Source organism: Salmo salar, chromosome 02 (genome assembly GCF_965601325.2).
Source record: "Salmo salar chromosome 02, fSalSal1, whole genome shotgun sequence".
Classification (NCBI taxonomy): Eukaryota; Metazoa; Chordata; class Actinopteri; order Salmoniformes; family Salmonidae; genus Salmo; species Salmo salar.
Window position 1 is genome coordinate 59,719,212 of NC_138292.1, and position 278,289 is coordinate 59,997,500.

Here is a 278,289-nt window from a genome sequence, read left to right on the forward strand (position 1 = left end):
GCAAGAGCGCATTTTTCACTGGCTGTCCACTGGTTTCAAAAAGATTTGTGAACAGCCATCCACAACAACCACAAATTGGATCATCTTTGGATGCCGACAGCAGTCACACAATTGGAAGACAGCTTGGACTGTAGCCTACAAAAACCTATTCCTGCTCTTTTCCCGCGATCCATCAAACACATTTGGTGTGTCATCATAGTGGTCTCTGAATTGTGGTCAGACTCGCTCAGGTGGAACAAACTTAAACTTGCGCATTTTTTCAAAGCTTATTTGAATGTCATTGAGAAAACAGAAGTGTCAACAAAAAATTCGCAAACATCCTTTCTTAGTATAAATGTAATCCTTGAAGTAATCATCTAGTTTTTTAAAAGCAATCTGTTATTTGATTACAATATTGTTGCTGGTAATGTAACGGATTACTCTTACCGTTTTTTGTAATCCTTTACATGTAAATAGTTACTCCCCAACCCTGCTGATTTCCTAATATGAACTGTAACCGTAAAATTGTAACATTTGTTGTATGTTGCGTTCATATTTTTGTTCAGTATAGTAGTCAATGAGTGGACAAAATACTTCTGATTTGTGATGATGGGATGTTGCTTTCTCATCGTTTTATACAAATGTATTAGCTACATTATTAGCTAATCCTGATCACACTAGTCTAATATAGTGGGTTATAAAGGATACACAATAAATGGGGACATAGTTGTGGGTCCATATCACATTAGTTGATAGGCTACAATCCCACAAATACATGTACCTTGCTGTTCACGGAAAAATATCGTAATTTGGGTGTAATAATCAATTGAAAGGCATTTTGTTGTGGGAGATGCTTAACCACTTCATCACAATAATTTGAGCGGAAAGGTGCAAACAAAATTGATGGGATGGAGAATTCATATTCAGAGGATGTGGTGTGTGATGGACATGTCAAAGACCAGTGAATGTGCCTTTCTCGTTTGATATTATCAAATTATTATCCAACTTATTCATTGCAAGTTTCTCAGGGCAGCATCCACCCGTTTGCAGGTGAAACGTCATGGCTCGGGCAGATAATCACGTATATCAAGGTTTTCAAATGGGAGGAATTTCAACCAATCGCCTGTAGACTTCAGGCGGTGGAATCCAATCATATTTGATCTTTGAATAGTGGGTGTGCCACACGGCTGGTCCTAGAGGCGGGAATAGAAAAGTGCTGCATGGCGAGTTTGGTTGAGAAGAAGTTGGATGGTGGATGGTACCACTGATGAGAAGCGGCCGAAAAAAGGGAATATTTGCAGACATTTCAAAGAATACTGAGGAATATTACATTGTTCTGCTTACTATCAGTATATTCCTAAAAGTGTCTGACTTTCATTATCACCTGCACAAGGTGAGTTTATTAGAATCGTATTCTGAGGGATGCCGGGGTGGCTAGCTGGCTAACGGATTATTTTGCCATGACTTTTCAACGATGGAGGACCTCAACCTGGCTGGCTAGTTGACATTTAACTAGCTAGCTAGCTAACATGCTCAATTGTTTCAATGGCATTTTCTAGATAACTTAATTCAATTTTTTTTTATCGTTTTCATAATAACAAACGAATTGATATGCTCATTATAGGAAACATTCAAAAATGTATTTCATTTCAGTGATGGTGCATGCAGCGCGAGGAGCCTAAACTGCATCATAACTCCTGAGTCCTTTTGATGTTCATTGCTTTAGCTCATGCAAAACATATTGTATTTTAACACATTAATGTACTGCTCGGTTATGATAATAGAAGTTTCACCTTTATTTAGAAATTCAATATTGTTAAAAGTATGCTCATCAATGCAGTTAAATACAGAGTTTGCCCGACAATGTTAGCTAACGTTACCTAGCTAACATTAAGAATCAGCTTGATGTGGGCAATGCATATTATTCTAACCATGTTTACTCGCAAGTTTATCAGCGAAGGGCTTGGTATTATTCAACAAGGGCAGACAATGCCTTGGCTGGATGACTTGCTTTGGCATGCGGTCAGCATGATATCATAGCGGTTTTATGAGACGTAGAGAGGGGATGCAGTGGCACGACAGTGCGCTTGGCAGCACCCTGATCCCTCTATCCAGTGATCTGGCCCAGTTTCGGGTTGAAACAACACCTTGTAAACACCCTGCTAGCCATCATCAGCTGAAGCTGGCTTGCCCAGTTGTGTGACAGGCGTCAACACATCTCATGATTATCTGTCAATATTCTCAAGTACAGCCTAATCAACTCGATATCCATATGACATATCATATCCCAATCATTCTTATCACAGTAAGAAATTACATGGCACACTTGGATCTACTACCTGGATCAGGAAGTGTGCTTGGCTGCTTCTTTCTATTTACTCTGGTCTAGTCAGCTTAATCAGGCTCTGTAAACACTAGATACTGGTACAGAAGCTGGCAGTGGTGGTCTGTGAAGCATTTCAGCTGGGGTACAAGGAAGACTGTAATTCCTCCACTCCTCCCTGAATGCTTCAGGCGAGGATATATTATGTTGTTTTTCTGCAGTCATGGTGCGAAGGAGGCTGAAGTATTCTCCAAACACTGATCTAGGGTCAGCTTTCCCTTTTGGCTCTCCCTTCCAATCCCTAGTCTAGCTGAACTGGAAGAAGTCATACATATGTAGAGGGAGAGCCTCTAGTCTACCCACACATAGCTTGGCTCAGACATCAGGGTGATAATTGTCATGTGTTCTGTCTGAGGAAAGTCTCTTTTTGAGGGAGTTGGTGAGAGGGACACACTGAGGGTACTGTACTTGGACAGGGAGTGTGTTACTGTTGGAGAGTGTCCGATTTACAAGGAGACTAACCTCAGAGCTCAGCTGTCTGTTGTTCTGGTATTTAAGATCCAGATTTTGAGGATTACCGGTACTCTGTATCCCAAACTACCCCTGGGCATCACATTCATCATTAGATCTACAGGAGATCTTCGGTAGGGGCTAGGGGTCGACTTGAGTTTTTAAATAATGGTTTTAGCTCAACCAATGTGTTTACTGTTTGTGTCTCCCGTCCAGGTGTCCTAGTGTGTTCTGGTTGTACCCCAGAGATGGCACAGCGGAGCGGGCAGGAGGACCCGGAGCGGTACCTGTTCGTGGACCGCGCCGTGGTCTGCAACCCGGCCACGCAGGCCGACTGGACGGCCAAGAAGCTCGTATGGATCCCCTCGGAGCGCCACGGCTTCGAGGCGGCCAGCATCCGCGAGGAGCGCGGCGACGAGGTGGTGGTGGAGTTGGTTGAGAACAGCAAGAAGGCCATGGTGAACAAGGACGATATCCAGAAGATGAACCCTCCCAAGTTCAGTAAGGTGGAGGACATGGCCGAGCTCACGTGTTTGAACGAGGCCTCAGTGCTGCACAACCTCAAAGACCGCTACTACTCTGGCCTCATCTACGTAAGTAGGATAGAAGTCCTGCTTTTTCTGACTTGAGAAAACCAGGTGTAGGCTTCTTTACCTTACATTGGTATCTTATTGAAGTGGACCAGTAGCCTTTCCTCTCCCTTTTTGGTATATTGTACCCAACTACCCATCACATCAATCAACATTGTCCAATACGAAACCCACTAAGACCCCCAAAACCATGTGTCCTTAGATACACCACCATACCCCAGGGTTCTAATAAGTTGGCAATGGCATTAGCAATGTCCCAGATAACCAGGGTTTCCCCTGTGATTATGGCCCACTTAGTGACATGACATGCATTCCTGGAATAGATGGAATGTCAGTTAGCCGCCTGAGACCCAGAGAGAAGGGAGGACAACTGTGATTGCCTCCACAGTTCCACAGCACCAGCTATTCCTGTGGTTCTCTCCCCAGGTGGCTGCAATAAGAGGCAGAAGGACAGCTCGGGAGATGAGGTCATTTTGGAATGTTAATGAAGCAGAGGTTTTATGAGGGAATCTATGAGGGATTAAATGCTTTAAAAAAAAGTTTCTATGGCTTATGGAGTGGTCCTAGTTAATGGCTTGTTGGCTGATGTGGGAATATGAAATTAGTTCCCATGGGTTGCATTTTCAGCTCTCTAACCCTGACCCCTCTCAATTATCAAACATTATCACGCTCCAATGCTCTAGGGCAGGGTTCACCAACTGGCGGACAACGGCCTGATTAAAACATTTTTTTTGTTATTTAATTTTTAATTTTTTTTTATTGTTGGACATAACTAAAATACTGTTAAAACACCAGGAAATAAACCAAGTGATTTTAATTTTGGAAATCTGTTCAAGTATTCCCACACATAATAGAGAGAAACATGGGATCGTATAGAAATGTAAGCAAGGTTTGAAATGATTATATTTTAGTCAAATATTTTATCGGTTTGAGCTTCTTGCTACAAATTATTTGTAATTATGTACCAGGCCCCCGACCATCTGGTCAATAACAAATTGTTGTTGATCCCTACTAGTAACGAAGCGGGCCACTTTGTCATAGTAACTGACCTGCTAGAAATGACAAGAAGGCCTCTCGACCCAAACCCTATGCACCGTCCAACACACTCCCCGGCAGGGGCTGGATTGCTAGGTAAGCACCAGGCTTTAGTGAGGCCCTGTCGGTTCTCCATCCATCCATGTGGCTAGTAGTGCTAATGTAATGGCTCCCTGCCAATGGGCCTGATCCGCAGTAATCAGCCAGCCAGGGAGGGAGGCTCGTGCTGAGTCATTCACACAGACTAACTGTACCGCCTTCACGGGCTCTTTGTCTCCCTGCAGATAAGCAACAGCTGGCCCTGAATAATTGGCATATTTTCAACCTTCAGTAGTACTGTACCTAACCCACTACTTGATTAAAAAATAACTCCCTGTCAAGTAGGGCTGACCACATTTAGTCGACTGGTTGATTGTTTGGTCGTAAATAGATTTTGTTTTTCATGCTGCACAAGGCAACTTGTCTATTTTTCACCTGTCTCAGTGGACTAATCCACTGAGGAGGCCACGGAGATGGCACAGTCCGTCACTCTTATAACATGTGCTACTGAAATTGTAAATGGTTATATAATGTAAGAATAATGGTGCAACACTAATAAATATATTATTTTATAACAAATGCGCTTTCTCCCGGGAGGGATAGCGGTCGCTGTCCGTGGTTCTGAAACGTAATCTTCAGGGCGCTGTTGAATTGGCGCCTTTCCCTATATGTTGCTATGTGCATAATGGCGAAGTTAACCAGCATATTGGTGTTGAGAACAATGTGGCAGAGGAAACGAGGAAACAGCCCCTGCCTTAATTGTCTAAGAAAATTGAGGAGAGAGGAAACCCCCAAGTTAATTAGGTCTATAATCAATAGCCTAACTGTTAAACGTGCCTGGCTTCCTAAATCATCCATATAGATCTAAATTATATAACCAATAAGACAGATCCTGCTTCTGTTGCCAGAATGAGTGTTTGTTTAATAGCCTACTGATTCCGTGAGCACCAAGCCTCATGCAACCTTAAAATGTAGAATAAAGCAATTTCACAAATTCGGCTGTTTTTAATCTTTGCTCCGCTGTAATAAAGTCTTTACAACAATTTTTTCGTTAGAACAGACTCTGGTATTACTTTTCATTTATTTACTGTTGTTTACGCTGTTCCAAACGGGCAGAAAAATGATATGGTAATCTAACAGCTCCTGTTTGTCACACATGATGTGCACGCAGCGCTCGCTCCTATAGCCTCCTTTTTCTTGATCTTCTTGTTCTTATTTTTATTGTTACAATTATTATTATGAACACCATTATAATAAGTCATGTCATTATTATCTGAAACCCTACCTCTTCAAACAGTATCTTAAATAATCCTCTTCACCTCCTCAATTAAAGGATTTATATATTTCCAAAAAAATCTGTTAGAACAGACTATGGTACATTTATAGTTTATTTAGTGTGGTTTACACTGTTCCAAATGGTGAGAAAAATGTATAATATTGTAATCTAAAGGCACCTGTTTGGTACACAATACTCACACAGCGCTTGTTCCTATATCCCTTCCTTTTTCTTCATCTGTAATAGTTTCCACAACTAAGTCAAATGTCTTCCACACATCTGACTTCCCCTTTCCTTCCTGAGCAATTCCCCCGTTTCGATTTTCTTTTTCATGTCCTCCGCATCCATTTTGCTGTCACATGTGTTACGATGTTCTGAGTTTGTTATAACAAATGTATTGAGGTGATTATGATAGGCTATAGGTCAGGACCTATTGGTCACGTGAATGCATGGTATGTATACATGTTTCACGTAAAGAGAGCAAGGGTTGAGGGAACAGGGAATGTTGTTTTTTTAATACAAATTAGGTATTTTGGTAATAGAACCTTTCAGCCAGAGAAACAAGTGAGAAACTAAATGGCTGTAATTATGTTGCAGCTTCAGCACGGACAGCGACAGCGCGATAAACACTTGCTGTGCTGTGGTGCCTGTTCGCTGAGGCACTCGCGAACAGGCACCATTTATTTTTAACACAGTGTGGCCATCGGGTTCCCTCTTGAGCTATTTGTGTCTTAAGTATTTCATCAATGTGCTTAAAGCATCAGACAAGCTCAGTGCATATAGTTGATTTTATTCAAAGACATATGGTGTGTCTATATATGGAAAAATACACGTTCTACAGATGACTCTGTCGACCAAGATTATTTTTAGTCAGAGACGGCCCTACTGTCAAGTTCGCTGGATCTGTATTAGGTTTGGGCGGTATCCAGATTGTCATACCGGCCTTGTGCCATCCCGGGATATTCGATATTACCGGCACTGAACACTAAGGGCGCTATTTTCAAAAAGGGAAAGGGGGGATACTTACTCAGTTGCACAACTGAATGCATTCAACTGAAATGTGTATTGAACATTTAAAGATGCACTATGCAGAAATCGCCATTTCCTGGATTCTAAAATGTGTATAGTTTGCCTAATTTCCGTTTGTGACAAAATAAGCTGCTTTAATTGACTCCCGAGAGCAGTTGTTTTTGGCAGTTACCTGACTTGTTCAAGGGAAGAACGGCAGATTTTTCCACCTTGCTGGCTCGTGCATTCGAATCATCAACCTTTCGTTTACCGGCCCAACGCTCTTAACCACTAGGCTACCTCTAGGCTACGCAACTGAGCCTCTTTAATCCACAGGTTAGCAATGCTAACAGATACATGTAAAATCCCATATAGAATGCTAACTAAATGCTAACGAGAGCATTGCAAACATTTTAGACATTTTATCCTAAACTATTGGCAGGACAGCTATCCCAGCTAATAAAGTTAATCAAGTAACAAAAAAATGCTACTCACAGTTTGCTGCACACACAAAACAAATATTAGACAGCAAGGCTCTTGATCAGGGTTTCCTTTAGCAGGTAATAGCCGCCTTTTGGCCAATAAAAAAATGTAAAAGCAGAGAAATAAAATTGGCACTGGCCTGTCCTTGGCCAGGAGAAGAAAAAAATTCCCATAGCGAAATAATGCTTATTAATGCCTATTCATTGATGGAAATACTAGTCGATGTAAATACATTTGACTGGTCATGCTTATTGGTCTATAGGTTAATTTGCATAATTTAGTGCAATGAAATTGGCGCTTGTGTATATTTGTTATGTATCTTATTTAGCACACACACGCATAGCACACAGATACAGAGCTTTTTAATGGTAAATCTGTCAGACAGTGCTTTTATAAGCCCAGTCATTGCACATTAATTCTAAATGCAATCACGTGCTGAAAATAGTTTTGATGGCCACAATTAAAAAGAGCTACTATTTTTATTTCTCAAGGGAAGGCAGGCTTCATCAGAGCGTCACACACCACTTTGCAATGAGCTGAAGCCAGTATGCATTTGGAAAACATATACTTAATGATTTGAAACCTGAATGTTTTACTACATATTATGAGGAATGTTTTACCTTGCTTCAAAGTCGCCTAGGCAAATCCGACCATATCTGTGGAGGCAATAACTTTCATAAAGACTTCCATATGCCATTGAAACCAGTAGCCTATTGTTTTATAAAGACGTCCATATGCCATTGAAACCAGTAACCTATTGTTTTATAAAGACTTCCATATGCCATTGAAACCAGTAACCTATTGTTTTATAAAGACTTCCATATGCCATTGAAACCAGTAGCCTATTGTTTTATAAAGACTTCCATATGCCATTGAAACCAGTAACCTATTGTTTTATAAAGACTTCCATATGCCATTGAAACCAGTAACCTATTGTTTTATAAAGACTTCCATATGCCATTGAAACCAGTAACCTATTGTTTTATAAAGACTTCCATATGCCATTGAAACCAGTAACCTATTGTTTTATAAAGACTTCCATATGCCATTGAAACCAGTAGCCTATTGTTTTATAAAGACTTCCATATGCCATTGAAACCAGTAACCTATTGTTTTATAAAGACTTCCATATGCCATTGAAACCAGTAACCTATTGTTTTATAAAGACTTCCATATGCCATTGAAACTAGTAGCCTATTGTTTTATAAAGACTTCCATATGCCATTGAAACCAGTAACCTATTTCTCTCATGTTCTATTGGTTTTCAACTTTCTTTCATTGTCCAGTAGCCAAAGGGACAATCCTAGTCATATTAGCAACCCATGCTAGTTGTTGCATATTAGAATTCCCCTATTTCTAAATTTGTAACGGATATTTTCATCTGTCACTTTGACAACGGTATTTTCCCGCTAATTGCATTATGAAACAAATTTTCACACGTAGCCTACTGCCTTGTGCGCATTGCTGTGGTTATAATGTGTAGAAATAATTGTTTATTAACATTTTAAGCTTAATGTTTTGATCTGTTGCAGCAGACTCATTGCTTTAGAATTTCTTCTAGGCCTAGGCCTCCTGCTGGTTATATGAATTTGGGATCTTTCGTCCCGCAACTGTCATAGAGTCTGTTTGGGCTATTTCCTTCTCGACAAGCTGACCAATAGAATAGGTCAACTTTTCTAGTATGAGGAGTAGTAGATTGACAGGGGCTAGTGATTTTGCTATTCGTTACTCATCTTTTTGGCTGAGGAAAAGTACATGTGGACAGTTATTCTAACATCTTCAAAGTGTGCAGTGGAATTCAGTAAGAAGGATGCACATCATTGCATCCTCATACAATGTTCTGTTATTAAGATAAATTACCATAATCTAAATGGGATTTCTGTCATTCTGAGCACCGTGGGTGGACGCCCTAATCAGGTTACGCACCCAATGGATATGGGTCCGGTAAATTTATCAAATGTCCGGTAAATTAAAATGATGGCAGTCAAATGTCCAGGGTCACATTTTCCTAAAGGAAACCCTGCTCTTGATCCAGGAGGGGACTCTCTGCTGTTACCAAACGAAGAAGCTAACCACTAAATTAGCAAACCAAATGCAGAACTGCAGAGCATTTAGCAACTTTTAGACAGTTAACTTAGTTATTAGATATCTAGCTGGCAAACATTTAGTTGTGAATGTAACTACATTACCTGGCGTGTGCTGCATAACAGCGTGTGACACACAAGGCTCCGGTCTGTCATTGTTGTGTGCTTGTAAACAAACACCACGTGACTGGGGACTACCGGTAAGCTTCAGTATGAAAAAGTATCTGACAGGTGAAATGAAGAACACAATCTTCTTGATCTCCTAACTTATTGCACAAGTTGAGTGCTGGTATTGACTTAAAGTAGCTACAAATATTCAAATTTATTAAACTTCAAAGAAATAGTTTCAATGGTAATGACGATATTGAAAAACCACCCTGTGAACTATTTCCATATACCCCAGTATACGTGTATATACGGTATACTGCCCAAACCTAATCGCTCTCTCCCTCTTTGTCTCTCCCTCCATCTCTTTTAAAACATTTATTCTAACCTCCTTAGGTGTCATAGTTTGTAATTTTTCTAGTTTCCTCAGATCAAGTAAAGCAATGCCAGGGGAGAAGTAGACTGCCGTAGTTAATATGTCATGACAGCCCAGAAGCAGCATGTGCTGCCTGTAGAGAAGTTGACTTCTATTCTAGACACTTACACCCTGACACAGTTTGGAGGGGGAGATATTCATTTTATTCTGAGAGCTTTATTTTATATATACAGTGCATTCGGAAAGTATTCAGACCCCTTGACTTTTTCCACATTTCGTTACAGCCTGATTCAAAAATGGATTAAATAGTTTTTCCCCCTCAATCTACACACAATACTCCATAATGACAAAACAAAAACATGTTTGTAGAAATTTGTGTGAATTTATAAAAAAAAAAAAAGCCTTATTTACGTAAGTATTCAGACCCTTTACGCAGTACTTTGTTGAAACACCTTTGACAGTGATTATAGCCTCGGTCCGTCTTGGGTATGATGCTACAAACTTGGCACCTGTATTTGCGGAGTTTCTCCCATTCATCTGTGCAGATCTTCTCAAGCTCTGTCCTGTTGGATGGGGAGCGTCGCGGCACAGCTATTTTCAGGTTTCCAGAGATGTTAGATCGGGTTCAAGTCCGGGCTCTGGCTGGGCCACTCAAGGACATTCAGAGACTTGTCCCGAAGCCACTCCTGCGTTGTCTTGGCTGTGTGCTTAGCGTCATTGTCCTGTTGGAAGGTGAACCTTCGCTCCATTCTGAGGTCCTGAGCACTCTGGAGCAGGTTTTCATCAAGGATCTCTCTGTACTTTGCTCCGTTCATCTTTCCCTCAATCCTGACTAGTCTCCCAGTCCCTGCTGCTGAAAAACATCCCCACAGCATGATTCTGCCACCACCATGCTTCACCGTAGGGATAGTGCCAGGCTTTCTCCAGACGTGATGCTTGGTATTCAGGCCAAATAGTTGAATCTTGGTTTCATCAGACCGGAGAATCTTGTTTCTCATGGTCTGAGAGTCCTTTAGGTGCCTTTTGGCAAACTCCAAGCAGGCTGTCATGTGCCTTTTGCTGAGGAGTGGCTTCTGTCTGGGCATTCTACTATAAAGGCCTGATTGGTGGAGTGCTACAGAGATGGTTGTCCTTCTGGAAGTTTCTCCCTTCTCTACACAGGAACTCTAGAGCTCTTTCAGAGTAACCATCAGGTTCTTGGTCACCTCCCTGATGAAGCCCTTCTCCCTTGTTTGCTTGGTTTGGCTGGGTGGCCAGCTCTAGGAAGAGTCTTGGTGGTTCCAAACTTCTTCCATTTAAGAATGATGTAGGCCACTGTGTTCTTGGGGACCTTTAATGCTGCAGACATTTTGTGGTACTCTTCCCACAATCCTGTTTCTGGATTCTACGGACAATTCCTTCGACCTCATGGAAACGCACAAAACAACAAAGAATAGACGATACGTGAAGCTCAAGCAGTGCTCATAGGCAACTACACAGAAACAAGATCCCACAAGCACAGGTGGGAAAAATAACTACTTAAATATGATCCCCAATTAGAGACAACGATTACCAGCTACCTCTAATTGGGAATCATACAAAACACCAACATAGAAAAAGAAACTAAACACAACATAGACATAGATATACTAGATCACCCCCTAGTCACGCCCTGACCTACTACACCATAGAGAAACAATGGCTCTCTATGCCCTGGAGCAGGACTGGACGCCTTGCCTGGAAGCTCCGGACCGCTGACCCCCGCTGGAGGCTCCGGAACGTTGACCGTCGCAGGAGGTTCCGGACTGTGGACCGTCGCAGGAGGTTCCTGACATTGGACCGTCGCAGGAGGTTCCGGACTGTGGACCGTCGCAGGAGGTTCCGGACTGGGGACCGTCGCCGGAAGCTCCGGACTGGGGACCGTCGCCGGAAGCTCCGGACTGGGGACCGTCGCCGGAAGCTCCGGACTGGGGACCGTCGCCGGAAGCTCCGGACTGGGGACCGTCGCCGGAAGTTCTGGACTGTGAACCGTCACCGAACTGCTCAAGCAGTGCTCATAGGCAACTACACAGAAACAAGATCCCACAAACACAGGTGGGAAAAATAACTACTTAAATATGATCCCCAATTAGAGACAACGATTACCAGCTGCCTCTAATTGGGAATCATACAAAACACCAACATAGAAAAAGAAACTAAACACAACATAGACATAGATATACTAGATCACCCCCTAGTCACGCCCTGACCTACTACACCATAGAGAAACAATGGCTCTCTATGGTCAGGGTGTGACAGGCCATGACAGGGTCTTGATCTGGTGGTCCTCCATCCACATCTTGATTGACCTGGCTGCGTGGCATGGAGCATTGTCCTGCTGGGAAAAACAATCCTCAGAGTTGGGGAACGTTGTCAGAGCAGAAGGAATCAAGTTCTTCCAGGACAACCTTGTGCGTGGTTTGATTCATGCGTCCTCCACAAAGACAAATCTGCCCGATTCTAGCCTCGCTGAAGCACCTCCAGATCATCACTGATTCTCCACCAAATTTCACAATGGGTACGAGACCTGGAGAGGCCTACAAGCCAGAGTGTGCTTCAGCAAGGCTAGAATCAGGCATCAAACAAAGCCGAGCTGCTTGAATTTCAAGTCAAACGGGTTTCCAGATGGGCTGTCAAAGCTCTTTTGAAGAAGCACAAAGAAACGGGCAACGTTGAGGACCGTAGACGCAGTGGTCGGCCAAGGAAACTTACTGTAGCAGATGAAAGACACATCATGCTTATTTCACTTCGCAATCAGAAGATGTCCAGCGGTGCCATCAGCTCAGAATTGGTAGAAAACAGAGGGACACTGGTACACCCATCTACTGTCCAGAGAAGTCTGGTCAGAAGTGGCCTTCGTGGAAGACTTGCGGCCAAAAAGCCATACCTCCGACGTGGAAACAAGGCCAAGCGACTCAACTATGCACGAAAACACAGGAACTGGGGTGCAGAAAAATGTCAGCAGGTGCTCTGGACTGATGAGTCAACATTTGAAATATTTGGCTGTAGCAGAAGGCAGTTTGTTCGCCAAAGGGCTGGAGAGCAGTACATGAATGAGTGTCTGCAGGCAACAGTGAAGCATGGTGGAGATTCCTTGCAAGTTTGGGGTTGCATTTCTGCAAAGAGTTGGGGATTTGGTCAGAATGAATGGTCTCCTCAATGCTGAGAAGTACAGGCAACTTATCCATCATGAAATACCATCAGGGATGCATCTGATTGGCCCCAAATGTATTCTGCAGCATGACAATGACCCTAAACATACAGCGAAAGTCATTAAGAACTATCTTCAACGTAAATAATAACAAGGAGTCCTGGAAGGACAGAGCCCTGATCTCAACATCATCAAGTCTGTCTTGGATTACATGAAGAGAAAGAAGCACCGGAGGCTGCCTAAATGCACAGAAAAACTGTGGTTAGTTCTCCAAGATGTTTGGGCCAACCTACCTGCCGAGTTCCTTCAAAAATTGTGTGCAAGTGTACCTAGAAGAATTGATGCTGTTTTGAAGGCAAAGCTTGGTCACACCAAATATTGATTTGATGTTGATTTTTCTTCTGTTCATTCACTTTGCATTTTGTTAATTGATAAATATAAACTATTAACATGTCTATTTTTGAAAGCATTCTTACTTTACAGCATTGTTCCACACCTGCCTAAAACTTTTGCACAGTACTGTAGGTTTTGGTTGATGTTTGATCCTGTGACTTTAATGACACTCGGGTCACAGTGTAAAAAAACTGTCTCCTCTGTCTCTCTGGTGATGCTGATGGATATTGGTTTGATTTTGCGAGGCTGTACAGTACTTGTTTCTTTCTTGTAAAATAGGTTTTATATGCACTCCATTCATAAAAGAACAACACCAAGCTTTACAGGGAGCTCTGCCAATCCTAAACTCTCCTGGTGCCACAGGTTCTTGACCCCTGGCTACCCTATGCTGATGAGATAGAATGTCATAGGCTGAGAACTGTAGGACTGTCACGTCCTGGCCAGTATAAGGGTTAATTGTTATTGTAGTTTGGTCAGGACGTGGCAGAGGGTATTTGTTTTATGTGGTTCGGGGTGGTGTGTTAGTTAGGAGGGCGTTTGATTTATTATTTCCGGGTTTTGAGTTATGGTCTATGTTTATGTATTTCTATGTGTAGTCTAGTGAGCGTGTTTCTATGTGGAGTTAATTGGGGTGGACTTCCAATTGAAGGCAGCTGTTTGGTGTTGCCTTTGATTGGAAGTCCTATATTAGTTGGGTGTGTTTGTCTTGTATTTGTGGGAGATTGTTTTTGCATTGCGTGTTTTTGTGAGCCTGCAAAACTGTCATTGGTCGTGCTTATTGTTTTCTTGTTTTTTCGTGTTCAACGTTCGTTAATAAATTAAGAAAATGAACACCAACTCTTCTGCATATTGGTCCACATTTTCAGACGACGATTTCGCTATATCGTCCTCCGACGAAGAAAGTCGTGACAAGGACTCTCAGAGCCAAAGATGGTTAATAAGCATGATGTGTGACGACCAAGTCAAGGTCCCCTCCATTCAATCCAATACAGTAGAGGCCAGGGGACATTTCATAGGGAACAGTCCCACTTTGAAACTGCCACTGACTCAATCCTCAACAACGCTGATGTGCCCTAAGTGCGTATTGAACAGAGGCTGTTGAGGGGTAAGGAAGGACACTTGAATCCAAATGTCTGTTTTTGGTAGTGCTGAGCAATAAACTGTTTTTTTTTCCTGTGCACACATTGCACAGTTTCTCTAGAAATTAATCAGATACAGCCTGAACTGTGCAATGTAGTTGGGAGTTATAGTTTCCAACAGGGACAATATTTTACATAGTTTAGCGCATAATATGTGGTAATTAACTACAATAGCCATAATCCATTGCGCATCTACAGTTGAAGTCGGAAGTTTACATGCACCTTAGCCAAATACATTTAAACCCAGTTTTTCAAAACTCCTGACATTTAATCCTAGTAAAGATTCCCTTTATTAGGTCAGTTAGGATCACCACTTTATTTTAAGAATGTGAAATGACAGAATAATAGTAGAGAGAATGATTTATTTCATCTTTAATTTGTAAGTCGCTCCGGATAAGAGCGTCTGCTAAATGACTTAAATGTAAAAATGTAAATGTTTAATTTCTTTCATCACATTCCCAGTGGGTCAGAAGTTTACATACACTCAATTAGTATTTGGTAGCATTGGCTTTAAATTGTTTAATTTGGGTCAAACGTTTTGGGTAGCCTTCCACAAGCTTCCCACAATAAGTTGGGTGAATTTTGGCCCATTCCTCCTGACAGAGCTGGTGTAACTGAGTCAGGTTTGTAGGCCTCCTTGCTCGCACACGCTTTTTCAGTTCTGCCAGAAATTTTCTATAGGGTTGAGGTCAGGGCTTTGTGATGGCCACTCCAATACCTTGACTTTGTTGTCCTTAAGCCATTTTGCCACAACTTTGGAAGTATGCTTGGGGTCATTGTCCATTTGGAAGACCCATTTGCGACTAAGCTTTAACTTCCTGACTGATGTCTTGAGATGTTGCTTCAATATATCCACATAATTTTCCTCCCTCATAATGCCATCTATTTTGTGAAGTGCACCAGTACCTCCTGCAGCAAAGCACCCCCACAACATGATGCTGCCACCCCCGTGCTTCACGGTTGGGATGGTGTTCTTCGGCTTGCAAGCCTCCCCCTTTTTCCTCCAAACATAATGATGATCATTATGGCCAAACAGTTCTATTTTTGTTTCATCAGACCAGAGGACATTTCTCCAAAAAGTACGATCTTTGACCCCATGTGCAGTTGCAAACCGTAGTCTGGATTTTTTATGGCGGTTTTCGAGCAGTGGCTTCTTCCTTGCTGAGCGGCCTTTCATGTTATGTCGATATAGGACTCGTTTTACTGTGGCTATAGATACTTTTGTACCTGTTTCCTCCAGCATCTTCACAAGGTCCTTTGCTGTTGTTCTGGGATTGATTTGCACTTTTCGCACCAAAGTACATTTTTCATCTCTAGGAGACAGAACGCGTCTCCTTCCTGAGCGGTATGACAGCTGCGTGGTCCCATTGTGTTTATACTTGCGTACTAATTTCCCATGATGTCAAGCAGAGGCACTGAGTTTTAAGGTAGGCCTTGAAATACATCTACAGGTACACCTCCAATTGACTCAAATTATGTCAATTAGCCTATGAGAAGCTTCTAAAGCCATGACATCATTTTCTGGAATTTTCCAAGCTGTTTAAAGTCACAGTCAACGTAGTGTATGTAAACTTCTGACCCACTGGAATTGTGATACAGTGAATTATAAGTAAAATAATCTGTCTGTAAACAATTGTTGGAAAAATTGCTTGTGTCATGCACAAAGTAGATGTCCTAACCGACTTGCCAAAACTATAGTTTTTTAACAAGAAATTTGTGGAGTGGTTGAAAAACGGTTTTTAATGACTCCAGTCTAAGTGTATGTAAACTTCCGACTTCAACTGTACTTGTCCGGTCTGTGCTTCTTTTACGCCTGCTGCAGAAGAGATAAAATAATTCACGATTGTGAGAGGAAGGATATAGAGAGCAGCTGTTGCTTCTCGAGTTCTCTCTACCTGAAAATGTGTGATCTAAGTGATTGATAGTTGCTATTCAGCAGTCATAAAAATATACCTTATTTACTTTGAAGAACTACTAAAATAGTGGTTTTGTCAGACAGTATAGACAGCAGCTCTATAGAGATGAGATGATGACTTGGAATTAAATAATTGTCATCATATAAAACAGATTTAATTAACATGTGAAATATTTAAGTAAAGTGAAGAAAGGTTGATAAGCAGTTCATGGGCATCACTACCATCATGGGATTTTTATTAATTGTTTTATTCTATGTTACAGCATTTAACCCACATAATGCATAGTGCATTTAATGTTTAAAAAAAGTAATCGAAACCGAAATCGAAACAGTGATATGCTTTTTGTAATCGAACCGAAACCGAACCGACCTCAAAAAGCACTAATTGCTCAGCACTAGTTTTTTGGTCAGCTGCATAGCGTTCTCGTTTCCCCTTGTGGTCTGTGGCCAACCTCAATGGCTCCAGGAAAGGGCTAGCTTTTGGGCTAAATGTGTGATGTGTTATTAAATGCATGTGTTTCTGTAACCTTTTAAGTAACAGTATCTGCTGTATCCTTTGTACTGCAACAGTGCAGACTGGGAAGATGGCCCAAGGCCTGGAGCTTTGAGTTGATGTTTGGTTACCTTCATCTGCAGACATCCCTTCTTCAGTCTCCCCTAAGCCTGGCTTTCACTAGAACATGGGTCTCTGTTCTCAATTGAAACCAGTGGGTCAGTTATGTTTTTCGCATAAAAAAATATATCAAGAGAATATTTTCTTTAAGTCCCCATAAGCAGACAAATGGGTCCCAAACCACTCCTTTCCTGCCTGATGCCTCAGACTCGCAGCCTGGTCAGAGGGCCCGCTGGGATGAGTATGAGGCAGAGATCAGTATGCGAACACAGCACACACAAACACAAACACACACACACACACACACTGTGTAGATGGAGCAAAACTGCTTGCTCTGCGCTAGTGCGCCGTTGGTCTCCTCCCACGCTCAGAACCCAATGCTATTGGAGCACTGGAAGTGAAGCACTGCTCATAGTGAACGATATTAGACCATTCTCTCTCTAAACCCTTTGAAAATCCTGTTCTCCATAATCATCGCCTCTTTTCAATATGCTATGACAATCAAAACGGAGTGGCACTGAGCTAAGCTTCGCAGACGGAACAATGTCGAGAATGAGAATGAAAACATCCACTCTCTCCATGGAGACGCCCTCAACTCTTGCCGTTGCTCAGCTACGCTCAGCTTGGGCTTGGCAAGGGGGACCACTTGGACATTTCCGGAGAACTGGGAACCTAGTCAACTGTGTCGGAGTTCTCCGTTGTTAACCACAGCCTGGCTATCTGGGTACACTACTTTGTTGTACTGAGAGACAGGTTCTTGGCCCACGCCTCCCTCCACCTAAGGCACAATGCTGTGTGAGATATATATTTTCTTGGCCGTTGTCTCACCCCGGTCTCTACTGTATTGAGAGAGAGGGACAGGTTCTTCGCCAAGTCCTCCTTCCCTTCATATACCTCCTACACGTCTCACCCCCGCCTGCAGACACATAGCCCCACTAATCCCCCAAGTACTCCCCAGGGGCTGCCATCCAGGCTGGGAAGCTGAGTCATATCTCTCCCCGACCCTGCTGCTGCCTCTGGGTCTGGGCTGCGCCGGCCGGAGCGCTGATCCGTCTGCCTGGCGCTGCGCCCACTGTGGGGGGGAAGGGGAAGGGGCGACAGGTGGTGTGGTGTGTCCGCTGGCCCTACTCTGCTGCCAGCTAAAGGTGACGCTTGCAAATATGTGGGCATCTGTGGATTCCACAGGAATCTCTTCCATAACTCCATACATATTCATCAACTAGTGCACCAAGATGAATCACACTAGAATGTTGGTTACCCCTGTGTAGCCACATACCCCCTGCTAGTGACCCCTGCATCCATAATACTTCTCCCCAAAAAGCGACCTTGTCCCCCAATGTGACTCATGAACATTCATCCCGCCGCACTTGATTTCTTCCTTTTGTGGCGTATTTTTCTTGACATTTAAATTTTTAAATTTTACTGCATTGTTAAGAGCTATTAACATAAGCGTTTCGCCGCACCGCTATAACACCTGCTAAACTGTGTACGCGACCAATATGATTTGATTTTGGTTTGAACAACAAATCTCTGCTTCCTCCCGAGCTTGTTGTTGCTGTGGCTGGCCCATGATCAGGCTAGAGCATATCTCTGCCCTTCCGAGGGATCTGTCTATGTACATATGAAAGACTGGCCATCTGGTGACCCACTCACCCCTCCTCTAATGCACACCATGATATCCCCCAAAATCACTGACCACGTGTCCTCTCAAAGTGACCGTTCATCACATTCTGCATGGTGATGGTGATTGTCTCATTTCCATTCATCACAACCTTCAATATATTGGCATTATTAGTATACCACATAACACAATGCCACAAGCCCCAGTCATGCTGCAGCCAAATAGAGTAAAATAAAAGTCCCCTGTGGTCCAAAAACTGAGATAAGAGGCGAAGCAGCTAGCTGGTGTGTGAGCGGACATGTTTGTTTTGTCTCCCAGAGGAGAAGGAGTGTGTGTGACTCACAATCGCACTTCCCGCTCCAGCCAGGCGACAACCGTGGCGGTGAGCTTTGCTCCGCAAGAGTCTTTAGACTAGGACCCTGCCGCTACCCCCACCCCTCACCAGCATGCCGCGGCCACACCGGCATTGTTCCAGCTCAGCAACTTGGTTAGCCGACCTTGGGCCCTTCTGCCTCCCCTGCCCCAACACACAGACAACATAATTACAGGAATGTGTCTCTGCCGCTCAGCCAAGCTTGGACTGACCAAGAGAGAGGGACTGAGAGATGGAGATAAAGGGTGCATGGACACAGAGAGAAAGGCAGAATGGGAAAAGGACCCTTCTGCATAATCACCCTTCCCCCCTCTCTTACTGGTTTAATGGAATATCCCGGCCGGCAGACTGTAGACAGGGATTAACCCTCTCCTGGCCTGCCCTCCCCCCGGTCTGACACTGCAGGGATGATATGGCAGTTTTGTACGCAACTGCAACGACCCCCATTTAGAGATCTGCATTAGTGTTAAAGAGATCAGATTTGTTGCTCTGTTTCGGGTTATTACAATGCATCACACACAGCGTAACTCATTCCCTGGCTTGAGTGCATTGGATTGCACTGAATAAAGAGCCGTCCTCTCAGCCGGATGCAATGAGGTGGAGGCGGAGGAGGAGAAAGCTGTGAGTGCCTTGTGGGAGGAATCTCAAATGGTGCAGCACTTTGGCAGCCATCCACCTAGCAGCATCTATATCACAGGGACTCTTTCTGTATGATCAGTTTTTGGAGGTCAGGGGGAGAGTGAGAGAAAAGGGAAAATAAATCCCAGCTCTGAACCAGAGGCAACCGGCCTTTTTATGATGCGTAATCATTATGATGGTAATGCTTTAATCTCAGTGCCTGTAGCAGCAAACTGAAGGTCAACCTTATCATTAGGCTACTTTGATACGGACCAGCAACGATCTTCGTTCTCTCATTCCCTCTACGCCACCTGTATGTATCCTTTCACATCTTCACTGTCCTTCCACCACCATACAAGCCAAGGTCAGGCTATTACTCTCTGTCCACTAAGCAGTTCACACTCCTTTTCAACCCCACAAGGGAGAGGGGAAATTGCTTTCTGATTGCTTCAACATCATTAGTGAATAGTGATCTTAGTGATTCCCTGTGGGGCACTGAAGGGATTTGTTAGCTCTTTCTCATTACATGACGGCTGACTGGTCCACAATTGTTTCAGATGGTTTCTCTTTACCTGGCAAACCTGTACTATTAAATGTTAGAGAAAAAAAACGTGATATCAAATCATGGTGTCTTCAGATTCCCGTTTTTCACACCGAATTATATTATCTTTCTCCTGCAGACGTACTCTGGCCTCTTCTGTGTGGTGATAAACCCCTACAAGTACCTACCCATCTACTCCGAGAACATCATAGAGATGTACAGGGGGAAGAAGAGACATGAGATGCCCCCTCACATCTACGCCATCTCAGAGTCTGCCTACAGATGCATGCTCCAAGGTAGGTCTCAATTGGTTATGGTTTATCCCTCCCTTTACCGCAACCATCAATGTCAATGGACAAAATATGCGCATATGTTTGCTACACAGAGAAATTGTATGAATGATCTGAATCAGTCTACTGGAACCAGAAAGTCAAAGCTAACCAGTTGTTTTGGGATTAAGGCTGTTGTTGAGTGGCAGTCAACCGGTAGGTACAGAACATACTGATAAAAGGACAGGCTTGTCTCTACTGTGGCAGGTGCACTTATCTCCCAGGTCTGTGATGTTAAGTGGAGCCTGATTGGATCATTTGTCATGTTAATTGTACAATGTCAGTTCCCATAGGGCTAGATGTTGTTGTTGTGTTTCAATTTAAACTGTTGCTAGGGGATGAACAGGTATTGGGCCTTTATGTCGTCATTTTAGTTTTGTCGTTTTGTTTGGGGGGGGGGGGGCTTCTGTAAATTGTCGAAATGTTACCTTTCCCCCTGTTGCATTTGGCAGGGCATCTCCGTTAGCTCTACTGTTACAATACTCAAGGCTTTCGCTCTTTCGCTCTCAAGTTACCGAACCAAAACAAGCCACGTGTCGCCATCGCCAACGCTCATAAAAGTTGTTTAACAGTCGCCCTGTGATTTACGGGATTACTACTCAATTTCAACAACTTTAGGGCCATTCATTTCACTAGAAGGCTTAATTGAAACCATCAGCTGAACCATGGTTTGTTGCATACTAAAGTCGCCCCCAATTATTTTGATGTAGTGCACTGGCCAACTCTGTATTATTTTGTAGTTGCCCTAAATTCATGCAAGCATCTCGAGCATTATGGTATCAAATGGCACGCATTGAGGAAAAAGGGCTCTGTGGAAACAGTCCAAAGGAGCTGGTCTTATTTCTCTGTTCATATTTCCACCTCCAGAGAGAAATTAAGTTTGCCAGCAATGTCTAGAATGTGGGGAGCACAGTGGAAAGGGGAAGTGAAGGATGACTGGGTTTTTTTTCCATTAAGTGCTGATACCTCAGAACTATGCACTTCTCAGCACCACTATGGGCTATAAGCACCAATGGGTCTAAATCTCAGCTTGAGAACCCAAAGCCTTTAGTCACTGCAGAGAGAATCCACTTCAGACCTCTTCAGATTGCCAGAGGCTTTGACTTTGTGTCTGACATGGTCAAAGTATGTTGATGCACCGCAAGTGTTGGGTGAAGAAAAACATACACCAAAAGCTTTATTAGAATTGCATCTGATTCCATAACACAAGAAGGGTGAATCTATGTTACACAAGTAGAGTCACAATCCTGTATGTGATTTTAAATCCAGCTTGTAATAGACTTCATCCCATTTTGGTTGGTTTTTACTCAACTGTAAATCTACCAGGGGTTCGTGATGAGGGAGAACTTATCTCCTGCAGCGTCTACTAGCCTATAGGTTCTGCCCAGCAGGAGAAGCCTGCATAACCTTCTATTCCTCGCATCAGTGGAAAAATAGTGAAAGGCAGAATTGATTTACAAGGAGCTGCTTAAAGAAAGCACCCATTTCTCTATCTCTCTCCATCATTCTAGTGCCAGTAACCTATCGCTTCTTTCAAACCACATGCTCCATCTTTTTCCATTGCTTTACCCTCTAATTGCCAAGGTTCTTGGCTTTCTCTGAACAACTCTGTTTTATCTTGGAATTTATTAATCACATTTTTTGTCTGTTGATATTTGGTTTATTTAATGTCTTTTGTATCTTAAGTAGAAATAGCCACATTATCTGTCCTGTCCCAGATACCCGTTATCTGTCCTGTCCCAGACTCCTGACTTAACCAACATCATTCCAGGCAGCAAACAATCCTTCCCAGTCCCCCTTTCTCTCCCACTCTAATTTATCCCGAGGTTTTACACCAGCGTGTGTTTGTGTTTGCACAGCTCCTCTTGACCTCTTAACTCTTTTTCTGGATCTTGGGGCGAGGGGCAGCTCCCTAGCGATACTATCACGGGACAAACTCTGGATGTCCATAGGGCTGTGCTATTGGTGTGGATGCCCATCATGGAGCACCATCCCATGACTGTCACAACAACAGACATCATAGAGAGATGTCTGAGAGATGTCTCTCTTTCCCTCTGCCTGATATAGCTGGGAGGCACGCCAGGCTGGGAGCTGTGACTGGGACCAGACCAGTGAGATCAGAGAGGGTGACCTGCATTTGGCAGCACAATGGGACCTTTTGTCTCTGTGACGAGGGCTTGTCCGTCCAGTGGGGGTCGGTTGTGACGAGTTGGGCAGTCCCGTCATCCAGGCCCTGCCTGGTGTCAGTTTAGACAAGGAGGAAGCTCCCTCTCAGTGTGGAGAATGTGTGCATTGACACCTCAAGTAGTGTCCTCTGTGAAGAATCTCTTCAAAGACACTGGTTGGATGTACTGGTAATGTAGTGGTAATTCCACTATCGGACATGGCATGTGCATGCAAATACATAGTGCTTCCCCAATCATACTTTAGTTATGAGCCCTACTTGTCCCATGACCCAGTGAGTTTTTCCCATTACCCCCTTCACACCCTCCAGCTTTCTCACACCCTGAGCATCTGCATGGATGTAGCGGTGGGGTGCAGGGACTGGAGACTTGGACTCGGAGTAAGTACCATTTCAAATCCAAATCATTTCTTTGTTTTCGCCTCATTTCACCCATTTAAATGAGGCATTGGTTTCTACCAATAACCATTTTAGAAATGAAAGGATACCTCTCAGGACCTGAAGTTCCTATGAACTTTTATGCAGGCTTGTCACAGTGGTAGTCATCGCCAGTATAGTCATCATGGCTAACCAGCCAACCAGCGGTTTGGCTCAACAGGACGTTTGTATGTTGGAGATTAGCAGATGCCAGCTGCTGCTCTGCCCCTGAGCAGGTCTATAACCTGATTCAGTTCAGTGATTATGCGCTGGTACCCTGTACTGATTGTATGAAAATGTCGCTGGATCACCGCATACTGTTATGGATATCATCACGGCATTATCTCAGTGCCATGATTTCATCCCTAAATGTTGTGATAGTGATGATAGTATCACATGTCCCTTTGGACATTGAAATTCAAATTTAGCCACGAGGAACAGGCATTTGCTTCATGTCATGTATTACGTTAAGTATACTTAACATGAACAATGCACATTGGTCAACATTTCTGCAACTGTGCCAGATTTAGCCAGCCGGATAATTTTCATCTGTCGTCCCTGGGCAGTTTATCTTCACAGTTTGTAGGCCTCACATCTTCATCCAAGGAAGTCAACTTCCAGACAGTCAAATAAAGTTATTGGCTAAAAGATGTCTAAACCTTTCCAGGGGCCAGTCATTATCCCAGCATTTCTGAGATGCCAGCCAATGTCCAGATGGAGGGTTAAATGAGGTGTAACGTTATAAAGCCCTGGTTGTGTAACTCCCCCCACCACAACTAGACCCACACATCTGCCATTAATTACTTCTCCAGATACTTTCCATAATCTCCCTCGTTGCTCTGGACTGATGGCGTCCAGTCAGTTACAAGGGGCTAATTTGAACATTTCTGGAACGTGTCGTTAAGAAATGCGAAGCGCTGATGTTCTCTTGAATGAAACCATGTGTTGGTTGAGAGAAGAAACGCCCATGTCAGCATGGGGGGGATTTCAAGAGTGGACTGAACTCGCATCAACAGCAACACTGTCCCTTAGCAACATCGTTGTCCAACAGCAAGGCTTTGTGAGATTGAAGAGAAGAATGGCCTCTGTAAGGACTCTCCCTTGTGTTTGGATAGGCCATTAGGTCCCCTCAAGGCAGATCTATATTGGCCTCATAAGCTTTGAGCAATAAGCCTACATTTGTCTCATGGGAACCCTCTCTGTCACTAAATGAACTCATGTCTTTGATAATAGTCTCAAAGATAACGAAATGTTAAGTAAATAGTGTGGAGGAAAGTTTCCGTGGATGGAGACCTCATGTACAATGTACGGTCTAGACTCAAAGCGATTGTGGGTGTGTTATTACGATGTAGGCCTCGTGTGTACACTCTGGGACCCGCTGCATCCCTTGACCCACTTGGTACCAATAAGACCTGTAATGGTTTTTATGGCCAACGTTCTTTTGAAAAGAATCCAAGGCTTTGTGGCTAGCCCGCCTCGTCCATCCTGCGAGTACTAGAACACACTGAGTACACACAGAGATTGTTGTTAGTCTATTGAAAAAGAGACCTGCTACATTTTTTAAGGAATTCCAAGTAGAGCCAAGAAAACACAGGCTTGATCAAATTTTCTGAATCAAATCAAATCAAATTTGATTTGTCACATGCAACAGAATACAACAGACCTTACCGTGAAATGCTTACTTACAAGCCCTTAACCAACAATGTAGTTCAAGAAATAGAGTTAAGAAAATATTTACTAAATAGACTAAAGTAAAAACAAATTGTCAAAAAGTAACACAAGAAAATGACATAATCTGTTGTTTTGGTGAGTGTTCTCTTGCTTTTACCTGGTTCAGAAGAACATGGATCAGATGCAGTTATGGATGCTGATAGTACTTGATAAATTACGGTACTGATTAATGTGTTTAATCAAATTCAATCCCGCATTTCCTCTACGCTCTTAGAAAAAAGGGTTCCAAAAGGATTCTTCGGCTGTCCCCCCCTAGGAGAAACCTTTTTGGTTCCAGGTAGAACCACTTATGGTTCCATGTAGAATCGTCTGGAAAGGGTTCTACATGGAACCCAAAGCTGTTCTAGTTGGAACCAAAAGGGTTCTACCTGGAACCAACAAGGGTTATTCAAAGGGTTCTCCTATGGGGACAGCTAAGGAACCCTTTTAGGTTCTAGATAGTGTACCATGGGATTGTACCATGGTTCATGGGATTTTTTTAGCCTAATAGTTGGAACAGGTTGTGTGCACCATGGGATTTTTATTAGCCTAATAGTTGGAGCAGCTTTGATTGAGTTAGCCTGCTCTGTTGCTTTTCTCATATGTCATGGAATTGAGATAACATTTGTCCCATTTCCCCCCCCCCCCCCCAATTTCCAAGTCTTTGTGGCCCTAAACTCATTCAACCTGCAGGGAATTTTTACCCTGAATATCAGCAGATTCAGCACTCCTCTGATGTTTCCAGCTGCCAAACATGGGAATGATGTCCCTGGAGACACTCTGCAGTCTGAGCACCTAAACGACCGTGCCCTCCAGACACAGCAGAGGTCTAGCTGTTTCTTTAGCCTCCCCTGAGATCCACGGCAGGCCCGGCAATACTGCAGCACACAGCTATTTTCCCTAGAGATATAATACGAGCGTGGTTGATGTCATAAACCTATAAAGTTCTGGAATATGCTGACAATGATCCATTTCTATGGCCCTTCCCCTCTAGGGTTTTTAAAACAGCTGGCATTAAGCCAGTGGAGCCAAATGCTCCACCATCACTATGCCAACGCTCCACCATTATTATACCAACGCTACTTTGTACCACATTGAAGAAGCTAGAGAATATCCATTACCCTTGTTTCTTGCAGTGACCAAACCTCTCTGCTGGCCATTACAGTTCAATGGCAAGGAATGCAGGGGTGGCCATTGGGCTGCTGTATATCCTCTGGGTGAATAAAGAATAAATCATTGTCTGCAGAGGTGGGAGGAGGCTAAGAGGACTCCTAATGGGCCTGGGAGGAACGAAGCCACACAGGACACTGAGAGGGCAAGACCTGCTGATTACCCGTTTCCTTTTCTGTCCGGGGTTAGGGTGAGACTGACTGCAGCTATAGCCAAGTCATCCCTTTTCTGTTGTGTTTTTGGTTTTTGGTTCTGTAGTGACAGTTCGAGGATAGCGAGAGAGGAATGACGTTAGAACATTGAGGAATGCGTTTGATCTCACCCGTGGAATTCAGCCTCGGTCAGGCCTGGATTGAACGATACAAGGGATGGGAAATGTAATCTCTGTCTAAGTGACGTTCACAAGAACCCTCTCAACGTTCCATGGTGTCCAAAGTGTTCAGTATGCTACATGTGCTTCTCCCTTTGAAACACCTTTCATGTTTCGTCTTGAATTTAATTTATTAGAACATCTTGGCTCAGGAATACAATGGCTTCAGATCAGTAGCCCCAGGTCTACGTTCTCCCCTTTGTTTTGGCCTTGGTTTGGACTGAGCCCTGGTCGCTAGAGGAATGTGGTCTCCCGTGCTCTAAGGGGGCCTTTCTGACGGTCCGGCAGGTGGTCTTGTGGCTGGCCTCTCTCCGGGAAGCTGTCGATGAGATCACAATCAGTCCCTCAGTTTGTGTGACTAATGAAAAATTACTTCAAACCACTACCCGCCAAATTCCTGCGCGGTGCGTTTGGTCGCCCGTCTCGGGTCAGCTGGTTCTGTTTCTCAGCCAGGCCTGAGCCACATTGGCTGTCCACTCATCTGAAGAAAATACACAATGTGCCGTGCTCACGGTGAGAATTCCTCTCTGTGTTGTCACCCAGCATGGATTGGTTTTTGGCAGAGCTAGCATACAGTAAATGACCCTGTTCAATGTCCTCAGGGCCTTGGTAAGCTCTTAATAATGGGCTACTTTTTTGTCATCAGACTTTCAACTGCTGGGTTTTTCAGTCCGTCTCACGATAGGGGAAAAGATATTGAACGTCTCTATTACTTTACCAGAATGGCAGGTGTGTGTTACCTTGCATTATACCCCATGATCGAAGTATTCTAAATATTGAAGTAGGACAAGGCCTCAGGCTCTGGCTTAATTGAGATTCCCTTCCCTTACTTTCTGTCACTCCTCATCACTCCCTCTGTCCTTGCTGTGGCAGCTGTAGTCCAGTAGTACACAACCTGTCTCCTGTAATTTATCTCACTCCTGAGGTAAATATTAAACACAGATTTCCTAAATGTGTACTGTACCAGGTGCCTTGGTCTGGGTCATGTAAACAACACACACTGAATAAATGTCCAGATGTCCGGGGCTGTCTAACTTCTCAAAATGATGAATCTGTCTAGCTAGCCTAGCCTATCACATTTCCCTTCTAAGGACCCATTTCTCAGGAAAGATCCACGTTGGAAATGGGAAACTAGATTTGCTGGGTCTGTCTATTTTTTTTTATTTCCCATCTGTAAGTTGATGTTGGTGGCTGAGGACCAACTCCTGGTTCTGCCCATATCAGAAGCCCTGCCACTGCTGTATAATGGCCCCATATCAGAAGCCCTGCCACTGCTGTTTAATGGCCCCATATCAGAAGCCCTGCCACTGCTGTTTAATGGCCCCATATCAGAAGCCCTGCCACTGCTGTTTAATGGCCCCATATCAGAAGCCCTGCCACTGCTGTTTAATGGCCCCATATCAGAAGCCCTGCCACTGCTGTTTAATGGCCCCATATCAGAAGCCCTGCCACTGCTGTTTAGTGGCTCGATATCAGAAGCACTGACACTGCTGTTTAATGGCCCCATAGCAGAAGCCCTGTCACTGCTGTTTAATGGCCCTATAGCAGAAGCCCTGCCGTTGCTATTTAGTGGCCCCATAGCAGAAGCCCTGCCGCTGCTGTTTAATGGCCCGATAGCAGAAGCCCTGCCACTGCTGTTTAATGGCCCCATATCAGAAGCCCTGCCACTGCTGTTTAATGGCCCCATATCAGAAGCCCTGCTGCTGCAGTTTAATGGCCCCATATCCGAAGCCCTGCCACTGCTGTTTAATGGCCCGATAGCAGAAGCCCTGCCACTGCTGTTTAATGGCCCCATATCAGAAGCCCTGCCGCTGCAGTTTAATGGCCCCATATCAGAAGCACTGCCACTGCTGTTTAATGGCCAGATAGCAGAAGCCCTGCCGCTGCTGTTTAATGTCCCCATAGCAGAAGCCCTGCCGCTGCAGTTTAATGGCCCCATATCAGAAGCCCTGCTACTGCTGTTTAGTGGCCCCATAGCAGAAGCCCTGCCGCTGCAGTTTAATGGCCCCATATCCGAAGCCCTGCCACTGCTGTTTAATGGCCCCATATCAGAAGCCCTGCTACTGCTGTTTAGTGGCCCCATATCCAAAGCCCTGCCACTGCGGTTTAATGGATGTTTCAGGGGCCAGGGGCTTTGCCTCTTAGACCCCATTCACAAGCAGGCACGCCACAGTGTTTGTTTTTGTGAGTGTTATCTTGACTGCTTTAAGCACAGATGACGGCTAACAGAGACCAGGCACAGAGGAACAGTCCAAAACCCTCTATTGACCGCCTGCCAGCTGTTTGCTGTCGAAGACAGCTTTGCAGGCTGTGAACGCCTCTTGACCAATCATAATGCCTTGCCGGAAGTAACTGTTTTATAATGAGATCGTAACAGAAAGGGGGAGAGGATTGGTGCATGCAGGCTATGTCAGAGAGAACATACACAGTGTACAAAACATTAGAAACATCTTCCTAATATTGAGTTCCCCCCTTTTGCCCTCAGAACAGCCTCAATTCGTTGGGGCATGGACTCTACAATGTGTCGAAAGCGTTCCACAGGGATGCTGGCCCATGTTGACTCCAATGCTTCCCACAGTTGTGTCAAGTTGGCTGTATGTCCTTTGGGTGGTGGACCATTCTTGATGCACACAGGAAAACGTTGAGCGTGAAAAACCCAGCAGCATTGCAGTTCTTGACACACTCAAACCGGTGTACCTGGCACCTACGACCATACCCCGTTCAAAGGCACGTAAATCTTTTGTCTTGCCCATTCACCCTCTGAATGGCACACATTCACAATCTGTCTTAATTGTCTCAAGGCTTAAAAATCCTTCTTTCACCTTTCTCCTCCCCTTCATCTACACTGATTAAAGTGGATTTAACAAGTGACATCAATAAGGGATTATAGCTTTCACCTGGATTCACCTGGTCAGTCTATGTCATTGAAAGTGTAATATTTTGTACAAATAGTGTAAATACAGTATAATCTGACTAGACCCTTAAGCACTGCTGGAGTCCTGCCCGATGTACAGGCTTATAACTGCTCCTGAGGTGTTATACTAACAAACTAACCACTCTAATGCTTTAATGGGGGACAGCTTTTCCATACCTCTCCACACATTGTAGACTGCAAAATTGGCCAATTCCAGCAATCCTTCGCTTCCCTGCTTGCTGAATTACAGTCAAACTGTCAACAAAGTTTTAGGATGTTGGACCTGGTCCTTCTGAATGTACAGGCCAGGGCAACAAAACCCACATCTCATTTTATTGTGGAAAGGCTGTAAACACCGAATGTTCCTCAGTCAGTCAAATGGATAGAGCAGTCCATACATGGTCAGTACAGGTGTTTTCTGTATATGGCCAGGGATTTGTCCATACATGTTCAGTACAGGTGTTCTTCTTATATGGCCAGGTATTTGTCCATACATGGTCAGTACAGGTGTTTTCTGATATGGCCAGGATTGTCCATACATGTTCAGTACAGGTGTTCTTCTTATATGGCCAGGTATTTGTCCATACATGGTCAGTACAGGTGTTCTTCTTATATGGCCAGGTATTTGTCCATACATGGTCAGTACAGGTGTTTTCTGTATATGGCCAGGTATTTGTCCATACATGGTCAGTACAGGTGTCGTCCATCCATACAGTAGATGTGAACGAGAGGCTTGCCTTCTGCCTTAGAGTCTGGAGTGAAGCCGAAATCACAGACGCCTGTCAACGGCGTGAAAAGTTGTGTGCGAGAGTAGCGAGCGTCAATTCACATACACTGTATAGCGTATGCCAATGAAAATCCATAATAAACAGTTATCTATGTTCCCTACGAAGCCCCTGAGAGTTATTGTTCTGAGTTCCTTAGATGTCCTAAGGGAGCCACCTGTGCTAAACCCGATTATAAACAACCAAGTCTTTCTTGTTCTTATACGTAAGCGATCCTCAAGTTTTCCAGCCGTAGCCTGCTTAGGCTATATGCCTATGAAATCAACACAGGTAGGCTGCGACCTTAGCTTACGGCCCAATACATTTTCAACTACATCTTTAGTCTTCTTAGCATAGAGGAATTGTAATGATCTTCCCTAATTCTTTTCTACAAATGACCCCATGCAATCTATCTGCTTATTTTACCAGATTTGCTCCTCGTAGACGCGAGAAAAATAGACTTGCTTGCTAATTTGACGCGCTATGATGCTGTTGACACTCGCGGCACGTCTGTTTTCTCTCACTCATATGCATTCTATTTCCAGCATGAGCACACTTTTTGTTAGAATTGAGCTTGAGGCTCGTGGCTGGCAGGGATGTGAACTGGTATGTGTGGAATGAGTCCGGTCACTGCATTAATCCAGCAGGGGGGGATCTGAAGGGGGGGGTAATGGGGAAGCAGTTTGCCCACAGTCCACAGTGTGAGATAGGCCCTATTCCCCCTGTCTCGTGGCCGGTTGGAACTTCCCCTGGAGGAGCCAGGCCAACCAACAATGATCTTCATTTTGCTCTGGTTTGGACTCTGGTATCTGCTGACTGACATACTACTGCTCACCACACAACACTTGGATGATGCCTTTATTTGTTTCAGAGTGCATCTGCTATAAGTTATCAGTGGTCAGAGTTCATTTTGAGACATTTCCTCTCTCTTTTTTCTTAAACAGATGAAAACTAGACTATCCTCAATTAAAGCTACAGACCACCAGTTTGTCTTCATTATCCACCACGGCCCAGTGGATGTGTTGTACCTCTATTTATATCAAACTGGTTTCTGAGGTCTTCCTCCTTCAAAGCCACTTTGTTAACAGCAAAAGCGACCACTGGAGCTGGGCTTTCTGAAGCGAGTGTTTCCACTCCATTGCCTCTCCTTAATGCCGGCATTAGCCTTCAATAGCAGAGGCTGGCCTAGGCCCAGCGTGCGACAGGCTCACAATGAGCTCACTGTCTGTGGGCTGATATCAGCTCCCTCTGCCCCCCTCTGCTCTTCTCTCCCTCGTCCTATCCTCCCTTGTCTCCCCTCCGTCGCAAACGCCACACGCAGAGCCACTGTGCCCAAGATGTCCTCCAATTTTTGACTTTGTCACAGGTTTGAAAGATGGTGACGTGTGTTTTGTTTTTGTTGTGTATGGTCTGTGGAGGAGCTCAAGTGGAGCCATCCATCCAAGCCTGGTGGTTAACTTGTTAATTAGGCTGTAAATTATTAAGTAATTGTTCTATTATTTTGAGCATTAATAACAAAACTTTGGTACTGCCTTTTTCCCTCCCATGAGACAGTCCATTACTAAAGAATTGGCCAAACACCATACAACTGAATAGGTTTTTAAATCATTTTTATTCTCTCTTCAAATATTTTAACAACCAATCCTATCCTATTCCGTGGAGAAGCCTCTTGAAGCCATCCAAAATAATCAAGTCATGTGAAGCTGGAAAGAACACTACCAATCATGTGAATCCCACACAACGGTTCTCATGACTAGGCTATAAAACAATGTTACAGAAATAACAGCTCTGCTTGGTTCCCCATCTGCCCACAATGGCTTCTACCCCTCAAGTAGTCATCAGAGTTTTAAGATCTTGGAGAGGTTGTTGAGGTCGATACATTGGCATGAATGAATGGAATTCGAGAACGTCCTCTTGACTCGATTATATTCTTCCCGCGTCTGCAGCTGGCCAGATAAAGGGAGAGATGTTTCCACAGCAGCCTTGCTGTCTGGGCTGTGTTTGCGTCTGAAAGAGATAGGGGTTTTGAATGTAAAGGGAGACACAGGAAGGATGAGATAATGGTGTGTGTGCGTGCTTCTCAGTACGGCCATGCGTAGAGCAGCGGATGATGACATCATACCATGAAATGCCTGTAAATCCTTGTGCATCAGTGAGAATGTGTCAAGCCAGGAAGAACCTCCTCAAATCAAGGAAGCTGCACTGTCCCTGATGAGCCATCCAGCTGTGCCTGAGTCCCCCCCACCCTGTTTTCCTCAGGCATCCCTTCCTACAGAACAATCCATCTAGCTCTGGCCTCTCTCCTCTCTCCAGTTCACTCTTTCAAACGAGCTCTCTCCCTCCATCAGAAGACCGGGCCAGGACTGCCTCTCTGTGACAATACTGAGCCAAATTAGAATACTTACGGCTACTGTAGCGAAGGACATTAGCATTTTGTAAGAGTTTGTGCGCTCAGCGTCTCATGGTTGAATGATCGCCATCCTTCCACCACAAGTGTTATTTTATTGATGTATATCGTGTTAGCTGTGCTGGGCAGGAATCGCAAATGAGCTCATCCAGGACAGAAATTGAATCCGAACTTTCCTCCTGAAGGCCAGGTCAAGACAAAGCCTCACCTTCAGGGAAATTGAGCAACTATTCAGGTATCATCCCATCCTCTGATGCCTTTTAAAGGGTATTAGTCTATTGCACAGGCATGTGTCATTACCGTATCCAGGGGTGTGAAAGACCTTAATATCCGAGAGAGAGAGCGAGAGAGACTGACTTCCAGTGACTCAGGAAGAGGTCATGGGAAATGTCAGTGGCCAGCCACCATCTGTAGCGGAGACGGTGAAAGGCTGTTGGCCTCAGCTCAGAAAGAAGAGGGGGAAAACCCATTTGGAGAAGGGAGAAGAAAATGAAACATGTCCCGCTTCTGAGTCTGGTTTAATATCAAACGGTTTCCAATGTAGTTCTTCAGATGTGGTCAAAAACATGATTATTACGTCAAATAATTAATATTTGCGACACAAAGCAAACATTAATATGATCGGCTGCCCACAACAAATGGCAACATCATGCTAACAAATTCCTGTTTTGCTACATTGGTTGTAGCACTACTTTTATTACACATCAAGACTTTTCTCCACAACCCTTTTAATCCGCTAAGTGAGGATGAATAGAGAGGAGATTTACAGTACCTACTTGAATGCCCAGCAGCAACCCAAACTCACAGCGTCAGACAAAGATGGAAACCAGTAGCACCTCTCTCTCTGTTCCTACGAGATGGTGAAGACCCGCTTGATTTGAACACGACACGTTACATTCGTCACTTGTTACATCACAGCGACAATTCCACATTTCACATGAATTCATCGGAATGCTTTGTAGTGCACCCATCTCGCCGTCTCGTAGCTCGGGGTGAAATTCCTGAGATAATTAGGAAATCTAATCAAATCTATGTTTATTGGTCCCGTACAGTTTATGTTAATTCAGGTGCAGCTAAATACTTTGGTTACTAGCTCAAATCAAATTTTATTGGTGACATACCCATGGTTAGCAGATGTTAATGCGAGTGTAGCGAAATGCCTGTGCTTCTAGTTCCGACAGTGCAGCAATATTTAACAAGTTATCTAACAATTCCCCACCAACTACCTAATACACACAAATCTAAAGGGATGGAATAAGAATATGTACATATAAATATATGGATGAGCGATGGCCGAGCGGCATAGGCAAGGTGCAATAGATGGTATATAAGGTACAGTATATACATATGAGATGAGTAATGTAAGATATGTAAACATTATTAAAGTGGCATTATTAAACTGACTAGTGATCCATTTATTAAAGTGGTCAATGATTTGAGTCTCTATGTAGGCAGCAGCTTCTCTGAGTTATTGATGGCTGTTTAGCAGTCTTATGGCCTTGAGATAGCTGTTTTTCAGTCTCTCGGTCCCAACTGTGATGCACCTGTACTGACCTCGCCTTCTGGATGGTAGCGGGGTGAACAGGCAGTGGCTCGGGTGGTTGTTGTCCTTGATGATCTTTTTGGCCTTCCTGTGACATCGGGTGCTGTAGGTATCCTGGAGGACAGGTAGTTTCCCCCGGCGATGCGTTGTGCAGACCGCACCACCCTCTGGAGAGCCTTGCAGTTTGCTTGCGGTGCAGTTGCCATACATTACATTTACATTTACATTTTAGTCATTTGGCAGACGCTCTTATCCAGAGCGACTTACACTATTGAATACATACATTTAATTTCATGCATTTTTATAAAAAATAACAACAAAAATTGTACTGGCCCCCCGTGGGAATCGAACCCACAACCCTGGCATTGCACACACCATGCTGGCGTTGCAAACACCATGCTCTACCAACTGAGCCACCAGGCGGTGATACAGCTTGACAGGATGCTCTCGATTGTGCATCTGTAAAAGTTTGTCAGGGTTTTAGGTGAGAAGCCAAATTTCTTCAGCCTCCTGAGGCTGTTGCGCCTTCTTCACCACACTGTCTGTGTGGGTGGACCATTTCAGTTTGTCTGATGTGTACGCCGAGGAACTTAAAACTTTCCACCTTCTCCACTACTGTCACTTCGATGTGGATAGAGGGGGTGCTCCCTCTGCTGTTTTCTGAAGTCCACGATCATCTCCTTTGTTTTGTTGACGTTGGAGTAGCTCCTAACAATGCAATAAGCAAATATACAAATAATCAACAAAACATTGCACTATGTATATGAATAATCATCAAATCAAACATTTGGAAATGAAATAATTTGGGTCATTGTCGTCCATAAAAAGCTGATATGTTTTAGCCTAGAGAGGTGTTACTCCTTTGGTGAATGCAGGAAAATACACAGCCCCTATGAAGTAAAGATGCAACCCTGTCTTGAATAATTGACTACGGTACCTCACAAGAGCCTATCTAATAATGCATCACAATCCTTTCCCTCCACCTTTCCACTGCCCATCATGACTCTCCCAGATTGGATGGAAACTCGTTAAACCTATTAAGGCGTGTATTCCCAGAAACTATCGGGTTATTGATGTCTTCAGGGGTAAAGCCCATCTAACATAGAAGTGTTCCTCCTTGGTAGAGATACAGATTGGACAGAAGGCTGTCTTCAGGGCTACGATGGAGTTCTGCTCCTGATGAGTCATTGCCGATGTGAGCAGCTCTCTCTCTCTTATGCTATATTGGTCATGGTGTATTATAGTCCAATCTGAGAACTCAGCACATGGCACTTAGGCTATGAAACTTCATATGGGAAATCTGGTCAGTTATGTTCCTACCTTTCCCTTTATAAACTAGCTCACTGCTAGTAGATACGATGGGTACAGTCTCAAACTGTGCTTCTGGGCCTTTACTTTGGGTCAGCCCCATGCTCCTCTTACTGTGGCCATGCCTTGGGGCTCTGCCCCCATTCACCTCAGCCAATTACATGAGAAGGAGCTCAGTGATTGGCTTGTTGTCTGCAAACTGTCCCAACCTCGCTGTCACTTCAAATGGCTCCCTCCTGCTTCTTCCTGATTCTCTAGCCGTTAAACCAGAGCATCTCTCTCTCTCTTTGTCCTGCCTCTTACTGTGAGTCAGACCCATGCTCTGCCTCTTACTGTGAGTTGCTCCTTTTAAAATAGCTATAGAGGCCTCTGGCTCTGTTCTAGTTCAATTCAATTGATTCCTCTTTCAACCTCGCTGTCACTGCAGATGGCTCCCTCCTGCTGCTTCCTGATTCTCTAGCTGTTAAACTAGAGCATCTCTATCTCTCTCTTTCTCCTGCCTCTTACTGTGAGTCAGCCCCATGCTCTGCCTCTTACTGTGGGTCAGCCCCATGCTCTGCCTTTTACTGTGGGTCAGCCCCATGCTCTGCCTTTTACTGTGGGTCAGCCCCATGCACTGCCTCTTACTGTGGGTCAGCCCCATGCTCTGCCTTTTACTGTGGGTCAGCCCCATGCTCTGCCCCTTACTGTATGTCAGCCCCATGCACTGCCTCTTACTGTGGGTCAGCCCCATGCTCTGCCTTTTACTGTGGGTCAGCCCCATGCTCTGCCCCTTACTGTGGGTCAGCCCCATGCTCTGCCCCTTACTGTATGTCAGCCCCATGCTCTGCCTCTTACTGTGGGTCAACCCCATGCACTGCCTCTTACTGTGGGTCAACCCCATGCTCTGCCTCTTACTGTGGGTCAACCCCATGCACTGCCTCTTACTGTGGGTAAACCCCATGCTCTGCCTCTTACTGTGGGTCAGCCCCATGCTCTGCCTCTTACTGTGGGTCAGCCCCATGCTCTGCCTCTTACTGTGGGTCAGCCCCATGCTCTGCCTCTTACTGTGGGTCAGCCCATGCTCTGCCTCTGTGTGTCAGCCCCATGCTCTGTCTCTTACTGTGGGTCAGCCCCATGAACTGCCTCTTACTGTGGGTCAGCCCCATGCTCTGCCTCTTACTGTGAGTCAGCCCCATGCTCTGCCTCTTACTGTGAGTCAGCCCCATGCTCTGCCTCTGTGGGTCAGCCCCATTCTCTGCCTCTTACTGTGGACCAGCCCCTTGCTCTGCCTTGGTGGCAAGAGCCCAGCCCTCGTCAGACTCACGACCAGAACTGACCACAAAGGTCTATCTGGCGTCAGTGGCGAGCCACCGGAGCCCGGAGGAAGGGACTCACTGCAGAAGGGACGGGAGCTGATGGCCTTTGTCTTATCTGTGGTACTCCAGCTCTGCCAGGCATGTGACACAGCTGAGAGGCCTGAGGAGGCACTGATGCTGGCAGCCGAACCACAGTTAGTTCCCATGACCTCACACCTCACCACCCCCCTTACGCTCCTCTCTACTGTCACTCTCTGGTGCTAGCCTGGCCGGCAGCCACGACCTTGAGTTCATTTGGAGCCCACTGCTTCCGGGGACTGATCGGATGCCTCCCATTGTGTCAGTTTGGTCTGGTGGCAGACAGTTTGGTCTGGTGGCAGACAGTTTGGTCTGGTGGCAGACAGTACTTTATGTGGTGTTATACGAGTGCGAGGAATGAAGTCTTATAAACATGATCTGGTGGCAATTACTTGGACTACAAGCAATCATTCTTTACATACTAAATGTATTATAACTTTGTAACTCTGTAATATGATCATAATGATCAATACTTTGTATTTATGTACCTTTTTTCTAAATGTTTTTTTTTTCTTTTTTGATTGGCAGCCCACAGGTAAATATGAACTGATATGAACTGAATATTAAATTATATGAATTTGTATATTGTACCTGTACACCCCCCAATGAAAAACGTACAACAACAAAAAATAAATGTGGTTACAAAAAAATCACAAATATTTTCATCCCAGTGCCTATTACCTGGAGTACAAGGCAACGTTGACAGATGTTAAGTAATGTACAGTAGCATCAACCACCAGTACTGTGTAGAGCTGTTCTGACTCTCCAGTAATTTACTGTAATCTGAAGAAGTTATGCAACCCAATGTCAAATATGGTTACAATTAATCAAATCCACTTGAGTTAAGAAAATTAAATCACTGGAAAACTGTTTGATCGAAACGCTACTTGTCTGTTAACCCATTGGTGCCCCCGTTCACCTCGGGCCAATTAGATGAGAAGGAGCTCAGTGATTGGCTTGTTGTCTGCAAACTGTCCCAACCTCGCTGTCACTTCAAATGGCTCCCTCCTTCTTCTTCCTGATTCTCTAGCCGTTAAACCAGAGCATCTTCTCTCTCTCTCTCTCTCTCTCTCTCTCTCTCTCCTCTCTCTCTCTCTCTCTCTCTCTCTCTCTCTCTCTCTCCTCTCTCTCCTCTCTTTCCTCTCTTTCCTGCTGACTGTAAATCACATTGATGCTCTGCCTTCTCACTAGAGAGCTGTGTTTCTGTCATAACAATACAGAGAAAGATGACCTTTGGTTGCAGTATTACACCTACCGTGGTCTGACTGAGTTTGATGACTTCATATGTAAACTGTTTTCACATAGGCTACATGCACATGATGGACATAGCCTACATACAGTCTTAGAAAAAAAGGTGCTATTTAGACCTTAAAAGGAACCAACCCTTGTTGGTTCCATGTAGAACCCTTTTGGGTTCCATGTATAACCCTTTCCACAGAAGGTTCTACATGGAATAAAAAAGAGTTCTACCTGGAATCAAAAAGGGTTCTCCTATGGAGACAGCCAAAGAACCCTTTTGGAACTCTTTTTTTTAAAGAGTATAGCTTTCAGCAGGTTTACGCTCAGCTTCCCTCAATTCCCCAGCCAAATGGCGACAAGGTACACTATCAGCCCTTATCTCTGTAATGCAGAGGTTTGGCACTACAAAGCTTTCCTTGGAAATACTCCTCGATTCCTCCTCCATTTTTGTGTGCCTGTGAAATGTCTGTATAGGCTTTTGAAATGTTTAGTGAAATTACATTTCGTTCCTGGTCCAGACAATGACCTTCAACCTGTTTGAAGGGAGTATCTCATTTGATGGCAAACTCACCAAGCTCAGTAAAGTTGTCTATGTTCTGTAAAATGACTTTGGTGTACATCTGTCAGCCAGTGATACATTTGGTACAATACCTCATTTCAGTTTGAAAGAGGGATTTTGGGTAATGGGCCATTGCCAATGAGTATGCTAAATGCTGACACTGTGTATAATTTCTCTCCCCATTTCTCTCTCCCCATTTCTCTCTCTCTCTCTCTCTCTCTCTCTCTCTCTCTCTCTCTCTCTCTCTCCCTCTCTCTCTCTCCCACTACCCCCCCTCTCTTCCTCTTTCTCTCTCTCCCTCGCAGACCGAGAGGACCAATCAATTCTTTGCACGTGAGTAACCTCTGAGCCATGTCTGCTCAGCCCTTTTCTTCTCTCATTCTGTGTTCTGTGTTGCATGGGTTGCTGGATTTACAGGAAAGTCTCTTCTCAGTTTGATTCCTTGCATCCAGCCTGCATAGTATCATACCACACATCACTGGTTTGGACCAGATGTTTTAGAAAGGCCATGCAGCACCAGCTTAATTGCATAACATTCACAATTCAATTATCTTTGTTATACGCGTCTCTTCATCACTTAGTAGTCCCGAAAATGAAACGGGACATTACCTGCCGCATTGCATTCCTGCAGAAGCTCTATTCAACTAAGAATGAAGTGTAGCCTATTGAAGCCGACATGAATGTACTTAGCACTGATTATAGGTGGAAAGAGGAATCAATTGAATTGAACTAGAACAGAGCCAGAGGCCTCTAGCTATTTTAAAAGGAGCAACTCAGTAACACAGAACAGTGAGACAGACACTTACGGGAAAGAGACTTAAGCTTTGGGCAGGGAAGCTGGGAAATGTTTGGTATTTCTGGTACACACACACACACACACACACACAGACACACACACACACACACCACACACACACACACACACACACACACACACACACACACACACACACACAACCCCTACCCGTTGGCTGTATTCCAGTCTAGCGCCCAATATCTACAGATGACAGGAATGATGCCAAGAAAAATGTCAGCGTGGCATCTCATCGTAAGCCTCTGTGACAGGCCTACACTGATGATGTGTGAAAGAGTATACAGGGTAAAGTTTCTCCAAGTGTGTGTGTGTGTGTGTGTGTGTGTGTTGTGTGTGTGTGTGTGTGTGTGTGTGTGTGTGTGTGCGCGTGTGTGTGTTCTCTCCCTGCACTGGTCTGAACCCGATCCACCACCACCCAAAATTTCCCTGGAACCCCCAGGGCTACAAGCCACCAGTCAACAAATATTTTCCTAGCCTCTCACCATACATGACTAAGTCTGGGGGAGCATGGAAGAATTTGGATGGATGTCGGAAATGTTGCTTGAACACATCTGCTATGATGCATTTATATGCCAACTGTGACCGTGACACACACACACACACACACACACACACACACACACACACACACACACACACACACACACACACACACACACACACACACACACACACTGCAGGAGACGGTGGTCATAGCAATGTAAACGCTGCACAGAGATGCCATGTGATTATAAGTCAGTCCCTGAGAATATGAGTGGTCTCCTCTGCAGCAAGGCGAACCAACCTGAGGAATCTAACACGTCCAGTTTAATGCCAACCTCAGGGACATTTGACGCAATCACTCACGCACGGGCCCTGTCCAAAATAGCACCCTAATGCCTAAATAGTGCACTACTTTTGGCCAGAGCCCGTCATTTCAGACGCAGCCAGAAATGCCCTCTGCTCCCGGTGGTTATTGAGCTCAACACTAACACACAACTCATCAGCCGTACAGCATATTCATAGTACTAGACAAGACTACCATAGGACTTCACCACATGACCAGGTAAGCGGAATCTGAAAGGAAAAACAACACATGACTTTATTATAGTAACTGGTTTTACACTCAGTGAGTATTCAGGGGCCTTGTCATTTATTTGAAGATCATCATGTCGTTAGTTTTATTTTGCAGATCATTTTGCTCAAATAGATATAACCTAGCGTTGAGCTTGAGATCGGGGAGAAAGTTCAATGTTAACCACCAGCGATTACGTAGAATGAGTACCTATTGTAAAAGCCTGGTATGCATTGTGTGTTGATGTTACTGTACAGTAAGTGGCTCTTGGGGATAGGATTCTGTCTACATGGCTTGAAGAGCTTGCAAAAACATACTTCCTTGCTCTAAAGCTGTCATCGCTGTGGGTCCGTGAGTCCCACCCTCAACCACAGCCGCTGAACTAAACTAGCTCAAAGAAAATAAACAGCACATCTAGATACACAAAAGCTCTGCTACACCGCCTCATCCGATAAACCTCTCAACTGTGTTTTATTTTCACTTACTTTGTTGTTTAGCGGAGTTGCAGGGAGCAGAGCTTGGCTAGCTCTCTCACCCCCAGCTCAAGACTGTTTATAGAGTTTCCCAAGTGCCATAATCTCCTCACAAAAACATCTGCCAGTCAGAAAGACACACACACACACACACACACACACACACACACACACACACACACACACTACACACACACACACACACACACACACACACACACACACGTCATTCTTCTCCATCTACTAACCCAGGAATCTGTCTTGTATGTTTTCTGTCTTCTCAGAGGTGAATCTGGTGCTGGCAAGACAGAAAACACTAAAAAGATCATCCAGTACCTTGCACATGTGGCTTCCTCCCATAAAGGAAAAAAAGACCACAGCATTCCTGTAAGTGTAAGTTTCTGTCTTTTCTTTCTCTATATTCCCCCTGCCATGTTTATCTCCCTACCACACCTCTAGATCTACCCCTAAACCCTGTTCTGAAGGCCACAGTTACAGTATGTCTTTCTTTTGAGGGGTAACTGATGAAAGAGGAGAGTTAACATCTTGTACGGCCCACAATGTCCCCCTAATACCAGGCCAGTCTGATCCACAATGTCCCCTAATACCAGGCCAGTCTGATCCACAATGTCCCCTAATACCAGGCCAGTCTGATCCACAATGTCCCCTAATACCAGGCCAGTCTGATCCACAATGTCCCCTAATACCAGGCCAGTCTGATCCACAACGTCCCCTAATACCAGGCCAGTCTGATCCACAACGTCCCCTAATACCAGGCCAGCCTGATCCACAACGTCCGCCTAATACCAGGCCAGCCTGATCCACAACGTCCGCCTAATACCAGGCCAGCCTGATCCACAATGTCCGCCTAATACCAGGCCAGCCTGATCCACAATGTCCGCCTAATACCAGGCCAGTTTGATCCACAATGTCCCCCTAATACCAGGCCAGTCTGATTCACAACGTCCCCTAATACCAGGCCAGCCTGATCCACAATGTCCCCCTAATACCAGGCCAGCCTGATCCACAATGGTCCCCCTAATACCAGGCCAGCCTGATCCACAACGTCCCCCTAATACCAGGCCAGCCTGATCCACAATGTCCCCCTAATACCAGGCCAGCCTGATCCACAATGTCCCCCTAATACCAGGCCAGTCTGATCCACAATGTCCCCCTAATACCAGGCCAGTCTGATCCACAATGTCCCCCTATTACCAGGCCAGTCTGATCCACAATGTCCCCCTAATACCAGGCCAGTTTGATCCACAATGTCCGCCTAATACCAGGCCAGTTTGATCCACAATGTCCCCCTAATACCAGGCCAGTCTGATCCACTGGTATTTACAGTACAGTGGATTAACTCCAACCCCAGTTAATCCATATCAGATAGATCCGTATGATAATGGAGGCATAATGATTAGAGGACAACAGTGTCTGACAGTGGACATGGGCTGTGTGATGAGGTCACCAAAGGGTCAGATCCTTCTGTAGTTATATGATACTGGTACATTACCACAGCAGTCAGAAATAGGCTCATTAAGCAATAAGGCACGAGTGGGTGGGGTATATGGCCAATATATCACAGCTAAGGGCTGTTCTTATGCGCGACACAACGCGGAGCTATTATAAACTGGTTACCAAGGTAATTAGAACAGTAAAAATAAATGTTTTGTCAGTCCTTTCCGCCAATCAGCATTCAGGGCTCGAACCACCCAGTTTATAAAAATGAACCCATTGATAAAATGTGCCAATATATAAATGTTTTTTTTTTTGCATAACATGCCTGTAAATGTGTTAAGAATTCATATACACCAGCTCCTGTCCCATGATGATGTGTGTTGCCAAAAAAAAGCATCCTACAGTAGCACCTATAGTGGGCTCTGTAGATTGTGCAGGCGTGCACAACCCTCTAACATATTTGCGTTTGTTTATTTGCAACAAACAGCCAGAGTCGCCTAAACCAGTAAAACTACAGGCAAGTCTTTACACTTTTTTCTAAAAACCTTATTCATGTGCATGTTGCATCACCAACTTTCTACTCTCAAACGGACCTACTGTTATGTAAACCTAGTGGCAATTTAATATATTTCTTTGTGGCTACAGCCTGTTTTGTGAAATGGTGCCATTGGTTATTTTCTTGCACACTGTGAAGCATGTATGTGTAATGTTGACATCTGCGTAAAAATTAGACAAACAAAGTTTGGGTATTGACCCAGATTCTCTTTCTATCAGGCGGAAAATAATCATGTCGTAAGTTAACTTTAAATCTGGCATGAATATTGATGTGAATGCAGCTTTTCCATGTATACCTGTGGGTCAATGCACTGTACTGTCCTGTAAAATGTGCTTGCAAATGTTGTTATTCCACACTAGATGAAACAGAATCATATACATGCCTTTGTTGTGTTTGGTCGCCACCAGTCAAAGTTTGGCAGACATGCCGTACTATGTGAGCTATTTTTGTACAATGCAGAGTAGAAGTTGAGCAGTAAGACGTTGAAATAGAGATGAGTTTGAAGATAGAACTGAGACACACACACACACACACACACACACACACACATGTTCTTCTATCCTCGTGGGGACCTAAAATGTATTTCATTCAAAATCCTATTTTCCCTAACCCCTAAACCTAACCTTAACGTCTAACCCTAAACCTAACCCCTAACCCTAATTGTAACCCTAACCCTAATTGTAACCCTAAACCTAACCCCTAACCCTAATTGTAACCCTAACCCCTAACCCTAATTGTAACCCTAAACCTAACCCCTAACCCTAATTGTAACCCTAACCCCTAACCCTAATTGTAACCCTAACCCCTAACCCTAATTGTAACCCTAAACCTAACCCCTAACCCTAATTGTAACCCTAACCCCTAACCCTAATTGTAACCCTAAACCTAACCCCTAACCCTAATTGTAACCCTAACCCCTAACCCTAATTGTAACCCTAACCCCTAACCCTAATTGTAACCCTAAACCTAACCCCTAACCCTAATTGTAACCCTAACCCCTAACCCTAATTGTAACCCTAACCCCTAACCCTAATTGTAACCCTAAACCTAACCCCTAACCCTAATTGTAACCCTAACCCCTAACCCTAATTGTAACCCTAAACCTAACCCCTAACCCTAATTGTAACCCTAACCCTAACCCCTAAGCTTAAAGTAGCCTTTGTCCTCATGGAGACGTGGGAAATGTCTCCACAAGGGAGAATGTTCCTTGTTTTACTATCCTTGTGAGGGACATTTGGGCATTTCAGTTCCCCATGAGGATTAGAAGAACAAGACCAAACACACACACGGGGTCAGTTAAAGGACATTACTGAAAAGCAGACTGTCTGGCTGTGGTTGTCATTGCAGTAGTTAGTTCAGTAGCTTAATATTACTCTCAAGGCATTTGCTTTTCAACCAGCTGCTCTAGGTCTTGTTGATACTGTTAAGGTCATGGAAACGGCACATGAGGGCAGATGAGCAGTGTTCTGAATAAAGATGTGATGCTCACTATGGCACACTGCCCCCAAGGCTAATATGAGAAACATATGGAATTGCACCTGTCAGTGAGATAGCTTCTTGGAATAGATAGCTTTCAGAATAACATATCCATTCCCCTGCTTCCTGTTTTAATGTACTACTGTAGATTTCACTTAAACCGTTTGCCTTTATGTATTATTTAGTCTAGTCCAAATTGTCTTTGAGTACTACCTGTAATTGTCTTCCTTGGTGTGTATGTACTGTATGTATATCCTGTATGTGTGTTTAGTATCCATAACCATTAACACTTCCTGTTTATTTCCATGGTAACATTTGACAATCTACCCATTGACTACAGAGTGGAGCCCTGTTCTATGTGAGTAGCATGTAGTCCGTCCCTCACCTCTCTCACCCACCGTACTCCACTCACTAGACAAGCTCAAAACACAATGGGGAGAATATCCTGTAAAGGGGCTGCTATGGTCGCTATGTACTATTCTGTATATCTGCCCCTTTTATGGGTGTCAATGGGGGCCCAATAGCAGCTTCTGTTTCTATCACCTTCTATCACCTTTAAACGAGTTTAGTTTTAATCCACTCCATGATCTGTATGGTGTCCCTGTTCTTACCTATAGATGGCACTGCTTCTTTCAAATATCTCAGAATCGGGAAAATAAACATTACTTCCTAGTTTAATACATACTAATAAACACGTTTCCCACTTCCTAACTGACATATCCTATTTGAAACAATAATACACCACCAATCATAAACAGTGCATTTGTAATATGTTCCACTGTTATACTGGCAGACATTGAGCAAGGCTCCTGTCAGGACCTCGTCACAAACTTCTCTCCCACGTCCAATTTGGCTCCCGGTGGGCCTGCTGGAGAGCTTTTCACTCACGAGGTGCTGGTGCTGCCAAATAGCCATAGCAGGCTTTACTAAATAGTCAGTTGGCTTCCAGCTAGCTGTAACTGGAGCAGGACTCTGGAGGAGAGCAGCTAGGGAGGGAGAGCCGAGGGGACCACTGCCCAGAGCTCAGCTGAATGGACTCCCCCAGGGAGAGAGGGCCATGACATGGTCCAAGACCTACAACAGCCTCCCCTCTGCTTAGTCTACTCAGACCCAGCCATAGAACGCCCAGCAGGGACGATAATGGGGATTTTCATCTTCGTACCTTAATGAATTCACCACGGGGTGTTGACTGTGGATTTTGCCGTTTGTGTCTCAGTGGCAGTGCTACTTAGATCACTAATGAATCCCCTTAGAACTGCTTCTTCCTGTCTTTGCAAGCCTTTCATCTGCTCCCGGCTTTGCCATGGGGGAGGAGTTTACACAGATAGAAGTTATTCTGACCTCCCCTGGAGGAGTGGGGGTTTGTTCCTGTTCCCCAAACCACAAACACAAGTTGTGGTTGCCTGCGTCATTCGCACTCACACAACAGTCACTGAAGTGGTATTCTGGTAGTGGACTTGGAGCAACTTTGGAAACGACTTGTAATGTCTGTCCAGTAGTGATTCTGCTTGTGGACTTGGATAGATTTGTAATGTCTGTCCAGCAGTGACTCTGCTTGTGGACTTGGATAGATTTGTAATGTCTGTCCAGCAGTGACTCTGCTTGTGGACTTGGATAGATTTGTAACGTCTGTCCAGCAGTGACTCTGCTTGTGGACTTGGATAGATTTGTAATGTCTGTCCAGCAGTGACTCTGCTTGTGGACTTGGATAGATTTGTAATGTCTGTCCAGCAGTAACTCTGCTTGTGGACTTGGATAGATTTGTAACGTCTGTCCAGCAGTGACTCTGCTTGTGGACTTGGATAGATTTGTAATGTCTGTCCAGCAGTGACTCTGCTTGTGGACTTGGATAGATTTGTAACGTCTGTCCAGCAGTGACTCTGCTTGTGGACTTGGAGAGATTTGTAACGTCTGTCCAGCAGTGACTCTGCTTGTGGACTTGGATAGATTTGTAACGTCTGTCCATTGACTCTAGTCTGTGGAGCAGATGTGACCCCACAACCCCACCTGGCCTCTTCCTTGAAGATTTAATGGGACAGTTTTTACAGTTCCTCTGGCTCTCCAGTCTCCACAATCTGGGCCAAAGCACTGCCAAAGGCCCTGACACTGATAACAAGTGAGGTTGAACACGCTACAAAGGATGTTTCCCAAGTTACAGAGGAAAGATTGAGAATAGAGAGGAGTTATTTCACAAAAGATTACATTCATTTCGTAGTCGTGTCAATGTTAACGGGATATTAAGTGGTACACGATAGCATTGTCCACAGTCACACTAACAACAACAACTATGTTATCAACAACTATATATCCCTGAGTTCTTCCAGGCCCCCACCAGTTGTTGTCACTGTAGTGATTAGCCTCTTAACGTGGCTATGATGGGTTCCAGACACTGTTCATCAGAATAAGTGTAACTCATTCCATCAACAGTCATTTTATGGTCTTCTTGCTCACATAAACCTGATTATGTGGTACAATACATGTCCCGGAGGTCTTCCAGGCCTGTCAGTTGTTGGCACGGCTAGTGATTAGCCTCCTTACATGACAATGATGGTTTCTGGGATCTGTCAGAACAAGAGTAACACACTCCGGAACACTGGAATGTGGTTCAGCTTGTAATGCTCCTAAAGTGGACCCCTGCTGGTGTTTTGTATTCACCCCTTTTGTTCCTACCCTCTCCCCAGTCTGGTCCCAGTCTGTAGACTGAGTTTGGCAGAGATTGGCAGCTTGTAGACATTAAACAGTCTCCATTATGTCCTCTGTTCTAGTTTGTTCTAAAGCGTGTGGTATTGTCAAGTTGTGTCATATAGCACTGCGTTATAGAGACAGCGTGTGACAATGACTATAGGGAATGGAAAGACCGCACTGACAGATCTGAAACCGTGCTATAATTTACCGTCTGTGCAATCTGCCACTGACAGGAACGGGCTTATTCAATTCATTCCTGCCTCATTTTCAGCAGCACGAAAGCTCAATGAAAACAGCTGCCGGGCTCTCTGGCCCAGCTCTGGCAGCCAAAGATTGCGTCTCACGTCTGAACGCAAGGCTGATTTCCTAATCCCTAACTCATCCCACAGACATCCCTGGAAAAACGCCACCGTCTTGAGCGATCAAAATGTGTCTGGTGAGCTTGACGTAATGGGAAAATCCCATTCCCACCTAGCCGCAGAAAAGAAAAGCTCACAGTACGGGCCATGTTTTTTGTTTTGGTGGGCCATCTTGGATCCCCGGTCATGACCAAGCCTAGAGGTTCTGGATGGGATCGTAATGGGCCACCTGTTTAAACATCTGCACAGGGTCATGTCGATTAGGGTACACTGTAGCAACGGAAGATGAAACCCAGTATTTCTTATTGGACAAGTTTGGATACCACCTTTACATTTTGGAGCGTTTCGTTCCATTTCATACTTATTGAACATTCTTTTCCGCCCTGGCAGTCAGCCAGATAGGGTCTACGATAGGTGTGAGAAGTGAACAGAGCACCGTTCCCTCCCTCCCTTAACGGGATCTCTAATGATGACGGATTCTTCCTTATAGGATTGAGTGTGTGTCTGGCCAATAGGACAGATTGTGTCTTTGGCCAATAGGATAGACTGTCTCTGGCTTGTGTCAGTGTGTTAAACAGGTCTGTTTCCCCAGTATCTGTCACTGTGATCAACGATTGAGTCCTTTTCCTCAGGATCTCTATCTCAATCACTAACTGGAGAGATATGGCCTTCCTCTCTGAGTCGCCTCATTAGCCCCAACTCATCCAGCACCCACCCATTCGCCTGGCTCACAGCAGCTAGCTCTCCACACGTCCTAAAACACCACACTGGAACACAGCTGTGTACTGTGGAATATATGAGACATCTGTGGATAGATTTATTGGTTTGTCTGTTGCACAAATATACTGGTACTTTTTATGATCGTACTGTGTACTTCGACAGTGTAAACAGGGATTGATTTGATTAGGTTGTTTTGCAGGCTTGATGGTTAGATAATGGCTTCAATCATCAAGATGGCGCCGACAGACATGGCAGCTCTGCTTCTAGCTCCTAAGCAACTTTGCAATATTTCGTTTTTTTTTGTTATTTGACAAGCATTTCGTTACACCGCAATAACGTCTGCTAAATATGTGTATGCGACCAATAACATTTGATTTGATTTGATGCCTTTGATGTTGGTCTCACAATAGAAAGAGGAAATGCAAACCTTTAGTCCAAATGGGTTTGAACTTTCGCTTGTGGATGCGTTGAGCTTCAACTGAACCATATGCGGTGTGGAGAGAGTCATTGCAGTTCTGTTCTGTTTTACCACTGAGCAACAAGGTTCTGATCCATTCCATTCCAAACCCAGAGGTTCTACACTGAGAGACCAGACAACAGGAATCACGTGTCGTTAACGCACAGAACGGGCCCAATTTATTCAAAGAAATTAGATTCTATCCTCTCTCTCCCTATCATACCATCTTTTTAGTTTTAGTTGGACGTACTGTTGTAGGATATTGAGCAGAGAGACTGTAAAGTGGTTTCCTGAACATGCTCCATTGATCACATCTGTCTTTTACAGCGCTGCGATACCTGTCGTTTCACTCTCTTTTCTACTAGTTTTTATGGTCATAAACATTACTGGGGAAACAGTGTCCGTCCGCCTACATATGTTTCATGAGCAATAGTCTGTGTGACACTATGTGACTGTTAGATTGACATTGACGAACATTAGAAGGGTGATCTGTCATTTTGTGTATTGGAAAAATGTTTCTCCCGGGCCAACATTTTTTTGTGCTTGTTATTTGTAAAACGTTTAGTTGGGGGAAGGGGGTGTATGTGCTTGGAACCAGTGCTTTGCTGTAATATCTCTCCTCTTTTTCAGGGTGAATTGGAACGTCAACTCTTACAGGCCAACCCCATCCTTGAGTCCTTCGGCAACGCCAAGACAGTGAAGAATGACAACTCGTCACGATTCGTAAGTAAAGAATGTATACGTATTTCCCCAAAATAATGCCATTCTCAAGGCAGTATCGAGCTTCATTTGAAGTCTTCCCTAAGTTTATAATGTATGTTCCTCTGTGGCTTGCCAAACAACTGGCACTTGAGACAGATTTAGCTGGCATGTGTGTTTGTTGGAGTTTTCCAAAACTTCCTGGAATCTTTTGATGATAAGGAAGAGAAATCAATGGAGTGGAATTTATTTGATTATCTTCCTATTATTACATAGGAACATTCCAGCAGGACAAGAAACGTTTCTGCTAATCATTAATGACTGCTTTGATTCTGGATCCAGTTTAGATTAGAGAGGGTTGTTCTGTTCAGCACAGTCAGATCACAGCCTCATGCACAGGGGTAGTCTAATCTGGACCCCAGGACAGTAGAGACCAAGATTCATGTAGTCTACTCTAGACCCCAGGACAGTAGAGACCAAGATTCATGTAGTCTACTCTAGACCCCAGGACAGTAGAGACCAAGATTCATGTAGTCTACTCTAGACCACAGGACAGTAGAGACCAAGAGGAACGTAGTCTAATCCAGACCCCAGGACAGTAGAGACCAAGAGGAATGTAGTCTACTCTAGACCCCAGGACAGTAGAGACCAAGAGGAATGTAGTCTACTCTAGACCTCAGGACAGTAGAGACCAACAGAAATGTAGTCTACTCTAGACCCCAGGACAGTAGAGACCAAGATGAATGTAGTCTACTCTAGACCCCAGGACAGTAGAGACCAATCGGAATGTAGTCTACTCCAGACCTCAGGACAGTAGAGACCAAAAGGAATGTAGTCTACTCCAGACCTCAGGACAGTAGAGACCAAGAGGAACGTAGTCTAATCCAGACCCCAGGACAGTAGAGACCAAAAGGAATGTAGTCTACTCTAGACCCCAGGACAGTAGAGACCAAGATTCATGTAGTCTAATCCAGACTCCAGGACAGTAGAGACCAAGAGGAACATAGTCTAATCCAGAGCCCAGGACAGTAGAGACCAAGATGAATGAAGCCTACTCCAGACCCCAGGACAGTAGAGACCAAAAGGAATGTAGTCTACTCTAGACCACAGGACAGTAGAGACCAAGAGGAACGTAGTCTAATCCAGACCCCAGGACAGTAGAGACCAAAAGGAATGTAGTCTACTCTAGACCCCAGGACAGTAGAGACCAAGATGAATGAAGTCGAATCCAGACCCCCAGGACAGTAGAGACCAAGATGCATGTAGTCTAATCCAGACCCCAGGACAGTAGAGATCAAGATTCATGTAGTCTAATCCAGGACCAAGATGAATGTAGTCTACTCTAGACCCCAGAACAGTAGATACCAAGATGAATGAAGTCGAATCCAGACCCCCAGGACAGTAGAGACCAAGATGCATGTAGTCTACTCTAGACCCCAGGACAGTAGAGACCAAGATGCATGTAGTCTAATCCAGACCCCCAGGACAGTAGAGACCAAGATGCATGTAGTCTAATCCAGACCCCAGGACAGTAGAGACCAACAGGAATGTAGTCTACTCCAGACCCCAGGACAGTAGAGACCAAGATGAATGTAGTCTACTCTAGACCCCAGGACAGTAGAGACCAAGATGAATGTAGTCTACTCTAGACCTCAGGACAGTAGAGACCAACAGTAATGTAGTCTACTCTAGACCTCAGGACAGTAGAGACCAACAGGAATGTAGTCTACTCCAGACCCCAGGACAGTAGAGACCAAGATGAATGTAGTCTACTCTAGACCCCAGGACAGTAGAGACCAAGATGAATGTAGTCTACTCTAGACCCCAGGACAGTAGAGACCAAGATGAATGTAGTCTACTCCAGACCCCAGGACAGTAGAGACCAACAGGAACGTAGTCTACTCCAGACCTCAGGAATGTAGAGACCAAGAGGAATGTGGCCAAATGAGGATAAAATACAATGGCCTGGACTGGTCTCAGATCTGTGTATGTGCCAACTCATCTGACTATAGTAGTTGACTAAAGCACATACAGTTCTGGGACCAGACTAATCAAATGTAGCCTTATTGTGATGTGACTCAGAGGGAGAAAAGGGAAGGCCTTGCAGCACAGTGGTTGAGGGAGACGTGGATGCAGTGATATGGTTTGTCTGCTTTTCTCACTGTCCTTTTCTCTCTCCCTGCAGGGAAAGTTCATCCGGATTAACTTTGATGTCACCGGATACATCGTCGGGGCCAACATTGAAACGTGTATCCTTCCAAACAGCTAGCTTAAATGTTCCATGCAAGCTATGATATTAATCATTTACATAAACGGACAGATTTTGATGGGGATTGTTGTATTATGCTAATTAGATTCCAGAGGGGCCGCATAAATCTACTCTAGGGGGTTAATATCTTTCTTTACTGTATAAAGGCTGCCCTTCCTTGACTGTGATGGGACAGATCTACTGGAGAAATCGAGAGCTGTTCGCCAAGCCAAAGACGAGCGCACCTTCCACATCTTCTACCAGCTGCTGTGTGGGGCGGGAGAACATCTCAGGTGTAAGTAGTCTGATATGTACCATCAGCATAACTTCAACGACCCGGACCCATATGGCCTCTGTAAAGAATAGTCACCCTCTGACATGCAGAACATTGTTTCTCTAGCCGTTGGCCTGAGGTGTCTTGAAACCCACTCAGACTCTGTGTCGTTCACTACCTAGTATCACAATAACATCACCTGTCAGTGGGCTGACTGTCAAAAATGCATGTTTGCCTTTTGTCCTTTGTGACCTCGGACCAGCTATCTCGACGTCATTTCCTTTTCCTCTGTGTAGCGGACCTGCTCCTGGAGGGCTTCAACAGCTACCGCTTCCTGTCCAACGGCAACATTACCGTCCCTGGTCAGCAGGACAAAGACAACTTCCAGGAGACCATGGAGGCCATGCACATCATGAGCTTCTCCCACGACGAGATCCTGGGTACCACCATCCTCACTCTCATCTGTCTGACTGACTGTCTGTCTGTCTGTCTCAACTTTTTAAATCCTTTTCACATCAACACTTTACAGCTTTATAGTAATTATTCTAACTTTATATGTTCATAACAGTTCCATGTATTCCAACAAACACAGAGCAGTGTGTGGCGTTCATGATGGGTTTATGATAACGTTCTCTGCTTGCAGCCATGCTGAAGGTTGTCTCCTCCGTGCTTCAGTTTGGGAACATCGTCTTCAAGAAGGAGAGGAACTCAGACCAGGCCTCTATGCCTGAGAACACAGGTAGCTGACATTGACCCGCTGTGCCCTCGGCTCGTAACGACATTCACACTTATCTTCCTCTTCCTCATCTTTCTCCCAGACCTGTGCTATCCAGCCTGAGTCAGACGTCAGCGCTCTAACGATTTAACCTTCCCATCTCTCCTGGCCCTGTCACACACCTTCAAACAACATCATTATTCAGATTTACTCCCCTACTTTACTTAGAAGAAAAAAACTAATGAAGACTTTGCCTCAACCGCGTGTGTTACTGCTGCATTCCTGGCATTTCAAGAGGAGAGGGTAGCAAGTGAGTGTCAATGCCGTGGCCCAGACAGTTATTACCAAATGTGGAAAACAGATCTAGGACAGAGGGAGATGTTTTTAGCAGGCTCTGCGCTGGCAACTCTACCCCTGGAAATGATACAGATTTATCATTCTTACCTCTCCAGAAGCTCCCGCCGTGACAAATATTTTAAATTCAAACATCTCCCCAGTTCCAAAAGACAAATATCATAAAAGCCGCTTTGACACGTCTTAAATCAAGTCTGTGTTGTTAACCCACAGGTGTTCTAAACAGCTGTGTTTAACTACCCCCTACCCTGAGCTCTAGTCCAGACCTGGGTTCAAATACTATTCTAAGTTATTTCAAATACTTAAGCTGTGGTTGGTTGAGCTTGTCTTTTGCAAAAAAGTCCCAAAAGTGCAAACCCCTTTCACCTGACACTCCAGACAGACTAGAGCAAATGCTCAAAGTAATTGAAATATTTCAAATAGTATTTGGATCCAGGTCTGCTCCCTACCTTATAGGTACTGGACTGGCAGGGGGAGGCAGTCACTCGGTTCAGTTCTTACTTATTATTCTTTACCATTAACGGTCAAATGTGAGCAACTTCTGGCAGAAGGGGGAGAATGTAATTCTTAGCTACCGACCATGTAGAGCTGTGGCCTGCTGCCAGTGGTATGTATTTTCTGGTGGTCTCAAGCGGTGGTCCCACTGATGGAAAGTCAATATGGTTTTTACTGTGTGTTTTCACACTCACTGGGGTTTATGGGAATTGGAGGATTATAGGGTTATCCGTCGGGTCTATATATATATATATATATATATATATATATATATAAAATCACATCCCAATAACATTTAACTCCTCGAATATTGCTACTTCTTTCCCTGCTACTGCTTTGAGTCTATGTAAGGGATATTTGAGTATTGTAAAGTTATTTGTGTTGCCTGTAATCACATCTTGAGAACGAACATTTAATGTTACTATTGTTTTCCCTTTTTTCACTCCCTCCTTTATCTCCCTCTTCCTCCTCTCCTCTACCAGCGGCCCAGAAGTTGTGCCACCTGTTGGGGCTGAACGTGATGGAGTTCACCCGGGCCATCCTGTCTCCAAGGATCAAGGTGGGACGAGACTACGTCCAGAAGGCTCAGACCAAAGAACAGGTAAAACACAAACGCTACACCACAGAAGCTCTCCTTGCTTCACTCATCACCCCTCTATGGACTCACTGTACTGCTGACTCTGGATCAGGATAATGTTAGTACTGTGGGGTGTGTTTCCTGTCCACCTCTTTGTTAGATTTATAACAACAGAGAGGTCTAGCCGTGAGACCCCAAGGCTGAGAATGGCAGACTTACTTGCCAAGTCATACCACTGAAAGACAATCTAATAAGCAATGCATATTTCTCTCTCTCTCTTTCTCTCTCTCTCTCTCTAGGCTGACTTTTCAGTGGAGGCTCTGGCCAAGGCCACATACGAGCGTCTGTTTCGCTGGCTGGTCCACCGCATCAACAAGGCCCTGGACCGTACCAAACGCCAGGGGGCCTCCTTCATCGGCATCCTGGACATCGCTGGCTTTGAGATCTTCCAGGTACTTAAATGCGTAGACCTCAACAAGTACTTAAATACATGGCAAATGAGGCCTCCACTAGGTCCCGCCATCTCTTCCAGATACAGAGAAAACAGCTAGAGAAGAGAGAGGGGACTTGGTTTGGCTTCAGTTCATCCTGTCTATGGAACTGGTCATCTGAATGGTCGAAGGACGTTTTTTTGTGGGATAATGATCTGATTGACATTTTTGGGGAAACAGCTGATCATTTATCCTGTGGACCAATTGCACTTTGAACCCATTCCCTCCTCAGGGTCAGTTATGGGAATCTCAGCACTTCTAAAAATGCCTTTTGGGTGTCATCTTCATTTAGTTTTATATCATTCACACCAAGGTCATTAATTGATCTATCACTTGATAGACAATAGTTATCATGCGAGGCTCGTTCAACAAGAGGCGAGTTCAGAAGGTTCAGACATTGCTGACATGAACCTTGTCGTCGATTAGAACACTCAATATCCCAAGATCACTAAATCTTGTGCTGAAATTCCAACCTGTCTGTTTCCCTTCTGGTTTGTGGCAGCTGTTTATTCCCCCACTAAGAGCCTTGGCTGCAGTGTTGTAATGTTGAGCCAAAAGAACAGGAAAATAAATCACGATCTCTGGGATCAATTTAATCATAGCAAACAAAAATCAATCAGCTGCAGTTATTGTTTTGTAAAACTGTAAAAAGCAGTAGGTGCCAGTTTGAGCTGAAGACATCTCAACATCTTGGCTATGGAGAAGTGGTATTCATTGGTGTTTCATAAATGAAATAATGTAGTCTTGTTGATTTTACATATCTGAAACTCCTTACAAATCAATTTCCACCTAGGGATGAATTAAGAAATTATCCATCTTACTGCTTTATTCACTTTTGAGACAAAATTCCTTGAGTTTCTGAGTTCTAAAAAGATCAAATCAATTTGTATGCCTTTCTCCTGTAGCTGAACTCGTTTGAGCAGCTGTGCATCAACTACACCAACGAGAAGCTGCAGCAGCTGTTCAACCACACCATGTTCGTCCTGGAGCAGGAAGAGTACCAGAGAGAGGGTATCGAGTGGAGCTTCATCGACTTCGGCCTGGACCTGCAGCCCTGTATCGACCTCATCGAGAGGCCGGTCAGTATCCGTTTAGTGAGTGTGTGTGTGTGTGTGTGTGTGTGTGTCCTCCTGTGGTGTTTGTGCTGTTGTCAATACTTGGGTCATGTTCAATGAGCAGCTAACGTTTTGAAACAGAGTGAATCTGTAAGGATCAAAGTTAACTAAAACAATTTGTTTTCCATTGATTAACTTTTTTCCCCTGGTGTCCTATTGAACACGGCCCTGTTGTGTGCTGTCATCCTGCAGGCGAACCCTCCTGGTGTGCTGGCTCTGTTGGATGAGGAGTGCTGGTTCCCCAAGGCCACAGACAAGACGTTCATCGACAAGCTGGTCCAGGAGCAGGGCACCCACTCCAAGTTCCAGAAGCCCAGACAGCTAAAGGACAAGGCTGACTTCTGCATAATCCACTACGCTGGCAAGGTACGGACCGGTGAGATTACATATAGGTGGTGGAGGATAGTTTAAGGTATATATATTTATTTTTTTGTAACCCAAAGAGTGGTGTAAAAATCCAGAAAACTATCCCTTTAAAAACGTATGGCTCTGTCGTATTCCTCGAGTCAAAGATTAAACATTTACAATGCACTGGGATGTATAATAGACCGATTTTTCCGCTGAGGCAATCATTGGGGCTATTTTTATGTATCCACTTACAAGTTACTTTGGTTTACGTCATCTGCACTGCTTGTAGACCGCAGAGCCTTTGGCTTGCAGTTTTCTTTGAGGCACACCAGGTCCTTTCAAGCTGCAGGGCTCACTTCCAGATCTTCTGATTTCTCCAAGGTTTTCCCCTGTAGTGGTCTTGGAGGCACACCAGGTTCTTTTGGAAAGCCACTGTTATAATGTGTCCTGAGGCATTGTCTGTTCCGTCACTAGCCCCTATCCTGTTCCCATCAACCTCTGGCTGCTGTATCGCTCTTGACCCACAACTTCTCCTCTGTGGTATTCAAATCCCGCAGGTGTATCATCCTGGTTTTATGTATCAAATACGTGGGAGGAGGTTTGGCTAGTTTCTCTAGCGTCCAGTCAGTGTTGCGCAATAGAGACCCAGGCCCTTTCCAGTACAGGCAGTCCTGCGGTACACCATAACCACATCTGTTTAATATTATGTCGACGTCGTCTTTAAACACACTTTTCTGGAATGATTTGGAGTCTTATGTCACCCCTAGTGAAATGAATTTGGAACCTCAACAGTCATTTTGTTGTATATCACCACTCTCCGACAGTTCAGTTCAATAAACTGTATTCATCCCTGAAGGGCTATTATTGCTAATATCTCTCACGGCCTGGATGGTTCCTCTCTCTCCCCTCTCCAGGTGGACTACAAGGCAGATGAGTGGCTGATGAAGAACATGGACCCCCTGAATGACAACGTGGCCACGCTGCTCAACCAGTCCACTGACAAGTTTGTGGCCGAGCTCTGGAAAGATGGTAAGTTATGGCCCCGGCCCCTGTCCTGTCCACATGGTTAACAGAGAAGGACTGTGTTAGCGCTTGCTTGATGACTAACAGTTATTATTAGTTAGATTGGTTAATTCATCATAATTTAAGCCTATTTGTGTTAGGGATTGTCAATGTACAATGTTTGCTGCTTATTTAGCTAACATGGTACTAATAGTAATCAGTCGGACTTCAGCCTACTAACCTCTGTTTATGTTTTCGACCTTTTTCTGTTTTTATTTTCTCTTCTGTCAGGTGTTTTTATCCCCCTGTCTCTCTGTATCGTAGAGATACAGAACAATGTCACTAGTCTTGATGAGCCTCCAGGTGAATGTTATGACTAGCTGTAGAAGGTTCCATGCTTACCAGCGCAGCATGGTGTTGTCCATAGAGATAGATGATGTTTTATGTTATGACATGCTGATGTAGATCCATGGCTTAGCAGTGCAGCATGGTAAAGCCTACCTCCATACAGAGGCTCCCGTCGCTTCTAGGCTGCATGTCATTGTTGGTCGTCGCCTATGTCTCAGTACAACTGTAGTAGTCATTAGGCCAATGGATGGCAATACCTTTCAGTAATGCTCTACTCCTGCTAGCATTAGATACTGCCTACTTAGACTAAATTGGTCTGAAAAGACTGTATTATTGTTTTGTACAATTCAAATTATTTAATGATTACACCATGTAGAAAATACAACAAAACAATAATACGGGCTTTTCAGACCAATTTATTCCACTTCCCGGAGAGTAATTACAGTATAGGTACCTAATAATTTGGTCACGGGACCTACTTTGTATTAGAACCAATACTGAAGTGTCTGCCAATTTACTACTTGAGAATACGGGAGACCTAATGTCTTATACAGACAGGTGTCACGCTTCAAATATCACTGTTGTTGACAACACACACAACCAAAATTCTTCACAGTTATCTTCCTATTTCCACACAATCTGTCACGGTTCGCTACCCTAATAGGGCATAAACCAAACATTGTCCTTATTGCTACTGCTTAGACACACAAATCATGTTAAAAAAACATTTGAATATCTTTTTGCTTTTCTAACTGTGAATGAGGCTCTCCTCCAGAACTTATAGGCAACCTTCTATCACAATCCTCATTCCTCCTTTGTCCTTCTCCATGGACTACTTCTCTACAACCTACCCTACCGTACTAGTACTCAAGCATGACACTTTATCCACACACACACACACCCTATGTCCTCACGGCCACAGCGGCTGGGACTTATGGATCTCGTCCCACTTATGGATCTCGCAGGGGAACACCCCACTAGGGACCTATCCTAACGGAACCTACCCTACACCATAGGTCTGCCTATGGATCTCGCAGGGGAACACCCCCACTAGGGACCTATCCTACACGGAACCTACCCTACACCATAGGTCTGCCTATGGATCTCGCAGGGGAACACCCCCACTAGGGACCTATCCTACACGGAACCTACCTTACACTGTAGTGTCACCCACGGAACTTGCAGAGAACTAGCTCCACACAGGACCTAATCTTACGGAACCTACCCATAACCCTATATTTCTATGGATCTTGCAGAGGAACACCCCCACTTGGGACCTATCCTTACAGAACCTACCCTACACCATATATTTACAACTGGTCGTAACACGATGGAACACCTGAATTAACTTAGGCTTTCTAGGTCTGTATCCTATAATTCGTTCAGCCTAAGATGTCAGAATGAGTGGTAACAGGTGTAGAAACTGTGCCTACCTTGTTTTTGGTGCCTGCTCCTGTTTCACTGATTCTGACTCTTTAGTTCGACTGTAAATCGTGGGGAATCCTGCCAACAACGCCAACTGTTCTGAAGGTTCTGAACAAGCAGAAGCTCAAACCAAGTTTTTTCACCCACTGGGTCATACAGCTGCAAAGACAAAGACATGTTTGCACAAGCACATACAGTTGAAGTCTGAAGTGAACATACACCTTAGCCAAATACATTTAAACTCAGTTTTTCACAATTCTTGACATTTAATCCTTGTAAAAATTCCTTGTCTTAGGTCAGTTAGGATCACCACTTTATTTTAAGAATGTGGAATGTCAGAATAATAGTAGAGAGAATGATTTATTTCAGCTTTTATTTCTTTCATCACATTCAAGTGGGTCAGAAGTTTACATACACTCAATTAGTATTTGGTAGCATTGCCTTTAAATTGTTTAACTTGGGTCAAACGTTTCCGGTATCCTTCCACAAGCTTCCCACAATAAGTTGGGTGAATTTTGGCCCATTCCTCCTGACAGAGCTGGTGTAACTGAGTCAGGTTTGTAGGCCTCCTTGCTCGTTGCTCGCACACGCTTTTTCAGTTCTGCCCACACATTTTCTATAGGATTGAGGTCAGGGCTTTGTGATGGCCACTTCAATACCTTGACTTTGTTGTCCTTAAGCCATTTTGCCACAACTTTGGAAGTATGCTTGGGGTCATTGTCCATTTGGAAGACCCATTTGCAACCAAGCTTTAACTTCCTGACTAATGTCTTGAGATGTTGCTTCAATATATCCACATAATTTTCCTACCTCATGATGCCATCTATTTTGTGAAGTGCACAACTCCCTAAGGCAGCAAAGCACCACCACAACGTGATGCTGCCACCCCCGTGTTTCACAGTTGGGATGGTGTTCTTCAGCTTGCAAGCATCCCCCTTTTTCCTCCAAACATATCAATGGTCATTATGGCCAAACAGTTTTATTTTTGTTTCATCAGACCAGAGGACATTTTTCCAAAAAGTACAATCTTTGTCCCCATGTGCAGTTGCAAACCGTAGTCTGGCTTTTTTATGGCGGTTTTGGAGCAGGGACTTCTTCCTTGCTGAACGGCATTTCAGGTTATGTCAATATAGGACTCGTTTTACTGTGGATATAGATACTTTTGTACCTGTTTCCTACAGCATCTTCACAAGGTCCTGTGCTGTTGTTCTGGGATTGATTTGCACTTTTCGGATCAAAGTACGTTCATCTCTAGGAGACAGAACGAGTATCCTTCCTGAGCGGTATGACGGCTGCGTGGTCCCATTGTGTTTAATCTTGTGTACTATTGTTTGTAAAGATGAACGTGGTAGCTTCAGGCATTTGGAAATTGCTCCCAAGGATGAAGCAGTCTTGTGGAGGGCTACCATTTGTTTGGGCGGAGGTCTTGGCGGATTTCTTTTGATTTTCCCATGATGTCAAGCAAAGAGGCACTGAGTTTGAAGTTAGGCCTTGAAATACATACACAGGTACACCTCCAATTGACTCAAATGACTCCGACTTCAACTGTATATTTATACCCTCCTACTAGGCGGGGTCAACTACTTGCACATCTGGACAGCCAATACACCTCTGTTGCTAGTCAGTAACTTAATTGGTTCCTCTCATTGGTGTAGTCATGGCCCTGCCTGATGCTGGAACCTTCGTGGGCGTGGAAGTATATGTGTGTGGGATAGGACTGTTCCTTCTCATTTCATCTGACCTGACCTCGGGCCGAATTCCTCACTCCTCCCTAACCCACGACTGTCCTACCTTTTCAGTGACTGAAACCAGACTGTTGCCCTTTGCCTCCCTCCTTAGGAGCCATGAGATGTAACAATAACATGTTTGACAGAATGTTCACTTTCTGCACTCCCTCTTGTCTCAGTCAGTAATTTTCCATACATTTTCCTCCATTGACCCCAACATATACATTCCTTGTACATATACAGTAATCAATAAGTTGTAGTCTGGTAACATGTCTAAGTATATTTCAAGCTAGAACCCAACAATAGTGACAGAATCACACATTACGTCCCAAGCGAAGTCAATTTTTTTGTCTCCTCGGCTATAGAAGGTTGTAGCGTAGCCTCTGAATGTCATAGAGACAAACCAAATATATCCTATATGCATCGTAGTCACGTCTTTCCCCTGCGTTTTACAACTTGTTTCTAGCACAAACATTGCGTTATAGATCACTTTATATAATCAGGTAAAAAAAAAAGGAAAATATTAACCTAGCAAGGGGTAGCCCTATGCTTTTAGCCATTTTCTTTAACAAAAGCCACATCAATTCACTCCCTGGTTTTAAATTTACACACCAAGCCTCCACTGACACTGAGATATTTAAGGAGTGTATGGTGACTGAAGGAAATGGCTGACAAAGTCTATGGATAGTAGACTATAATTTCATCTGTCAAACAGGTAGACCTACCTCTTATTTCTTGATTAGGAAGAAATAGGCTCCAACACAAATCCCTCTTGTTAGTAGCCTAAAGTCAAATGAAAATGAAGATCGGTTAAATGAATTAGGCCTTCTTGAATTAGCATTTCAGCACCCATGAGCTGTCAATCTCCGCAGCCTCCGCTTCATCGTAATGTAAGCTATGTAAATTACTTGAATATGGCTTATTGTGAGGTATGTAACTCTGATAAATAGTATCATTTTGGGCAACGAAACATTGTTTTTTATTAAAATCAATTATAGCAGTAGCAAGCTTACCCCTGGTCCTCCTTCTCGTCTTCACGCTTGTCCTCTCAAACTGAACAGGACATCAGTAGGGCTAGTCCACACACACAAATATAGCATTTTGGCGGACGAAGTCTTTGACTTGCCTCCTGAAGTGCCACCGTACACAGCACAACCATTGGTTAGGCTGCACAAAAGACTTTAGGCCTACATCAACAAGAGCAGGGTAGGCCAGGGCTCATGATTGGGACAGCCTATCAATTGCTGTGTGTAACTCAACTCTCCCTCCCTCCCTCCCTCGCTCTCTCTCACTCACACTCACTCTCTCTACCGCACCTGCTGTCTCGACCTCTGAATGCTCGGCTATGAAAAGCCAACTGACATTTACACCTGAGGTGCTGACCTGTTGCACCCTCTATAACCACTATTATTATATGACCCTGCTGGTCATCTGAACATTTGAACAGCTTGAAGAACAATCTGGCCTTAATGGCAATGTACTCTTATAATCTCCACCCGGCACAGCCAGAAGAGGACTGGCCATCCCTCAGAGCCTGGTTCCTCTCTAGGTTTCTTCCTCGGTTCCTGCCTTCCTAGGGAGTTTTTCTTAGCCATCGTGCTTCTACATCTGCATTGCTTGCAGTTTGGGGTTTAAGGCTGTGTTTCTGTATAAGCACTTTGTGACATCTGCTGACGTAAAAAGGGCTTTATAAATCAATTTGACTGATTGATTGAGAGTGTAGCCTATTTTTACACCATCCCAGCAGCACAAAAACTTGGGAAGGAAGTACATTTTTTTAGAAGTATAAGGTTGCCTTGTCATATAGCCTAGGCCTATAGTCTAAGGATCCTTTTATTGATACCACAGTAGTGGCACTTGATATTGCGCGCCCAGCAGAGAATCAGGGATGAGGGGCATCATCAGGCACACATCCAGATATAATAAACAACTCATTCTCAAACACTGAGCAATACACTCTTAGAAAAAAGTGTTCTTCGACTGTCCCCATAGAATAAACCTTTTTGGTTCCAGGTAGAACCCTTTTTGGTTCCAGGTAGAATCCTTTTTGGTTCCAGGTAGAACTCTTTTTGGTTCCTTGTAGAACCCTCTGTGTAAATGGTTCTACATTGAACTCATAAGGGTTCTGCCTGGAACCAAAAAGGGTTCTTCAAAGGGTTCTCCTATGGGGACAGCCAAAGAACCCCTTTTTCTATGAGTGTATGACATTTAATCAATTCCAAATGACATGATCCTCCCCCGGACTAAATGAAAAAAATACAAAACTCTCCCCCTGACTGAAATTTAAAAAGCATGCCCCTCCCCCATTTCCCTCAGGGTAACAATAGTGTACATTTCGACCGCTTCCTTACAGTATGGTGGAAAGGTTAACAGCACTGGTTATTCAGTATTCCGAACCAAAGCCTATTCTCCTTTCCGGGTTTTATTCCCTTTCCAAGGCATATATTTAAGCGAAAAGGGAATTAAAGAATTGAGGCTTGACTGATGAAAGATTAATGGCATTCATTTCCCCATTTTATTTTTTTAAAGTAGCAGAGAATTGGAACCACATGTAGTATTTGGCATTTCTCTTGGCCCGATTCTACAGTACTATAGACGTTGATACACAGCAGGTGTGACAGTGGTACAATATTTACAGACTAAAAACTGAAAGTCTGGAACTTTGTAGGACATTCCTGGAGTTCTGTCTGCCTGAAACCCTAGGAGCCTAATAACACAGTTGAAGGTTTGATTTTGATAGATTACCTGTATGGACACTTGGATAAACAATTGTTAATTCATCAGCATGCCTCGTATCAAAACTGTTTTATGCCACGTGTTGGAAATATGACGCTTGGCAGCACGCCAGCCCAGCCATAATGTCACACCAAAATGAAACAAGGCATGTTGTGAATCTGAAGTTACGGATATGAAATGGCCCTGTGTGACTGACTGTCAGATTATGCTAATATGATGAAAAAAAGACAATGTGTAGGAAAGGTCCCAGGCTGTGAAATGCCTTTAGTTTCATACCAAAGAATAGGCCTTTAATTTGTACTTATCCTAAAAGGTTGTCACTTTGAATGACTGCTGGAAGGAGTAGTGTGGGAACATAGTGCTCAAGAAGACCTGTTTTTACCGCTAGCAACCATCCCACCCTTCATCAGCTGAACCTAGCCTGAAGAACGTTTAAGAATACAGACCCTGGAACCAAGACGGTATACTGTATAGCAGTGGTTCCCAACTCCAGTCCTCCAGTACCCCCAACAGCACACATTGTTGGGGTAGCCCCGGATAAAAACGCCTGATTCAACTCATCGAGGGCTTGATGATTACTTGACGTGTTGAATCAGTTGTGCTTGTCCGGGACTACAGTTTTAGGTGATCCTCTAGCCCTGTCCTTGCCCCATCCCCACAAATCCACAGAGGCTGCCAGTCATACCTAGAGGTCCTCATCTATCTACACCTGCAGCTGACACACATTGCTGGCTGCTGCTACTCCCAGCATCCTGTCTGTCTGTCTGTCTGTCTGTCTGTCTGTCTGTCTGTCTGTCTGTCTGTCTGTCTGTCTGTCTGTCTGTCTGTCTGTCTGTCTGTCATCTATCTCCCAACACCTCTCTCCAAGTCCCCCCCCCCCCCCCTCTCTTTTAACCCCTTTCCTTCCCTCTCTCTCCTCGCCAGTGGACCGCATCGTGGGCCTGGACCAGGTGGCGGGCATGGCGGAGACGACGTTCGGAGCCACCTACAAGACCAAGAAGGGCATGTTCCGCACGGTGGGCCAGCTCTACAAGGAGTCCCTCACCAAGCTCATGGCCACCTTGAGGAACACCAACCCCAACTTCGTCCGCTGTATTATCCCCAACCACGAGAAGAAGGTGAGTAGTATATCCTGTCATACTTTACATGTCAGTCTAACTATACCAGGCCACCTGTTCTATACTATAGCCAACAGAAGGGGTGAGACTTGAATTGATCTCTTAATTTCAGGGTTTTCTCTGAGTATATATTGCTAGACCTTCTGTAGACACAAGGTTAATAGGTAATAGTCTTTGCTTGTACACCTGTACCAGATTTTTGAACAATTTATTTATAACACTTCACTTCATCTCTCTCCAATGTCAGGCTGGTAAGCTGGAGCCCCATCTGGTTCTGGACCAGCTGAGGTGTAATGGAGTTCTGGAGGGAATCCGTATCTGCAGACAGGGCTTCCCCAACCGCATTGTCTTCCAGGAGTTCAGACAGAGGTAACCACGGAAACAGGACACATAACTATTGTGCTTGTGTTCTTTGTCTTCACTGTGAGCAGACTAGACGGCCCTCACTTACAGTGATCTCTGGGTATATGCCAGTGTGTTGACTCCTAATACCTCTCTATTTATCCCAGGTACGAGATCCTGACCCCTAATGCCATCCCCAAGGGCTTCATGGACGGGAAACAGGCCTGTGAGAGGATGGTAAAGGCTTCCAAAGTTATCTATTAATTAACTAACACAATGAGCAAAAGTGTTGAAACTCATGAAAATATGAGTTGTGTCAATGCACCACCCTGTTTAAAAAAGATCTGATTTGCATGCTGACTTTCCTCATTTACTCGTATTCTCCTGTGTATTGTAACAGATCCGAGCGTTGGAACTGGACTCCAACCTGTTCCGTATCGGCCAGAGTAAGATCTTCTTCAGGACCGGAGTCCTGGCCCACCTGGAGGAGGAGAGAGACCTGAAGATCACTGACATCATCATCTACTTCCAGTCTGTCTGCCGAGGCTACCTGGCACGCAAGTGAGTCATTAGGATTAATCATTGATTTATAACTTAATTAATATTTATATAGCCAGACTTTCCAGACTTCCAGGCTTCAAATCACTTTACATAATAAGTACCATGACTCAGCAGCCCCACTGTCTGTCCCCTATCACTCAGTCAAGTAGGTTTAAATGTCCACCTCATTACTGAGGCATGTTCATGCCCTTTGACTTCAATGCAACTCACAAATGGGGCATAAGTACAGATAAGTTATGAAGTTGCTAAAACTGTATAAAGTCAAAATGATACTGTATGTGTTATGTTTTGAGATACAGCTGTGGCCAAGTTAAGTAGCTAAAGTAAAGCTGTTTGTGATATCAGTCTCTTAATTATGTCTCTCCTCAGGGCGTTTGCTAAGAAGCAGCAGCAGCTGAGTGCTCTGAAGGTCCTCCAGAGGAACTGTGCTGCCTACCTCAAGCTGCGCCACTGGCAGTGGTGGAGACTCTTCACCAAGGTGAGTGGGGGTTTTACTGATGGAGCGTGCGGTGAGACCACATCTACGCCCACTGTTAACAGGATGCATATGACCATTTCTCTACACCTTATCCTATTCCTTTCTTCCTTCCCTCCCTCCCTCCCCTGACCTTGATGGGACCCTCCTGCCTTTTCTCTTCCAGGTGAAACCTCTGCTCCAGGTGACCCGGCAGGAGGAGGAGATGCAGGCCAAAGACGAGGAGCTGGTCAAGGTGAAGGAGAGACAGAGCAAGGTGGAGGGAGAGCTGGTGGAGATGGAGAGGAAACACCAACAGGTGAGTTACTACCTGGAGCTCTACCTGATCCCCTTACTATGGTTCTATATCTCAATGTTGCTATTCTTCTGAAATATGCACTGCTGAAGATAAAACAACATATGAACTTACTCCAGCCATTGTTAATGTCGTTGGCTTCCATAGTTCATGCTGTGTAGTACTAGTCCGGCCACTGGGTTTGAAAGTTGAGTAGTACACTCTTAAAAGGGTTCTGCTGTTGTCCCCATAGGAGAACCATTTTTGGTTCCAAGTAGAACTCTTTTGGGTTCCATGTAGAACCCTCTGTGGAAAGTAGAGGTCGACCGATTAATCGGCATGACCGATTAATTGGGGCCGATTTCAAGTTGTCATAACAATCGGTAATCTGCGATATTTTTTTGTGCCGATTATGGCCGATTACATTGCACTCCACGAGGAGACTGCGTGGCAGGCTGACAACTGTTACGCGAGTGCAGCAAGGAGCCAAGGTAAGTTGCTAGCTAGCATTAAACTTATCTTATAAAAAACAATCAATCAAAAAAGCACTGTCGTTGCACCAATGTACCTAACCATAAACATCAATGCCTTTCTTAAAATTAATACACAAGTATATTTTTTAAACCTGCATATTTAGTTAAAAGAATTTCATGTTAGCAGGCAATATTAACTATGGAAATTGTGTCACTTCTCTTGCGTTCTGTGCAAGCAGAGTCACGGTATATGCAGCAGTTTGGGCCGACTGGCTCGTTGCAAACTGTGTGAAGACCATTTCTTCCTAACAAAGACCGTAATTAATTTGCCAGAATTTTACATAATTATGACATAACATTGAAGGTTGTGCAAGGTAACAGCAATATTTAGACTTATGGATGCCACCCGTTTGATATATACGTAACGGTTCCGTATTTCACTGAAAGAATGAACGTTTTGTTTTCTAAATTATAGTTTCCGGATTCGATCATATTAATGACTTAAGGCTTGTATTTCTGTGTGTTTATTATATTATAATTAAGTCTATGATTTGATATTTGATAGAGCAGTCTGACTGAGCGGTGGTAGGCAGCAGCAGGCTCGTAAGCATTTATTCAAACAGCACTTTCCTGCGTTTGCCAGCAGCTCTTAGCAATGCTTGAAGCACAGCGCTGTTTATGACCTCAAGCCTATCAACTCCCGAGATTAGGCTGGAAATACTATAGTGCCTATAAGAACATCCAATAGTCAAAGGTAAATTAAATACAAATGGTATAGAGACAAATAGTCCTATAATTCCTATAATAACTAAAACCTAAAACTTCTTAACTTCATCCTGGTAGGGGGCAGTATTTTCACGTCCGGATGAAAAGCGTGCCCAGAGTAAACTGCCTGCTACTCAGGCCCAAAAGCTAGAATATGCATATAATTAGTAGATTTGGATAGAAAACACTCTGAAGTTTCTGAAACTGTTTGAATGATGTCTGTGAGTATAAAAGAACTCATATGGCAGGCAAAAACCTGAGAAAAAATCCTACCAGGAAGTGGGAAATCTGAGGCTTGTAGTTTTTCAAGTGATTGCCTATCCAATATACAGTGTAAATGGGGTCATATTTCACTTCCTAAGGCTTCCACTAGATGTCAACAGTCTTTAGAACATTGTTTCAGGCTTCTACTGTGAATGGGGAGCGAATAAGAGCTGTTTGAGTCAGGTGTCTGGCAGTCGGCCATTATTTTAGTTACGCGCGCGGCCATGAGCACGAGCTCAGTTCTCTTTCCTTTATGAAGACCAAGGAATTGTCCGGTTGGAATATTTTTTGAAGATTTATTATAAAAACATCCTAAAGATTGATTCTACACATCGTTTGACATGTTTCTACAAACTGTAATAGAACTTTTTTGACTTTTCGTCTGGACTTTAGTGCGCGCGCCTTCTGCATTTGGAATAGTGAACCTAACGCGTGAACAAAATGGAGGTATTTGGACATAAAGATTGACTTTATCGAACAAAATGAACATTTATTGTGGAACTGGGATTCCTGGGAGTGCATTCCGATGAAGATCATCAAAGGTAAGTGAATATTTATAATGCTATTTCTGACTTCTGTTGACTCCACAACATGGCGGGTATCTGTATGGCTTATTTTGGTGACTGAGCGCTGTACTCAGATTATTGCAAAGTGTGCTTTTGCCGTAAAGCTTTTTTGAAATCTGACACAGCGGTTGCATTAAGGAGAAGTTTATCTTTAATTCTGTGCATAAGTTGTGTATTTTATCAACGTTTATGATGAGTACTTCTGTAAATTGATGTGCTCATTCACCGGAAGTTTTGGAGGCAAAACATTTCTGAACATTACACGCCAATGTAAAATGGGGTTTTTGGATATAAATATGAACTTTATCGAGCAAAACATACATGTATTGTGTAACATGAAGTCCTATGAGTGCCATCTGATGAAGTTCATCAAAGGTTAGTGATTAATTTTAGCTGTATTTCAGTTTTTTTGTGACGCCTCTCCTTGCTTGGAAAATGGCTGTGGTTTTTCTTGTCTAGGTGCTGTCCTAACATAATCTAATGGTATGCTTTCGCCGTAAAGCCTTTTTGGAATCGGGACACTGGTTGGATTAACGAGAATCTTATCTTTAAAATGGTGTATAGTACATGTATGTTTTGTGGTCCCGTGTGGCTCAGTTGGTAGAGCATGGTGTTTGCAACGCCAGGGTTGTGGGTTCGATTCCCACGGGGGACCAGTACGGAGAAAAAAAGTGTATGAAATGTATGCATTCACTACTTACTCTAAGTCCTTCTGGATAAGAGCGTCTGCTAAAATGTAAATGTAATGTTTGAGAAATTTGAATTATGAGATTTTTGTTGTTTTGAATTTGGCGCTCTGCTATTTCACTGGCTGTTGGCGAGTGTGACGCTACCGTGCCACATACCCCAGAGAGGTTAACTGGGAATATTGAAGACTCGTGTTAAAAGGAACCACCAGCTTTCGTATGTGCTCATGTTCTGAGCAAGGAACTTAAACATGAGCTTTTTTTACATGGCACATATTGCACTTTTACTTTCCTCTCCAACACTGTGTGTTTGCATTATTTAAACCAAATTGAACATGTTTCATTATTGATTTGAGACTAAATAGATTTTTATTTATGTATTATATTAAGTTAAAATAAAAGTGTTCAGTCAGTATTGTTGTAATTGTCATTATTTTATATATATATATATATATATATATATATATATATATATATATATATATATATATATATATATATATATATATATATACTGCTCAAAAAAATAAAGGGAACACTTAAACAACACATCCTAGATCTGAATGAAAGAAATCATCTTATTAAATACTTTTTTCTTTACATAGTTGAATGTGCTGACAACAAAATCACTCAAAAATAATCAATGGAAATCCAATTTATCAACCCATGGAGGTCTGGATTTGGAGTCACACTCAAAATGAAAGTGGAAAACCACACTACAGGCTGATCCAACTTTGATGTAATGTCCTTAAAACAAGTCAAAATGAGGCTCAGTAGTGTGTGTGGCCTCCACGTGCCTGTATGACCTCCCTACAACGCCTGGGCATGCTCCTGATGAGGTGGCGGATGGTCTCCTGAGGGATCTCCTCCCAGACCTGGACTAAAGCATCCGCCAACTCCTGCACAGTCTGTGGTGCAACGTGGCGTTGGTGGATGGAGCGAGACATGATGTCCCAGATGTGCTCAATTGGATTCAGGTCTGGGGAATGGGCGGGCCAGTCCATAGCATCAATGCCTTCCTCTTGCAGGAACTGCTGACACACTCCAGCCACATGAGGTCTAGCATTGTCTTGCATTAGGAGGAACCCAGGGCCAACCGCACCAGCATATGGTCTCACAAGGGGTCTGAGGATCTCATCTCGGTACCTAATGGCAGTCAGGCTACCTCTGGCGAGCACATGGAGGGCTGTGCGGCCCCCCAAAGAAATGCCACCCCACACCATGACTGACCCACCGCCAAACCGGTCATGCTGGAGGATGTTGCAGGCAGCAGAACGTTCTCCACGGCATCTCCAGACTCTGTCAACGTCTGTCACGTGCTCAGTGTGAACCTGCTTTCATCTGTGAAGAGCACAGGGCGCCAGTGGCGAATTTGCCAATTTTGGTGTTCTCTGGCAAATGCCAAACGTCCTGCACAGTGTTGGGCTGTAAGCACAACCCCCACCCACGTCGGGCCCTCATACCACCCTCATGGAGTCTGTTTCTGACCGTTTGAGCAGACACATGCACATTTGTGGCCTGCTGGAGGTCATTTTGCAGGGCTCTGGCAGTGCTTCTCCTGCTCCTCCTTGCACAAAGGCGGAGGTAGCGGTCCTGCTGCTGGGTTGTTGCCCTCCTACGGCCTCCTCCACGTCTCCTGATGTACTGGCCTGTCTCCTGGTAGCGCCTCCATGCTCTGGACACTACGCTGACAGACACAGCAAACCTTCTTGCCACAGCTCGCATTGATGTGCCATCCTGGATGAGCTGCACTACCTGAGCCACTTGTGTGGGTTGTAGACTCCGTCTCATGCTACCACTAGAGTGAAAGCACCACCAGCATTCAAAAGTGACCAAAACATCAGCCAGGAAGCATAGGAACTGAGAAGTGCCCACCTGCAGAACCACTCCTTTATTGGGGGTGTCTTGCTAATTGCCTATAATTTCCACCTGTTGTCTATTCCATTTGCACAACAGCATGTGAAATTTATTGTCAATCAGTGTTGCTTCCTAAGTGGACAGTTTGATTTCACAGAAGTGTGACTTGACTTGGAGTTACATTGTGTTGTTTAAGTGTTCCCTTTATTTTTTTGAGCAGTGTATGTATATATATATATATATATATATATATATATATATATATATATATAAATCGGACGATTACTCGGCAACAGCTTTTCTTTTGGTCCCCCAATAATCGGTATCGGTGTTGAAAAATCGTAATCGGTCGACCTCTAGTGGAAAGGGTTCTACATGAAACCCAAAAGGGTTCTACCTCGAACCAAAAGGGGTTCTTCAAAGGGTTCTTCTATGGGGACAGCCAAAGAACCCTTTTTGGTTCTAGATAGCACCTTTTTTGTGGACTTGAGGAGATTTCAACATTCTAATCGAATAACATCTAGAAAAGAAGCGTAGGTAAACTTTGCTCTCTATCCTCTGTGTCCCCCACAGCTCCTAGAGGAAAAGAACATCCTTGCAGAGCAGTTGCAGGCGGAGACGGAGCTGTTTGCCGAGGCGGAGGAGATGAGGGCCCGCCTGGCTGCTAAGAAGCAGGAGCTGGAGGAGATCCTCCATGACCTGGAGTCCAGAGTGGAGGAGGAGGAGGAGAGGAACCAGAGCATGCAGAACGAGAAGAAGAAGATGCAGTCCCACATCCAGGTCAGAGAGAGTGCGAGACAGAAACTCATATATGCACATATGGATGCAGCATGGACACACACACACACACACCATCAGTTGATGAGTTAATGTTGGTTAAGATGGGATTCATTCTAACTAAACTATTGATAACTTCAGCATTGCAATACATATCCTTGGGCTGAAGATACTGAGTGTCTCTGTTGGTTGAACGTATGTATGTCCATTGTCTATCCATAGGATCTAGAGGAGCAGTTAGATGAGGAGGAGGCAGCCAGGCAGAAGCTGCAGCTGGAGAAGGTGACTGCCGAGGCCAAGATCAAGAAGATGGAGGAGGACATTCTACTGCTGGAGGACCAGAACTCCAAGTTCCTCAAGGTCAGAGAAGAGGGCACACTTAAGATTAATTTATACATTCTGCTTCCACATCGTCTGACCGTCTGCTAGGTCTTCTCGAACAAAACCAGAATAGGCATTATAGAATGTCCCCTCCTGTCACCAACACTGAATACGGAACCCTGTGCATTTGATTGAAGCGGAAAACATAAATTAGGGATTAGACTTGTATAGAGCCCTGAAGGGTACAAGGGATAGTCGAGATGTTTAAGATTATCTTAATCTGGGCCTCCCGAGTGGCGCAGTGGTCTGAGGCACTGCATCGCAGTGCTAGCTGTGCCACTAGAGATTCTGGGTTTGAGTCCAGGCTCTGTCGTGACCGGGAGACCCATGGGGCGGCGCACAATTGGCCCAGCGTCGTCCGGGTTAGGGAGGGTTTGGCTGGCAGGGATATCCTTGTCTCATCGCGCACTAGCGACTCCTGTGGCGGGCCGGGTGCAGTGCACGCTGACCAGGTCGCCAGGTGTACGGTGTTTCCTCCCAGACGTTGGTGCGGCTGGCTTCCGGGTTGGATGGGCATTGTGTCAAGAAGCAGTGCGGCTTGGTTGGGTTGGGTTGGGTTGGGTTGTGTTTCAGAGGACGCATGGCTTTCGACCTTCGCCTCTCCCGAGTTCGTACGGGAGTTGCAGCGATGAGACAAGACTGTAACTACTACCAATTGGATACCACGAAATTGGGGAGAAAAAAGGGGTGAAAAATACAACAACAAAAAAGATGATCTTAACCTGATACAAATGATTTATTAGAAGATGCCATGAAGGGGAAGCTAAAGAACCACATGTGGCTCTGAAGCCACACATTGCAGACCCCTGTTGTAGAAAACTGTAGAGAGGTTTAACATCTTTCCTCTCCTCTCTCCACCCAACAGGAGAAGAAGTTGCTGGACGACCGTGTGGCCGAGATGACCTCCCAGCTGACGGAGGAGGAGGAGAAGGCCAAGAACCTGGGCAAGGTCAAGAACAAGCAGGAGGTGATGATGGTTGACCTGGAAGGTAAAGGCTTCACTGTGGCTCTTCCTCGATTGGTCCTTGCTCTCTCTTCCTTCCTTGCTCTCTTTCTCTGCCTTCATTGGAGGAGAAGGTCCAAGGTCCTTCCCGTCAGGCATTCTTCTCCAAAGCCTTTTGATGATGCAAGGAATCCAGGAAAGATTAGTTGTAGAACTTACTGTAACTCCCTCAATATGGCAGACGTTCAACTGTATATAATAACATTAAGATGAGACTACAGACTAGATAAGATTAAGACTTCTCTGGTAGTGTGATTCTGCGTATGCATAGGAATTCCATTTCAGTTCGAACACCACAATGACTTAATGGTTTACCAAGCGGAAGAATCTGGTTACTACTGCTTAAGTGGAATGTTGGAGTGGATACTTTTGAGTGCTGGGCCAACATCTATTTTCATCGTTTGGTTAACCCCGCTGCCCTTCCACCTTGTGTGTGTGTGTGTGTGTGTGTGTGTGTGTGTGTGTGTGTGTGTGTGTGTGTGTGTGTGTGTGTGTGTGTGTGTGTGTGTGTGTGTGTGTGTGTGTGTGTGTGTGTGTGTGTGTGTGTGTGTGTGTGTGTGTCAACAGAGCGCCTGAAGAAGGAGGAGAAGACGCGCCAGGAGCTGGAGAAGGCCAAGAGGAAGCTAGACGCTGAGACCACGGACCTCCAGGACCAGATAGCTGAGCTGCAGGCCCAGATAGAGGAGCTCAAGATCCAACTGGCCAAGAAGGAGGAGGAGCTACAGGCTGCTCTGTCCAGGTGAGATACTCCCCCTCCAGTCCCAAAATGGATTCTCAATAACGTTCATGGGTTGTGTTCAGTTTGCACCATACAGTCGTGACCAAAAGGTTTGAGAATGACACAAATATGAATTTCCACAAAGTTCGCTCCTTCAGTGTCTTTAGATATTTTAGTCAGATGTTACTATGGAATACTGAAGTATAATTACAAGCATTTCATAAGTGTCAAAGGCTTTTATTGACAATGACATGAAGTTGATGCAAAGAGTCAATATTTGCAGTGTTGACCCTTCTTTTTCAAGACCTCTGCAATCCACCCTGGCATGCTGTCAATTAACTTCTTGAGCCACATCCTGACTGATGACAGCCCATTCTTGCATAATCAATGCTTGGAGTTTGTCAGAATTTGTGGGTTTTTGTTTGTCCACCCGCCTCTTGAGGATTGACCACAAGTTCTCAATGGGATTAAGGTCTGGGGAGTTTCCTGGCATTGGACCCAAAATATCGATGTTTTGTTCCCCGAGCCACTTAGTTATCACTTTTGCCTTATGGCAAGGTGCTCCATCATACTGGAAAAGGCATTGTTCATCACTAAACTGTTCCTGGATGGTTGGGAGAAGTTGCTCTTGGAGAATGTGTTGGTACCATTCTTTATTCATGGCTGAGTTCTTAGGCAAAATTGTGAGTGAGCCCACTCCCTTGGCTGAGAAGCAACCCCACACATGAATGGTCTCAGGATGCTTTACTGTTGGCATGAGACAGGACTGATGGTAGCGCTCACCTTGTCTTCTCCGGACAAGCTTTTATCCGGATGCCCCAAACAATCGGAAAGGGGATTCATCAGAGAAAATGACTTTACCGCAGTCCTCAGCAGTCCAATCCCTGTACCTTTTGCAGAATATCAGTCTGTCCCTGATGTTTTTCCTGGAGAGAAGTGGCTTCTTTGCTGCCCTTCTTGACACCAGGCCATCCTCCAAAAGTCTTCGTCTCACTGTGCATGCAGATGCACTCACACCTGCCTGCTGCCATTCCTGAGCAAGCTCTATACTGGTGGTGCCCCGATCCCGCAGCTGAATCAACTTTAGGAGACGGTCCTGGCGCTTGCTGGACTTTCTTGGGCGCCCTGAAGCCTTCACAACAATTGAACTGCTCTCCTTGAAGTTCTTGATGATCCGATAAATGGTTGATTTAGGGGCAATCTTACTGGCAGCAATATGTGAAGCCCTTTTTGTGCAAAGCAATGATGACGGCACGTGTTTCCTTGCAGGTAACCATGATTGACAGAGGAAGAACAATGATTCCAAGCACCACCCTCCTTTTGAAGCTTCCAGTCTGTTATTCGAACTCAATCAGCATGACAGAGTGATCTCCAGCCTTATCCTCGTCAACACTCACACCTGTGTTAACGAGAGAATCACTGACATGATGTTAGCTGGTCCTTTTGTGGCAGGGCTGAAATGCAGCGGAAATGTTTTTTGGGGGATTCAGTTAATTTGCATGGCAAAGAGGGACTTTGCAATTAATTGCAATTCATCTGATCACTCTTCATAACATTCTGGAGTATATGCTAATTGCCATCATACAAACTGAGGCAGTAGACTGTGAAAATTAATATTTGTGTCATTCTCAAAACTTTTGGCCTCGACTGTACAAGAGAAAATGTTTTGAAACGGTGAAATCGAATGAAATGGAGGATGTACTATGTGAACGCTACCTGGATCATTAAGGGCAATAGATGATGAATAGATAAGCTTTGCCCACCATGCAAGCTTGTACCGCGCATGTTGCCTGTTCCTATGGCAACCGGCCCAACCTGCCCGGCCACTACTGTGGTCCAGTAAACCATACCGGCTAGATGTGCACCCACACATATACTCCCACTTCCATTGCCTGTCCCCATAGCAACAGTCCACTCTACAGGGCCCAAGCAGTTGAGACTCAGCTGGCACACACACACACACACACACACACACACACACACACACACACACACACACACACACACACACACACACACAACAAAATACCACAGTTTACTATAGAATACTACAGTACTTAGTATAGAATTGTGTAGTATACTGTAGAATACTATACTACACACTGTAAAATTCCTCGATCGTGTGTAGAACTTAGTATAGAATTGTGTAGTATACTATAGAATACTATAGTAAATACTACAGTATACTACAGACCACAAAAACACTTCAGTTGTCACGTTCGTCGTAAGATGGAGACCAAGGCGCAGCGTGAGTATCGTTCCACATCTTTTATTTGAATGTGAAACTTAACGAGACAAACAATAAACTAATAACAAGCAACAAATCGTGACGACAGAGGTGCAACATGCACTAACTCAAAATATTCTCCCACAAACACAGGTGGGAAAAACAACTACTTAAATATGATCCCCAATTAGAGACAACGATGACCAGCTGCCTCTAATTGGGAATCATTCAAAAAACCCAACATAGAAAAAAGAAACTAGAACACAACATAGAAATAAATAAACTAGATAAACCCCCCAGTCACGCCCTGACCTGCTCTACCATAGAAAATAAGAGCTCTCTATGGTCAGGACGTGACATCAGTAATGTTCACAAAATCACTACAGTCCACAAAAACCCTACAGTAATGACTATGGTATATACAGATTTGGAGGGTTTATAGCAGGTGCAACAAAATGCTTATGTTACTAGTTCCAACAGTGCAGTAGATTGTAAATACTACAGTACACTAAAGTAAAGTCCGCAAAAACACTACAGTGAATACAATATTATTTAACCATAGAATACTATAGTATTTTTTCATATGGGCACATACCCTCATGTTGGCTATGAACTAAATATTTAAAAGCAGCCACACAGTCCAGCTGCTTAGTTGTTCAGTGGCATCGGTTCACTCTAAACTAAACTAATGCCTTCCTTAGTGCAGTGCGTGCTGGAATGCTGGCTATCACCCTCACTAGAGACATTTAATACACACGCACACTCTGAGGCAGATTGATAGAGATTGATGATGTGCTCCATCCAAGTCTCTCACTGAATTTTCCGACGGAAAGGAAAAGGAATCTCAGCTTGGGCATGGCAGCCACGACGGATCGTCTCACACCTCAGAGGGAATTGGTCACAGAATCTGTTTGTACTTCACAGACGTTTATTTTTAATAGCTTCTGAACAGGGCTGCTGGACTCAAGGAAAACATTACCAGATATGGCTTGAAAAAGACCTGTCTCTTGGAAGGAGGAGAAAGAGTGTCAACTTGCATCCAAGTATTAGCTCAATTTAGCTTGATTGTTCATTTAACATTCTTTGTAATCCAAAGCCAATTCAGACCTAATTTTGTGGAAAATATTCATGAGCTCGCCTCCCAGGTGGCGCAGTGGTCTAAGGCACTGCATCGCACACACACACACACACACACACACAAACACACACTGGTCCTCCATGAGCTCACCCATTGTAAGGTCGATCACACTGCCACCCTGTGTTCACTGGGTTTTTGTCACCACCCTGCAGTCTCACTTGCTAGGGCCTGTATGATTTTGAAATGATCAGCCTTTTTGGGAGATTTAGAGAATATGCAGTGATTTCATGTACCAGTTTTGTGTTCCATGGTTTTACCCAAAATGTTCCTAACATTTGGACATCTCTGGTACTATAAAAGTACTGCTCAGATGAATGCCCCACAGTTAACATGATTTCTCACCTCTTCATTGAAATGGAATGTATCCTGGCATTAGCTAGCTAATCTAATGATTTATATGTTGCTGTTTGGAATTGATTTTGGAATTGATTGGTTTGTTGTGTGTGCGTGTGTACCAGGGGTGATGACGAGGCGGCCCAGAAGAACAACGCTCTGAAAGCTGTGCGGGAGCTGCAGGCCCAGCTGTCAGAGCTGCAGGAGGACCTGGAGTCAGAGAAGGTGTCCAGGAACAAGGCAGAGAAAGTCAAGCGGGACCTCAGTGAGGAGCTGGAGGCTCTGAAGACTGAGCTGGAGGACACGCTGGATACCACCGCTGCCCAGCAGGAGCTCAGGTACTGGGACACTGCTTGTCAAGGCTCAGCTGTACTGCTCTCTGCTGCGCTGATGTGCTTATATGTTTACTGTAGTCCCAATATGTTTATTTTTGGTGCTTTTAGAAATGGATAAAGAACCGGTGTAGGGTCGCACTGAAAAAGTGTCACTGTCATAGTTTGGCAAAGTATCTGCGTGTGTATCTGCATGAGGGCTATGGAGAGACACAGCACCTCATTAAGGTGTCTTTTATGGGTCTACCTCCCTTCCTAACTCCTCTCTCCTGTCCTTTCTCTCCTCTCAGGACCAAGCGAGAGCAGGAGGTGGCTGAGCTGAAGAAGGCCATCGAAGAGGAGACCAAGAACCACGAGTCTCAGGTCCAGGAAATGAGACAGAGACACTCCACCGCCCTGGAGGAGCTGTCTGAGAATTTGGAGCAGGCCAAGAGGGTGGGTCTATAATCAGAGACAATACACCTGTCAATCATCTAGTAACATGTCTCATTACATGTTTAGCAGGCCTAGAGGCTAGGTCCACCATCAGACATAACACCTGCCAACCATAACGTTGTTATACAGTAGTAGCACTACACATGTTTAGCAGGTCAAGAGGGTGGATCTCCTCCAACGATGTATATAAACCCTGGATTGCTGATGCTATGTATTGGCCATTGAGAGGCTTTGAAGCCACTGGTTGGCCATATTGGGACTCCCCAGTAGGAGCAGTCCTCCATGGGAATGAATGGAATTCTACAGTGTTTAAATGAAATGAGACAAGGACAAATTGACATGTATTTAAGTATGTGTTGTCATGGGGACAGTAACATTAGTAATCTCATAAAAGTATACTGTGTTTTTATATTTTATTTTAATTAAAAGAATGTATGTTTAGCTCACAATATAATGTAATTGTAGGCATTAAGGTGTTTCTAATAGAATACATGTGGCAAAAACGAATTTAGACATTAATAAATGCATTTCTATAGCTTCCAAAATATTTTTCTACACTCCCAAGAAGGAGGCACGGTGGCTTCAACACAGCACCCCCTATCAGTCATCTAATGTATATAAATCATTGGTCGCCACCTGAGAAAATAGACCTTCAACATAATGTCATCTCATACAGTAGTAACACTACACTATCACTTATTTGCTAAGCAGGCCAAGAGGACAGCCCTATCCAACATACCCTCTGTAAAATTCTCTCATCTTCCCAATGTATACCACAACCCCTCTCTCCCCTCTTTCCGCTGCAGTTCAAGTCCAACCTGGAGAAGAACAAGTGCACCCTGGAGAGTGACAACAAGGAGCTGGTGAGCGAGGTGAAGGGGCTTCAGCAGGCCAAGACAGAGTCAGAACACAAGAGGAAGAAGATGGAGGCTCAGCTGCAGGAGTTCATGGCCCGAGCCACCGAGGGAGAGAGGGCTAAAGTAGAACTGGCCGACCGCACACACAAACTACAGGTTAGAGGGCAAGTCAACGGACCACTCTGTCTGTCGTCATCACTATGTGTTGAAGTCAATTGGTTTCTCAAAATGGGAGTGAATATGTTTTAATGTGAATATGAAGAGATATTTATAGACCTTTGTCTGTAGACGGAGCTGGACACTGTCTCCGCCCTGCTGGAGGACGCTGAGAAGAAGGGAATCAAGCTGGCCAAGGATTCAGCCGGCCTGGAGAGTGCGTTACAGGACACACAGGTGAGCAGAGACTCCTTATACGTCACCAAGCCATTACATGCTCTAATAGTTGAAATCAAAGTTGGAGGTATTATAATATGCTATGGAAGCAAATGTCCTTTGATGACGCTTCATTATTGGAAACACTTGTAGCTAATGCCAATCTGCTGCAAAAATCACTGTCTCCATCCAACGAGTCTTATTGTAAGTGGTGGTTAACTACCGTTGGGTCTTTGCGTCTTTTGTGTGTGTGTGTGTGCGTGATTGTGTGTAGGAGCTGCTCCAGGAGGAGACTCGTCAGAAGCTGAACCTGAGCTCTCGTATCCGTCAGCTGGAGGAGGACAAGAGCACCCTGCAGGAGCAGCAGGAGGAGGACGAGGAGGCCCGCAGGAATCTGGAGAAACAACTGGCCACGCTGCAGGCTCAGGTATGGACCCCACTGGCATTCTTAATGTTTCACTGCCAATAGGACAGGGTTTCCAGCTGTGAACACCCACCATTGATATTTACTACAGGTTGTGGTAGCTAGATTCCTTATTCACGAAATACATATTGGGTATAAGTTGAATACAGTGTTGGGGAGAAGTAAACTACATGTAGTTCTACTAGTAATTTAACTACATTTTGCAGTAGCTTGGTGGTAGTTGAACTAAATTCAAATCTAGGAAGTGTTGTCAGTAGTTAGGCAATACATGTTTTTATTTTTCAGCATCAGACCTGCCTAATTCTCTCTTGGAACATCATTTTTGTTTAATAGGCTAAATAACACATTCTGTTAACATATGACCCCAAAGTGATCTATTCTTGCAAAAAGTAGTTTGGATGTAGTTGTTATGGAAATTACCACCAGGGACACCTGAAGTCAATCTTAAATGAATCATTCTTTATTAACAGCAAGCTGGATAGGTCACAGTCAAACTAAATTACCGGTCTGAAGTGAGCTCTGTCTGGGCAGTCCCGTTAGATCTCTTATATACTGCTTACACAGACAAGTTATATTTGCTTGATTTAGCTTATTCATAATGAATTCATCATTAATGTTTGGTTCATGCATGTGACAGACCAATACCTCACGAGGCTTCTTCTCTCCAAGCTGAGTGAGACCTTGAAACTGAGATATCCGTTCTCAAAACAATGTTCTGGGCGTACTGCCAAATTGCAGATACTGATAGTGAGGGTTCCTCCCAGGCACGATCAATCAGTCACTGAACGATGAACTCAGTCGAATTGGTTATTAGAAAAGTACAAACATAAAATGTTCCTTCACATAGTGAACTACAGTGCCTTGCGAAAGTATTCACCCCCTTGGCATTTTTCCTATTTTGTTGCCTTACAACCTGGAATTAAAATAGATTTTTTAGGGGTTTGTATCATTTGATTTACACAACATGCCTACCACTTTGAAGATGCAAAATATTTTTTATTGTGAAACAAACAAGAAATTAGACAAAAAAACACAAAACTTGAGCGTGCATAACTATTCACCCCCCCAAAGTCAATACTTTGTAGAGCCACCTTTTGCAGCAATTACAGCTGCAAGTCTCTTGGGATATGTCTCTATAAGCTTGGCACATCTAGCCACTTGGATTTTTGCCCATTCTTCAAGGCAAAACTGCTCCAGCTCCTTCAAGTTGGATGGGTTCCTGCTGGTGTACAGCAATCTTTAAGTCATACCACAGATTCTCAATAGGATTGATGTTTGGGGTGAAGTGAAATGAGGAGCTTTGCCGTTCCAATTCTGACCAGTTTCCCAGTCCCTGCCGATGAAAAATATATCCCTACAGCATGATGCTGCCACCACCATGCTTCACTGTTGGGATGGTGTTTTCCTTGATGGCCAAAAAGCTACATTTTAGTCTCATCTGACTAGAGTACCTTCTTCCATATTTGGGGAGTCTCCCACATGCCTTTTGGCGAACACCAAATGTGTTTGCTTATTTTTTTCTTTACAGAAGAGTGGTCAGAAAAGCGCCATTGCTTAAAGCCCAGCTCTGTGGAGTGTACGGCTTAAAGTGGTCCTATGGACACATACTCCAATTTCCGCTGTGGAGCTTTGCAGCTCCTTCAGAGTTATCTTTGGTATCTTTGTTGCCTCTCTGATTAATGCCCTCCTTGCCTGGTCTGTGAGTTTTGGTGGGTGGCAGGTTTGTTGTGGTGCCATATTCTTTCTATTTTTTAATAATGGATTTAATAGTGCTCCGTGGGATGTTCAAAGTTTCTGATATTTTTTATAACCCTACCCTAATTGGTACTTCTCCACAACTTTGTCCCTGACCTGTTTGGAGAGCTCCTTGGTCTTCATGGTGCCGCTTGCTTGGTGGTGCCCCTTGCATAGTGGTGTTGCAGACTCTGGGGCCTTTCAGAACAGGTGTATATATACTAAGATCATGTGACACTTAGATTGCACACAGGTGGACTTTATTTAACTAAATATGTGACTACTGAAGGTAATTGGTTGCACCAGATCTTATTTAGGGGCTTCATAGCAAAGGTGGGCAATACATAGGCACGCACCACATTTCCTTTTTTAATAAAAGATAAATACATTTTTAAACAAGTTATGTTTTTCATTTCACTTCACCAATTTGGACTATTTTGTGTATGTCAATTACAAGGAATCCAAATAAAAATCCATTTAAATTACAGGTTGTAATGCAACAAAATAGGAAAAACACCAAAGGGGGTGAATACTTTTGCAAGGCACTGTACTTTTTTAAAAAGGGGGTGAATACTTTTGCAAGGCACTGTACTTTTTTAAAAAGGGGGTGAATACTTTTGCAAGGCACTGTACTTTTTTAAAGTCACTTTAGTTAAGTAAACTATATTTTTATTAAGGGTAGCTTTAAAGTAGCTCAACTTCTTTCAGTATGAATTAATTGGTAGCTTGGTAAAATATATTTTCATAGTAGCTTCCCCAACACTAAGATCAGTAATGTGTTTTTTTTTAAAGACCACTGTCATTTTCTGTATATCAAATGCTCACTCACAAAGCTGTGAATCTTATTTCCTCATGTAACAACCACAGAAAAAATATAATATGAAAACCATTGTCTTCTCCATCTAGCTGTTTGAGTCTAGGAAGAAGCTGGATGAGGACGTGGGGACCCTGGAGTCTCTGGAGGAGGTGAAGAGGAAGCTACAGAAGGACATGGAGTTGACCAGCCAGCGGCTGGAGGAGAAAGCCTCCGCCTTCGACAAGATGGAGAAGACCAAGACCCGCCTGCAGCAGGAGCTGGACGACCTCATGGTGGACCTGGACCACCAGAGGACCATCGTCTCCAACCTGGAGAAGAAGCAGAAGAAGTTCGACCAGGTATCGTATCGTCTCGATTTGTCTCTATCCTTTCCTCTATCTCGCTTCCTTTTCTCCCTCTCACCTTTGCTTATCTCCTTCTCCCCTCTCTGCAAAATAAAAGTAGACCTGCCATCAATGAAGAAATGGCTGAGTTTTTGTGATTTCTTGATTCCAATGATTGCCTTCGTTAACATAACTTACCAGTAAGACATTGCTTGCCATCCTTCTTCATCACTATCTTCTCCCTCTATGTTAGCTCCTGGCTGAGGAGAAGACCATCTCTGCCCGCTATGCAGAGGAGCGTGACAAGGCCGAGGCTGAGGCCAGGGAGAAGGAGACCAAGGCTCTGTCAATGGCCCGGGCTCTGGACGAGGCCTTGGAGGCCAAGGAGGAGTTTGAGAGGCTCAACAAGCAGCTGAGGACTGAGATGGAGGACCTGATGAGCTCCAAGGACGACGTGGGCAAGAGCGTACGTAGTTTAAACCCCCCATACAGGAGCTGAAGGTTCTCAAATACCTTATACAACCCAATCCTATGCCTTGGCTTGGCTCATCCAATGAGGATTGATAGAAGCAAAATGTACAGGTTTTGGTATGTTTCTTCCAATATGGCCACCAATCCACCCACCACAGAATGAGTGAGATTGCCTGTGTTACAGGAGCTGGTGGTGGTTCCTAAAAGTTGTTGGAGACCTTACACACCTTACATACAGAAGCTTTCTGTAAATGACTTCATTTTGAAATAACTCTGTCCACCAACCTCAGAATTTTGCTTTGAGTGAGAATTTGTTTGACTAATCCTATGCGATGGCTTCCTTATGAAAGTTTTCGACCCAGAAAAGAGATGTTGCTGCTAACAGTCTCTCCACGTCCCCCTGTGTGTAGGTCCATGAGCTGGAGAAGTCGAAGCGCACCCTGGAGCAGCAGGTGGAAGAGATGAGGACCCAGCTGGAGGAGCTGGAGGACGAGCTGCAGGCCACGGAGGACGGCAAGCTGCGTCTGGAGGTCAACATGCAGGCCATGAAGGCCCAGTTCGACAGGGACCTGCAGGCCAGAGACGAACAGAACGAGGAGAAGAAGAGGACGCTGGTCAAACAGGTACAGAGACGAGCAGAGAGGACCCTTTTTGGGGAGTAACATGCAGACCTCTAATAGAAACTCAGGTGATTTAGCTAGGCCAACAGTTCGGAGAAAATATTATATGGTCAAAAACTTTAACTTATGGACTCATTGTGTACTCCCCATCCATCTTTACCCTAACCGTTATTGCATCCGAGCAAGCTAGAACCCAAACTTCACTAGGTTTCATCACTTACTTGGTGTTTTCAACCCTCTCTGTAATATCTTGTTGTCTGACCCCTTCCCCAGGTTCGTGAGATGGAGGCAGAGCTAGAGGATGAGAGGAAGCAGAGAGCCCTGGCCGTGGCAGCTAAGAAGAAGCTGGAGATGGACCTCAAGGACCTGGAGGTGCAAATAGAAGCATCCAACAAGGCCAGAGATGAAGCCATCAAACAGCTCAGAAAACTACAGGTGAGACTTCATACAGGATTTGTGTTTGCTTGTTCATTCTCAAGTTGTGTTGAGCTATTATGAACAGTTGAAGTTGGAAGTTTACATACACCTTAGCCAAATACATTTCAAGTTTTTCACAATTCCTGACATTTAATCCGAGTAAACATTTCCTGTCTTAGGTCAGTTAGGATCACCACTTTATTTTAAGAATATGAAATGTCACAATAATAGTAGAGAGATTGATTTACTTCAGCTTTTATTTCTGTCATCACATTCAAGTGGGTCAGAAGTTTACATACACTCAATTAGTATTTGGTAGCATTGCCTTTAAATTGTTTAACTTGGGTCAAATGTTTTGGGTAGCCTTCCACAAGCTTCCCACAATAAGTTGGGTGAATTTTGGCCCATTCCTCCTGACAGAGCTGGTGTAACTGAGTCAGGTTTGTAGGCCTCCTTGCTCGTACACGCTTTTTCAGTTCTGCCCACAAATTTTCTATAGGATTGAGGTCAGGGCTTTGTGATGGCCACTCCCATACCTTGACTTTAAGCCATTTTGCCACAACTTTGGAAGTATGCTTGGGGTCATTGTCCATTTGGAACACCCATTTGCGACCAAGCTTTAACTTCCTGACTGACGTCTTGAGATGTTGCTTCAATATATCCACATAATTTTCCTCCCTCATGATGCCATCTATTTTGTGAAGTGCACCAGTCCCTCCTGCAGCAAGCACCCCCACAACATGATGCTGCCACCCCAGTGCTTCACGGTTGGGATAGTGTTCTCTGGCTTGCAAGCCTCCCCCTTTTTCCTCCAAACATAACGATGGTCATTATGGCCAAACAGTTCTATTTTTGTTTCATCAGACCAGAGGACATTTCTCCAAAAAGTACGATCTTTGTCCCCATGTGCAGTTGCAAACCGTAGTCGTGCTTTTTTATGGCGGTTTTGGAGCAGTGGCTTCTTCCTTGCTGAGCGGCCTTATAGGTATGTCGATATAGGACTCGTTTTACTGTGGATATAGATACTTTTGTACCTGTTTCCTCCAGCATCTTCACAAGGTCCTTTGCTGTTGCTCTGGGATTGATTTGCACTTTTCACACCAAAGTACATTCATCTCTAGGAGACAGAACATGTCTCCTTCCTGAGCGGTATGATGGCTGCGTGGTCCCATGGTGTTTATACTTGCATACTGTTGTTTGTACAGATGAACGTGGTGCCTTCAGGCGTTTGGAAATTGCTCCCAAGTATGAACCAGACTTGTGGAGGTCTACAATTTTTTTTCTGAGGTCTTGGCTGATTTCTTTTTAGTTTCCCATGATGTCAAACTAAGAGGCACTGAGTTTGAAGGTAGGCCTTGAAATACATTGGAGGTACACCTCCAATTGACTCAAATGATGTCAATTATCCTATCAGAAGCTTCTAAAGCCATGACATCGTTTCCTGGAATGTTCCAAGCTGTTTAAAGGCACAGTCTACTTAGTATATGTAAACTTCCGACTTCAGCTGTAGATTATAAATATTGTTGCAAAATTCTGGTAACTTTCCCAGAATTCCAAGAATATTCCAACCAGGAATTTTGGGAAAGTTAGCAGAACTACTATGTCAATCATTTTTACCTGATTAATTAGGAACTCCTGGTTGTCTGATCTCTGATAATCAGCAATATTATTTCTTACACCTGTATCCTTTTATCAATAAAATGGACTGGTAGCCTCTGCAGGTATGGTATCTGTGCCTGTCTGTCCACTGTGTAGTCAGCTTTAATGTAGCCTAGATTAGAATATGTCCAGGACTACCAATGTCTGTATTTAGATGACATCCCTGATGCTGTAAACTCTAGTCGTTCAAGTTGGTCTGGTCTCATTTGTAGCCTCCCCGCTGGCCTTACACTATTATATTCAGTATAGCTACGGGGTTGGGGTCGGTTCTATTTCAATTTGGGAAGAAAAACTGAATTTCAAACATTTTCTCATAGGCTGCATTTACACAGGCAGCCCAATTATGGGCAACAGATTGATCTGATTGGTCAAAAGACCAATTAGTGGCAAATAATATCAGAATTGGGCTGCATGTGTAAATGCTGCCTTAGAGGAGTATTGAGGAAAATCTCATTTGAAATGGAGTTGACCCCTAAACCTGTACAGTTGCCCCAGACTGTTGGTCTTACTCTTTGCCTTGCTGCTGCCCCCTGCAGGCCCAGATGAAGGACTACCAGAGGGAGCTGGAGGAGGCCAGAGCATCCCGTGATGAGATCTTTGCACAGTCTAAAGAGAACGAGAAGAAACTAAAGGGCCTGGAAGCTGAGATCCTACAGCTGCAGGAGGACCTGGCGGCTTCAGAGAGGGCCCGTAGACACGCTGAGCAGGAGAGAGACGAGCTGGCTGACGAGATCTCAAATAGCGCTTCTGGAAAGTGAGTAGCTACATTTTCCTGATTAATGATCAAATTCAAGCATGATATTTTCCAGATTTAATGGTGCAATATGCAGAAATCGCTGGTTGCTAAAATTGTAACAGTTCACCTAATTTCAGTTTCTGTGACAAAACAAGCAATCTATCGTGTGAAGAGAATCTATGCTCTGATCTGATTCTATGTAGAGAATCTATGCTCTGTTCTGTACCAACCACATCACCGAATCATTCACTTGCTTGGGTCAGGTCGGCCTTGCTAGATGAGAAGAGGAGGCTAGAGGCCCGCATCTCGCAGCTGGAGGAGGAACTAGAGGAGGAACAGAGCAACATGGAGCTGCTCAACGACCGCTTCCGCAAGACCACCATGCAGGTACAATACAACTCTCACATTGTCAAACACGTACACACAGCTCATGAAGGTACAGAACAGGTAAAACTCTCCTTAAACCGGCATTGTCTCTTGACGTTTTGATGGAGGAGATCGGACAAAAGGAAAGTACTTTTGAGATTCACTCATACACAGAGACGATTCCTTGACCATAGAATGTAGTCTCTCTATGGCCTGGAGAGTAGCCTATAATAAACTGCACTAACAAATAGCACACCAGACTACTTCCTGGGACCCACAACTAACGGTTTTATATAGAGATGGACAAAGAGTGAACCTCTCTCCCTTTATCCGCATTTCTCTCCCAAGGTGGACATCCTGAACACAGAGCTGGCTGGGGAGCGCAGCGCGGCCCAGAAGAGTGAGAACGCCCGTCAAGGAATGGAGAGGCAGAACAAGGAGCTGAAGGCCAAGCTGGGAGAGCTGGAGGGGGCAGTCAAGTCCAAGTTCAAGGCTGCCATCACTGCCCTGGAGGCCAAGATACTGCAGCTGGAGGAGCAACTGGAGCAGGAGGCCAAGTAAGAAGTCTTCTATATACTGTACTAAATAGACGTCATAATGGGGGTCAGAGTTTAAAGATAGGAGGTTACCTAGAATTAAATGTAGGCTTCAATAGGTGGACTCTAGCTCATACACTCAATGTAATGATTTACCCATACTCAATAGGCCACTAGAGGTAGGAGTTTCCCCTTACCACAGATCTAGAATCAGATTACAAACTACTCAAAATCTGGACCTTTAAAGGCCCAGTCTAAAATGTGATTTTTCTGTGCTGTGTATATATATTTCCACACTAGGAGGTTGGAATAATCCTGTGAAATTGTGAAAATTATGATAATGCCCTTTTAGTATAAAGACAGCATGAAGTTTCAGGCCATTTTGGTGGGATGGAGTTTTTGCCTACCTGGTGTCATCACCATATGGTAAATTAGTTAATAGACCAATAAGAAAGCGTTCCAAACTTTTCTGCCAATAACAGCATTTTTTTTGTTTTCCCCTGACAGTCCTAGCAAAATTCTTGCTTGAGAAATTGCTCTTTGCTAAGAAGCTATTTTTGTTTCGTTTTGACCATTTTAATTGAAAACAATCACAGTAAGGTAATTCATTGTTACCCAGAAATGATTTGATATTGAGATATATATGACTTCATTGGATCTTTAACACTAGGGGGCTGAAAACATACAGTACCGTTCAAACACACTACTTGCCTAGAGAGTTTTCAGCTATACTTTTGGCTGTTTGGCTGTTTATTTACCACCACAGACAGATGCTGGCACTAAGACCGCACTCAGTCAGCTGTCTAAGGAAATAAGCAAACAGGAAACCACTCACCCAGAGGCGGCCCTCCTAGTGGCCGGAGACTTTAATGCAGGGAAACTTAAATCAGTTGTACCAAATTTCTATCAACATGTTAAATGTGCAACCAGAGGGGAAAAAATTCAAGATCACCTGTACTCCACGCACAGAGACGCGTACAAAGCTCTCCCTCGCCCTCCATTTGGTAAATCCGACCACAACTTTATCCTCCTGATTCCTGCTTACAAGCAAAAATTAAAGCAGGAAGCACCAGTGACTCGGTCTATAAAAAAAGTGGTCAGATGAAGCAGATGCTAAACTACAGGACTGTTTTGCTATCACAGACTGGAATATGTTCCGGGATCCTTCCGATGGCATTGAGGAGTACAACACATCAGTCACTGGCTTCATCAATAAGTGCATCGAGGACGTCGTCCCCACAGTGACTGTACCTACATACCCCAACCAGAAGCCATGGATTACAGGCAACATTCGCATTGAGCTAAAGGGTAGAGCTGACACTTTCAAGGTGCGGGACTCTAACCCGGAAGCTTACAAGAAATCCTGCTATGCCCTGCGACGAACCATCAAACAGTCAAAGCGTCAATACAGGACTAAGATTGAATCATACTACACCGGCTCCGACGCTCGTCTTATGTGGCAGGGCTTGCAAACTATTACAGACTACAAAGGGAAGCACAGCTAAATCATTTCTATGCTCGCTTCGAGACAAGCAACACTGAGGCATGCATGAAAGCATCAGCTCTTCTAGACGACTGTGTGATCACGCTCTCCATAGCCGACGTGAGTAAGACCTTTAAACAGGTCGACATACACAAGGCTGTGGGGCCAGACGGATTACCAGGACGTGTGCTCCGGGCATGTGCTGACCAACTGGCAGGTGTCTTCACTGACATTTTCAACATGTCCTTGATTGAGTCTGTAATACCAACATGTTTCAAGCAGACCACCATAGTCCCTGTGCCCAAGAACACAAACGCAACCTGCCTAAATGACTACAGACCCATAGCACTCACATCCGTAGCCATGAAGTGCTTTGAAAGGCTGGTAATGGCTCACATCAACACCATTATCCCAGAAACCCTAGACCCACTCCAATTTGCATACCGCCCAAACAGATCCACAGATGATGCAATCTCTATTGCACTCCACACTGCCCTTTCCCACCTGGACAAAAGGAACACTTATGTGAGAATGCTGTTCATTGACTACAGCTCAGCATTCAGCACCATAGTACCCTCAAAGCTCATCACTAAGCTAAGGATCCTGGGACTAAACACCTCCCTCTACAACTGGATCCTGGACTTCCTGACGGGCCGGCCGCAGGTAGTAAGGGTAGGTAGCAACACATCTGCCACGCTGATCCTCAACTCTGGAGCTCCCCGGGGGTGCGTGCTCAGTCCCCTCATGTACTCCCTTTTCACCCACGACTGCATGGCCAGGCACAACTCCAACAACATCATTAAGTTTGCAGACGACACAACAGTGGGAGGCCTGATCACCGACAACGACGAGACAGCCTATAGGGAGGAGGTCAGAGACCTGGCCGGGTGGTGCCTGAATAACAACCAATCCCTCAACGTAACCAAGACTAAGGAGATGATTGTGGACTACAGGAAAAGGAGGACCGAGCAAGCCCCCATTCTCATCGACGGGGCGGAAAGTGGAGCAGGTTGAGAGCTTCAAGTTCCTTGGTGTCCACATCAACAACAAACTAGAATGGTCTAAACACACCAAGACAGTCGTGAAGAGGGCACGACAAAGCCTATTCCCCCTCAGGAAACTAAAAAGATTTGGCATGGGTCCTGAGATCCTCAAAAGGTTCTACAGCTGCAACATCAAGAGCATCCTGACTGGTTGCATCACTGCCTGGTACGGCAATTGCTCGGCCTCTGACCACAAGGCACTACAGAGGGTAGTGCGTTCGGCCCAGTACATCACTGGGGCTAAGCTGCCTGCCATCCAGGACCTCTACACCAGGCGGTGTCAGAGGAAGGCCCTAAAAATTGTCAAAGCCCCCAGCCACAGACTGTTCTCTCTACTACCACATTGCAAGCGGTACCGGAGTGCCAAGTCTAGGACAAAAAGGCTTCTCAACAGTTTTTACCCCCAAGCCATAAGACTCCGAACAGGTAATCAAATGGCTACCCGGACTATTTGCAATGTTTCACTGTAAGGTCTACACCTGTTGTATTCGGCGCACGTGACAAATAAACTTTGATTTGATTTGAAAAGTTTGGGGTCACGTAGACATTTCCTTGTTTTCCAAGGAAATGAAATGAAATGAGTTGCAAAATGAATAGGAAATATAGTCAAGACATTGACAAGGTTATAAATAATTATTTTTAATTGAAACAATAATTGTGTTCTTCAAACTTTGCTTTCCTCAAAGATTCCTCCATTTGCAGCAATTACAGCCTTGCAGACCTTTGGCATTCCAGTTGTCAATTTGTTGAGGTAATCTGAAGAGATTTCACCCCATGCTTCCTGAAGCACCTCCCACAAGTTGGATTGGCTTGATGGGCATTTCTTACGTACCATACGGTCAAGCTGCTCCCACAACAGCTCAATGGGGTTGAGATCCAGTGACTGTGCTCTGCCACTCCATTATAGACAGAATACCAGGTGACTGCTTCTTCCCTAAATAGTTATTGCATAGTTTGGAGCTGTGCTTTGGGTCATTGTCCTGTTGGAAATTGGCTACAATTAAGCGCCGTCCGCAGGGTATGGCATGACGTTGCAAAATGGAGTGATAGCCTTCCTTCTTCAAGATCCGTTTTACCCTGTACAAATCTCCCACTTTACCACCAATAAAGCACCCCCAGACCATCACATTGCCTCCACAATGCTTTGACAGATGGCGTCAAGCACTCCTCCAGCATCTTTACATTTTTTCTGCGTCTCACGAATGTTCTTCTTTGTGATCCGAACACCTCGAACTTAGATTCGTCTGTCCATAACACTTTTTTCCAATCTTCCTCTGTCCAGTGTCTGTGTTCTTTTGCACATCTTAATCTTTTATTTTTATTGGCCAGTCTGAGATATGGCTTTTTCTTTGCAACTCTGCCTAGAAGGCCAGCATCCCGGTGTCGCCTCTTCACTGTTGACGTTGAGACTGCTGTTTTGCGGGTACTATTTAATGAAGCTGCCAGTTGAGGACTTGTGAGTCGTCTGTTTCTCAAACTAGAAACTCTAATGTACTTGTCCTCTTGCTCAGTTGTGCACGGGTGCCTCCCACTCCTCTTTCTATTCTGGTTAGAGCCAGTTTGCGCTGTTCTGTGAAGGGAGTAGTACACAGCATTGTACGAGATCTTCAGTTTCTTGGCAATTTCTCACATGGAATAGCCTTCGTTTCTCAGAACAAGAATAGACTGACGAGTTTCAGAAGAAAGTTATTTGTTTCTGGCCATTTTGAGCCTGTAATCGAACCCACAAATAATGATGCTCCAGATACTCAACTAGTCTAAAGAAGGCCAGTTTTATTGCTTCTTTTAATCAGAACAACAGTTTTCAGCTGTGCTAACATAATTGCAAAAGGGTTTTCTAATGATCAATTAGCCTTTTAAAATTATGAACTTGGATTAGCTAACACAACGTGCCATTGGAACACAGGAGTTATGGTTGCTGATAATGGACCTCTGTACGTCTATGTAGATATTCCATAAAGAATCTGCCGTTTCCATCTACAATAGTCATTTACAACATTAACGATGTCTACACTGTATTTCTGATCAATTTGATGTTATTTTAATGGACAAAAAAATTGCTTTTCTTTCAAAAACAAGGACATTTCTAAGTGACCCCAAACTTTTGAATGGTAGTGTATGAGGTTGCCTAATGTGGAGTCTTTTACTGCATCCTGATGAAAATGTATGTCCCCATCAGATATGAGTCAGTCAGGGTGACACTATTTACACACTTTCCCGTTATCACTCTTTTTCCTCCCAGGGAGAGGGCAGCAGCCAATAAGATCGTCCGACGCACGGAGAAGAAGCTGAAAGAGGTGGTGATTCAGGTGGAGGACGAGCGTCGCCATGCCGACCAGTACAAGGAGCAGGTGAGTGGTCGTCTCGGGTCCACAATGAGCTTGAAACAGTCTGTTCTGACATTTAGAAAGGGTGAGTAAAAGGCCATGGATGCCATGTTAGCTACTAATTCACTATAATCACAGTGTCTCTGTGTCATCTGTTCTGAAGCTCTCTCTCTCTCTCCTATTCCCACCCACGCTCTTCTGTAGCTTTGGTTCTCTCTCTCCTATTCCCACCCACGCTCTTCTGTAGCTTTGGTTCTCTCTCTCCTATTCCCACCCACGCTCTTCTGTAGCTTTGGTTCTCTCTCTCTCTCTCTCTCTCTCCTATTCCCACCCACGCTCTTCTGTAGCTTTGGTTCTCTCTCTCCTATTCCCACCCACGCTCTTCTGTAGCTTTGGTTCTCTCTCTCCTATTCCCACCCACGCTCTTCTGTAGCTTTGGCCCTCTCTCTCTCTCTCTCCATTCCCACCCACGCTCTTCTGTAGCTTTGGTTCTCTCTCTCCTATTCCCACCCACGCTCTTCTGTAGCTTTGGTTCTCTCTCTCCTATTCCCACCCACGCTCTTCTGTAGCTTTGGTTCTCTCTCTCCTATTCCCACCCACGCTCTTCTGTAGCTTTGGTTCTCTCTCTCCTATTCCCACCCACGCTCTTCTGTAGCTTTGGTTCTCTCTCTCCTATTCCCACCCACGCTCTTTTTTAGCTTTGGTTCTCTCTCTCTCCGTCTCTCTCCTATTCCCACCCACGCTCTTCTGTAGCTTTGGTTCTCTCTCTCCTATTCCCACCCACGCTCTTCTGTAGCTTTGATTCTCTCTCTCAATTCTTCTGTCTGTCCCAAGCTTTTGTCTCCATCTTTGTTTTTCCAATTTCTATCCCACCATTTGTCCATCTCCCCCCTCTTCTCCATATATCCCCCTCTTCTCCATCTCTCTCTCTCTCTCTCTCTTTCTCTCTCTCTCAGTGTTTTAATCTTGAATTGGCCCATGAATTTGCTATGTAAATACGTTGAATTGTGCCAATAAAATTCAAATCCTCCCCCTGTCAGATGGAGAAGGCCAACTCTCGTATGAAGCAGCTGAAGCGTCAGCTGGAGGAGGCTGAGGAGGAGGCTACCAGGGCCAACGCCTCCCGTAGGAAACTACAGAGGGAGCTGGACGACGCCACCGAGGCCAGCGAGGGCCTGACCCGCGAGGTCAACACACTCAAGAACCGCCTCAGGTATAGCCTCTCATAACACTCTGTATATACACTTCACATAGTTATTTATGCCCATCGGAGTTCCCTCTGCCAGTTTCTTTAAAACAAAGAAGAAGACATTCATTGTTATCACTTCCCGTACATGTTCATCAACACTCCTATAGATGCAATAGGACACACACACTGTCATAGATCTGTGGGTGTGATAAATGATCATGTCTATATTTGCCTGTTCGCCTCAGGCGTGGAGGCCCCATCAGCTTCTCGTCTAGCCGTTCAGGCCGCAGCCGGCAACTCCATATCGACGGAACCTCCGTGGACAATTCTGATGACGACGCCGACAGCCGCGCCAGCGACCACAACGACACGCAAGCCTCCAACCAGACCGAATAGACGCTCCCTGCTAATCCTACCAACCCTATCGATTAGCCAGCCTGGCAGCATGGTGACTACAACACCTCAGCCTCTCCATCTGTCCCTGTCCACGAGTCAACAGCAGGGAGAACCAGGGTCCTGTTCATTAGGCACCAAAACAGAAGAAAACAGTCCGAAACAGGGAGGGACTACCTGGATTTGTCCAATAAGAACCGCTCATTTTCATTTTCCGTTGAAAGACGCTTTCAAACGTTTTGCTACGGTGTGTTCTAATGAGTACGACCCAGACCACCCCCCCAGAAATGCTCCCTTCCTGGGGATGACAAAACAATTACTCCCACTTGAGCGGCTTACTCTGCCTTACTCTAACAATATTCCTACTCTACTCTGGCTAGCTGCTCGGCCCGGCGAGTGTCCCAATGATCTTATTATAGTCCTCCCTAGGCGTGGAATTATGTGCTCCACTTAAATGAATATGTAAACTTATGTACAAGTGCTTTTTACTTATGAACTATGAGTGTGTGCACATGTGAGTATGTAAGGTATGTGTATGCCTCTGCACGCCAAACTGCAAGGAAAGGATCGAAACTGGGAAACGTTCACTTTTGTCATCCTCCTCCCACATTAAACAAAACATTGTCTTGTAATACAAGTGTGTCACCAAATGTAAAGCCAACATCTCTCCCCTAGCTTATTAAAGCAGGCCTAACAAAACTCTGTCCTCTCCGATGATAGTCCTGTTCAACAATAGGTCAGAGGTCAATGGACTGCCTCCGCTTCCCTCATTGCATGAGTCTCTTCCTGATGTACAGACTATTATTCCGCTTCTCAACACTACAATGAAACAAGATGGTGGATTCACACAGTCTGACCTGTTCTGGAAGAAAAAAGTGGAACGGAAAGGATGTTTTAACTGTGAAAAGCTCACAACACTTTATAAACAATTGGTAACTGACTTCTTAAAGGAATCGCATAGGTCATGATTGACGGTTTTTGTTGTTGTATTTTGACCAATTGGAACACTATTTTTCCTGTTGTTCAGGAAGAAGGGTTGAAGGCAGTGAAGTGTGGTATGCTTAGATAGATGGTCGCTGGCGTACGTATCACAGAGAATCGCTGGAAACTGCACATAACTGCACAATGAGTATTTATATGCCCCTGTAACGAGCCAGGAAACCCCAAGTTTCTCTCGTGAGTGGTCACATGATGTACAATACAGCTCCTTAGTCCAACACTAATGGTGAGAGCTTCGATTGAACGTGTAGTTTGACTAGCTAAAGCCTACCACTCAGAGCAAGGGAGACTGCCATCTCACTGTGTTTGTGCCATGGTTTGGAAGCAAAGTAGGACCCCCAACACTCTCTTATAATACGCTGACATACCAACTACCAAGCACTTAGTATTCCTAGATATAACAGCCTTCTACTGGGGATAGCATCTCAAAGCTCTAAAACTATTAAGCCCACTCTTAACGTACCAGAATGTCCATATCCATCAGCGCTCTCTATTGTTCCTTTGGCATCTCTGTTCAGTATTAAAAGAGGATAATGTATGGAAACTGCCACTTTCATTTGACTTTTACTCCAATGTTAGCTGAGCTGTAATGACATGTTTCTTTAAAGTGCCTTAGACACTAGATAAGAGCATTAGTGGGTAATGCATGGTGTGCACCTGTATCAAAAAGAAAGACGTGTAGGTGTGCACCTGTATTAAAAAGAAAGACGTGTAGGTGTGCACCTGTATTAAAAAGAAAGACGTGTAGGTGTGCACCTGTATTAAAAAGAAAGACGTGTAGGTGTGCACCTGTATTAAAAAGAAAGACGTGTAGGTGTGCACCTGTATTAAAAAGAAAGACGTGTAGGTGTGCACCTGTATTAAAAAGAAAGACGTGTAGGTGTGCACCTGTATTAAAAAGAAAGACGTGTAGGTGTGCACCTGTATTAAAAAGAAAGACGTGTAGGTGTGCACCTGTATTAAAAAGAAAGACGTGTAGGTGTGCACCTGTATTAAAAAGAAAGACGTGTAGGTGTGCACCTGTATTAAAAAGAAAGACGTGTAGGTGTGCACCTGTATTAAAAAGAAAGACGTGTAGGTGTGGTGTATGTGTTACATAAAAACCTAACGAGGAAAACCTGGTGAACGGAAAACAAACACTTATTTTTCTTCTTCTTTGTCTTGTGTAATTTTGCTGTGTGTCATATCATACCCAGTGTGCACCTCCTCTCCCGTTCATATACCTGTAGCAATGTCTCCATAGGTAGTGTGTGTGTGGGTCAGAAATCAGTGTTACTATTAACTATGTGAGATGTGGAGCCTTCTGCTCCCCATTCAAGAGCAGAATGTGATTTCATTTGGATAAAAGCTTTAACATCCATGATGTAGTTTTAATTGTGTTTGTATTATTATTATTATTATTCTCAGACTGGCTGTTGACGACCAGGCTTTCATTACAACTGCAAATACACCCCCCCCCCCCCCCATTTTATTTCTTGTATGCCTCCTGTATTTCTAGACAGTGATTTTTAAAAAATAAATAAATAAAGCATATTCATTGTAGAAATAATGTGATTCCAGTTTGTCCTGAGCAGAGGAGCTCCTAGAGACTTTCAATTCAGTCATGCATGTTTCTCTCCCCAAATTGGAGAGCACAGAGGGTAGCTATGCCCGAAGTGCAAGGACAAATATGATGGGTTGTTTAGGGAAGTGGTCTAAATTCAGTAAGGGGTTGAGAAAAGTTAGAAAACAAAAACAACTCTGTGATTTGAACCAGGGACCTGCTGCAGATGACAACCCAAATGTTATACTCTCCACCAGCTGGGGGTATGGGACATCATTGGCGTAGCCAGGAACTTGTCAGGTGGGCCTGCATCAATTTGGGCAGCAAACTTCCTGCAATTTTGCCATTGGGCAGAGGAAAATGTGCAGTTGTATAGCTCATCTCATGCTATTCTACACATTATGACATGAGGCTGAGAGAAAATGGAATTTTTAAAGCTAATTACAGCTAAAATATAGGTGTTGACTGATAAAGGTACTGGATATGAGTTGTCTTGTTTGCTAAATGAACAAATGAAATAGGCAGAATGGTTATTATAGCCATAGAAGCACAGTGGCAAATGCAGTTATATTCATGGATTATTGGGGGTGTGGCTTTCAGTTAGTTCTTTTTGGCATCCCATCCAGTGAGAGTGAATGTAAATCCAGGTAATCTGTTATATTTAATCAAGTCTGACACACCCAATGCACTGCTTGCTATGAATTCTATCTGTTGGTGTTTGCATATTTAGGTAAAAAGACAATGTCCTGTTTGGAACATTTGACAAGTAAAGAGCAGATTTTTTGTTGTTGCTCAATCTGAGTGGGTGTCCTGGGCAGGTGAGCGGAAGGGCTCTACCACATGGTTTTCACCTGTCCAGTCATTTCTAATCAGTTACTTCAAGGGAGGAACAAAGGATGCACTTTTGAAAGAATCCAAACAGGGCCAAGAACTGGGAAAGCTCCACAGAGCCTTCCACAAAGCTAGGGCCTGTTGTTACCTGGAAACCACCGGCATGGGTGATAAAGGTTGAAGATCCGGGATATAGCGCGATTGAGGTTTAAAGGCAATGTCTCCGCATTTGCAGGAGACTGCATTCACAGTAAACGCTGCTGACGTCCACTCAATAGGAAATTACCTTTACATTTCAACCGCATTGTGGCACGGATCTTCAGCCTTATGCATTGAATCGAGCCCTGACCTTTCCAGGGTACAGAAAGTGAACACAAATGTTGACATAATTGAGGGACTGTACAAAACATGGATTTATGACAAATGTATGAAAAAAAATCTATTGCCACGTCTTAAGGCTCTCGAGTGCAACATCGTTTCACTTGTGGCTCCCGAATGGTGCAGCAGTCTAAGGCACTGCATCTCAGTGCAAGAGGCATCACTACAGTCCCTGGTTCGAATCCAGGCTGTATCCGGCCGTGATTGGGAGTCCCATAGGGCGGCGCACAATTGGTCCAGCGTCGTCCGGGTTTGGCTGGGGTAGGCCATCATTGTAAATAAGAATTTGTTCTTAACTGACTTGCCTAGTTAAATAAAGGTTAAATAAATAAAAATAAAAAGGCTCTATTCAAACTGAATTCCTGAAGCATTACAGTTTGTGTGCTAGAAATGTTAAGGTAAATTCCATTTGAGCTGACAATCAGAAATTACCTAAGGTTGGAACAGTCTTTAAAATCCGATATACAGATTGAATAGAGCCCTTACTTCCTTTAACAGGTGTCTCGAGAGCGTAGTTTTGCCCTACCTTCAGAACTAGAAGGGTTCTTTTGAAAGACAGCTGTCACAATGGAGGACGGAAGACAGGGAGCACAAAGAAATTACTCAGGCCCTATTAAAAACCAACTGTATTTTATTCCATAAATCGACACACAAAAATAATCTACAAAAGAGACCGAATTAAGTAACCAGTTACCATGAAATGTAATCTTTACCCACCCCAAAAGCTTTAAAATGTCACCTGCTGCTCCAGTCACAGAAAGAAACAACTTTTCACCATGACATCCTGACAGACCACAGACGGACAACACTCATGGGTACATTTCAAAGAGAATGATAGGAACACACACACTGACCAAGGCACCCCATCTATATGCTAGGAAACTCATCTTTGGCGCCATCCTTGGTGCAGTTGGTCAACATTCATACTGACATTGGAAGGAGGGATGAAGGATGATAAGAGATGGACAGAGGCAAGAAAGCCAGAGGTCCCTCCCCTCTGACCTTCTCCCCCAATGGGTTTTGAGAAGACTAGGAGAGAGGAAGTGAGGAGTATGCTATTGAGATCTTCCCAGATATAGGAAGAGAGTAAGGAAGAACAATTTCTAGAGAGGTATTCAGTAGGTGAGAAAAGAGAGTTCTTTAGATGAGAAAAAGGACTCAGACATACATACACACAAACATTCGCAACTCCCAGAAATATATTGACAGCTGAGTAAGAGGTTGAAAGCCAAGCGATGACTTACACTTTTGCATTGAAGCATTTATAGTCCTGCATAGTTCTTTAATGAAACTTACAAACTAAGGCGTTTTGTCATATTGAGTTTTGAGTGTGTTTTAGTTGATAATTTTTTTTTTTTACAAAGTAAATTAATTACAATTTCAAAAAAAAAAAAGTTCAAGTAGGCTACAATCTCGCGTCTCCGTCCCCTCTCTCACGCTCCACTCCTCTTTCCAAAAGAGGAGTCTAGCTTTTACGGTTCAAGTTTTTTCTCCAGAAAAGGTCCAGTGTGATTATACAGCACCAAAGACACGCTGCGCAAGAGAGGGGAAAACTCACTCTCTCAAACACAAACACACACACACACACACACACACACACAACAGAGAAAAGGGGGATATACAATTCGCACTCACACAGCACAGACAGACCTAGAAAGAAAATACAATATATAATAATATATGTAGGTTGTGTACGTACACACACACACACAATCTCACCGGGCACACTCGTACCTCTAAATATTTTTTTATCCCTGTGTAAATTACAAATAATTTATCCATTTTTATATTAGCTATACTACCTTAACAGTCATTTGTGGGGAGCAGAGGCGACTTTAAAACACTCTATGGACACACCATCTCACATCGGAGACAAGTTAACAACTACCTTCCTCAGACAGTCAAGACAACTACCAAAAAATAATTTATACTCAAATCTGCTTTAGACGAGAAAAAATAAAAACAGACTCAAATTCAAATTAAATGACTTAGCTAACAGCGTGCTCCCTCTCCTGGGTGCTCCCTCTCCTGGGTGCTCCCTCTCCTGGGTGCTCCCTCTCCTGGGTGCTCCCTCTCCTGGGTGGTTTTCATTACGGAACGGACACACTGGTAGCGTTTGCAGGTCGAGACTACTTAGCACCTCTGAACAGAGTGCCAGCCATTATTTTCAAACTGATTCTACATGTAGAATCAAGCGAAAATGTCAGCAATCAGACCCTCACCGGTGGGGTGGTCCGAACAAACGGCAAATAGATCGACATTCGTTGCGGTATGTGCGCTCCGTTGGTGCACAACATAGCAAAACGCCTTTTAAACGAAAACGAGTGTTCAGTCAGTCCTTCCTTGTTTTTGTATTTGTTTTTCTACGCTTGGAGCCTAATGAATACGACCCTGTCCTCATTCCACAGTGATAAAGGTCGGTCATGTAAACATGTTGACAAGAAAAAAACGTAAGGGAAAAAAATTCATTATCATTCACCCCAGGTCCATTTTATACCCAGTAATCATAAACATACAGCTAAATTAAATTCATAAATTGTCATGGTGAGGGGGAATTGATTCTTCAGGTCCATATTGAGGGAAGAAGGCTCCTCCCCCCTGTATTATTACATCATTGTGTCCATCTGTCCAATCAAAGTGATCCTAGTGGATGTCTCGATGTCACTCTCTGTCCTCCGTCTCTATTGGTCAGTGGGACTTCCTCTTCATGTCGCCACCCTGGCTTTGGTTCGCATCTGAGGTAGAGGGGGTTTAAAATGATTTGTTACATCATGTGTAAATACATGATACAGAAAAATACTGAACACCTAACACACAGGGAGGAGATGCTTCATCGACAGACAAGACACGGGCTTCTAGTGTTAACACAGGCATGCAGATCACCGCTAACATTGAAGCAGGCAGACAGGTTGGGAAAGAAGACTTTACAGCCAAACAGTGAGTGAGCGATATCAACATGACGCAGGGAATGACAACAACACAAATGGAGGAAGGGAAGAGGAGGAGGGAGGTAAGGGAGGAGGGGGAGAAGTACTGGAGGAAGGGAAGAGGGAGGTAAGGGAGGAGGGGGAGAGGTACTGGAGGAGGTATGAAGTTTACCTGAGAAAGCAAGCTGCAAGTGAGGAGGTAGAGCAGCATGTGACCCTGACTGGAGACTCTTATACAGATCTGAGGAGAGATGGAGGGAGGGAGGGATGGACAGACGAGAGGAAGAAGGAGTGAGGAGGTAAAAAAAAGGGAAGAATGGAGAGGGGGAAGGGGTTGAGGAGAATAAAGGTGAGAAAAGGAACATTAAAAGATGAAAGTAGAATTTGAGTAAAACAAAATCAGAAAGTGAGGGCAGATAAAAGAGGGATTAAAGAACACAGGAGTGAAGGGAGGATGGATGGATGGATGGATGGATGGATGGATGGATGGATGGAGGGGGAGAAGGAGTGAGGGATTGGATGAGAAAACGAGACAGGCAGGGCAAGAGGGTTACAGTGAGAAACCTTTAGCATAGGCACATTAGAGCTAATTATACTTCAGTATGGATCCACAGCACGCACACACATACTGCACAACACAACACTGACCATGAGTAACAAAAACTAAGACTAGAGGAATCTCAAGGGACCACAAACAAATCTAACTGCGGCTCCATTTATTTTGCCATCTTAATAAACACTGAGTTTCTTTGTCATTTGATCAAATTCATCCAATAAAATGTCATAATAATGAAGTAGTAAATTCTTTAAAGACCTTTACCACATCATGATCTACAGTACAGACTTTTTCAGTGGTATTAAGAGCCCTAAAAGTTCTACTGAACCGTAGAGAACAGAGAGAACAAATGCTTTATTTTTGCTCCTATATATTTGCATGCCCGGTGCTTTGAAAGATCACAGCCTTGTGGAGCCACTGCCAGTTGGGCACCGGCCAATTACTCACCCATTAAGTCGCTCTGTGAGAGGCTGTATCCTGAGTTGGCGCCCGTGCCCAGGCCGCTGACCCCCGGGGCTCCAGGAGGAGTGAAGTTGAGCAGCGATGGGAACTGGTAGGGCAGTGAGACGGGCACCAGCCCCCCTAGCATCCCAAAGCCAAGTGGCCCGCCCAGGAGGGGGCTGCTAGCTGACACCTAGGGGGAAGGGGGTGGAGAAAGAGAAGGAGAGAGAAGGGATCAGGTGACTCAACTTAGTGACATATATAGTGCCTGACACAATCTCTTCCTTTCTCTTCTGACTACGTGGCCAAGCCTTTGCAGAACATACTCAAAACTCAAGCGAGAAAAATGCAGTCAGTATCTAAGAGGTGCTTCTCTTGATCCTGTTTTTCACACTTCTTGACACTTTCTGGTCGCATGGGATTGGCTGACTCACCTGCGTCAGGTGTGAGGTGACGGAGGGTGTGGCCATGGTTGCCGTGGGCACCCGACTGCCTACAGCCTTGGCTCCGCCCACAGCTCTCTGTCTCTGTCCGTGACAGGTCGAGACCGTGCCGGAGGGGCTGTTGTCTGGGCGACTGGTGACGGGCGACATGCGCATGGGGCTGCTGTTGGAGCTAGCGCTGCTAACGCTACTACTGCTAATGACAGACGGAGCCTTCTGGCTCCCCGCGAAGCTATAACTGCCCTGGCCCGACTTCACCTGACCCCCACCTTGGACACTAAATGGGGGGCGGAAGCCGGCAGTCTTGGGGGACTGGTACTGGAGAGGGCTGGAGATCATTTGAGAGTGAGAGAGGAGATTGGAAGATGAGGAAGAAGGGGAGGAGATGGGAGGAGGGGTGGGGGCAGGGGGGCGAGGGGTGAGCTTGATGATGGGGGAGGAGTTGTTGCTGTGGGAGGACTTGGTGAGGGTTGCCTGCATGGGGGTGATGAAGTTGGACTGGTGGTGGGGCTTGGATTTTCCCTGGTGGTGGGAGGGGGACTGGGATGGTGAGGAGCCCACCGTGGAGGTGAGGTAGGAGGGTTGCTGGGGGCTCTTGGAGTTGAGCTGATGAGGGCTCTTGGAGTTGAGCTGCTGGGGGTGTGAGTGGGAGTTGGTGGCACGGGACTGAGGGGAGGAGGAGGGCATGTTGCTCATCATGGCACCGCCATTACTGCTGCTGTTGGATTTGACACTGCTCTTCCCCAGTCCTGGTATTGCCACCCCCATGCCCAGGGAGACCTTCTGATGGGGGGGCAGGAGTGGAGAGGCTGTGGGAGGGGGCCGCTGCTTGGTGGGCGGGGAGGGGGATGACGGTGGGTGGAGCTTACTCCCTCCGGTCATGCCCCCTTGCCTGTGAGTGGCGGTCGCCATGCTGACATTGTGTCTCTGAGTCTGTCCCATAGAGCCTGCCCCTTTCATCATGCCGTACACTCCGTCGGCGCCACGAGACACCAACGTGGCCCCCGCGAGCTGCATGCGAGCCGACGACGCCGTGGAAGTGGAGGGAGAGGTAGATAGCGTGGTCTTAATGTTGGCCATCGATGGCATCGTCACCATCGTCGACGAGTTGGCGTTTATCTTGGAAAGAGAATGTGAGGTGAGTAGGGAAGACGAGGGGGAGTAGTGAGGGGTGATGGAGGGGGGGGAGGAGTTGGGGATCTGGAGAGGCGGGGGGGAGAGGGGGGAGGTGAGGGTGAGGTCAGTGACGCTGCCGTGGGGACCCAGGCCCTTGGCGGCTTGGCTGAGGAAGGCGAGGGCGTGGGAGACGGAATCCAGGGAGGGGGCGCGGAGGTCCTCGTCCAGCGAGTCGGACAGGCAGATGGGCTCCGAGGGAGACGAGGAGGTCCGGCGGGCCTGGATGACGGAGGGGGTGGAGGGGACGTGGGGGAGAGAAGGGGTGGTGGCGGTGGGGAGATTGGGCCTCTGCTGAATCCATTGGCCCTCCTGGAACACAGGGAAAGGACAAAGGTTAGCATTAGCCCTGCATCAGAACACATGGCACCGCAGGTAATACCAAATAACCATCTTGTATGGATAGAAGGTAACAAACGTCAATTGAGAGTGAAGAGATGTCACTGACCTTTGCTTTAGCCCTGGGGGTGGGGACCATCCTTTTCTTGACCCTGGACAGAGAAAACAATGGTGTGTTAAGTTAACATCCACACAGGAATGCTAATCCATCTGTCAATCAGTCATCTGTTTCTTCAGATATACTCGTCAGGATCGAGGTAAAGATGAATGGAGCAAAGAGTTCCTTGATGAAAACAAACATATGCGTATATATGTATGCATGTACAGTCGCGGCGAAAAGTTTTGAGAATGACACAAATATTAATTTTCACAAAGTCTGCTGCCTCAGATTGCCGTTATACAAACTGAGGCAGCAGACTTTGTGAAAATGAATATTTGTGTCATTCTCAAAACTTTAGGCCACGACTGTATGTACAGTTGAAGTCGGAAGTTTACATACACCTTAGCCAAATACATTTAAACTGAGTTTTTCACAATTCCTGACATTTAATCCGAGTAAAAAAATCCCTGTTTTAGTTCAGTTAGGATCATCACTTTATTTTAAGAATGTGAAATGTCAGAATAATAGTATAATAATAATAATAATAATAATTCAACTTTTATTTCTGTCATCACATTCCCAGTGGGTCAGAAGTTTACATACTCTCAATTAGTATTTGGTAGCATTGCCTTTAAATTGTTTAACTTGGGTCAAACGTTTTGGGTAGCCTTCCACAAGCTTCCCACAATAAGTTGGGTGAATTTTGGCCCATTCCTCCTGACAGAGCTGGTGTAACTGAGTCAGTTTTTCAGTTCTGCCCACAAATTTTCTATAGGTTTGAGGTCATGGCTTTGTGATGGCCACTTCAACACCTTGACTTTGTGGTCCTTAAGCCATTTTGCCACAACTTTGGAAGTATGCTTGGGGTCATTGTCCATTTGGAAGACCCATTTGTGACCAAGCTTTAACTTCCTGACTGATGTCTTGAGATGTTGCTTCAATATATCCACATAATTTTCCTGCCTCATAATGCCATCTATTTTGTGAAGTGCACCAGTCCCTCCTGCAGCAAAGCACCCCCACAACATGATGCTGCCACCCCCGTGCTTCACGGTTGGGATGGTGTTCTTCGGCTTGCAAGCGTCCCCCTTTTTCCTTCAAACATAACGATGGTCATTATGGCCAAACAGTTCTATTTTTGTTTCATCAGACCAGAGGACATTTCTCCAAAAAGTACAATCTTGTCCCCATGTGCAATTGCAAACCGTAGTCTGGCTTTTTTATGGCGGTTTTACTGTGGATATAGATAGTTTTGTACCTACTTCCTCCAGCATCTTCACAAGGTCCTTCGCTGTTGTTCTGGGATTGATTTGCACTTTTCGCACCAAAGTACATCCATCTCTAGGAGACAGAACACGTCTTCTTGACAGGTATGAGGGCAGCGTGGTCCCATGGTGTTTATACTTGCGTGCTATTGTTTGTACAGATGAACGTGGTACCTTCAGGCGTTTGGAAATTGCTCCCAAGGATGAACCAGACCTGTGGAGGTCTACAATTTTTTTTCTGAGGTCTTGGCTGATTTCTTTTCAGTTTCCCAAGCAAAGATGCACTGAGCCTTGAAATACATCCACAGGTACACCTCCAATTGACTCAAATGATGTCAATTAGCCTATCAGAAGCCATGACATCATTTTCTGGAATTTTCCAAGCTGTTTAAAGGCACAGTCAACTTAGTGTATGTAAACTTCTGACCCACTGGAATTGTGATACAGTGAATTATAAGTGAAATAATCTGTCTGTAAACAATTGTTGGAAAAATTACTTGCGTCATGCACAAAGTAGATCTCCTAACCAACTTGCCAAAACTATAGTTTGTTAACAAGACATTTTTGAAGTGGTGTATGTAAACTTCCGACTTCAAATACACACACATATATATATATATACTGCTCGAAAAAATAAAGGGAACACTTAAACAATACATCCTAGATCTGAATGAAAGAAATAATCTTATTAAATACATTTTTCTTTACATAGTTGAATGTGCTGACAACAAAATCACACAAAAATAATGAATGGAAATCCAATTTATCAACCCATGGAGGTCTGGATTTGTAGTCACACTCAAAATTAAAGTGAAAAACCACACTACAGGCTGATCCAACTTTGATGTAATGTCCTTAAAACAAGTCAAAATGAGGCTCAGTAGTGTGTGGGGCCTCCACGTGCCTGTATGACCTCCCTACAACGCCTGGGCATGCTCCTGATGAGGTGGCGGATGGTCTCCTGAGGGATCTCCTCCCAGACCTGGACTAAAGCATCCGCCAACTCCTGGACAGTCTGTGGTGCAACGTGGCGAGACATGATGTCCCAGATGTGCTCAATTGGATTCAGGTCTGGGGAACGGGCGGGCCAGTCCATAGCATCAATGCCTTCCTCTTGCAGGAACTGCTGACACACTCCAGCCACATGAGGTCTAGCATTGTCTTGCATTAGGAGGAACGCAGGGCCAACCGCACCAGCATATGGTCTCACAAGGGGTCTGAGGATCTCATCTCGGTACCTAATAGCAGTCAGGCTACCTCTGGCGAGCACATGGAGGGCTGTGCGGCCCCCCAAAGAAATGCCACCCCACACCATGACTGACCCACCGCCAAACCGGTCATGCTGGAGGATGTTGCAGGCAGCAGAAAGTTCTCCACGGCATCTCCAGATTCTGTCACGTGCTCAGTGTGAACCTGCTTTCATCTGTGAAGAGCACAGGGCGCCAGTGGCGAATTTGCCAATCTTGGTGTTCTCTGGCAAATGCCAAACGTCCTGCACGGTGTTGGGCTGTAAGCACAACCCCCACCTGTGGAAGTCGGGCCCTCATACCACCCTCATGGAGTCTGTTTCTGACCGTTTGAGCAGACACATGCACATTTGTGGCCTGCTGGAGGTCATTTTGCAGGGCTCTGGCAGTGCTCCTCCTGCTCCTCCTTGCACAAAGGCGGAGGTAGCGGTCCTGCTGATGGGTTGTTGCCCTCCTACGGCCTCCTCCACGTCTCCTGATGTACTGGCCTGTCTCCTGGTAGCGCCTCCATGCTCTGGACACTACGCTGACAGACACAGCAAAGCTTCTTGCCACAGCTTGCATTGATGTGCCATCCTGGATGAGCTGCACTACCTGAGCCACTTGTGTGGGTTGTAGACTCCGTCTCATGCTACCACTAGAGTGAAAGCACCGCCAGCATTCAAAAGTGACCAAAACATCAGCCAGGAAGCATAGGAACTGAGAAGTTGTCTGTGGTCCCCACCTGCAGAACCACTCCTTTATTGGGGGTGTCTTGCTAATTGCCTATAATTTCCACCTGTTGTCTATTCCATTTGCACAACAGCATGTGACATTTATTGTCAATCAGTGTTGCTTCCTAAGTGGACAGTTTGATTTCACAGAAGTGTGATTGACTTGGAGTTACATTGTGTTGTTTAAGTGTTCCCTTTATTTTTTTGAGCAGTGTATATACATACACACATATACATATATATATATATATATATATATATATATATATATATATATACACACACACACATACACAGTGCATTTGGAAAGTATTCAGACCCCTTGACTTTCTCTACATTTTGTTACATTACAGCCTTATTCTAAAATGTATTAAATAGTTTATTCCCCTCATCAATCTACAGACAATCTACCCCATTATCACAAAGCAAAAACAGGAAAACAAAAATAACTTTTACATAAGTATTCAGACCCTTTACTCAGTACTTTGTTGAAGCACCTTTGGCTGTGATTACAGCCTCGAGTCTTCTTGGGTATGACACTAGAAGCTTGGCACACCTGTATTTGGGGAGCTCTCCCATTCTTCTCTGCAGATCCTGTTGGAAGGTGAACCTTCGCCCCAGTCTGAGATCCTGAGTGCTCTGGAGCAGGTTTTCATCAAGGATCTTTCCCTCGATCCTGACTAGACTCGCAGTTACTGACACTTAAAAATATCCCCACAGCATGATGCTGCCACTACCATGCTTCACCGTAGGGATGGTGCCAGGATTCCTCCAGACGTGATGCTTGGCATTCAGGCCAAAGTGTTCGATCTTGGTTTCATCAGACCAGAGAATCGTGTTTCTCATGGTCTGAGAGTCTTTAGGTGCCTTTTGGCAAACTCCAAGCGGGCTGTCATGTGACTTTAACTGAGGCGCAGCTTCCGTCTGGCCACTCTACCATAAAGGCCTGATTGGAGGAGTGCTGCAGAGATGGTTGTCCTGCTGGAAAGTTCTCCCATCTCCATAGAGGAACTCTGGAGCTCTGTCAGAGTGACCATCGGGTTCTTGGTCACCTCCCTGACCAAGGTCCTTCTCCCCTGATTGCTCAGTTTGGTCAGGCAGCCAGCTCTAGAAAGAGTCTTGGTGGTTCCAAACTTCTTCCATTTAAGAATGATGGAGGCCACTGTGTTCTTGGGGACCTTCAATGCTGCAGACATTTTTTGGTACCCTTCCCCAGATCTGTGCCTCAACACAATCCTGTCTCGGAGCTCTACAGACAATTCCTTTGACCTCAACGCTTGGTTTTTGCTCTGACATGCAGTGTCAACTGTGCCTTTCCAAATCCTGTCCAATCAATAGAATTTACCACAGGTGGACTCCAACTAAGTTGTAGAAACATCTCAAGGATGATCAATGAAAACAGGATGCACCTGAGCTCAATTTTGAGTCTCATAGCAAAGGGGCTGAATACTTATGTAAATAAGGTATTTCTGTTTTTCTATTTTTAATACATTTGCAAACATTTCTAAAAACCTGTTTAGGCTTTGTCATTATAGGGTATTGTGTGTAGATTGATGAGGAAAAAATAGTATTTCATCAATTTAGAATAAGGCTGTAACGTAACAAAATGTGGAAAAAGTCAAGGGGTCTGAATACTTTCCAAAGGCACAGTATATTTATACTCGGGACTCCGACATTGCTCGTCCTAATATTTCTAAATCCCATTATTTTACTTTTTAGATTTGTGTGTGTTGTTGTGCATCGTTAGATATTGCTGCACTGTTGGAGCTAGGAACACAAGCATTTCACTACACCCACAATAACATCAGCTAAATATGTGTATGCGACCAATAAAATCTGATTTGATCTGTCAATCAGGCATATATATACAATAAAAGGTATAATTGCCATTATAAAGCCAACTTATTTATAAGGTCCAATTATAGTTGAGATAACTTACATGTTGACAGTGAGGTGACTGTGTACAACACGGCTCTCCTTGAACAGCATCCTGGCCTGCATCCAGCCCTTGGGCCACAGTGGTTTGACCTCGTTCTCCATGAAGGCCTTGAGGTAATCCTCCACGGAGAGAGAGCACTGAGACGACTCTAGTTCATAGGAGCTCAACTTCACACGCACCAGGTTACACAGCAGCGACCTACACAGACAGACAGACAGACAGACAGACAGACAGACAGACAGACAGACAGACAGACAGACAGACAGACAGACAGACAGACAGACAGACAGACAGACAGACAGACAGACAGACAGACAGACAGACAGACAGACAGACAGACAGACAAATTAAGAAAGCTTACTAATCTATTATCTTTTCAAATCAACCACTTCCTGTATGACTTTGCTCGAGAATTTCGCTTTAGTGTCTAGGCCAGATTACTATAAAAGCACTTTGTGACAACTGCTGATGTAAAAATGGCTTTTTAAATTAGATTTGATTGAGGGCAGTGGATGGCCTGTTACCTGAGCTTGTCGTCCCAGACAAACTTCTTCCGTGGGCCCATCATCCTCTTCCCCGGCTTCCCCTCGTCCTCCTCTTCTGATCCGTTCTTCTCTCCCTCTCCAGGCTGCTGCCTGCTAGGGTCCAACACACACACACACACACACCTCAGAATCAGCATGTTCTAACAACCTCAATATATACCCGCAGAGGCAGAGACGCATATAAATGAAAGCAGTGATGAACACAGGCAGAGTAGAGCACTAAAAATAACCTAACAACCATTATGGATAAGCGATATAGCATTACAGTATACCAGGGGTACTCAACTATTATTTAAGAAGGTCCGGTCATACAAATTTCCTAGGTGGCAAAGGTCAGGATGGATTTTGTCATTTATCAGCATAGTAACAAACCCCCACCCAACAACCCCAAACTGTTCAAATCCTTCTTGTTGATAGAGAGAAAATCTTGCCGTTTTAAAGCTCATTTCCTGCACTTCTACAAATTTTGCCATATGATACCTGAGTGAATGACTCATCAAAATCAAATGGGGGCGCGCTGGGTGTCGAGGCCCCTGGGCGTACCCATCTACCTAACATGGGCTATTTGATCAACTGCACATTTCTGACAGGTACTAAATCAAAATGTCTCTCTGTCAGGGAATGTCAAACTGCCCAATGCGACATCAAATGTAGAAAAATGTCAAATGTAAAGTCGGGACCCGCGGTCCGTATTGACCCCGTTCTGGGTCCGCATCCGGACCACGATCCGCCTGTTGAGTATGGCTGCAGTACACTATGGGGTATTGTAATCTTCTTACTTGGCAGCCTTGACCATGCAGTCCATGTTGTATCGTTGGATCTGCTCGGGCATCACACTGCACACAGCCAGCTTCAGCTTCATCAGGGGCGTACGCAGACGGTCATCCTGGATGTTGAGGCTAAGCTTCTTGAGGCGTTTGAGCAGGGCCTCCTTATTGCAGGGCACAAATGCCTCCAGGTGAGAATACACCTCCCCACGTAGCCCCATCGGCTGCTCCTGCACCTGCAGCTCAATACTGGGGGAGGAGCGGAGGAGAGCGTGGAGGGAAGGGAGAGGAGCAACAGAGGGAATTAACAGGAGTGAGAGAAAGGGGGGGATGGAGAGAGAAAGATGGTAAGCAAGGAAAAGGGATAAAGAAGAGACGACAAAGATTAAAACAATTTGCGTGCGAGAGAGAAAGATGTTGGGAGAAATGTAGAACAGAGTGGGGGTGAAAAAGACAAGAAAAGAGATGAACAATCGACTCCAATATCAGCAGTATGACACATTCAGGTTGGAGACGGAGAGAAATGTACAATGGGTCAAAAGAACGACAAACTCACTCCAGTAGGATGTTATTCATATCTAGGGTGAAGAATTTCTTCCTTCCCTCTTGATCAAACTGACGAGAGGCCTGTGAAGAAAAGAGGTTGGTGAGCAGACTGTCTTCCATGGAAAGACGCACAAAAGCAAAAAGGAGCCGTCCGTGTCAGTTTCAAAACGCCTGCATTGTCATCTTGCCAGTTTTCGCTCATTCTTGATTTGTCACTCTCTCTTTCTTCTCTCTCCCTTTTGGCCACCAGTTGTCTGTTGCTAGTCTACCTTTCTTTCATGTGTTTTGCTCTCATCCGCTCTTCCATTCTGCTCTGCTCCTCTCTAACCTCTCTTTGCATTTTTACCACGCTGTCAAGAAATGCATCACAAATCTTCCAAGAACTGAAACACTGTTTTTTGTTTATTTCAACTGTACAAAATTCCAGGAAGTTACTCAACAATTAAATCAAGGGATGATCACATAAACATTAAGTAAACAAATAAATCAATCTATGATAAACTGGAAATGCCCCATCAGTGCGACTCACCGCCCGTAGGTCCTCGATGCGCTTGATGAGGGGGGCGGGCAGGCCGTCAGGGAGCGGAGGTGGGTGTAGGAGACCCCCTGAAACACCCAGCCCCCTCCCTAACGCGCCCCCACTCGGCTTCGGCCCTGAAACTCCAATTCCTATCAGGCCATTCTCTCTCCCGGGCGTGGCCACGTGCGGATTAGCCGAGCTGTCCAGAAGGCTGAAGTCCAGGTCACCCAGAAGATCCTGGAGCTCCTTCTCATTTGCTGAGCCCAGCAGTGACATCATGGCGGGGTCCGCGGTGAGCTCGGCCAACGAGACGTCGTTGTTAGCCGCGTTAGCGTGCAGGTGGGAGTTAGCCAGCAGGTGGTTGGCTCGCGGGGCGTTGGCCACGGAGCTGCCCATGCCGGAGTGGGGCGCGATGGGGTTCATCTTCCTCATCTCCTGCTTCTCCCGGGTGAAGCGGCGCAACATGGCTGCCAAGCACAAGGAGTCCTTCATCAGCTTCTTCCTCTTCTTCTTCTCTGGCCGGTGGATGTTCATCAGAGACGACACTCTGGATCAGAAAGACAAGAGAGATGGGTGAAGAGGGGAAAAAGAGCGGGAAGAGAGGAGAGATGGAAGAAAGAGGAAGGAGGGAGAAAATAGTGAGGCAAGTTATGATGTGTAATCTCGAAGACAAGAAACCGATAAGCAAGGCAATGTCTTTTCAATATGATACAAGGGAAACAACAGTCTCATAATATCTGCTGGTCTATTTCTGGGAATAGGAGTATTTATGGCAGCGGAGTGATCAGCTTATCAGAGGGTAGCTAATGTAGCCTTTGTTAAGGACACTTGGCCTGTCACACAAGCCCACGGGCCATTCAGAGAGAGCATCACAGTGTATCATGTCATAGTCAGACATATCTGTACATGGGTAGGAATGAACAAAAATATATCTATATGATGAATTCGTCTATTGTATTGTATGCTATGCTGAAGTGCATACATTTCAATTTCAGTGCACATTAGGTAGGGTTTGACACGGGGAGGTATAAAAACTGATTCAAAAAGCATTACAAGACATTTTGAAGAATGGTTCTTGAAACATGCTCAGTTCCATTTGAGAAATATGCATAGAACAACAATGTCCCTTTAGATGATCCCTTTTGCTCTTACAGCAAGAACAAAATAATCAGAATTATTCAGCAACCATTCTATCTCAAATTGTAATTAGCGAAGGTACAGACATGCCTGACAGGCACAAGAAGCAGTGATGTATCCATCCCACTATCCTATCATCTCACCCTGGTTTGGGCACTCTGTTCTTCCGGGGTTTCTTCTCCTCCAAATTGTTTCCTTCTTTCCTCCTTCGTCTCTTGATCACTTGCTCCTCGCCATCCTTCAGCTCCTGCTAACACCGGAAGGCACAGACACAATTTATGAAAAACCAAAACAACCAGTTGGATAAACACAAATAAAGCATCAGGGACGGGGTCAATTATTCTAGTCAATTCAGGAAGTAAACAAAAATTCATTGATTTTCTCATTAATTTTGAATAGAATTAGAATTTCTGTTTACTTCCTGAGTTGACATCATTGAAATGGAATTGACCCCAACTGACTAATATAGTGTAATTTCACTGTATACAATGCTTCATGCCAGTATCCCACCCTTACTCTGGGTTTGACATCCTTGCCCCCTTCCTCTCCCTCTGACTCGGAAGCAGCTCTGAACTGCAGCGTGCCCGTGTTGATGTAGAACCCCCCCAGCTTGGTAGTCAGGGAGGCCGGGACCAGCTCGTCATACTGTCACACAAAACAAAATGGCAGCCGTTACATTCAGAGCATAGATGCAGAATACAGACTAACTTCAATGAGTGTCTGACAAACAAAAGAAAACATGTCACTGTGGTGAATGTAGGTTAGTATTTATGGGGTGAGATTGATTGGTTGTGCGAATTGGTGCTGTGGTTGATTGACAGTCTTAAGCACACTCCAAACAGGAAGCGAAACTCCAGAGCGGAGTTCGCCAGAATAGAGCAGATTCCTATTTTCTCCACCTATAATACAGCCTAACATTCCTTCTCCACATGAAGGCATGTAAAAGGTAAAAAAATAAAAAAGATACTTACAGCCTCTGAGTTGTCAATAAAAGGGTCGGTCTCATCGTAGCCGAAGCCTATGTCAATCAGATCCTGCATTCTATCCTTCCTCTTCTTCTTTCCTGCTGCATTGGCATTGCCCTGTGTCACAGAGGATACATACTTTCACATGTACATTCTGTATAACCAGTAGTCATAAACAAGAAAAAAATGGCTTATAACCAGATATAACAGGTTTATAACCTAGTTCAACTAGCTATTAACCAGATAAAAAAGTCAAACTAATCTTAAAACTAGTATCTTACAAGTGGAGTTATTAGAGCACAAAGTTTTACCACGGCTCCAAAAAATAACATACATATTTGTTCTCAAACTTCTTGGCCAGGGCCTCCACCTGCAGTCGTTCTCTCTCGTCATCGTTGAAAGGGTCGCTAGGGTCAAGGGCAGGAGGCAGGATAAAAAGAGTTGGAGTCTGAGTTGGGGCTGGAGGAGGAGTGTTCTTTTTTGCCTAGAAAGCGGGGAATGGGTGAGGAAAAGTGTAACTACTGGAAAAGAAATGAACTTACCCACAATAAACAAACAACAAACAAAGTAACAAATAATATTGTGTTATTGTACCGGATGTAAATCATATTGCTATGCAATCATATTGCCAAAATAGCATTGGTGAAGAAGCATTTGTATTTAGATTTACAGCTGGTTTATAAAGTTGTAGTATCACTTGTAATTATAAGTTTGAGAACAATGTATTATATATTCAGCATAATTGCTATGCAAATATGTAACAACAAAAAATTGTTAACTACTGTCCCATGCAATGATGTCTGTACACACCACTGAGTGTCTTGATAACGTAGGCTACATCCTGGTACTTCCAAACCTACTCCATCTATTCAGCACTGACTGGTCTTCTATATGTCACCCATAGGAGGCTAAACTCAACTGTACTGGGGCACTTCTACGTGCCATATTAATGGCTGTATGACTGGTGTAAACTAAAAAGAGAGTTGGCAAGTTATCAAGAATTGGAAACAGGTAGCGCCAGACAACCTTTATCACTGCATGTGCATAAGGAGTGCCTACAACTGTAATCTTGACGGGCCGTTCGAGCTGAGTACCAAGAAATTTGAGTGAATGGCTTAATGAATGGCTGAGTTAGGGTCTTTTGTGTGAAGTCCATGACTGGTAATTTCCTCCCACCGACCACGCTAGTCCGTGGAAAGACAAGATACACCCACGTTCATATCCTAGTTTATAACAAGTCCCCACTAACCAAGTTAATAAAATCAACTGGTGTTGATCCATGTCTTTCTTGACCAAACAGAAGGAGTCATACCTGGATGTTTTGGATGAGTTCGCTGTAGTTAAACTCGGCCGACGATTGATCGCTGGGCTCGGACAGAGATAGGTTCAACCGCACGGTAATCCGTTTTCCTTCAGCGTTGTCCTTGTCACTACTAGTTTTGCCGAAAAGCCCACCGCCACCATCTGCCCCGGACGCTTTCGTTTCGACCTCACCGTCCGCATCCAAGTCGATGTCGGCCTCGTCATCCTCCAACCGGCGTTTCCTAGTCTCCGTGGCTGATCCCGCAGCGAAGGCCGAGAGGGTGACAAATTGTACTTTTCTCGGTTCGGCCATTTGGATGTGCTGCCTGTCTGAACCTCGCTTCGGACAGACAGCGACAACGCGAGCTACTTCGCGAAACTACTTCAAATTTGCGAATTGAAGGGGTTTGCGCGAAACTGCAATGGCTATTTAGTAGCTAATAAGATGTAAGGGGGTCATCCGCACCATTCGAATTGAATTTCAGGGGATGAGATGGTCGGGGAAAAGTTGTTTTTTCGGTAGCTACTTGCATCCTCAATTGCTATGGGATCGAGACATTCAAGGTGGCCATCTTGGATTTCAGGAGTAAATAAAATATCAGAGAGGTCACTGGGCCTGCGCGCACAGACAAAACGGAAGTCGCGTGAACGAGGGGGTTATCGTGGCCAATCACTGCATTTGCTCCCATTTTAATCCCGCCCCTATCACAATAGGCGATAATAAGAACATCTGAAGATGGCACTAGTATTATGACCTTAACGGTGATGTCTTTTGTGAAAGGACATTTTATCACATCATAGCCCATGTCACCTGAATAATTTTGCTCACTAATAAAGAAAATGGATGGCATCTGTTTTGATGGCATTCTTATGTCATCCATTCAGTCAGTGCTGAAATGCTGAATTGTGTGTTTTTCCACAATGACCTAACTACACGCACCGTAAATCCCAAACTGAACCAAATAAACCAGTTGGGTGACTGAGTTACCGTCATAGGCACTGATGACGCAACACAAGCAAACATTGGTGGACACCTGTTGAAATTGAGGGCTTTTGTGTTCAATTATTTTGTCGAGACACAGCTTCCTTTAATTTAGATGAGTAAGAAGTTTATTAGCAATAGGGTATTTTGGAATTCAAAAGACAGTACATGTACTATTTCATTCAAATGTATGCCTATTGTGTCAATTTTCCCACAATAGAAAATCATCATGACAGAACTAGTGAATGCATATAGAACAAACAATAGAGAGAAAGGGGTCAACAACTCTTTATAGAGAGAATACTGTTTAATACTTGTATCAGCATCATTTGAGTAATACAAAAATACACATTTCAATACAATTGATTGGCGAGATTGTACCGAATTATATACATTGCAAAATAAAACACATGTAGTACATGATATAAATACTGTGACATGTACAATAAAGCACATCAATACACATTGTGCATGACTCATGAGAACATGTTATTTTATAGATTTTCACTAGTAAAAAGTTTCTGATAAAAAAAATGCACGTGTAAACCACATATATAATGTAATAACATGTAGTAAGTGTATTATGTGAGTTAAGCACGTTATGGCATTGTTATGTCAGAGGAACCCTGTTGTCTTTGGCCCATTTCCTCAGAGCTCTGATAATGTACTCCACCTGGGGGTTCTGTGTGCTCCTCAACAGGGGCAGCACCTCCTTCAGGGTTTCCCTGTGGAACCACAGACAATGGTTATTAGTGATGGGAAGTTAGGAACAGGTCATATTGTACAATGGCAATTTTTTCATTACATTACCATAACGGTTGTTTATAAAGTTAAAATGAAAGTGCTTGAATCACAAAAGTCACACTTTACCGTGAAATGTAAATTACTCAAGGTACAAAAATGATGTGCCAAAACATCTCTGTGGAGGACATGGTTTTCATATTTGATGTGTTGGTGACAACTCTTTAACACAGACAAGTGTTGGTATCAAAATTGGACTAAAGACTAAGAAACTTCGCCAATACTTACTTTGGCTCTCTCCCTGCCAGTATGAGCTGGAAGATTCCGACACAGGCCCCTCTCTTGCCCTCCCAGTAGTTGGAGTCGGGATCCAGTTTCTCCAGAGTATCGAATGCTTTGGCTGCCCAGTAGAACTGACCCATCTGAAAGCACAGACAGAGCAACATTTAATTGCACTGAATATTGAGGAAGCTTGGTCTTTCCTAATCTCGTCCCCAGTCTATTGTGGAGGAAGTCTGGTGCAGGAGATTAAGCCATTGCTGACTTGTGGTTAGCCTGGAAACTAAGTTAATAGTGAGCCTCACCTTATAGCAGTCGTTGGCAATGAGTTGTAGGAGGCTGAAGGAGTCTGGCGAAGCCCCCATCTTCAGATACAGCTCCCAGGCTAGCCGGCCTTTCTGGTTCATGATGTCTGAGCGAGAGGAGAGACAACACTATTTAGATAATATATTTATTCAAATTAATTTGTCATATATTTCATTTCTTAGATCATGTATGTAGATATCGTATCGACGACAAATGGATAATGTATTTCAGACTGGATACATACAGCAGCGAGTCAGCCAGCTCAGATATACATAGTCAGTCTTCATCTTCTCACCCTGGATCAGCAGAAATATCTGAGTCCAATATAAAAGAATGTTACAACATGAACTTTGAACTGAGTCAATACACTACTCATGCAAGCAGTAATGCATTTTTCTATGTTGACAGGATGTACCTCCTCTGCTTCTTTGTAGTTGCCCAAGGCAGCTTTGGCCTGGGCATAGTTGAAATTGAATGTATCCTCTGTATAGAAGTAACTCTGTTAATGACAAACCAAAAATAAACAAACAGAAATAATGCTCACCTCCTTTCCCCAAGTATACATGTTATTTCCACACCAATCCATAAATATGTCAAGCACTCAAATGCAAAGAAAGTGATTGAGTACGTGTGTGCAAACATGCCTATGTGGTGTACTGTCCTAGTGCTACATGCTTTGGGCCATGCAAACCTTGACTGAGTTGAGGTAGATGAGAACGTCTTCAAACTGCCTCAGAAGGAAGAAACAGGAAGCCATACACTGTCTTCCAGGTATCGTGTCTGAGGAGAGTGAGATACAGACAGTGAGAGAAAGACACACATGCTCACTCACATGCAGACATACACACACACACACAAGCTAACTCCTAGCTTCTTGGTTGAGTCGCTTTAGATTCATTCATTCACCTTACCGCATTCGCTGGCTGAGCCTCCGACCAGCTGGAAGAACTGTTGAGCGATCTTCAGGTGATCCCTCTGCAGCGGAGATACCGGCAGGGACGAGGAGGAGGGAATAGAGACTGCTAGTCAGTCAGTCAGATTTCATATCAGTGATGATCTACTATACCAGATTTATAAGACATTCCTAATCTACTCAGACATTTCTACTGTGTGGTCCTAGGGGGTTTTCGGGTAGTTTGTCAAACACTTACTCACCGATCCAATTTCTTGACCCAAAGCAGCATTCACCACTCCTTTCAAAATGTACTCCTTAAAGAAATACATTTTGTTAAGACACTGCATGTATGCTATTAAGGCTTTAGTCTTTAAACAACGAGACTTCCTCTGCTTATGACACCTGATAATGTGAAACTATTACTATTTCTACCTGTGGTGTGGTTGGCTCCAAGTCTTTTATGAGGGTGTAAGCCTCTTGAACATCATCTGAAACATAAAGATGCACATTATTGATGAAAAAATAGTCATTCAACATTTCAATGTTAGGATTAGGATTCAAAGACAACCACCAGTGGCTAAGACCCACCTTGTCTGAGGTAGTAGATGACCAGGTTCAACCGAGCCTCAGAGATGACATCAATCAACGGGGGCAGCACCTGCAACGCCCCCTCCCCACCACGAAACACCACCTGGGGTGTTAGAGGTCAAAGGTTATAGAGCATGGGGGTCACTGTCATGCAAACACAGTCACACAACAGAGGTGGTGGAACAGCTTACCAGGTTATGCCGGATAAGCTCCTTAGCAAACTCAAAGGAGCAGGAGGAGATGTCTATGAGGTTCTTTAACTCAGCCTGAGGGAGAAAATAACAAATTGAACCACACTATGTATTGCTGTACGTGACAAGTGTAGGCATAAACAGCGACTGTGGATGTCAGGCAAACGCGTGTAGATGCACGGCAGTCTGTTTTGACCGTTGATGCATACGGAGTTGCTTTACCTCGGCTGCCTTGCCGTTGTACAGCCTGAAGTGGTTGCAGGCCTTGAGGTTGAGAGCGATGGTGGATTCAGGAATACTCTGCAGATACACAGCCAACACCTCTTGGGAAACATCATAGTAGTCCAACTTGTAGTAGCACAGCGCTACGTACACGTTAAGAGCCAGGAAATCTCTGGAGTTAAAAGGAAAAAATAATATATATATATTTTTTTTTAACGGTAAATATGGTAAAACATCCAATAGCTAGTCCCATAGCTCACACTGCGTTCTTGAATAGAAGTCCTTGTGCATCTTTCTCTCTTGCTTTTTGACTGCACTGTCCAATATAATACACCCTCTTTCTCCACTGCAAAATAACTATAGCCGTCTCCCTCCATCTTCTTGTCTCAGTCTCAACACAAGAAAATGTGTCCTTGCAATTTTATAATACTTCATCCTAAATATATGGCTTATAGTATGTTTACTGTATATAGTTATAAGAATTTACAGTAAAATTGATACTGACTCATTCAGACAATCCACATTGGTACTAGTGGGACCACTGTAATCTCGCATATGAGGGATTTGTGGGACTATGCTCTTGCCCATCAGTGATTTTGATGAAGGGACATGGGAGAATAGCCCAGTATAAGTACCTATTCTGTAGCAAGATGCGTTTGTAGATGTCGATGGCCTCCTGGTAGTGTGATCTCATGTAGTGGATGGAGGCCAGGCTCAGCTGGTCCTCAGTCACATCCTCCAGGTTCTGGTGGAAACCCATCAGCTTCTTCTCATCGTTGAACTGGGAACAGAGAGGAAAGGCATGGTTGGTTTGTCTACTGGATTGTTATTACACAAGTAGGTGCTCCTCACAGTACCATTACAAAGAAAGAAAAAAAAGTACACTGAACAAAAATATAAACATGTAAAGTGTTGGTCTCATGTTTCATAAGCTGAAATAAAAGATCCCAGAAATTTTCCATATGCACAAATAGCTTATTTCGCTCAAATTTTGTGTACAAATTTGTTTACATCCCTGTTGGTGAGCATTTCTCCTTTGCCAACACAATCCATCCACCTGACAGGTGTGGCATATCAAAACGCTGATTAAACAGCATGATCATTACACAGGTGCACTTTGTGCTGTGGACAATAAAAGTACATCCTGAAATGTGTTGTGTGACAAAACTGCACAATGCCACAGATGTCTAAAGTGCTTGAGGGAGCGTGTAATTGGCGAGCTGTTGCCAGAGAATTGAATGTTCATTTCTCTACCATAAGCCGCCTCCAATATAATTTGAGAATTTTACCGTATGTCCAACCGGTCTCACAACCGTTGTGTGGGAGAGTGGTTTGCTGATGTCAATGTTGTGAACAGAGTGCTCCATGGTGGCAGTGGAGTTATGGTATGGGCAGGCATAAGCTACGGACAACGAACACAATTGCATTTTATCGATGGCAATTTTAATGCACAGAGATAATGTGACGAGATCCTGAGCCCCATTGTTGTGCCATTCATCCGCCGCCATCACCTCACGTTTCAGCACGGCCCCATGTCGCAAGGATCTGTACATAATTCCTGGAAGCTGAAAATGTCCCAGTTCTTCCATGGCCTGCATACTCACCAGATATGTCACCCAATGAGCATGTTTGTGATGCTCTGGATCGACGTGTACGACAGCGTGTTCCAGTTCGCGCCCATATCCAACAACTTCGCACAGCCATTGAAGAGGAGTGGGAAAACATTCCACAGGACACAATCAACAGCCTGATCAACTCCATGCGAAGGAGATGTGTCGCGCTGCATGAGGCAAATGGTGGTCACATCAGATACTGACTGGTTTTCTGATCCACGCCCTCACCTTTAAGGTATCTGTAACCAACAGATGCATATCTGTATTCCCAGTCATGTTAGGGCCAAATTAATTTATTTCAATTGACTGATTTCCTTATATGAACTGTAACTCAGTAAAATCTTTGAGATTGTTGCATGTTGCGTTTATATTTTTGTTCAGTATAAGTACTGACACTTGGGAATTGTGTAAAACATGATTTTATGTAACTGTTAGAGCTGAGCGATTCATCGAAATGTCAGTTATTTTTCAGTCTTTAAACAACTAATTGACCGATGTTGGTTCAATTATTTGAAAACCATTTTGTGCTCAATGCGCAGTTTCTCCAGAGATAAATTAAATCAAGCCCAAACTGTACGATGTAGGAAGGGGTTGTAGTTTCCAAAAGGCCAATATTCTACATAATTACCACATTTTCTGTGCTAAACTAACTACAATGTCCATAATCCATTGCGTGCCTACTTGTCTGGTCTGACACGGAGAGAAGAGAGAAGAACATGTGATCGAGAGGGATAGAGAGCAGTTGCTCCGTGACTTATCTCTACCTGAAAATACATGATCTATGATTGATAATTGGTATTCAGCAGTCATAAAAGTATGCCTTATTTACTTTGAAGAACTACTAAAATAGTTTTGTCAGACAGCATAGGTAGCAGCTCTATAGTGATGAGACGATGACTTGGAATGAAATAATAGTCATCAAATAGGCCTAAAACAAATGTAATATACACAACAACTGAAATATTTGATTAAAGTAATGTGAATAAATGATGGTTAATAAGTGATAAACAGTAATGGGCAGTCACTATCATCATGGGATTTACACTAATTGTTTGATTCTGTGTTGTTACAGCATTAAAACCCACATAATGAATAGTGCATTTAATGTCTAGGGGAAAAAAAGTGTTGAAATCGAAAACTGTTATTATTTTTGAAATAATCTAACCGAAACCGAACTAAAAAGCTTAGCACAAGCAACTGTCCAGAAACAAAAAAGAAAGAATGATGAGAAATACACATTAACATATTAAAGAATACAGAAAGGGAACAGTTCTGACCTTATGAGCCAGGTGGAAGAGCATGCGATTCTGAAGTGCACACTTTGGAGCTACAGGAGAAGAAGAAAAGGGAATACCTTATCGACTAGGGCAAGAAACAGTAGGATGAAAAACGACAAAACATTTTTGCTTAATACTCACCCTTGTTTGCAGCCTCCTCTGCCTCTCTGTAGAGCCCCAGGAAAAACTGAGTGCAGGCCAGATACACCCACACCTCCCCTGGTTCTTCTAACCGGAGTGTCAAGGCCCTGTATTCCTGTCATTGAAAAAAATACACATACACCACCATTCAAAAGTTTGGGGTCACTTAGAAATGTACTTGTTTTTGAAAGAAAAGCACATTTTTTTGTCCATTAAAATAACATAAAATTGATCAGAAATAGGGTGTAGACATTGTTAATGTTGTAAATGACTATTGTAGCTGGAGACTATTGTAGCAATGGCACATTGTGATAGCTAATCCAAGTTGATCATTTTAAAAGGCTAATTGATCATTAGAAAACCCTTTTGCAATTATGTTAGCACAGCTGAAAACTGTTGTTCTGATTAAAGAAGCAATAAAACTGGCCTTCTTTAGACTAGTTGAGTATCTGGAGCATCAGCATTTGTGGGTTTGATTACAGGCTCAAAATGGCCAAAAACAAAGTACTTTCTTTGGCAACTCGTCAGTCTATTCTTGTTCTGAGAAATTGAGGCTATTCCATGCGAGAAATTGCCAAGAAACTGGAGATATCGTACAACGCTGTCTACTACTCCCTTCACAGAACAGCGAAAACTGTCTCTAACTAGAATAGAAAGAGTAGTGGGATGGCCCCGGTGCACAACTGAGCAAGAGGACAAGTACATTAGTGTCTAGTTTGAGAAACAGACGACTCACAAGTCCTCAACTGGCAGCTTCATTAAATAGCACCCGTTAAACACCAGTCTCAATGTCAACAGTGAAGAGGCGACTCCGGGATGCTGGCCTTCTAGGCAGAGTTCCTTTGTCCAGTGTCTGTTCTTTTGCCCATTTTAATATTTTATTTTTATTGGCCAGTCTGAGATATGGCTTTTCCTTTGCAACTTTGCCTAGAAGGCCAGCATCCCAGAGTTGCCTCTTCACTGTTGACGTTGAGACTGGTGTTTTGCGGGTACTATTTAATGAAGCTGCCAGTTGAGGACTTGTGAGGCGTCTGTTTCTCAAACTAGACACTAATGTACTTGTCCTCTTGCTCAGTTGTGCACCGAGGCCTCCCACTCTTTCTATTCGAGTTAGAGCCTGTTTTTGCTGTTCTGTGAAGGGAGTAGTACACAGCGTTGTACGAGATGTTCAGTTTCTTGGCAATTTCTCACATGGAATAGCCTTCATTTCTGAGAACAAGAATAGTGACGAGTTTCAGAAGAAAGTTCTTTGTTTCTAGCCATTTTGAGCCTAATCGAACCCACAAATGCTCATGCGCCAGATACTTAACTAGTCTAAAGAAGGCCAGTTTTATTGTTTCTTTAATTAGAACAGTTTTCAGCTGTGCTAACATAATTGCAAAAGGGTTTTCTAATGATCAATTAGCCTTTCAAAATGATACATTTGGATTAGCTAACACAACGTGCCATTGGAACACAGGAGTGATGGTTGCTGATAATGGGTCTCTGTATGCCTATGTAGATATTCCATAAAAATAAATCTGCCGTTTCCAGTTACAATAGTCATTTACAACATTAACAAGGTCTACACTGTATTTCTGATCAATTTGATGTTATTTTAATGGACAAAAAATATGCTTTTCTTTCAAAAACAAGGACATTTCTATGTGAACCTAAACTTTTGAACGGTAGTGTATGTGTCAAATAGAGCATTGTAAAAATAGCTTTTTTTTCAGACAAGAATGATTTTGACTGAACACACACCTACCTCCATTGCTCTCTTGTAATCACCCAAGTGAAAGGCACAGTAGCCAATCCAAAGGTCTGCATGCTCCTCTTTTTCTCCAACATCTCGCTGAAACTGGAAGAAGACAAAGCAACACATCAACAGTAGGACTCAGTGCTCTCACACGCACCTATGCAACTATAATAAGGAAACAGAAAGACCTTATAGACAGCGCAATATCAAGAATGAGAAAGGGGAATGTTGAGAGGACACAGGACTTTCACAGATCTTCTGTCATATTTATTACAGAGTTGCTCATCATTCATTTGCTGATTGCACATGACAGATGGCTACATGAGTTCCTATCTGGCTACCTCTAAAAGTGATTGTGCCCCAAGGTAGTCTCTCTGGTTGAGGTATTCCTCCAGGCGAGGGCTCTTCTTGGCTTTGTTTTTCTTCTTCTTCTCACTGACGCTAGCTGCAGAATCTCCACCTACTGCTGGCTTCACCCGAGACAGAATCTGGATGGATGTGACAAGGAAGAGAATCCTTATTGTGGACATGACAGCTGGCAATTTGTTTACTAAAGCGGGAATAAAACAATATTTGCACATTTGGTAAGATAGACAGTCATGTTTTAATGGATGTCGTGCAGCTATAGCAGTTATCCTCTGTTAAACTAGCTAACTGCCATTACTTTATAATGAACCTCGTCACATATCACAGATAGGTGAAATAGACTTTGGTTTGGTAGCTGGAAAGCGACAATGATTAATCTAGAAAGCTAACTAGCTAACGTGAACTACATAGCAAGACTTTTAGCTAACCAACAAGTTACGCAACTAGTAGGCTAACTTGTAAGACTTACCATGACGGCACAGCAGTTACTCTTGCATAATGTCACTCACTGTTTAGTGTGGAGAAATTGATTATAGCTAGATAACACTAACGTAAATTAGCTACACGTTAGCTAACGTTATTACTATTATAACTTTTCTTGCTAGAACTAGCTTAGCTGTCTGTCTGGCTATCTAGCTAACAGTGAACCAACAGATACGAAAACAAAAGACACCTCTTCGCTGTCTAAAATTGTAATCAAAGAATAGCATGAATAAGGTGAACGAAGAGCATCAAACTAGCTAATGTTAGCCACTAGCTAATGAAACAGCTGACTGTGATTTCCTTGCCGTGTGAGGATTACGCTTGTGTTGCCTAGCAACGTTGTTCATCCTCTTCTTCACTTCAGGATCACTTGTAGAGATGCAAATTGAACTCTGGATTTAGCCCCTTTGTCGCGCATGTTGGATAATAACATTACCAGAAAATAAAAAACAGTGCCACATAGCATTGAAATACAGTGGTTTCGTTATGTCTTCAGAACAGCCCCAGTGGCCTAATGGATAAGGCACTGGCCTCCTAAGCCAGGGATTGTGGGTTCGAGTCCCATCTGGGGTGATAATATTTTCACCCAGAAACAGGCATTGTAACGTGGATTCAGTCTTGCCTGACAAGTGCACATAGATGCTGTTCATGTCATTTAAATGTAGCCAATTTAGTGTCACACTTTCCCCCCACCCCTAGCAAGATCATTAGTTGGAGGCAGGTGTGTTAGCTGGGGCAAAAGTGTGACCCCAATCAGGCCCAGAGTTGCCCAGGCCTGCTATATATAGATATAATGCCTCATCCATAATCAAGGAAATCTTTTTATGGTCACAAGGCCAAATAGGATCAAATCTGTCAAGAACTTTCCACAGTCAACCTGTTCTGCACAAATTCACATCACAGGAGTCAACTGTCTTTTATTCACCTTTAAAGCTAGAATCCTTAATTGAAACAATAAGCGTTGTAATAGTTGGAACTAAGCTCATTAGCCATTTGTAAATGATATTCTTCAAGAAACAAAATGGGTATTTATCATTCAATGCAGCAACTAATGATTCTATCTTTAAATATCAATTTTAAACTGAACAGTCAATGTAACATTTGTATGGATTTCTGGGTATACATTGTGACTCCGTGGTTGAGTGTTGAAGGCCAAACTGAAGACACCACAAGAGTAGATGACAGAATTTCATCTGTCAATGCAAAAAAAACAATAAACCCATGTATTTGTAAATCGCCCTCACCCCAAGAAAAATAGACAAGTTTAAAAACAATAAGCCAAGTTTATTGACGTCACTGTTTACAGCACAGCTTTTAACTCGAGTGATTGACACCACTTAGGACCAATCGGCAGAGGCACCACCCCACTCGGTAGCCTGGGCGGTGGGGGCAGCAGACCAATCCTCTGTGGCGGGCTGGGCACTCCAATCCTCTGTAGGAATACAATCATGCGTGTGTGACAATACAATCAAACCATTTAGTGTACAGACATTTCCACAGTCAAGAGAAATTGTGTTTCTCCCGACAGGATCCGCAGTGAGGATTTGAGGCTTCACTACAGGTTTATGAGAGAACTACTCTACCCCTCTGTGTTGGTCATATAGGACATTTTAGGTCCTAGATGGGCAAAAAAGGGGCAATACTAATTTACTTTCAGTAGAACTTACCAGCAAAGCCTTCAGCTGCAGCTGGGGCCTTGGAAGGAGCAGCGGCTGAAAAGGAGAATTAAACGAAGTTTGAGTCAAATGTATTTCGGTAGCCATTTTGTGATTGTCAAAATGTGCTACTCCATCCACCTTTGCATTTGTGGCCTCCACTCCTGTGTATTCATCGCTTACCCTCGGTGAAGCTCTTACCCTCAATGCCAGCAGGGAACTGCTGGATGGGCACAGAGGGCACTGCCACTCCCTCGGACCAGTCGGCCACCTCGGGCTGGGCGAAGTCGGCCGTGGGGGCGGTCCACTCGCCCTGGAACTCCTCCTTGCCAACAGCCTTCTCTGCCGCGGCCTGCTCCTCCTTCTCAATCTGGAACAGGAGGAAGAGGTTACAAATTAGGGATGTGACGTCACAATTCGAGTGAGAGCTCAGGTAAGCAGGCACCACAGGTATATGGATTCTTAGCGCAAGCATACAACACCACATCAGAAGCATATTTTGCTTCAAGTTGTTCCATCACTGATTGAGATGAGTCAGTTACTGTTTCAGACTGCCATCTCACCCACAGTGATGGTTTTACTATTCCCTTCCAACGACAACTCACCCAGTCACTGACCGGACAACGCAAGTGCTTTTAGAAGGGAAATGTGCTTTTAGAAGGGAAATGTGCTTTTAGAAGGGGAATGTGCTTTTAGAAGGGGAATGTGCTTTTAGAAGGGGAATGTGCTTTTAGAAGGGGAATGTGCTTTTAGAAGGGGAATGTGCATTCGAGGTCAGTGAATAGCTACACGGTGAGTAGGTTTTTGTTCCAGTCCAGCACCAACGCATCCGATTCAATTAAATCGTGGTCAAGACAGAGGACCATGATTAGTTAAGTTGTATCAAACAATTAGTGCAGGACTAGAACAAAAACCTCAAACACACAGCTCTCCGTGACCAGTTGAAAACCCCTGGTATAAACAGTGTGTGAACCATAGCGTCCCAGTATGTCAGTTACCTCCTCTGGATCTCTGTAGAAGTAGAGATCAGGCATGACCTCCCAGGGGTGTTCCCTGGAGATGGTGCCCCTCATCCGCAGCACCTCCCTAGACAGCATCCACCACATCAGACCAACAGAGTGGTGGCCCTGGAACACAACAGACAACAGTCAGTTAGACCTAGGGTTGTATAGTAAGTCACTGATGATTATATGCACCGGCAACAGTCAGTCAAGTCAGTCATACAGAGTTAAAGGCCATCAACAGAATTGATCAGTCTAAATTAATAGAATTGGTTAGTGGATCAACTGATACCCAGTAAAACCATGACTACATGGGAGGGCGTCTTCGACTACTGACGAGGAAGGGCAAAGGAAACTCCCTAGGAAGGAAGAGTCCCAGTAGGGTTCATGGTTGTGGCTCAGGTCACTATCAAACTCCAGTCATGGGGCAGCAGCCCTACTGATGTTAGCGAAAACCCGGCCAGATCACTCTGGCACACTTCCGACACCTGAACACAGACATCAGACCGTGTCAGGCTTTAATTGTGTGCTGCATATTTCCATCAGTTGACCAAGATATCAGCGGAAGTTCCTATCTACCCTTTCACTTTGAGGAAACACTATTGGGGACAAAACTGATATGATAGGTTGTTCAAGTCGTTCTCTCTTATTCATTCACACATATATAGACACACACACACAAATAAAAATGTGAGACCACACCATACATCTGTAGTCTATGGCCTGTCTGTACCTTGTTGTTGCAGGGGATGGCGATGTCCACGTATCTGAGGGGAGAGTCAGTGTTGCACATGGCGATGGTGGGGATGTTGACGTAGGAGGCCTCAGTCAGGGGCTGGTGGTCGGCACGGGGGTCTGTCACGATCAGGAGGCGGGGCTCACGGAAAGCAGCCTGGATCTGATTGGTGAAGGTTCCGGGGGTAAAACGACCGTGGAAGGTGGTGGCGCCGGTGGCGGACGCAAACTTCAGCACAGCCCTCTGGTCGGAGGAGAACGGGGAGTGGAGTTAGTGGATTGGCTAACAAGCAGGTGACTCAGTCAATAATATAACTTAGCAGTAATATGGTATGTTTGGTTGTGGCTCAGGTCACTATCAAACTCCAGTCATGGGGCAGCAGCCCTACTGATGTTAGCGAAAACCCGTCCGGATCACTCTGGCACACTTCCGACACCCGAACACAGACGTCACAGTGCCAGGCTTTAATTGTGTGCTATTTAGCTAGTCACCCACAATTACACCAGGCCAACTGAGCTGACCAAAGTAATGTTCACTAGAGCACACCAGTAAATAAAAATGTTTCTTATTTGACAAGTATAGATAGTACCTCTCCTCTTTAGACCGTTCACTTCCATTTTGTACCTCCTGAACATAACCCAAGAGAAAATCTGGACCCTCGTATATGTCAGGTGAGCTAGCAGTGGGGGTCTCACCTGTCCAGTGTTCCTGGAGGAGATGACGCAGACATCAGCTGGGTTCTCAATGGCCACGATGGCACGGGCAGCCAGCAGCAGCTTCTCCCATGTCTTCTTCAGGTTGATGATGTACACACCTGAGGGGGACAACCAGTTACATTAATTACATGTTGATACCCAACATGCATACAGCCATAATGTCTACACACGCTATCCTTTCTCAGGACAATCAATGAAGAAAAAGACTACCGATTAAAACTGACCGAGGACTGGTGTTTCACCCACATTGAGATCATTATCTATTGGATAAATGTTTGAGCCAGAGAGAAACATTAAATATTTGGAAGAGATGTCCCATCACTGATTGAGACGAGTCAGTTACGGTTTCAGACTGCCATCTCACCCACAGTGATGGTTTTACTATTCCCTTCCAACGACAACTCACCCAGTCACTGACCGGACGACGCAAGTGCTTTTAGAAGGGGAATGTGTATTTCAGAGGTCTCCCAACTCTGATCCTATAAACTTGTGTGCAGACTATTGTTCCAGCCCAGCACCGACACATCTGATTCAGTGTATCATGTCAAGACTCAAGACCACGAATAGTTGAATTAGGGTATGATAATGCAGGGCTGGAACAAAAGCATTCACATCCTCCACAGTCAAAATATGTGCGAGTTCAGGAAGTCTTCAGATCATAAAGTGACAAATATCCAGGGATTTCGTATTCCTCCACCCACCATCACTCTTTCTCTTGTACGTGTAGTGCTCCATCTGGAAGTCCATGTTGGTACCTCCCAGGTGGGTCCCGGCTGCCAGGAACTTGAGCACATCCTCCTCCTTCATCTGCAGCACATCCAGACCTCCGGACATCGTGACCACTTTTCCTAAGTTACGAGTTATGTGGAAAAGCTGCAGGGGGAAAAAAAAGAGACAGGTGAGATGTTGTATAAAGGTAGGGAAGCAGAGAATGGTTGCAGTTGGAACTGAGGGGTCATTGTGGCTCAGGTCACTATCAAACTCCAGTCATGGGGCAGCAGCCCTACTGATGTTAGCGAAAACCCGTCCGGATCACTCTGGCACACTTCCGACACCTGAACACAGACATCAGACCGTGTCAGGCTTTAAATGTGTGCTGAACAAACTGTCAAAGCTGCAATGCTTATAATGATTTAGTGTACTTATACAGGCACTTGTCATGGGGACTTGGCATCCGTTTCTAAAAACAGAATTTACAATTATTAAATCAAAATATTGTTGCAGTTCCTTATGAATGACATCTGATCTCAGAGTGATGATCAGCATGCGCATGTGGGGAAGAGGGGTGGCAGGTAGCCTAGTGGTTTGAGAGTTGGGCCAGTAGCGATGATTCGATCCAGCGACCTCCTAAGCTTACAAGGTAAAATTCTGTTGTTCTGCCACCTGAACAAGGTAGTTAACCCACGGTTCCCTGGTAGGCCGTCATTGTAAATAAGAATTTGTTCTTAACTGACTTGCATAGTTAAATAAAATAAGTGATGCAATGTTTGCTGACCAATTCAGATCAATAAATACAATGTTGCAAAAGAGCATTACACCAAGTTAAGTGTGAAACTAGTCTGGTTGCATCTATGGATGTTGGCTACTTTAGTTATTAGTATCCAGCTTACTCAATAGATTTCACGAGCACGCATGGCTAACTAGCTAAGGTTAGTAACGTTCTGGCCTAGCTGTCTAACATGTAATTCGCTATTTACAGCGGTTGTATTTATACGGATATGGGAAACAATCAGACACAACTTCATAGTTGTTCATAACGAGGCTTTAGTATTTGTCTCCGCAACTTTTATCTCAAGAAAATAGTAAATTGTTATCTCACCACGAGACAACGCCGTATGGAGTTCTGTACCTCACGGTAAAAGAGAAAGAGAATCGGAAGTGACGTACTTATATACTGTAAATCCACCAATCATCTTCCATTTCCTTCTCCAGGATTAATAGTAGAAGCAATTCATAAAAAGGTCGATAGATGGTAGTCAAATCATTTAAGTCTAATGTGCTATGAGAAAGGGCATAAATTGTGATGGGAAGCAGTTGTTACTTCATATTCAGTTAAATCTATGATGAAATACTGTAAAGTTCATGCCAAGAGATCATGCCATCACCCCATATAATAATGATTTATTGAACGGCTTTATAGTCTATTTAAGTCAGTAAAATTATAGGTTGCCATTTTGAGGTACTTATATCTTTGAATATTTTGATGCCATTTAATTAAGACATTCCCTAATTCGGTAATGTTCAAAGGGAATATAAAATCCACTGCTTTGAAATTAAATCAATTCAGGCCACATTATAAGAAAGTGATTAGTCACAGCTGGTTCCTGCCTGGGATTAAATACATAATCAGTCAGGAGAGAGAAGAAGAGGAACACTGCAGCCCGCCTGGTTTTCAACCTTCCCAAGTTCTCCCGCTCCTCCGCACAATCCACTGGCTTCCAGTCGAAGCTCGCATCCACTACAAGACCATGGTGCTTGCCTACGGAGCAGCAAGAGGAACTGCCCCTCCCTACATTCAGGCTATGCTCAAACCCTACACCCCAATCCGAGTATCCCGTTCTGCCACCTCTGGTCTCTTGGCCCTCCCACCCCTATGGGAGGGCAGCTCCCGCTCAGCCCAGTCCAAGCTCTTCTCTGTCCTGGCACCCCAATGATGGAACCAGCTTCCCCCTGAAGCTGGGACAGCTGAGTCCCTGCCCATCTTCCAAAAGCACCTGAAACCCTACCTTTTCAAAGAGTATCAAATAATCCCCTTCCTCACCTCAAGGAAAAGTGTACTTACTCTGCCTGTGATATGTGGTTGCCCCACCTAGCTATCTTAATATGAATGCACTAACTATAAGTCACTCTGGATAAGTGTAAATGTAGGAAGCAATGAGTCACACAATGAGTCTATATCTGATGGCTGATAATCCACTGAAAGACCAGACTTCTCTGTGAACTCCCCTCACTCTTTTGCTACATCATCACTGTCTTTAGTTCCCCTCTCTGTCACTGGTTGACAACCTTACTCTGCTTTTATCGGCCGAGTCGGTTTGCATTATGGATTGGTACTGTACTCACGGGTGTATGTATTTCTCATGGTTATGCATGTTATTTTAACAGGGGCAACTGTAAAAGTGTGAGAGCAAAGATAGTGGATTGGTGTTTCAAGGAAGATCTGTCCTACTTTGCAAGGAATCTGTGCTGTTAGAGAATACTTGCCAAAGAGCTCATTTAAGAATACGTTTACCTGACCTCAGTCTTAGTGACTGTGGCCTTGTGCATATCAGCACGTGTCGATCAACCTCTGATCATGTTCCCCCTCTCCCCACATCAGGGAAAGTCAGCTGTGGGGCCGTGTAGTGCAGTGCCTGTCTCTTCCTCAGGACACATGGGCCCCGGTGTTCTGAGGACATGAGCTGTAGCCTGTCATTGTCTGTTATGTCACTGTGGTGTTGCTTTGGAGAGACCAGCGGGCTATACAACAAATTAGGATCAATGAGTTAGCCAGCTAACTTTGATAAGCAATCAGAAATAACTATTGATCTTCTGGTTCATTATAAAAGCTAAACTTAGAGATGTGTTCATTTGTTGAATCAATTAGATCACGCCCATCTCATGCTTGTTTTAATAAAAAATAAAAGCTTAGACTGTTTAGGCAAGTCAGCTGGTTTTCTCCTTGATCAGCTTTGTAGTAAACCCCCTGGTACTGAGGTTTGAGCCTGAAAATATAGCAGCTCAAGGTGGAGACACCCACAAAGGATGATAACATGATGAACCAATGTTGAGGTTAATCTAGGCAAAGACTGAATTAAATAAACACCAGGAATTGTAAAAAAATGGGGGGAATTTTATTCACTTAAAAACAAAACAGGCGCAGCATCAGTCTGAGCAAACTCACACGCACAGACAAAATATTGACAATAATAACAGACCATATACAGTGTAAAGTCACAATATCAAGGACAATAGTGATGATAATCGGCAAGGCAAAAATGTTACGGCACAGAACAATTTGGTGGTAAGAGTTGTTACTGTGTTACAACAACAAAACACACAGACAAGGGCTGAAGAACTACCAATTCGCAAGAAAAGTTAATCACCCCAGTCCTTTTACCAGCCGCTAAGAGGCTTGAATGAATGAATGAATGAATGAATGAATATGTGTTGAATTCTAAAGTGCATTCACTGACTGGCATTGAGCTAGGGTTAACTCAGTGTTTCCCCTCTCAATGACTCAAACTACACTCAGCGGCCAGTTTATTAGGTACCGTTCATGAATATTGTTCACTCCTACAGACAGTGAGTCACGTGGCCGTGGCTTGCTATACAAAGCAGGCAGACAGGCATCGAGGCATTCAGTTACCAGTTGATTGAACGTTAGAATGAGAAAAACGAGTGACCTATGCAACTTTGAGCGTGGTATGATCGTTGGTGCCAGGCGCGCTGGTTCCAGTATCTCAGAAACGGTCAGCCTCATGGGCTTTTCACGCACGACATCCATTGCTCCATCCAGGCTGATGGTGGTGGTGTCATGGTGTGGGTAAAGTTTTACTGGCGCACGTTGGGTCCCTTGACACCAATTGAGCAAAGTTTCCGCGCCCCAAAGAATTTAGGCTGTTCTGGAAGCAAAGGGGGTCCGACCCGGTACTAGATGGATGTACCTAATAAACTGGCCACAGTGTATATTTAAGCTGTGTCCTTTTTCATGTGTGTGCGTAAAAAGCAAAAACAGTTGGCAAACAGTGATTGTAGTGATGGTATTGAGTGAGTAGCCATGTGCAACTAGTGCACCAATATAGAATGAAGGATTTAAATCAGTTTCTCTCAGCCATCTCTGGTCCTAGAAGCTTCAATAGGGCTCTCTACAGGCTCTATACACTGAGTATTCCAAACATTAAGAAAACCATCCTAATATTGAGTTGCGCTCACTCAGTATATATTTTGAATCTGGACAATACTTTTCAATATAAACACATCTCTTTAAAACTGACATGTTCAAAAATAAAACCCATGACATGGCACACTGGACACTGTGGGTTAGAAAATATACACGTGTATGGGTTTCCAAAAACAAACTACTCAAAATACTGAATACATAGGCCTATTAATTTACAAAACTAATAACAGAGACCATCCAGGACCATGGCTGTGCATCACTGATATGGATTCCTATATTTAGCTGGGTAGTGTACACGTCGCAAAATGTTTTGCATTGAAAAACAAAAACATCTTACGTTTCGTATAGGACAAGATCAGCTAGTCCCTCCGGTTTGCTTTCTTTTTGTGACTACTGAATCCGGCCCATGTAATACAGTGATGCTGAAGCTGCATGTTCATGATAGCGATGTTGACTATTGTCTCACAATGCTACAGCCCAGAGTTGCATTGTCTGGGTTCCAATGGCATTGACTAGAGACAATTATCCATCTATGACTCTGGGATTGACTATCATTACTGGTTAGATAAAGCACATCCGGTCTACAACACTGCAACCAGAATGGAATGCACTAGAAATGTTATCCCAGTTGAATTGGGTATAGAGAACACCCACTGTACACTATTTTAATATGGCTAAGTATGCCAATGCCAAGTTGCTAGTAGCTAATTGTGCAGTTGCAATATCAGCCTAGTCTTTTGCTAGAATGCACAGTAATATTGTCTTGATTGTCCAAGCTAGTAATAAATGTATTAGTCAGTCAGTCAGTCAATAAATATCGTATTTCCTTCAGTCAGTCGACAGGTCACAATAATCACTGTGCTGATAATGTAGTCTGCCGGTCATTTGTAAATATGTTGCATGGTTATGGCACAGGGTTACTTTGTCCAGTCCACTACACTTTTAGCCAGCAGATAACCTCTTGCTGAGGTAACTAAATCAAAGCTGGGAGTGGGAGTGTTAGAGACACCTAGATGTTAGTCGCAGTCATAGACAGTGGGTGACAGTCTCTTGTCACTGGAGTGGTATCCAGAGGTAAACCACAGTAGTCAGTCAGAGGTTCTCCCCCATAAAAATAGAATTAGATCATTCGCTATGGCCTCCCCAGTCTGAGAGGGTCTCCCCCATAGAAATATAATTAACTAGATCCCTATGGTCTCCCCCATAGAAATAGATAGTTATCTATGTTCTCCACACTCAGAGGGGGATCAGTTCAGTTCTCAGCAGTAAGGGAATGTCATTTAAGGTCAGGGTTGACAATGTAAGGACATACAAACATTCACTCTCTCATAAACATCAACATGTAAAACACACACACCTTTCACTCTTCCGTGCCACCAACACCCACCTCTTTTTCTTTCCCCAGCTAGTTGCAGTGATAAACAGTCCCTACACCTCCTCTCTCCCTCCTTCTCATACTCCTCGCTTTCTTCCCCTTCAAACTGCTGCTTTGTATAAAAACAAGTCCCCATGTCATTTTTCCTTTATCAGTTCCTCCCTGTCTCCTCTCCTCAGGACTTGAGTCCCATGCGGGCCATCAGCTGTTCGTAGACGGTCCAGGCCATGGCTGCCATCAGAGTCCTCCTCAGAGAGCGAGGCACAGCCCCACGGAAGAAACCCCTCAGACCATGCTCCTGAAGGAGAGAGAAGAGGAGAGTTCAATCACTGTTCAGTTGGTAAATACATTAGTGTGTGCAAGAAGAGATGTTCAGTCGCTTTTGGAGGAACATTTACGTTCAATAAGAAGTGCTTAAAATCCATAGCTATATCTCATGGATTAAAATACCCTCAGAATGGGAAAAATGGGAAGACCAAGAATGGTACCTTACACACAGGAAATGAATCATGTACTGTATATTTTCATTAAGATTCAGTCCTCACCGTGAAGATGTAGCGAATGGCGTCCTTGGTTGTCCAGTGGGAGGGGCTGACCTGGATGTGAGTCTTGACCACGTCAGCTGGCTGGGTGACCACAGAGGCCAGGACTCCGGCCATCACCCCACAGCCAAAGTTCCCCAACGGGGCATAGGGCGACGAGCTCACCTCTGAGGGAAGAGACCGCACAGAGAATGTCAGACCTACCCAGGCACTAATAGAAAATACATGTCATTATTCTGGATTACTCTTGATTCAGTGCAAGCAATACCCCACATGGCGTTTAATAGCTTTTTACACTAACAGACGCCAACGTAAAGAAATCTTGCTGAAGTAACACACTTGACTATTCAGTGTGTCGGTGTGACATTTTGTGGTCTCTCCCTCTTCCCCTCCTCTCATAAAGACAACTGTATCCTCAGGGCAGGCGAGTGTGTTTCTCTTACCCGGTGGCAGGGACCTCTTGGCCTGGCTGTAGAACATGACGTAGATGCCAGAGAAGGGGGCGTCTCGGAGCAGTGTGGCCGTCAGCCCGGAGAACAGAGCCCTGGGCCCCTCTGTCTCACACACGCTCTTCAGAGCTCCCAGGACGCTCACGTAGTTGTACCGTCCACTCTACGCAACACACACAGTAATACACCCCATTATACACTACAACCACAGTAGATCACATAGTTGTACTGTCCACTCTGGAATACCTACAGATTACCATGAGGGCTGGGGTCGGTTCCATTTCAATTGACTGAATTGAAATGGAACTGACCCCAATGCTGAATACAGCGGAGGCTGCTGAGGGGAGGACGGCTCATAATAATGACCGGAAATGGAGTCAATGGAATGGTATCAACCACATGGTTTTCATCTGTTTGATACCTTCCCATTCGCTGCATTCCGGCCATTATTATGAGCCGTCCTCCCTTCAGCAGCCTCCACTGACTGAATACTAACTCAACAAACAACATTACACACAACAACTAGCAACATTTAAACACTAAACCAGATAGATATCCACCACCACTGGAAACCAACGGAGCACCATTAATAAACAGATGACACATCGTAGTCATACAGATGAAGAAACTAGCAGGCGACATAGTTCCATTAAACATTTGTAGTCGTGACACATCCTCTATGCACAGCTAGATGCTCAGTCCTTATAAAACCAACACGACAGCATTTATTCAAATGCAGATAGAAGCGTTTAGTTCCCAAGGCAATCAGCTCTCCCGTCAGATAACCTCTCTCTCTCTCTCTCTCTGCTCCTTCTCTCCTCTCTTTTCCCTTTATCTCCCCCCTCTCTCTCTCTGCGGTAGCAGGCTGCTAATTCTACCATCATCCTCCCTCTAATGCTACCTTACATCTCCAGCCCACAGACACCAGAAATATCCCAGCCTATCTGTTAGTGCTTGTTCTATGCTATTACTGATCCACCAACTCCTCCCCTTCCTCCTTTGTTTACTTCCTGACTTCATTCTTCCTTTCCTCTCACACACACACATTCTGATTCTGAACCATTCCTCATTGTAATTCATACATCCTTCCACCCCTTTTTCCCCCATCCGTTCATGCTCATCTTCCTCCTAATCCATCCTAAACATACATGGCTGTAGCAACCCTCACCTCATCCTTGCTCCTCTCCCTCCACCTCCTCTCCATCCTATACCATTGTCTTAAAGTCTTTTTCCATCCTCATATAGCTGTAACAACCTCTCTCCCACTCAACCATGCCTTAATCCCAGCTCCTTCCCCTCCATCGCTCCATCTTTTATTTTAGTCCATCCCCATTCACAACACCGAGAAGAAGCTCTCACCTCAAAGCGTGTCTTGATGACGGTGACAGGCAGCATGCAGACCCCAGCCACGGCCCTGGCCCCGGCCCCCAGCAGCACAGCCTCCCCAGCGTTAGGGGCCCGGCCCTCCTGGAAGTAGTGCTGCTTCAGTGAGTAGAAGGTAGAGAAGTAGATCCCTACGCCTGGGATACAGCGCACAAACGACTGGGGAGAGAGAGAATGAGTGTGAGGGGAGAGAGTGTGGGGAGAGAGAGAGGTCAAGATTTAGATTGTAGCTGAATCCTTCTTGAAGGTAGAAACAATGGCGAAGTGGATAAAGATGTCGGAATTCAGATATGACATCCACAGATTTTTTAAACAACGGAGAACGACATGGTTCAACGGCAATAAATCAGCACAATCAACTTTTTGGGGTTTTCAAATTGCTGCCGTCTTCAAGCTAGAATTGGAATCATGTACACTGTGCTAATGAGGACATGATAAAAGCGTCAAGGAGAGCAATGAATAATTTGGTGAAATGCGCAAACGAGGCATTTGTGATAAGTACATGGGGCCGCCATCTTTATGCACCTCTGCTATTGTACACACAAAAGAAAACAGTTGTTGTAAAGAAAAAAAGTCCTGTCGTTTTTGGAGAGCGACGTGATCTACTAAGAAAGTCTGGTTCTTAAAAAAAAAGATTCACTAAACCAAAGTGATACACTAAGCCGGACTTCGTACACAGACTGTGTTAAAACAGGGAAAGTAAACCACAAGATGAACAGGGAAGCAAGACTGCTTCGATTAGACTCTCACCGGTGACACTCCCTTCCACAGGCCCAGGAAGCTCTCTGTCTGAACGACCTGGACAAGCACCGTCATCATCCCCACCTTAGGAGCTCTGAGACAGGAGATAAATACATGGTTAAACACACACACACACACACACACACACACACACACACACACACACACACACACACACACACACACACACACACACACACACACACACCATTAAGTTAAGAGACTGGATACTTGAAAATAAGCAAAAGTCTACAAAGACAGATTCACCTGTGGATATGTTCCCAACACGTCTTCGGGGGTCAATTCTAGTGAGGAGTCGTTAGCATGGAAGTGTGTCTAATTAGTATATATGGGTCAAATGAGGGGATTCAAACTGTCTGAATGCTACTGAAGAGGGATTCTACACTGCAGTGTGTGTGTGTTTGTATCAGTGTTTATGCAAGTATACATGTACATGCAAGTATACATATACCCAAAATTACCTACACGTCTAACTCATACCGAAGCAATTTTGCCAATGTCTGTAATTTTCGAGGATTACACAATGTTCCTGTGTGCATTAAACAATTGCCTACGGAGCGGCACAGCATATAGGAAAGCAAAACGGCATAGAGAAAGGCATCACGCTCCAGGAGCTCAACACTTTCATCTATGCCGTTTCATTCGAGCCAATCAGAGCCGTGTTCTATCCCAAGCTTCCAACACCAATCGTTGGCAGTTCTCCCAAGTGATGTTGCGAGTGGCCTCGTTCATTGGTGATGTTGCGAGTAGCCTTGTTCAAATGAACGGAGACAAACAAACTGCCGTCCCAGAAATCCAAGAACAATCGCTGCCAAAGAAGGATGCTGTGTCAGTTGTTTGGGACTATTTTGGTTTTCAACCTAGTGACATTGAGCAGTGAGGCGATGTGCTTTAGCTGTCGCACAACTACAGCAACCACGAGGTAACACCAAAAACTGTTTCCACCATTTGGAACACAGACAGGTAATACAGCATGACGAATGCATGGCGAAGAAGAATTAGGCAGAGGCCAACAAGCGTCATGACTAGGGCTGTCATTAAATGTTGTCAGCAGGTGATTATCATGCAAATAGCTAACGGTAATTGACTGACTAACGGTAATTGACTGATAATTAACATAAACGTGTTGAGCATTTCTGGCTACCACACATAGCCTACAAGCCACTGATGCAGACCTTTGGAACATCTACATTTTAAAAATCCAATAAATCCATTTAATATTGCATTCAGCACTACAATCAATCCATTATTTATTTTAGGCAGGTCTAAAGAAACATGATGTGAAGAAAATGTAGCCTATTTAAGAAGAACAGAGTACCAGCCATTAGCAAGTTTAGTAAGCTATCAGCGGCATCAGAGTGCAGAGCCTAGTTACCGTGACTCAACGGTCACGTGGAATTTGACAGCGGTCATGACTGCCGGTGTGTTGGTAATATGGTCACTGTAACAGCCCTAGTCATGACAAGAGCAGTGCCCAGGGACAACAACACGGAATCGTTTGCACACGCAACTGACTATGCAACACACTAACCGATGGAATGAAATGACAGATGGCATAACGTACCACATCGCAAAAGAAGATGGTTCACAATCTGGACAAGAAATACAAAATATACGAGAAATATCATGCCAAAATAGCATTGGAGCTGAAACCGGTGCAGTGCACTATTTCGCAACAACAACTGATACAGTTGAAGTCGGAAGTTCACATACACCTTAGCCAAATACATTTAAACTCAGTTTTTCACAATTCCTGATATTTAATCCTAGTAAACATTCCCTGTCTTAGGTCAGTTCGGGTCACCACTTTATTTTAAGAATGTGAAATGTCACAATAATAGTAGAGAGCATGATTTATTTCAGCTTTCATTTCTTTCATCACATTCCCAGTGGGTCAAACGTTTTGGGTAGCCTTCCACAAGCTTTCCACAATAGGTTGGGTGAATTTTGGCCCATTCCTCCTGACAGAGCTGGTGTAACTGAGTCAAGTTTGTAGGCCTTCTTGCTCGCACACGCTTTTTCAGTTCTGCCCACAAATTTCTATAGGATTGAGGGCAGTGCTTTGTGATGGCCACTCCAATACCTTGACTTCGTTGTCCTTAAGCCAATTTGCCACAACTTTGGAAGTATGCTTGGGGTCATTGTCCATTTGGAAGACCCACTTGCGACCAAGCTTTAACTTCCTGACTGATGTCTTGAGATGTAGCTTCAATATATCCACATAATTTTCCTTCCTCATGACGCCATCTATTTTGTGAAGTGCACCAGTCCATTCTGCAGCAAAGCACCCCCACAACATGATGCTGCCACCCCCGTGCTTCACGGTTGGGATGGTGTTCTTCAGCTTGCAAGCCTCTCCCTTTTTCCTCCAAACATAACAATGGTCATTATGGCCAAACAGTTCTATTTTTGCTTCATCAGACCAGAGGACATTTCACCAAAAAGTACGATCTTTGTCCCCATGTGCAGTTGTAAACCGTAGTCTGGCTTTTTTATGACGGTTTTGGAGCAGTGGCTTCTTCCTTGCTGAGCGGTCTTTTCTGGTTATGTCGATATAGGACTTGTTTTACTGTGGATATAGATACTTTTGTACCTGTTTCCTCCAGCATCTTCACAAGGTTCTTTGATGTTGTTCTGGGATTGATTTGCACTTTTTGCACCAAAGTACGTTCATCTGTAGGCGACAGAGCGCTTCTCCTTCCTGAGCGGTATGGCGGCTGCATGGTCCCATGGTGTTTATACTTGCGTACTATTGTTTGTACAGATGAACGTGGTACCTTCAGGCATTTGGAAATTGCTCCCAATGATGAACCAGACTTGTGGAGGTCTACAAGCAAAGAGGCACTGAGTTTGAAGGTAGGCCTTGAAATGCATCCACAGGTACACCTCCAATTGACTCAAATGATGTCAAGTTTTAAATGACTCCAACCTAAGTGTATGTAAACTTCCAACTTCAACTGTATGTGATACAGTAGAACGGTGAAGCCCTACATGTCATTGAGACTGCACTACATTGAAGATGAAGCTGCGCAGCAGGTGCTTGTAGACTGCCTACTTTGCAGTCTAAAAGTCCATTGTGTTTTGAGCAAATAACATGCTGCAATTACCAAACACCAGTAGACTAATGGAGTTTTAAATACTATTACATATGAAATCAGTCTCATGTCTTTATAAGAAATAAATGCATAACTAAATGAATGTTTAAAACACAGGTCTCTTTCTGTAGCAGCGTTACGTCATCTTTTAAACGCTGGATCACCTGGTAACCAAATAACTTAATAATAATATATTACGGCCATTTCTTTGACACAGTGTAAATAGGGTGCAAATGGAGAGGAACTGTGCACCTCCCCAAATAATAATTTAAATCGGCCAAACAAATGTGTCAATTTATTGGTGATATGGATTTTTGTCCGTATTGCCGAGCTCCACTACATACCCAGGCTTCATGTTGTTCTTCAGGGTCTGCAGGCGCGTCTTGACCAGGTCCAGAGGCTGGAAGAGCAGCGTGGAGCAGGTGCCGCTCAGGGAGCCACACATGAAGGCCTTGAGAGCTGGATGCGCCTGGGGGGGGGGGGCATGGAGAGAGAGCGAGATGGGAGGAGAGAAGAAGGTGAGGAAAAAAAAAAGAGGTTGAGGGATAAGCACACTTCCACATGTCGTTTTATGTGAGACTGATGCTACATGCACGGGCATGCAGGAAGGCAATACAGCTTACACCGCACATTCTGTTTGTGAAAACACAAAAGATCCCCTAAAAGGCTACGCACAGTACGGAAACATGTTCATGATGTATGCACAAGTACACACAGTAACAACAAATTGCAACGACAGCCACAGAACACAGGCGAGCGCCCACACAACCAGTGGTGATGGAGATGCGTGCAGACAGTCGACACACAAACAGAGGAGCTGTCACGGCGAATCACATGGAGACTCAGCGTTATCATTATTCACAAGTCTGACGGACAAATTCGGAGGGGGGGGGGGGGGATGTACACAGACAAATGCTAAATATAGCTAGAGACGGTGGGATAAATGGGACACACACTGATAAATACCAACACACACACACACACAGGCGCACGTACGTACATACATACACACACCATTGCACTGCACACTCCCCTTATCCATTTGGATAAAAGGAATGCATATGTGAGGATGCTGTTCATGGACTACAGCTCATCCTCATACATACTATAGTGTCCGATAAGCTCATTACAAAGCTCACAACCCTGGGTCTGAACTCCTTCCTATGCAACTGGGTCCTGGACTTCCTGAAGGGCCACCCCCAGGTGGTGAAGGTAGGTAGGAAACATTACGTGCTCGACACTGATTCTCAACACGGGGGCCCCACAAGGGTGTGTCCTCAGTCCCCTCCTGTCTACCCACAACTGCATGGCCTCACACAGTTCCAACTCCATCAAGTTCGCTGACGACGCGACAGCAGTATGCCTGATTACCAACAACGATGACATGGCCTACAGGGAGAAGGTAGGCACTGACGGCGTGGTGCCAGGTAAGCAACCTCTCCCTCAACGTCAGCAAAACAAAGGAGCTGATTGTGGACTTCAGGAGGAACCAGGCTGGACACAGCCTCATCAACGGGGCCACCGTGGAGACGGTCAATAACTTCAAATTCCTCGGTGTACAAATCACACGGCCACCATGGTGAAGGCGGCACAACACTTCAGGATTCTGAAGAAATTCGGCCTCTCCCAGAGGGCCCTCACAGTGTTCTACAGGAGCACCATCGAGAGCATACTGTCGGACTACATCACAGCCTGGTATGGCAAGTCCACCTCCTCTGACCATAATGCACTTCAGAGGGTGATACGTGCAGCCAAACGCACCAGTGGGTGCACACGGTCTGCCCTCCAGGACATCTACAACACTAGGTGTTGCAGAAAAGCCAAGAAGATCATCGGGGACCTCAGCCACCCAAGCCACGACCTGTTCTCCCCACTTCCATGGGCAGTACAGGAGCATCATGGCGAAAACTGGAAGACTGGCCAATAGTTTCTACCTCCAGACCATCAGGCTGTTGAATAGCCACCACTAGTCAGCTACCTACTACCCCCTCCCCCCTGCTGCTCCCCCTATGGACAGCCCCCCCATCCCCTCAACTGACTTACTCTGCCCCCACCCCAATGACACTCATCACTGTTGCAGTTGTTAATATGTATATTCTTAATATTTCTATTGTTTTATTTAACTTGGTCCCCACACCCCGTCTTTAGTCAGCCTGCTACTCCCCCTATGTTCACCCCCACCAACAGTCTTTATTCTGCCTGCTACTCCCCCTATGTTCACCCCCACCAACAGTCTTTATTCTGCCTGCTACTCCCCCTATGTTCACCCCCACCAACAGTCTTTATTCTGCCTGCTACTCCCCCTGTTCACCCCCACCAACAGTCTTTATTCTGCCTGCTACTCCCTATGTTCACCCCCACCAACAGTCTTTATTCTGCCTGCTACTCCCCCTATGTTCACCCCCACCAACAGTCTTTATTCTGCCTGCTACTCCCCCTGTTCACCCCCACCAACAGTCTTTATTCTGCCTGCTACTCCCCATGTTCACCCCCACCAACAGTCTTTATTCTGCCTGCTACTCCCCCTATGTTCACCCCCTCCAACAGTCTTTATTCTGCCTGCTACTCCATCTATGTTCACCCCCTCCAACAGTCTTTATTCTGCCTGCTACTCCACCTATGTTCACCCCCCAACCATCTTTATTCTGCCTGCTACTCCACCTATGTTCACCCCCTCCAACAGTCTTTATTCTGCCTGCTACTCCACCTATGTTCACCCCCCAACCATCTTTATTCTGCCTGCTACTCCACCTATGTTCACCCCCAACAGTCTTTATTCTGCCTGCTACTCCACCTATGTTCACCCCCCCAACCATCTTTATTCTGCCTGCTACTCCACCTATGTTCACCCCCCCAACCATCTTTATTCTGCCTGCTACTCCACCTATGTTCACCCCACCAACAGTCTTTATTCTGCCTGCTACTCCACCTATGTTCACCCCCCCAACCATCTTTATTCTGCCTGCTACTCCACCTATGTTCACCCCCCCAACCATCTTTATTCTGCCTGCTACTCCACCTATGTTCAACCCCCCAACCATCTTTATTCTGCCTGCTACTCCACCTATGTTCACCCCCAACAGTCTTTATTCTGCCTGCTACTCCACCTATGTTCACCCCCCCAACCATCTTTATTCTGCCTGCTACTCCACCTGTTCACCCCCAACCGTCTTTATTCTGCCTGCTACTCCACCTATGTTCACCCCCCCAACCATCTTTATTCTGCCTGCTACTCCACCTATGTTCACCCCCCCAACCATCTTTATTCTGCCTGCTACTCCACCTATGTTCAACCCTCCAACCATCTTTATTCTGCCTGCTACTCCACCTGTTCACCCTCACCCCTCCAACAGTCTTTATTCTGCCTGCTACTCCACCTGTTCACCCCCACCCCACCAACAGTCTTTATTCTGCCTGCTACTCCATCTATGTTCACCCCCACCCCCTCCAACAGTCTTTATTCTGCCTGCTACTCCACCTATGTTCACCCCCCAACCATATTTATTCTGCCTGCTACTCCACCTATGTTCACCCCCAACAGTCTTTATTCTGCCTGCTACTCCACCTATGTTCACCCCCCCAACCATCTTTATTCTGCCTGCTACTCCACCTATGTTCACCCCCCCAACCATCTTTATTCTGCCTGCTACTCCACCTATGTTCAACCCTCCAACCATCTTTATTCTGCCTGCTACTCCACCTATGTTCACCCCCACCCCACCAACAGTCTTTATTCTGCCTGCTACTCCACCTATGTTCACCCCCCCCCAACCATCTTTATTCTGCCTGCTACTCCACCTATGTTCACCCCCAACAGTCTTTATTCTGCCTGCTACTCCACCTGTTCACCCCCAACAGTCTTTATTCTGCCTGCTACTCCACCTGTTCACCCCCAACAGTCTTTATTCTGCCTGCTACTCCACCTATGTTCACCCCCCCCCAACCATCTTTATTCTGCCTGCTACTCCACCTATGTTCACCCCCCCCCAACCATCTTTATTCTGCCTGCTACTCCACCTATGTTCACCCCCAACAGTCTTTATTCTGCCTGCTACTCCACCTATGTTCACCCCCCCAACCATCTTTAGTCTGCCTGCTACTCCACCTATGTTCACCCCCCCAACCATCTTTATTCTGCCTGCTACTCCACCTATGTTCACCCCCAACCGTCTTTATTCTGCCTGCTACTCCACCTATGTTCACCCCCCCAACCGTCTTTATTCTGCCTGCTACTCCACCTATGTTCACCCCCCCAACCGTCTTTATTCTGCCTGCTACTCCACCTGTTCACCCCCAACCGTCTTTATTCTGCCTGCTACTCCACCTATGTTCACCCCCTCCAACAGTCTTTATTCTGCCTGCTACTCCACCTATGTTCACCCCCCAACCATCTTTATTCTGCCTGCTACTCCACCTATGTTCACCCCCTCCAACAGTCTTTATTCTGCCTGCTACTCCACCTATGTTCACCCCCCAACCATCTTTATTCTGCCTGCTACTCCACCTATGTTCACCCCCTCCAACAGTCTTTATTCTGCCTGCTACTCCACCTATGTTCACCCCCAACAGTCTTTATTCTGCCTGCTACTCCACCTATGTTCACCCCCAACAGTCTTTATTCTGCCTGCTACTCCACCTATGTTCACCCCCCCAACCATCTTTATTCTGCCTGCTACTCCACCTATGTTCACCCCCCCAACCATCTTTATTCTGCCTGCTACTCCACCTATGTTCACCCCACCAACAGTCTTTATTCTGCCTGCTACTCCACCTATGTTCACCCCCCCAACCATCTTTATTCTGCCTGCTACTCCACCTATGTTCACCCCCCCAACCATCTTTATTCTGCCTGCTACTCCACCTATGTTCAACCCCCCAACCATCTTTATTCTGCCTGCTACTCCACCTATGTTCACCCCCCCAACCATCTTTATTCTGCCTGCTACTCCACCTATGTTCACCCCCCCAACCATCTTTATTCTGCCTGCTACTCCACCTATGTTCACCCCCCCAACCATCTTTATTCTGCCTGCTACTCCACCTATGTTCACCCCCCCAACCATCTTTATTCTGCCTGCTACTCCACCTATGTTCAACCCTCCAACCATCTTTATTCTGCCTGCTACTCCACCTGTTCACCCCCACCCCACCAACAGTCTTTATTCTGCCTGCTACTCCATCTATGTTCACCCCCACCCCCTCCAACAGTCTTTATTCTGCCTGCTACTCCACCTATGTTCACCCCCCAACCATCTTTATTCTGCCTGCTACTCCACCTATGTTCACCCCCAACAGTCTTTATTCTGCCTGCTACTCCACCTATGTTCACCCCCCCAACCATCTTTATTCTGCCTGCTACTCCACCTATGTTCACCCCCCCAACCATCTTTATTCTGCCTGCTACTCCACCTATGTTCACCCCCCCAACCATCTTTATTCTGCCTGCTACTCCACCTATGTTCAACCCTCCAACCATCTTTATTCTGCCTGCTACTCCACCTATGTTCACCCCCACCCCACCAACAGTCTTTATTCTGCCTGCTACTCCACCTATGTTCACCCCCCCCAACCATCTTTATTCTGCCTGCTACTCCACCTATGTTCACCCCCAACAGTCTTTATTCTGCCTGCTACTCCACCTGTTCACCCCCAACAGTCTTTATTCTGCCTGCTACTCCACCTATGTTCACCCCCCCCAACCATCTTTATTCTGCCTGCTACTCCACCTATGTTCACCCCCCCCAACCATCTTTATTCTGCCTGCTACTCCACCTATGTTCACCCCCCCCCAACCATCTTTATTCTGCCTGCTACTCCACCTATGTTCACCCCCAACAGTCTTTATTCTGCCTGCTACTCCACCTATGTTCACCCCCCCAACCATCTTTATTCTGCCTGCTACTCCACCTATGTTCACCCCCCCAACCATCTTTATTCTGCCTGCTACTCCACCTATGTTCACCCCCAACCGTCTTTATTCTGCCTGCTACTCCACCTATGTTCACCCCCAACCGTCTTTATTCTGCCTGCTACTCCACCTATGTTCACCCCCCCAACCGTCTTTATTTTGCCTGCTACTCCACCTGTTCACCCCCAACCGTCTTTATTCTGCCTGCTACTCCACCTATGTTCACCCCCTCCAACAGTCTTTATTCTGCCTGCTACTCCACCTATGTTCACCCCCCAACCATCTTTATTCTGCCTGCTACTCCACCTATGTTCACCCCCTCCAACAGTCTTTATTCTGCCTGCTACTCCACCTATGTTCACCCCCTCCAACAGTCTTTATTCTGCCTGCTACTCCACCTATGTTCACCCCCTCCAACAGTCTTTATTCTGCCTGCTACTCCACCTATGTTCACCCCCAACAGTCTTTATTCTGCCTGCTACTCCACCTATGTTCACCCCCAACAGTCTTTATTCTGCCTGCTACTCCACCTATGTTCACCCCCAACAGTCTTTATTCTGCCTGCTACTCCACCTATGTTCACCCCCCCAACCATCTTTATTCTGCCTGCTACTCCACCTATGTTCACCCCCCCAACCATCTTTATTCTGCCTGCTACTCCACCTATGTTCACCCCACCAACAGTCTTTATTCTGCCTGCTACTCCACCTATGTTCACCCCCCCAACCATCTTTATTCTGCCTGCTACTCCACCTATGTTCACCCCCCCAACCATCTTTATTCTGCCTGCTACTCCACCTGTTCACCCCCAACCGTCTTTATTCTGCCTGCTACTCCACCTATGTTCACCCCCCCAACCATCTTTATTCTGCCTGCTACTCCACCTATGTTCACCCCCCCAACCATCTTTATTCTGCCTGCTACTCCACCTATGTTCAACCCTCCAACCATCTTTATTCTGCCTGCTACTCCACCTGTTCACCCCCACCCCACCAACAGTCTTTATTCTGCCTGCTACTCCATCTATGTTCACCCCCACCCCCTCCAACAGTCTTTATTCTGCCTGCTACTCCACCTATGTTCACCCCCCAACCATATTTATTCTGCCTGCTACTCCACCTATGTTCACCCCCAACAGTCTTTATTCTGCCTGCTACTCCACCTATGTTCACCCCCCCAACCATCTTTATTCTGCCTGCTACTCCACCTATGTTCACCCCCCCAACCATCTTTATTCTGCCTGCTACTCCACCTATGTTCAACCCTCCAACCATCTTTATTCTGCCTGCTACTCCACCTATGTTCACCCCCACCCCACCAACAGTCTTTATTCTGCCTGCTACTCCACCTATGTTCACCCCCCCCAACCATCTTTATTCTGCCTGCTACTCCACCTATGTTCACCCCCAACAGTCTTTATTCTGCCTGCTACTCCACCTGTTCACCCCCAACAGTCTTTATTCTGCCTGCTACTCCACCTGTTCACCCCCAACAGTCTTTATTCTGCCTGCTACTCCACCTATGTTCACCCCCCCCAACCATCTTTATTCTGCCTGCTACTCCACCTATGTTCACCCCCAACAGTCTTTATTCTGCCTGCTACTCCACCTATGTTCACCCCCCAACCATCTTTAGTCTGCCTGCTACTCCACCTATGTTCACCCCCCCAACCATCTTTATTCTGCCTGCTACTCCACCTATGTTCACCCCCAACCGTCTTTATTCTGCCTGCTACTCCACCTATGTTCACCCCCAACCGTCTTTATTCTGCCTGCTACTCCACCTATGTTCACCCCCCCAACCATCTTTATTCTGCCTGCTACTCCACCTGTTCACCCCCCCAACCGTCTTTATTCTGCCTGCTACTCCACCTATGTTCACCCCCAACCGTCTTTATTCTGCCTGCTACTCCACCTATGTTCACCCCCAACCGTCTTTATTCTGCCTGCTACTCCACCTATGTTCACCCCAAACAGTCTTTATTCTGCCTGCTACTCCACCTATGTTCACCCCCACCCCCTCCAACAGTCTTTATTCTGCCTCAATGAACATGTATTCATTCATCAATGCTACAGTTATGTATATAGTGCTATTTCTATTGTTGTTTTTATGAACATTTTCATTGTTTTATTTCACTTAGTCCTGCAACAGATGTTCACTGTACCATCCAATTACACCTGCAACCCTGTACATGTGAATTTTAAAACACTCAATCTGAAACACACATGGACACACAAACATATATACGCACGCACACTCACAGATGACACACACACAAAGACAGATGCTGACAGGCGTATGATGCCGGATCTCAAATACTGTAATCATGGTGATTAACAATTATTTTTAAAAGCATGTAGACACAAATGCACAGCAGCAAAGCATGAAAACACATCCACACTGGCACTTGACAGTAACACACACACGCCACTGGCTATCCTCCCTACCTTTCCCAAGATGCTTGAGGGTTTGCCTCCTTGAGAATCCTGTTTCTGTTGCATGTCTCCCTCTTTCACCTCTCTCTCTCTGTGCTGCTGCTACGAACAGCATATTACAAAATAAGCCATCTCCATCTCTCGCTTCCCTCTCTCTCTCTCGATCTAACACACAATGGTTTTCTCCTGCTACCTCTCTTCTCACCCCCACCCCAGCTTCATCCACATGCTTCTATTGGTCTCACTCTCGTTGATTCGCACATACACACACATATACACAACAGAATTGCGCTGCTCTCTCTCCTCCCCTCTAAATCTCTCTCTGACAAATTTTGTCTCTATGAAATGCGATGTATGAGTCATGCAGTGGCTGTGTCGCTGTGTGTGATTTAGACTGTGTGTGTCTGTCTTTCTGTGTGTGTGTGACACTAAATATGGGTCACTGAGAATTGGATGGTGGTTGGAGTCTGTTTATGCAAATGAATGTGTGACTTTCAGCCTGTGTGCACTACACTGTCTTCCCCAGGCCAGGATGACATAACCAATGTAAAATTTGTGTAGTAGATTATTACAATGTTTGCACAGAAAATACAACTTTCTCTATGGCAGCCTCCTTTACGCCGACGTCACAGGCTTAGTCTCACAACCCATTATTCTCAACATTACAACAAAAATATGTCCTATTTTTCTAAAGAATGCCATGGCAACAGACAACAATGACCAATGAGGGGCTGCCTGTAGAACATAAAAGGGTGTTGGGCCTCACCTCCATGCACTTTGGTAGATTTCAACTCCTTACTTCTGGAGAATATAGTCAAATCCTGCCCATGACCCCAGGTATTCAAACCAAATCTTTGCAGAAAACGAATTTACTTGAAAAACAGTGCAGATGCAAAGTTTGCTAACAGAATAACAGTTTGTGCCATCATTCTGTTACCAAACTTTGCATCTGCAATGTTCAAGTAAATGTGTTTTAGTAAAATGTTGTGGAAATTGTTAAAAGTAGTCCTTGTGTACTGAGATGTACGGTTTGTTTAACTTTGCAACCATTGGTTTTTATTTGACATACATTTTAAAGCTGCAATATGTAACTTTTTGGGTGAAGACCAAATTCACAGAAATTGATTTATAGATCTGTCATTCTCATTGAAAGCAAGTCTAAGAAGTAGATATGCTCTATGTGCCTTATTTCTATGCTTCCTGTTCCTAAATTTCGTTTTTTCTTCCTACTTTTTTACACCAACTACAAACATCAGATAAAATATATATTTTTGGTTATGGAAAAAACATTTCACAGGGGTTTATATGGTAAAAAAAAAATAATAATAAAATAAATAAAACGATTCCCTACACGTTTGTCATATAAACTGAAATTAGGCGAACTATTTGATTTTTAGCAACCAGGAAATGGCGGGACGTTTTCTGCATAGTGTGTCTTTAAAGTGAATATTCTGAGACTCGGTATCACTGTCAGTCAGGTTAGTTCGCTTGTATAGAAACAAAGACAATGCCCGTGGACTACATAGTGTTCATCTATACATGTGTAGCTAACATTACTAACTTACCAGTGCCAACTCCATCGTTGATGCTGATGCAGTGGATGAATCCTGAAGAAGCGATTCGAGCGCCTCCTTCCCTTCACTTGCCGTCGTGTCGCTGTTTGTTTACAGCCCCAACTATAGTGAGAGGGTGAATAGCTATACCAATTACATACGCATGTTTTGCAAAGACTCGCTACAGCCATTAAACTATAAAAAGGGCTTACACCAGGTCCAACTGAATACAGAAGTTAGCTAACCTTACCTCTAACTATTGAAAAGGTGGTCAAATGACATACACACGGCACATAACATACCTTACCTGGCTTTGACGTTTGTTAGGGACCGATGACTTGATTCAGTTGAAAGACAGTCATTTTGCCGGTGACAGGCTACAAGAAACAAGTCACCACACCAGCTAGCGAACTGTTAGCTGAACAAAAAGCTAGCTAACTTGTAAGCGCGAACCTTTTGAGTAATACTATAATGGTGTTTAGCTAAAAGAAATACTCCGTTTACTCGTTAGGTAGCTAGCAAACTGTCTCACCAAAATGAAGCAAGCTAGCTAGCTGTACTGACTTTGCTAATGTAATGCTAGCAAAAGTAGTTGGCTGGCTTTGTACTAAAACATTTGACTGCTCACAGATACCAAATTGTAGCCATCTTCTAGCTAGTAAGATATAATTCACTAGATTTAACATGTAGACCACTATGCAGTTGTTGCCATGCACCTTGTTTCTTGTCGGCGTCGGGAAATGTCAAACCTGTAACGTTAGTGCGAGATGCGCCAAGTCCCTCCTCTCTACCCGGTACCAGTCGGGGCCAACTGGTTGTGAACCGGTTTCATCTCGCTTTCCACTGCAAAATTTACAGTGGGAGGGAAGCATAGGCAATATTTCTAGTTCTACTCTTTGAACCGTCTGGTGGTGTACTTGAGGACTGCATGTGTGTAAATACAGTAGCTAATTTGTGGTATCGCACCATTGTATTAACCTCCTGCTGTGTTCTGGTCGAATTGGACAGATTTACACATTTTCTCTCTGAAAAATGTAGTTCATTAATCTGATTGTCACAAGGTTCCATGACGTTGTCCGCACAGGGCATCTGAACACACAAAATACATTTAGATGATTTTCATAAAATGTTGGGTGTTTTATTTAACTTTTGTACAGCTGTGGTGTTCCCGGTCATTAGAAATGAATGGGTGAGACTACAATTAGTGTATAAAATTGAGTTCAGGCACATGCCCTTTCATCAGAGGGACACACTTCCTCTCCCAGACCCCCACATGCATGTGTGTTTGAGCACACACACGCACCTCAACTCCCCCTCTTGGCTTCCATGGCAACCCCCACAGGAACCTTTCCCCAATAGAATCTTTCCCCCACGGGAACCACACCTGTCGGCATTCTCACAAACAATCGCAACATTGTTTCAATAATATATAGAACTTTTCTTGCAGCTCTGGTATATGAAGCTTTTTTGAGGCTTTGCTCACAATTCATTCTGTGGCAGCACAATGACCAAACAGTATACTCTATGTGAGGCTCTTGATCATGTCTTTGATCATGACTGATGAGGAGAGAGTCCTTGTTAAACTTTGACACAAAGTAGTCTGTGATAAATAGCACAATAGGTTTCATCTGAGTATTTGTTAGTCAAAATAATCCATACATTATGCTTTTACTCAAATGAGTTGTATGAGCTCAGGTCAGTGAGGCCTACAGGCCATAAATAGCAAATACAAGTTCAAAAGTTAGTGAACATTACAAGTTAAGTTCATAAAAAGATCTAACATTAGGTGATATGTATTATGGATTTATAATCCGCTATGGTGGTCATTTTGGACCGGGAACACAGAATTAACATTTAACACAACGGGAGGGTTAAAGGATCGTACCCTTTTTCCCCCCAAATCTTTGCCAAAAATGACATACCCAAATCTGCCTGTAGCAAGGATATGCATACATTTAAAATGAAACACTTAAGTTTGTGGAAATGTGTAATTAATGTAGGAGAATAACACATTAGATCTGATAAAAGATAAAGAAAAAATGACATGTCCCCCCAATCATCTTTGAAATGCAAGAGAAAGGCAATAATGTACTATTCCAGGTTAGGCGCGATTTAGATTTTGGCCACTAGATGGCAGCAGTGGACGCACAAATTTAAGTGATTCAAAGAACCATTGCATTTGTTCAAAATGTATTAAGACCGCCAAAATATGCCCAATTGGTTTAATACATTTAAGTTCATAACCGTGCACTCACAATTGCATGGTATTCTTTCACTAATAGCTACTGTAAAATGGACAGTGCAGTTAGATAACAAGAATTTAAGCTTTCTACCCATATCAGATGTCTATGTCCTGGGAAATGTTCTTGTTATTTACAACATGCTAGTCACATTAGCTCAACCGTTCCGCAGGGAGAACACCGATCGTGTAGAGGTTAAAACTGTTTATTCCGTTAGTGTGAATATCATATTCGCTGCATCACAATATTAATTTCAGGGTTACAAATAGTCATTTCCATTTAAAATATAACTTTATTGAAACATGGCATCTGATAAAATACTCTGAAAGATTCAATATACCCCTCAGTTAGAATTCATTAAACCTTGAGTGAAAATTTAGCAAAAGCAGCCATCCCCCACTATATCTTGCAGAATCTCTATAAGCGCTCAATAATAAAAAAATGTGAAAGTGCGATAACAGCAAATGAAAGTGACAGAGCTAGATTTAAAAGAGTATCTAGTCTTAGATGTGAAGAACTCACACCATGTAGTATTCACTGCCACCCATGTGCAAAGAACAGTGCCAGCTAACCCACCATTTTCCCCATTTAGCAGAGCACATGGAGCAACTCAAAGCAGTCAATTTCAAGACACCAATAACAGCATAATACGATTTGCAAGTGTTAAGGTTGTAGTTATTCTCAGTGTATGCACAAACTTTGTTCCAGTGTGACCGTTACATATAAAGTGCAGGCTCCATCTGTAGATGTAATATGTGTATGCAAACCTCATGTCCTAATGTGATGCAAGTACTACAATATGTGGATTAATAGAGAAGTATAGCTGTGCGTGCAGAAAATAGAAGTGATTTTTTTATATATATATATATATATATATATATATATATATATATATATATATATATATATATATATATATATATATATATAGATATAGATATATATATATAGATATAGATATAGATATAGATATATATAGATATATATATATAGATATACACATATATATACACAGAAGTACATATTACAACACCAATAAACCATATTAAATTACTGCATTCATAAAGAAAATAAGTCCATATGTGCACAGCAAAAGATGGCAGAAACAGTATCATACAAGTTCCAGGGAGAGAGAGAAAAAAAGAAAAGCAGCGGATATTGTGGTGTATTCTAGCCACACCAACAATTTAAGCTGCTAAACCATGTCTGAATAATATACTTTGTATAATATTGAAAATGGCAGAGTACAAAAATGGATCTAGAATGTCACATATTTGGAAAGCTAGCCTCAAGAAAGAGAAAAATCACATTCATGACAAAATATATAATTTGGCCACAGATGTTTTGCACACATGCACAAAATGCTTTGTACAGATTTCAAATGTGAATTAGTAAATCTAGGAGAACCATCTCAGAACTCCTACCTGAACAAAACAGATTGTCATAAATGGACACTGAAGAGAATAGTATAAGTCTTGGTATACAATTATTTGTATGATAGCAAGCATGGCTGAATGAGCAGTCAGCTATAGAATGCACTATTTAAATCTATGATAGATGTTGCATTTCAAGTATGGTCCCTGTAAAAGTTGGCTGCTCTCTCCGGTCACCTCACTCAGGTATAGGCTTGGATGCGTCGCTGGGCAGATCCATCTCCTCATCACTGTCCCCCATGCCTGTGCGATTCATGGCGCGGCGCATGTTTAAAGGCAAGTCCCCGCGCCTGCAAAGAGTAAATAAACCACTTCAGAGATATTTGGTAACAGGTTTTATGACTGTGCAATTGCTCTACACAATCCATTTCTAACTAAACCTTGTGCAACATTTCACTAATGAATATAGAGTGGAGGGACCAACACACCGGAGCTTGCTCTTCAGGGTGCTGACCTCTCGGGTCACGGCGTCTTGCGACTCAGTGGCATCCTCAAGCTCCCGCTGCAGCTTCCTGCGGTTGGCGTTGGCCCGTGTCACTTCCTCCTCTGCCTCCTCCAGCTGACGCTTTAGCTGACGTGTGCGGTTGTTTGCCTTGTCTGCCTGTGGAGTCAGGCAGAGGATGTTCGATCAGTGGCTGCAAATCTATATCCTTCATCTATGGAGGCTATACAGTAACTGTGCAAGGTGGTTCAGTGGCTGCAGCTATACAGCATGTGGCTTCTGGTTGTTTTCCAGATATCAGCACAGATTCAGGACAGGTCTGCACAAATTATCTGGGGTATATTCATTCGTCGTTTTCCATTGGAAAATGTTTCGTCTGTTGAAAAGTTTTTTTGTAAAAAATCGTTTACTCCAAACAGAAAACATTTTCTAACAAAAACTAGAGTTTACAGGACAAACACAGGTCCCTCTCCCGCTATTTCAGATTGGTTCCTACAGTAAACGTTTGTTGGAAAACAATCTGACTAATGAACGCCCCAGACCTTTACAATCGATGGAGATTATACAATCTGCAGCCGTCATATCGCTTGTCTGGTTACATTGCACCTGGGACTACACACACACCACAGGAGGTTGGTAGCACCTTAAATCAGAGAGGACGGGCTCATAGTAATGGCTGAGGCAGAATGGTATCAAATACAAACATATGGCTTCCATGCCATTCGCTCCATTCTAGCAATTCAGCAGCCTCCACTGATATACACCCATGGTGCTACTGATATAGGGGTAACTGATCTAGTCCTACGCAGAGAGGACCCACCTCTGCTTTGTACTGCTCTGTGTTGCGTCTCTCGTCCTCCACCTGCAGCAGCACCTCCTTCAGCTTCTTCTCCGTGCGCCTGACCAGCCTGGACGATTGCTGACGCTCCCTTAGAACAGAATTTTTTTTTAAAAAAAGTCAAGACATGACTCATGTAAAGGGACGTTTTCTCCTAACCTGCTTCTCAAAATTCATAGGAGGTCGAAGGGGAGGGACCTTGGATCCTCTCCTACAATACATTGAGAAGGAAGCAAGGAGAGAGGACGTGAGGAATTGAGGAAAGACCGAGCCAATGGTTTTTACTTACTTGGACTCCAAGTCCAGTTGCTCCTCCAGCTGCAGCATCTTGGCCTCCAGGGCAGCGATAGAGGCCTTGTACCTGGACTTCACGATCTCCTCCATCTCCAGCAGCTTGAGCTTCAGCTCCTTGTTCTGCCGGTCCAGCTGGGCCTGGGTCCCCTCCAGGCGCTGGGCGGTACTGCGCTCCGCTGTCAACTCAGTGATCAGCTGGTCGGTCTAGGGCGGAGAGTGTGGAAAAGACAATGCATTGAGATGAACTGGACAATTTAGTGTCCGGCCCATAACTTTAAACATGGTGCATTTGTCTCAATTGAGTCATTCTCTTACAAATAGAGCTCTAATGAGTCAGGTTGAAACACTACATAAACAGAACAATTATTCTTCAACCAGAATCCCTCTTCATCTCCTTGTGACTAACCCAGATAAAATTTAAATACTTTCTCGGTGCAGCTCCTCAGCTTTGCGATCAGTTCATTACCTGCAGTGTGTTTCTCCTCAAGCGGTCGTTGACCATCTCTGTGTTCAACTGCTCCTCCTCCAATTCCTCCTCTAGCTTAGCGATACGAGTATCCAGCCTCCTCTTCTCATCCACCGTCAGGGAACTAAGGACGGGGGGGGGGGGAAGAGCGATACATTTTGGTTGGGAGGAAGAACACCATCACAGACTCCATGCAAATTAATAAGATTTCAGGTGTGAGCCGTACTTCTTAGCGTTGTAGCTGTTGAGCTCGTCCTGCAGTTCATCCCTCTCTGTCTGGGCCTGTTTCTTGACTCGCTCAGCAGACGCCAACTCCTATGGAAGATTGAGAGGAGTCAGTCATGAGGAGCAAAAGAACACGGACAGTGGGGGTGGAGACAGCGAGCGAAAGAGACCTGCAGATGGGCATACCTCCTGGAGATGGATGGTGTCAGCCTCCATTGTCTTGACCTTCTTTTCATTCTCCTTGGCCATGTTGAGGGCCTCGTCCCTGGACAGACGCAGATCCTCCAGCTCCCTCATCTGATCTTTCAACAGGGCCTGTATAGGAGGAGAACCACAAAGGACTGAGTCAAGTACCACACCAGACTGTAGGGCTTGGTATCGCTCTACCGAAAGACTGCACACTGCCTAATTTATAGTGAGCTGTGAACTAAGTTTGTGTCGGTGTAAACCTTCCAGCAGTTGTTAAACATGTCTTCAGCTCACTTTTGGTGCATAGAGAAGGTTACCATGTGTGTGAGATCAAGCCATTCTCAAAACCAGAAGTTAAAACCAAATTCACTGCTCTGCACTCAGGTAATTACTTCCTGCCAAAAGTCTGACTTGGTTTGTTCAAGGGACCAGCTGTGACCCCTCTGGTTCTAAACTGAGACCAACTCCATTAACTAGGCCTATGTCACAAGCGCCATCTGATATGCACGCACTGATGAGAGACTTGGAGCAACTACCATCAGGGACAAGTGAACATTAACCAACTTCAGAAAACTCACTAGGAACAACCCCGTTCCCCAACACCTCTTTGCTCAGCCCGGAGTGCTCACTGGAGGGAAACTGCTAGCCATATCCTCACTTTCCTTCACCTTAACAGGAGACGCATTAGGCCTCCATGCGACAGGAACGGTCAACCGCTCCTCAACAGGAAGTGACAAAACTGGTGGATCTGGCTCTTCCAAACTATTTTTCAAGCTCCCGATGCTCCTCAAAAAACAGCAGCATCAGATCAGGTCTTCCAGCGGATTCTCACTAGCATCACGACTGGGAACAGTCTCCTTCAGTTTAGTGAGAAAAATTGTCAGCTAAATCTGACACCTAACCAAGCTCACGGTCAGCCTGCTGAGGAACCACAAGCTTAAATAGACACATCAACCTGCAGAAGGCATCCTATCTCTGCCCAGGTGGTCTCAGCTAGAGACAACCACTTCCTGGGAACCACCATCTAGTTCAGCAAATAATGTTCCCTCCAGTGTCCACCCACAAATCTTCCTCCCTATTGTTTTTTCATCAGCACTCTTCTGAACATGTGTAACTTTACTAACTGGGCATACCTCAACTCTCCATGAGAAACACCACTCGGGCTGCGTTCAGTACGAAACAGAGTAGAATGTCAATTAAACAAAGTGCTGTTCTGAATGACCAGTTGACAAAGTGGGTTAGGTTGTGGAACACTAAGCATGGCCGCTGCCCTTTAAATACATCATTCATCACGCCATACCCACCAAGCGGAGAAAACACACCTGTCTGTTCAACAGTCCTCGCTATCTGGGATCCTTGGTACGTCCCCCATTTGAAGTGGAAAAAGATTATGGTTAAAGTAGGGGTTAAGGTTTGAGTTTAGGGATGTCCCAAGGATCCCAAAAAGCACTGACCATTCAAAGTAACCTCTACCTTGTTCAACTCCTCTGCCATTTCAACCTCCAGCATTTCTGCCACCTGAAATAACTGATCCCTCGTTAGCTTGAGGAAAACCCCACCATCCTCTACACAACACACTGCTGGCTCAAATGCCCCCATAGTTAAAATCAGTATGCCAAAGAGAACCAATAAATCAACTGACAAGTCAGTTAGCCACTAGCTCACCACTAACCAAACACATGCACGTGCTCAGAGATAACCACGCCAAAAAACAAAAACATACCATGCACCAAATGCTACCAACCATAACAGTTATCCACTAGCCTAGCGCCAACACATCCCCAGACTCCCAACTGGAAAACCTAATCCTGCAAAACAAATACCAAAAAATAAAATGCCCTACTGTAGATAAGGAATACCAGCTGCAAACAATGTACTAACCTTGTGACCACCTCCAAACATTTGACGACCAAAACCCATCAGCTGAAACTCACTAACACTGCTAGGAGAGGTTTTGAGCATACTATAGACAAGCATCTGCATTGCTACCCGTAGACTTCATTGCGCTAATGCTAGTTAGCATTCGCTCACAAAACTACTGCCGACTACATTGACAGCACACAGAAACAAAATGGTATCCACAAGTTCAGACTCAGGGTATGTAGAAGATCTTGCATTATCCCTTTAAATAAGTCACTTCATGCCACACCCCACGGCGCAAACGTAGCTTGAACATTTTGGGGAATTTTCGTTCAGTACAAACTACACATAGCAAATGTTCAATAGAACTGAACGCACCCCAGGAACCAGCCACCTTACCTTAGGTCCAGTGCCTTCATGACCACTGGGTCGGCCAGTCCAAGCAGGTTATTATTTGTTCAGATGGTGACAAAACACACAAAAAGGCATACCAAAACTAAAGAAAAACAAAGGAAAGGCCTCGTGGCCACCAAACAAAACCAGCAGACTCAAGCTACGCCAGCTGGGACACTGACTATCACCTTCAAAGGCTTGGCTCAGCATCTCGACCCGGTTGCTGCTGCCACCTGGGGATGGAGTGTATCACGGTAGTGTGTTTGTCTATGTCCTAACACTACCTTTCACCCTATAACATAACTAACGCAATGCACAAAACCTATTATTTGGCAGGGAATACTTTTTGTAGATCATTGATTCTATACCTCAATTTGCACAAGCTGATCCTCTAACAGACTTGGAAGTTGTAGCAAAAAAATAAATAGTCAATTAAAAGGGGAGAGTCAAAGAAACCAACCATGGAAGTATAATGTAGGAAACTCGGGGGGGGGGGGGGTAGCCCCTACCGAGACGCAGACCCAGGTCTAGCAATTGGCAAGCCAACATCTTTTAATTGATTGGAAACAGCTTGTGTCAATTACAAACATTTCCTACATGCAGCAACACTAGCGGACAATCCTGGAAATACCAGTAAAACAGTGCCTCAAAACTCACTGCCCTCCTGTGTGCGTCCCTCTATATTACCTGCAGTTTCTTCAGCTGTTTGAGGCCCTCATCGCGGCCCTTGTTGGCCATGCTGATGCCTGCTTCCAGTTCTCCCAGGTCCACCTCCAGCTTCTTCTTAGCAGCCATGGCCAGGGATTTCTGCCGCCGCTCATCCTCCAGCTCAGTCTCCAGCTCACGCACCTGGGGATCACACAGAGCCAAGGTTGCATTTAGTAGGTTACATTTTTTATGAGCATTTCTTATTGGATAAGTAGTCCCTTCCGGGTTCAGACTGTTTTCTTCCAATTGGTATGTAGTGAACACAACCCAGTACCTGTTTGACCAGCTGCTTCCTCCTCTCTTCACCCTGCTCGTCTCTGGCCTGCAGGTCCCTGTCGGACTGAGCCTTCATGGCTTGCATGTTGACCTCCAGACGCAACTTGGCGTCCTCCGTGGTCTGCAGCTCGTCCTCCAGTTCCTCCAGTTGCACGCGCATCTCCTCCAGCTGTTGATCCATGGCACGCTTCGCTTTCTCCAGCTCATGGACCTGTACCAAGAGACAAAAAAGATGAATGAGGGAGTTTGGGAGGGATGGTGCATTCACATTTTGCAACGTTTCGAAAAGTTCCAAACTATCCTCAAGTCTTTCCTCACATCCTCCCGATTTGCCACCTTAGCAAAACACATTGGAGGAGAAGGTCAGACTGGACTTGCATTTTCAGGAGTCTAGAAGACAGGACGCAATGAATCGAGAACTTGAGTCACCCACCATCAATAATTCCACTATCCTTCTAGAGAGTTCTACAACATCTGTGATCGGACTTACACTTTTACCGACATCGTCCTTCGATGAGACCAGGTTCTCCATCTCTGCCTTGAGGACCTTGTTGGCCCGGTCCAGTTCATCCTTCAGGTCCTTAATGGCCTCCAGCTCGCGGGTCAGAGTCAAGGCCCGCGTTTCCTTCTCCCTGGCCTCAGCCTCAGCCCGGTCCCTCTCCTCAGCATTCCGGCTGGAGATGGTCTTCTCCTCAGTCAGCATCTGTTATAGGGACAGGCGAGAAGGTATTTCAGTATGACAGTTTGAACCTGAAATGATTGATCTATGCATCATATGATGTATTGATCAATCATTACAGGTTTGTTTTATGAATCGCTTGTCATGGGCCAGTGATTCAATCTAGCAAATAAGCCTTTAAAAACAGGGTTATCAAGTCCTTGAGGGCTGCAGTGGTTCCAGTCTTTGGCCATCCAGGACCAGAGGTGCTCACTGCAATAGAACCTCTATGCCATCGTCACCCATCAACTCATTCACCTGGTCGAACTTCTTCTGCTTCTTCTCCAGGTTGGACACTGTCTGCCTGAGGTTGTCCTGGTCCACCATCATGTCATCTAGTTCCTGCTGCAGACGGGTCTTGGTCTTGTCCAGTTTGTCGTAGGTCGATGCCTTCTCCTCCAGCTGTTGGACCACAGCCTCCAGCTCCCGCTGCATACGTTTCTTGTTCTCCTCCACCCCCTCCAGGGACTGGGTCTCCAGCTCCATCTTCTTCTTCATCTCCGTCAGCTGAGGATAAGAGAAGTGTATGAGAAGTTTGGTAGATGTAAAAGGGGAGGAGAGGAAGATGCACATGACATGTAGCGCTGATTGGTCAAGCTCAAGCCGTGTCAAAATGTAAAATGCATGACATGCCTCAGACTTCATGGTCTATGTCCTAGCGTACAAGGTGGCATAATTCAACAACAAAATCTGGATTTTATTGAGGAAAAAAAAAAATCGAAAGATTTCTGTAAGCATTCAGAGAGGTGGTGTAATACATGCACAATAGGGGAAACAAAACTGGATAGTATTATGGAGGTAGAGGGACAGGAATGTGCTAGCAACCTGCGCTTGGAGGGTGTAGAGCTGCTTCTCTGTGTTCTTCTTGCCCTGCTCCTCTTCCTCCAGCATCTCCCTCAGGTTGTTCTGTTCATCCTCCATCTGACGCAGACGAGTGGAGAAAGAGAGCTTCTGACGAGTTTCCTCCTGGAGCAGCGCCTAGAAAAGAGGACAAAAGGAGGGAAAGAAGGGTTAGTGTGTGTGTGTGTGTGTGTAAGGCCATTTCTAAACAGCACAACATGGGTGTGACACCGTACCTGTACATCCTGCAGTTGAGACTCCACAGTGGAACGGTCTTTAGTTGCCTTGATGGACTTGCCCTCAACCACACTCAACACGCTGTTGACGTTGTCCAGCTCAGACTAGACAGAGGAATTAACATTTTTAGTCATTTAGCAGACGCTCTTATGCAGAGCGACTTACAGTAGTGAATGCATACATTTCATGCATTTCTTTTTGTACTGGCCCCCCGTGGGAATCGAACCAACAACCCTGGCGTTGCACACACCATGCTGGCGTTGCAAACACCATGCTCTACCAACTGAGCCACAGGGAATCCATTATCCCTAATGTACATTCACTATCATCCATTATCCCCCCCCCCCCGTTTTTACACTGCTGCTAATCTAAGCAGTCCCTTCACCCCTACCTACATGTACAAATTACCTCGACTAACCTGTAGCCCTGCACATCGACTCCGTACCCCTGTATATAGCCTCTATTGTTATTTTATTGTGTACTTTAATTTATTTAGTAAATATTTTCTTAACAACGCAGTTTAAGAAATGGAGTTAAGGGCTGGTAAGTAAGCATTTCACTCTAAGGTCTACACCTGTTGTATTCGGTGCATGTGACAAATAAAGTTGTCTAACATTCATCTATCATCCACCAACCCAACATAATACTTTGAAATCCCTTAGTGTTCTGGATCCCCATTCATCCACCCTCTTACCATTCCCTTTCTCCATCAGCTACAGCCAAGCATCCAACATCCAGGCCACACCCACCTGCATCTTGGCCACCTTGTCGGCCAGCTCCTTCCTTTGCCTCTCGCTCTCAGTGTGTTTGATCTGCAGTTCCTGGAACTGGGTCTCAGCCTTCTTCCTGCGCTGCTCTGACTCACTCTTCCCCTGGGTCAGGGTCTTCAGCTCGATGGCCAGCTCATTATGTTCGCTTTCCATAGCCTGCTTGGCTTTCTCCACTGACGCCTTGTTCTGAACGAGCAGACACATGGGCAGGAGGTTACATCAGCCGTTCTCTACCGAAATACTATAATGTACAGTGTTGGTTATATGAACTCATGCAGATGAAGACTTCAATATGAAATACAAACTACTACAGTAAAATGTTGAATGTTACGGGCTGACCGGTCAACCGTCAGGCAATATAAAATTAAAATAAAGATTCCACCATTCACACAGTCATGTTAGAGAACCATATGCCCCCCCTCCCAAAAAAACAAATTCCCACAATGCCTACATATGAACAGTATAATGCAGTTTAAGTGAGCTCTCACCCTCTTGGCCTGCTCCAGCTGTTCGTTGAGCTCGTCGAAGGCCTGGTTGTGTTTGTGCCTCATGTCGGCCACCTGCTGCTCGTGTACCTTGGCCTCATCCTCCAAAGCCTTCTTGAGCTGGGTCACCTCAGTCTCACGCTTGGTTCTGAACAGGATGGAGGAGAAAGGGGGGAATATCACCATAGGTCTTCTCAACGGGTAATTGTCTATTACTAAAACTTTACATTTACACATTGCAAACCACCATCTTGGTGTCCTTCACCTCCAACTTTGTGTATGTATATATGCACACACCCAGTACCTGAGCTCTTGCTGTGTTGCTGTAGAGTCCAGTGTGTCCTCCAGCTCAGTCTTCAGAGCCTCCAGCTCCTCTCCCAGGTCCCTGCGGTGTTTCTCAGCCTTGGCCCTCGCAGCCCTCTCCAGCTCCAGGTCCTCCTGCAGCTCAGAAAGCTGGGCCTCCAGCTCCCGGATCTTCTTCTGGGCTGTGTTCTTGGCCGCGGCCTCCTCCTCTATCCTGGAGGGTGGTGGGGAGTGAAGGGGGTTAGAGTGGAAAGCATTGAAATTAAAGCCATACAAGACTATTTTGTAGACTTTGGTTTTACTGTATGGGCTTAATGAAATCCTAATAAACAGCAGATCAAACTCTTTCAATGGAAAGTAAAATAACATCTCGTTCAGGCCAACCAAATGTGGGCCGCAAGCCAATTTAATGTGGCCTGTGTTTTTCTTCATGAATGCGGCCTATGATGCGTCATTTAAAAAAAATGTCAAAGATAATTTTGATACACAGAAATAGAATTGACCCTTTGTCCAGTCACGCGTTTCCCTTCCCTCACCTGGCCAGAGCAGCCATTAGCTCCTCCTCCTTCTTGGCCAGCTGGGCTCGGAGCTCGGCTATCTGGGCCTGCAGGTCAGCCATCTGGTCATTCAGCTCCGTGGAGTCTCCCTCCAGCTTCCTGCGGTTCTTTTCCAACTCTTGACGACTCTTCTCCTCCTTCCTCAGCCGGTCTGGTGAGGGAGAGGGAAACCAGGGTTGTGTCTCAATACTTTAAAGTGGTCTCAGATCAGTACAGACGAAGGATACGATACAAGGGAAAAGTGGTTCACCTCAAACATAGAATCTATGTCATTGTAGGTCTATGGTCCACCTACCCTCCAGGTCAGTGATCATGGCCTCGTGCTTGTTCTTCAGTTTCTGCAGGCTCTTGGACTTTTCCTCCTCCTCAGTCAGGTTGGTGGTGAACTCTGAGATACGTTCTTCCAACAGCTTCTTCTCCTGCAAACAAATAACCCCACACACGGTCACACAACAACCTCACAAGGTTACACAACCACCTCACAAGGTTACACAACGTCTGAACCATAAGAGCACGACCGGATATTACATTCAGATAACACCTAGTCCCTGAATGCCTAACAGTAATTTACTCTTAATAAAAATTGGTCCATGATTACTTGCTTTATTGCTGGAATGAATTACTGCCCATTTGATTATTTTATTCTTCCAGCCATCTGAAAAAAAACATGTCAACGCATCAACTTGTACTACAAACCTTAATGAGTTTGTTGTTCTGGTCATCCAGCACCATGACATTCTCCTCTATCTTCTTCAGCTTGGCATCTGTGGTCATCTTCTCCAGCTGCAGCTTCTGCCTGGCTGCCTCCTCCTCATCCAGCTGCTGCTCCAGGTCCTACAGACAGAGAGGGAGAGAGATGGAATGTTTTATTTCAGATGGTTTCACCTCAATTCCTGCCATCACTCCCTTCCTCCCCAAGTTCATTAAAAAGTGCCACACCCTTTGAGGGTGAAATGGAAGGGAAAATGAAGTGAAAATGGACAATTTGCGAATGCAATTTAATAGGAGAAATAAAAAAAAAGGTAATTTCTTACTACTTACATGTGACTGACAGGTTTGGACCACAAGGCTTAATTAACAAGGAAAAGTTAATTAACCATAAATAATAAAAAAAATATTAAAAAAATCTACCGTGATGTTGGTCTGCATCTTCTTCCGCTCGGTCTGTAGCTGGGTGACCCTCTCCTCTTCCTCCTCCACTCTGGACTCCAGGTCGTGAAGGATCTCCTCCAGCTCCTGCTTCCTGGTGGCCAGCTTGGAGCGCATCTCCTCTGCCTCGGCACACAGCTCTGTCTCCGCCTGCAGCTGCTCCTGCAGGGCTAGCTTCTCTGCATTCAGCTGGTGGGGGGGGGGGGGGCTTGTGTTAAACAGGGCAATGATGCAAGGCTGACATGCTGGTTGGTTTATGATAATATGGTGTTAAACTGGTATGGAAGTTACTCACTCCATCCACCGACAATGTATAAGACAGTAGGGGTGAGTTCCTGGACAGATTAAGCCTTGGACTAAATATCAAACTCAAAGGAGAATCTCAGTTAAATGCTTTACTCCAGGATTAGTCTGTCTGGGAAACCACCCCAACAAGACATATTGAAAGGCACCAATTCATAATCATTCTGAGTGTACCAGTCATTACCTTACATTGGGGCTTAAGCCAAGCCATAGAAATAGAATTACTAGAAGGGACACTCCATACCTGTTGCTGCTTGGCCTCAAACTCCTGCAGCTGCTCCTCAGTCTGTTGCTGCCGCGCCTTGGTCTTCTCCAGCTCATCCTCCCTAGCCTGCATCTCCTCCTCCTGCCTGGTCACCTGCAGCAGAGGCTTCACCTGGGGGAGTAGGGGAAGAGGACGGGCACTCAGGACAACGCAGGTAGCTGAGGAGTAAGGGATGAGGTCTGCAACACTGATATTAGGATGCTCCCATATTGATTTGCAACAGAGTGCATGTACCTTGGTGAAGAGTCTCCACCACTGCCAGTTTCTGAGTTTGAGGTAAGCGGCACAGTTCCTCTGGATCACCTTCATAGCAGTCAGCTGCTGCTGTCTCTTCGTGAAGGCTCTGGAGGCAGAAAAAAAAAAAAAGACTTGTCAATCTACATGTTATTGGAGTATGTGAACGTAGCGCGCTCACACCAACTAATATGCAGTATAAAACCATAAGCCAAACCTCTGCTAGTTACTGCTCTAAATGACGAGCTCCTTACTTGCGGGCCACGTATCCACGACACCAGGACTGGAAGCTGATGATGATGTCAGTGATCTTAATGTCCCTCTCCTCCTCTAGCTGGGCCAAGACGCCAGCCCGGAAAAACACCTTACTCTGGCCAATCCGGAACAGGTTGGAATCCAGCTCCAGGGCCTTGATCTGGGAAGAGGAAGGAGAGAGGATGACATTTGGGAACGACATTGGAAGACTGGTGAATGATTGTTTGGTCTGACGCCTCTTACCATGAGCACACAGGCTTGTTTGCCGTCCATGAATCCCTTGGGAATGGAGTTGGGAGTGAGGATCTCATATCTGGGAAAACAGAAGTTTAAGATTAGACACTGAAACAATAACAGGCTAGTCTGCTCAGTGAAACTGATAAACAGGAAGGAGATGACCACAAAGATATGTTTCCGTGGTTACCTCTGTCTGAACTCCTGGAAGACAATGCGGTTGGGGAAGCCCTGTCTGCAGATACGGATTCCCTCCAGAACTCCATTACACCTCAGCTGGTCCAGAACCAGATGGGGCTCCAGCTTACCAGCCTGACAGTGACGAAGTGAAGAGTCAGGATTTTAAATAATAATTTTAAAGTACATGTGCTGAAGCAAAGACCATCTGCCTGTGCCTCGTATTTATCGTTTATCATATTTATTATAGTTAAAACACTCATTGATCAATGGAAGATTTGATGACTGTAGACACCATACCTTCTTCTCGTGGTTGGGGATGATGCAGCGGACGAAGTTGGGGTTGGTGTTCCTGAGAGTGGTCATGAGGTTGGACAGCTGCTCCTTGTAGAGCTGGCCCACGGTGCGGAACATGCCCTTACGGATCTTAGTGGCCCCGTGCACCCCCCCGTTAGACATCCCAGCAACTTTGTCCAGGCCCACAATACGGTCCACTGAGAGAGAGAGAAAGGGAGAATGAAAAGGAGCAGGATCATAGATAACACTTATCAACTCATCTTTCCTGCACTTTCTCAGTTCAAACATACAGAAAGGTTGCTGCAGTTCTATTGGCCAACACCAATTATGCAGTTCTATGTACCAACAGTAGGTGACATCACACTATTAGAGTCTACAGCCCAACCCAGTTACTTTCTAGTCCAGTGGAGGCTGCTGAGGGAACGGCTCATAATAAATGGTTCATGCATTTGATAACCATCATTATGAGCCCTCCTCCCCTCAGACTTCACTGGTCTAGTCAGCGCTCAGTATCTCGAGACTTACCGTCTCTCCAGAGCTCCGACACAAACTTGTCAGTGGACTGGTTGAGCAGCGTGGCCACGTTGTCATTCAGGGGGTCCATGTTCTTCATCAGCCACTCATCTGCCTTGTAGTCCACCTGGAGAGGGGAGAGAGGAACCATTTTGTGATCACATCGCTGACCTTTCAAGAAGTTGTGGTTTTATCAATTCGCTCGAGTTAAAGATCAATTCTGGCAAAATTCCCTGGTTTCTCAAAAATCCTGGTTGTAGGATCTCTGAAAACTTTCATAAAGTACCAAATTCTGCCACCCAATTAGTGATTGATAGATTCGCCACAAGTGGTAAACTGACCTTTCCAGCGTAGTGGATGATGCAGAAGTCGGCAGAGTCCTTGAGTTTCTTGGGCTTCTGGAACTTGGGGTTGTTGCCCTGCTCCTGAACCACCTTCTCCACAAAGCTCTTGTCTGTGGCCTTAGGGAACCAGCACTCTTCATCCAGCAGAGCCAGCACACCAGGAGGACTGGCCTAGGAACAGAGGGAAAGGTGGACAAAAATAAACACACCGTCAGCTACTTCTGGAGATACTAATTCAGTACATGTTAGGTTGTGCAGGACATTTAAAACATAAGCCAACTTTAGGGGATATTGACTTGCATTAGTGAAAAATGCTCAAGTTAGCATTTGGTGACAGCAGCCAGGTAAACAAAACCAAAGGATGGATTGCTGTTTATGTGGTCAAAAGACAACGTGTGTAATTTGGAACAGAACAAATCACATAAGCCTCAGGTCCATTAGGGAAGAGGTAGTTGCAATATACTTACATGCTTCTCGATGAGGTCGATGCAGGGCTGCAGGTCCAGGCCGAAGTCGATGAAGCTCCACTCGATACCCTCTCTCTGGTACTCTTCCTGCTCCAGGACGAACATGGTGTGGTTGAACAGCTGCTGCAGCTTCTCGTTGGTGTAGTTGATGCACAGCTGCTCAAACGAGTTCAGCTACAGGAGAAAGAGGAGAAAAGACAGAAGGTACACATTCATTAGATAGACCTTTTTGGTGGGAACCCAGAAATGGAAAGTTTCTTAATGTGAGAAAGCAGTAAAAGACATCCATGCATCATCTAAATAGAGAGGAAGATCCATTTTGAAAACCAATTGACAATCAACAACCACTCATGACAATCCATTGTTTGTATTTAATGACCAACAAACATACCCAATGTCCACAATCTTCATCTCACCTCAAAAATCTCAAAGCCAGCGATGTCCAGGATGCCGATGAAAGAGGCTCCCTGTCTCTTGGTCTTGTCCAGGGCCTTGTTGATCCTCATCACCAGCCAGCGGAACATCCTCTCGTAGGAGGCCTTGGCCAGGGCCTCCACTGCAAACTCAGCCTGCTCCTGGGTCTGGGCCTTCTGAACGTAGTCCCTGCCCACCTTGATCCTGGGGGACAGGATGGCCCGGGTGAAGTCGGTCACGTTCATGCCCAGCAGGTGGCACACTTTCTGGGCCGCTGAGGGAGAGAGAAAGGTGTGGGTGAGTGGGTGGTGCTGGATGAATGGATTAGGTAAGGGATTGTAGAAGCCATGAAGGAAGGTTGCAGGAGACAAAGTCTAATTAAGGACCCAAGTGGTGGAGTAAAAAGTGCACAATTTTGTTCCAACCCAGCACTAACACCTGATTCAATTAAATCAGAGAACTCGATTAGTAGAAACAGGCGAGTTAGTGCTGGACTAAAATAAAAAAATGAACCCAGTACAAATCCTGGGGAAACCCCAGAAATTATTAGTGAAAACAGATGTAAAGTACCTGTGTCATCAGGCATGGAGGCCTGGTCAGAGTTACGCTCCTTCTTGAAGCTCACATTGCCAAGCTGGAGAACAGCGGACACAGTTTTCAGAAGACCTGATGGAAAACAAAACCATAGTCACAAGTCATCAGTTATTTCCATAAATTGCATTGATCTGTAAACAGCTACTTGAACACTTTTTTTTATTACAGTATTATAGGCCAAGAATTAGGCATGACAGGGGGAGTTGGCGTACCTATCCGCTCCTCCTCTGGGATGCTCATGATGTTGAAGGCGTCCATGGTCTCTACAAACAGGTCACGGTCCTGCTGACCAGGAATGGTCACGTTCCCGTGGGTCAGGAAGCGGTAGTTCTTGTAGTCCTCCAGACACAGCTCAGCTGGTTAGAGACATAACACATTTTATGTCTTATAGTAAGGATTATAAATGCTTTAGTTATAAAGCATTATACCTGCAGGCTTTAAGTGTTACTGGAGATCATTTTATTTAAAATAGACTTTTTACAGTCTAACCATTGTACTTACAATAATGGCCGGCATGTAGCCTAGCGGTTAAGAGCGTTGGGCCAGTAACCCAAAGGTCGTTGGTTCTATGTGCCCTTGAGCAAGGAACTTAACCCTAAATTGTTCCTCTAAAATCGATGGCGTGCATCGGCAATGTCATACCCACAGCATCTATTAAAACATTCCCAAACCAGAAACCGTGGATTGATGGCAGCATTCGCACAAAACTGAAAGCGCGAACCAGTGCTTTTAAATCAGGGCAAGGTGACCGGAAACATGACCGAATACAAACAGTGTAGCTATTCCCTCCGCAAGGCAATCAAACAAAAGTGTCAGTATAGAGACAAAGTGGAGTCGCAATTCAACGGCTCAGACACGAGAGGTATGTGGCAGGGTCTACAGTCAATCACTGACTACAAAAGGAAAAATCTGCCCCGTCGCAGACCAGGATGTCTTGCTACCAGACAGACTAAACAACTTCTTTGCTCGCTTTGAGGACAATACAGTGCCACGGCCCGCTACCAAAACCTGCGAGCTCTCCTTCACTGCAGCCGATGTGAGCAAAACATTTAAACGTGTTAACCCTCGCAAGGCTGCAGGCCCAGACAGCATCCCCAGACCAGCTGGCTGGTGTGTTTACGGACATAATCAATCCTTATCCCAGTCTGCTGTTCCCACATGCGTCAATAGGGCCACCATTGTTCCTGTTCCCAAGAAAGCTAAGGTAACTGAGCTAAATGACTACCACCCCGTAGCACTCACTTCTGTCATCACGCTTTGAGAGACTAGTCAAGGATCATATCACCTCCACCCGACCTGACACCCTAGACCCACTCCAATTTGCTTAGCGCCCCAATAGGTCCACAGACACAATCACACTGCCCTAACCCATCTGGACAAGAGGAATACCTATGTAAGAATGCTGTTCATCGACTACAGCTCAGCATTTAACACCATAGTACCCCCCAAACTCAACCCCGCCCTGTGCAATTGGGTCCTGGACATTCTGACGGGCCGCCCCCAGGTGGTGAGGGTAGGTAACATCTCCACCCCGCTGATCCTCAACACTGGGGCCCCACAAGGGTGCGTTCTCAGCCCTCTCCTGTACTCCCTGTTCACCCACGACTGCGTGGCCATGCACGCTTCCAACTCAATCAACTTTGCAGACGACACTACAGTGGTAGGCTTGATTACCAACAACGAGACGGCCTACAGGGAGGAGGTGAGGGCCCTCGGAGTGTGGTGTCACGGAAATAACCTCACACTCAACGTCAACAAAACAAATTAGATGATCGTGGACTTCAGGAAACAGCAGAGGGAGCAGCCCCCCCATCCACATCGACGGGACAGTAGTGGAGAGGGTAGAAAGTTAAGTTCCTCAGTGTACACATCATGGACAAACTGAAATGGTCCAACCACACAGAAAGCGTGGTGAAGAAGGCGCAACAGGGCCTCTTCAACCTCAGGAGGATGAAGAATTTTGGCTTGTCACCAAAAACCAACTTCTACAGATGCAATCGAGAGCAGCCCGTTGGGCTGTATCACCGCCTGGTACGGCAGCTGCTCTGCCCATAACCGGAAGGCTCTCCAGAGGGTAGTGAGGTCTGCACAACGCATCACCGGGGGCAAACTACCTGCCCTCCAGGACACCTACACCACCCGATGTCAAAGACAACAACCACCCGAGCCACTGCCTGTTCACCCCGCTATCATCCAGAAGGCGAGGGCAGTACAGATTCATCAAAGCTGGGACCGAGAGACAGAAGCTGTTTTTCAATCTCAAGGCCATCAGACTGTTAAACAGTCATCACTAACATTGAGTGGCTGCTGCCAACATACTGACTCAACTCAAGCCACTTTAATAATGGAACAATTAATGTAATAAATGTATCACTAGCTACTTTAAACAATGCCACTTCATATGTTTACATATCCTACATTACTCATCTCATGTATATATACACTGTACTCTATAACATCCACTGCATCTTGCCTATGCCGTTCTATACATTTCTTATTCATTCCTTTACACTTGTGTGTATAAGGTAACTGTTATGTTACTCGTTGGATATTACTGCATTGTTGGAACTAGAAGCACAAGCATTTCGCTACACTCGCATTAACATCTGTATGTGACAAATAAAATTTGATTTAAGTCACTTTGGATATGAGTTTCTGCTAAAATTACAAATGTAATAATTGTCCTGCACCACAAAAAAATGACAGGTTAAAATGAGTTTGTTGCTCACTCACAGCGCATTTTGTCCCCAGCTCCTGTGAGCATGTAATAGAAGACGTGGAAGGCTCTTTCATCCTTAGCCTGTCGGATGGCTCTGGACTTCTCCAGCAGATCTGGCAACATGGTTCGTCAAGAAAAAAACCCAATAATTTATGTTAAAGCTACAATCCTTAGTTGCTACATCAATTTTTGGCCGTATAAACAAATGACACGTACCCATTGATACTTGAAGAATAACTTAAAATGCCTCATGAGCTTAGCCATAGTGTTTAACATTTACATTTGTTTACAAACATTGGAGTCAAACAAGCTTATATTTTGGGTTCTGAGACATGGCTAAAACTGGATGGTCAGTTCTTGCATCCATAGCTCTGTCCATCAATTTGAGTGTGTTTATTTATTTATTCAGGCCCATCCCTCAGCTTTTTCAACAAATTATTCTAGCTTGAAGGCGCACATACATACATATAGGCAGCAGTGTAGCCTAGTGGTTAGAGCGTTGGACTAGTAACCGAAAGGTTGCGAGATCGAATCCCTGATCTGACAAGGTACAAATCTGTCATTCTGCCCCTGAACAAGGCAGTTAACCCACTGTTCCTAGGCCTTCATTGAAAATAAGAATTTGTTCTTAACTGACTTGCCTGGTTAAATAAATATACAAGTCCTTCTAGTACTATGAAGACGCATTGATTGAAAGGATACAAGTTTCAATGTTGGCTCCCACAATGTATCCATTGACATCAAAGTTGATCCGGATAAACTTCCCCTAGAAAGAGTGAGTCAATACTGGTCTCTTGTCATTAACACCACATAATTGCGAAGACAAAAAAAAAAAATGTAAAAGTTCTCACAAATCTGGAGGAGTTGTCATTCTTGACAGTCTTGCCGTTTCCAAAGGCCTCTAGGATGGGGTTAGCCTGCAGAAGTTGTTTCTCTAGCTCCCCCTGGTGACAAAACATATACATGCAGTATATTCACTTACAAATATACTCACACACAGCAAATGTTATCATTATGGCAGAAGGATGACAGGACGACTCAACATGAGCATTCATGCAGTAAGATGCTGCCACTACTTAATTCATTGCAGCAAGCGTTGCATTTAATCTTTGCGAGCACCTGATTGACTCCATGTGTTAGACATGGAACTACAGCCAAGTTATGCACATGCGTACACTAGTTGCCAGTTCATTAGATACACCAATCTAGTACCAGGTTGGACCCCTTTACCTCCCAGAACAGCCCGGATTCTTCGTGGCATGGATTCCACAAGGTGTGGTGTTCAAATGTTGCTCAATTAGTATCAAGGCACCTAACGTGTGCTAAGAAAACCTTCCCCACACCATTCTACCACCAGTATGTACTGTTGACACCAGGCAGGATGTGGCCATGGACTCATTCTTCTCACGCCAAATCTGGATTCTGCCATCAACATGACACAACAGGAACCAGGATTCGTTGGACCAGGCAATGTTTTTCCACTCCTCAAATTGTCCAGGGTTGGCAATTGCGTGCCACTGATAGGAGTGGAACTGTGTGGTCGTCTGCTGCAATAGCCCACCCGTGACAAGGATAGATGAGTTGTGCATTCTGAAATAACGTTCCCCGCTGTTATTTGCCCGTTTGTGGCCCTGTTAGCTTGCACGATTCTTGCCATTCTCCTTCTACTTCTCATTAACAAGCTGTTTTCACCCACAGGACAGCTGCTAACTGGACGTTTTTTTGTTCGTCGCACCATTCTCCGTAAACCCTGAGTGAAAAGCCCAGGAGGCCAGACGTTTGAGATACTGGAACCGGGGCGCTTGGCCCTGACAAGGTCACTCGTTTTGCCCATTCTAACATTCAATCAAAAGGTAACTGAATGCCTGGATGCCAGTCTGCCTGCATTATAAAGCAAGCCACAGCCAGGTGACTCACTGTCTGTAAGAGCAAGCCATTTTCACGAACAGGGTGGTGTACCAAAAACTGGCCACCAAGTGTATATTGCCTTATACATCTATGATGAACACTGATATATAAATAAGCAGGTGTGCATGGGTGTAAGCAGTAAACAGCAGGATATGCTACCATTATGATACAAACTAAGAAAGTATGACCCCAGGGAAGCTATAGTTTCCTAATAACCCCCACATTCATGTTAAATAGTCCACAATCCGACACACCAGACCTGTTGCCCAAGTACAAGCAGCACACGCACTTTCCCGTCCACAAAACCACGAAAACAAAAGATAATCTCTTAATCTTGAGAGAATTCAAGACAGTCACTGAGATCCCAAGTCAGCACACAGGCGTGTAAGACCCAAAACCTAAATCGACTTTTGTTGATGACCGCCTGTTCTAAGACTAACCAGATGAGGTGGACAAAGGTCCGGGAATGTGGTGGGACAGGCCAGACCAACATGATATTGGGTTACCCCTTTACTACCAGTGGCCTGACTCATGAGCACTTTACTGATGGCTGAACCCCTGCTAGCGACACACACACACCTTAAATATGATTCTAGGGCTGCGTTTACACAGCGGCCAATTCTGACCCCCCCACATATCAGATATTTTTCAGAGCTGATTTGTCAAAAGACCAATTAGTGAGAAGAAAAAAAACTGATCAGAATTGGGCAACCTGTGTAAACAGGCCAAAGCATTGTTACTTGATCTGCTTTACTATGCAGTCATTTGAAATATCATGCAGGACTCTTAGGCCTACATCTAAGGTGTTAGTTAGGCTTACGTTATAACATGAGGATCCTTCATCACACCTCAAATACATCCTTTCACCTGTACATTACACCACAGCTTGCAGACAGAATGCAGTTAGTAGAACATACATGAAGGGAAAAAGCGCTGGCGAGCGGGAGAGATGGCGAGCGAGAGGGAGCGATTAACTCACATGTGCTAATGCTGCACCCTAGAGATGGGAACGATGGATAAAGAGAGAAAAGTTTAACACAGGTACTAGCCAGACAGTTCTAAAACAAAGTGTTACGCAACTGGAAGGGACTGTAATGACTCAATGGATTGTATTCAACAATCCCCATTCAGCAAATGGGCCCCTACTCAAAGACAGTGCTGATCAAGGATCAGGTTACCCCGTCCATGTAATTTCACTCATATAGAGAGCTAAAATGCAAAAACTGGTCCAAGATCAGCACTCCCTCAGACACTTTATGAATACAGGCCCTGGTGACTGCAGGGAGGCTGAAACAGGAATGTTAGGAATACAGAACAACCCTGACTCAGGGAATAAGTACAGGTGGGGGGGGGGGGGGGGGGGGGAGAAAATGAGCAGCAGAATTGGACAACTGCAGAGGACAGAATGGGGGCGTAGGGGGAGGAGGTAAAAAGGAGGGCTGGTACTGACCTGGTCTTTCTTCGACTTAAAGGAAGAGGCAACGTGTGCCAGATACTGGATCACCTTCTTGGTGTTCTCAGTCTTTCCAGCTCCTGATTCTCCTCTAAGAAAGAGACAAAGGGAGGAGAGAAATTAGATAGAAATGAGGGGGGGGGGGGAGAGATTACAGGAGTTGCTGATTGAAGATGGGATCAGACAGCAAATGACATCGCATAGGAGCTAGACAACACACATAAATAAAATAGGGAAGATTGAGCAGAGACATAGCTTACGTGCAGAGGATGGACTGATCTTCACGATCTGAAATAGAAGACAGAAAATACGTGAGTGTGTGTGTGTGTGTCTGTGTGTTTGTGTGTGTATGTGGCATCACATTCTCTCACCCTGCATCATACTCCTGTAAGCGTTGTCTGTGATGGCGTAGATGTGAGGGGGCATCTCGTGTCTCTTCTTCCCCCTGTACATCTCTATGATGTTCTCGGAGTAGATGGGTAGGTACTTGTAGGGGTTTATCACCACACAGAAGAGGCCAGAGTACGTCTGAAAGACACAAGAGAAGGGACTCAGTACACAGGCAACACTAACCAACTACAACAAGATTCTGACCCAAATGTCTCACAATATGGCAAAAGACGAACGTGAATAATATGCCGTTACAAAATCACTGGTTGTCCAGAGTGCTGTGTATTTATCAGAAAAGTACATTTTTCCGGATAAGAGTTTTATTGTATACATGTGTTATTTTACACGCATGTATGCATGTGTATTTATGTAAATACGTGCATATGTAGCATGCAAAAAAACTCACGTAGATGAGGCCAGAGTAGTAGCGGTCTTTGAGGTTGTGCAGCACTGAGGCCTCGTTCAAACACGTGAGCTCAGCCATGTCCTCCACCTTAGTGAACTTGGGAGGGTTCATCTTCTGGATATCGTCCTTGTTCACCGTCACCCGCTTGCCTGTATCGGCTAGCTCCACCACACACTCCTCCCCCTTCTCTTCCTTGACGGAGCCGGCCACGAACCCCAGCGTCTCCGAAGGGATCCATACTAGCTTCTTGGTGGCCCAGTCGGCCTGGTCTAGGGGGTTGGCGACCTTACCGCCGTCTCTGTAGAGGAACTTGTCCGCTTCCGACATGGTGGCTGTAGGACGAAGACAATAACGATAAGACCACACGCCACCCAGGAGGTAGGCTGGAGAAAGGAATGTGAGCCAGAACAGTGGCTGTAGAGTGGAGAAATACTAGTCATGGAAACACCCAGTGAAAAATAGACGATCATGGTTTGAGCCAGGAGTTTGTCCTGAACTCATGACCGGCCCTACAGAGTTCAGATTCTCCCTGTACAATAACTTACTTGCTTCTGACATGGCTGTAGGATGGATAGGGAAAAATAGGACAAGAGTCCAGAGAAAAACACAGACATGCTGAGCTAACTAAGATTGTTACAGCACAGCAAAACTGTTTTTGGTCGAAATGCCTTACTTTAAAGTGAGGGGCACTCAAAACAGTATGCAGGTGCAGTTTGGGCCATTCCAAAATGACAAAAAGAAAAAAAGTACAGTTCCTTGGATTTAATACTGTCGAGACAACGTTTGAGTGAAATGTTTAAGCGTATAATTCGCTCAACCCATTAAAGTTCAGGTCATATACACAGCATGGTCCTAAAATGGACCTATATCAAAATTACTGTAACCATTTCAGAGCACGTGGTCATTGCTGAGAACACTGAACATGAGCTTGTTATAAAGGTTAAACACGCAATTCCCATTTGCTGAAAATGCATTGCTATGCGTGAAGTAAACCTGCTTCTCTGGAATATTTGCGGCATCTGCCATGTACGAGAGGCGGCGCACACACCCCCGCAGGCACACGCTCACACGGCTGCAAGCTAGAGGTTGTACTACGAGGATGTATTACGAGGATGATCCTCTGTAAGCTTGGTAGATTTTCTCATGAGACGTAAGAGGCGTTATGGACTGACTTTGCCAAGCATAAACTGGATCAGACTAAATGGGTTGTGACAATCAGGAATTGTGCATGCACACGTCATTGGATTCACACAAACAGAGAGAGACACCTTTCTGTTGTGGCCTTTGGCCCTTATAAACTGGTCTTTCTCACTCCTGCTGCCCTCCACAAGACAACTTCTGGGCATTGACCTGGTGCTCCCTACATACACGGTCACTTGTCTCTCCCACCACTGTTCCAAACATGCATCTTAACCTCCCCCCTTTCGTTTACCTGACCATCCCATCTTCCAACCAGGGTCACATTCCCATATTTCTTCCTTAATAACCAAAACAGAACACTCCCACTATTGCTTGATGCCTATGCGCGATGAAGCTGACACTTCATCTTAAAATGGACACTGGACAGTTGAGTACTTTAACGCCACTTGGCTTTCCTAGTATCATGTTCATCACCGAAACAGAAGAAAATGGAATGAAACATGAAGGGACTACCTGAACTTTGTCTAATAAGAAACGCTAGGTTTTTGTTTTGTTGCAAAATGTTTTGCTACGGTGTGCCATAATGAATGCGCCCCAGCTGTCACGTATTACATAACATTGTCTTAAGGACAGGTAAATAGCGGTGGACTAGCCAAAGGAAGACAAATGAGGACTTTGACGGGGAACAGAAAACAGGACAGCCAGTGAGGAATGTCTGGAGCAAGTTTAGACAGAGATATTTCATTATACTCATCCACACACAGACCACTCCCTTAAGAACAGATGCCATGTCTAAGAAAACCGTCACTCTTCAGGTTAAATTGGCGACAAAAGACAGATCCATATCTTAACCTAATACTTCCCCCTTCTATCACAGGGCCTGAATTCATAAAGCGTCTCAGAGTAGCCCCAGTGCTGATCTAGGATAAGGTCCCACCTGTCCTAAATATTTTCATTATGATCCAAGAGGCTGATCCTAGATCAGAACTCCTAGTCTGAGGCGCTTTATGAATACAGGCCCAGGTATTCTAGGTCAATTTCTATTTCTATCTGCTTGCGTCTCTAGCCATGACCCTTTCAAGGGTGTGTGTGTGCATACTCATGGGCCTCAGGCTACAAGTACAGACTACAACACCCAGGCGTAACCAGTTTTTCCTCCATGGTAACATTGTAATTCCATTTCAGATCAATATCTTCATGATTACATAATCTGTACAGGGTTGCCTTGTCCACCATTATAATTCAGATCACCAATTTGTATTTTGCCTAATTAGATCAAATCTGAAAAGCTCTTAGGTGACAGTTCAAAAGTACAGTAAGTGGGGAAAAATATCAGAATTGGGCTGCCTGTGTAAACGCTACCTTATACTGTTTGATGGCTAATGAGGCTGTGTCCAGATCTATCAGCATATATTCTGTATACTTCTGGCCCTTCTTTGGACACTGTTAACAACCCTCCAGACGAGCTTCAATGCCATACAACTCTCCTTCCGTGGCATCCAACTGCTCTTAAATACAAGTAAAACTAAATGCATGCTCTTCAACCGATCGCTGCCCGCACCTGCCCACCCGTCCAGCATCACTACTCTGGACGGTTCTGACTTAGAATATGTGGACAACTACAAATGCCTAGGTGTCTGGTTAGACTGTAAACTCTCCTTCCAGGCTCACGTCAAACATCTCCAATCCAAAGTTAATTCTAGATTTGGCTTCCTATTTCGCAACGAAGCATCCTTCACTCATGCTGCCAAACGTACACTCGTAAAACTGACCATCCTACCGATCCTGGACTTCAGCGATGTCATTTACCAAATAGCCTCCAATACCCTACTCAATAAATTGGATGCACTCTATCACAGTGCCATCCGTTTTGTCACCAAAGCCCCATATACTACCCACCACTGCGACCTGTACACTCGTTGGCTGGCGCTCGCTTCATACTCGTCGCCAATCCCACTGGCTCCAGGTCATCTACAAGACCCTGCTAGGTAAAGTTCCCCCTTATCTCAGCTCGCTGGTCACCATAGCAGCACCCACTTGTAGCACGCGCTCCAGCAGGTATATCTCTCTGGTCACCCCCAAAGCCAATTCCTCCTTTGGCCGCCTCTCCTTCCAGTTCTCTGCTGCCAATGACTGGAACGAACTACAAAAATCTCTGAAACTGGAAACACTTCTCCCTCACTAGCTTTACGCACCAGCTGTCAGAGCAGCTCACAGATTACTGCACCTGTACATAGCCCATCTATAATTTAGCCCAAACAACTACCTCTTCCCCTACTGTATTTATTTTGCTCCTTTGCACCCCATTATTTCTACTTTGCACTTTCTTCCACTGCAAATCTACCATTCCAGTGTTTTACTTGCTATATTGTATTTACTTTGCCACAATGGCCTTCTTTGCCTTTACCTCCCTTCTCACCTCATTTGCTCACATTGTATATAGACCTATTTTTCTACTGTATGTTTGTTTTACTCCATGTGTAACTCTGTTGTATGTGTTGAACTGCTTTGCTTTCTTGGACAGGTCGCAATAGTAAATGAGAACTTGTTCTTAACTTGCCTACCTGGTTAAATAAAGGTGAAATAAAATGTTTTTACAAATTTCAAGGTTCTCTCCCGCTTCCCTGCAAAACATCACCGTGTGTTGATCATGTCACTCAGTGCCTGAGGTGGTGACACTCAACAGTGTGTCTCTCTAACCCCTGTCCCCCCTATCAGGGAGAAAGTGTGAAATAGGGACAGAGAAAAGGGGGACAGAGGGATGAGAGCAAGGGACAGAGCAATAACATCCAGGTGTCTAAGTTCATTATGGGCTCAGACTGATGCTCTGATTAAAAGACAGAGGGGGAGGAGGATCTGTGTCCATGCTGTTGGCTGTCCACTACATGTGCCAGCAGGAGTGCACTACTAAACCAGAGTAAACCAGTGTGAGACACAGCTTAAAATCAGGACTAACTGTTCCCACTCATAATGACCCACGCATGCTAGCCTGATCCCAGATCAGTTTGTGCCGTCTCACCAACTCCTTGTCACTCAGACCAAACATGACATTGAGTGACAAGAAGCTGGCACAAAGACCTGGGATCAGACTAATCTCATGCACGTAAGCCCCGTCTGAAACAGAGGAGGAATGGGTTGCCATGGGAGACATGAGGAAATGCAGACAACACGACCATGAGAGTGTGACCGACTTTCACATGAATGTGGGTTTTCAGCAACAAAGTGCTAACTGTGGGCTAACTTCCACAGGAAGTTGCGTGATATGGTGTTGCAGTGTTGACACATGCATTTCCTGAGGGTCATATTGCCTAACTTCAGTCTAAAAAGGACACTAATGACATCCACAAATGATGGTACCCATTGTCAGAGTGTTAGAGGATCAGAGTGTAAGCCCATACAGTGGGCTGTGACTGCCAAGGATTTCCTAGTCACCTTTCAACTCATGACTGGCCTGCCAACTCAAATGACTAGTGTCAATTAAAGGGAAATTACACCACTTCAACCTAATTTCCATCATCTCCAGCACAATACTAGTGTAGGTCTACATATGTGAAAAGGCACATAAAGTTTAAAAGTTGCTGGAGATAATGAATGAGGTTGAAAAGTGGCAGAATTGCCCCTTTAACACAGCTCCTTATCCATTCACTCGAGGGACCCCAGCATGGTTCGTCTTGCAGTTGCCCCATTAGATTTCCGTGCAGTGGGTCCAGATCTGGGTTTAAAAAGTCCTTGAAAAGAGAAGTTAAGAAAATGCTAACTAGTCCTATAAACCATCGGGGGGAAAAAAATAAGTAAAAATGTAGCGACCCATTAGCCAATGCTTTGCAGCCTGATGGTTGGGCAACCCTGCTATAAATCCTGTACGGCAACTCATCCAACTCTGCTACCAACCAGTATCACTTACCTAGGTTATGCAGTCAGTGTCAAAACTGTATCAGACAGCATAATAAAGTCCTACAGCTCAAGCTGCTGCAGATGGAGGTGGCATGTGACTGTCTGTTAAAAGGGCAGGGGGAAGCCAAGCTAAAGACTGGATTGAATGGAGGCCAAGAACACAAGTGCGTAGAGATGTTGAAACGTGATGCTGAAGACAGCAGGGCAGGTCTGTCCAGAGCTAGACATTGGCTAGTGGTGACCTCAGACCTGGTTTTAAACAGCATTTTGAAATCGTTCAAATACTATCTGGGCTTATTGCATGGCACAATGGAACAGACCCAACAGTGCAATCACCACCCATCTGGCACTCCAGGTGGGCTTAATGCACCCCTATTTAAAATGTTGACTCTTGGGTAGATGTAACATAGTAAAATGTAAATTCAGGACACTCCAATTAGTATGGTATGTATTCATTCGTGGATGTCCATCATCCACTTCATATGATATGTTACGAATTCCAATTTGTCGTCAGCAACATTAGCTAGGCGGCTAACCTTAACCCCAGCTAACATGCCAAGTAGTTGCAGAGTAGTCGGAAAGTTGCTTAACCTGTTAGGGCTAGGGGGCAGTATTGACACGGCTGGATAAAAAACATACCCGATTTAATCTGGTTACCACTCCCACCCAGTAACTAGAATATGCATATACTTATTACACATGGATAGAAAACACCCTAAATTTTCTAAAACTGTTTGAATGGTGTCTGTGAGTATAACAGAACTCAAATGGCAGGTCAAAACCTGAGAGATTCCTTTACAGGAAGTGGCCTGTCTGACCATTTCTTGAACTTGTTTTCCATCTCTATCATTTACTAAGGATCTCTGCTCTAACGTGACACTTCCCACGTCTTCCATAGGCGCTCAGAGCCCGGGAAAAAACAGAATGTCGTCATTCCAGCCCCAGGCTGAAACACATTATCGCCTTTCTCAAGTGGCCGATCAAGGGACACTGGCTTATGCGCATGACCCCGACCGCCCCCGCCTTTGGGATTTTTTCCTCTGTTTGCCGAAAAGGAGATTCCCTGTCGGAATATTATCGCTTTTCTACGAGAAAAATGTCGTAAAAATTTATTTTAAACAGCGGTTGACATGCTTCGAAGTACGGTAATGGAATACTTAGAATTTTATTGTCACGAATTGCGCCATGCGCATGACACTTCTTTACTATTTCGGATAGTGTCTGGAAGGCACGAACAAAACGCCGCTATTCGGATATAACGATGGATTATTTTGGACCAAATCAACATTTGTTATTGAAGTAGCAGTCCTGGGTGTGTATTCTGACGAAGACAACAAAAGGTAATCAAACTTTTATAATAGTAAATATGATTATGGTGAGTGCTAAACTTGCCGGGTGTCTAAATAGCGAGCCCGTGATGCCTGGGCTATGTACTTAGAATATTGCAAAATGTGCTTTCACCAAAAAGCCATTTTAAAATCGGACATATCGAGTGCATAGAGGAGGTCTGTATCTATAATTCTTAAAATAATTGTTATGCTTTTTGTGAACGTTTATCGTGAGTAATTTAGTAAAATGTTAGCGAATTCCCCGGAAGTTTGCGGGGGGTATGCTGGTTTTTGATATAAATATGAACTTGATTGAACAAAACATGCATGTATTGTATAACATAATGTCCTAGGGTTGTCATCTGATGAAGATGATCAAAGGTGAGTGCTGCATTTAGCTGTCTTCTGGGTTTTGGTGACATTATATGCTGGCTTGAAAAATGGGTGTCTGATTATTTCTGGCTTGGTACTCTGCTGACATAATCTAATGTTTTGCTTTCGTTGTAAAGCCTTTTTGAAATCGGACAGTGTGGTTAGATTAACGAGAGTCTTGTCTTTAAATGGCTGTAAAATAGTCATATGTTTGAGAAATTGAAGTAATAGGATTTTTAAGGTTTTGAAAATCGCGCCACAGGATAGCAGTGGCTGTTACGTAGGTGGGACGAATTCATCCCGCCTAGCCTAGAGAGGTTAAACGCTGAAGCTGTCCATGATGAGATTCGAACACAACCATTGGGTTGCTAGACATTCGCTTTATACGCCCGCCCGCCCTACTTTATTTTTTGCCTTAAGTAACCTGTCATACGCAACTATAACAAATCATACTTATTTGAGTGCCACAGATTTACATTTACTATGTTACGTGTAGTCTGAGACCAGGCTGCCTCTTCTCATCAGGTTAATGCAGGTACTAGGAGTGTCTGGCATTAACAACTTTAGTATCTAGGGAAAAAAATGGGTTGGAAGTAACTAAGCATGATTGTTGTGATTGCATAACAGATATGCATGTACTAATCATATTTTAAGGTGTGTATGATTTAGTCCCCAAGGAAGGACTAGATTCTACCAGGAACATTGCATTCTGCTAAATAGCTTGAAGACAGCCAAGTGGCCTGAACTGAATACAGGTTTGGCTCAACAGTTGAATGCCACACCTTTACCATACGAAACAACTCAAACATGAGACCCAGTATTTAAAGGTGGCAAAACTATTTGAATGTGAGTGTGGAAATTTTGTTTCCTTAGGGCAGATCCATATCAGGGCCTGCATGCATTTTGTGCTCCCACCAACCCATGGCATCAAATTCCAACCTCAAACCAAGACAAGCAAACAAGATAAATCGGCAGGGGTGGAAAGCATTGAACTCAATTTAGTCCAATAGTAATTTAAATATTTATATGCGTTTATTAGGCAAATGTATATTTCTCCACGTCAGACCTGCCTAATTCTCACTTGAAACATGGTTTGTTTAACAGGCAAAAATAATTTTTTCCCCCAGAAACAAAATCTGAAATGTCAGGCTACGAATTGCAAGAACGAGTCACTTTGGGGTCATATTTAGACGGAGTGAATTTTCGCCTTCAGTTAAGTTAACCATGCTTTTTTTAGGGTAGCTTTAGTGTAGCTTACCGTCTTTCAGTGTGAAACGATGTGGTAGCTTAGTGAACCGTTTGAGTACCTTCCGCAAAACAGTACATTTGTCAACGCAAAGTGCACTACTACAGGGTTGATGGCTGTGGTTTGGAATAGCCAACTAGTTTGGGCAGCAGCGCATAGGACTGGACACTGGCTGGGTGTAGTCATTGTTAATTGTCATGTCATGGGGAAATAATCATTGTTTGTACAGGTAGCCTACAATTGGCTTACCCTTGCAGATGCTGCCATCCAGGTTAGCTTTACTCAAACTGTGACACGGTGAAAGCTCGACAGGACTAATGTGAAATGACTAGAGAGAGTACCAATATTAAGTCCCATCAACTAGCAATGTAGTTTGCAATCTGTCCAAGTGTCCCTTCGTTACTACCAGCGACCACGACGGATATTTAAAAGGCTACCTTGACGTCGAGTACTACGGTTGCTGCTTGGCGCGTCACCTTTCGATCTACATTCGCAATAAAACGCCGAAGCGCACATGAGCACAGAACTAATACAAAATAACCCACTTGTCTGTCGTCGTTAGTAAAGCTTCCCGCAACAGACTTCGAAGTAAGCACCAACATATTCCAAGCAGATCTCATTCCACGAGGATTAGAGGGATCGACAGATAGGTAACCTTGATAAAATAAAAACTTACCTTCCGCTCGGTTGTCGGCAATACGGGGTGAATTCGGTTGCTCTATCGGTTTCCGTGTGTGCAGAGGCAACTCCTTCCACGCGGCAGCAAACTCCAAAAACCCTACTGCAGATGCTTTCCTTCTCAATTATCTCCCTTTCTGTTGTCTCTGCGCCGGGCGTGGCTGAAATAGGGTGGACATATCTAAACTGGGATCCGCCCACTGTATCATTCACAGGTGAGAAAGGTCTGACTGCGACCCGCGTCCTCGACAAGACGATGTAAGAAACGCCCAGGGAAACCCGCCCCTCTTGTATTGGCTCTTGGCTACTTACATTTGAGTCATTTAGCAGATGCTCTTATCCAGAGTGATTTACATGAGCAATTAGGGTTAAGTGCCTTGCTCAAGTGCACATTGATAGATTTTTCACCTAGTCAGGTCAGGGATTCGAACCATCGACCTTTTGGTTACTGGCCCAACACTCTTAGCTGCTAGGTTACCCCTTGTAGCACCTGTTACTTCCTTGTAGCATTTTAGCTAAGCCTAACCCTTTTCCTAACCATAACCTCATTCTCCTATCCAGCTTAGTTCTCCAACCTGACACATTCATTTTCTTAACCTGCTACATTAGTTCTCCTAACCTGCCATGTTAATTATCCTAACCTGCTACATTAGTTCTCCTAACCTGCCACGTTAATTATCCTAACCTGCTACATTAGTTCTCCTATCCTGCCACGTTAATTATCCTAACCTGCTATGTTAATTATTGTTAACCTGCTACATTAGTTCTCCTAACCTGCCATGTTAATTATCCTAACCTTTCTACTTTAGTTCTCCTAACCTGCTACTTTAGTTCTCCTAACGTGCTACTTTAGTTCTAACCTCCTTTAATAATGATCCTAACCTGCTAGAACAAGGAAGTAGCCAGGAGCCAATAGAAGAGGCGAACAGGGCTTCCCTGGGCGTTTCAACCCGCGGCGGTTCAGAGGATGTGGGTCGCAGTCAGACCATATTGCAGATAGGTTTTTGCGCCGCCCCCTCCATGTATCAACCAACATCATAATAATGTGGTAGGGGAAATAGGGTGGGATTTGGAGGTATGATCATGCATATCGATGTGGTTGTTTTGGTGAATTATCACTTTTGTCAATTCCAAATAATAAACTACCAATACTTTAGCACCATAGTCAAATATCTAACACTTATCTTCAGCGGCAGACCTCACCCAGGCCAATAAATATTGCTATTAACAGATCTGTTTGTTACTTAACCATAATGGATGGTAAGGCTTGGGAAGGAGAGAGGGTGTTGTGACAGAAGGTGAGCATCTGATCTGAGAGGAGAGTATGTGTGGTGAAATGCAGGAGTCTTGTCTGTACTTTTTTGTGATTTTCTGCCCCAGGTCACAGAAGGCTTGGGGGCTAGAAGGGGGACAGGTGGGGGAGACAGTAGAAGCTTTGAGACCTTTAGCTGTTGGGAAGATGGGGTGTAGAAAGGTATGATCTGCAGCCACTCCGAACATGGCCAAGGTGGGGTGGTGTCAATAAAGATGCCACAACAGCATCATTAGTGTATTTCTTCATCAATATGATTGAAAACCTCACCATACAGGGTACACCTTTGCTTATTTTTATCATGTATTAAAAACAAGGTAAACACTTGCGTGCATTTGTCACACTCTGGCCGAGAGGTGCTGTGACAACTCAATTCAGTACAATAGTCACTTTACCACTACCTACATGTACAAATTGTCGATTAACCTGTACCCCTGCACATTGACTCAGTACCGGTACCCCCTGTCTATAGCCTCTTATTTCAGTGTTACTTTTATTTTAATTTCTTTAGTAACTATTTTCTTAACTCTTTCTTGAACTGCATTGTTGGTTAAGGGCTTGTAAGTAAGCATTTCACAGTAATGTCTACACCGGTTGTATTCGGCGCGTGACAACTCAAATTTGATCTACACACCCTAGGTTTACACCAAGCGCATAGGGGCCGCTGAATAACTCATAGCACAGACCACAACGGTTATTTTAGAATGGACTTGAGTGGAAGTACATAGAATGAAAGTCTGAGACAGGTCACAGTTTATTTCTCGGTTCCAATTTCAGCTTCCCTAAGTTAACTCTACCCAGAGAGGAAGAGACAAAGAGAGAGGGTTTACACTCCCGTCAAACTCGGTCCACAATAAGCAGACCACCTGCCTTCCCGCTTTTTGAACGACTCCCATTGTCAGCCCAGAGACAAGACCATCTTGTCATATATACAGTATCTCTGCTCTACCTTAGCGCAACAAAATGAAGGGAGGATATAACACAAACCAATCAAATCAAACAAAAACAGGTTTCTGTGCAGGGAATGCATTTAAACTTTAACTCAGATTATCATTCCTCAAATCATACTTCTCTTTGCAAAACATTTAACATTTGACATTTTAGTCATTTAGCAGACGCTCTTATCCAGAGCGACTTACAGTAGGGAATGCATACATTTCATTTCATTTCATGCATTTTTTTGTACTGGCCCCCCGTGGGAATCGAATCCACAACCCTGGCGTTGCACACACCATGCTGCCGTTGCAAACACCATGCTCTACCAACTGAGCCACAGGGAAGGCTAAAACCAAGACTTCAAAGGCATTCTGCCACAACCGTCACTAACCGTCGCTTCCCCTAAGTAGCCACACCTCAAACAAACTGAACAGGCGTTATGAAGAGACAGGGAAAAACAGGCAATCACATTTCAACGAATCAGTTAACAAAGACTCAGTTAGGAGCACCTGGGCCAGTGCATGCACAGTAATAATAGGGCATTCGTCACACATGTGACCACTTTTCGTCATGTCAACAAACATGTACCAATCTGTTTCAATCATTCAGAAGGAGATACTGTCTATCTTCCACTTTCTCAGTTCCCCAATGTAGGTGTTTTCGTGACTTCTCTACCTAATATGGTCAAAGAGGGCCAGACAACGAGTGAGAAAGAGAGCAGTAGGGAGGTGTGGTTCATTGTGTTTGTTCTGTGGTGTCAAGTTACATTTACAACCCTGCTATTACCCCATCCCCCTCTCCTCTCCTCTCCTCCAATCAGCCTAGCATCAAAGATGAACAGATAGGCTACAGTGGGCAGGCGTGTTGCAACAGTTGACACTAAAGTGAAAGAGAGATGTTAGAGGGTAGTGTGTATGGCCCAGTACATCACCGGGGCCAAGCTTCCTGCCATCCAGGACCTCTATACCAGGCTGTGTCAGAGGAAGGCCCTAAAAATTGTCAAAGACTCCAGCCACCCTAGTCATCGACTGTTCTCTCTGCTACCGCACAGCAAGCGGTACCGGAGCACCAAGTCTAGGTCCAAGAGGCTTTGAAACAGCTTCTAACCCTAAGCCATAAGACTCCTGAACTTCTAGTCAAATGGCTACCCAGACTATTTGCAGTGCCCCCCTCTTTACACCACTGCTACTCTCTGTTGTCATCTATGCATAGTCACTTTAATAACTCTACCTACATGTACATACTACCTCAACTAACCGGTGTCCCCGCACATTGACTCTGTACCAGTACCCCATGTATATAGTCTCGCTATTGTTATGTTACTGCTGCTCTTTAATTACTTGTTACTTTTATCTCTTATTCTTATCCTTTTTTTTTTAAAAACTGCGTTGTTGGTTAGGGGCTCGTAAGTAAGCATTTCACTGTAAGGTCTACACCTGTTGTATTCGGTGCATGTGACTAATACAATTTGATTTGAAAGAGTCACCAGCCACCACTGACACGTGAACATATGGTATATACTTATTAATTACATATGGTATATACTTATTAATTACATATGGTATATACTTATTAATTACATATGGAATATACTTATTAATTACATATGGAATATACTTATTAATTACATATGGTATCTGTAGTCACAGGTAGAACCAATTTTGTTCAACTGCAGGGGAGAGCTACTTTGCAGTTAGATTACCTGAGATTAACACTAGCCATCTTGATAAAACCAACCTGATTTACAGGTTAAGTGTAAGGAGGAATTTGTCTGTCATACAGTAGTTCACTTCACAGTATTATTTGTGTGTGTGTGTCACTTCACTCTTAATATCCTGTTAGTCAATTTTGTACGATCACAGTGCATGGTTTGATGTAACACTACACAGGTTATGATGCAACATCCTGTCATCGGCTTCTGGACAACATAGGACAAAACAGGTTAGAAAGTGTCATGGGACTGTTCATGTTAGTGGCTTTAACATCCCATGTAGAGGTATTAGTGCAGTAGGACTACACATAACAATACAATGAAAGCCTCCAGAGAGAGAGAAGATCACGTTATATTACTTTGACAAGCATCCAAAGACTGTTAGAGGGAATGGTCATGTCCAGGCATGTAATGTGGATGAGTAATGTCACTGAGGGGGAACTGCAGACGCTACACCCAGGGATGTGGAGCTGAGGCTGGGGTGGAGCGAGAGGGTGCATGGATGATTTGGAAGCCGCTTCTGGACGTGTTTCTGCACATCCACCTCTGCTGTGTAGAGAAAGGGAGGCGTGGTGCTGGCAAACTATGATGATTCAGTAGAGTAGTGTTGGGGTTCTCATCACATTGAATGAACAGGCCTCCCTCCTGTGGACGACTTCAGAAACTACAGGTACAGTAAAAGTAAAGTTACAGGAGAAATCCTCTCTCTACCTGTTCTAAAATAAAAACAAAATGTTTGCATTATAATTTGGATTTATTATTCAGTATGCATTTTAACATTTCTTTAAATTGAAATGACATCCCATACCATCCTGTCTCCATAGGGCATCTTAAGGAAGATGCAAATAAAACAAATCTCCTTTCCAACCAAAGAATTATTCTTTATATTCATCAGTGCAAAATAGCGAAACCCAAGCTAATAAGTAACGGACAGTACAGTTCATTATTCATGTCTGTAATTAGAATTCTCCATTAGGATTTTTTCCCCTTTTTGTTCAGTGTAAAAAAAAAAAAAAAGCTATTTAAAACAAAAAAAACCCAGTGGTAAAACAAAAATAAATAAAACTAAATTGGCAAAAAAAACAACATTCAGTGCACATTTGAATGGATTTAGGAAGGACATCTCAGGCGTAAAGAGTCCAAGTTTGCAGCAGAAAAACATTGACATAGAAATGATTTATTATATACATATTTCTGAGTATTAACAGGTGTAAAGTATGTATCGTGTGTGTGTATATATATTACTAAGATTAGACTCAATTATTCTGTGACCATTTGAGGGCAGGGGTGTCAAACTCATTCCATGGAGGGCCTAGTGTCTGCAGGCTTTTGGTTTTTCCTTTCAATTAAGACCTAGACAACCAGGTGAAGGGAGTTCTTTACTAAATTAGTGACCTTAATTCATCAAGTAAAAGGAAGGAGCGAAAACCCACAGACACTTGGCCCTTCGTGGAATGAGTTTGACACTTGTTGGTTAGGGAGTACACAGGACCCCATGCAAGCATTAGGCAAGTAGGGAGAGGAGGGGGGTTTCTATACTAAAAGATCCATTGGCAAAATCTCCCCTCCATCGTTTTTAAATGGTTAAATTCTGGTTAAAAAGGCATTGTTATCCTCTGCTTGGAACAAGCAGAATAAAGTAGTAGCAAGCATGGTGGAAACCATTGACACACACCTCTCCTCTACACATTTTCATCTTCCTACTTCAACATCCAATAATGTACACTGAACAAAAATATAAAATGCAACATGTAAAGTGTTGGTCCCATGTTTCATGAGCTGAAATAAAATATCCCAGACATTCTTAATACGCACAAAAAGCTTCTCAAATTTGTGCAAAAATTGGTTTAAAATCTCCTTTAGTGAGCATTTCTCCTTTGCCAAGATAATCCATCCACCTGATAGGTGTGGCATATCAAGAAGCTGATTAAAAAGCAGGATCACTACACAGGTGCACCTTGTGCTGGGGACAAAAAGAAAGGCCACTAAAATGTGCGGTTTTATTACAAAACACAATGCCACAGATGTCTCATGTTTTGAGGGAGTGTGCAATTGGCATGCTGACTGCAAGAATGTCCACCAGAGCTGTTGCCAGAGAATTTAAATGTTCATTTCTGTACCATAAGCCACCTCCAATGTTGTTTTTGAGAATTTGGCAGTACGTCCAACCGGCCTCACAACCGCAGACCACGCCAGTCAAGGACCTGAACATCCGGCTTCTTCACCTGCGGGACTGTCTGAGACCAGACACCCTGACAGCTGGTGAAACTGAGGAGTATTTCTGTTTGTATAAAGCCCTTGTGTGGGGAAGAACTTATTCTCATTGGCTGGTCCTGGACCCCCAGTGGGTGGACCTATGCCCTCCCAGGCCCACCCATGGCTGCTCCCCTGCCCAGTCATGTGAAATCCATAGATTAGGGCCTAATGAATTGACAGATTTCCATATGAACTAACTCCGTAACACTTTTGAAATTGTTGCATGTTGTGTTTATATTTTTGTTCAGTATACATCCGTCTTTCTACCGTTTGCGCGCAGCAGCGGTTTTGCACCTCTTTAAATTCTTTAGCAGTCTTTTACGTCTCCCTCTCTCCATTCAACATCAATACTACTACTAGCAAATAAATCGTAATGACACACACACACACCTCTCTCCAACTTCCATCCACGTAATACCCATCTGTGTCTTAACAGAGAACAGTATACCATCAATGATAATCTCTCCTGATTATGGACAGACAGGACATGCAGACAGACAGTCTGAATTGGGCCAAAGCATTGGAGCTGAAAGCTTAAAGAGACTAGGTGTTTAACTTCAACCAAGTACTAATGTGTTCCCTGTGGTATGAGGGACACCCTTTAGTCACCCCAATAAAAGTATTTCAGCTTTGGCAGGAGGGAAACAGAGTGATGGGGTCCCAGTTGAGTCCATCTTCAGATTGGAGAGGGCCCATTCATGGTCCAAGTCCCACTGGGCACCAGTGGTCCAAGTTACGGGTTAAGGGTCAGGGGTTAGAGCGGGGCTCTCCAACACTGTTCCTGGAGAGCTCTCCTGTAGGTTTTCAACCCTCAATGTAACTATCCTGATTTATTTGATAAACCAGCTAATTATTAGAATCAAGCATGGTAGATTAGGGTTGGGAAAAATAAGTATTTAAGCTACAGTAGCTGCAGAAATTGCCCGACATCCAACACTCATCTTCCACCTCCTCTTAGTTTTTGGACCCAGAGCCTGACTCTTCTCTCTCCTTTCCTCCCTTCCTCATAGTTCTTGGACCCAAAGTCTGTCTCTTTATCATTTTTCCCTCTCCTCCTGTCAGCAGTCGGAGAGCTCGGAGTAGCTGTTCGAGTCACCTTCTGTTTTCCTCCGCTGGCGGACTGACTTCTCCTCATCCTAGAGGAACAACACACAGACAGTCACTACTAACAGTAGGGTGTGAGTGTGTGAGTGAGAGTCTGTTATACGTACCGCCTGGAAGACTCCGTTCTGGCCCCACTCTCCGGGGGAGAGGTCATCGAGTTCCTGTTCCCCCTCTTCCTCCTCCTCCTCCTCTTCCTCCCCCTCCTCCTCCTCCTCTTCTCTCACCGTGTCCATCCCGTCCTCCTCATACTCCGTCAGGCAGTCTGACTCGTCCCCCGCTGTGGGGGACACAGACACAGTTATGCACTATGAAAGAGACCAGCCATACGGTAGCACAAGCAACAAGACTCAAGATTGCCATGTGATGCACTACATGACCAAAAGTATGTGGACACCTGCTCGTCAAACATCTCATTCAAAAATCATGGGCATTAATATGGAGTTGTGCCCCCTCCCCTCTTTGCTGCTACAACAGCCTCCACTCTTCTGTGTAGGCTTTCCACTAGATGTTGGAACACTGCTGTGGGGATTTGCTTCCATTCAGCCACAAGAACATTAGTGAGGTCGGGCAGTGATGTTGGGCGATTAGGCCTGGCTTGCAGTCGGCATTCCAATTCATCCCAAAGGTGTTCGATGGGGTTTGAGGTCAGGGCTCTGTGCAGGCCAGTCAAGTTCTTCCACACCGATCTCGACAAATCATTTCTGTATAGACCTCACTTTGTGCACGGGGGCTTTGTCATGCAGAAACAGGAAAGGGTCTTCCCCAAACTGTTGCCCCAAAGATGGAAGCGCAGAATCGTCTAGAATGTCATTGTATGCTGTAGCGTTAAGATTTGCCTTCTCTGGAACTAAAGCAGGGGGCTAAAACAGCCCCAGACCATTATTCCTCCTCAACCTAACTTTACAGTTGACACTATGCATTGGGGCAGGTAGCGTTCTCCTGGCATCTGCCTAACCCAGATTCGTCCGTCAGACTGCCAGATGATGAAGAGTGATTCATCACTCCAGAGAACGCCTTTCCACTGCTTTACACCACTCCAGCCGACGTTTGGCATTGCGCATGGTGATCTTAGGCTTGTGTGCGGCTGCTCGGCCATGGAAACCCATTTCATGAAACTCCCGACGAACAATTCTTGTGCTGACGTTGCTTCCGGAGGCAGTTTGGAACTTGTCATGAGTGTTGCAACTGAGGACAGACGATTTTTACGCGCTTCAGCCTTTCGGCGGTACCATTCTGTGAGTTTGTGTGGCCTACCACCTCGCGGCTGAGCCGTTGTTGCGCTTAAATGTTTCCACTTCACAATAACAGCACTTCCAGTTGACCGGGGCAGCTCTAGCAGGGCAGACATTTGACGAACTGACTTGTTGGAAAGGTGGCATCCTATGACGGTGCCACGTTGAAAGTCACTGAGCTCTTTAGTAAGGACATTCTACTGCCAATGTTTGTCTGGAGATTTTATCCACCTGTCAGCAACGAGTCTGGGTGAAATAGCCAAATCCACTAATTTGACGAGGTGTCCACATACTTTTGTATATATAGTGTCTCTCTCCATGTATATTCTATCGTAAAGGAGCTACAATTTAAGTAAAGATACATTCAATATTTTTTAAAGGTGACCAGGGCCCGTATTCACAAATTGTCTCAGAGTAGGAGTGCTGATCTAGGATCTTTCCATATACATATTTTTCATTATGATCTGAAAGGCAAACCTGATTCTAGATGAGCAATCCTACTCTGACAGGCTTCATGGACACTGGCTCTGGAGCGCTGACTATTATTTTATTGCAGGACACTTGGAAGAGTCAGGACACGGTAAAGAGGGAAACGGAGAGGAAGGGGAAACGCTCAAACCCTTATCGACGTTGGCAGTAGGGTTACTGCTCGACCAGACTTCGGCACATTTTCCACTTTATAATAGCCTCTTACCCTCAGCAGCATCAGCGTCGGGATCGACGTAGGTCTGGACCGGCTCAATCCTGGACACTATCTCAGCCAGGTCAGTGAAGTCTGACCCTGGACACGTACAGGACTGGAATACAAACAAGATAATGTCATTATGTTAACGAGAATGTTAGAATTCGTGTGTAAAATGTAATAAACACAGCTTAAAACAAGAGAATGTCATGGGAATGTTATAATAACGTTAGGAGAATGTCATAATGTGAAGACGGTTATAATAACGTTATAGAAATGAAACTGTGTGTTAATGTAAAGTGGAGCAGCTGTGAGATGCTGAATGTAAGGTTTGTGACGTGTGTGTGTGTGTGAGTGACTCACGTCCGTCTTGGTCTTGCTGTCGTTGTAGTCTGCCGAGCGGTGGTCCTTGAGCATGTTGTCGATGATGTCACCACGGGCCCAGCCGGTGAAGAGCAGCTTGCCGTGCTGGTAGCCCACATCCTGACAGACAGAGAGGACAGGTTAGCCTGGGGTTACATACCATGTGGTACAGTAACGAGCTACCGTAGCAATAGAGTCTGGTGGAGACCAAGCTACGAAGATGGTCTTTTACCGTGCGATTTGTTAGCTATGAACAGGAGAACAGTATTTTACCAAACTTAATGTCAGCTGTTATCTAACATTTTATTTTCTCTAACAATTACATAACAAAAAAAAGTGATCATGAATGTAAATACACTTTGAACATATCCCAGAGCCTGCATAAGGAGACGAGACAGAGAGAGAGAGGAGTTGAGAAGGAATTGTGGAACTCACGTAGATCTCATCAAACTTGCCGAAGTCCATTGTCTTGAAGCGGTCGATGGGTGGTCTGATGTACTCACAGTAGGCACTCTTCTTAACCACTTCCAGCTGACGTACACACGACACATAAGCCAGCCTGGACTGGATCTCTGCCATGTCTGGAACCTGGGTGGGTATAGACGATAAGGTGTGAGAATGTGTGTGCGCGTGTCGGTGTGTGGGGTCATATGCGTTGATCATCATACCTTCACTTTCTCTGCCCAGGGGTTGATCCGTTTCCACAGCAACCACCAGCCCGACAGACTGTCGCCGTAGTTACAGAGGTCCGTCTCGTCCTGGCTACCTACGTCGATGGCGATGACAGTCTTGGCGCCCATGTTCCTCGCGATGTCCGCTGTGGGACGTCACGTTGTGACACACACACGTACACGAGCCGGCAGCAGGGACGATAAGGAAAACCCAGTCTGGGGTTATTGTGGTTATCTCCATAATAGGAACGTTGTCCTTCATATACTTTATTACCATATTCAAACTCACTCCACCAGAAACAGACATCCCAATTGGCTGGATTATCACCAACTAGATAATCACATCAAACTTCATTTAATTTCCAGTTTTATACAGTGCATCTACTCATATCGCCCTACTACACCTGAATTTTTGTTTTTATGGTCCCAATGTTTGGGTGAATTCTTATCTCCACCTTTTGTTCGCTCCTGCATGGTTGATAATGCAGCCTTGGTGTGTGTGTTTATGGTGCGAGTCCCAGAGAGGGTTTGAGACCAAGTACCCTGTGAAGGGTGCAGGTCTCACCAGTCCACTCCACAGTGTTGACCCAATGTGTTCAAGGAACTGGCAGGCAGCCTAGCGGTTTAGAGTGTTGGTCTAGTAACCCAAAGGTCGCCGGTTCGAATCCCCGAGCCAGAGAAAAATCTGTCAATGTGTCCTTGAGCAAGGCACTTAACCCTAATTTCTACTCTAAGTTGCTCTGGAAAACAGCATCTGCTAAATGACAAAAATGTTTAAAAAATGAACCAAGCCTAAATTTTGAAAAGTTTAAACTTATATCATTAGCGTTAATTCTATGGGTACTAGCTATCTAAATCCATTATAAAACACTAGATGGTTACTATGGCATTGCGCCTCTTCTGCCTATTAGAGTGAGAGACTAGTCATTGCTTTAGCCTGATAGACACTGGGTCCAACTCTGTGAATGTGTCCACCCAAATCATCAAATAATCACACGTATCGTAGACTTCTAAGCCACCCAACCATGTGGCACAAACCACAAGGAGATGCCACATCTAAATGAACCTAAATAGAGAAGGATGATGTTCAACTTCATCAGGTTTGTGAAACATGGTTTTGTGTTTTATTATTTTTCTTCTGCTCGCTGCAATGCCGACTTCCAAGAGGAGATAACAGTAGCATAGTAGAAGAGAGACATTTTGAGTAGCATGCAGAATTTAAAAAAAAAAAGTCTTTTTTTCCAGTTGGAATGCAACAGGCAATCAATACCTCCATTTGGTAGAACATCCTATTGAATACCAGTTTGTTGAGGGGCATGATACTGCGTTTCGTCTTCAAACTGGAAGGGAATGTACTGTCAGAGCCGACTGGTGTCTATAAGTCACTGATTTAGAAGCATGGGCTATTGTTTTGTTTTATGGAATTGAGAAAGCTAACTATATATTGTTTTTATGTTTCCTAAATCACAACTCTATCAACACCCCAATAATTTGAGGAATACGGTATGCCCCGCCCCTTTAGATGTTCTCAGCCAGTAAGACACCAGGAAGCCTGACTGACAGACACATAGAATTCTGAAACTCTGTTGATTTAGTGCTGATTTAAAAAGCTTGTGGATACTGGACAATGGGATACTTTGTACCGCCAGTGTCCACCATCACTAACACACTGGACGCTCTGTGTTGTATTTTCTCCCATCTGATCGGAAAGATTGATCCCGAGCTGAAAGCATGTTACAGACCAATTTCAAATACACTACGGGGTTCATTTACATATTTGTTTTCCCTCTCAGTCAATTGCCTCTATGGCTATATTTTGAAAAGATTGTTGGCAAATTAAATTTGAACATTTTGACAATGGAAATGATTTGAACGCTCATTCCCACTGCTCAGATGGTAGAAAAAGCAACTGAATTCTGTCAAACTGTCATCTCCACTATCGTCAATGACAGCCCCTACCCATGGATGATCTCTCAACACCCCCCCCCCCCCCCCCCCCCCAACTAAAATAACTCTGAAAATGTCCTACTACCCCTTCCCTCCGCCCTCTTTCCTGTTCTCCTCCTCATCTACTTGCCTGGCAGGTTGTTGATGTAGCCCCCGTCCATAAGCAAGTTGCCATCTTTGGGGTCGCAGAGGGGCGGCAGGTACCCTGAGAGGGTCATGCTCGCCCTCACATAGCGCCACAGTGACCCTGTGAGCCACACCCAGGGGGAGGGAGGGAGGGGATAACATCTCAGTAATGTTGGCGTAACTTCTCAGGTTAGTCATGTGTTTTGGCAGCAGAATACAGCCCCAAACCAAAGGGATGCAATCCCAATTAACCGCCAAAGGGTTAGCCACGGGATGTGAATGTGGTGCTGCCCAACCTCTTAAATTGCTTCTGCATCCCCTGAAACACCTTACCATGCACAGAGACCTGTGTGTGTGTCAGGTCTAGGCACAGGGTACAGGGGTAAGGGTACAGCCACAGAGTATCAAGGGTTGGTTCGATCTCCAGACTCTGTCCCCAACCACAACCTTATGCTCCTTGTGAGTTAACCCTTGTGAAAGGTTATTGAGCCAAAGTGAAGCTTTTGCTTTTTGAACCATTTATAAAAAGTAGTGTGTTTTACAGCAGTTGGTGAAAACGTACAAAAAGGGGAAGAAAACAAAAATCACCAAAAATATAGGTATGAGGAACCTTTTTAAAACCTAGCCTTCAGTTCCCTGACTCTCCAACTAGACAAGAAGCACTGGAGGTTGGTAGTCTGGTCACAGCAGTTGGAGATCTCTCAGACACTAGTGAACATGTTAGGGGCAACCAGCCATCCTTGCCCAGAGCTGTAGTCCTGTAATACCACTCCGGACCACCAGAGGGCAGGGGGAGGCTGGGCACTGCATGGATTGGAAGGAGAAGGAGCACCAGAAGGATGCCGCTGTGTGTGGAGTTTGAAGGTGACATACGAGACTGAAGAATTTCAGTGTGGAATCATTGAACTGAACTAGTTCTGGACTTAGAAGTACTATCAAAACGCATAGTCACCATTTTCAGCCCACATTTAATTTGAGGCTTCAATCAATCCTTCCACTGACAAGAGTGATGGAACTGTATGTTCGTCTATGGGCATTGGTAGGATCCAGAACACTTTTGGCATCTCGCTAGAAAAAGCTAAAGGGAAACGGGTAGCATCAGCAACACAGTCATCAATATATATGTAAGAGTAAATATATAGATGTGTACAGTACACAGACACATGCACATACATGGGCAGGGGGAGGTGTAGCTGCTGGGGGGGGGGGGGGGGGGTGCAAATGGTTGACAGAAGCCATTCATAAGCACTGCTTGGTATGACAACATGGGATCAAGCGATGGACGAACGGACAGACAAATGGACACAGAAAAAACAACTACAGACCACAATTAAAAAAACAAACATGAAATAGCCTATATGGTGATCTTCTCTGACCTCAACACAAAAGCTTTATTTCCCGACACCATAGGATCAGCTTCAAACCCTGAAGAGAACGCTACATGTTGTGTTCCTATAGCTAGGTCGATACGCAAAAACCTATGGACCTACACTGACAAACGAGTGACTGAGAACCAAGCTTTAGGAAGTGGGAAACGACAAGCAGCAAGCTGCATGGAAAGGCCTTAGTGAAAAGCCTGTGTGCCATGCTCAGGAAAAAGCAGGCGAGTGAGTGTACACTTGGTGTGTAGTATACCAGCCAAGTGCAGGAGAACTTGGGAGATGAAGTGGAGCAGCATGGAGAACCAAAAACAGGGAGGGGGCGGGGCACCAAAAGCAGGACCATCATGCACCTCTCTGTCTGACCCATGGATATGTACCTGCATGAGCAAAGCCTCACTGCCAATCCGGAGGAACGGGGAGGGGCTTACTGACACTGGGGGGGCGGGACAAAGCCAATTCGTAACTGACGTGTGTATGAGTGTGAACTATTGAAGCCAAATTGAATAGAGAAGTATTGGTGTTAAGAATGGGTGGTTCTGGGTGTAGGGGAGCGAAACATTGCATCCCCTCCACTCACATACCGAAATATACACTGTATTATTAGCCTAACTTTCCTTCCAAACCATGGGTTCCCAATGTCCGACTGGTCAGGTGGGGTTAAGGTGAGACGGAACGTGAGGGGGAGGGAGTGGTTGATTGTCGGTTGTTTCAAGGAGCTTAAGGTAGAAGTTGCCCCTAACCCCAGATCTGGGATCAGATGACATAACCCCAATCCTAACATTAACCATCAGGTGGGTGAAAATAATATGACCCTGTATCAGTGGCCAGGAGCAACTTCTACAACTCCTTTTGGGGTTGACGGGTCGGGTTTGAACTCTGACCTGGGACATTGTTAACATAGCAACCATCCACAAGCAGGTGGCCATCCTTGGGGTCGCAGAGCGGAGGTAAATAGGGGGTGTAGGAGGCACTCGCTCTAACATAGCGCCACAGCGAGCCTGTCAGAATGGAAGATGGAGAAGGGACATCAAACATGGACAGATAGCCCCACGTCACACACAGACAGAGAGAGAGAGAGAGACAGAGAAAGAGAGATAAGGAGTGAGACAAAGGAGAGAGGAGAGAGTAGAGTTACAAATTGTCAGAAACGTTCCCAAAGTTCCCGTATTTGTTGGGGAAATTCCAGTTGATTCTGGGAATCCTCCAACCGGGATTTCAAAAAACTTGAGAACTTTGGAAAGTGTCCATAATTTTGTAAAACCTAGGAGCAAGACAGAGCTAGAGATGGCCAGATATATAGAGAGTGAAGGACAGAAAAGAGCAGGAGACAAAGGGGCAAAACATGTCCAGAGCTCTAGACGTATTCAATCTAAAAACGTAAAACAACCTGATATTGTATCTGACGTATACAATATAAAACCCTCAGTGAACATGGTCAGGTAACATAACGCATTGTTTCTAGAAGTAAATAACCAGAGAGGCCAGTTCTAGAAGTAAATAACCAAAAAGAGGCCAGTTCTAGAAGTAAATAACCAAAAAGAGGCCAGTTCTAGAAGTAAATAACCAGAGAGGCCAGTTCTAGAAGTAAATAACCAAAAAGAGGCCAGTTCTAGAAGTAAATAACCAGAGAGGCCAGTTCTAGAAGTAAATAACCAAAAAGAGGCCAGTTCTAGAAGTAAATAACCAAAAAGAGGCCAGTTCTAGAAGTAAATAACCAAAAAGAGGCCAGTTCTAGAAGTAAATAACCAAAAAGAGGCCAGTTCTAGAAGTAAATAACCAAAAAGAGGCCAGTTCTAGAAGTAAATAACCAAAAAGAGGCCAGTTCTAGAAGTAAATAACCAGAGAGTCCAGTTCTAGAAGTAAATAACCAGAGAGTCCAGTTCTAGAAGTAAATAACCAAAAAGAGGCCAGTTCTAGAAGTAAATAACCAGAGAGTCCAGTTCTAGAAGTAAATAACCAAAAAGAGGCCAGTTCTAGAAGTAAATAACCAAAAAGAGGCCAGTTCTAGAAGTAAATAACCAGAGAGTCCAGTTCTAGAAGTAAATAACCAAAAAGAGGCCAGTTCTAGAAGTAAATAACCAAAAAGAGGCCAGTTCTAGAAGTAAATAACCAAAAAGAGGCCAGTTCTAGAAGTAAAACAGATAGCACAGACAGGACTGTAGATGACAATTACATTTTTTTAAATACAGAAAGAAAATAACTAAATATTGTCACAGCATTAATATTACACTGAATTTCAAACTAATAGTTAAAATGGTGTCAGCCATTTACTCTCCTAAACCACTCAAAAGTAACCATGAACACCGGTACCATGTATTAGTTCAGAAACCTCATTGGAAAATGGAGACCTACATACACTGAGTGTACAAGACATTAAGAACACCTGCTCTTTCTATGACATAGACTGACCAGGTGAATCCAGGTGAAAGCTATGATCCCTTATTGATGTCACTTGTTAAATCCACTTCAAAATCAGTGAAGATGAAGGGGACGAGACAAGTTAGAGAAGGATTTTTAAGCCTTGAGATAGTTGAGACATGGATTGTGTATGTAAGTGCCTTTGAACGGGGTATGGTAGTAGGTGCCAGGCGCACCGGTTTGTGTCAAGAACTGCAACGGTGCTGGGTTTCATGCGCAACAGTTTCCCGTGTGTATCAAGAATTGTCCACCACTCAAAGGACATTCAGCCAACTTGACACAACTAAGGGAAGCAATGGAGTCAACATGGGCCAACGTCCCTGCGGAACGCTTTCAACACCCTGTAGAGTCCATGACTCGACAAATTGAGGCTGTTCTAAAGACAAAAGGTGTTCCTAATGTTTTGTACACTCAGTGTCTTTCTACTCTTTCCCAGGCTATCAACAGGCACTTATCAACAGCCACAGTCATCCTGTTTGGTGTTTTGTTTAGAGCGTAAGAGCTATTATTAGCTTGGTTAGATAGAGAGCAGCCGACAACAAACAAGAAAATTACTACGGAGAAAGGGACCAAGAGAGAGAGAGAGAGAGAGAGAGAGAGAGAGAGAAGTAAGAGTTAGAAAAAGAACAAAAGGAAGATCCATCTACAAGCCAGGGAGCGTTAGCTAGCACACACACACACACAACGCAGGATCTATAAACTTGATGGCTATGACCATACTCTAAAAGCCGCCATCTTGAAATGAAGCTACAGGTCTTGCAATTAACGTAACATAAAAAAATAACACAGACTAAATGATGCTACATTTACACAACGTCAAAGAGACTAACATTCATTGGTTGGCTTATGGAAACATGGGGTGTTGCATAAACCAAATAGTGCCACCACGAACACATAAAGTCCTTGCGTTACGAATGCGCCAACGGTGTAACTTCCTATGTTGGAAAACCTGAGGTTGGTGTTAAAAAATCTGCCCACTTACTCTGAGCTTCAGACATTGCGCTCTGGCCATGTGTGGTGTAGGCTACGGGTGAAGTTCTCTAGGTACAGATCTAGGATCAGCTTCCCCTCCCCCAATACTAAACTTAACCATTATTGGGGGAAATACATAACTGACCCAAGATCAGCGTCTAGGGGCAACTTCACTCTATTTCTGTGTGTAAGCCTCCAGTAATGGAAATTTAGAGCTGTATGAAAGAAAAGCACATTGGGAGAAACTACGGGAAGCGAGGGAGGGATGGAGGGAGAGGCGTTAGGGTGCGGAGGGGTAAAGCAAATGAAGAGTGTTCTGGATCCTACTTGTTGACGCGGACAGGGGTGGAAGGATCAGCGACTAGCACACTACGTCTATAGTACACTAGCCTGGCCCCAGATCTGTTTGTGCCATCTACCCAACAATGACCATAGGAGATGGCAAAACAGATCTGGGACCAGGCTAATAGTAAGCCTATACAGTAGATGGTGAAAGTGTCCCCATATAAGAAAATGAACATTAGGGAAGTCACTGTGGCATGGTTTGTTGTTGTTTTAAAGACACGTTTTAAACATAAAACAGATGTGAGAAAGGTAGGAGGAATAACCTGAGAAAGAGAGCAATAGAGATGAGTAGGGTGAGTGTACTAGGCTGCGTCAACAGGAAGTGACATCACACTAGGAAGGTGGTCGCTAAAGAGAGAGAGTGTCGTAAAGCTTTGCTCTCGCCGTTAGTAAACATGCCAAGTGCAGACAGGCATTGAAGATATAACTGAAGGACCCCACAACCTTATGACACCCCAAATCCAGGATCAAGGAGGACTCATTTGCCTATGTGGCCTAAAATCAGTACATACATAACATGAAATAATATAGATTACCTTCTTTAAATGCCTTTGCTCTTACAAACTAGTGGACATTACCGGTGATAACGAATGCATGCAACATGTACTAAGACTGGATTTGGGGGGGGGGGGGGTAGGTTTCCTTCCACAAGCCAAAAGGTGTGGCCTTTGACCCCAAGAGGTCAGCAGGGGTCGTACCCCCAGCCTCTAGGACTATTCTAGCTACAGTTAGAGGTTGTGCATTTCTCACTCAGTCATCACATACATAAACAATCCATATATTAAGTGTCAGTCAGTCAACCGAGGAACATATTAAACAAGCAGGGAAAAGAGGATTTTGCTCTAGCATACCAGCTGTATGACCTCCCTATTAGTATTATACAGCTGAAACACATGCAGAATCTAACCAATTTATCTAAAACGGCAAATTATAACAACACCTAGGTATCTTAAGATGAATGCACTAACTGTAAGTCGCTCTGGATAAGAGTCTGCTAAATGACAACAACAAAAAATAATGTAAATGTACAATTAAGGGCTGGGATTTTAGTCCCATAACCTTTACTCTGATTCAGTTAAACCAGGGTGTTCTAATCTAAATGATCTAGCTGTTATCATCAAACACCGAATGACATTAGGAATGCATGATCATGTCAATCCCACGTTAGTTCTCGGTCATATTGGACCGTACCAGCGTGAGTGGATTGAGTTAAATAGTGTTACATATGGAGTATATATCTAAATAAAATACAAATCTAACGTGCGTTTGTCTGACTGCTTGAGAGTTATCCTAACAGCTATCCAATTTCTACTCAAAATCCCGCAGAACTAGGACAATTACTTCTGTAGTGCGGTCAACACAACTTCGAAATCTAGTCGTCCATTTCTAAACGGCGATAGAGCAGAGATAGGGAGGGGCCAGCGGTTAGCTGCCTGTCACTCACCGTCTTGGTGCACCCGCATGGCCGACGCCGTGATGTCAGTAGTCACGTTGAAGTAGGGCAACCACAGGTCCTGATGGTTACATAGACCACACATTCCATGTGAATTGGAATAAGGAACGTTCAGAAGGATATATATCATGTAGAACAAATATGCCTCTTCAAAATGTGGAGTAGGTATCAACGTCAGCTCTATTCAAGACATTTCTATCTTCAACTGTTCACAAGGTTTGCCTACTGAACGTGGCCCAGTTTCCTTCACAGACAGACATCTCTAGTAGCACTGACAGACAGTGTGACCTCTCACCTCAGCCTGCTTGTCCTGGAACACTTTGGAGATGCTGGTGTTGAAGGCGGCGCCGGTGAACATTGAGGTGATGGGATAGGTCAGGTCAAGGATGGTCTTGAACACGGAGTTCATCGCCTGTAGGGAGGGAGGGAAGGAGGTTAATAATGAGCGTGTCTGAGAACGACATTTCAGTCGGAACCGCACAGAATCCCTGATCCACAAATCACCTTGCGTCCCACATGACCACTCATTATGTGATCAACACGAGTGATTCTGTGTCTCGCCATGCTCAAACTGATCCCCTCTAATACACTACATGTCACCTGACAAAGGAATGTGCCAAATGGTCAGATAAAGGAACAAGAGAAGTGCATGATGGTATAGCGGAGGGAGGATCAGACCTTGGACCACTCGCGGGCTCTCTGCTTGGTGCGCACCGCACTCCTCTCCTCGGCGTACAGCGCCCCGATGAACGACCCGATGGACGTCCCGCCCACGATATCGATGGGGATCCCTGCCTCCTCCATGGCCTTGATCACTCCCACGTGGGAGCAGCCTCTGCAAGAGTGACAGAGACAACAACCAATCAGAGAGGAGGAAATTCACTGTCTGTTTGAGGACTCCATTTCTTCCACTTCTTTCATTAATTTGAAAAGATCTGAAAGAACTTGACTTATTCGAGACTACAGATACACTGAAGGACATTAATGTTACAAGAAATCTTGATAATAATCAACAGAAGACAGGACTTCTCATGCAAAGAGCTGTGGTCCCATGACTGTCATGGAAAACATGCCTTTGATGATGTCGATAGTGTGGAGTAAAGCATGTACTACTTGATCATCTACAAACGAGAGTCTAGCACAAAAGAGAGGTGTTCCTATAAAAACTAAGTCCACTGACCTGGCTCCTCCTCCTCCCAGTACCAGAGCGATGCTGTTCCCAGTCAGTACCCGGGCCAGCCGAGAGAAATCACTGTGTCTGTCCGCTGTCTTCTCAAACACCTTCTCATACACCTCCCTCTGCCCCCCCCCACACACACACACACACACACACACACACACACACACACACACACACACACACACACACACACACACACACACACACACACACACACACACACACACACACACACACACACACACACACACACACACACACACACACACACACACACACGTCGATTTCAGATGATAATCTGAGCAATTTGTAGGCTTCCACGCACTTGAAACTAGAGCTTGTCCAACAATTCAGACTTGGGCCTGGTTAGCGACAGTTGCTATCCACCAAAGCGCTGTAAGTGGTTGGTAAGCTTGTCAATGGATCATTTCCCTAAAACGACCCGGGCTGGGTTTCCCAAAGCCTTTGTAGCTAAAGCACTATGTTATTCCTCTTGAAAACCAAAACTCATGTTACTCGTAGAACAGCAAAGTGCTTCAATTTGAGCCGTCACTCCGTGCAAGATAGAACTAAAAAAGATATAGATTGGATTAAGAGGACATGCTCAACAGGCTATTAAAGTATCCATAAAACCTTTTCTTGCAAACAGACTAGCCTCCTATCTTACCACATCGTCAGAGCTCTCTTTACAACTGTCCTCATCCTCAATCTAATGGAGGAACAATCAGATGTGAGCAAAGGTCGGTGTGTAACGAATGAATAAACGAATGAAAGAAAAACAACAAACCAAAGTTAGAAAGAGAGAAAGTAAAAAACAGAAGTCACGGCATCTCCCCAGGGAGTCGCACCAGTTTTGAGGGGCTGCGTCGTGAGAAGACCCGGCGGGGGCAGCGGAGGTGGAGGTGTCCAGAGCACCAGCTCCTCATGTTGAGCCACTCTACGGTCCTGGAGGGCCCCGAGCCGTCCTCTTTATGGAGCAGCACCAGCTGTTTCAGAGCCCTCACCGCGGTGTTCTCCAACATCTGCTCTAACTAGAGGAGAGAGAGAGAGAGAGAGAGAGAGAGAGAGAGAGGCATGGTTAGATACAGTACTGAAGATAAGATGCAGTCATAACTAGACTGCTTTAAAAAAAAAAAAAAATCTCCACAAATAAGCTTAAAATATGAGGTTAATGTATAATTTCACAATGAAAGTTTTAAATTGAACAAATAAATGTAACTAGGCAGCTTGTAAGTAGAGTAGCTTCATAGGTCAACCAATCCTCCAAACACTAGCAACCCATCCTCCAATTGAGCCCCACCCAAATCAACCTCCAGCTCTTCACCCCCGTCCCTCCTACCTGTCCCAGTGCCGGTTCCTGTTCACCCAGACCCACGATGAGGATGCAGTCAGCCTGTCTGATGCAGCGCTGGGTCCAGGGGGTCATACTGCTGTCTGTCTGGTACAGGACTATCCTGTTGATGTCCTCCTGCTGGGCCAGCCAGCCAGACAGACGGTACTCATGGATACTGTTACGAGGGGAGAACGAGAGTTAAGAACAACCAACTGATATGGATACCGCAGAGGAAGAGGGGAAGAAGAGAGGATAAAAACGGACTTATCCAGAGCGGAGGCCCCCAGTCGCTCTCTGATGATGTCACTGGTCAGCAGCAGGGTAGGTCCTACACATCAAGGACAAATAGAAATATGTTTTATTTTTCCGAGAGAACAATTTATGTATATAAAACAGAATAGCACAGTCGCTCAATGTAACAATTTAGTTAAGGAACAGTATAGAACAACTTTATTGTCCACAGAATCTACTCACGTTAGGCAGATGTTTCATATTAGTCAATAGCGATTACAAGACCTTCAAGTCATAGTAAGGTTTGATTGACAGTTGCTATGCTAGTCTCTAGAGGTGTGTACCTATGGCGCTGAGGGCATGGCTGAGCTCCAGGTTGAAGGCGTTGATTGGCACCTCGTCACAGATGGGCAGTACGGCCACAGTGGACAGGTTACTGGCCGGGTTGGTGACGTCAGGGCTGGATGCTACGCTGGACAGGCCGAGGGCAGAACCTGGAGAAGTACGGGGTGAGAGAGAGAGAGTGTAATACATGGCTTTATCTAGAGGACAAAGAGGGCAAGTGTGTGTATGCATACAGTACATGCCTGTGTACTTGTGGGTGTGTGTCTCACACACACACACACACTCACCTGAGAATGGTCCGCGGGCCTGTTGCAGGTTCCCCAGGATCTTCTGTCCCAGCAGGTGGATCAACCTGGTGACCACCTGTGGGTACCTCCTCTTGATGTTGTTGAGCGTTCCCTCTGGTAGCTTGACCAGCTCTGTGTCTCTGACCGCGTGGACCGTGGTGGCTCTGGGCTGTCGGGTCAGAGCCTCAACCTGGAGAAAACAGGAGGAGATAGTAAGAGCTCCAAAATCATGGGATTTAAAAAGGTATAGCGTCCCCAATGATCTAATATAACCCAAACATACACTATACACACACACAGGTCTAATATAAATAAATTAGGTTGACTTTATTCTGAATATTAGCTTTATAAACTAATATAGTAACAACATATTCTGCCTTTACATAGAAGACCAGAACGATGACAGCTGTAGAAATGGGCCAAAGTCTCACCACTCCTATGAGGTCTCCTCGACCGTACTCTCCTACCAGCTCCTTCTTCCCGTTAGCTTTACGTATAACAGAACGGAGCCGTCCATTCAGAACTATGTAGGTGCAGTCCGACTGGTCATCCTGCCTGGAGATAGGACGAGAGGAGGTGGAGAACAGCCACTTCAGTTTTCATCAGACCCTCCCACCCCCCCCCCCCCCCAAAAAAGAGTTGTTTGGTTTCAGGACAGTGTACATTCGAGCGTGTCTGTGCAAGGCTAGAGTTCGAAACGTGTCAAAGAAAAATACCTTCAGATAGGGGATATTGTCAGTCAGAAAAGGTTTACCTGCTTGTAATAAGAACTAATACAGATTTTCTGGTCAAATTAAAAATACCGTCATAAGAGAAGATTTGTCCAGATACCTATAGAGGGCTCTGCCGGCCTCCACAGCCATCCAGTCTATGGCGAAGTCCATCTGTCTGACGAAGGGGGACATGCGGATGGCTACGGTATGGGCTGCACTCAGAACCACACTGGGCTGTTCTCTCATGATCCTAAAGACAGGGGGCAGCACAGAGCACACCAGATTAGGAAGAAACACACAGACAGTATCTCAGGGGAGAGGCAGTCACTATGCTTAAATATCACAGGAAATGATAAACAAAGCTAGGGTTAGGAGAAGTGTTTGCCACTTTCGAACCACTTCCGTCTTTTCTACCATGACCAGATAGATAGTAATAACCAGCATCTTATCAACAGTGAGACAGTTGTGACATAGAACGAGAAATGCATGTTTGGAACTGAAGCCAACCTACTTGTAACAGATGGTTTAATATTCAACAGTCAGTGACTACTGGTATATTTACATTTCATGTAATCATTCAACAACCTGCATTCCTCTACTTCTAAACCCGAGTTAGGCTTATACTAAATGTTCCAGCTTAATGCCCAGACTGTGAACTATACCCCTTTCACACAGAAGGGTTTAGTCCAGGGGTTACCCTGTTCCTGGAGTGCCACGGGTACAGCAGGATGTTGTTCCAACCAGGTACCACACCTGACCGACTGAGCTAATTGATCAGTTCAGCGCCTAAATTCAACACAGCTGGTCTTCCAGGCCGGTTAAATCAAAAACAGGAAGTGCCTGCGGCGCTCCAGGACCAGGCTTGCCTACCCCCCCTGCTTTAGTCTCTTTCTAGTGTGGTCTCTACTAGACACCCACTCGTAGAAGTCAGACTTGGAGATCTTGAGGAAGGTGCAGTCTCTGTTGGCCTTGATGGTGAAGATGAGGGGTTCTCCAGTCAACACGGCCAGCTGGCCCACCATCTCACCCGGCTGGGTGACAAACAGACACACCGCATCCTGCTTGCCGATCATCCGCTGGTACACGTGGAGGCAGCCGGACAGGACGAAGTGGAGACTTACATCCTGAGAGGTGAAGAGGGAGTTCAGATTTCAGGATTCATGTTTTGTTTTTGTGTGTTTAGAGGGGTTGAAGAGAGGAGAGTAGAGGGGGTAAGGAGCTGGGGAGGGGAGAATAAAGTGTATGGGAAAGAGAGGGATTTAGAGGGGAAAGAAGTCAAGGAAAACATTAAGGTATGATAGGAATCTGCGATATCAAAAATCTATAATGTTTTGGAGACGTCTCCCTCATAAAATTGGGGGATTAAACAGTCAGGTTGGCATGTATTGTCATGACGATGTAGACAATTTTGACTTTGCAGCTGGCCCATCTAGCGGAAATCGCTCAGTTCTGCCTCCATGGCAAGATTCGTGACAAACGTCAACCTGAATTAAAACAGAGGAGAGGACAGAGGGAAGACATCTCTCCAAGCCTCAGAAAAGTACCTGGTCTCCTTGTCTAGCCAGCACAGTTCCTGCCTTGGCGTGGTGCAGAGTCACTCTCCCATTCAGCAGAGCAGGGTCCTGGCAGAAGAAGGAAAAAGAACAGAACGAGAGAAAGAAAGAGTGAGACAGCGATAGAGGGAGGGAATGAGGAAACGCTCTTGGTGGTGAAACAACGTCTGGATTCCCCTTTTGCTCTCCTGGGCTGCAAAGCAAGAGGGTTGGCAAATATACGGACGGAGACAGAACTTTCGATATGGTACATTTCAGACGCTCGGTTCCAACCATAACAGTAGATTGTGAAATGGAACTGTAATCATTTTAGATAAAAGCAGTCAGAGGGAGAAAGTGCTGCTTGATGTCCAGTATGGAGACATGTTTTGAAAAGGGGGAGGTGCTACTTGAACTTGTCCGATAAGAACACTTCAGGCTTTGCATTTCAAAATATATTGTCTAGACATGGTACATTAGCCCAAAGGACAAAGTAGATAGCAACCATCTACTGACCATGTACTAAGGTCACTAAGCAGTAGTTAGTACTAACCTCGATCCTCATGAGTTTGAGGAGCTCCTTCAGGGCCTCCTCGAACAGGGCAGGGCTGGGGCGACCGGGGACGGGTCCTGGTCCTGGTGAGAACTGGTTGTCCGGACCCCCTTCCTCCTCGGGGTACAGGTACACCCCCGACGGCACCTCGTCTACGGTCACCCTCCTCTCCCGCTGGTCCTGGGAAAGGAACAGAAAACATGGAGGGACATGAATGTCAATTACAGTACACTGTGGCTGGTCTACTTTGAAGTGCAGATCTGTGATGTACAAAGATAAGAGTTAGTGGTCTACTTTGAAGTGCAAATGTGTATTTTAGTGCACTAGGATGACTGTTCGTGAATAGATAAACTGTTGAATTACAAAAAAATGTCTGTTTTGATTTTATTTCAAATGTAAATACATATTCTGAGATGTCACTAACATCCAACCTTGTGTGTGTGTGTGTGTGTGAGCACGCATGTATACTGACCCGTGAATAGGTGGGTGGTGTGTTGCCGTCCTCAGCGGAAACGGAGATCCGTCCCCTCTCGTAGGCCATATCGAAATCCGACCGCAGATTCTTCTGCATGCCTGTGTGTAGACACCACACACACACACACCACAGAAATCATGTTAACACAAACACGTGTAAATGCCACTGTCAAAAACCTGAGAAGCAACAGAGATGAAGTTACATACTAAGAATGCAGATGTTACCATACGGACAGAGAGAAAAGAATGGGAGAGGACAGAGAGAGGGATCGAGAGACCGACAGAAAGAGGTACTCACCGGCGATGTCTACAGGCATGGAGATGGTCCTGCTGAGGGTTGGTGGGACTGTGGCTCCATCCTTCCCAGGATCTGGTGCGTCCTTCACGGCGGCCTCGCGGTCCTCCACGGGCACGGTCAGGCTACCGAAACGCTTGCCGTGGCGCTGGGGGCTGGTGCGGGGCACGGGGTGGGGGGACAGGGGCAGCAGGCGCAGGAGCTGCATCTCCTATAGGGAGGGGAGGACAGAGGCATGGGAGAAAGAGAGAGAGAGAGAAGAGGTTAGGGTCAATGAAGACAGTCTAGCGTTGAATTACCATCGTTATAATTACCAGGTCAGCATTGAAAAGTGATTAGCGTTAGCGTTGAATGACTCAATCGTCATGAAAACAGCATGTCTGATGTAGCTTCAGCTAATGAAGTAGCATTCCTGGTAGATGAAGTAACAAACAGAATGTTCATGTGTGGGTGCGTGTATGTTTGAGGATCTGGGTGGTATGATGAATCGTGGCGCTGTGTGTGTGTGTGTGTGTGTGTGTGTGCGTGCGCGTGTGTGTGGGGCGCTTGACTCACATGGCTAAAGAGCTCGTTGGTGAGCCCTAGGTAGTTGTGCAGCGCCAGAACGGTTACTCTTTGGAGACGAACCATGATGATCTGCATGAGAAGACAGAGGGAGGAAAAGGTCCCGTGAACATCAAGAGAAAAACGCACATCCACACCTGGTGACAAACACACACACACACACACACTGCAGCTTACCTGGACAACCCGCACCAGGCTCTCAGGGTACTTCTCAAAGATGGAGAGGAAGGCCTCAACAGGTAGACGCAGTACGGTGGACACCTCAGCCGCCCGCGCCGACACCGTCCTGTACGGCTTCTGGTGTCCCTGAAACAGACGCACAGTGATAAGGTTCACTCACACACACGCTCTTAGAATATACTGTAATATACTGTGTTGGGAGTGGTTTTCACATGCTAGCTAGGTGTACCTGAAACAAACACAACGACAAGGCTCTTTCATCACTGTCCTATTTATTTAACTAGGAACAAATTCTTATTTTACAAAGCCGGCCTATCCCGGCCATTGCAGTGACTTGGGTGAAGCCTTTTGAAAAATGTCCCTGTGACCCACGCACTAACAAAAAAACTGAAGTACTCAACAAAATGTTTATAGTCACAAGCCAAGAAGAGGGAACTAGCAGAACCCACCAGCAGAAACCATTGCTTTAGAGACGTTTTCCACTTCCTTTTGTCAGCCGTAAAGCAAGGGCTCCAGGATATGTGTGTCAGGTAGTTTTCCTGTCTAAATATAGGAGTTACATGCCAGCTACCAAATCCTCTTGACTCTAAAAGGGTCATGTGTTTAATAGTTCACTGTATACTTATAGAAAGAAAAAAAAGTCCAAGCGTAAAAGCGCACTTAAGCCACACTTGTCATATCATAGTGCTGCATGATATAACATTAAATTGCGAAATCATCATGACTTTGATATGATTCAACTTTGGAGGCTATGATTCAATGCTAGATTTCCCTGACTTGTTCCTTGACTAAGTTCAAAGTTCTGACTGAAACGTGATAGGGACAGACAAAGGGGTGACTCAAAACAAGAAAACGACACGTGCATGGTGATTTAGGGAGTGTGGAATGCGGGACAGGAAGTGGGCGTGTCTTACGGTGATGACGTCCAGGATGCTGAGGAGGCTGTGGACACTGTCTCCGGGGTACACCTCCTTCACCACACCGTCCTTGCCGTCCTAAAAACAAACACACAGGGGTAAAACAGAGTATGTCATAACAAATGAACATAGACAAAAAGGCACATACATTTTTGTGTTTAAAAAAAAAAGCACAGAAAAACACAGGCAAACAGTACAATTGACAGTTATCTTGAAAACATTCAGTTCATGTTAAGTCATTCCAATCTTTGCCCAAATGCAAGTTCATCGTGGCCATAACTATCTAAATTCAGAGATCATTCCATTTGATCCTTTTCCTCCATATTGGGATAATCTGACTCAAACACTAATAGGTGCTAATCATTATTTAAATGACCTACAAGAGAGTTAATTGTTAGAGAACTGTAAGCCCTTGATGAGTTCCTGTTTACTCGTTAGCATGGATGGAGGCTCAATTGTACAGAAGGCAACAACAAAAAAACTAAAATGTAAATGTCTGGCCATTTGTGTACATGAGAAACACACACAGGTGCACAGACACACGCATACACACACACTCTCCCTCTCTCTCACCATTCCAGTAAGGCACAGTTCTAGTTTTCCGTCCTGCACCACGTAGATGCTGCTGTCAGGCTGGCCCGGTCTGAAGACGTACTCTCCCTGTTGGAACTGCAGGAACACCATGTGTTTACACAGCTCCAGGAACAGAGGCTTCTCAAAGTGGCCCAGCACACTGCAGGGGGGATAGAGATGGAGAGATTACTACACACACATTTGCGCACACACAAAAAAGGTGACTGACTGACCTACGTATCACCTTGCATCATTAATAACTACTCAATATTATTTGAAGATCAGTGAGTCACAATTTACCCATGATACATGGTGTTTTGATACTCGAACACACACACACACACACACACGTCTCCTCCATATAGATAAGGACTCCACAACATCTTAACACACACAGAGAGTACACTCTACACACAAACTCGGAGAAGTCCCTACGTACCGGACGTTCTTGAGCATGTAGAGCACCTCGGAGGGCAGGTGGGAGTTGGCCACGTCAAACTCTGTAAGGTCGGCCTCCAGCACTGAGGGAGGAGGCTCCTTAGCTACCAGGGTGGGCACTTCCTTCTTAAAACGCAGAATCCTGGAGGGAGGAGAGGGATGGAGAGCAGGATGAGAGAGCGGGAGGACAAATGTATAAGAGACTATTGTTCTCTACTCTGTAGTCACTAAGTTCGTTAGCATCATGAATTAGAGTAGAGTAGACAGGGTAAACCGTGTTCACACACTTTTTGGCAATGTTGAGCATTTTCTGCTTCTTTTTAAGTCGTGGGCGTGTGGAAGAGGCTGTGCCCACCAGGGAAGAGGTGGACTGGGACACCTGTGAGAGCAAGAGGTCAAAGGTCAACTAGGGCAAAAAAAACGCATTGTCAAACAAAAGGGTACCATTTTACTTTGCTAGAAACCCCAAAACGCATCCCACCACAGCCACTAACCTTGCGCATGATCTTTCGCCCATAGAACATGACCTTGTCCCTCTTGCGGAATCGATACTTGGGGGCCTCCTGGGCTTGCAGGTCTGTGAGGTTAAAACATACATATATGGAGATACTAGAGCACGAACACAAACAGTATGCCAATGTGAACAAGATAAAGTACCAGTATGAACATTTTAAGATACATTATAGCATTGTATAGCAAGCTAAAACCATATATTCACTAGCAAAACTGAAATGAACTGAGGGAAAAAAAGAAAGTTCTAGGGCTGACCCCATTTAGTTGACTGGACGATTGTTTGGTCAATAGGCTGTTGATCGACCAAGATTTTTTTTGTTGTCGAGCAGTCGCAAATGGATTTAAAAAAATTCCATGGCACATGAGACACCGGTCTGATTGACGCCTGTCTCAGTGGACTAACCCATTGAGGAGGCCGCGGGGATGCCGCGGTCCAAGATGAAAGGGGGTGTGGCTAAAATTCATGTCTCTCTCCAGAATGGGCTCTCTCCCGCCATTTCATAAAAATTCATTGTTTCATAACTTAATTGTGTGAATTCTTTGCCCTTTGATTGTGTCAATCAATTCCCCATTACATATATCAACAGTAGTAACCTACATTTACCGTTAATTCCCAATCTACAATGTTTGTTTGGTTATGGTAATTTCTGTTAAAATATTATTATTAGGTCTACAGTCGTTTACCATTCTCATTGTTGGCGTGGACACGTTGTTCGCAGTGCTCACAGCCTATGCTACACTTCTGAGAAAAAGTTTTGGTTAATTTCTTTCCATTTACGAGTTGTCAATTGATTAATTGTCTTTTGTTTGGAACGCTCCTGTGAATGTTAAGGACGTGCACCTATTACGCATATAGAAGTAGGCCTAGGCTACCTGGCCTGCGCGCTAATGTAGGCCTATAAAATGTGCCCATTTGGGGATGTCTGATAGTATTTCTGATTGTCTTAGCTCACCAGTAGTAATAAGCTGTATAGCTTCTCAAAGAAATGCTTTCTTCACCTCAAACAGAACGTTAACAAAGTCTGTTTTTAGAATCCATTTAGAATGACAATATTTGTCAATGCATTTGAAAAATATTTCCAGGGCTCTCCCTTTCGATAACCACTCGGCATGAAAGGGAAACATCTAATGCTCTGATCGAGTGGAAATGTCATAAAATACCTGGATTACTTCTTATCCCTTGTGTGACGACCCTCCCACTCTGTCTGCCGTATTTTCTCTCTTTGCTCTTGTTCCTTATTAGGATGCGGGTGGGCTGAGTTGGGAGGGTCGTCAGCTACATGGGAAACACCTGGGCTCGGGTGTGTCCCAGGATAAAGAGACCTCTTCCACAGTCATTGGGAGACTCTCTCCATGCAGACACCTTGTTGTTTTTTGGGTGTTTGCGGTGGCACCTTGCAACACTCTGCATTATTACGTTCAGGTATGCAAAACACTCACATTACACACACACCATTGTTAATTACTTAGTTACTTTATTTAATAAATATATATTTTGATACTCCTTGCCTCCACGATGTCTCCCTATTGTTGAGAACTCTGAGCCGGTTCGTAACAAGTGGGGGCTCATCCGGGATTTTGAACGGATTGTGTTTGGGAGAAAACGTGGAGGTATGTTAAATTCTGTAGGTGTTGTGTTTGTATAATTTGTTAGTTTGAGTTTGGTGTTCAGTACTGGTTGCCTTTGTTTGTTTGGTTTGTGTGTTGTGTTGGAGAGAGTACATTGGTTAGTTTCCAGGCCCTTGCCTAGCCTGGAAATGCTTGTTCTACTTGCTGTTGGGACATTGGTCTGAGGTGAGTGCAATCAGCTGTGTACCTCAGTGGGAGATTTGGATAGGGTAGTGAAACTTACTACCCGGAGCTATAGCCTTTTTCCCCTGATAGGTTTAGCGACGTGTTTCATTTTTGGAATATGTTGGGCATTGTTATTATTTTTGTGTGGTGTCTGTGGACTGAGCAGTTGTCTCAGGGGCACATCTGTGGCTTGGTGGAATCTACCAGCGTGCTGGGCGGTTACTTCCTTGCCTGCGGGCTACAGTGCATAATTACCCACCGCAAATCTGCATGAAGACTAGGGTTGAGTTATTGTAGGTTTTGGGGAAGCTCCATATCCCATCTCTTTTCTGTGGTGCCCGGTGTGATTGTATTTTCTCTTGTGGTCTGGTGTGCTCAGCAGAACCGTTGGAGTGACTATGAACCGTTGGAGTGACTATGAACCGTTGGAGTGACTATGAACCGTTGGAGTGACTATGAACCGTTGGAGTGACTATGAACCGTTGGAGTGACTATGAACCGTTGGAGTGACTATGAACCGTTGGAGTGACTATGAACTGTTGGGAGATGTTGTTTGCGTTTGTAGATGATACGGTCTCTTGTGCGCCCTGTTCCTGAGTGTTATGTGACTGACCATTGTTTGGTTTTGTCATGTTCTAACTTTCCTGTCTGTTCCCTCCTGGTCTTTTGTTCTTCTTTCCTCTTAAACGTTGCTTCCTGTGCGCAAAGGTTGCTGAGGTCTGGTGAGGAGGTTGGCTGGGGCAAGTGGAAGGTGAACAGGTAACCTCTTGTCAATTTGGGACGCAGAGGCTGTGTCAATTTGGGACGCAGAGGCTGTGTCAATTTGGGACGCAGAGGCTGTGTCAATTTGGGACGCAGAGGCTGTGTCAATTTGGGACGCAGAGGCTGTGTCAATTTGGGACGCAGAGGCTGTGTCAATTTGGGACGCAGAGGCTGTGTCAATTTGGGACGCAGAGGCTGTGTCAATTTGGGACGCAGAGGCTGTGTCAATTTGGGACGCAGAGGCTGGTACGTTGTTCCGGGGCCCTTGTTGGTCCCGTTTTATGGGGGGGGTGTGACGACCCTCCCACTCTGTCTGCCGTATTTTCTCTTTGCTCTTGTTCCTTATTAGGATGCCGGTGGGCGGAGTTGGAAGGGTCGTCAGCTAAATGGGAAACACCTGGGCCCGGCTGTGTCCCAGGATAAAGGGACCTCTTCCACAGTCATTGGGAGACTCTCTCCATGCAGACACCTTGTTATTTTTGGTAGTTGTGGTTTTTTGGTTGTTTGTTTTGGCACCTTTCAACACTCTGCATTATTACATTCAGGTATGCAAAACACTCACTTACACTACTGATTACACATACCATTAATTACTTAGTTAAATAAATATTGATACTCCTTGTCTCCACATTGTCTCCCTTTTGTTGTGAACTCTGAGCCGGTTCGTAACACTTGCACAAATAGCCTACAGCTGTCCATAGCTCACTGGAGTGGGAAACTGAGGACCCAGAATATTTTATACAATGCTACAAGTTTGCTAGCAGGAGCTTCAGGCTTGAACCAGTTGATACAATGTTTCAAGTTTGTTGCAGACAGGCAGTGCATGGGATACTTTCTACCTGCAGGATGCAAAGTTTATATTTCTTGGCTTTATGTAGGCAACTTGTACATAGTTGGCAATAGAAGTTACTTTTAGAATTTAAATTAACCACATGACAATTACTATAATAAATTAAATGAAACTGTCATGAAAACGTGCATATGAAAATTAGAACTGGCACGATAAATTGGTACTCCAAGTGGAAAAGGTTGCCGACAACTTCAGGAAAAGATTTAGGCTATCTTGATCTCTGGCTTCCTCTTGAGTCATGGGTCTTAATTATTTCATTCAAACAGCGTGCTTAAAGCATCAGACAAGCTCAGTACATATAGTTGATTTTATTAAAACATAGGGTGTCTATACACTACATGACCAAAAGTATGTGGACACCTGCTCGTCGAACATCTCATTTCAAAATCATGGGCATTAATATGGAGTTGGTCCTCCTTTTGCTGCACTCTTCTGGGAAGGTTTTCCACTAGATGTTGGAACATTGCTGCCAGATCTTCCTTCCATTCAGCCATTAGAGAATTAGTGAGGTCGTGCGATTAGGCCTGGTTCGCAGTCGGTGTTCCAATTCATTCTAAAGGTGTTTGATGGGGTTGACGTCAGGGCTCTGTGCAGGCCAGTCAAGTTCTTCCACACCTGGCATCTGCCAAACACAGTCCGTCGGACTGCCAGATGGTGAAGTGTGATATATCACTCCAGAGAACGTTTCCACTGCTCCAATAGCAGCGACCTTTACACCACTCCAGCCGACGCTTACGGGCTGACTACACCACTCAAGTCGTGTGCGTTGCAAAATAAATTTTGAAATCTATATTCAATTATTGTGCGCCAACGAGCATCTGCGTTGCCAAGGGCTAAAATAGAAGTCAGTTCTATTTGTGAGGCGGTGCAAGTCCTACCTCTCCCATCTCATTGGTTTATAGAAGCAGGTACCCACGTGCCATCTCATTGGTTATGCCCACGTGGGTGACAAAGACGAACGAGGTCAGTGGCGGTAATGCACCTAATTTATGAATGTTGCCAATCACAATATAAAGTCAAGAGATGAAAAAGCCTAGGAGGACAGATGACTAGAAACGATTTTGTTGACCGTTATGTGTGGATTAATTGTCGGAGTAGAGGAACCTTGTGCATTTCTGGTAAAATAACTCAATATTTATATCCCAGGACAAATTAGCTAGCAACAGCAACCTAGCTAAATAGACAAATGTTTAATGCTTTTCGACCTGTCCCCAAATTAATGTAATTGGTTCAGAGTTTGTTTTGATATTTTAACCTGCGTGTCGTGATCGCGTTTGGTGTGGGGGGACAAAATACATTTATACACGATGGCGCAAGAGGGCAGCCGGTTTGGGTTCCGTGTTCGCATTGAGCATGCTGATCTTAGGTTTGTGTGCGGCTGCTCGGCCATGGAAACCCATTTCATGAAGCTCCCGATGAGCAGTTCTTGTGCTGACGTTGCTTCCAGAGGTAGTTTGGAACTCGGTAGGGAGTGTTACAACCAAGGACAGACGATTTTTTTACATGCTACAACATTCGGCGGTCCCGTTCTGTGAGTTTGTGTGGCTTACCACCGTGGCTGAGCTGTTGTTGCTCCTAGACGTTTCCACTTTACAATAACAGCACTTACAGTTGACCGCTGCAGCTCTAACAGGGTACAAATTTGATTAAATGACTTGTTGGAATGGTGGCATCCTATGATAGTGCCACATTGAAAGTCACTGAGCTCTTCAATACGGGACATTCTACTGCCAATGTTTGTCTATGGACAGTACATGGATGTGTGCTTGATTTTATACACCTGTCAGCAACGGGTGTTGCTGAAATAGCTGAATATACTAATTTGAAGGGGTTTCCACATATTTATGGCCATATAGTGTATTGGAAAAATACTCAGTCTGACAATGGGGGGGGGTGTCAGGGACAGCGCTAGAAAGCTTTTAGGTGTAAGTGAAGGGCAATCGCTAGTGTAACTGAAGCTAGCATTTATTTCATTTTGTAGTTATCGGAGAAAACGCATTGGAGAGAGAATGTGACACGTACTTCTGAGCTGGATCCTCCGCAGCATGAAGAAGATGAGGATGGCGATGAGGATTATGGCGATGCCCGCACCAATCACCATCCCCATCATCTAGAGAGAGAGACACAGAGAGAGAGCGACATGGACAGAGACGGACAGAGATGTAGAGAGACAGACAGAGGGAGATGTGGAGAGAGAGGTGTGCAGCAGCTGATTAGAACATAATTACAACAGCTTCATGGAATGAAACACTGCACACCAGACTACAACATACGAACTAACCATGCTAGTCTGTAGCTCTTCCTCCACAAACGCCTTGATGTTGTTAAACCCTTCCTGTTGGTAGACAAAAAAGACAAGTGAACAACCGTATAAAATAGCCTATATATACACTATGTACTGTAGACAGGGAGCTTTTTCCAGAGCTGGGAAAGTTCCGTTACTGAGTTAACTGACATAAAGGGATTCGGGGCTTAGGATTTGCCATGCCCGGGGAAAAGAATGTCAGAGAAGGAGGAATGATGACGTGAAAATGTTTCGTCTGGGTTGAATCAGGTCTGGATGACAATTTCCAGTCACCCGATGTGTTTAGTTTGGCCTAACTATTTATCAACATCCTCTTTTGTCAGCACCCCACCCCACTTGTTCTTTCCTTTGTTCATCCCTCCTTCTCTCAGTCCCTTCTTACCCAGCTTAACTCAAAAAGCTCCATATAAATAATGGGACAACATAACTCACTAACAATAGTTTTAATGATGATAATGATTATTATTATACAGTAAGCCTAATTGCCTTCTGTCAATATGGATTGAGTTGCCGTGCGCCCATGTCAGCCTGGCTCTGAGACCAACCATAGGAACAGTGACTGTCTGCTGCTTTACTCTACTGCACCAGACAATAACACAGAGCTCATTGAGATATGATGCAATTTGGCTGTGATCAGGTGACTGTACTGTACACAGCTGTGTGTGTGTGTGAGAGTGAGTGAGTGAGTGACTGACTGAAAGGGAGAGGGAACAAGTGAGAGAGAGCCAAGAGAGATGTCTAACTCCTATGCCATACACACCGACACAGTTGGGGACCAAAGCATAGAAATTACAGTGAGAGTCTCTTATCTTTTGAGGTCTCTCTAACTCTAAATCAATAGGACACTTCTCTCCAGGAGGATATCGTAGAAATTGAGTGATGTCCTGCCAAAAGGACCTTCCCTGTTCTAATCCCTTCACTGATTAAGACTAGGCCCTATATGACTCATTGAAGGAGTGGAGATCCTAGCTCAGAGATAAGCTTATTTACAGTGTTGCTGCAATAGAAAGTCTGTGTCTGTGTGTGTGTGTGTGTGTGTGTGTGTGTGTGTGTGTGTGTGTGTGTGTGTGAGAGAGAGAAGGAGATGGCTGAGCTGACTACTGGTCACATAACCAATCAGATAGTGTATAACTATGGGGCAAGGCCAACGGGCTTTTAGTACTCTGGCTCTCAGCCAATCAGTGACAGAGCTGGAGGGGGAGAGCGGTCAGTGCTTATTGATCAGGAGAAGAAACGAAAGAAGGACTCAGCTGCAGTTATTGGTGAGAAGTTGGTTATGGTCTGACAGATGGTGGATAATGTACATACTGCAGAAGACATTTCGGTTAAATTCATACAGTTGTGCAACCGACTAGGTATCCACACACACACACACTCTCTCTCTCTCTCTCTCTCTCTCTCTCTATGGGAGCGGTACTGTAGTAGTTGGTGAGGTCAATGGGGCCAGAGTAAGTGCTATAGGAGAGGATGGCGCGTGTGTGTGTGTGTGTGTGTGTGTCCGTGTGTGTTCTTACTTCCAGATGGGCATCTGCATGTTCTTGGCCCTCTTGTTCCGAGGTGCTCTGTCCCATTCTAACCCCGCCTCTTCACCAGGCTGGTCCATCAACGGCCTCTAAGGAGACAAAACAGGATGTTGGCATCAGACGCAGGCTACTGTTTACGTCTCACACTCACTCAAGTAGTAAAGCAAATAGCTTTTTAGTAGCATGGAAGAGAAACCTGGACTTTTACAAAGAGCAATTACTAACAAAATTATACTAAATACTATCTAGTATGTCTTTATGACTCATTGCTCTTTGTAAAGGTTGTCCAGGTTTAGGGTTGCAAAATTCTGGTTACTTTCCTAAAAATGTCCAGGTTTTCCAGAAGTTCCAGGTTGGAAAATTCCCTGAATCAGGAGGCAACAAGCAGGAATACCAGAATACTCCAACCAGAATTCCTGGAAAACCTGGGAACTTTGGGAAAGACACCTATCCAGGTTTCTGAAAGGTACTGCTGTTTATAGATACATACTGTATATGTGTTTATGCATGAACAGCAGAGCCTCTCAGCCAATCCCCATCCGTCCCCTCCCCCACTGAAACTGGCAACATGATCATATCCCAGTCCCAAACCGAGTTAGAGATAATAACAGTGCTCCAATGACACACATGTAACGTCCCAAAGGGAATCCTATTCCCTACACAGTGCACTACTTTTGAACAGAGCCCTAGTCAAAAGTAGTGCACTATATAGGGAATACAGTGGCATTTGGAACACATGATCCAGAGACAGACAATCCTACTGTACCCAGATGGCATGGCATGGTACTAATACCCCCCCTCTTCCCATAACCATCTCCCTGAGGGCTGGTCCTCTAAGAGGGTTTACCGCCATCCCTATTTGGGTTATTCAAGTTCCTTGGTGTCCACATCAACAACAAACTAGAATGGTCCAAACACACCAGGACAGTCGTGAAGAGGGCACGACAAAGCCTATTCCCCCTCAGGAAACTAAAAAGATTTGGCATGGGTCCTGAGATTCTCAAAAGGTTCTACAGCTGCAACATCGAGAGCATCCTGACTGGTTGCATCACTGACGACAATTGCTCGGCCTCTGACCGCAAGGCACTACAGAGGGTAGTGCGTACGGCCCAGTACATTACTGGGGCTAAGCTGCCTGCCATCCAGGACCTCTACACCAGGCGGTGTCAGAGGAAGGCTCTAAAAATTGTCAAAGACCCCAGCCACCCCAGTCACAGACTGTTCTCTCTACTACCGCATGGCAAGCGGTACCGGAGTGCCAAGTCTAGGACAAAAAGGCTTCTCAACAGTTTTTACCCCCAAGCCATAAGACTCCTGAACAGGTAATCAAATGGCTATCCGGACTATTTGCATTGTGTGCCCCCCCACCCCAACCCCTCTTTTTACGCTGCTGCTGCTACTCTCTGTTCATCATATATGCATAATTACTTTAATTATACAATCATGTACATGCTACCTCATCTGGGCCGACCAGCCAGTGCTCCCTCACATTGGCTAACCGGGCTATCTGCATTGTGTCCCGCCACCCACCACCCGCCAACCCCTCTTTTACGCTACTGCTACTCTCTGTTCATCATATATGCATAGTCACTTTAACCATATCTACATGTACCTACTACCTCAATCAGCCTGACTAACCGGTGTCTGTATGTAGCCTCGCTACTCTATATAGCCAGTCTTTTTACTGTTGTTTTATTTCTTTACTTACCGATTGTTCACCTAATACCTTTTTTGCGCTATTGGTTAGAGCCTGTAAGTAAGCATTTCACTGTAAGGTTGTTGTATTCGGCGCACGTGACAAATAAACTTTGATTTGATTACTCCTGGGATTTAGGCCTAGCACTGACCAATGAAACTCCACCCCCATCTGTTCCCTTCATCATCTCGCCTCTTTACTTTCCTTCCTCCCACTCCATCCATTTATCACATCATCACAGCAGACATTCCAGACCCCCCACCATCTCTCCTAACCCATTTGTTGACATAAACAAATGCAAGTATGCAACCCAAACAAACAAAGCCTTTAGACTACACACTGAGCACAGACAAACAAGCAGCTAGCTTAGCATTCAATCCTCCATTGACTGCCACTGAAACTGATCAAACATACCATAGCTAGGCTAACAGAAAGATATTTAGCCATACAAGCTAATATGATATGGTTAAGGTCTACTACAGTGCATTCGGAAAGTGTTCAGACCCCTTCCCCTTTTCCACATTTTGTTACGTTACAGTTTTATTGTAAAATAGATCAAATTTGAAGAAATCCTCAATCTACACACAATACCTCATAATGACACAACGGAAAAAAACAGGTTTTTAAAAATGTTGCAAATGTATAAAAAATGAAATACCTTATTTAAATAATTATTCAGACCCTTTGCAATGAGACTCGAAATTGAGCTCAGGTGCATCCTGTTTCCATTGATCATCCTTGAGATGTTTCTACAACTTGATTGGAGTCCACCTGTGGTAAATTCAATTGATTGGACATGATTTGGAAAGGTATACACCTGTCTATATAAAAAGGTCCCACAGATGACAGTGCATGTCAGAGCAAAAACCAAGCCATGAGGTCAAACTGAGCAATCGGGTTAGGAGGACCGTTGTCAGGGAGGTGACCAAGAACTTGATGGTCACTCTGAAAGAGTTCCTCTGTGAAGATGGGAGAACCTTCCAGAAGAACAACCATCTCTGCAGCACTCTACCAATCAGGCTTTTATGGTAGAGTGGCCACCATCCCTATGGTGGAGCATTGTGGTGGCAGCATCATGCTTTGGGGATGTTTTTCAGGGACTGGGAGACTAGTCAGGATCGAGGAAAAGATTAACAGAGCAAAGTACAGAGATCCTTTATGATAACTTGCTCAAGACCTCAGATTTGGGCAAAGGTTCACCTTCCAACAGGACATCGACCCTAAGCACAAAGCGGGAGTGGCTGTGGGACAAGTCTTGAGTGGCCCAGCCAGACCCCAGACTTGAACCTGATCGAACATCTCTGGAAAGACCTGAACATAGCTGTGCACCAACGCTCCCCAGCCAACCTGACAGAGCTTCAGAGGCTTTGCAGAGAAGAATGGGAGAAACTCCCCAAATACAGGTGTGCCATGCGTGTAGCATCATATGCAAGAAGACTCAAGGCTGTAATCGGTGCCAAAGGTCCTTCAACAAAGTACTGAGTAAAGGGTCTGAATACTAATTTCTAAACACGTTTTTGCTTTGTCATTATGTGTGTAAATTGAGATTTAAAAAAAAAAATAATCTATTTCAGAATAAGGCTAACCAACAAAATGTGGAAAAGTGAAGGGGTCTGAATACTTTTTGAATGCTCTGTATGTACTTTTGAATCCCAGCTAAAGGGATAATCCATGACATCATGGTCTAGGAACCAGAGGCCAAGAGCTGCATTGTATGAAATCAAATCAGAGAGAGCGGCTGACAGTGGACTGTCATATTGCATAGCCTGTCACAAACATACCTGAAACAGGATGTGTAGCATCAAGGTCTATTCTCATCCTCCACCATTCGTGTTTTACTCATTTAACCAACTGCTGAAGCAAAACTGTAAGTACCCAAACTACTGAATATCCCTATGTTCATAAATGCCCATTTTTAATGAAATACCATGGTAAACTAGGCCTAGCAATGATTCCACCCAGCCAAGCAGTACTGTCTGGCTCTGGAAACATCCCATGCTCTGTTGGTCTGTGCTGTATAGACAACAAGGAGGCCCAGGGTAATCATATAGAAAGGAAAACATACATGTTTCCATTTGCTCATCATTACATTTTCCCTGCCCCTCACTCACAGTTGCAGTGCTAAGCTTTTGTCGTGGAAAGAATTTGCTCTCGAAGGATAAAAGACAATCAATCGTGCAAACTTAAAGTACTGAGTGTCCACTGATCCCAAAAGAGTTGCCTTGTCCCTTCATGCCATCTCAGTGAATATTAAGTGTTGTCAGTGTATATCCTATTGTGTAACATGTAGGCCTATGCTAACTATTGCATTCATTGCACACTACTACTACTACTACAAGGCTTAGGCTAGCAGAATTATTACAGAGTAATAAGATCACTGTCAGTGAAAAGGGTCAAATGTTACAGAAATCTCCTCTAGCAGAAGCAGCTGTCTCTCTCTCCCACTCTCCAGTAATAGCTTGGTGGCTATTCCCATTGTCCTCAAAACAATACTGCCAGTGTTGATGTCCCTAGGCCCAGGCATGTGCAAACCTCTTTCCCTCTGTCATTCCTCCTTCTCTCCCTCTCACACCAGGAGCAATAATAGCACCACCAAACCCGTTTTATTTACGTACACTGCCCATTCTGGGCCAGGGACCAACAGCCTATAGCATGTTTATACTGGTTCAGCCTGTCAGACCCCAGAGAACAGACAAACTACTGTGGGAACTATGGACAGAAAGTACATGAACTCTGACTGAGCCAACGTTCTATGGTGTGCAATAACTAGGGCCATAGAGAACAGAAACCAGACATAAGCATATGGCCCAACTTGACTTTTGCTCCCTAAAGTCGATCAATTAGCATGAACCATATTACCGTTTTCAAATGTGTAGGTTAACTACAGTATAGCCTTTGTGGCATGAATTAATAGCTCATGAGTCGTGTGCAGTTGTGAACGGTGGCAGGACAGTGTGGCAATAGTAAGTCAGCTCGGGTGTCTATGTCGAAAGAGTTGTTAAATAATTCGCATGTAGTGTTGCATTACTAGCCCTCATTAATGACCTGGTCGGCCCTTTTGAATCGAATGTAGCCGCATTCTAGCTCGGACCTGCGCAAACCGTGGGTATGTTTTTGCGCAGAGTACGGTAATGAAACTGGTGAAGTGATGCTAATTTCGTGTCTCGGCACTCATCTACCTTAGCAGTACTACAGGGCCAAACATGTTCTGGAAAGCCCATTAGAAACTTGTACTCAATTAAGTCATCTCATTATTTTGTAGCTAGTTAGCTAGGTACATAGCTAACAGTTACAATGTGTGCCGCTACACCACAACATTCAGTAGCCTAGTTACAGTAGCTAGCTAAGTTGACACGCTTAAAAACAGCAGGGAAGCATCATAAACCTCGCTAGCTAGCCGTTAACTACGGTCCCCTCTAGTTAGCGTTGGCATATGATGACCGATAATGCCAACACAACAGCTAACGTTAGGTCGTTGTTTACGATGAGACCAACCAGCCGTAGAAAATACCTAATTTAATGTACAAATACAGTCGCTTTCGAATTTCACCAAGTTGGCTAGTGCAGAAAAGCCACCAGAATCTGGTTAATGCAAAGATGCTGTCTTTTGACCTCAGCAGGGACAGTGCTTATTGATTGACATGCTCCGCACAGCTCGCGCACTATCTGAACATTTGGTGACACAATCTCTACCACAAAGACACATACATATGTCAATTTATTCAGCTAGACAGACCTCTCACTAGAAATGTTATGATATTTATCTACATGTAAAGTGAATAAAACGATAAACGCCCTTACCTGAACTGCGTGTTTCTCGTCAATCTTTACAGTACTGTCAAATAACACACATAGCGGTAAATGATCTGTAACGTAACTCCTCCTATTTTTTTTATTCTACATGAGCCGCAGGCCAATCAAAATCTGAAATTGTGGATATCTAATCCAATCTGCATCCAGGGATGAAATGTTGCAACATAGCCCGCCTATCTTTAGATAGATATGAGAGAAGTGACCAATCGAACCGCAAGGTTGAGAAGGGGGCGCTACAAATAGACCTGTGATTGGCGAGGTGTATGACTGACAATTACACTAACCAGTAACAAGAGACAACAAACCAAAAAGGTACTGTACAGTTTATCATGCATGATTTTAGTAAATTAATCTTGATAACTGAACACTCACTTTAGCTGCTAATAAAATATTTATGATGGATCCTTGAATCCGACTACAAACTAATGACAATACATATTGATCAACTGGGTATGTAGTCCACGACATTGCCCACTTTCTACAGGTGCCATTATTAAAATAAAAAATGACAACTTTTTTTTTTATCAGAATCTTCAGACATCTACCAAGATGTATATTAGATAGGAAAGATAATGCAGCAATTTATAAAATATAATGATATTCCTCAGTGCTCATCAGTATTTAGTATTGAATGAGGGATGATTGATTCAATCATTATTGTGGTGGTTTAAAGGCCCTATAATTAGTGTAACGCCACATCCAAAACGCTAGGCCCGCTCCTCTTTTCTCTGTACACCAAGTTACTCGGTTCTCACATGGTCTCTCCTAGCATTGCTATGCGGATGACACTCAACTGCTCTTCTCCTTCCCCCCTTCTGACACCCAGGTGGTGACACGCATCTCTGTGTGCCTGGCAGACATCTCCGCTTGGATGTCGGCCCACCACCTCAAGCTCAACCTTGTGAAAACGGAGCTGTTTTTCCTCCCGGGAAAGGCTTGCCCGCTTCAAGACCTCTCCATCACGGTTGACAAATCCAGTGTTCCCCTCCCAGAGTGCAAAGAACCTTGGCGTGACCCTGGACAACACCTTGCCATTCTCTGCAAACATCAAAGCAGTGGCTCGTTCCTGCAGGTTCATGCTCTACAACATCCATAGAGTACAACCTTTCCTCACACATGAAGCTGCGCAGGTCCTAATCCAGGCACTTGTCATCTCCCATCTAGACTACTGCAACTCTGCTTTGGCTGAGCTCCCCGCTTGTGCCATCAAACCCCTGAAACGTATCCAGAATGCCGCAGTCCGCCTGGTGTTCAACCTTCCTAAGCTCTGCCATGTCACCCCGCTCCTCCGCATACTCCACTGGCTTCCAGTCGAAGCTCATATCATCTTCAAGACCCTGATGGTTGCCTACGGAGCAGCAAGGGGAACTGCATCCCCTTACCTTCAGGCTATGCTCAAACCCTACACCTCAAACCGAGCATTCCGTTCTGCCACCTCTGGTCTCTTGACCCTCCCATCCCTATGGGGGGGGGGGGGGGTCACCTCCCGCTCAGCCCAGTCAAAGCTCTTCTCTGTCCTGGCACCCCAATGGTGGAACAAGCTTCCCCCCTAAAGTCAGCACAGCGAAGTCCCTGTCCATCTTTTCAAACCGTCTGAAACCCCCCCCACCCCTCCCCAAAAAGGCACTTCACTTTTCCCGCTAACACTGACTTTGCTAATTAATACTTTGAGGGAAAAGGAACATTATACGATTGTGATGTGTTGTCTCACCTAGCTATTTTAAAATTAATGCACTAATTGGATAAGAGCGTCTGCTAAATGACTAAAATGTAATCCATACAGTAATTCCACATTGACATAAATAAATTCAGCTAACAACAAGCAACACTTAAATCATTCACAATACTAATTTCATACATTTGTGCAAGTATGAAAAGTGTGCTGTGAGTAGAAGTAACTAGGTAGGTGAGTCTAGGTGCCACATTCAACCTGGAGCCAAGTACATGCATATACTGCTTCCCAGTGGTACTAACTTGTCAGTACACCATAGCGTTTATTATCTGGGATATTCTACCTAGAACATATAATTTACATGTGTATCACATTAGTGGAAACTCACTGTTCTCAAAGCAGGCTGCCGGTTTTGACAAGCAGAAGTGACCTTTCATAACAGGTTAGGTAGACTTACACAGCAGGTTAGGAGAACTAACGTGGCAGGTTAGGAGAGGGTTTCCCAAACTCGGTCCTGCCCCCCCCCCCCCCCAGTTGATTCAAAGCTTGATGATGAGTTGGTCATTTGAAATAGCCATGTAGTGCTAGGGCAAAAAAACAAAATGTGCACCTAGGGTGGGCCCCAGGACCGAGTTTGGGAAACCCTGGTTTAGGAGAATTAGGTTCTCAATCTAGAAACAGCCATTACATCATCAACATTTCTATTTTGTAGTGGTAATATTTAATTGACAAAATGCATGATAAGAAAGCTAAATTAGTGAAGCAACAAACAAATGTTTGGCGCTAAAACCAATTGAAAATAATCATGACAATAAAAGAATGTACTCAGATCTGTATATGATCTATTTTGTGAGGCAGAGTGATATGACTGGTGATAAGTCTGCCATGGGCTTACGTGGCTGGCCAGTAGTGATAAGTTACAGCTCGGCAATGGGTTTGTGTGGGCAGTACAGGTGCTTCTCCATGTCTAGCTTGGTCTCGGGGAACGTGTCGATGGTCATCTGGTCGAACGGGATCATGTTGTGGAACTTATCCAGCTGAAAAGACAGGGAGAGCAGTGAGGACAGTATGGACTCTCACTCCATACTGCAAACTGGAGTATGTGTGTGTCAGAGAGAGTGAGAAAGTGAGTGAGTCTTCTACTCTATGCATGTATTGGATGGTCACCTCTGTTGAATACTGGGTGATGGGGGGCCTTGGATGCCTCCAAGTAGGCATCTTTTCTGAGGGAGAAGAAGATACCATTACCTCAGAGCAAAATGCCTGCACAGACACACATTTCAGAGATAAACAGAGTCAAATAAAGTCAAATATGCCTAACATTTAGGGCTATGAGTTTTTCCTGACCATGCACTGCCCATAGATAGAGGACTCTAGTGCTCAAAATCCTGTTTTAGCCTGGGCATCACCATTGAGGACTTTCAACATCTTGAAGTAGTTAATTGGGTGGAACATCCTATGGGTTAAGGAAGGCTCACATAATTCCATCTGGGTCATCAAGAGGAATCAGCCCATGAATTATACTCATTAGCAAACATTCCATAACTGCAGGTGGCAGTAAATCGCCAACCTTGGCATTATACCTGTTCAAACAACACATCTAGGTGGCAGTATGCACCCTTTCTGTTTGTTTACCAACTCATAGAAGTAGTAGAAGAAAATGGACAACTTCAAACGGAGATGGACTCAATGACATTGACTGTGCGCTCACAGATGCCATAATGTAACAGATACAAAGTAGAGTCCTCTATCATTCTCATGGTACTAACCTGCCCAGAAAAAACTCCTAACCCTACCCATATGACTTGTAACTCACTGCTTCTGCTTCCTGAGCCTCGATGGCACTGGAATAGTCAAGGCACCGAACTGTAGGGGGAAAGCAACATCTAAATGAGTACAGTTATATCCAACGAACCAATCACATTAGCACATCACGTGTGCACATTGGCAAAACCCTATTTTCTGAAGGGTTCCACCTTCTTCTCAAACTCATCCACCATCCCTGCTCTGGCCACTGCAGTCTTGTAGTAACTCCAGTCGGTGACTACAGGCTTCTCTGGCAGAGAGTTTAGCCTATGTGAACACAGACATAGAGAGAAATCAGACGGGTCCTACAAGCCAGTCACCATTGGTCCAATATTGCTATTAAATGAAATATATTGCTATTAGATCATGTATAAAGTTTATCATTGCGGGAGTTGATATTCTTTGTCAAAGATTGTATTTGAAAGTATTTGGTAAATGAGTGCCACTGACTTGGCAGAGATGGCATCGCTACGCATCTTCAAATCAAATGTTATTTGTTTACATGCGCGGAATACAACAGGTGTAGACCTTACAGTGAAATGCTTACTTACAAGCTCTTAACCAACAATGCAGTTTTAAGAAAATACCTAAAAAAAGGTAAGAGATAAGAATAACAAATAATTAAACAGCAGCAGTAAATGACAATAGCGGGGCTATATACAGGGTGTGCCCGTACAGAGTCAATGTGTCAATCGAGATAATTGAGGTAATTATGTACATGTAGGTAGAGTTATTAAAGTGGAAATGCATCGATAACAAAAAAAGATTTGCAGCAGCGTAGACATTACAGAGAAGTAATAACTCAATGTTCTCGATCTAAACTACGCAATCTTCAAAGGAGGGTAAATCCATTCGACTTTTTGCCCGCACCCCTTTTAAATTGAACGAAACCGTCCATACATATTTTCCCATTGATGTATTTGACCATTTTAAAACACAATACAACCACACATGTAGATACAGTACCATGCCATTAAAATCATTGAGGATGACAAACAGTTTGAAAACGTATTTCCATTGTGGTCCTCATGAAAATACATGAAAACAAAATATAGACAAGATTCTAATCACTGGTCACCATAGCAGCACCCACTCGTAGCATGCGCTCCAGCAGGTATAGCTCACTGGTCACCCCCAAAGCCAATTCCTCCTTTGGTCGTCTTTCCTTCCAGTTCTCTGCTGCCAATGACTGGAACAAACTGCAAAAATCTCTGAAGCTGGAGACTCATATCTCCCTCATTAGCTTTAAGCACCAGCTGTCAGAGCAGCTCACAGATCACTGCACCTGTACATAGCCCATCTGTAAACATACAAATCATTAAAATCCAGACGGAAAATATTTACACAAGAAGCAACCTAATTTCACACAGTCAAACTCTGTCATTTAGTAAGTTCACCATTCTCACTGTTAAACATCGCACAGTGTTCAACACACACCAAGACAATTCCAATGTGAACAGTTCCTATTTGGGTAAACCAAAATGTTTTTATATGTAAGTATCAGTATTTTGTCTCCCCCATACCCCAACTTCTTATCTTGCCACATTTTTAAGGAGTTTTGTTTACACACCTCCTTGACAGTATATATTGATTGAAGATCATTGATGTGGTCTGGGCAACTGGCTGAATGTGACTATCTACCTACCTCATCCCCATACTGTATTTATTTATCTTGCTCCTTTGCACCCCAGTATCTCTACTTGCACATTCATCTTCTGCACATCTACCATTGCAGTGTTTAATTGCTATATTGTCATTACTTCGTCACCATGGCCTATTTATTGCCTTAACTTAACCTAATTTGCACTCACTGTATATAGACTTTTTGTTTTCTTTTGTTCTACTGTATTATTGACTGTATGTTTTGTTCATTCCATGTGTAACTCTGTGTTGTTGTATGTTTTGAATTGCTATGCTTTATCTTGGCCAGGTCGCAGTTGCAAATGAGAACTTGTTCTCAACTAGCCTACCTGGTTAAATGAAGGTGAACTAAACAAAATACATCTCATCAATAGGAGGAAACTGTCAAATTAAATAGATGACCATGAAACGTTTATTGAAAACAATTAGATTTTCTTTAAGCCTGTGCAGTTATAAGCATTTTGCCCATAAACCATTTCTCAAGGTTAATCTTAAAACTCCCTAGCGTAGGAATGGATATTATATGGTTTGTTACACCATTCCATTCCTCTGCACCAGTGATAAGGAAATAGCTTTTTCCAGACATGCTCCTATAGTGCAGAGGTCTGATATTGACAACACCGGCTTTGGTGTGATGACTATGACAGTCAAATCAAATTAAATTATGTTTGTCACATGCGCCGAATACAACAGGTGTAGACCTTACAGTGAAATGCTTACTTACCACCCCTTAACCAACAATGCAGTTTTAAGAAAAATAAGTGTTAAGTAAAAAATTAAATAACAAATCATTAAAGAGCAGCAGTAAAATAACAGTAGTGAGACTATCTACAAGGGGTACCGGTACAGAGTTAATGTGCAGGGGCACATGTTATTCGAGGTAATTGCGGTAATATGTACATGTACACTATCGTTCAAAAGTTTGGAGTCACTTAGAAATGTCCTTGAAAGAAAAGCACATTTTTTTGTCCATTAAAATAACATCAAAGTGATCAGAAATACAGTGTAGACATGGTTAATGTTGTAAATGACAATTGTAGCTGGAAACGGCAGGTTTTTAATGGAATATCTACATGGGCGTACAGAGACCCATTATCAGCAACCATCACTCCTGTGTTCCAATGGCACATTGTGTTAGCTAATCCAAGTTGATCATTTTAAAAGGCTAATTGATATTAGAAAACCCTTTTGCAATTATGTTAGCACAGCTGAAAACTGTTGTTCTGATTAAAGAAGCAATAAAACTGGCCTTCTTTAGACTAGTTGAGTATCTGGAACATCAAAATTTGTGGGTTCAATTACAGACTCAAAATGGCCAGAAACAAAGATCTTTCTTCTGAAACTCGTCAGTCTATTCTTGTTCTGAGAAATGAAGGCTATTCCATGTGAGAAATTGCCAAGAAACTGAAGATCTTGTTCAACGCTGAGTACTACTCCCTTCACAGAACAGAGCAAACTGGCTCTAACCAGAATAGAAAGAGGAGCGGGAGGCCCCGGTGCACGACTGAGCAAGAGGACAAGTACATTAGTGTCTAGTTTGAGAAACAGACGCCTCACAAGTCCTCAACTGGCAGCTTCATTAAATAGTACCCGCAAAACACCAGTCTCAACGTCAACAGTGAAGAGGCAACTCCGGGATGCTGGCCTTCTAGGCAAAGTTGCAAAGAAAAATCCATATCTCAGACTGTTCAATTAAAAGAAAAGATTAAGATGGGCAAAAGAACAGACACTGGACAGAGGAACTCTGCATAGAAGGCCAGCATCCTGTAGTCGCCTATTCACTGTTGACGTTGAGACTGGTGTTTTGAAGGTTAAAATATGTCAACCCTGTTTGCAAGCTTTTAAATTATATTGAACTCAACCGTTTATATTTTTGGTAAGGTATGCAAAATGAGTCAACTTTGAGCACCTTTATCTCGTGACTGTTTTGGCATTCAGGTCCAAAAAGTCACTTTCTGACCAAGTCTTCCATGGACAAACATGTATGGAAAGTTTTGTTTAAATCAAGGGATGCTGTCAAAAAGTGATTGAATTCAAATGGATTTACCCAGGAGAAATGCCAAGACACATGATGGATGCACTTGGGTATTGCTATTGGGTTTGCTAAACTGCCATTTCATCCCTGCTGTCAAGAAACAATGTGGTGACACTTGAAACAGTCACATGTCTTGAATTATGCAAGCATGCCAATGCTTCTACTTTTCTTCTGCAGATGAGCAAAACGCTGTTTAATCATTGCAAGCACTAATGTAAAACTTAACTGCATTTTTTAATGCGAACTCTGCAAACTAAACGTTTGACAACCTTGCAAGTTGTTAGCACCAATATTACAGCCAAGGTCGGAATGCAAAACACGTGAGATTTCAGACGAACGCCTACGTGTGGGAAGGGTAACAATAATAACTATATGCCGTGCATGTGCAGGACAAGCACACGTTGCATTGTATAATATTTCCATAACTGACATGGCTACCAAAACGTTTTACTTACAAAACTTTAATTGACAAAATACCTCGTTACGTCCAAACTTTTACCCACACTGCGCAACTGTGGAAGTGCTTCTATTTCTTTGGTGCATCTATTGGTCGGGAAACAAATAATGAGTGTATATCGCCCACTACCGTGTTGGAGTGTGAAGTGGTTCCAACATGAGGACCCTTGCGCACCACTCCAAAATCAAGACGGGTTTCTTGGAGATTGTCATATTTCAAAAATACTGAACATCCTCCCAATTTCGCTAAAGCTCCCTAGGCTACTTGGTGGTGAAAAATGCCATATCATTCCAAAACTGTAGCCTAAACAACCATGGGAGAAATGAAGACACATCGTTACTTGTTGAGTAGGCCTATACGAAACGCTTTGTGATGGATGATACAAACGGTTCATGTGGAATTAAGAAATTACTAGATATATTGAATAATACTGGTTGAAATCTACTGTTTTTGTGTTTAATATGACAGAGATTAATAAATCCAAATCATAGCATCCAAACGTCAGTGGTCGTTTCAACTACCGTTTAGCTTAACAAATGGCAACAAGACACAAATAAAACAATATATTAAGGGAAAATCTTATGAAAGTGCATGATTATAATTATAATTAACATTTTAATAAATATTTATGATAGGAGTACGGCTATTAGTGGTAGCCATATTACATTTTTTTTACATTTTAGTCATTTAGCAGAGGCTCTTATCCAGAGCGACTTACAGTAGTGAATGCATACATTTCATTACCATACTGGTCCCCAGTGGGAATCGAACCCACAACCCTGGCGTTGCAAACACCATGCTCTACCAACTGAGCCACACGGGACGAGAGCCGCACAAGTCTAGTCTTGTCAAGGTAGCCTATAAATTTCGTTTTTCTTGTCAAAGTAGGCCTAATTCGCACAACTATTAAATTGTTAAGAAACATATATAGCCTAAGGATATTTTTCGTTTAAACATTGCAAGTATCAAGAAAACATTTGCAGTTTTTGTTGCAGCAATTTACCATTCCAGTCGTCATAGATGAACGAATTATACAACTATTATTCAGAATAGATGGAGGTTAAATACTGAACCTTGAAATTAGAAATAGTTTTTACATTTCTAATGAAGAGAAAATGTAGGCCTACATTGGTTCCTGTCAAGACCATTCCCCCTTTCAATCTTGATGTTCCCCGTGTGGTGTAATACGTGTCATCTGTGTTCATTGACGAGACAAAAGCATTTCAACAGAAGTTTAAATTATAATGTTTATTTACTGAGCTCCGTTTTTACAGGTATGAGTGAATAATTAAAATAAGACCATGCATGTACACAGTACAGATACAGAGATATTTAATAAATATCAATATTCCTGCGTCTTCTTCCATCAGAGTTGCAGGACACGTGAACACTATTATTTACAATGATATTATTTATATTTCTTGAAAATAAAATCAATTTTTTTATCATACAAATATCCCATTTGTAATTGGTCTTAAGGCCTCTCATAGTAAAAAAAAAGTACAAATTATTTATGCACATTTGTTTTCTAAAGTAATATTTCACTCCATGAAAAGAAACCGGATTTACAGAGCTTGCAACTGGAAAGAAATTCGGCAAATGTACACATGCATAATTCTGTTGGTCATGATTTTCCATAATTGTGTGGACGGACAATTGAATGTGAAAAATCGTCAATATTGAACAAATGAAACAAATGACAGACATTTTACAGTTCAATTAAGCTTTTCGAGAGCTCAAAATAGGCCTAGTTGGTATTTTAAGGCACTTTCAATAAGGCTGTTTTAAGTACTTTTTCGTTGCATGGCGCACAGGGCTATATATTATGCACGAGGATATTGACGTTGTCTAGGCCTGTTAAATTACATAAACTTAATGTTAATGCCCCCCTTTGTGTATAATCGAAATGGATACAAAAATGTATAGATCTAGTGATCAATTACACACGCTGTTAGTTGCAAGTGGCAAATGGGTTGTGTTTTAAGGCCTCACGTGCATTAACAACTTGGCCATTGATAACTGCTCAACTATCAGAAATCGCTATCAGAAATATACAAAATAAGGCCTATAGGCCTTTGATATAAAATGATCTTGCAATCACCATCTTGCAATCAACAATGTGGCCAACATTTGGCTAAGAATATCTAGGCATGAGAACATGTCCCACAAGTATTGGCCTATTTGACTTTAATGAGCGTATACAACATATATCTAAAAATGATCTATGTCGCGTAGACAAATATAGGCCTATGGGCTTTCTGGGAAATGATGGCTTTCTGGAAAAATATATCCATGTTTCAGACCGGGGGTAAAGTTAAATGTTGCAACCATGTTTGAAGACATATAAATGACATATAATTTTGTATCTGAAATGTAAATGCACAATCTAAGTCAAGACAAATAATACATTCCATAGGTGACAGGTCCACCGAAGAGTCCCGGAACAGGTAAAGTGGGCCTGGGGTAGGCGTTAGAATGTCCGTAGAGAGATGGAGAGCCCATGTGCGCTCCCAGGGGGAATGGCAGAGCAAAGGCAGGTAGCATGGGTTTCGACGCCAGTTTGTACTTTTCTAACTCGGCCTCCTGAAGTCTCTTGGCTTTAGCCCTCCTGTTTTGGAACCAGATTTTGACCTGGGTCTCGGTCAAATTGAGGGAGTTGGAGAATTCGGCTCGCTCCGCAATGGAGAGGTACTGCTTTTGTCGGAACTTCCTTTCCAGAGCGAGCAGCTGGGAGGTAGTGAAGGGCGTTCGAGGTTTTCGGTTGTTTTTATGTTTCCTTAAAGGACATGGAGGTGGACTTAAGCTTCCTGGAGGGACAAATAAATGAAAAGGTATTGTTATTAAATGGAAAACTCAAGAACGGCTGACCCTTTAAAACAACACATTTCACTGCGCCTATGTGACAATAAATTAGTCATAATTAGTCTCACCAAACAAGGTATGCATTTAAGGACATTAGCATAAGGTTTATTCCTGCACCGTGGCTTTTAATGGATAGGCCTACCAATTTCCCAATTCCAAAATAGGCCTATGACAAACTTCGGGAACATACAGAAACTTAGGTCTAAACTGTGCACAATTAGACAATCGGGCTACTCTGAAATAACATTGTATTATTAGACTGATATAGGGACATTTCGAGGCAAATTCTGTAGATTTTTGGATAGACAGGCGCGACCACAGTGATGACAACATATGTGAGGTAGGCTTATGACGATCTTTTATGTGAGGTAATAACGATCTCATAAATACAATAACATCAATAATAGACTAATAATAGAAAAACTAGAAATAATACTACTGCTAATAATATGACTACTACAACTTTATTATTATTATTGTTATTATTATTATTATTATTGTTATTGTTATTATTATAGACAAACAATAGGGAATAGTTGGCCTAATTAGTTGACCAACATTTAGACAGCCAATAACTCTGGAAGCGGGGACTTACGAGGGGGAGTCGAGAAAGATGTAGTCTGGAACCAAGTGCTCTGGTCTTTCTCACAAAAATCTTGATTGTCGTCATTCTGACAGTCCGACACGCTCTGCGAGCTTTCCGGGGAAACTTTCCTCTCCACGTAAAAATTCCTTGGAGAAAACTGTTCCGTGATCTGCACCGCCGCCGCCACAGGCTTCGGTTGAACGAGACCCGAATCCGAGGAGGGAGAAGAATAGTAAGTCCTGCAGGTTGTTTTCTTGGAAATCAATGATTCGACGCTGAATGGAAGACTGCTCGTCTTACTTTTGTATCCTTTGTCGGTTGTCATATCTTTGGGTTGCAGCTCCTCACACTCCGTATCCGACTCTTCTTTCTGGTGGAGTTTAATCTCGTGGGACGGAGACCCCGATAGGCCAACGGGATTCATCTCAAAGGGGTACGGGGCCATACACCTCCGCCTGGCCAGCTCAGGAAAATCGAATCGCGATCGAGAGTATAGAGTCTGGTACTGTCCTCGCTGTCAGAATATTGCCCAGTAGCTCAACTCACTAGATGGGGTCGTCTATAAAAGGGCAGTAACTGTTCCCCTCTCCGCGCCGTCCAATCATCGTCTCAACTCGGCATCGTGACGTCCCCAGCGCTCCTTTCCTCCGTCCTCATTGGCCCTCTGCCTTCCAAGAGACATCAAGAGGCCCTTTGAAAGCGACAAGAAGTTTTAATCATACAGACCCCGTGCGGAGCTGGTGCATTGATAGCTCAAGGGGGTTTTGTCTCCGCGGAACACAAAGTAGAGCAATTTTAGCGCAATTAACCAGTGGGGAGGCCTCATGAGTATTTACATCCATTAGTTGAGCACTTATTGGAACCTTTTAATTAATTAATTTCACACCCGAGAACGCTGTGATAAGATGCAGAAGAATGCAAGGTTATAAAGGAATCCTTCTCAAGTATTAAATAGGCTAAAATAAAACAATAGAAAATACAAAAAATATGGAAATACACAAAGAAATTGAAACTCGAATATTAAAAGTCATGTAAACATTTATGAAGAGACATATTGAATAAATACATCGAGATGCTATGACTGTTGGTCACACAGCATTACGCCAATTTAAATGCTGTCATGGACTTTTTAAAGTTTACAATAGGCTCGGTTGAGAAGCAACAGGCGTTTTTTCTCCAGGTCAAACTATTTAATAAGCCAGACAAGTTGTGTTTTGGAAGGCGCCAGCCTCGGCGGGATCAAAAAGGAAGCTACCTCGGGGAGAAAAGGGAACGGTTAACTCCACTTAACCAATTGTACTCGAAATATTTCATAGTCCAGTGCATAGCTGCAGGAAGGAGGCACAGCCACTGGCATTAAAGACGGTTAGCCTGTTTCACTTCTTGGAAGAAGAGAACATACGACTTGATCGGATGATAAGAGGGGCAGTATTTCAAAAATGTTTTTGAAAATGATCATATTTCCACAGAAAGAATACACATCGAGCAACATTGACATTAAAATGGTCAAATGAACAATGAGGAATAAAAACTAAAATACAAAATATCAGGTAAAAAAGACAATGCAATGAATATTGATTTTGATTTTTTTTAAATAAAGCCTATTAATCTTTATAACAAATATGGAATATTTGGCATTTGCCATCAAATACCTTCCACAAAGTAAAGTAAAAAAAACATACATTTTAAAGGGACAATTAACAGCTTTTTAAAAATACTTTAAATATTATAAAAAATAAAACATTTACTTGACAGTTTGGAATATCTGTGGTGTCATGGCCTGATTTCATATGTGTAGACCTAGTTGTCTCCTATCACAAAACATCATTTGGTAGCACTTTAAAGTGGCAGCATAGGCCTTATGTGACCACATATTATTTTAACATTAATGCCTTTGATTGAAGTGTCAGCAATACGCAAAATAAGCTCTTAAAGTGTAGTCTCTCATTTCCTTCAGGGGCTTTGTAACATAAGGATTCTCTCAGACATTCTCCTTCACTAAAATCATCACTTCGCCCCAGTGTCATTGATGTCAACTATCATTCATGACGTGTATCATCCCAAAGCGTTGCCCTTCTGCACTCCCAACATGATACCACAGTAAATAACACCATATAATCCAAGATGGCCTCCCTGGCATGGCCAACCCCACCTATCTCAGGACCCCACTGAAAGCCTGTTTGACTTCCAACAGTCATCAGCATGATCAAATACACAATTAAGACTTGGTAAAGTGCAAAAATGGCCGCCTAGTAGGCCACAAGTGTGTGGGGGGGGGGGGGTTGTCTTAATTGAATTGCCTTAGCACCATCGCTCGGTTAATATTCTGGCAAGGAAGACACTTAGAGAGAGTGCATGGTCACTCCAATACACTGGAGACCCACTCAGCCCTCTCTGGATTGTCTTTGTTACTCTTCACACTTCAATTTACAGTTTAGTTGGATTAAAGGGTGAATAAATCAATATTTGAATCTGGCCATTCATGAGAAGGCACGTGTGATTGGTTCACATTACTTGACCGTCAGTCAGTCATATTTGGTTTATGACCTTATGTGTCCTTAACTCCTTAAAGATGCACTCTCAAAATGTTGTATCATTTCAGCCACTAGTTTTGAAAGTGGGGCTCACGAGCCAAAAGTGGTCCCCGTTTTTTGTGTGCTACGTCATCCAATTGTGTCCTACCTCATCCATTTTGTGTGATATGTTACGAATTTAGCAATTTTTATGATATCGTACGATTTTTTGCAATTTGTGTGATATGTTACAAATCCAATTAGTGCAATATGATTTGAATTTGTTGTGCTTAAGATCCCGGAGTGCATCTTTAAGTCACACTATGAATGAACTTGTGTCACACATTAAGTGTAATTGGTCCACTTCATTTGACAACAAGTCATATTTGGTTTATGACCTTATATGATTTATGTCAAATTACATGACTGTCATGGTTGGACATCTTACCAAACTGACGTAGTTCTGTGGGCAATCAGGCTTTTTCTCAAAGCTACACAAGGACAAGAAAGATTGATTGATTGGTTAACTCAGCGAAATGAAGTTGCCTCGAGCAGCACTGCAGATATTGCGATGAGCGAGATGTACGACTTCGCTTTCACACAAGGGTTCTTTGTAAGGCAAAGTGTTCTACCTTGAACCTTTAACATCCTAAGGAAGAAAGGATTCTTTGATGATTCTTTGGAAGGCAAGAAGGGTTCTACATAGAACCATATATAATATTTCCCAGCATGCTCTGTTGAAGGGAGATTTTCAGAATTGTTTGTTTTACTGTAATATCTGTGCTTTTGCATGTACATTGATTAGTTGATACATTTTATGCTACACAAAGATAAATAACATACAGTTTTCTAAACACCCAATCTGTTGGATTTATTGTACCCGTTACTGAGATAGTTGTTCCAGTTTAGATGATTTTGGTAGTCTCAGTATTCAATCTTCCCTACCCTGGCAGTCATTCTGAATGCAGGTTGCAGGTGATTAACAATTCCACTTGACGGAAATCCTAACTCTGGCTGGATTCCAATAGGAATTACACATCACTTTGCAAGCATAATGTGACTTGAAGGCCTGATGTGGCCTGTAAACCAGGAGATTCCTAACACCACTTTGTTTGTGAGTAACTTGGCCCTCAAAGAAAGGCCTTATGATATATGTAATATATTGTCAAAAATAATAACATTTTACGGCCAGTGGAACCGTTCATCGAGGGTTCTAGGAAGAACCGTCCAAAGATAAACGGGTTCTCAGTAGAACCCTTCATAGACGTTCTAGGAAGAACCTTTCGATGATAAAGTGGTTCTTGGTAGAACCTCTTGGAAGTGGTTCTTGTAGGTAGGGGGTTCTTTGAAGAACCCTACATAGAGGGTTATAGATAAAACCACTTTTTTTCCAGACTCAGATTAAACCTAATCCTGGACTTTCAATGGAAATTCTCCATTGAGAATGGTATTTCGTCAAGGACTAGGCTTAATCTGAGTCTGGAAAAAATGTGTTTTTTTTATCTAGAACCCTCTATGTAGGGTTCTAGATTTTTTGAGTCATTTCAAAGTGCCTGGATATCTAGGCTTCCAATCTCGCATATCATTCAAATACATTTCAAAATACCTGAATGAATAATTACAATCATTTACACTCCTTCCAAATGAGTCTGTCATTATCAATATCTGAACCACTGTGACAGTTTCTCATTTAAAAAAAAATCAGGCCCTAATTTGGGAGTCCACCCCTGCATTTTCATATCTAACAATCTGCCTCTCTGTCTCCTCTCTCTCTGACTCAACAGGCACTCTCCACAATCTCCTAGCCCAGCTGTTTTAGGTTTGAGATCCCAGCAACCATGTACCCTTCAGTCAATCTAATCTCCCAACTGTCGTGCTAGACGAGGATGAGAGGCGAATCATAGAGCAACACAAATCCATGCAGAGATTCACCCGATACAGGTACTACCCATAATAAATCTACACGTGAATTTACACCAAGTTACAGTAAAACGTTTGCCCCTGATGTACGGCCGGGGTCTTCGGTTTCAGACTTTCAGAGCCCTTCTCTCCTAGATCCCCAAAATGAATTTCTGTAACAGCATGCAGGCGAGTGAACTGTGTCAGATGTCATTACCGAGTTTGAAAGCAGATCTGTCCCCCAAGGTCGACACGTTCGATGGGAAACACTTTCCTTCGGCACCTGAAATGAGAACTTTGTCTTTGTCACAAATGGCACCCTATTCCCTATGTAGTGCTCTACTTCCACGAAGGGAATAGGGTGCCATTTAGGACTCTCATATGGGGCCTTTTCCAACATTCTCATGCTTCGATGGAACCACTCAGCCTGTTCGTAAAAGCAGGGGCCAAGTTTGGGCAGCGAATTTAGACAATGTGAGAAGACTAAGTTAGATCATCTATATAAGGTTCAAAATGAGTGGTATGGAAACCTATATAGTAGATGACCCCTAATCAAACTCCTAGCTCAATTAATAGGTTTTTACTGCTGAATGAAAGCGTGACTTAGGCCTATTTCTCTCACAGACAGTTGGAATGACCCCTGACCCTATATAATGACTAAGGAAACCCATAAAAGTAATTAAACACAATCAAAATCAAATTAGATTTCATGCGCAGTTGGATTTGTGTGTTAGACAAGGAAGGTACTGCAGCTGTATAGCTTGGAACCAGACAGAGAATTTGGGAATTCCAATCTAATACAGTGCACTCAGCAGACAGTGATTACATCCTTAGATGACTATATGATCACTAAGCAGTTGATCACTACAACCGCATTCGCCGTAAGCGTTGTGCACTGTACAGCAAAGCTGAATTCTCAGTCAGAAGGAACCTGGGGTGAAAGGTGCAGAGCTGAGCTGTCAACCAGTGAACTGTGAATTCCCTGATGTGGTGGTGTCCGTGCCGTGGTGAGGCCCTGCACAGTGACAAACAAACCGATCATTTAGAAAGTGAGGGACAACTGGAACCCAATACGTGTGAGATGGGCTTGACAGACAGAAACACAATGGCTGATGGGTAATGAAACAGAGGGAGACGGACACACTTGCTAACACCACACAGGAGGATGGAGCGAGGGGACACATTCGCTGGCCATCGCCATCCAATCACGCCACTCTCTCACCGCTCTGCTCTCACATGAGTCTGTATGAGGAGAGAAGTGGAGAATCAGCCGTCCAGAATGGTGTGGATTCTGATCATGAAAATTAAGTACCCACTAGAGAGGGATTTTGGGGGTGGATCTGCCAAAGTCAGTTACTTAGTCTTCAGTTTTATCAATTCTTATTACGTGTCAGAGATAGGGACCGAGAACTGCATGGCTTAAACAGTACGTGAGCAGAATTGAGAGGCATCCTCATACATTTCACATAACTATGAGAAAATATTTTGAGTGTATTTTTATCTTAAAAGTTCCTTGCCTTGCTTCATTTGCATCCATCTTCATTTAATTCTAACATCAGGAAGCCAGGCAAGAGTTCTCTCCCATTTAAATTAAAGTGGTTTAAATAGCATTGCCTTGGGTTGCAGGATATCCGTGGAAAATCTCTTGACCTTTCATTTGACTTAACAAGTCGAATCTATCCACATCAGACCGGCTTCAAGCTTGCAGTTAAATGCTGGTTAACATTTTTATGCCAAAGCCACTTCCCTCCTTGTGGCAACAGTGGCATCAGTCAGTGAGAACTGGTCCTGGTCGCTGAATGCATGCTGGGTAATAAGATAAATGTTGTCGCAGAATGCACAAAAGTGAAATGAACTTGTCTGGCTTTTCTACCATTACTTCTATGACATTTCTGAGCACCATAAATGAAATGAGCCATTGAATCATTTTCGGTTCTATACAGCATCATTTGATCTAGCAGTGTACAACAACAATGATAACAGTACTACTGCTACTCCAACTACAAATTAACTATAATGAATAACAGCACTATAATAACTGAAATATGAATGTTGATGATGAAGATGAGTCTTTAATGTGAAGAATTACTTTCTTGTTATCATTTGTCATTCCATCCAAACTGCCCTTTACACAAAACAAAACAGATTCTGTAGCAGGCCTTGAGAGAGAGAGGGAGGGAATTACACACAGTTGCCAACAGAAAGCATTTAAGGTAGTGGTACACCCCAAGAGGTGACAATGCAATTAACCATTTTCATTTGACCTCCGCGTTCGTCGGCCATAGAAATCAGCATTCTTGAGGAAAGTCTGGAGACAATGCGAGTGGGCGAGCGAGGTTTGGGAATACAGGGGACAAAGAACTTAGTGTGACTACTTTGAGGTTACAAAGGCAACCAAAGAATGTCACCACAAACTCCTACTATCTTCTCAGCCAAAGTTGTGATGCATTATATTTGAGAAAACCCTAGGCAGCAGCCTCAATTTTCTCTTCACTCTTGGCCGGCATTTCAAGCCGGGGCCAAACCAGAAACTATTGCATAAATTACAGCAATTTAGTATACAGTATATTATATAAAAACACTCTTTTCACATAATAAAAACAGATTGGCTGAAATATGGGCTGTGAGTGAGAAAAGGGTAGAATCAAAAAGATGTGTTGCAACTGTTCTTTTGGGGGTTTTGCAGGTAAAATATGAAAAAAAGGTCTGTGTGTGTTGGGTATGTGTTTGCGCGAGTGTGTGTTTTGGTCAAAAGTGTTTATGTGTTTGGGTGATATAAGTAGGTTATCAAAGCAGCGTTTGTTTTATCCTGATCCTGAAGCCTTGTTATGTGTGTGTCCTCACACTTTGTCAGACCAAAGAACTTGTGACAGCATATCCAACCCATCTGGTTCCACTGAATATCAGATGGATATTCATGGCTGTTTACAGCCTCATAGAGATTGTTTTTATCAATGAAAACATAAATATTCTCTAAATCGTTATTATGTAATATGAGTAAAAATATACACACACCAATCAAACATCTTATCAAACCAATGAATAATCACAATTCAAAAATTGCGTGATTTGTATAAAAAAAGTTCAAAAAGGTCATTTTTGTCATTTTCTTATTGAACGTCTCATGCCCTGACACCAAATTCGTTTTGCGATAACCCTTGTCACGAGAAAGATAGTAGACGCTGTTGAGTAATGTTCCCATGGGTAATATTCTGACTACGATGCTATTTATAATATGATGCAACAGTGTCTTGAAACAAATGCCCCTTTTGTAATGTTTTTGAGGAAAATAGCGATAAGCTCACTCAGAGTCAAATGGAATGAGACTTTATACCGATACGTGATAAACTTCATGCCAGATAGGTCATCAATATTACTAAACCCATCCTTTTCACCTTTTGCAAGGTCGGTTGTTTTAATCAATTTAGTTAACTTTTAAGTGAGTATCTATAGTAGAGATATTTTGATCAGATCAATGTTGTTTTACCCTAGGGTCATGTGTATATTTCACATAGGGTTATGTATATATTTCAAATAGGGTCATGTGTATATTTCACATAGGATCATATGTATATTTCACATAGGGTCATGTGTATATTTCACATAGGGTCATGTGTATATTTCACATAGGGTCATGTGTATATTTCACATAGGGTCATGTGTATATTTCACATAGGGTCATGTGAATATTTCACATAGGATCATATGTATATTTCACATAGGATCATATGTATATTTCACATAGGATCATGTGTATATTTCACATAGGGTCATGTGTATTATTCAGAGTGTCATTGTGAGACTTTTCAAAAACCACACTCTGTCTCCACTTTAAAGAGATCCCAATTCGTTCTTCACTATCGCCCTTGATCCTGCCGGATTGCACTTGTTTGATACTATAGTACTAATAATGTTATTACAAGCAGTAAAGGTCAGGACAAATAGTGTGCTCTTGAGCCGTCTTGAGATTACAATTTCAAAGTTCTCCCCATGAAAAAGCCCCAACAATGGAATGGGCTGGCAGAGTTAAAAGGCCCTTTCAATAAACAATCACGGGTTGCTTTTCAATGGGACTCACTGGAACCAAGTGAGCAGTGGGATTGGCTTTGAAAAGATGGAGCGATGAAGAGAGGGAGGGGGGAATTGTGGGATGTGACGGAGGAGTCGGGAATTTAAGAAGATGCCTCCCGAGTGTCTAGCTAATACAAACAATCTGATACAGGTGCACACATTTAATTTAGCAGGTCACTTAGTCGTATTTCTCCTTCTCCCCCCTCTCTCTCTTTCTCTTTCTTCGTTTTCTCCTCAAACGTAGCACTTATTTAGCCCTCCCTCCCTCCCTCCATCCTTCTCTCCCTCTCTCTGAACAGAGGGTGGACAGGAAAGTAGATGGGGGGGGGTCTTCTTTTTGTGCTATTGCTTAATGAGCTGGAAAATACAATTGCACTTTTCTGACTGTGAAGAAGATCGCCTGGAGACCCTTCTAAATTAGCCGTGGTAGGAAAGAGGAGGAAGCCTGGAGCCCAGGAGCCTGGAGGGGATAGAGGCTTGCTGAGCGGCTCGAATAGGGAGATGCTGGGGGGGGGGGCAATCCTGTTAGAGGGAGGGATATGGAGGGTGGAGGAATTGCTGTTGCATATTTTGGATTACTGGATCGGCTTGATAGAACAGCAGACTTGTTGCAGCGTCAAGCGCTCTTGGAGACTCATGCAGTTATAGCAATACCTCAAATCAAGTCCCATTTTATTGGTCACGTACACATGGTTAGCAGATGTTATTGCGGGTGTATCGAAATGCTTGTGCAGGTTGCTATTCAATAATATGTCAGAAAAGTGACATTAGCTACTGTATGTGTTGATATGTCAAGAAAAGTGTCATGTTAGGTTTTTGCGATAATATGTCATATCAGAATTGGATGGATCAACCCCCCCATGCAGAGCAAACTGATAACTTCTTATAACCTTTATATAACCTATAGCTTTTATTGACTCACTGTTTCACCCATCATTCCATTGAATTTCCTATTCTTCCTCAGTTCTATAATGTCAATAGAGGGAAAAGTCCTCACAGTGGATATGTCTCCTCTATACCATTATACTATATGCCCCTGGGTGCTCTTTTGACTGCTACGCTAGGCATCTGCTGCCTATGGGACCCCTATGGCCCTGCATGCCTATATCTGCATTCTAATGCCCCTGTCCTGCTGGGTTGGTAGCTTTAGCTATGTAATTGATGGCTTCCACACTTCGGGACCCAGGCCCTTAGTCTCTCTCTCTCTCTCTCTCTCTCTCTCTCTCTCTCTCTCTCTCCTCTCTCTCTCTCTCTCTCTCTCTCTCTCTCTCTCTCTTCTCTCTCTCTCTCTCTCTCCGCCTCTCTCTCTCTCTCTCTCTCTCGCTCTCTCTCTCTCTCTCTCTCTCTCCGCTCTCTCTCTCTCTCTCTCTCTCTCTCTCTCTCTCGTTGTTGCTTTATCTCTGCTGTTTTGGTTGGGGGTCTTTGACTGAATTGACTTCATTCATTGTCCTTTTATTCATAGAGAAATTATGAGAGAGAGAGAGACGAGAGAGAGAGAGAGAGTGTGTGTGTGAGAGAGAGAGTGACTTCACTTTGACAACAAAGAAAGAGAGTCGCCGCCACTGCCGATATTTAGTGAACTCCAAAGGGAACGTTTTCATTCTCCTCATTCTCATTCTGCAAGTTTGGCACATGCCTTCTGTTACTAAGTGGCGAGGGCCATTGAAAGGGGGGGCCTACATTTCCCTATTCTCCTCTCCCACTAGGTGCCATAGACTTACAGCCCTGGCAGCTGCTAAGCCTCTTTATACGACTATAGAGGCCTCTCTGCAGGTGAGCTAAGCCTGCCAAAGAAGCAGCCTCACAGCCTCTCCAGTCCGCTCAATGGGGCTCAATGGGGCTCAATGGGACTTTTCATTTGGGGGGGTTGAGTTGACTTCGTATGTGCTGCTATGGTATATTGGGACATTCGGAACGCCTTCACTTCATAAAGGCGGTGCCGCCGCTCTAGAAACATGGAGGTGGAGTTACGAAGCCATGCCTGAATTTGTTTTGTTTTGCCTTTTGGCAGGTGCCAAATGCTGGTGCCATCCTCCTCTGTTCCGTCTTCCTTTCTTCATTTTCTTCTCTTCTTTTCTTCTCTCAGTCAGTGGCATTACTTTATTTTCTTTCCTCCCGTACTTCTCCTTCTTCTCCTTTCCCCCTGTGATGCAAGCTGGGAGCTGTTGCACATTACTCCAGAGGTGTGGTGCCTCTCTCTTCTTCTTCCCCTCAAAGGGCTTCACTGTTTCCCCAAACTGCCTCCTAGCTGGGCTATCTATTCATTTAGTTACTTAAGTGTAATTGCTCCCCTTTGAAGCCTCAGAGAGGCAAATAATTTGCCGTGCCCCGGGGCCAGAAATGGTCAGTGATCCTTGGACCCCTCCCTCAGCCCCCCCATTGGGCCCCCGTCGACTCGAGAGCGTCGGATACACACGCAGGCACACACACACACACACACACACACACACACACATACACACACACTGCGAGAGGCCAGCTCCCATACGGTGAAGGAATAACACAGCCAGGGCCCGCTCAATTTCACCTCTCCTTTTCATCCTCTTTTAATTCTTTTGAAACACTTTTTTTTTATTAACAACAGCTTTTCTCCTCTCGTCTCTCACACTGCAGCGCCGCCGGGAGGAGGAGGAGAGGAGGATGAGAGGGAGGGGTGAGAGGATGTCGGTCGGAGGTGTCCCTGAAAATGTTTGTATGTGGTGAGCCGCAGAGTCACAGCTAAAGCCCCCCCCCCCCCCCCCCCCATCAATAGCTACAGGTCAAGGAGGCATTGAGAAAACAGCCCCCACACTCATCTCCCTCCCACCCCCCCGCGGTTCACACTGCTACAGAGGGGACTCATGTTTCTTATGACAGGCCATCTAGACCTCAGGGCACACAGTGAGAGAAAAGGATTCCTTGGACCAGATTGGTCGATTACCAGGCAGCAGCAGCAACTTTTCCACTAGTGGTTTCTATCTACCGGTATCAATGTTTTATTTTTTATTTAACTTTTATTTAACTAGGCAAGTCAGTTAAGAACAAATTCTTATTTACAATGATGGCCTACCCTGGCCCAACCCTAACCCGTATGACGCTGTGCCAATTGTGAGCCGCCCTATGGGATTCCCAATGTGTTTTGCCAGAGCGGGGATAATGCATTTGATTTGAGGTAAAATGCTCTTCCTTTGGTCTATAGTGTAAACAGGATATAGGCGAAAGAATATAGAACTCGCAAACTACACAAAGAGGCCATTTAAAACTACCAAATTCTCACAGTAATTGTCTAAACTAACTACACTGACGTTGTAATCTCATAATAAGGTAATAACCTGAGTAAAACTGTGTAACTATTACCAGGGTGGGGTCGCCCAAATCCCTAAAAAGGGTTAAAAATGACAGGCAGGGACAGGAGCAGACATTTTCTTATACAAACAGAATAGCCTACAATGACCAGCCTAAACGCCATATATTCAATAAGACTGCTGAAAAGTTAATAATAAAATAATAATCCAAATTGAAAATTGCGCAGTTCCTTTCCGAAGAAAAGTAGAAAAAATACAACTTCAAAAAAGCGTAGTTCCCCTTAAGGTTGCCATTGCGAAGGGGAGCCAAATCAATGTGGACGGCCGGCCGTTAAAGGCAACCTGGTTATGAATGCTGCATTTGAACTTGTATTATTTTGACTTTGAGGTTTTTAAGAGAGAAGCGTTCCCCGCAGTCACGCCAGCTGGTAACAATTCTTAGACATATCATAAGCTGCTCTCTGCCAAACGACATACCTTTGGGCTATGTTTTCAGTGGACTATAAAAGCCAATAATATTGATCTAGTTGATCAGATATCACTCAGTCCGGTCCTGCACAGTTTATATAAGACACCCTTTAAGGTTTAAAGTGCCAGGACAGGAGTTTTTCAGGTTTTCTTAGGAGAGCACTATTTTATTTTCAATATCAACGGTCGGCATGGTGCTTGCTCACATTACTTGTTTGACTTCTATATTGGGACTCAGTCGAATAAGCCTAAGCAGCCAAGATGGTTGAGCTGTGGAGTTTAGCTCCCACATTGTATCTACATATGGTTTGTGGTACTTAAAAATACATATTACTATAAGTATGTGGTAGTCCACAGAGAAAGACAGAGGACGCGTCCCAAATGGCACCCTATTCCCTACGTAGTGCACTACTTTTGACCATGGCCTGCATAGGGAATAGGGAGCCATTTGGGATTCAGACTAAGCGAGTCTGTGCTGCATGAGAGAATGGAGAGAATCATGGTGGAACCACGTGTGTGTGTGTGTGTGTGTGTGTGTGTGTGTGTGTGTGTGTGTGTGTGTGTGTGTGTGTGTGTGTGTGTGTGTGTGTGTGTGTGTGTGTGTGTGTGTGTGTGTGTGTGTGTGTGTGTGTGTGTGTGTGTGTGTGTGTGTGTGTGTGTGTGTGTGTGTGTGTGTGTGTGTGTGTTTGTGTGTGTGTGTGTGTAAAGAAGACACAGTAGCAGACTTACAGCAGTGACGCCACTGTACCTCCCTAGTGGTCTGACCGGAAGTTCTGCCGACTCATTGGTGACCTTGAACTAGAATGGAACCTTCCACGTCTAAAGGTTTGTCCATTTAGGAAATGTTAGGGGATGGTTAATATGTTTCATATACAAATGTCTAAGGGTATGGTGTATAAGCGTGTCGTGCGTGGTTGGTATGCACAGACACATGCATGTATCGTATGTGCAAGTGTACACACACACACACACACACACACACACACACACACACACCACACACACACACACACACACACACACACACACACACACCCTCTAGTCTTGTGTATGCCATCTGTTGTATTTCTGTTGTATTTCTCTCCCATGATTGTCAAAGAATGTAAGTGGAGTAAAACACAACCCCAACAAGGTAAGATGACCGAGGACATTAACTAAGGTTTTGTGTGTGTGTCTATGTGTGCATTGTGTGTCCAAGTGCGTTTCTACCAGATCACATGTATGCCCAAATGGAGGCGTGCTGTGTGAAATTACTCGCACTAATGGCACTACACACTTTTGTTGCAGGAAATCGGACAGCCGCACTGTAACTGCTAAAACGGTGATAAAAACCAACCAAAATTGTATCATGATGTCGGGGGCAATTTAACCCTTCATCAGAGCAAACCAACTCTCTCAAATGACGCAAATGGATTTATTGACTAGTTATGAGACACTTAAGAGTCTACACCTAGTCCTCTCAGTGCTACGTGGGCTTGTCTGTTCTGTTCTACGTCTATGGAAAAAGACGCTAAAAATAAAACGACTCAAACCTGACCAGAGGTGTCTAATAAAGTCTAATTAAAGAACGTTATATTACCATGGCAATTTGCTCGTCTAAAGAGATCATTACGTGGGCTTTTTATTTTTTATACGTTTAATTGAGAAACAAAGTGTATGTAATGAGACGTAATGAGACTGGGGCTATGTCTGGCTGAGAATGGCCTGCTAACTAACTCTTAAGGTGTGATGATACGTCAATAAGTGCTTTGAGGCATCTGTTGTAGATGTGGTAGACATATTAGGACATCAACACTTGTTTTTCACTTGCGGGTCTAACACGGGTTTTGTCCGTAGTGGTAGAAAACATCCATGGCATTCATGTAATTTTCTGGTGTGTTATGTCGTTGACTTTGTGTGTATGGTCTGTAGCCACTAATGAATGAGACAGAGGGTCCCATTCCAGAGATCCATATCTTCCCCTGGGTTGTTACCGGGCTGTGTACACGACCACTTAGAACAAGTCTCTGGACACTGACGAGTGTCAACTATCTGTGTGTGTGTGTGTGTTTGTGTATGCCTGCGTATGTTTCTCTTTTATAACAAGTCTCCAGACACGGCCGGGTGTCAGCAGCAGAGCCTCGCGGCCTGGCACCGGATGGCCCGACAGTATGCAAAACGGCACCCTGGGAGAATCAGCTCTTTCAAGTCCAATTACCCGGTGGAGCCAGTTATTTCAAAGGCCATCAGTAGAAGATGTCGGTTCCGATAAGGACGCGGACACATGTGTTCCATCACACTAATTCAAACAGGGTTTCCCAACCCCAACCCCAACTCTAAAACCCAGACAAAACCTTCAACCAGCCTCGAGCAATTTGACAAAAACAAACTGATTTTGCAAGGGACATAACTGTATTCAAAATAATATTGAAGTAAATTCTAACAGTGCATACAAATATTTGTATGGAATATATTTCCTTTAAAAAATATATATGATTACAGCAGGATATGAGTTTGAGAAAGAGTCTCTATATTGTTTTACTGGACATCATTGTGCCTTTGAGGACGAACTGGTGAAGTGAAGTCTTTAAAGAATTATCCTGGCGATGGCTTTCCAAAACCTCCAGAAATCTGATTACAGGTCTGTGAGAGCCACAAACAATGGCGTGGCAAGCCTGTCTCTGAACTGTATGTCTCGGGCCAACTCCTGCTCTCTGCTCTGTTTTCTTCCTCTCAGGACTAAAGTGAAGGAGAAGAGCATAATTCATTTTGTTTTTACTGGAAACATACTGTACAAATTTACAGTCAGAAAGACAGAGGGAAAAAGGAAAGTTACAAGTAGGAAACCCCCTCTAACACAACTGTGGTTTGGGCCAATGTAAACAATGTGTTTTATAGAATCCCTTTTACTAAAGACCAGGGAAAGCAAGAGACAGTGAAACTCTAGCTTTTACAGGGAACTCCTGTTCGTTATGCTTGATGGGAAAACTATGAAGGCGATCTTAGAAATATGGGCCTTTGTAAGTCATTTCATAAGATTTTTGTATGGATGTGAGTATATGTCAAAAATTTAAAAATGACCAGTTATTGATGATGACATTTCTCTTCACATTCTATGACAGGTATATGACTCCATATTTTAGGTCTAAAACCGTGGACAGTTTAAGTTACTGCCTTCCCTGTAGCTCAGTTGGTAGAGCATGGTGATTGCAACACCAGGGGTTGTGGGTTTGATTCCCACGGGGGGCCAGCACAGGAAAATAATTCAATGAAATGAATGCATTCACTACTGTAAGTTGCTCTGGATAAGAGTGTCTGCTAAATGACTAAAATGTAATGAAGTTGCTCTGGATGTTCTCTACTGATCTGTAGGATATATTTAGCGTTTACAATACATTTTTTAGGCAGTATTATTAGCTCCCTGGCTGTGAGCCCTCTTCTCGATCCTTCCTCTTTAATGTTAAATCATCTGGACATTAAAGTATTTTGGTGAGTTACAAGACATGACATCTCGGGAAACATACAACCAAGGTCAAAGATGGAGCTCGTTAAAGGGATTGCACACAGCCACAAATTCAGCGGGATCAAAAAAATGTTTAGTTAACTTAAACTTCAGTCATGGGGAAATTTAGCTTTGTAAGTAACCCGCCCCTGAGGAGACAAAGAGAGTGCTGTGGTAGACTGAGTGGTAGTGCTCCCCTGTCCCTTTGTGTTCATCACGACGGGGACGTTTTGTTTGTTATCCACAATGGTTTAACAAGCACCACAAGCAATGTCTGGATCACACAAGCTTAGAAAAGGATATATAACGATAAGAGGTAAAACATCAAAATAACCACATATTGTAATGTCCTTTTAACGTCTTTGTGATGTTAGATCAAGATCATATTTTGGTGAAGGTCAGATGTCATTAAAAAGTATTGCGTGCAACGGTTTAGTCATGGGACAAAGTTTCCTTCTATAGTACTGTACCTTGAAATGTGGAATATTGAATATTCTAAAAAGGCATGTAAAAGAAAAATTTGAGACCTTATAGTCTTTGATCATCATAATAATCCACTTTTGAATCTGAATTAGTTTCTGAATGTCTAAAAGATTGCAGATTTAGAGATACCTGTACACTCTTTTAAAAAAAAAGGGTTCCAAAAGGGATTTTCGACTGTCCCCATAGGAGAACCCTTTTTGGTTCCAGGTAAAACTGTTTTGGTTCCAGGTAGAAATCTTTTGGGTTCCATGTAGAACCCTCTTTTAATGGGTTCTAATGGAACTCAAAAGGGTTGTTCCTGGAACCAAAATGGCAGATGGCACCTTTTTTTCTAAGAGTGTAGTCATCAAACACATATCTGTACATTACATTCACACGCACCATATGATTCAGGTGTGTTGTTCTGATCTCCAGAGCTCTCAGCTCTTTCCCTCTCAAGTTGAATCTCCATTGTGGAGTGATGGTTACTGTTATGCTCTGTTTGCGTAACGTCACAGCAAAACAACAATTTGCAACTCCGACCGAGAACAAAAGAGCTCATAATAAAAGCTTGCGACTTAAAACAATGAACACATTTTTTTTTCTCCAGAGGGATTTTCACTCAAGAGCAAAGAAGAAAGTGAATATAAAGAAACCAAGCAACTTTGTTTCAGCAAATCGGAATTCTTGGTCGTAGTTGTAGAGCTGAAACCAACAAACAGAATGATAATAGGTCAGTGGCTTAACCATATGGAATAGTGACAAAAAAATTATACAAAACTGAAATAAGATGTTATGCTTACACAAACATTTATTGCAATAGTTTTAATGAATGTTTCCCTGCCCATTGCATATTTTCTACATTCTACATTCATCTAACAGTGCACATTTGTTCTAATCCAATTATCATCATCATGCCACTCTAAATATAAAATACAGTTTTACCATCACACACAGTGTAGAGGTGCTGTGATCTGGAAATAACTACAGCTAACCCTAACCAGGAAGTCAACAGGAAGAGCCCTAAACCATGACTGGGAATTCTGAGATTTAATTGGCCAGCCTGACTGCAGGAATTTTGGTGTGGCAAACTAATTGACTTAGAATTCCCTGGTGCTTTATCAACACAGGGAAGGGGGGTGTGTGTGTGTGTGTGTGTGTGTGTGTGTGTGTGTGTGTGTGTGTGTGTGTGTGTGTGTGTGTGTGTGTGTGTGTGTGTGTGTGTGTGTGAAATGCCACCGGGCCGATAACTAGCCACCTCTAGTAAACCAATCTATTACCAACGGGCAATTTGAAACACATGTTATTGGCTATTTTACGACAGGTTCCCCCTTTAAGTGATATATTCCTGTATGTACCACAGGCATTGGAGTCATCTCGGTGCCAAATTACTCACTTTCTGATTGATTACTTGTTATGTATTAAAGGAACAGTTCAGTGAAATTATGTATTTATATATTTTGCTTACCTTGAAAGCAGTTTATTGAGTGATGAATCCACACTTTGGACTTGTTTATGGGCAAGGAAACAAATATCTAAATATGTCATATTGCTGAATTATAGAAGCAGTAGTAGAGTCTCTTTGGTTATAGGCTAAGTGGAGGGAGAGTGTATTCATTCATTGCCCTCTTAACAGTTATGATTTTAACTGCCACTCATATGTGAGAAAAAGAAGACATTTGTCAAATGAAATGATTGAATTCGATTTTCAGGTGAGATTGACACTTCTAAATAATCAAAACCACCTGGCAATTAACCTAATGATGGAATATATCACATCCAATTAAAGAGCCTCCTGCTTGTCAATCACACCTTCTGTGCACTCGTTAAACAGAAAAACACAGTCAGATAATGATCGTTTTAAGAGACATGTTTCTTTCTTCCTCTGCAGCTTATCTGATGGACTGCTACTCATTTCAGCCAGTCAGGCAATGACAGGTCCTGTGGATAGATAAACCCCTTTAACTCTTTAAGGCAAAGGGCCAGGGTCACCCTTAACCTCTGGAATCTATTGCCGCCTGACTCCCTGACTCTCTCTTGTGCAACTGACTGATAAATGGTTTCTAATGGAATGACAGATTCTGGTTGGGAACGTCAGACTCCAGAGTGTTTTTCCCATGTAGGACGCCCCGCAGAAAGAACAAGACCATTTTCAAACACAAGCGCACGCACACACACACACACAAACAACACACCCCAAAGGCCCTTCTACTGTAATCCCCAAGAGAAGGTTATCTCCTCTCTCCGCTCTCCACTCCGTCAGAAAAACTCCAGCCCAGCCAGCAGCTTTCTCCTCTGCTTTGCGGTCAGTGTCTTTAACCCCAGATGATAACACTTAGGCTGGCCATAAAGAATAGGCCTCCCTAAAGTGATCCATTAGCGATCCTATTCCCCCAGAGTGGGGCCTGGGCCCGGTGTCTACTGAAACAAACCAGGAAGCCTTGAAGGAAAACAGCATGGCAGACAAGTACCGAGATCAAAGACTCTAAAGACGAAGGCTACCTCCCCCCACCTCCTCCGCCCTCCTCCTTTCCCTCTCTCTCTCACGTCAGTCTCCTCAGACATAATCCTGTCTTCCTCCCCAATGTTTTCAATTAAGGCCCTCCTCTGAAAATGTTTCAGATTGTAACGTTATCAATTAGTCAGCAACTCCATCGAGGTTATTTAATGGTCCCGGGAGCTGGGAGTTTTGATTTAGAGACTGTCAGGGAGATGTAAGGGAAAGATGTTCTGCTCTTAGCTCCAGGCAGTCTGATAAAGCTATGGGTTTGAAGTTCCATAGGAATGTACTGTAGCTGGAGGCCAAACGTTGTGTATTCCACGTTCTGTGGTTTGGTACCACATACTAATGAGGAGACCGATAAATTTAAACGCAAAGGTTTGCAAGCATTTTTTCCCAAGTACTTTAACCCTTTACACTTGTGGGAATTGGCTTATATGGATAGGGCTACATTGAAATGCTTCTTACAGAAGAAAAAGCATATGCATAACCATTGTAACAATTGAAAGGGAACAGTTTGGATATTATGGGAAAATTATTAGACCAAAGGTGAGCACACAACAGTTCACCTGACACAAGACTGAATCCAAACATTACACTGTTGATTTTATGTGCATTTTACATTTACTGTACTTTTCACTGCATTTGTTGATAAGAAATACTCTGGATACATTCAGTAACATGATAAGAATATTCCTGGAAAATATGGTGTAGGTGCAACACAAACAAAAACAATTACAAGGGTTTGAGTTAGAGGACTAACTGGAGTCTCCAAGTGGCCACACCGCTCTCCATAGTGTGCACAGTTCCTAAGTCATTTCTACGCATTTTTATGACTCAAAGAAGAGTCGTCAACTATAAGGTGATTTATTTTTGCTCTCCTACTTTAGCTGTGCCCTTGAGGAACTAGAGCAAACACACTTGTAGTTGTTTTGTTTGGAACACAATACTGCATCATCGCCATCACACAATTACTGTTGTTGTTTATGAAATCCAAAAATGGTATAAATCGCAATCTAGGTCAGGTGGGCATAATTTGAAAGCGTGTTCTATTGCCAACATGACTATCTAAGTTATAGAATACGATCTTACATTGTTAGGCTTTCACAGGGCAATTCGGAAAATCAGATCGTAATTTTGGTGAGCATAGAAAAGGAGTCATGTCTGCATTCAAGTGCGTGTTCCGATGCAAATTTTCTTCACAATAGACAGACATAGGCTCATTCTGTTCAGAACAACCCAGGATATGATGCCATGTCATCTTGTAACTGTAGGCCTACATCAAACATAGCGATCATAAATGTAGATGCTGTATACGTCTCATCTTTCAAAATACATAGTCCTCTTAACTTCCAGAATTTCCCTAAATGCGCAAAAGTTGCCCAATTAGCGGGAGGGATGTGGTGTTGTCTGAGTTTAGGGAAATGCTGGAAGTTAGGAGGACTTGATGTATTTTGAAAGATGAGACGTTGACAATTATAATTAATACTGCTTTTGCACTTCACATTTCCATATCATAAAGTCATTAACAGTGTTAACATTTATGATCTCTATGTTCAGAATGGCTGTCAGTCAAAACCCATACAGTGCAGTGAAGCGCAGAGCCAGAGCTCTGATGTCATTTACAGCATATTACTGTACAGCCACCAACGTTCCAATGCAGGCACTTATCAGTGTCCAAATATGCAATTTTCAACTTGTATACGGGTACAAGTGTACATGCCTACTAGTCCAATGCAGCCATTTTTATCTCATTTCTGTGATTGTTTCAAATTAAAAAGGTAAAAAATAAACAAAAATAGCTTCTTAGCAAAGGGCAAAATCCCATTTTTGACTGCACTGGGCCTTGAAGATTGAAGTCCTTAAAATATGCACCATATGCACCTTATGACCCTGGGACTAAACACCTCCCTCTGCAACTGGCCGCCCCCAGGTGGTAAGGGTAGGTAACAACACATCTGCCACGCTGATCCTCAACACGGGGGCCCCTCAGGGGTGTGTGCTCAGTCCCCTCCTGTACTCCCTGTTCACCTATGACTGCATGGCCAGGAACGACTCCAACACCATCATTAAGTTTATCGACAACAGAACAGTGGTAGGCCTGATCACCGACAATGACGAGACAGCCTATAGGGAGGAGGTCAGAGACTTGTCCGTGTGGTGCCAGAACAACAACTTCTCCCTCAACGTGATCAAGACAATGGAGATGAATGTGGACTACAGGAAAAGGAGGACTGAGTACGCCCCCCATTCTCATCGACGGGGCTGTGGTTGAACATGTTGAGAGCTTCAAGTTCCTTGGTGTTCACATCACCAACAAATGATCATGGTCCAAACACACCAAGACAGTCGTGAAGAGGGCACGACAAGGCCAATTCCCCCTCAGGAGACGGAAAAGATTTGGCATGGATCCTGAGATCCTCAAAAAGTTCTACAGCTGCAACATCGAGAGCATCCTGACTGGTTGCATCACTGCCTGGTATGGCAATTGTACATCACTGGGGCCAAACTTCCTGCCATCCAGGACCTATATACCAGGCGGTGTCAGAGGAAGGCCCTAGTCATAGACTATTCTCTCTGCTATCGCACGGCAAGCAGTACCGGAGCGCCAATTCTAGGTCCAAAAGATTTCTTAACAGCTTCTACCCCCAAGCCATAAGACTCCTGAACAGCTAATCAAATGGCTCAGGCTCTCACAAGATATATATATACAGTGGGGAGAACAAGTATTTGATACACTGCCGATTTTGCAGGTTTTCCTACTTACAAAGCATGTAGAGGTCTGTCATTTTTATCATAGGTACACTTTAACTGTGAGAGACGGAATCTAAAACAAAAATCCAGAAAATCACATTGTATGATTTTTAAGTAATTAATTTGCATTTTATTGCATGACATAAGTATTTGTTCACCTACCAACCAGTAAGAATTTCAGCTCTCACAGACCTGTTAGTTTTTCTTTAAGAAGCCCTCCTGTTCTCCACTCATTACCTGTATTAACTGCACCTGTTTGAACTCGTTACCTGTATAAAAGACACCTGTCCACACACTCAAACAGACTCCAACCTCTCCACAATGGCCAAGACCAGAGAGCTGTGTAAGGACATCAGGGATAAAATTGTAGACCTGCACAAGGCTGGGATGGGCTACAGGACAATAGGCAAGCAGTTTGGTGAGAAGGCAACAACTGTTGGCGCAATTATTAGAAAATGGAAGAAGTTCAAGATGACGGTCAATCACCCTCGGTCTGGGGCTCCATGCAAGATCTCACCTCGTGGGGCATCAATGATCATGAGGAAGGTGAGGGATCAGCCCAGAACTACACGGCAGGACCTGGTCAATGACCTGAAGAGAGCTGGGACCACAGTCTCAAAGAAAACCATTAGTAACACACTACGCCGTCATGGATTAAAATCCTGCAGCGCACGCAAGGTCCCCCTGCTCAAGCCAGCGCATGTCCAGGCCCGTCTGAAGTTTGCCAATGACCATCTGGATGATCCAGAGGAAGAATGGGAGAAGGTCATGTGGTCTGATGAGACAAAAATAGAGCTTTTTGGTCTAAACTCCACTCACCGTGTTTGGAGGAAGAAGAAGGATGAGTACAACCCTAAGAACACCATCCCAACCATGAAGCATGGAGGTGGAAACATCCTTCTTTGGGGATGCTTTTCTGCAAAGGGGACAGGACGACTGCACTGTATTGAGGGGAGGATGGATGGGGCCATGTATCGCGAGATCTTGGCCAACAACCTCCTTCCCTCAGTAAGAGCATTGAAGATGGGTCGTGGCTGGGTCTTCCAGCATGACAACAACCCGAAACACACAGCCAGGGCAACTAAGGAGTGGCTCCGTAAGAAGCATCTCAAGGTCCTGGAGTGGCCTAGCCAGTCTCCAGACCTGAACCCAATAGAAAATCTTTGGAGGGAGCTGAAAGTCCGTATTGCCCAGCGACAGCCCCGAAACCTGAAGGATCTGGAGAAGTATGGAGGAGTGGGCCAAAATCCCTGCTGCAGTGTGTGCAAACCTGGTCAAGAACTACAGGAAATGTATGATCTCTGTAATTGCAAACAAAGGTTTCTGTACCAAATATTAATTTCTGCTTTTCTGATGTATCAAATGCTTATGTCATGCAAATTATTTACTTAAAAATCATACAATGTGATTTTCTGGATTTTTGTTTTAGATTCCGTCTCTCACAGTTGAAGTGTACCTATGATAAAAATTACAGACCTCTACATGCTTTGTAAGTAGGAAAACCTGCAAAATCGGCAGTGTATCAAATACTTGTTCTCCCCACTGTATATTTAAGGTTAAAACGTGTGAATTCTTTGAAATAACTCATCCACCTAGTGAATTTGTCGGCATGACAAAACATTGAGGTGTTTTTATTTATGTGTTTTTCATAGGTGAAAGTAGAACATTTTTGGGATTATGGGAGTATCCATGAAGAATTATGTTTGTTGAAAAGAAAGCATAACTATATTTTAAACCTATTTCTGAGTTCCTAGGTCATGTGGTAACTAGTATATTAATTAGCTTTGGTCCAGTTGTCACATTTTACATTTTAGTCATTTAACAGACACTGTTATTCAGAGCAACTTACAGTCACTTACAGTGAGTTCATGCTTTTTTTGTACTCGTCCCCCATGGGAATTGAACCCACAACCCTGCATGTGCCATGCTCTACCAACTGAGCCACACAGGATCACATGGGATGTGGGGTTGGTTGTCACAATCAACTCCATTATAAAATTGCCACTGCCAGTATACAAAAAATCCTACATTATTTTGTGCTTGTGCTATAAAGAGCTCCCTTCCCAGCTAGCACATTTGGTTCCTTGGAAATTGTGGGAACGTACGTTTTTGGTTTCCCATTGGTTCTGGGAACAAAGCCATCATTTTCCTGACCGGTAGAACTTAAAGTTTTTTTAAAATGTTGCATGTTCTGGGAACGTACAATTATAGGTTGCTGGGAGGTTTTGAGAACTTTTTACTATGGTTCCCTGAAAGGTTATTTGGGAGGTTTCATGAATGTTCTAAGAATGGAAATTATAGGTTATTTGAAGGCAATTAAATAGCTTTCTGAGAACATGTTTCAATAAGGCTTTTAATAACACTGCTAGCTTAACTGTTATGAATTCCAAGCACAGAAAAGACACATAGAAATGAATTTGCTTAGGGATTAACCATGCAAACACATTTCTTTTTTTATTGTAGTACGTGTCAGTGAGATTCAAACCTATGGTCTTGTGTTGTTTATCCATGGAATTAGTCCATTGCGCCTCCAGGACAGCGCTAGCATACCACGTTCTTTTAACTCACACAAAGTTGTTCATTTTTGTCTATTAAAATCAGGTGTGGTCAATTAGTGGGCATGGCCAACACACATGAACACACGTAGCAAGATACTGTAGAGGATATAGAAGTTTTGTTGATGCTGAGATCGGAATGTATATGTTTTTGAATCACATTCTTAGAACGCTCTTTGAACGTTACTAATTGCAACATTACTGCAAAAATGGAAGAGACAAGTGGAAGTGGAAGAAAGTAAGGAACTTGTCTGTCGGCCCTGCACTAAAGACCAAAATTGGCTAAAGAAAATTGTGATAAATAAAAAAGTATGCCAGTTTCATATAAGGACCAAAAAATTTACAGCTGTGTCATATTGCAAAATAGTTGGGAAGAGATTTTTGATGTACCGATCGATTCTATGGCACAACGCTGGATTCAAAACTTTGAGTTTTTAAATTTAAATTATTATACAAAATTCTTGCAACCAATAGAATGTTATACAATTTATATGGGGGATACAATATTCCCAGCTCTGCAGATTTTGCTGCGAAGAGATAGAATCATTAGATCATTTGTTTTGGTACTGTCCATATGTACTGTACAGTGCATTCTGAAAGTGTTCAGATCCCTTTACTTAGTCCACATTTTGTTACGTTACAGCCTTATTCTAAAATGGATTAAATACAACATTTTCCTCATCAATCTACACACAATACCCCATAATTACAAAGTGATTTATTTTTTTTTAAAACATTTTTGCAAATGTATTGAAAATAAATAACAGAGAGACCTTATTTACGTAAGTATTCAAACCCTTTGCTATGAGACTTGAAATTGAGCTCAGGTGCATCCTGTTTCCATTGATCATCCTTGAGATTTTTTTACAACTTTATTGGAGTCCACATGTGGTAAATTCAATTGATTGGACATGATTTGGAAAGGCACACACCTGTCTATATAAGGTCCCACAGTTGACAGTCCATGGCAGAGCTAAAACCAAGGCATGAGGTCGAAGCGCCGAGACAGGATTGTGTTGAGGCACAGATCTGGGGGAGGATACCAAAAAATGTCTGCAGCATTGAAGATCCCCAAGAACACAGTGGCCTCCATCATTCTTAAATGGAAGAAGTTTGGAACCACCAAGACTCTTCCTAGAGCTGGCTGCCCAGCCAAACTGAGCAATCTGGGGAGAAGGGCCTGGTCAGGGAGGTGACCAAGAACCCGATGGTCACTCTGACAGAGCACTAGAGTTCCTCTATGGAGATAGGAGAACCTTCCAGAAGGACAACCATCTCTGCAGCACTCCACCAATGAGGCCTTTATGGTAGGGTGACCAGACGGAAACACTCCACAGTAAACGACACATGACAGCCCCCTTGGAGTTTGCCAAAATGCACCTAAAGGACTCTCAGACCATGAGAAACAAGATGATCTTGTCTGATGAAACCAAGTGTGAACTCTTTGGCCTGAATGCCAAGTGTCATATCTGGAGGAAACCTGGCACCATCCCTATGGTGAAGCATGGTGGTGGCAGCATCATGCTGTGGGGATGTTTTTCAGTGGCAGGGACTGGGAGACTAGGCAGGTTTGAGGGCAATATGAACAGAGCAAAGTACAGAGAGCTCCGTGATGAAAACCTGCTCCAGAGTGCTCAGGACCTCAGACTGGGATGAAGGTTCACCTTCAAACAAGACAATGACCCTAAGCACACAGGCAAGACAACACAGGAGTGGTTTCGGGACAAGGCTCTGAATGTCCTTGAGGGGCTCAGCCAGAGCCCAGACTTGAAGCCGAACGAACATCTCTGGAGAGACCTGAATATAGCTGTGCAGCGAGACTCTCCATCCAACTGGACAGAGCTTGAGAGGATCTGCAGAGAAGAATGGGAGAAACTCCCCAAATACAGGTGTGCCAAGCTTGTAGCGTCATACCCAAGAAGACTTGAGGCTGTAATCGCTGCCAAAGGTGCTTTAACAAAGTACTGAGTAAAGGGTCTGAATACTTTTATGTAAATGTGATATTTCAGTTTTTGAAATTGTCGTTATTGGATTGTAATTATTGGGTATTGTGTGTAGATTGATGAGGAAAACACTATTTAATCAATTTTAGAATAAGGCTGGAACGTAACAAAATGTGGAAAAAGTCAAGGGGTCTGAATAATTTCTGAATGCACTGTAGCTTGTTTTTGGTAGCAGGTTCAGGAATGACTGAAGAATTTCAACATTAACCTGGAGCTAACTCTGAAAATAGCACTGCTGGGTGATTTAAAAAGTCATAGTCAATCGATTAATGATATAATAATACTCTTAGCAAACATTTTTATCTTTAATTTACAATATGTAGAATCTATGAGAATAGAAAGGTTCAGAACTTTTGTGAAACATCACAGCACAGTTGAAAAATAAAAACTGGATGGTGCTCAGAGATAGATGGGAGGAGTTGAGTAGAGCTGAAAGATGGAACTAAAAACAAACAAATGATAACTATTGTAAATATACTGTGTCCGTAAAATGTATGTAGGATGCATAAGCTGGAAGTAAAAGCCTAAGAGTTGTTGTCCACTAGTTTACTCCAATTAGGGGAGGGATGTAAGGCTTACAGGAAAATAATAAAGGAAAATATATTTAAAAATATAAAGTACCACTCAAAAGTTTGGACACACCTACTTATTCCAGGGTTTTTCTTTATTTTTACTATTTTCTACATTGTAAAATAATAGTGAAGACATTAAAACTATTAAATAACACATGGAATCATGTAGTAACCAAAAACGTGTTAAAAAAAATGAAAATATATTTTATATTTGAGATTCTTCAAAGTATCCACCCTTTGTCTTGATGACAGCTTTGCACACTCTTAGCATTCTCTCAACCAGCTTCATGAGGTAGTCACCTGGAATGCAGTTCAGTTAACAGGTGTGCCTTGTTATAAGTTAATATGTGGAATTAATTTCGTTCTTAATGCATTAGAGCCAATCAGTTGTGTTGTGTCAAGGTAGGGATGGTATACAGAGGATAGCCCTATTTGGTCAAATACCAAGTCTATATTATGGCAAGAACAGCTCAAATAAGCAAAGAGAAACAACAGTCCATCATTACTTTAACGTTTCTTCAAGTGCAGTCGCAAAAACCATCAAGCACTATGATGAAACTTTTTTGGTTACTAAATGATTCCATAGTTTTGATGTCTTCACTATTTTTACAATGTAGAAAATAGTAAAAATAAAGAATAACCCTTGAATGAGTAGGTGTGTCCAACATTTTGACTGCTACTATATATATATATATATATACATATATATTGTTCTGGAATTGATTTGCACTTTTCGCACCAAAGTACGTTCATCTCTAGGAGACAGAACGTGTCTCCTTCCTGAGCAGTATGACGGCTGTGTGGTCCCATGGTGTTTATACTTGCGTACTATTGTTTGTACAGATGAACGTGGTACCTTCAGGTGTTTGGAAATTGCTCCCAAGGATGAACCAGACTTGTGGAGGCTTTCTGCCGAGTCAGGCCAAATGACAGGAGCCGTGGCTGATATACCCACATACACAATGGAGGGAGAGATGGAGAGAGGGGGGGAAGAGAAAGGGAAAGAGAGAGAGATGGAGGGAGGATAGAGAGGGGATATAGAGGGTGGGAGAGAAGGGAGAGAGAGAGAGAGAGAGAGAGAGAGAGAGAGAGAGAGCGAGAGAGAGAGAGAGAGAGAGAGAGAGAGAGAGAGAGAGGAAGGTGGGAGGGAGGGACAAAACAAAAGAGCGCCCTTCTTTTATGGAACGTTTTCTTAATGTTCTGATAACCTTATTTTAAAATTGAACATGAAGAAACCTGCAGAAAACATTATGCTGAAGTACTGAAATTCCCACAGAAGAAAGTTGTTTCTTAATGTTCTCTGAGCGTTCTGAGAACTTGACTTTAAATAGAACCACGAGGAAACCTGTAGAAAACGTTATGCTAAATAACCATCGTTGCCTCTCTCACACACATATTTCTTTCTGTCACACACCCGCACACATACAAATTGACTTAAAATGTCATATGTTCTTCTCATGGCATAAAATTCTGATTTTTTGGGGAATATCGCTCAATCAAGGAAAGGCTATTTCTAAAACAGCATACTTTATTGCTTCATTTCCTGTTCCAAAATGAATAAGTTAATAGTAAACATTGTGACATCCAACCCCATACTGTGTGAAATCCAACCTTGCGATAGGGCTGGTTGTCACAAGTGCCCAGTGTGATGGCTTATAACTCCATGTTGGAATGAGATATGAGGATTAAAGGTCCCCATTTCAACCTACGACCTTGTTCTTTCACCTAATATTGAAAATAGTGTTGTAATATATACTGGTGCTGAGAAATACACACGAGAGTAAAAAGTGTGACAACCAATCCCGTTCTCCCCTAACTATCTAATGACAGTACAGGTAAGCCTTTATACAGGTAGTCCCCTCATATGCTATGGAACACACAACTACAGTACTTGTCCCTGTCCCCCCATAAACAGCAGCCCCCACCACTCTAACCGAACCTCCAACATCCAGCTACCATTGAGCTGTACTCAAAGGCCCTTGTTTGCGCTTGTCCGACAGGCTTGTTTTACCCGGGGATGAGGGAGACAGACAGGGAGAGGAGAGGAGAGGAGAGAGAGAAGAGCCAAACCGGAGATGCCAGGGCCCCCCTACTAACTCACAAACAGCCAATCACCTGACTCGTCTGTCATCGAGCCGCTCCGAGCCTCTGTGGTGTCTCTCACTGTCTTCCTCTTAATTACCCATCATCCACCTCTCCGGCAAGACCCTCACAAATTACAGCGCATTGTCCTCCGCCGATCGACCTGTCATCACGCGGCCCGGGTTTCAGAGACGCTGGCCATTGTCGGCTGCTGTGCCCCGGCCCGGGCCGAGAGGAGAGGGCCCCCCGTAATAAACCTTCCCCATTAGCTCTGGTGCCAGCTGACTTTGTGACCCAGACGGCTTTCTGCCGAGTCAGGCCAAATGACAGGAGCTGTGGCTGATATACCCACATACACAATGGAGGGAGAGATGGAGAGAGGGGGGGAAGAGAAAGGGAAAGAGAGAGAGAGATGGAGGGAGGATAGAGAGGGGATATAGAGGGTGGGAGAGAAGGGAGGGAGAGAGAGAGAGAGAGAGAGAGAGAGAGAGAGAGAGAGAGAGGGAGGAACAAAACAAAAGAGCGGCCTTCCTTGACATGAGCTAGTGGTCATATTAAGTTAATCCTCCTGGCCCACTATTTTCTATTCTTCCTTTTTTCTTTTCTTCCCTCTTTCCATTTATTTGATTGTGTTCGTCTGCAGTGAGGATCTCTATGGAGAATTAGCCTCATCCATCAGACTAAATGACTCCACTGCCCGGGAGTTGAGAGAAGAATTGACCCCTTTTTTGATGTCAGATGAGCAGAGAGATGGAAGCAATAGGAGCACTGTTCTAGTCCGAGATTGCAGCAGAGATGGAGTAGATTTAGCATTCATATTTGTTCAGCCATTGAATTGCCCTGTATTGAATTGTACTGAATACAGTGTAAATGCACTGTAGAAAAGTAAAGTAGGGCCAGACTTTTTTTACCTGGTCAGATCACATTGAATTCATCAGAGTCAATGGGGTCCGGTAGATTATCATGAAAAAATATAACAAGGGAAAATCATGAATTTATCCGTTTTCTCCAGACAAAAAAAGTCTGTTTCAGTTTGAATGTATTCCCAATTACAGTGCCTATGTGACTTACTTCCTCGCAACAATATGTGGATGCAGATGTGCTCAAGAAACTGATCATCCGATCATCCCGAAAAATCCAGCAATCAAACCGAGAATGTTTTGTTCTTTTACAAATTAAAGTCCATGAAGCTTTGTTTCTCTTGCAGTCAAATGGAATCAGCTTCGTGCCCTGGTTTCATCGTGCCAACAGATTGCATCAGCCAAAACTAAAGACCTATTGAAAAACAAACACATAGTAAATTTTAATTGTATGGCCTTGGGTATCGAACGTAAACGGTTTTACTGTTCTCCTTTCTCTGCTATTACCTAAATGGCGGCAACTAAATACACAAATTAATAATGACTAGCATATGCTGGGTTATGTGTGGAATTCTTTTACTGTGTTATTAGGTGTAAATGAGAGATTAAAGGTACAGCAAAGGGTGTTCAGTTCAGACCCTCACACAAACACCTTAACAGTCAAACTGGGTTTCCAAGGGCCAAGTAAACTTTTGATTATAAACTTGGAATATATTTTGTATATTGATGAAACATCTTTGTCTTTTTTTAAATCCTCATAATGTCCAAAAAGGTCCTTATAAAACAATGGTATACCCTTAAGAATGTCAAAATGCATTTCCCTTCCAAAGTCTTTTTTTTTATAGAGTGAATACACATTGATAGTAATTTGAATTGCATGAAACTGTTTGGTATTTTAAGTCCTCATAATCCTTTAAATCTTTAAAATTCCAAATTGAATTTCTGTCCCTGTCATTTGTCTGATGGTACTCCCGAGTGGCGCAGCGGTCTAAGGCCCTGCGTCGCAGTGCTAGAGGCATCACTACAGACCCTGGTTCAATCCTGGGGTGTAACACAACCGGCCGTGATCGGGAATCGCATAAGGCAGAGCACAATTGGCCCAGCGTAGTCTGGGTAGGCCGTCATCGTAAATAAGAATTGGTTCTTAACTGACTTGCCTAGTTAACCTCCATAAATGAAAAAATATTTTAAAAATTGTGATTTATTATCTAGTCTATTGTGACTCATAATCTGTCACAAAGTCATACTCTACGTACACATCCATAACTTATTGTGAGGACCCCCCACCCCTGCTCCCCCCAAACAAATACCTCTTAATTATAAGCAATTGCCCCCTTTCCCCTCAGTCTGTGGTACATGAAAGCACTAGTAATTCTATGAGTTTGTTTGTGGGGGATAAAATGTGACGCGGGTTGTAAAAAACTGAAAATGGAAGGCTCCCATTGAAAAACAGTGACTTCCTTCCTCTCTCTCCCTCTCTCTCTCTCTGAAAAACACTGGAAAAAGTGCCATTTGGCATCAATTAGAAAAAAGGCTAAATTAGGGAGGTGGGGAGGATGGGGGGAAGAGGGGAGGAAGACCACAGGGTAACACACATGTATCTGTAGCCGCGACACTCTCTACCCCCTCTAATTTGGTCTAAGAATTTGCTGTATTTGTTCCCATATACCAGTAGGTCTCAATCAGACTGTAAATGAATGGCATAGCACATTGTGTGTGTGTGTGTGTGTGCTTGTGTGTGTATATGTGTGCCTGTGTGTGTACAGTATGTGTGTGCCTGTGTGTGTACAGTATGTGTGTGTGTGTGTGTGTGTGTGTGTGTGTGTGTGTGTGTGTGTGTGTGTGTGTGTGTGTGTGTGTGTGTGTGTGTGTGTGTGTGTGTGTGTGTTGATGTGTGTATGTATGGGCACAGTCCCCATTTGTAAGTCATTAAAAAAAAAAATCTGTGACATTAATTAAAGTGCTTGCATGCAGTCACAGTCCCGCCGGCTACACAAGTTGAGGATAATGAAGGGGTTCAGTGTCTGGTGGTCCTCTCAGTTCAGTGTGTTAACTGTCTGGTGGTCCTCTCAGTTCAGTGTGTTAACTGTCTGGTGGTCCTCTCAGTTCAGAGTGCTAACTGTCTGGTGGTCCTCTCAGTTCAGTGTGTTAACTGTCTGGTGGTCCTCTCAGTTCAGTGTGTTAACTGTCTGGTGGTCCTCTCAGTTCAGTGTGTTAACTGTCTAGTGGTCCTCTCAGTTCAGTGTGTTAACTGTCTGGTGGTCCTCTCAGTTCAGTGTGTTAACTGTCTGGTGGTCCTCTCAGTTCAGTGTGTTAACTGTCTGGTGGTCCTCTCAGTTCAGTGTGTTAACTGTCTGGTGGTCCTCTCAGTTCAGTGTGTTAACTGTCTGGTGGTCCTCTCAGTTCAGTGTGTTAACTGTCTGGTGGTCCTCTCAGTTCAGTGTGTTAACTGTCTGGTGGTCCTCTCAGTTCAGAGTGCTAACTGTCTGGTGGTCCTCTCAGTTCAGTGTGTTAACTGTCTGGTGGTCCTCTCAGTTCAGTGTGTTAACTGTCTGGTGGTCCTCTCAGTTCAGTGTGTTAACTGTCTAGTGGTCCTCTCAGTTCAGTGTATTAACTGTCTGGTGGTCCTCTCAGTTCTGTGTGTTAACTGTCTGGTGGTCCTCTCAGTTCAGTGTGTTAACTGTCTGGTGGTCCTCTCAGTTCAGTGTGTTAACTGTCTGGTGGTCCTCTCAGTTCTGTGTGTTAACTGTCTGGTGGTCCTCTCAGCACATTATAAGTATTACACAATATGAATATAATATTAACACAATATTAAACAATATAGACATGATGATCTCTCAAGGAGATTATCCTTACAAAATAATTGATAATTGTGGGCCCAATGAGGATATTAGATTTTCAAGGAATCCATTTTACATTGCAATCACTGCGTGATGCATGTTATAGTTGTGATGAGCTAGTATGTGAGTACACAGAGTAAACAAAACAAGACACTATAGAACAGTTACCTCATCCCTATGGAAAAACTAGCTAACAACCAAAGAATTAGTCTTGCATTATGTATGATGAAAACTGATTTGTTCATTAAATAGTCCATTTCACTCTTTCCAGTTCATTTACACACAGAACAAAACTGTAGTGTATCCTCCTTGTCTTAATATTTAATATCTATACGGATCAAATGATTCTCCTGGCCCTGAGAGAATTTACTGGCTGTAATAACTTTCATTCCGAGCCCTGTAGCGTTTATAAAAATGTTTACTGTTTACTGAACACTGAAGTTCATGGTTCAAACCAGCTAAAGCCAGCATTCGTAACAAGCCTTTGAGTCAATTGTATAAGTGTATAAATATATCCATTTCATTATGGAACACAGTCAAATATTTGTTTCAGCGGTTTTCTCCACATATAATGGGAAATTGCTGCAAGCTGTTGCACTTGGAAAATGTTTGCTCATAATACTATTCTTTTACACATAAATCACAGCTAAATGTTGAATTTAAATGACTACAGACAGACAATTTATTCTTGGCTTCCTTCCTCAACCCCGAAAAGCCAAACTTACGGCCAGTGGGGTCGCTGCACAGTTTTATGGGTGACTGTCATTATTTGTTGACAGTTGTTCATCATTTAGATGTTTAATTGTCCTCACTTAGTTTCTCTCTCTCTCTCTCTCTCCCTCGCTCTCTCTCTCTCTCACTCGCTCTCTCTCTCTCTCTCTCTCTCTCCCTCGCTCTCTCTCTCTCTCTCTCTCTCTCCCTCGCTCTCTCTCTCTCTCACTCGCTCTCTCTCTCTCTCTCTCTCTCCCTCGCTCTCTCTCTCTCTCTCTCTCTCTCTCCCTCGCTCTCTCTCTCTCTCTCTCACTCTCTCTCTCTCTCGCTCTCTCTCTCTCTCTCTCTCTCTCTCCCTCGCTCTCTCTCTCTCTCTCTCACTCTCTCCCTCGCTCTCTCTCTCTCTCTCTCGCTCTCTCTCTCTCTCTCTCTCTCTCTCTCCCTCGCTCTCTCTCTCTCTCCCTCGCTCTCTCTCTCTCTCTCACTCTCTCTCTCTCTCCCTCGCTCTCTCTCTCTCTCTCTCACTCGCTCTCTCTCTCTCTCTCTCTCTCTCCCTCGCTCTCTCTCTCTCTCTCTCTCTCCCTCGCTCTCTCTCTCTCTCACTCGCTCTCTCTCTCTCTCTCTCTCTCTCTCTCTCCCTCGCTCTCTCTCTCTCTCTCCTCTCTCTCCCTCGCTCTCTCTCTCTCTCTCTCTCTCTCTCTCTCTCTCTCTCTTTCTCTCTTGGGTTGTGACCACCATCAAATTAGTTTAGGGGTGAAAACTTGTCACCAAGAATGATAGGCCACTATTGGACAATCAGTCCTTTATTTTGTGTGTGTGGGGGTTTATTTAAAAAAATAATAATAATTCACCTTTATTTAACCAGGTAAGCTAGTTGAGAACAAGTTCTCATTTACAACCACGACCTGGCAGTATGTCTGTCTATCTGCGCAATTCTTATGACCATCCCTCTATTGCCATAGCTTCCAGTGTCAGATACACCCATAAATATCTATAGGATTTTTATTTGATGTGATACTATACATTTTAAGGCTGTCGTTACTCTAAGAATCGACTCCAGCATTCCAGCGCCTTATCTTATAACCAAAACCAGAAACCTGGGCATACCAGTCCAAATCCATAGGGACATTTTCATCATCTTCACTAAATGATGGGAGAATTCCTTATGATCTACTGTGAGCATCATCCATGGAATAGATGAGGGAGGCAAGCAGTGAAATTCAACTTTCCCCCAATAAGCAAAAGGCATGGACTTTGCACTCCTGAGTCCTGAGCTATTCAATGCTACCGCACCGCCGTAATTTCTTCTCGTCAGTTCTAACCCAATCCTGGTAGGGTTCTGTGGCAGTTTACGGTCTGGTCCGCTCGGCAGGTAAACACGCAGTGCCGGGCCCCTCCGTGGCCCCTCCATGGCCCCCTCCTGGGGTCCCACACCACGGTGTCTTTCTGGCGGTCCCAGCAGGGACTTACTGGGCCCGCCGCTCACAGAGGGGTGCTCTGCCGACTCAAAGAGCCTGAGGACCCCTCCGAAGTCCTCGGGGGTCCTCAGAGATGACTTTCATTAAGGGTAAATAGAGGCCCCTTGTATTACCTGACTGGAGACCGTGTTTGTTTATACAGATCAAATCAGACAGCTTGTTTTAATGTGGATAGTAAGCCTACTTAAAGCCTGAACATAAACCTGGGGTTTGATGTCGAAGATCTAGATAGCCTAGAGAGCTCCATTAAATATGCTCTGTTTGATGTGGTAGATATATAACATAGATCTTCGCCTACGAAATATGGTTGCTGCGGTTGATGTTATCTGTCTATAGGGCTACATTAAAACAGTTTGTTCTGTTTATCTATAACTTATAGAGCTGTCTTGCTATATCACATATGGTTCCTGTGTTTGATTGTATAGTTCTAGAGGTCCTATAGAGCTCCATGAAATATGTCGGGTTTATTTGATGTCATAGTTCTGGATAGCCTATCAAGCTATTTTCTATTTGCTTGCTGAGTTTTATTACAATATGTTTGATGATAGATATATAGATAGCCTGCGGAGCCACAGTATACTCAATCCATTTGCTCTGTTTGAGGTTATAGATCTCTATAGCCTTCTGAGCTACACTCATAATATTAGATATGTTGATGTTACAACAATGTTATCTGTTACAGTGGAGGTTGTCTTCACCTGAGGAGGGTTGATCATAGTGTAACAGTCGAATTTCTGCTGCATCACACTTTTATTGTTCACCGACGAGTAAAAGGTCTGCCGGGATGTAAATTGATCATTTATCCCGTATTACCGCTAAAGCTTGCCAAGTCATGGAATCAATAGATCAACATTAATCATGTCATGGCCTTCCCCTCAACCAAACTATCCAAACTCCATTGAAGCCCCATTCATTCCTATTTGCCATGCAGCTCCGCGGGCTGATAATGGGCAAAGCAAAACACAGATTAAAGCCAATTTGGATGGTTGGGGCTTGAAGCTTTGCAGACGCAGGCAGGCAGCCCATGGTTGGGCTGACCTAACTGGGGGTTCATTCTGCTCTTCTCTCTCTCTCTCTCTCTCTGTCTCTCTCTCTCTCTCTCTCTCTCTCTTTCTCTCTCTTTCTCTCTCTCTCTCTTTCTCGTCTGAGAGAGAGAGTCTGTGGCTTCACCGAGCGGGTGGAGACCGCAGAACCTAAATCAAACCAGCCTGTGTGTATGTGTATGAGAGAAGTGTGTGTGTGTGTGTGTGTGTGTGTGTCTTAGCTTCTCCCTGAGATGCCATTGGTAATGGGAACCAACTCCTCTCCATTCAACCTCCATTTGACTCATTAGCCTATTAGTCCAAAGTTTAATCACAGGATGTCGTAAAATGATTTGGTCTATGACTAATGATAATATTTCTACTCCAAAATGAACGGAACAAAAGCAAAATGCGGGTTTTTGTTGTTGTCTTTGATGCTTTGATGCCATGTATGGGCCGCAGCTTTGGGCCTATCGAGCTACCTCTCCGTAGGTCTAGATAATTGCTTACACGCTAGACGTCGTGGCATTAGGGTATCTCACGGCAGGATAACAAACTAATGAGTAATTTCATGGCTGTCGAGTCATTTTAAAGGGCAGCCATCTTGTTGATCTGACTGCGAGTTAGACGGCTGAAGTGAATCTATTCTCTCTCATTGTAGCTACTGACTGTAAACAACCAGGTTAAAAGGAGGGAGTTGTTAAAACAACACACAGTCTCTGGTCTGAAATCTGTCCTACTACTTACAAAAATGACATACTTATTGTGCTACATACTATTTAGTATGTACTGTTTAGTAAAAATGTATTCAGTGAGGAACAAATATCACCATACTAGACTCATCTCATCTGATGCGCAATTGTGTCGTTTCAGCTGCTGTCAAACACACATGGGTCTGAAAAGACGATTCTCTTCCTCAATAGCATGCAGCGAATTCTACTAGATGAAAACAAGTGGTGCAGTGGTCTAAGGCACTGCATCTCAGTGCAAGAGGTGTCACTACAGTCCCTGGTTTGAATCCAGGCTGTATCACATCCGGCCGTGATTGGGAGTCCCATAGGGCGGCGTCCGGGTTAGGCCGTCATTATAAATAAGAAATTGTTCTTAACTGACTTGGTAAAATAATAAAAGCCGAAATTAGTATGACATCCTGGTGTTTAAAGCATACTCAATTTTCCAAATTTCACATACTATAAAACGTTCTATTTTCGGGTATTGGGACATGGCCAATGACTTCAAGGTACTTTCAAATATATCGTATGTCACAATGAGTTAAATCAAATGTCACCATCAAAACATGTCTGTGATGAAATACAGGGGTACTGAGAACACTGTCTGTCACTATAAGTCAAAGGTCAAATTGAATATATCAGGAAGAGAATGCAGCGAGAAAACGCTGGGTCGTTTCTAGTTACCACAGCCACAAATGGATAAACCCCGCCTATTTCAACCCTTTCTCTTCTTAAAATCTTATTTTAAACCTAACCCTGACCTTAATCCTAACAACATTACTAACCTCATGCCTAACCCTAACCTTAAATTAAGTCCAAAAAGCTCATTTTTGACTTCATGAGTTTTTATAATATAGCAATTGTTGACTTTGTGGCTGTGGTAACTAGTGACAACCAAAACTCTGCCTGAGCTAATTACTCTCCGCAACCCCTGGATACAACCCCTAGGGGGCAACGTACCTCCTAAACTCCCACTGTAACACTAAATCTATGTCTAAATGAAATGGCAACCGATTTCCTATATAGTGCACTGCTTTGGACCAGGGCCCGCAGGCCCTAACTAATTTCAGATCCCAAATTACAAAAGTTTGCTCCTCCTCAGTATGTCATTGTACCCTCTTTATTTTCTCTTTATCTCATTGCTCTTCAACTAGATAACAATAATGTGGAAATAAACCACTGTGATAAGTTATGATAAAGTCCCTTTGATACCACCATAGAAGACCAAGCCACAGTGATCATTCTGCATGTATAGTGTTTCTATCATCAAAGCCAGGTCGGTATGGGGAGGGTGTGTGTGTGTGTGTGTGTGTGTGTGTGTGTGTGTGTGTGTGTGTGTGTGTGTGTGTGTGTGTGTGTGTGTGTGTGTGTGTGTGTGTGTGTGTGTGTGTGTGTGTGTGTGTGTGTGTGTGAGTGTGTGTGTGTGTGTGTGTGGAGGATGTGTCGTTGCACTGACTCTGGTTAAGGAGACATTCCCATCTGGCGCCAGTGTAGAGAGAACCCACTGTGACACACAACAACACATACAGACACAGGGCGAACCCCGACCCCGGCCGCCCCCCCCGAGACTGAGCTGCCTCTCGTCTGCTCTCCTGTCCACTGTCTCTCTCCTCTCCTTTCCACTGTCTCTCTCTCCTCTCCTGTCCACTGTCTCTCTCTCCTCTCCTTTCCACTGTCTCTCTCCTCTCCTTTCCACTGTCTCTCTCTCCTCTCCTTTCCACTGTCTCTCTCTCCTCTCCTGTCCACTGTCTCTCTCTCCTCTCCTTTCCACTGTCTCTCTCTCCTCTCCTGTCCACTGTCTCTCTCTCCTCTCCTTTCCACTGTCTCTCTCTCCTCTCCTTTCCACTGTCTCTCTCTCTCCTTTCCACTGTCTCTCTCCTCTCCTGTCCACTGTCTCTCTCCCCTCTCCTGTCCACTGTCTCTCCTTTCCTGTCCACGGTCTCTCTATCTTCTCCTGTCCACTCTCTCTCCCCTCTCCTGTCCGCTGTCTCTCACTCCTCTCCTTTCCACTGTCTCTGTCCCCTCTCCTTCCAACTCTCTCTCCCCTCTCCTGTCCACTCTCGCTCCCTCTCCTGTCCACTGTCTCTCCCCCCTCTCCTGTCCACTGTCTCTCTCCCCTCTCCTGTCCACTGTCTCTCTCCCCTCTCCTGTCCACTCTCTCTCTCTCCTCTCCTGTCCACTCTCTCTCCCCTCTCCTGTCCACTGTCTCTCTCCCCTCTCCTGTCCACGGTCTCTCTCTCCTCTCCTTCTCCACTGTCTCTCTCCCCTCTCCTGTCCACTGTCTTTCTCCCATCTCCTGTCCACTGTCTCTCTCTCCCCTCTCCTGTCCACTGTGTCTCTTCCCTCTCCACTGTCTCTCTCCCCTCTCCTGTCCACTGTCTCTCTCCCCTCTCCTGTCCACTGTCTCTCTCCCCTCTCCTGTCCGCTGTCTCTCTCTTCTCTCCTTTCCACTGTCTCTCTCCCCTCTCTTGTCCACTCTCTCTCTCCTCTCCTTTCCACTGTCTCTCACCCCTCTCATTTCCACTCTCCCCTCTCCTGTCCACTTTCTCTCCCCTCTCCTTTCCACTGTCTCTCTCTCCTCTCCTTTCCACTATCTTTCTCCCATCTCCTGTCCACTGTCTCTCTCTCCCCTCTCCTGTCCACTGTCTCTCTCCTCTCCTTTCCACTGTCTCTTTCTCTCTCCTTTCCACTGTCTCTCTCTCCTCTCCTGTCCACTGTCTCTCTCTCCTCTCCTTTCCACTGTCTCTCTCTCCTCTCCTGTCCACTGTCTCTCTCCCCTCTCCTGTCCACTGTCTCTCTCCCCTCTCCTGTCCACTGTCTCTCTCTCCTCTCCTGTCCACTGTCTCTCTCTCCTCTCCTTTCCACTGTCTCTCTCTCCTCTCCTGTCCACTGTCTCTCTCTCCTCTCCTTTCCACTGTCTCTCTCTCCTCTCCTTTCCACTGTCTCTCTCTCTCCTTTCCACTGTCTCTCTCCTCTCCTGTCCACTGTCTCTCTCCCCTCTCCTGTCCACTGTCTCTCCTTTCCTGTCCACGGTCTCTCTATCTTCTCCTGTCCACTCTCTCTCCCCTCTCCTGTCCGCTGTCCCTCACTCCTCTCCTTTCCACTGTCTCTGTCCCCTCTCCTTCCAACTCTCTCTCCCCTCTCCTGTCCACTGTCGCTCCTCTCCTTTCCACTGTCTCTCCCCCCTCTCCTGTCCACTGTCTCTCTCCCCTCTCCTGTCCACTCTCTCTCCCCTCTCCTGTCCACTCTCTCTCCCCTCTCCTGTCCACTCTCTCTCCCCTCTCCTGTCCACTGTCTCTCCTTTCCTGTCCACGGTCTCTCTCCCCTCTCCTTTCCACTCTCTCTCCCCTCTCCTGTCCACTGTCGCTCCTCTCCTTTCCACTGTCTCTCCCCCCTCTCCTGTCCACTGTCTCTCTCCCCTCTCCTGTCCACTCTCTCTCCCCTCTCCTGTCCACTCTCTCTCTCCTCTCCTTCCCACTCTCTCTCCCCTCTCCTGTCCACTGTCTTTCTCCCATCTCCTGTCCACTGTCTCTCTCTCCCCTCTCCTGTCCACTGTGTCTCTTCCCTCTCCACTGTCTCTCTCCCCTCTCCTGTCCACTGTCTCTCTCCCCTCTCCTGTCCGCTGTCTCTCTCTTCTCTCCTTTCCACTGTCTCTCTCCCCTCTCTTGTCCACTCTCTCTCTCCTCTCCTTTCCACTGTCTCTCACCCCTCTCATTTCCACTCTCCCCTCTCCTGTCCACTGTCTCTCCCCTCTCCTTTCCACTGTCTCTCTCTCCTCTCCTTTCCACTATCTTTCTCTCCTCTCCTGTCCACCGTCTCTCTCCCCTCTCCTGTCCACTGTCTCTCTCCTCTCCTTCCCACTCTCTCTCCCCTCTCATGTCCACTCTCTCTCCCCTCTCCTGTCCACTGTCTCTCTCTCCCCTCTCCTGTCCACTGTGTCTCTCCCCTCCCTCTCCACTGTCTCTCTCCCCTCTCCTGTCCACTGTCTCTCTCCCCTCTCCTGTCCACTGCTCTCTCTCCCCTCTCCTTTCCACTGTCTCTTTCTCTCTCCTTTCCACTGTCTCTCTCTCCTCTCCTGTCCACTGTCTCTCTCTCCTCTCCTTTCCACTGTCTCTCTCTCCTCTCCTGTCCACTGTCTCTCTCTCCTCTCCTTTCCACTGTCTCTCTCTCCTCTCCTTTCCACTGTCTCTCTCTCTCCTTTCCACTGTCTCTCTCTCCTCTCCTGTCCACTGTCTCTCCTTTCCTGTCCACGGTCTCTCTCTCCTCTCCTGTCCACTGTCTCTCTCTCCTCTCCTGTCCACTGTCTCTCCTTTCCTGTCCACGGTCTCTCTCTCCTCTCCTGTCCACTGTCTCTCTCTCCTCTCCTGTCCACTGTCTCTCCTTTCCTGTCCACGGTCTCTCTATCTTCTCCTGTCCACTGTCTCTCTCTCCTCTCCTTCCCACTCTCTCTCCCCTCTACTGTCCGCTGTCTCTCACTCCTCTCCTTTCCACTGTCTCTGTCCCCTCTCCTTCCAACTCTCTCTCCCCTCTCCTGTCCACTGTC

General features: G+C 44.3%; 8 protein-coding genes and 2 non-coding genes across 29 annotated transcripts; 2 read left to right on the plus strand and 8 right to left on the minus strand.

Annotated features, from left to right (window-relative positions):
- The first annotated feature begins 1,193 nt into the window (after positions 1 to 1,193).
- Positions 1,194 to 93,719, plus strand: LOC106587011 (myosin-10). Of its 6 annotated transcripts, none has more exons than XM_014174807.3 (43): positions 1,194 to 1,372; positions 3,029 to 3,405; positions 20,330 to 20,486; positions 38,784 to 38,811; positions 41,104 to 41,212; positions 42,765 to 42,794; positions 43,052 to 43,069; positions 44,650 to 44,667; positions 49,161 to 49,253; positions 51,415 to 51,478; positions 51,674 to 51,772; positions 52,048 to 52,191; positions 52,395 to 52,490; positions 53,798 to 53,916; positions 54,192 to 54,344; positions 55,289 to 55,477; positions 55,691 to 55,864; positions 56,761 to 56,875; positions 64,009 to 64,202; positions 64,450 to 64,571; positions 64,712 to 64,781; positions 64,945 to 65,105; positions 65,475 to 65,583; positions 65,747 to 65,878; positions 71,039 to 71,245; positions 71,465 to 71,602; positions 72,489 to 72,612; positions 73,194 to 73,365; positions 77,168 to 77,380; positions 77,665 to 77,809; positions 78,616 to 78,822; positions 78,955 to 79,059; positions 79,313 to 79,465; positions 82,103 to 82,351; positions 82,590 to 82,802; positions 83,218 to 83,430; positions 83,701 to 83,862; positions 86,040 to 86,257; positions 86,503 to 86,626; positions 86,954 to 87,162; positions 91,910 to 92,018; positions 93,035 to 93,207; positions 93,429 to 93,719. In XM_014174807.3, the coding sequence occupies exons 2-43, from the start codon at positions 3,061 to 3,063 to the stop codon at positions 93,577 to 93,579; spliced, it is 6,024 nt and encodes a 2,007-aa protein (XP_014030282.1). In that variant the 5' UTR covers positions 1,194 to 1,372; positions 3,029 to 3,060; the 3' UTR covers positions 93,580 to 93,719. The 6 variants fall into 6 exon arrangements, with proteins under 6 accessions (XP_014030282.1, XP_014030307.1, XP_014030297.1 ...); XM_014174832.3 differs by having other exon boundaries at positions 55,289 to 55,462; XM_014174822.3 differs by having other exon boundaries at positions 41,104 to 41,206.
- Positions 93,720 to 97,940: 4,221 nt separating this feature from the next.
- LOC106586988 (ubinuclein-2) lies at positions 97,941 to 114,853 on the minus strand. Of its 4 annotated transcripts, none has more exons than XM_082965581.1 (15): positions 114,263 to 114,853; positions 113,285 to 113,434; positions 112,957 to 113,067; positions 112,502 to 112,630; positions 112,129 to 112,232; positions 110,858 to 111,395; positions 110,339 to 110,409; positions 109,795 to 110,031; positions 108,995 to 109,108; positions 108,471 to 108,668; positions 103,316 to 103,358; positions 101,686 to 103,179; positions 101,258 to 101,444; positions 100,427 to 100,495; positions 97,941 to 100,062 (listed from the first exon to the last, which is right to left on the minus strand). In XM_082965581.1, the coding sequence occupies exons 1-15, from the start codon at positions 114,563 to 114,565 to the stop codon at positions 100,016 to 100,018; spliced, it is 3,795 nt and encodes a 1,264-aa protein (XP_082821707.1). In that variant the 5' UTR covers positions 114,566 to 114,853; the 3' UTR covers positions 97,941 to 100,015. The 4 variants fall into 4 exon arrangements, with proteins under 4 accessions (XP_082821707.1, XP_082821704.1, XP_082821700.1 ...); XM_082965578.1 differs by having other exon boundaries at positions 112,129 to 112,235; XM_082965574.1 differs by having other exon boundaries at positions 112,496 to 112,630.
- A 486-nt stretch (positions 114,854 to 115,339) lies between these two features.
- Positions 115,340 to 124,546, minus strand: LOC106586973 (intraflagellar transport protein 56). 3 transcript variants are annotated; one of them, XM_014174752.3, is made up of 18 exons: positions 124,061 to 124,546; positions 123,567 to 123,713; positions 123,235 to 123,327; positions 121,488 to 121,602; positions 121,347 to 121,396; positions 119,092 to 119,237; positions 118,457 to 118,628; positions 118,235 to 118,309; positions 118,044 to 118,146; positions 117,888 to 117,943; positions 117,716 to 117,769; positions 117,472 to 117,535; positions 117,252 to 117,340; positions 116,976 to 117,059; positions 116,805 to 116,874; positions 116,560 to 116,666; positions 116,264 to 116,397; positions 115,340 to 115,959 (listed from the first exon to the last, which is right to left on the minus strand). In XM_014174752.3, the coding sequence occupies exons 1-18, from the start codon at positions 124,061 to 124,063 to the stop codon at positions 115,845 to 115,847; spliced, it is 1,677 nt and encodes a 558-aa protein (XP_014030227.1). In that variant the 5' UTR covers positions 124,064 to 124,546; the 3' UTR covers positions 115,340 to 115,844. The 3 variants fall into 3 exon arrangements, with proteins under 3 accessions (XP_014030227.1, XP_082821714.1, XP_082821718.1); XM_082965588.1 differs by lacking the exon at positions 124,061 to 124,546 and having other exon boundaries at positions 123,567 to 124,054; XM_082965592.1 differs by lacking the exons at positions 121,347 to 121,396; positions 123,235 to 123,327; positions 123,567 to 123,713; positions 124,061 to 124,546 and having other exon boundaries at positions 121,488 to 121,592.
- Positions 124,547 to 124,574: 28 nt separating this feature from the next.
- trnar-ccu (transfer RNA arginine (anticodon CCU)) lies at positions 124,575 to 124,647 on the plus strand. Its single transcript has one exon. It is a non-coding gene; the product is annotated as a tRNA-Arg (tRNA).
- A 690-nt stretch (positions 124,648 to 125,337) lies between these two features.
- LOC106586974 (small ribosomal subunit protein uS2-like) lies at positions 125,338 to 130,057 on the minus strand. 2 transcript variants are annotated; one of them, XM_014174769.2, is made up of 8 exons: positions 130,002 to 130,057; positions 128,884 to 129,055; positions 128,162 to 128,280; positions 127,464 to 127,709; positions 126,728 to 126,856; positions 125,931 to 126,099; positions 125,742 to 125,786; positions 125,338 to 125,506 (listed from the first exon to the last, which is right to left on the minus strand). In XM_014174769.2, exons 2-8 carry the CDS (start codon positions 129,014 to 129,016, stop codon positions 125,412 to 125,414), a joined length of 936 nt encoding a protein of 311 aa, XP_014030244.1. In that variant the 5' UTR covers positions 129,017 to 129,055; positions 130,002 to 130,057; the 3' UTR covers positions 125,338 to 125,411. The 2 variants fall into 2 exon arrangements, with proteins under 2 accessions (XP_014030244.1, XP_014030237.1); XM_014174762.2 differs by having other exon boundaries at positions 125,913 to 126,099.
- Positions 125,585 to 125,703, minus strand: LOC123739873 (small nucleolar RNA SNORA26). Its single transcript, XR_006767984.1, has one exon. It is a non-coding gene; the product is annotated as a small nucleolar RNA SNORA26 (small nucleolar RNA).
- A 1,936-nt stretch (positions 130,058 to 131,993) lies between the features above and the next one.
- slc25a38b (solute carrier family 25 member 38b) lies at positions 131,994 to 151,428 on the minus strand. Of its 4 annotated transcripts, none has more exons than XM_014174737.3 (8): positions 151,283 to 151,428; positions 150,579 to 150,689; positions 141,015 to 141,139; positions 137,564 to 137,648; positions 136,790 to 136,972; positions 135,425 to 135,593; positions 134,985 to 135,148; positions 131,994 to 134,737 (listed from the first exon to the last, which is right to left on the minus strand). In XM_014174737.3, the coding sequence occupies exons 2-8, from the start codon at positions 150,591 to 150,593 to the stop codon at positions 134,615 to 134,617; spliced, it is 864 nt and encodes a 287-aa protein (XP_014030212.1). In that variant the 5' UTR covers positions 150,594 to 150,689; positions 151,283 to 151,428; the 3' UTR covers positions 131,994 to 134,614. The 4 variants fall into 4 exon arrangements, with proteins under 4 accessions (XP_014030212.1, XP_014030198.1, XP_082821722.1 ...); XM_014174723.3 differs by having other exon boundaries at positions 150,874 to 151,427; XM_082965596.1 differs by having other exon boundaries at positions 150,869 to 151,427.
- A 2,354-nt stretch (positions 151,429 to 153,782) lies between these two features.
- LOC106586497 (myosin-10) lies at positions 153,783 to 184,886 on the minus strand. Of its 2 annotated transcripts, XM_045706906.2 has the most exons (41): positions 184,619 to 184,886; positions 175,963 to 176,294; positions 175,538 to 175,694; positions 175,427 to 175,454; positions 175,164 to 175,257; positions 174,693 to 174,710; positions 172,657 to 172,749; positions 172,508 to 172,571; positions 171,820 to 171,918; positions 169,299 to 169,442; positions 169,063 to 169,158; positions 168,495 to 168,766; positions 168,079 to 168,252; positions 167,609 to 167,782; positions 167,280 to 167,394; positions 166,758 to 166,951; positions 166,471 to 166,592; positions 166,290 to 166,359; positions 166,046 to 166,206; positions 165,792 to 165,900; positions 165,537 to 165,668; positions 164,972 to 165,178; positions 164,537 to 164,674; positions 164,136 to 164,259; positions 163,820 to 163,991; positions 163,285 to 163,497; positions 162,984 to 163,128; positions 162,475 to 162,681; positions 161,725 to 161,829; positions 161,474 to 161,626; positions 160,907 to 161,155; positions 160,421 to 160,633; positions 159,929 to 160,141; positions 159,634 to 159,795; positions 156,691 to 156,819; positions 156,506 to 156,594; positions 156,280 to 156,403; positions 155,809 to 156,017; positions 155,502 to 155,610; positions 154,668 to 154,840; positions 153,783 to 154,529 (listed from the first exon to the last, which is right to left on the minus strand). In XM_045706906.2, exons 2-41 carry the CDS (start codon positions 176,287 to 176,289, stop codon positions 154,418 to 154,420), a joined length of 5,889 nt encoding a protein of 1,962 aa, XP_045562862.1. In that variant the 5' UTR covers positions 176,290 to 176,294; positions 184,619 to 184,886; the 3' UTR covers positions 153,783 to 154,417. The 2 variants fall into 2 exon arrangements, with proteins under 2 accessions (XP_045562862.1, XP_045562864.1); XM_045706908.2 differs by lacking the exon at positions 174,693 to 174,710.
- A 4,428-nt stretch (positions 184,887 to 189,314) lies between these two features.
- Positions 189,315 to 234,070, minus strand: LOC106586907 (patatin-like phospholipase domain-containing protein 6). Of its 5 annotated transcripts, XM_045706971.2 has the most exons (40): positions 234,011 to 234,066; positions 230,431 to 230,466; positions 230,050 to 230,146; positions 229,890 to 229,939; positions 229,241 to 229,296; positions 228,969 to 229,110; positions 220,884 to 220,981; positions 219,346 to 219,399; positions 219,087 to 219,174; positions 213,640 to 213,722; positions 213,433 to 213,524; positions 213,147 to 213,287; positions 212,708 to 212,867; positions 212,132 to 212,212; positions 211,215 to 211,343; positions 211,029 to 211,109; positions 210,477 to 210,684; positions 210,177 to 210,277; positions 209,705 to 209,884; positions 209,164 to 209,241; positions 208,538 to 208,743; positions 207,738 to 207,869; positions 207,338 to 207,461; positions 206,907 to 207,096; positions 206,619 to 206,768; positions 206,308 to 206,371; positions 206,050 to 206,218; positions 205,559 to 205,741; positions 204,711 to 204,829; positions 204,209 to 204,365; positions 203,826 to 203,942; positions 203,522 to 203,591; positions 199,224 to 199,340; positions 196,965 to 197,081; positions 194,885 to 195,033; positions 194,652 to 194,804; positions 194,217 to 194,336; positions 193,866 to 193,968; positions 192,047 to 192,216; positions 189,315 to 191,971 (listed from the first exon to the last, which is right to left on the minus strand). In XM_045706971.2, the coding sequence occupies exons 7-40, from the start codon at positions 220,938 to 220,940 to the stop codon at positions 191,894 to 191,896; spliced, it is 4,221 nt and encodes a 1,406-aa protein (XP_045562927.1). In that variant the 5' UTR covers positions 220,941 to 220,981; positions 228,969 to 229,110; positions 229,241 to 229,296; positions 229,890 to 229,939; positions 230,050 to 230,146; positions 230,431 to 230,466; positions 234,011 to 234,066; the 3' UTR covers positions 189,315 to 191,893. The 5 variants fall into 5 exon arrangements, with proteins under 5 accessions (XP_045562927.1, XP_014030159.2, XP_082821728.1 ...); XM_014174684.3 differs by lacking the exon at positions 230,431 to 230,466 and having other exon boundaries at positions 234,011 to 234,070; XM_082965602.1 differs by lacking the exon at positions 199,224 to 199,340.
- Positions 234,071 to 235,241: 1,171 nt separating this feature from the next.
- LOC106586900 (homeobox protein MSH-C) lies at positions 235,242 to 237,996 on the minus strand. Its single transcript, XM_014174640.3, has 2 exons — positions 237,470 to 237,996; positions 235,242 to 236,819 (listed from the first exon to the last, which is right to left on the minus strand). Exons 1-2 carry the CDS (start codon positions 237,903 to 237,905, stop codon positions 236,404 to 236,406), a joined length of 852 nt encoding a protein of 283 aa, XP_014030115.1. The 5' UTR covers positions 237,906 to 237,996; the 3' UTR covers positions 235,242 to 236,403.
- Between the last annotated feature and the right edge of the window lie 40,293 nt (positions 237,997 to 278,289).

Excerpts from the sequence above, each read along its gene's own strand:
- LOC106586497 (XM_045706906.2), bottom strand. The coding sequence starts at position 176,289 with ATGTCGGAAGCGGACAAGTTCCTCTACAGAGACGGCGGTAAGGTCGCC. Across the intron at positions 161,830-162,474 it reads ACAAGGTGGCCAAGATGCAG|TCTGAGCTGGACAACGTCAA; the intron begins GTGGGTGTGGCC and ends TCCTCTGTCTAG. Across the intron at positions 159,796-159,928 it reads GGAAGCAGCTGGTCAAACAG|GTGCGTGAGCTGGAGACTGA; the intron begins GTACTGGGTTGT and ends TGTGATCCCCAG.
- LOC106586974 (XM_014174762.2), bottom strand. The coding sequence starts at position 129,016 with ATGTCCGGAGGTCTGGATGTGCTGCAGATGAAGGAGGAGGATGTGCTC. Across the intron at positions 126,100-126,727 it reads TCTACAGAGATCCAGAGGAG|ATTGAGAAGGAGGAGCAGGC; the intron begins GTAACTGACATA and ends CTCCTGTTCCAG. Across the intron at positions 125,787-125,912 it reads GGGTAAGAGCTTCACCGAGG|CCGCTGCTCCTTCCAAGGCC; the intron begins GTAAGCGATGAA and ends TCTCCTTTTCAG.
- LOC106586900 (XM_014174640.3), bottom strand. The coding sequence starts at position 237,905 with ATGGCCCCGTACCCCTTTGAGATGAATCCCGTTGGCCTATCGGGGTCT. Across the intron at positions 236,820-237,469 it reads ATCTTTCTCGACTCCCCCTC|GAAGCTTAAGTCCACCTCCA; the intron begins GTAAGTCCCCGC and ends TTGTCCCTCCAG.
- slc25a38b (XM_014174716.3), bottom strand. The coding sequence starts at position 149,079 with ATGCAACAGAAACAGGATTCTCAAGGAGGCAAACCCTCAAGCATCTTG. Across the intron at positions 141,140-149,025 it reads CCTCAAGCATCTTGGGAAAG|GCGCATCCAGCTCTCAAGGC; the intron begins GTAGGGAGGATA and ends CCCCCCCCCCAG. Across the intron at positions 135,149-135,424 it reads CAAGAGGTCCCTGCCACCGG|AGGTGAGCTCGTCGCCCTAT; the intron begins GTAAGAGAAACA and ends CTCTTCCCTCAG.
- LOC106586973 (XM_082965588.1), bottom strand. The coding sequence starts at position 123,806 with ATGTGCAAATATTGTTTTATTCCCGCTTTAGTAAACAAATTGCCAGCT. Across the intron at positions 118,147-118,234 it reads AGCTTATCCGGCATAACCTG|GTGGTGTTTCGTGGTGGGGA; the intron begins GTAAGCTGTTCC and ends CTAACACCCCAG. Across the intron at positions 117,770-117,887 it reads TGGAGCCAACCACACCACAG|GAGTACATTTTGAAAGGAGT; the intron begins GTAGAAATAGTA and ends TATTTCTTTAAG.
- LOC106586988 (XM_082965574.1), bottom strand. The coding sequence starts at position 114,565 with ATGGCCGAACCGAGAAAAGTACAATTTGTCACCCTCTCGGCCTTCGCT. Across the intron at positions 113,068-113,284 it reads AGAAGTTTGAGAACAAATAT|GGCAATGCCAATGCAGCAGG; the intron begins GTATGTTATTTT and ends TCTGTGACACAG. Across the intron at positions 110,032-110,338 it reads ATGAATAACATCCTACTGGA|TATTGAGCTGCAGGTGCAGG; the intron begins GTGAGTTTGTCG and ends CTCCTCCCCCAG.
- LOC106586907 (XM_014174684.3), bottom strand. The coding sequence starts at position 220,940 with ATGGGACAGAGCACCTCGGAACAAGAGGGCCAAGAACATGCAGATGCC. Across the intron at positions 205,742-206,049 it reads AGGAACCGGCACTGGGACAG|TTAGAGCAGATGTTGGAGAA; the intron begins GTAGGAGGGACG and ends TCTCTCCTCTAG. Across the intron at positions 199,341-203,521 it reads CATGCGGGTGCACCAAGACG|GCTCGCTGTGGCGCTATGTT; the intron begins GTGAGTGACAGG and ends CCATTCTGACAG.
- LOC106587011 (XM_014174807.3), top strand. The coding sequence starts at position 3,061 with ATGGCACAGCGGAGCGGGCAGGAGGACCCGGAGCGGTACCTGTTCGTG. Across the intron at positions 52,491-53,797 it reads CTCTATGCCTGAGAACACAG|CGGCCCAGAAGTTGTGCCAC; the intron begins GTAGCTGACATT and ends CTCCTCTACCAG. Across the intron at positions 83,863-86,039 it reads AACAGCTCAGAAAACTACAG|GCCCAGATGAAGGACTACCA; the intron begins GTGAGACTTCAT and ends TGCCCCCTGCAG.